Source organism: Gouania willdenowi, chromosome 15, assembly GCF_900634775.1.
Source record: "Gouania willdenowi chromosome 15, fGouWil2.1, whole genome shotgun sequence".
In the NCBI taxonomy this organism is placed as follows: Eukaryota; Metazoa; Chordata; class Actinopteri; order Blenniiformes; family Gobiesocidae; genus Gouania; species Gouania willdenowi.
Window position 1 is genome coordinate 12,314,714 of NC_041058.1, and position 288,358 is coordinate 12,603,071.

Genomic DNA, 288,358 nt, shown 5'->3' on the forward strand with positions numbered 1-288,358 from the left:
TTTAACACATACATTTCTCTGATTATTTACCAAGTGTTTGTAGGGGTAAAAATATATCTCATCCTGAGAGAGGTAGTGGAAAACTAATGTCGAGTGCGTTGCTATTCAGTAAATTATGAAGTTATATCTTTAATACCACTGAATGTTGACAAGCCTTTAGAGTCAACCTTAATTAGCACATCTGCTTAAATCGAGAAGTCTGCAAAAACCTCACACGTGAAAAAATAACATTGTATTTAGACACTAAATCAGCCTTCTTCAGCACGAGTGTGCACAAAGGCAGTATTGCTGATGACATTTTTTTTTACCTTGAACAGCAATCTGACTACTATTCTAACAAAAGAGGGGAAAAAAAGATATCTGAGTCTTTATATATATTATGCATTTTTACAGAAAATTGATGTGTTTCTGTGGAAAAATTGACATACAGACTGATTTTTTTTAAAATTATAGTGTTGAGGTGGCATAGAGCAGTGGTTCTCAATTTTTTTTGGCTTAAGAACCGCCTTTCTCTTATTTCTGAATCAGTGTTGGGAACGTTACTTTAAAAAAGTAATTAGTTATAGTTCCTCACTACTTGTTCCAAAAAGTAACTGAGTTAGTAACTGAATTACTCAAAAATAAAAGTAACTCATTACCAAGGAAAGTAACTATTTGCGTTACTGTTAAAAAAAAAAAAAAAAGATGCGTGTGTCTTGAGGTGCTTCATTAAATTTGAGTTGCTTGCAACGGATTTCGACAAAGTCTTCACTCCTGGATATAATGAACACTTCACATGCACGTTCTTGCCTTTGACCACAATTAATTTAAAGTAGTGTTTGTATCGCCACCTCAAAAATGACAACTTTTCATCAGACTGCTCCACGCTCACCATCTCTGCTGCTTCATCTAATCTGCAGTGTGTGTGTGTGTGTGTGTGTGTGTGTCGCGTGTGCTGGCACATGTGTAAAAACACTGGCTCTGATTGGCTACCATGACACAACCTACATTACATTAACCCACCTCCTCACCACAGCTGAGTAAGAAGTTGGGGATGCTTTCGGATCACAGTTTATTCAATCATTGCATGTAACGCACCGCATTTAACGTTCAGCAACGATAACGGCGTTGTAACAACGTAAAAAGTAATTAGTTAGATTACCCCGTTACTGAAAAAAAGCCGTTATTCCAAACACTGGTGATAACACACATTTTTATGAATCTGGTTTTGTAAAATAGTGGAAAGAAACTGTATTTAGTGCAGTGGTTCCCAACTTTTTTTGGATCGTGACCCATTTTGATATCAAGAGTTTCTGGCGACCCCAAAGAAGAATTCGTTTTTTCTCATGTTTGAGATCAGATTTTTTTTTAATGCATTTTAGTTGTTTAAGTTTGTGTTTTGTTTTAAAGCAATTTTAATTTTTCAGGAATTTCAGGCAACCCCATTTAAAGTCCAGATAACCCCACATGGGGAATCAACCCCAAGGTTGAAAAACACTGATTTAGTGTCTCCTCTCCATGTTTGAGAGACAGCTGTTACCACGTGAGAAGCTTTCCCTAAGCAGAACCCAAATATGTTGTGTCAAGGAAATTACGTTACTGATTGATCTCCAACACTAAAACTCAATGTTTAAGGTGTTTTATTGGCAATTGACTTATTTTAGCTTAAACATTTAACAGCAATATCCAGGATTAATGAAGCATTGTCACTAGTGCTCATTGCATCCAAATGAATCATTTAAAACTAAAGAGACGACGAGGATAAAAAACAAATTCCAGTATTGGCGGAGCCGGTAGTAATGGACAATGGACACATCTTTGCTGAAAAGGGAGCATCTAAAGCCCCATAGTTGTGAAATGGCATACCTCTACCCTACAGGGAAGCATCCTCCCAGACAAAAGCACAGGAATGGCACCAGCCGCTCTAGCTATTAGCAGGCCTCAGGTTTTTAGTCAGAGAATTTTTGCCACTTGGCACCTCCTTTCATGCCCTCCTGCCTCCCCCAGCTCCGACTCTTCTCCTTCAACACCAAAAACTCTTTAATGTTTCAGCTCCTTCTCCACCCTTCAAAAAAAAAAGTCTTTAAACCCACTAAAGACAAAGGCTGATGGACAACCTCATTTGTGTAGGGGCTTTTCAAAGGTGGAGTCTTTGCTAATAGAATGAAGGGAGCTTTGATCCCACTTGGGGGCAAATGGATTGGATTGTCTTGCCCTGCTGGTTGAGCTAAGCTTGGGACAGTGTGAATCGCAGGGGGTCATATCAAAGGTAGTACTCTTCAGAGGGTCTTCTCAGCAGCACATTAGTACACTATCTAAATGTTGATTTGTTTACATCAACATCTAAGGAGCGCTAAGTGAGCTTACAAAGGGCAATGCAAATGAGCACAGTGGTCAAGTTTACTTATCTCAGCAGACGACTGCTAATGTTGTCCATATTGTTATCAACCTGTCTGACTCCAAACAAGGTCCTTCTAAGCAAACTATAGTCGAACAGCATGCTTATAGTGTCCTTTGTGGCATTGGAAATGATTGGTAACACCCTAGTGCTACAGCAAACATGGCATGTTGGGGTTTGTTACTGAATTTGTGCGAGTGTGTGTATGTGCATGTTTGTGTCTTCATTGTGGGTGGGAACCATCATATTACTGTCACTCTCACAGATGAGGTTTAAAAGGTATAAATCACACACATAAACACACACAAAGGTTATTTGTCAGCTTCAGCCCGGATCAAAGAATTTGGTTTATTGTGCACGACATCTTTTCCCATAAATTGATAGGCTAGGGACAGTGAAACATTCTCACACACAGTCCTGCTGTCAAAAACAAACCACCTCTGCATTTTTTAGGAAGAACTGACCAAAAATAAATTTTACACACTTTTAAAAAAAAGTTACACACATGAAAGGAGGAATTCAAGCTTGTTAGTACCATACCTGTCAATGGCTACGGTAACATGATGTTTTTTAATTCTGAATTAGTTATTCCGAATTAAATCATTTGGAAATAAAGTGTTCTGCTTCGTGTTTACATGAAAATAGTAATTCCCGAACTGAGGTTTACATGGAAAACCGGTTTATTCGGCTTTAGTCAATGCCGCTTTAGGTCTGGGGGTTGGGAAGACTCGGATTGAACATGACGTATCATGTCGATCACGTCTATCGGGAGAAACACACGACAAACCTTTTATTGTCGGCTGCAACACAGAAGACCACACATGAGAATTGTTTTCACCTTTATTTTGATTGTAGTTTTCAAGCAACAGCTCGACAATAACACACTTTGGTCCAAGGAGCGGAAGAGAGATAGGAACTAATCACGGGTAAATAAAGCCCAGTAAAACTCCAGAAAACAATAACCAGGAATAAATAGTTGCTCCCTGGTAAAGTTAGTAGCTCTAACAATCGTTAGAATGATAAACTTGGTGATATTACAGCCTGTGCAGCAGTATGGGGATGCATTGACTCTGTCTCCGGGTGAACAGGCTTCACCTGTCCGATGAAGCCTCTTCCGTTTGCTGATCTCCGTGTGTTTTTAATAAGTTCATGTGTCCGTGTTAATGTCCGCATGTTTATGCCTCCGTCCATCCCCTTTTTTTCATTATATCCATGTCTTTTAAGGCTCTTTTTAAACAGTGTCGGCTCTATTCTGGGCTGCCATGTTGGATTATGTTGTCAGCGGCGCGTCATCGCCGCAAGTCGCACATGCGCAAAACGACTGGAATTAACTTAAAGCGGCTTTAAGTGTTTACAAGAAAGAGGAATTATTTAATTTGGAATTAAAAACGAAATAAACCAGCCACCTAATTCGGAGTTAAGTTTAATTCAGAAATAAATTAGCATTAGGAATTAAGTGTTTACATGGTCAGGTTAAAGAGGAATTAGCTTTTATTCCGCATTAAACAGGAATTAGAGCTCCTATGTAAACGTGGCCATTGTTGATATACTTTGATATTAAACAAAAATATTTCCATATTGATTCAAAGGTGGCTTTTTGTAAGGGTGAAATCTTCTTAGCAATATTCACAAAAAGAGAAAATTAGAGTCTTCACTCAGGGTCACAGTTTGCCACATTATGGCCAAAATGTAGGGATGCAAACAAGCATCTCTATTTTGAGGACTTTAAGACAAGCAGCACCCGTCTGGGTCATTCCATATCATTAGAAGCAACTTCAGACTTCAACTAACTTTCCCCAGATTTAAACATAATTCTAGCCTGACAGTGTGGAGTAATAATAAATCAAAACCAAATGTAAAACCTCTTTCTCAATTATAACATTTAGTTTTTATCCAAAATCCTAAATAATTTGGATATCTTGCATAAGCATATTCCCAAGGGACTTGAATCTTACTCAAACAGCTTAATCTAATCTCCCGTAATGTACATTTAAATCCTTCTCCATATTTGGCTAATACCTACAATATCCAATTTAAATGGTTCTTCAATGTCTTCCGCTGTTGTAAAACTATTGAATCGGTGTTTCTTTGCACAGCAGTTATTGTAAGGGTATTTATTGTGCAAAGTAAACAGACCGCATTGTGTATTTTGGTGTTGCTGACAAACATCTGCTTCTCAATAAAATGAATTAGGATTCTTTCAACATAAAACAATGATCACTAAATTCGGAGCTAAGTTTAGCAAAGCTCGCAGGAAGTGATCTAAAGAGATGATGGGAACTTGCGATTACATAGTAAGTTACTTCAGTCCGCAAGGCATAATCCTATAATTCAGCATCACCCCCCCAACCACCCCATTTGGCCCATCACTGATCTTGTTCTGGGTTATCTTTTCCCTGGAGCTACAGGTCTTGTCATTTATTGATTATGTCTCTTAGATTAAAGGAACTGCTTTCATTTCCACAAGAATGTGTCTCCCTCTTATGTCCATATGGAAGCATTTCCTCGACAGCTGGGTTATTTTCCCCTTGGGACGAAGTCTTTCTGGTTAGAAAAAAAAAAAGGTTTCACAAGGACTTGGTAAGTAATAATAATGACCAATTGTTTAGCTTTGAAATCTGACAATGAGGTGATCTGTATTCAATCAGTGATGAGGGACAGAGAGGGGGTGAGTTACAGCACATGGAAAGTAGGGCATAACAATAAATCTGGAAAATGTGAACATTATTTAAAACCTAATTTTAAAACAGTCATCTTAAGTCTTTTCGACTGCTCTTGATTGTTGAATGACTTTATAATAGTACCCTCAATCCCCTTAAGGGATCCAGACTTAATTCCATGTGCTGAAAAGTCAAAGTGCTTGAATGTAAGTTGCACACAAATGACGGACATTTTGTCTTGGGTTAATTAAGAATATGCCACTGTTTTTGCCTTCACTGCCTGTATCTGGGTTTTAGTTTAAATGTTGGGTTTACTCTTGCTGGGCTGAGTGGTTAGCAGTGGCTTAATTACAAAGCCACAAGTATCTTAGCTATTTTGATAGTAGCCAAACTGGACGGTTTTGTAAGTAGCACTGGTTTTTTTTTTATTTTCTTTCTTTTTTTGCTTGTCCTGCATGTAACAAAGATTTCTGTACAGTCAGCAAGATGGAAACAATATTTTAAAATCTGCATATCTTCATCAAAAGCTTCTATGTAGTACACTTTCTGGTGTTATTCAACTGTCTCCCCTATTTCACTTGATGCCAGTGACAGCAGCTTGCCCATCTGGAGACACTTTTCAGTCCAGTTTCAGGTTTTGAAAGGAAGATGACTTGGAAACCAAAGCATGACTAAAAGATTAAAGGGAATAAAGTGATAAACGATCTTCAACTGGACATTATAACCACAAGCTTCTGCGAGATAACCCAGATCAGCGGATTGTGAACAGACACATGGACAGAATTACACTTATCACTCTCTTTGTGTCGTGATCCCACATTTTCCAGCACACAGGTGTTTACAATCCTTTTCAAACAACCCTGTTTACAAAAACAGCAGAATAAAAAAAAAAAGAAAAAGCAATTTCAAGTTACAAGCAACTCGACAATTAACACTTGTGTACTTTGCTGTGCGTCTCAGCTCATGACTAATAGTTTGAGGCCGAGCACCAACTGGGCTTTTTATTGAGCGTTGAGCCTGCAAGACGTCCAAATGCAACCTCAGGGGAGTTTTTGTGAGTTTGACTTGTGGGAAAAAGAAAGGAATTTGTGTTGTATGTGTGTGTGTAACTTATGATTAAGCTAATTAGGAAAGTGCTGTTTATTCCTGGCTGTAATCACATAAAGTTTCATTTTTTAAAATCTTGCTGCCCTTTGGATTTTCTTTACTGGCCTTGTGAGATTATATTCAGAGTCGAGCCAGGTTTGGACCAATGCTGTTTTTCATCCAAAATACCAGCATTGAGGGTAGTAGGTGGTGCACATTTGTTAGCATCACTGTTGCCGAGCACAGCTCAACCGTTGCCTGGGTCTTTCTGTGTGTTCCTCTTTTCTTAAACCACCAAGTCAAATTCCTCATGTGTATAACATACTGTACATACTCATTAAAGTTGATTCTGATACAGAAAAAGGAAGCAGAAAAAGTGAATTACATATTTTTTTTCATATATTTTGTTGTTGCACTGAATTTATCTTCTTTTATATTTCCTTTTTTGCAGATATGCTGTTTCTCGGTGTGAAGCTGGAGGGGTTGCTGACAAGGCATTGGTAACGCTCAGGAAATCCCAGGTAAGACAGATTCAGGATTAGAATGAATTAGGAATACGATACAACTAATTGTTGTTAAGTAAGAGTAACTATTCAAACACAAAATTACATTTTAAAGTGGATTCTGGATTAGATTTACTCTAACCTGTTTGATTGCAAGTGCAGAAATTATTTTGTATCTAGATGTTTAACATTGTGATGACGCTACTGTATATATGATAAAACCTGACATCTGCTCATGTTAAATAAATTAGCATGTTAGTGTAATTAAGAAACCACTTTAGGGATTATATCCTGATTTTGAAAAGGTAGTCGTCCTATCAGTGCTATATAGGACTAAAACCTGAGATTACCCTGAAGGTAGCTTATTTACTGTATTTAGGGTGCATTCACACCGGTTTAGTCCTGGACTCGGTCTGAATGGGCGAAGGACAGCTGATAGTTTCATTACTTTGGATTGGCTTGATTTGGGTTCAGAGCGCAACTTCTGATCCTCTCCAAACAGCATCTGCAGTTACATGAGCTAACCATTTGAGGGGCCGTTACTGGAGTAGAGACTTCTCTAGGCAGAAAAATGGAAACCTGAACTAGATGCTCTCAACTATGGGTTAAAGCAAGCACTTAAGAGTGCGCAGAAACTTCTTCCTTCTCCGTTTGTTCTTTCACAACATTCAACAATGGAACAGCAACAAGTTGACATGCTTTTGGTCTTTTTGATGCCCCGTTTTGTGCCATCGCTGTTTCTTCCTGACCACCCACAATACCATGCGCTTGACCTCATCTCTGATACTTCCTGTTTTTATTCTGTATCGAGTGCACATTGTGTTCACAGCGCACCTAAACGCTCCAGACTTTGATTGAAAACGCTCAGAGACCGGCAGAAACAATCGCTCTAGAATTCGTCTGTTTGATGCACTCTAGATTTTCTTAGTGTGTTCACACCATCCAAACGAGTCGCTATAGGGTCCGTCGGTATGAACCAACCCTTAGAGAAAAGCTAACCCTGTTTGCAAAAATATGGTTGGGTGTACTATAAACCTATATAGACCCTTTTATTAACCCCTGACTAACTAAGCCATGCCAATATTTTGGCCTCCCCTCAAATAATTTTAATTTAGTTTTATAAAGATTTGTCTTTAAATGGTTGTGCTAATCTGTTGGTACAACAACCCATTGAGTAAATTTCATGTAAAAGTATTTCTCCGAAAGGTTTTTTAAACCGATATGTTGCACCGTATTTTTTTTTAACGTTGTATTGATTGTCCTGCATTTTCTTGAGCTGCTCCTTTTTCTGATCTCATGCACGCAACTCCTGCTCCTCAGAGATCTGTGAGTACAATATGAGGAATGTGTGTCCTTCCTGACATTATAAGGCTCTTTATCGACTAACCAGAAGAGCAAGAGGAGAGGAAGTTAGGAGGAAGAGAGGATGATGTTAAGATGCAAGCAGCAGTTTGGGGGCAGGATAAAAAAAGAGACCTCTTTGTGGTTGCTTATCTGACAGGATATGAAGTAACTCAATGGCTTTGGTATTTGGTAAAATAGCTTCCTTCAATGGCCATTCACCCAAAGAGGCATTCCCTGACATGAGGCCATATGTCTGCACAGCTGAAACTGAGAGAGGGGAAGAAAGAGGGGACGAAAGGAAGAGAAAACACAGCCGCAGGATGTTTTAGAAGTTCCGTATTTTGTTAATTGCCCATGATAAGATGAAGCAATTTGCCGGTAGTTGTGATGATTATCAATGGCAGCAATTTAACAGATGTTGTTGCACTCGTAGAGGTTTTAAAGATATAAACACATCAGTCTTATCTGCATTTGGTCCAAGTAATTCTGTCAAATCCCTTGAACTTAAGTTACAGAGGGACTCTTTAACACATAAATATACGCACATATGTACACACACAAACCGACAAAAACACAAGCACACAAACAGTGAGTATTATTTCTTTAATGGGATATAAAGGGACATGGTTTTTCCTGTTGTGGTGCAATTGAAGCTGCTATATTAAAGGGTTGTGTACTCTCCTGCTGTGGAGACACAAAATCATGCAAACCTCATCCTAGTTATTAACCCAGGAAGTCCCCACAGTCTCCTGAACTCTAATGAGAGACCGGAAGAATTTTATTTTATTTATTTGTTTATCTATTTATTTTGATGTTGCCCTTTTGGCCCAAAACTCTTTGAACTTTATGCTTGATGGTTTTGTTCAAAACTCCATGCTTATTATCTAATTTAAGCCATTTACCCCGTGAATTATTTATTTTTCCTACTTTTTATCTGTTTAATCTTTTGTCTCTAATTCTTTGGAAACATAAACACTGTGTAAACACTTTGCAGAAAATAAAACTTGGCACCTGATTGGGGGCTTTATCATCTGAACTATTTGAGAAAGAAACACACACACAAAAAAAGTTGAAGTTACGGTTATCAGAAACATAGCAGTTTGACGGTAACTTGTTGTTCTCAGTCTAACCAAACATCTGTTGTTTCCCATAATGCTCCTTTGTTATAGACCCATTTCGTGTGACGTATGCATACTAAATTAGGTGCATGCACGCGCAGGCTCGGTGCAAAACAACCGGAGAACTGCATTGCACTAGCATCGGCACGCAATTGAAACACTTGGTGTTGAGCAGACGGAGCGCTATCTCAGTCAGGATCCAGTAAAAAGTGACCATAAAAAGCTGTAAATGGACTGATATGCAGACGTAGGACAGTGAGGAGGAGACTTCATGTAGAGATGGAAACTCATCCGTTGAAACTGATCAGAATACGTGGAAATACACGGAAACCTTTGTTAACAGGAGTACAGCAGCCCGCCTACCTGCCCGTTCATAACAAGTAGTTATAAGTATCTAGAGACTTGTATGCTTTTAGGTTTTCTTTTGTTTATACACTGGGTTTTTCTATCAGATATGTGTGAATGTCTGGCCATTGAACATCAGGCCACGAGCACACATTGGATAACCACTCGTTTTCGGGAATGCTGCATGGGTCCCACAATCGTTCACCTGTATTTAAAGTGAGTTTCCTTAAATAAACGGCCGCTGTCCTCAGGTGACAAGCTTCCTACATACTTCAAACTATTTTCGAGCCTTAACAGCGGTTCATTCATTTTTCAAGCGTCACATATGTACACAACATGGTTTCTGCGCTCCCACGTCAGTCACGTGTCTCATGTTTCTCCACATGGAAATGGGTCTATTGGACCCCTGGCCAAATTTCACTTTCTAACCTGATTGGATTGGTTTCCTGCAGTTGTCTTTACAAAAGATACAAACCACTGTTTTGTGTATCCAAAGAAAGAGATTAGTGCGTCACTACTCTAAACACTTGAAATTTTCTCACACGGGGCAGAAAGCAGTCAACATTGTATTGTTTCCTTTGCTTTGATGTCAGACTTCAGCTCTGATGAATGTATAATATCATTTACAGTCAATATCAGGGGTGGTCCTTCATGGTGTTAACAGCTCGCCTGCTTTGTGCCCCGCTGATTCCTAAAAAACTGATTTTCTCAGGCTGTTGAACGTTCACGTGAATAGTTTAATTGTAAGCAGACTCAAGGTGATGGATTTTTTAATTCATGCTGCGTAAAATATAGAAACATCTGGATTTTATATCTGAAAAATGAAGTTAATCTGATTCTTTACATAACAAACAATTATTTTATTACCAGGAGTGCTACTGCACTTTGATTGAATTGAGTGAAAAGGCAGCCATCATAGACTGGTTACTAGTTTTTTTTTTTTTTTTTTTTTTAAATGTGTAAAAGGGCTGACGTCATTTAACTAAACACCCCCTGCAAAATCATCTGTGAAAAATACAGGCCTATCAGTCTGATCGCAGGAATTTCATTGGATATGTGTCAAAACAAGCTGTAGACGAAGCTAATGTACAATTACATAGATGGTACAATTATGAATAAAACAGGTATACAATTCATGGTATGATTAGAAATCTCTGGCATGATGAAGCCACTAATGGGATCTGTGAGTGTGGAGTTATTCAACGCGCAGACAGCGAATTACTGTCTAGGCCTCGTTAATTGGTTCTTCTACCACTTTAGAAAGGGGGGTGTGATCTGGTTGGCAGATTTATGAGGCAGAAGTGCACAAAGCGCCTATCTTTATACTTTGAACGTTGATTTTACTTGGCTTTTCGTCAACAGATTTCACCACAATAGCTGTGAGTGATAGGCAAAAGAGGAGTCATGATACGTGTTGGAATGCATAATTTCACAATCAAGTATGGTGGAATAATTTCCTACTTAGTGTGATAATAAGACATTACCGCGTGATAAAATGAAAACCACTGCCTTGCAGAGTAATCTAAATAATTGCAGCTTGGTTCTATATGGTTTTCAATTCTCGTGGGAGCGATATGACAGGGAGGTCATGAGAAAGCCAGCAGGCCCAACGCCGTGTGCGATCCCACCACACTCATTCACTATCGTGCTTTTAAAGTTTTCCTGCTGAACTTTCATTGTTGCACCTTGAAACACCCCAACTGTTACTCTCTTGCACACAGACATGTGGTATTGTACTGTAGTATGTTCTCTATTTGAATGTGGTGGATGTGCAGGGTAACGACTAGTCAGCTTCAAACAGACGAAATGTGGGGAATGGTTGGGGGCGGCGGAGGACCAGTACAGAGGGGAGATGAAATAGTGGGGGTGCCTGTGTGAGGGTGAAATGTGATATGGAGCCTGTGTCGCATTAGCCTTAACGGGCCGTGTGGCAGACGAACTGGCACCATGGACCAGAGGAGAGGAGGAGGAAGATGAGTGAGGCAAGACCCGGATGTTCTAATATTGAAGGTGCACATGGAGCTTGCAGTACAGGAAGGAACGCCGTCATCTTCAATTTAACGGTTTTCCGGCACCCCTGTTCGACCACAACAAAGACAGACGACACAGAGTCGGAATGATTCTTATCCGTGGATCTAAGTCACCTTTGTACCCACAGCACACACATCATCACACATCCCCTGTCAGCCTGTCATCCAACAGGGTCACGGTCAAGCTGGCGCTCCCTCTCTCTTTCTCTGTGTGTGTCATGTTGTCTTTCTCCTGCTCTGTAATTTCCTTTTTTTTCTTCTCCTCTCTCTTGGAAAGAATGTCTTCTGTCGCTTCACCAGTCATTGTCAGGGGGCAAAAACAGCCCATTTCGGTGTCTCACTCAGTTACGGAGTCTGACTGAGGTGCCTGAAGGATTCCAAGGATTCCAGCTCTCGCACCCACAACTGTGACGCCACCTGAGGGAATGCCATAGAGATCATACCAGACACTTCCTGCTGCACAATCTAAGGGTTCAATTTGGTGTGTCATCCCTGCATGACACGCTAGGGTGAAAGGGTGAAAAACAAAGTACTCTCACATGAGAAGGCCATACCCAGCATATCATACTTACATGGTTGTTAATTGAAGAAAGAGTGATGATGACAGAGGATGACGAAGACACAGAGCCAAAGAGAGGAAAGAAGAGACCGAGCCAGGGCAAGAAGAGTGGAGGGGTAATGACTAGGTCTGCTCAGGACAGAGGAGGCGACAGAGGGGGAAGCGTCTCCGATCGTCTCTCTCGTGGCTCCTCTTTGGCGTCTGTAATCCTCGGACCCTTCACGCAATCTCCCTTATTACAAGGCTTCCCCTCTCCACACGGGCACCACTACAAAATAGAGCAATTACATTTAATTAGGCTGCAGAGGGTAGCTGGCCTGCCCCATCCCAAAACCTCAGAGAAGTGCAGACTTCAGGTAACACAACGGTCGAACAGAACTTCAAAGAGATGCAAAATTACAGCGCTATTAGTGGAGCCAACGCAAAACTGCTGTGAAGCCATGGAATCATTTGACCCAGAGAGGTAGATTCAAAGAAGTTAAACTGAAAGCAGGGCAAGAGAGACAAAAACATCTTCTCTAAACATTGTTTGCGTTCTGTGAAAAATTAAGGACTCTTTACAATGCCTATTAGTTATCTTACCATCCTGTCTCTCTCTAAGGATGGTGCACTAGTTCATTGTCATAATCTTTTTTTGACAAAACACATGCCCTGCACCAAAAGAGAAAAACAACAAGTAAGACGATGGTTAAAGTATCCAACTTTATCTGCCTGCATTTGAAGCCCTAGGTTGAGGCTCACAGAGAGCACAATGACTTAAAAGGATTTTATCATTCTGACTCACTTGGTTTGAATGGGAGCAAAAATTATACCTTTTATGCAGACAGGACTCTGATTTCAATGCGTAACATTCTTAGGTAACACTTATGAGGAAAAAAGAGAGATGAGTTTACATGTTTTTTAATTGGCTGTGTTCAGGAAAATGAATGATGAAATGCCCAAAACAAAAGGAAAAGACTTGATCTGGCCACAGATTATCAATCTGAGCCATATGACATATAAAATGGTTTTTAACATCAACAAAGACTAACATTTGATGTTAAGCTCCAACTTTATGGTATTTTTAATAAAAGACATAATACTATAATATCTGTACCCTCACATTATTTTTTTTCTGTCTTTTTTGAAAATATTGTCATTCTAAAATATATAATAATTAAAACAGATAGCAGTGTGAAATGAGTTTACCTAAGTGCTGTAAATGGCTGTTGGGTTTTGAAAGAGTCAACTTCACACCCCGCGCTGGTTAAAAAAAGGGTCTAATTTGAATTTGAAAGGTGCTGACTAGATTTTTAACAACCAGGGAAGAACAAAATAAGGGGTAAATACCTACAAGGATTTTTCAACTTCTTCATTGGAAAGGAAAAGGTTACAAAGCAGCTAATTTTTGACAGAACAGCAATAAAGATACAGAATCAATTTATTTAAAAAAAAACAAAAAAAAAACATGCATAAATCACTAAAACATTACAACATGATCAAAGTTGCATGAAGAGTAAATATTCACCTCTCATTAATAGTGTATCATTCCTCCTAAAATAATGTTATTTTAAACATATGATTAATGGATAAATAGTATTTCTAACTAAATTTATTTTGTTACCGTTAAGTATCAATCTATCTTGACGTATTCTGATTTAAGATTAAAATAAATCTCTTGTCCATCTTGGAAAAGCAGCCGTTTACTAAGCATAAAATTTGCCTAAACCCGACTCATCGATTGACTTTTTACGAGCTTCTATAGTTAAAAAATAAAATAAAATCTGCTCTCATTTTCACGGCTGTTCCACTGACTCGCTGCACTAAAAAGCCTTTTTTACTCATGATAATATGTCTTTTGTAGTTAACTGCAGCTCCATAAAGAAAAGGGCCAGGTCTCTTTATTTTCCCACCACAAATTAGTTTCAAGCTGCGTCATGATTTACTGTCTCCGTTATAGTAATCACATCCAGATTTATGCTCACTGTAGACTCCAATGAAACTCTGGAAAATTTGACAGACGGCCAGTTGTGCTGTTGTCACCTGCAGTGTGCCGTGAATAAGTTCAGTGAGTGAGCCGATGGCCACCTCTGTGTATGTACTGTATATATTTTTTCCACTAGACAAATAGTACATATTATAATTTACTGAATAATGAGTTGTTTTTCTAATATTTCTTAAACCTAACATACGTACCTTGGAGACTTGTGAGCAAGTTCTACAAAAAAAAGTTCAATTTAATAAATCTGTCAACAAGAAAGAGATCATGTCCCCGTGTGTATTCAATCCAACTACTGGAGCCCAATGGTAAAAGTAAAATGAAAAACACAATCTTTGATGACAGCTCAATAAAACATCAGCCCACATCAGCTATAATCTGGTAGAGCCGGTCCTCTGTTAGAGACAACTTTAGCTTACATCTAATGTGTTGTGATGGCTGCAGCTTGATATGACTCTGATAATGGATGTTGGAGGCTTTACAGTGCTGAATCTCACTTCATTTTTATTATGTTGGGTAGGTCAACACATGAAGACTGCCTTCAGTTTAAGGAATTTTATTTACTTCTTTTATCTATAGAATCAGATCTTTAAATGCAGCCACCTTGGAAAAGTTGTTCTCACTGATATTCTTAAGGAACTCCAAAAAATATGAATATATTGAATGAAGATCCTTTATTTAGCAGTTATCTTTTTAACTTATGCCTCTAAGAAAACAATGCTAATTGTAATACGTTAAGGCAGTGGTTCCCAACCTTTTTTGAAACGTGACCTTATTTTGATATCAAGAATTTCTGGCGACCCTATAAACATTTTTTTCCTAGAATAGGTTTTTGATGAAGTTTATTACACTGTGTTACAAATACAGAGTTGCCGGTATTAATAACAGGTTGTGCCAGCTCAGATGTTTTTATACTGCATTTATTTTATTATTATTATTATTATTAATAATAATAATAATAATAATAATAATAATAATAATCATAATAATAATAACTAGATCTGTATTTGACAATGTGAAACAGTACAGTTGTTTAAGATTGTGTGTTGTTTCAATTATTCAAAGAATAATACCGATAAAATTCAAAAAAAAAAAAAAAATTCTATCAGTTACTAGACATTTCAGGCAACCCCATTTAAATTTCAGGAGGTTCCAACCTCAAGGTTGAAAAACACTGCGTTAGGGCTTAAATACATACTTGGCTTGATTTGTATGGATTTCCATAGACTGGTTTTACCTCTACAGGAAAAGTTTTCTCTGATATGAGAACTCAAAGGGAGATCTATAGAGTGATCAGATATGAAAATGTTTCCCAGGACATCCCAGAGTTATCACTCACAGATCAGGTCACACACCTTGATTCAAAAGTTTTGGTTCATTTTGCTATGAAGGTCTCGCCCACTTTGTGGTCGTAGGTAAAGTTATAATAGATAATTAATCAAACTGTGTCTAATCAAGGCGTTGGGCTAAGTATGTGCAATTGAAATGCACCATATATGACTGCGCACAGGAGAGGCCTCTGTCTATCCTCTGGTTTTACTTTGTGCTTTCGTATAGTGGCATAATCCCCAATAAATGTCAGTGAGCTTCTTCGGACAGCGGCGGCACGTGTTCAAGTCTTAACACAACTGTGACCAAAGTGAACTAATGAGCCTTTAGTTCAGACAAAAAGAGCTTTTGTGTTGCCCTTTGCCTTTTTCTGTCATTTTGATTAAGACAGATTTTTGCCGTGGCGTCAAAGATGATCCCTGACAAGATAAGCCATGCGTTTGAGCTTTTGTTCCCCAACCTGTTGTATTTATTGAGTGGACTAGTCTAATTAGAAGCCTTGAAAAATGGCCTTTTCCAATGTTTTGTGTCAAAGTGAATGTGAAGCACAAATCGATGATGGATTTGACATAATGGGGTGGAAACAGTGAATTTTATTAATTCAGGGAACCTTGTATGTCAATAAATCGTGTGTGGTTTTTCAAAGGTTCCTGACCCAATGATAATAAGAACGTATTTTGTTATGAATAGGCAGTGAAATAAGCCATTAGAGTCGCACCATGAAGGCCTATGGAAAAAAACCACCATCAGAAGTTGAGAGTTGGGGGTGTTGCTCTTACAATAGTTTCTTTCATGATTCACTTGTGAAGAAAAGTAGACATCTGACTGGATTTTTGACTCAAACAGCCCAGTCACTCTCACTGAAGTTGTGTGAATATATCATAAAAAAGACAAAACAAGGAAGGTTCCAGTTTTAATTTCTGTGAGTTGGTTTTAACTCTTCGTCACAGCTGGATTGCCTGAAAAAAAGGAATTTTCCCTTAGAAAAACAAGGCTGGATACAACTCTCCTTTACAACACGGATCAATGAAATCCAGACAGACACAAAGTGTTCTAAGGGCAGCACTGCCACATGGCCATACTGTGCCATAAACCAGTAGCGAGTCCATTGGGATTTCCAAACCACAGACACTAAATGATGCCAATGATGGTTTGGGCAGATAGTTGGATCTTTCTACGGTAGAATTAGTGCTATTTTCTCTCAAGAACTGCTGTTGTGCAACAGATTGTTGTGTTTTCTTGTTTTTTTTTGAGCTACCTGCAGTATTTCTATTCAGGCCTTGTTGAGAGGTAATAATGGTGGCCCTTCATGGCCAGATTTAGCATTCTCCTCGGTATCCAGGGCCGTACAGGTTGCATAATTCTCCAACTCAAGAGGTCTCTCCCTATTTCTTTCTCTCCCTTGTCCGTCTTTCAGTAAACACCTCTACTTTGACACGAGTGGCAATTTTCATCTCACTGATTGAAGACTAAAGCTGCTGTTGGTCCGCCACACAGGCTCCTTCCCTGCCCTGCCTTGCTCGCTCCTCACTTTGTACCATCAGTCATTTAAACGAACCTCCCCCATAATCCTAATCCTTCATGTCTCAAGGTCTTTAAAACCCATAGTCTGAGCCGTTGGTGTCTGCTGTGGGTTGTTTTCATTTACTGCAAAATTGAGACATTTTTACCTTTCAGTTGTGCTATGTCTGTTTTCCAGGCAAATTCTGCATACACGTATATATATATAAAAAACTGCTTTGTCTGATTTCAGTGCTTTCAGTAAGTGTCACCTCGTTTCTCCTTTCTTAATCTGCCAGTTGTCTGGCCCTTTAAAAACACAGCTCAATTGTAATGACTCTGTCTGTTTGTCTTGGGATGAATGTGGCTCTTGGATAGAAAGGAGACAGCAGGCCCCGACCACATCAGCAAAGCTGGGCCGTGGTGACGACTAACAGCTCATCAGTATCAAGAGGGAGGGAACCTCATCAAAGGATAAATCAACTCAACTATTCCCCCACAGATTAGAACCACAAGTGGCCAGAGGCTCCAAGCAATGACTTAGAATAATCTTTACCTTAGTCAAGCTTAACTAATATAAAGGGACTAACTGCAGATTGTGTCTAGACGGAGCCTTAATCTGTTCGACGACTTATTTTAGGAGCTTGTAGATGAGTGCACTGACATCACCACAATATGTAGAGGAGTTTGTAGAGGTTCATTAGCTCAAGCTAAAATAAAAGGCTATTAACTAGACGGATTTTGACATTTGGACAATCTTATCCAGTGCACCAAAAAGAGATAGTCAAAAGTTATTGCTTCTACTGGTAGCCAAACTAAGAAGAAAAAACCTTTTATATTATATATATAGTATATATTTTCAAACATTTCTTTTTGATCAAATACCCTTTTTAAAACAAAGGTGCGTTCAGATAAATTAAGCTTTTCTTTAAATAAATTTGTCATTTGTGACTCATTAATTGTTGCTGTGAGATATATTATAGTAGTTTAATGCTGTTGAGAAGCTAAAAACAGAAAAAAACAAGAGCACTCAAAGACAGCAAACCTTCGCCACAAATATCCTATTTGCCAGATAGTGTCAGTTTTCACACATTAAGGGTTTGGAAGAAATCTCCATTATTAACAATACAGTATGTCCAAATGTATTGGCACCCCTATTTTTCTTGAGATATCGGGATGAAATGTGTGATCTGGATCCAATCTAGATGAAATTCTGAAAGATTTTAACTTTTGACATTTCGCCAATAATGAGCGATAGAGATTTTCAGATTTTTCACACTGATCCAGGATCAGTTTGTTGATCCGTAATCCCCTCCAAAATTTAATGGAACAATCCATTAAAAGTGTCTACTAAATAAAATTGTAATATTGTACAATAAATAAACGCTGGTGAAAATAATCCCTCTAAGGTGGAGGTAAGAAAATATGCAGGAATTTTAATGAGTAGCTTTAATAAAGACTGTGTAGAAAATATGTTTGTAAAGTCAATTTAATTGGAGATATATATATATATATATATATATATATATATATATATATATAAATTAAGTAAAACTTATCAGAAGTATTATTTATCTAATTTATTTTTAATAACAGTTTAATATGTAAGACTAAATTATTTTTTTAAATAAATTAAATTGATTTAAAAAATAATAATAAATAATAATATATCTTTAAAGTGGAATTAAAATACTTTTTTCACAGTTTTGTATCCTCATTGATTCTACTGAAGATTTGAAGTGCTTTTAAATTCTGTATTTGTTTAAAGGAGCACAAGTGCTGCTACAAAATAATAATTAGCTCCATCGTCAGACTGCGGCATTCATTATGGCATGTGATGATAACACTAACACCGGTTGAGAGAAGCAAAACAACATGCCTCCTTTGCATTTCCCTCACTGCCTCCGTTGATGTTCCTTCGTGATGAAAGCATCCCATAATCCCGCTGGAATGACAGTGGACAAAACATGGATAAGAGCAGGGAGGAAATTGCAGTACAAACAGCCTGATGAGTGCCAGAGACGCGGCCCAATGAGCACGGTCTGATCTGTGTCTGCAGATTGGAACTCACACTCTACGTGTGTGTGTGTGTGTGTGTGTGTGTGTGTGTGTGTGTGTGTGTGTGTGTGTGTGTGTGTGAGAGACTGGTGCATTGAGCAACAAGCTGAGGTTGCTGCACAGTGAAGGCAACAGGTGATTCAGTGGAAATGGATTCCCATGGGATTAGTGGGTGACTTCTTTTCCCCTCGGCCTGTTTCCTCTCCCAGATCCTCGAGGTGTGATCCCAATGACTTTAAGTGAGATCTGTTGTGGATTATTGACAGGTTGGAATCTGACTCACAATAAACATCTTGTTTTTTCACACGATTTGAGCAAGACACAGGGTTTTGGAGGGTAATCTTCTTCTTCCTCTCAGAAAGCAGCTAATTGCTTTGGCTGCTAAGCCCACACAGAACGGTATGCAGTTATGAATAGATGTGTTTATGCAGGACAGTTTTTATGTGAAGTGTATGTTTGCACTCATATTGCATATAATTTGCCCAATACCACTCGCATCTGCTATTAACTCACCACAGAGTTTGTTCAGGGAAAGAAAAACACAAGTTTAACACTTCAAGTTCTGGTTTCTATATCAAAACTACAACAAAACAGCACGTTTTCTGATTCCTACAAAGATGAGGAACATTCTAACATCCATGTGTAGCCATACAGATATAAACCAGCAATGCTCAACTAGTGGGTCGTGAGCCAAAAGTGGGTCGTGGACCTGTACTCTGTGGGTCGCGGACAGCTGGTCAAAAAAAACACTTAATACTTAATGTTTCTCATGTTAGATTTTTTTTTTTTTGACAGGCATTATGTGAAATGCATTTTGTACAGGAAAATATATAGATTAAAGTTTGAAAAAATATTTTATATGTGTGTTTTCAACAACTATTTTCAAAAAACTAAATTTGGTGTGTTGAATTAAACAAAAAAAAAAAAAAAAGTGACCGTGGCAAAATGTGGGAACACTTTAAGTTCTGGTTTATATATCAAAACAACATAACAGCACATTTTTTGTTTTTGTACAAAGATAAACTCAAAACACGTCATAAAATCACTATTTTCTAATGTCCATGTGTAGCCATACAGATTTAGTCCAGGGATTCCCAACTGGTGGGTCGGGACCCAAAAGTGGGTCGCGAACATGTACTGGATGGGTCACAGACAGCTGGTCAAAATATTAGACTTGTGTTATATTTTGAAAGGAAGTTTTATCTTTTGAAAAACAAAATTTGGTTAGTTTAATTCTAAAAACGAAAAGTGGGTCGTGATTTAATGACCGTGGCAAAATGTGGGTCCCAGGGTGAGACCAGTTGAGAACCCCTGATATAGAGCATCCAACTGACATCTCCATCAATAGCTGGGTTTCCATTAGAGATTTTCACAAATTAAAAGCAATATATCTGAATGTTGACAACGTATAACTGCACTTTGAACCTGTTTCCATTGAAGGTTATTTTGGGCAGGAGTCTCATAACTCTTGTGAAATCATATTTCCGCGAGACTTTGTTGCAGGAAGATGGACGCTCCAAACCTCCTTATAACACTCTGCGTTCCTTTGTTGTTTCATGTCTAATGTGGCACTAATAATTTTCAAGTATAATGCTCAGAAATGTCCCGGTTTCCTCTTCTGTCTACACGTACCATGCCATGTTTTCTCTAAGAAAAGTGGTCATGTGACCAGGTACGTCACGTTCTGTGACGTGTTTGTGGAAAAAGTGTTTCCATAGCGCTTTTGCGACACATTTCGATATCGCTAAGTCTGAAATTCATTCTCATGAAAGCATAAAAACCTTTTAGCAATATTTGAGTGTTTTTGCGAAATTCATGTGATTCCATAACCAGTTTTTATTGCGCTATTTAGATTTTGCGCATTTCCAAGAGTAATGAAAACTCAGCTATCGATCATTGGCACAGTTGGAGTGGTACTCCTGCTAGCGCTCACAGCCATGGCTAAATCAGTGGCGCCACAGCCACAGAAGCAGGTAGTAATAAGGCTTTGGATGGTGGCGTGTAGATCTGTTAGCTGATGTGTTACTCAGAAAGGGCCCCTACATGAAAAGACCCCAGGCGCCTATCCCAGTGCCATGTCTCCAATGCACTAAGCGACCATTAGACTGGTTTTAAAGGGCAAGACATTCAGACTGCTGTCATCTTGTGTCAGTCCACCACAGGGACCGCGCCGTGGTTAAACGGGCTCGTAAATAAACACCACAGGCATACAGGCGGTGGTGGGGGAGCCGACCGCACTTTTGGACCAAGACTATACCCCTACCGAGCAGCTTCACGACTGCCAAACCTAACCTTCGGCTTCATCAGTCACCGACTAGAGACTGACAGCTTCACCACACGGTCACGTTTGTCCCGCTCCTGCTTTCTCTCCTCCTCCTCCTCCTTTTCTTTCATGTTCTCCACATACTCTCTGCCTCTGCCTCACACTGTCCCCTGGCTCCGCTCAGAGGCAATGCCACCGTGGTGGAAAGACTGAGGGCTTCTTTCTTAACAGCCCTGGGGTACCACCACCGCCACCACTACCACCGCCCACCCATACCCCTCCTTTCCTCTGCCTCTGTCTGTCTTCTTCTGGAGCGAGGAGGACCACACAGATGTTCCAAACCACATCCAAGCATAGGCTGGCTGTGATGAGCACATACGCATTCATAGCGCAAGGCTAACAATCTGCCAACAGCTAAAAACGCATCTGACTATAATCAAGCACTAATTTTTGTCTAAGAACACAGCCACTGAATGTGAAAATTAAAGCTGCTTTAGTAAGCCCTGGTGGATTTACGCACAAAATAATACATTACCACATGCTACATCATCATCTCATCCAACATGGAATGAGCTGTTGCTTTGGAAACAGAGTGAAAAGCTTAATACCTCTGGCTTGAATGTTAAGGACTCTAGACTGTCATCAGTAATGTTTTGATCATGGGGAATAACACAGAGCAGAACGCTGTTTGTTCAAAGGCTTGTGCCTGAAATCATTGAAGAAATGAATATACCAAGTGAGAAAAGCCAAGGATTAGGACTGCATTAGTGTCAGGAACAGCTTCAACGCTGTAACTCATCCTAACTCCGCAGAATAAGGAGGAATATAATGAGAGTTACCGAATGCCACGTCCTCTTTGAGTAATCAGCCATCTTTACCAGCCTCGCAGACATCAACGCAACTATGTCTCAGCCCCTGTCATTTAAAACAGCTACTGTTTTAATGCAGCAAAAACGAGTCAAACCCCTCAATTACTCTCCATGTGAATACTGTACGCGCATGTATGTGTATGTCTACGCAAAGGGAGTCTGTGTGTGTGTGTGTGTGTGTGTGTGTGTGTGTGTGTGTGTGTGTGTGTGTGTGTGTGTGTGTGTGTGTGTGTGTGTGTGTGTGTGTGTGTGTGTGTGTGTGTTGCGCATACTCATCTGAAGTCTGTGGTTTGGTATGGTTTGGCGGCTGTGGGAAAGTGTGGTCAGGGCTACACACACACACACACACACACACACACACACACACACACACACACACACACACACAGTGGTTTTTTTTAGTGTGAGCAGACAGTGAAATTCTCATTTTAAGACAACAACACAGTGTGTACCCCGAGGCTCGCCAATGGCCAAACCACACAATGTTTAAATCATTTTGGCTTAATTGCTTTTTAACAAGGCTCCCTACTGCGTTGACATTCTGCATTAACACTGTGGGTGCTGAAAGCTCCCAGTCGGACCAGAGTGTAGAAAACAAGAGGAAAGAGAACGATTTAAAACTCCCGCTTTAGAAGAGTTATTTGTCAAATTACCATCGACTGCAGCAATAAAATGAGTGGTCTTATTTATTCTGTGTGAAATGTGTGCACTCAGCAGAAAGATGCCGTTGCACGCTTGAAAAACGTCTGCAAAGTTGGGCCCAGATGCACTCGGACCTTGGATCCAGTGATAGAGCTGTGCACGATACATGGAACAAACACAGTACTGCCAATCATAAACCCCTTCATTAGCCTGAGCCAGACAGTGTGGAGCATGTATTTTACTACACACCCAACATTTCGGATAGAATATAACCTTTGGGGAGGACGCCGTTGGACGAGGCTCTTAGTGTGTGTGTGTGTGTGTGTGTGTGTGTGTGTGTGTGTGTGTGTGTGTGTGTGTGTGTGTGTGTGTGTGTGTGTGTGTGTGTGAGACTGTCAGTTAAACCTTACTTTGGGTTTGGAGAACATTTTCAAAATAACAATGTACAGCATGAAATTATAAAGCACTCACCATGTACAAAATATAGTTATGGGAACCTAAAAGCATCCGAGAAGAGTTCTAAAATGATATTAAATCAGACGGCACACGCTTTAGACACACTAGCGCTCGCTCCACCAAAGGTAAAGAAACGTCAAAACAAGACCTTTGGAGACATCCTAATGTCCTTGAATTAGCTTCAAAAGCATGAGGTCCCCACATAGACCAGACTGTGGTCATTGGGCACCTATTTTAGAAGAAGCCATGGTCTTAAATAGTAGCAGGAAACGAGGAGATGATGATGGACTTCTTTTTTTTCCTCTGTGCTGAAGTGCTGCTTTCTGAAAATAGAAAACAAGTGTTGTTTTGGACAGGAAATTGAGAAAAATATTGAGAAAATTAGATTAAAGGCAACAATTACGCAGGAAGGTGTTGTATATATATATATATATATATATATAATTTTTTTTGCATTACTATCAATTGTAAAATATCTGCTAAATTCTAAAGAATACCACATATCAAGCAAAAAATAAATAAAAAAATATGTCAGTCTTATTAGAACAGAAAACAACAACAACAAAGAAAACATCTAGCATCCAAAATCCTTGTTCACACATAAACATAGAATCTAGTCGCCTACTCAAGATGTTGGACGCCTGCAATTTTTATGTATTCTGAATGGTAATTATCCTTAAACCACATGTGTCAAACTCATGGCCCTGGGACCATATCTGGCCCTTTGGAGCGTTCCAATTTGGCCCGCAGGAGAAAGTAAAAAAATGACAGAGAAAACTTGAATCATTGTGTCAGTGAAACTCAACAATATTTGCAGAGGTTCGTAGTTTTTCCAGTTGTCACTTTTAGTGGTAAACAGTTGAAAAAACCTCAAAATTCTCACAAAATCCTTCAATTTTCCTAAAATTATGAGATAATGTTTCGCTTAATTAAACAGAAATTGGTCACAAAATCTAGGAAGTTTAAAGTAAAGATCCTGTTGGGACTGATATCTGTTACTTATTGCTTGGATTTGATCAGTTTCTTGCACATTTTGTATTTTATGTATATGTAGAAGTGCAAACTGGGGCACAATAATGTTAGAATTACTTGTTTTCCTGCATCTGTGGCCCAGTACAGATCAAACTCTTCCATATTTGGTCCCTGAACTAAAATGAGTTTGACTCCCCTGCCTTAAACTCTACATTTTTTACTCCATTAACCCTAATTCTCATAAACATTTGTAGCCCCTCAGCTATGATATAGTGGCGCCATCTAGCGGCTGCATGTGGACAATGCCTTTAAACACGTCAAATGATCAATAATTTACTAATTCATGGAAGATGACATCACTTCCGAATCTCCACGAAATTCTAATAAAATTTTAAAATCTAAATTTAAAAAAATAAAGAAGGATAAGTAAATAAACAAATGGGTATAGCAAAAGAAATATCATACTCAGCTTGATTATTGTAAATATCTGAATCATATTTTTTTATATAATTTGTAGATTATTATTATTATTATTATTATTATTATTATTATTATTATTATTATTATTATTATTATTATTATTATTTGTTTTAGTATTAGTACTACTGTAATGTGTGTGTATCTGATCCTTATTTTTCTTAATTATACACTTATTTAACATTTATTCTTTCTTTCATCTTCATCGTTTTATTCTTTTATTTGTGATTTTTTTCTGTGGCTGTAACAAAAGCAACTTCCCCTTGGGATTAATAAAGGAATTCTGATTCTGAGACTCAATTAACTATCAAATTAATTATAACTCTGACTTTAACTAAGAGAAATGTGATCATTGAGTTTGAAAATGTGAACTCAATATATTCTATACCTGATATATAATAAATATGTATATTTTCTTCAATAAGGTTTACTGAATTTCCTGTTTTCATTCTCTGTTATTCTTTCTCCGACTGTGAGCTCTTCACATTAGATCTCCTCTCACTCTGTTTGCTTTAATTCCGCTGCAGTTCTCAGTGAATATAACGTATGAGATGTGCTGATACACAAAGAAGTCAATGTAGTTTCATTAAGTCTTTGAGTTGCAGGAAAAGCTTCCAAAAAAAAAGGTTGGATTTGAATTAAATGAATCACTTGAGGGGGGGAAAGGTGCTTCTAGAATGTCCAAATAAACATTTACTAAATGTTTATTAATGGCACTTAAGTGTGGTTAATCATGTTGGAGCCACTGGTGATGCTTAGATTAAGTTAGCATTGATCAGCAAAAGAACGAGCTCATGAGTAGCATCTGCAAGAAGATCCCAACATGCAGAAGATTTATAGAAAGGAATGATGTGGATCACACAACAGCATATTAACACAAACAGCTTATTTGATTATTGTGGCTCCTACCTGCAGTTTTGAACAGGGGAGGATATTTCTTGAAGAGCATATTTAAAATAAATAAATTAATGAATAAATAAAAAATGAAAAATGAAAATAAATGTTTTCATAAAAGTAATAAAATCAAAAGGGTTTCAGAATTTGTTGAGCTTACTATTGTCCTACAATTTGTCCACAATCCAAACCCTATAGTATTTGTAGAGTTGTAGAGAACTTTCAACTAGGGCTGAGCGATGTATCGAGATTCAAGATATATTGAGTTTTCTATTTTGGAGATATAGAAAATTACAATATTACATATATATTTTATAGCTAATTTTGTATCAAAATACTTGTTTTAGGAGTCATTGCTTTTATTTCTCAGAACAACATGTAAAGCTCAGTTTGATGGATTCTAACCTAAATCTGCCCCTAAACAAGACACACTACAGAACTCACTCACACGTGCTGTCCTTTAAAGGAGAAAAAAGCCAAAAGTGACACATATTGTGGAGCTGTTAATAGTAATAAATGTGCTTGTGTGGCATTTTGCGTCTGCAAATTTAACCCAGAATTGTCTTTCTGGTCGGATTTAATTTGAAATAAAATTATTGAGATTTACATCATATATCGTCATTTTGAGAAAAAATATCCAGATCACATTTTTAGTCCATATCACTTCGCCCTACTGTTAACATTAATAGTTATACTCATGTTAATGTACCATCTCCTGTAAAAAAAAAACATAAGAAATAATTTGGTTTTACCAGTAATAATGCTTTACTCAGCACATATTAATAACAAATGCATTGTAAAATATTTGTAAAGAATGGAAGAACAAGAACTAAAGAAAGAAAGTCACCTTAGTTTGAACAATTCTCTCTAGTTTAGGAAAAAAAACACACTTTATTGCAGCAGCTCTAACATCACCCTGGCCCCTTAAATAATGTCTATAGTGATTTAAATGCAGTAAGTAAACCAAATGATATAAATATATGTGGTAACTAACTGGCAATGCCAATAAAATACAGATTTATCATAGTTATAGTTTGGTTGTGACATTTGTTAACATAATAACATAATATTCATAACTAGGCCACATGTGCTTAGCTCTACTCCCCTAACATTGCTGCTATAAATCACTTGTAAATCATTTAAAACAGCACTGAGACATTTCATGCAAAGAGGTCAGACATTTCCATTTAGCATTTTGGAGTTTAAACAAAATTACCTCAAGCAAAAAACAAAACAAAACAATGATTTGGACTTTTACCAGCTGCTCATTTGTTTTTGAACCTTTAAAGATATCAGTTGAGTTGCACGAGCTTTGCCTCAGAGGAATTGTTTTTTATCAAATGAAGGACCCCTAAAGCAGATGTTTGATACACAGCTTCCTCTAATGTGGCTTTTCTTTTGTAATAACCAAAGGCCCAGTTTGTTCCCTTTGGTCCCTGATGAGTAAAAAGCTGTGATGTTCACAGAGTAACAACAGTGACACCCATCACGTGTACTTTTACTGATAATTGTTGTGTTGAGTGGTTGTTAAGCATAGTTATGTGAATAAAATACAGCATTTTCCCACTGTATTCCCACCAATAGCAGATATTTATTAAAATACAACATCACAACAGTCCTTTACTTGTCTTTGAACAAAGAATAATACAAACCACCAGGTCTGAACACGCAATAGGAAACAGATCAGTGGGTATTAAGACAAGTTCCTATTATCCTCCATTGGGGATTTGTTCAAATCTCCTTTGGAATGACTCACTGGTGGCTCATGGTATTGCTTGCTGTAGGCCAGGATATCCCACATAAGGCACTGCTGATAGGAGAAACGTTGCATTCTCTCTGGTTTATGTGGAATATGTGCACGGCTCAACTGTATCTGTGGAAGCCTGGTTCTCAGGGAGCATTAATGTATTAGCCACACCTGCTGTGTACACACAAAGTCTAATCCGTGCGCTCATGTTTTAGCTTCAAACAACAAACTCTTTACACTGTTATGGCAAGCGGTATTAACCTTTGATGGCGTCGGGGATGTCGGTTTTGCTTTTCCATGCAACCACAAGAGGAAGGATCAACATATCCTGGATAAACCATCTACATAGTCATTCTAAGACAGTGTCCGCTATACATAATTCAGCTGGAACGTTGTTATATCTGGCTTTCCTGAGATTTAGAGGGTGTGTTTCTAGATATCCGAAGTGCTACACAAGAAACATTCATCATTCATGCTGGGGGAGGTCAGCAACATCTATAGCTACATTTGCTAATCCACATAAGCCCCTTCAAACCACAGCAAGTTACTTTATACTCTTCAGACAGCAAGTATTAATGTACAATTTTGATTTTATTTTTTAAAGAAATCCAATATTTTACATTTTACATATTACACTTAATATCACACTTTATTCTATTAGTTTATATTATGAACTCAATGCGTCCCTGAAGTTACAAGTGTGGAAAAAACATAATTTAATACGCACTGTGTTGTTCACCCAAATAAATATGGAGGCATCTTGTTCCGTCGTGTGTGTGGAACTGATTATACTGTATGTATAATAATATAATAAATATGTGGGGGTTTTTTCTCCCACCGTCATTGCAAAATTATAACATTTATCACATTTAAGTGATGCAAAGGTCTGATAAATGTTGGATTACAAATTATCAGATATGGATTGAATTTAGGACTACATATGAAAGTAGCCTGGGTTGGAATTATGCTGTTCAAACTGTCTTTAACAGATCAAATACAGGTCACACATACAGTAGCGCTGGGCGATATGTACCAAAACTCATATCGCAATATTTTTCCTCACAATGGTGATATACGATATAAATCTTAATCATTTTATTCCAAATAAAGTCTGACCAGAAAGATAATTCAAGGTTTGCTGATGCAAAATGCCACACAGGCACATTTATGAACAAATAATTGCACGATATGTGCCACTTTGCCTTTTTCTCCTATAAGGGACAGCATGTGTGAGTGAGTTTTGTAGTGTGGCTTGTTTAGGGGACAGTCTAGGTTAGGACTGTGCTTTTCATGCTGTTCTGAGAAGTAGTGAAAACAGCAACTCCCAAAAAAAACAACAAGTATTTTAAAACAAAACAAGCTATATCATATGTATATACTGTATATCTTGATATAGGCGATATTGTCCTTTTCTGTATCACCAAAAGAGAAAAACTCGATATATCTTGAATCTTCATATAATGCCCAGTCCTAGTATGGGTAAAAAAAAAAGAAAAACGGGGATTTGGGTCGAATTTGCATGTAGTCTGAACCTAGCCTTATTCTCACTTAAGGGAAACAGTGGGTGTATAATGTATTCCTTGACTTTTAACTACATCATGATTTAACACTGATGCACTGTATCACTCTTTCTGTCAAACTTGCTATCAAACCTAACATCCCCTCTAATCCTGTTCAGGTTCATAGTAAGTGTCTGTGTGCGCTGCATCTATAATACGTCCTAAGCCAACTATACACTTTGGTCACTTGTTAGAGAAGCATTAACTACCTCACTGATTAAAGTAGGAATCAGGCCCTCAAAGACCAATTAAAATATGTACACTGTCATAACCTTGATTCAGACAAAGCATGACCTTCACCTTTACTCACTAACTCTCACTTTCAGACTCCCCAGTGTATGAATAGTTACATCCATAAAGCGTTTGGAGGCTTCTAAAGCCTCTAATGCACATCAGTATTCCTGCATCACGATCCATGTCCAGGCCTATTATGCTATGGTAAATAGTAAATGGACTTGATTTTATATAGCGCTTTATCACCACACTGAAACAGTCTCAAAGCGCTTTACACATCAGCTCATTCACCCAATCACTCTCACATTCACACACCAGTGGGACAGGACTGTCCCACTGGTCCCACTAGTCGACCACTGGGAGCAACTTAGGGTTCACTGTCTTGCCCAAGGACACTTCGACACATAGTCAGGTACTGGGATCGAACCCCCAACCTCTCGATCAGAAGACGACCCACTACCACCTGAGCCACGGTCGCTATACGTGCTACATAAGGACTTCAGAAAACACAAACTGTAGTTACATCTGCTTTGGTTAATGGATAAATAGAAAATTCAGGGTTTAAAGAGAAACTAAACCCCAAAAATACTTTTGTTTCTGCTGAAAACAAATGTGTTGTTGACTGATTCTAGTCCAACTCTTGACATTTTAGTCAAAGACTGTCATTTTGGCATATATTGTTGTAAAAATGTAAGAGTCACTGCCCTCTATTGGTCATTTATTACATTTAAGTTTTGCTATTGGCTGAGAATGTAGCTTTGTGACGTTTTGGTGGCTACAGTGGTGTGATGTAATAAGGTAAAGTATAGAGCAGTGGTTCCCAAACTTTTCCCAATCCCGTACCCCTTTAGACATTTAACCTGAAGCCATGTACCCCCTACTCCTGCACAAAAATCATTATTATGTAATGTCATATACAAAGTAGCTTCTATGTTGAATTTTCTCCCTGCATTCTATCTATCCTGTTGAGGAATATATATAATAATATAAAGTAAAAATATAACAAAAAATTATAATATTAAGCACATAAGAAAACAACTTCTTCAGAATTATAACTTATCTCTTTATTTGTAAAATTAATGTACCAAACATTTATTGAGTCAACATATAGCAGCAATACAGCATATTTATCAATCTGAAAGTGTGAAATACAACTCGCTACAACTTTAATGAGAAGGGTGAGATTGAGAGGATTCAAAGATTCAAGATTCAAAGTGTTTATTATCATGTGTACAGTAAAGACACATGTTTCCCTGCACAATGAAATTGCTCACCACACTGGATGCCACAAAAACAAACAAAAAACTAATTTGAAACACAAAAAAAACAATTAAAGAGAAAAGTACAGTAACAATGATTATAATAATATAAAAAGTAGTAAAGATAAATATGTACAAGCCGGTAGAAAAGATAAAAAGTCAAATATGAAGTGAATTGTGCATAGTGAATTATGTCCAGTTTTATGAGCTGTTGAGGATGCACAGAACTCTGCAATGTTTGACTGAATTCCACATTTGATAGGTGGAAATAGTAATACTTGACTTGATTTACATTCTAGTTTCCAATGTTGTTGCACTGTTTTTTCATTTCAATTTGTGTACCCCTGGGGATACCCGTACTCCACTTTGGGAACCTAGGGTATAGATTATAGAGGTGTAGTGGGTGTTGAGTATAGGTAGTTAGCATAGCATAGATTTATAGTGGGTTGAAACCCAAAAGTGGGTCATGCAGGGATGTCTAGAAGCATCGGCAGCGGCCGAAATCGCCTACTACTTCCTTTCTGGCGGCCTTCTACTCTTAAAGCTGCAGTTCGTAGAATCCTCTCTCTGCTCCATTTTGAAACCAAAACCAAAATTTAACTTTCTTTACCGGTATATTTTCTGAACAGTCTTAGCAACTTTTTTTCTCAATATAGACTAGTGACAAATGTATGGACTTTATCTTGTGGTATTGGATATATTTCTGGTGTTTTAGAGAAGTTATAATCTGGAGCAACGCGGCTGCTGCCGTCAGCTCGTCCCTGCCTAGAGCTCAAAGAGGCGGCTGTGATCCCTGCTGACTGACAACCATCACTCTGCTTCCAGACTATAGAATGAATTCACCTTGAATAAGCTTATCTTGGTTTACACGCATCTGTTATCACGCTCTCTCTGACTCTTGTGTGTGTGTGTGTGTGTGTGTGTGTGTGTGTGTGTGTGTGTGTGTGTGTGTGTGTGTGTGGGGCGGACCCTGTACAGTCACAGGGATCCATAAGGACACAAAGCGATCCGTTCTTCCTCAGTATGTTTATGGCTTTAAACTGTTGGTTCTCAACCTCGGTCTGCCCTTTTCCTCTTGATTTGCTGTGTCAATGTAGTGTCTAACGCTGTTATGGAGACTTTTGCTGAGACGTTCGTCAATCCCCATTACACTTTTACTACCGAAGGTACCTGAACGCCCCTCAACTTCAGTCAAGCAGCCAATAGAATATCTGGCTGAAGTCCAGCGTCATGCTCCTGGATTTATAATGTCATTTTACAGAGCCAGGAGAAGGAGAATAGCTTCAATGTCCTCTCAGAACACCTTGATTACAATATGCTCAAAGATTTAAAGCTTTAAACATGTTCATAAATGATTCCTTACCCATTTAGCACCAAAATAATATCTGTAACATTACGTGAATATCTGTAAAAGTCAGGTTTTAGCTCAATTCTTTGTCATCATTATCATGGATACCAGATTTCAACTTGTAAATGCATCATACAAACAAAAACTAGGTGAGAAAATACATCATGCTAAGAAAAGTGCTACAAAATAGACAGAAGAAAAGCCACAATTACACTAGTATAAATCACCAAAAGCCACCATATAGAATCATTTTTGCAAAAATTTCCGGGGCGGTCGCATGTCATTGGCGGCAACCCGCCGCAAATTTTAGCTTTCTACTTTTTTTCTTGTAAATAAATACTTAATGTCTCTCATGTTGGACTTGTCTTTTATTTTGAAAGAAGCTTTTCTTTTGACAGGCATGCTGTGAAATGCATGTTGCACAGGAAACTATATAGATGAATGTTTAAAAAAAAGATGATATACGTGTGTTTTCAGGAGCTATTTTTGAAAAACAAAATTTGTTTTTTTCAATTCTAAAAAAAGTTAGCAATTTAATGACCGTGGCATAATGTGGGTCCCAGGGTGAGAACCCCTGTCATAGATTGTTCTTTAGAGGTTTTATACTATAGAGTGGGCGTGTCTTAACTGCTACAGGAGTTAGTCACTCTTTAAGATTATATGACATAAGAATACAGAAATAGAGTTGGAAGCTTGAATAATTACATTGTGCTTTTGTTTTGAAGTGTCAGGGTTAAAAATCAGGTTACTAATGGAGTAATATGGAGTAACTATGGGAGGTTTGAGCCTCACATCTCATCAGGATGAATTGTTAGTTACCATAGTGGAAATTTAGAAACACACACTTGAAATCCCACTTAACTGCTGTCAATTCCTCTGAGTACTCTGTGTCTTTTTCTTTTTCTCCTTCTGAGATTTGGGTGCAAAAAAAGTTAAAAGTTTTTGTAAGTTTTTTAATTGTTGACTGTTTTTAAAGGGTCCCTTTAGTGGAAATTTATATATTTAAAAAAAAATGTGTTTAATGCATTTGCAATAAACAGAATATGTGCACCTTTGTATATACTGTATATAAAAAAACCCATTAAAAATACTTTTTAGAACAATTTTGATCAGGCAATGGTGCATTGTGGGAGGTAGAGGCGTAACAAGTCTGTTTATATTGGGTGAAGTGTAGTTTTTCAGTTTGCGCTCAGTGTTTTTTTATTATTTTTTATAAAAAGGTGCACATATTTTGTTTATTAGTAATACATTAAACACAAATTTTGGGTTTTATATATATTTCCACTTCAGGTACCCTTTCTTTAATAAAGGGTAATAGTAACAGCAGAGTGTAACAATCAGTTGACATTAAACTACAGTCAACAATTAAAATGAAATTTGGTTTTTGTGTTTTTAAAAGTGAAGTATCACACATTTAAAGTGGACATAATGGTAGTACTGTACTCTCAGGTTGCTCCCAAAATAAATACAAATTATTCAGGTGATTTGATCCAGGCGGTGCCAGCAATCATCAGCCTTTCCTCTGGCTCTCACTTGTTCCAGTGACAATCTTCTGACAGCAAACAACAATGAAAATCCACCAAGGAGCTTCTATAGGTGAAAAACATTTCATCATCTTTACATGGAAGAGGTTTTTATAATTAATGCATATGACAAATAAATCCCATTCTGGTAAACCACAACATTCAGAGTTCTGTCAAGTTTAGCGTTTTTATCCATTCTTGTAGCTTTTATTTAATCTACTAAATTAAATGTTGCTGATGAGAGCTGGAAAACAAAACACAACAAAAACAAACCTTTGGACATAATCCTATGATAGACAGAACAACATTGTTGGAAATATTTTCATTATTCCCAGTGCCAGATTTAATCCAATTTCCTGAGAGCACATTATGAAAACAGAATGGTGATGTTTGTCCTTGTGTTTGAGAAGATTAGACAGAAGATGCTACTGTACATGTAATTGTAAACGTTTTGTTTCTGCTGAGGTTCTTCTTTCATTTAAATTCAGATTCACTGTACATTACAAAAATGAATAAACAGATGTTACAGTTTATCTACGAACCAAACGCAATTAATGTCATGTTTCAAATGTGCAAAATTACAAGAGCATTGACGTGTTTGCCTCTAATGAATACTGAGTTTGGCCAACCATGCTAAAACATACAAAAATATTGGAAGTAGCAGATACAAATGGATAAATTTAAAGCTGAACTAAGTAAGTTGTGCTTAGCGCTCCCCCTAAAGGTCCCTTTTGGTTATGTCACTGTTGTAAAAACTTTTCACCCCACCCCACAGCTACATGCGCACCTTTGCTCTCCCAAGACGCTCGCAACCGATCACTGAAAAATCCTAATACAACAGTGACACTAAGGGTGCTTTCATACACTTAGTCCCATGTAACCATGTGTACAGTATGAGGTAGAGAGACAAGTAAAATAAATGAATGATGTGGGAGTAATACGGAAGGGGGTGTGGAGATGTGTGTGCTGACAACGTGGCTCTGAAAATGGATGGATGGATATTTGTGTGTGTGCTGCCTGATGGAGCGCTGGGTTGTGAGTGTGTGTGGTGCCTGTTGCCGCAACGACAGTGCGTGTGATTGCTGTGTGTTGCTGCTGAGCTGTCACTGATGGAGTTGCTCCGTTCCTCGGACAAAGGTCTTCTCTGCCTTGTTTTTGCTGGCTCCGCCATAATATAAGTTTGAGAAAAGTGAATTTGACAACCTTGTGCAGCCACAGGGCTGGTCATAATATAGCATTAGTTAGTATTAGGCTGCTGTAAAGCAGTATGCCTTGCCACCAGGTCAGAGGCAGGAAAGTTGGAAGTGCGGTTTTCTGGCCAGTGACAGAAAGGGGAGATGAAAGACCCCCCAATCACCCCATAAACACTTGTATTACCCTCACGGGGACTATGAGAAGGATTTATTAAGTTATTTTTGTACAATAATGTATCATCTCTGACATACAGGAGGAGACATAGAAAAATTAAAGGGGACAATATTTTTCTTTGTTCTTCAGTTTTTATCCGTCCATCTTTCCTTGACTTCATCTGCTGTTCTTCTTGTTTTTCACGCAGCAATGACTTGCTCACAGACAGCCTCCCATTATGTGATTCTTACTTATATTCACATTTGTTTGCTGTAATTCAAGATAGTTTATATATTAATTTAATGTTGTCCTCTTGGCCACTGTTTCCATGTTGAACACCATAATGCATGCAAAACCCTAATTTCCACTACTTTTTGCGTCCGTTTCCATTTGCGCCGGCAATCTTAATCAATCACCTGCAAACAGGTGATCAAACAGCATGTGCAATCTTTTTGCGTGCACACCCATTTTAGTGTTCTTTATTTGGGATCAGTTACAGTTACAGTGTAAACATAGTGGCTGCTGCAGATAGATATATAAATAATGGTAATTTTATTTTGTTTGTTGTTAACAAGTAAGTCAAGAGTGGAATTGTATTGCCACAAATATTAAATACTTGATTGAAAATGTGTATTGAATATTGTCAAATAATCTTAAGCTTTATGGCTTTTAAAAAATATATATATATCTATATATATTTATTTATTTTCTGACTGTACCCTAAAGACATTAATCGTGCACTATTTAAGGCAGTGTTTTTCAACCTTGGGATTGTAATCTCATGTGGGGTCCCCTGGAATTTAAATGGCGTCACCGAAAATGGCTCGTTATTGATTAAAAAAAAGGTTACTGATTAAAAAGTTTAAAAAAAAATTATATATATATATATATATATATATTATTCTTTTCAAAATTAAATTACAACACACAATCTTAAACAATTGTATTCTACAATTGGACTTTCTCAAATATTATTCTAGTTTAAGTAAAATGCGGTAAAAATATATCTGATCATGCTAACGTGACTAAAATCTTTGCGTTATTTTGGAAGTTCGTTGATAAAGTTTCCACTTACTCACAGTAATGTACTCATTTACCCCAGATTGGTAAACACTGGTTTAAATAAAACAAGTAATACCTTAAGGAAGCAACACACAGTTTGACATGCATTCTGCTAGCTAGCACTAACCTTCAAAGAACAAAAGCAGTTTAAAGTCATACAAACAGCATGAAAGCATTGTTTGTCCTTTTTTTCCATCATTCTGATCCATTAGGGCCAACAGTGTTAGCTGTAGTGAAAACAAGTTTTCCCTCTGACCCATTTTCTCACTTTTTAAGTAATTTCACTCATGTATTCAGCTCCCACTGCACTCCAAATGTCAATCTATAAAGAACTGAGAACATGACTGGCATTTCTCCTCAGAATGCCAGTAAAAATAAGTGCAGGAAGCTTCATGCGGGGGAATATTTTTTGGGATATGAAATCTGCGGCACTCTTTATGACTATATATAAACGCTTACACAGTACATATACTATAGATAATTATCTGTCTATAAATGTGTGTGCTAATGCGTTCTGTATCTCTTGCTCAAGAGATTCTCCAAGAAAGTTGAAGCTGTTTTAATTTAATATTTCAAAACTGATATTTCATAAAGGCAACTTGTTCACATTCTTGGTTTAATTACTTCTCAGTGGCCTACTTTATCGTCAAAATCCACTCTACAGACTCATTTCTGTAGAAGCTACATCAATATGAAAATTGTGTGCAACTGCGATTGGTACACAGCTCAAGGGTCCACTTTAAATCTTCAAGTAAATGCGTACACAGGCACTTAGTTTTACCCTACTGATGATGTGTTTGATGTGTTGTTGCAATAGTAATATTGGTTATATATATATATATATATATATATATATATATGTATATATATGGAGAGAGAGTGAATAAAGAAGGCCACTTACAGTGAATGCAGGTTGCAATATTGACAAGGTCGAGCAGTACTTTATTGTTGAATGTGTTTTTTGGTATTTATTTCATTTACATAAAATGCCACATTCAGTAAATACAAATATTCATACAAAAACACTGTGTTCATATCATCTTACATCACTGTTGAAATACAGTGCAGATCATGGATATAAATTTATTAATGCCATATGTTAGATTAACCCTCTGTTTGACAAAAATAGTTACAAAATAATTTCAGATATCTTACAGAAACTTTATCTTTCAGACGATTCATATCGCAAAATAAGTGTTTTTTCACTTAGACTACATGTTCCAACTATGATTTGTTTTTTTTTCTTAAATCCTATCAAAATTGAACTCAATCAAATTAACTATTTCAAGTTTTAAATGACAAGGAAACAGAAAATCAAGCAAAACAAGAAAATACGTGGTAAAACTATTTTCAGACTTCTCGAGACACTCATTGCCTTTTAAATGACAATCCTGCAAGTAAGAGTAATATTTTAAAAACAATGAATGAAGTGCAATCCCTGGTTTAGACACTTTTTCAAACTTCTGACTGAGGCACATGAAAACCAAAATTAATCTTGGGAAAAAACAACGTTGAAAAGAGGAGTACGGTAGTTTCCGCCTGGTGAGTCAAAGTTTAGTCATTGGTATGTGCTGGCTGTTCCACGGCCCCATCCACAGGTCTTCCTCCTCTGATTTAGTTTGTTCACTGTTGGACTCCTGCGTCTCTGTGCTGGTCTGGTGGTTGTCGACTGAAGTCTCTTGCACCTCATTGAAACAGTTGCTACTGCCATTTCTGTCAATTGTTGCCTTGGCAATGTTGGATTTGAAACCAAAGGTTTTAAGATCTACAACGGCTGACCCCAAGGAACCACATGAGGATCGAGTGTTGAGATTGATGTCTGTGTTAGAACAAATAAATGTATCTATTCCATTCTCTGTAGCGTTTCCTAAAGCTTCAGTGCTGGTATCCAGAGGAGGCTCCTCCTGCGTAACAGCCAGTGTTCCCAGTTTCTTAAAATGTGTCCCTAGCCGGCATGGTGAGGCCACCTTAAAATTATTAAGATGAAGTGTTCTCCTTGTTCTTACAATGGTGCCATTTTGTGCTAGGTAGATGTTACCATTGTTGTTACAGTGGCTATTAGGAAGCCGGGTTGGTTGAGTCTCAGTAGAGCTTTCCTCTCCTGTGGAGCTGGTCTCGTTTTCCCGATCTACAACCAGCTTGATCCGAGTCTTTCTCACAGGCTGAGGATGAAAGGGCAAAGATGTTAACATCAATACACAGTAATTACCAACTATTTGACACAAGATATTGAACTTCTTAGACCAGGGGTGTCAAACTCATTTTGGTTCAGGGGCCAAATTTGGAGCAGTTTGGTCTCAAGTGGGCCACAGATTTTATGCCAGAAAAAAGAGAGTAAGTTCAGCATTTTTGTGCTCCAGTTTTGACTTTTATGTATACATAAAATACAAAATATATGTAAGAAACCGACCACATCCAAGCAATAAGTGACAGATATTGGTCGCAAAAGGGTCTTCACTTTAACTTTTCTTAGATTTTGTGACCAATTTTTATTTAAATAAGGGAAATATTATGCCAAAATTTGAGAAAACTTGAAGGATTTTGGTAGAATTTTTCAACTGTTTAACATTAAAAATTACTGTCATTATGCTGTAGAAGCACTGGGAAAACTGTGAGGCCCTTTGCAAATATTGTTGAATTTCATTCTCACTAGAATGGTCAATATATTCAATTTCGCTGTAATTTTTACTTTCTCCTGCGAGCCAAATTGGATGCTCCAAAGGGCCAGATTTGGCCCCAGGGCCAAGATTTGACACGTGTGTCTTAGACAGTTGCCTATCTGCATTATACATTTGATAAAATATTTATTTTTAGCCATCTAATGCTTCAATGATTCACAGACTAGTGGTGTAACAGATATTGTGTTGCATTAGAATGACAAAATTCTGTGTTCCAAATCAGGCTTGCCTGTTTATAAAAGTGTTTTTAATAAATATTCATTGGAAAAGTCATTATGATATAACCTGATTACAAATCTATAAGCTAGATTCAGTGTCTACAATAACCACATTTTATTCTAAATATGCTACTTCAATACAGCAGCAATGGGTTTTCAACAAAACAAAACCGCTGACATATTTTGTCAGCTTTCAACCTCGCAACTAATATTTAGATCAAATGCACACTGCACTATATAAGAATTTATTAGGATACATGCACAATAAAGCAATTTTGTTACACCACTATTGCTCATTCCCAGAAAGTAATAATACCAACACCAGAGCAAAGACTGAGAAAGATCGTATATTGCTTCATGCTAAGTCTGACGGTGGAACCAGAGCAAGAAGCTATTAAAGAAAAGGACAAAACAGTTGTGAAAAGCATCCAAGAGAGATGAAGTTACACATATAAATAAAAAAGTCAGATTCAAGAGGCCACTTGTTGCTGAGGAGAAATGAGGAAAATGTGCAAGTGGAAACACTCTTAGAAAGACACGTCTTCACTCCCATGCAGAGGAAATTGATGTATTCACTCTTACTTGACATTGGACAATATGTCTTGCTAGAAGGCTGTTGAGTTTCCTTCAGATTCCAAATCAGAATCCGACACCTCTTCAGTTTCTTCAGAGCTCTTTGAGCCACTGCCTGAAGATTTATCAGAGGAGATGGCGTCCTCATCGACCTCAGTTATAGGAGAAAGCCCACCATATATCTCCCCGGGGGTCTCACTGTGTATCTCAGAACTATAAGGAGGCTGATAGTAAGGCGATGATGGTCCAGGGTCTTCAGACTTTACACTGGCCTTTGTTGAAGATGTTTCATCACTCATTTCACTGCTGGACTCTTTGCTCTCATCTGCACTTTCAGATTCTTCCACGTCCTCTTCCTCACTTGTTTCAGTAATTGCCTCCTCAGATCTCTGGCTCCGGTCGGACTTATGGGAATGTTGGCTACCGCTGGCAGAATGGGAAGATGCTGAAAGCTCCTCGCTGCTCAAAGAACTCTGGTCTGTGGTTAAACTGCCAGACTTGGAACCTTCAGTAAAGTCTGAATCTGATTCTTTTGCCTTACTACTGGATCTCTGAGATGAAGGTTCTTCACTCCCTGACCTTGACCCTGACTCTGCTTCTGTCTCGCTGACTGTTCCGGTCCCTGACTCAGCCTCACTCACTTCCTCACTGGATTTCTCTGTGGTTACTGCTGATGATCTGGTTCTCTGTGAAGACCTCACACTTGAATCTGATACCAATGTAGCACTGCTGGCACGAGTACTGCCACTTTCACTTCCCCCACTAACATCCTTACTGCCACTGCCACTCCCACTCACTTGAGAAGCACTGCTCTCCCGGCTGGCCTCAGTGGCTGATGATTTCATGGATGAGCGAGCAGAAGACCCAGTTTCTCTTGTACTGCCAGAAGCCTCTTCCTCCTCTGATTCTTCCTCTGTTCCTGAGCCTTTTTCTGTGCTTGTCTCTTTCTCGGTCACTGTACCAGATTCTGTTTCTTTCTCAGATTCTGACTCGTCTTCAGACTCTTTCTCAGTAACTGATGTTTTCTCCGACTCCGACTCTTTTTCGGATTCTGATTCTTTTTCAGTGCCAGATGCCTCCGTTTCTTTTTCAGATTTGGACTTGCTTTCCTCCTCAGAATCACCTGGCTCTTCATCAGGCTCTTCATCTGAGTCCACAGTGCTTTCATTGGCATCATCCCTGTCTAAATCTACTTTGAGTAAATCTCTGTCAACACTGCTTTTCTCAGAGGATTCTTCGTCAGAATCTTTTTCCCGAATGCTCCCACTTGGTTCACTTTCTGTCACACTGATAGACACTTTTGACTTCTTTTCATCCTCGCTAGCTGCTTGTGAGGCTTCTTCATCTTTCTCACTTCCCGTGGCTGAGCTACGACTCACGCTACTCTGCGACTTCCTCCGGACCTGCAACTTATTGCCCAAGTTGATTTTCTTGAAGACTTTGCCAAGTCGACTACGCGCATCAGACTTGCTGTCTATTGGGCCTGTATGAGCTGGTCCGTCAGTCAGACTCTCCTGGCTGTCAATCCGGCGGGCTGACATCAGTTTGGCATAAAAATTTTCCTTTTTCCCAGCCCCAAACATCTTAAACATCTTTGCTTTCTTCCAGGAAGAAACGCCTGAAGGACCTGCTGCCCCAGATGGTGTTTCTCCTTTACTGGCAGCCAGAAATTTGCTGAGTTTCATTACTGATTTCAATTTCTTGGCAGCCTTTGAGGGCTCGTCGTCAGTTTCCTCCTCTTGCACCTGGTCTCTAAATGCAACCTTCTTCTGCGGACCTCTACCCCGCATGCCACCACGGCCCCTGCCTCTGCCTCGGCCCTAGGACAGTTATATTTTATTTTCAAAACACAGAATAAATATGCAAATATTTAGTATCAAAACATTTGGGACAAAAACCTACTAAAGCAGAAGTTGACATTCCTTACATCATTACAAACAGTCTAAAACATCAGAGGAAAGATAATACCTCAGGGCCATGTGGAGTGTAGTAATATTCATCATCATCCATGATTAGCTCTCCATATTCATCATACATCGGAGATATCAGCCTTCGCCGACTGCCAAAACGAGAAAAGTCACACCTCAGAGCTACATTGATGCAAAATAGAGACAAATACCTTTTTGCAAATGACCATAGTAAAACTGTTTAATTAAAATAATTTGTAAGAACAAAAGTTAAAATACGGAACCAAATATCAATAATTTGAAATAGACACACCTAATATTTTACTTAACAAGTGACTTTAGGGATACTATGCTTTTGTAGAGACAAAAAAGGCCAAAGCACATCACTTTTCTCAAATGTACTGTACTATAAACTATTCTGTATATAAATAATAATTTCTAAAGTCTCTCTGATTTTGTTTTGTTTTTGAGCGAGTATATGAGTCAAATATACAGAAATTTGCACTGAATTACCATTGATTTGCCTGTTTTTGTTGGCAAATCTGAAATATATATCGGAAAGACAGACAATTGCTTTTGAAATTAACAGTCAGGTTACTAGACAGTAATTTGTGGGGCTGAAGAGATTATTTATTTCTATGACTAAAGGATAATTTAGCAAGGTGTAGTAGTAGTAGTAGGTGAAATGTAGACATACTATACAGCCTATTGTCAAAAATAAACAAACAAGACTGACATTCACTCAAATTCTGAACACAACATTTACTTTGTATTTGAGTGAAATGTGACACCAATAAGAAAATTGCTGTTGCAGGTTAAAATGTAAGATCTTCTAGGGCAAACAAAAAGCAGCAAGTGTAAAGATAAAGGTTGAATTTTTGTGATTGTGAAACATTTATAGGGTTTACTCTGGCTGGACTGGAAGGGCCTTACAGTGAGTAATTACATATTTATCTGTGGTGTAAACTGTAGACTTTTAATTAAAGCATCATTTCATGTTTACCACTTAATAACGATGCAGAATTAAAGATGATTTTTTTTTTTTATTGTTTAACTTGCTTTGGCTAGTGTGCATCACACAGTGTTACTTGGATATGAGTGGTTGTACGACTGGTGCTATGAACCTCACTCTTTAATAATGATGTGGAGAAATGCTTAACGGAGAGAGACCAATGACAGTTTGTCAAAGCCACCTTCCTGACATACGTGAGCCGCTGTGAGGATCACACGCTCTCGTGATTGCTGGATTAAAAGCTTAACAGCTGGTAAAAAGGAGCTCCTCACTACAAACGGAAGCAGATCAAAGACTTCCAGCCATATTGATGACACATTCAATGGTAATAAAAGCCATCAATGGGAAGTTTGTTACAGCTTTTGCACATTAAAGCTTGGGTGATTCACTCAGTAGGCATATGTATCTTTTAAGGTAGACTGGCATGGAGCTTAAGGGGTAATTACAATACCTAATTTGACTACAGATAGTTCTAAATAGCTTTGTTTGTTCTCTTCTTAGAGTAATTTCAGTCTGTATGGTCAAAAAAAGCTTTTAGTAAGCTATTAAAAATTGGCAGCATCATTCCCAAAAGTATTGCAAGTCTCTTGCAAAACAAGAAGCTTTTAAATGAATAACAGTTTCAGAGCAGCTGGTGCAGCTTTGAGTTGCTTGCCCCCCCCCTTAGAACATATGGGCAAAATCACAGGCAGGTCAAAGCACCTCTTTCATTATGCTATGGAAAAAGCTTTCAGACTTGCAGGTGCCTGATTCAAGGCAGTGTAATCGACTTCATAACGGATTAGATCAGTGTGGCCTAAATGCTAGAATGGTACATAAAGCTAAAGGAGAACTGTATACGTTTTGCTTGATTTCTTAAAAAAATGCATCCATCCCCCACAGATTTCAACTCTGAGGATGCTGGAAGGCAGGATTGTGAATGTGATATATATGTTAATGATGCCTTTTTTTTAATACACAAGCTGAAGGAAAGCAGTTCATTGAATTAAAGAGCCAGACTGAAGAAAGATGAGAGTAAAGCATGCTCACCCTTGGTCATAATTATAGTAGTCCTGTGTGTAGTAGTCCTGTCCTCGGTCCATACCTGACTCCATGGAGAGATCCTGCAATTCAGATAAGCAGATGAGAAGTGTTGAGGACACCGCAGTGATAGGGAGCAGAGAAGGAGCAGTAGGAGCAGCATTCTGTCGAGTGCACAGCAGAATAACAACAATGCCTGCAAAACTGAGAGAAGCAGCACTGTGTTTACCTCAGGTCTAAGAAGCGATGGCCTCAGCAGCTGCTGTTGCTGCCAAAGATTAGTACAGAAGAAGGATAGTGTAATAGAAGAGAGGCATGCCCAGGAGACACAAGAATACAGAAGAGTTTCAGATTATATTGCTCATGGAAAGCCAGATAAGCTGCTTTATCTATCTAGTGTTCAGTGCTTAGCCTATGATATGAAGTGAAGGATTATGGAAAAAAGAAATGAGGAGTAAAAATGTTTTGGGGAAAAACAGAAGTTGAAGGTCCTCATGTGCCATCGAAGAAAGATGTAAGTAAACAAAAATCATCGGTAACACAAGTTTTATACATAAAGGCTGACATTACACTGTCATTATTATGACATGACACCTGTCATTAGCATGAATAAGGTGTCATGAAGGTTGTCATTAAGTGTCGTTCGGTACCCTAACCCTAACCCCACTAGATCCATCCACCTAACTCAAAAAATGCCAACATAGCTCCAAAGGTGTCGAAATTTAGCAAACAACACTTAATGACAGCTAAATGACAGCCTTATAAAACTTATATTAAAGGTTCCTTAATGGAGTCCCCCACCTTTTTTCTTTTTAGCTTTTTTAATGGAAAAGAAAAATGCTCTTTAAAGCTTATCTCGTACTTGACATGGAAAACTGGACATAAACAACTTTCAAGTGAAACTGTCGTTTTTCTTTTCCATCAAGTGAATTATAGATAAGAATAATGGGATGTGAGCTATGGAAACTTTTCTTTGGTCAAAAAATGTCTCAACAGCACAACAACTGAAATGACAGCAGGAGTGCTTACCTGTCTGCCGTAGCCTCGCCTCCTGTGTGGCGCAGCGGGGACGAAAACAAGGAAAACAATAATTATAGATCGACAGCACTATTTCTAGAGCTTTCAGATATATTAAATGTTAACGCTACAGGACTAGTATTTATACTTTCTGCTGACAATGACAGAATTGCATATTTACTTACTGTGCATTTTATTGTAATATTACAGAGTTGTAGACATTGGTCGGTTTTAAAAAGGTCCCTAAAGCCTGATCGCTATCATGACAGCCTATGCTGTTTTCTTATTCAAACTGGAAGAAAAAAATCACAATAAATGCTAAAAAGAAGCTTGGAACAGTTAGACAGTGCAAAAAAGTCAAGAATCAGCAGATAAGAAAAGGACATTGTGATCAAACATATGTACAAAGAGTACACATCAAATGTTATTTCAATGACAAATACAAAGTAAAACATGGCTAAAGTACAGGTAGGTGTGAACTGGCTAGTGATATTCCACCTCTGCTGAAGCCTTTAAAGGCAATACCTTACAACTGTAACACGTCTAAGCTAATAAATAATGACAGACTTCGCTGGAGAGTTGTAATCTGGTATTTTGGGCAAGGATTAGGGGACAGGGCAGAGCCATATGCCATAACCCTCAGGCAGAGAGGTGGTTTGGAGTGGAAGCTGATAGATGACCTGCTGGCTCTGATGTTGGATAGCGTAGTGCTGCTTCAGGAAAAACCACCCAGAACACAGTGGCCACAGGACGTTTGCACAGGAGAGAGAATTCAGTAAAAGAAAGGTGATACAGAAGTATTAAAGAGAAATGGGCCACAGGCTTATAATCCACTTTGAATAAAATACATCTATTCTATAGCATCAACGCTATCCAGGCATTATTAACTTAAAAGAATAATAATAAAAGGCTGTTTTATTTTCAAAGCATTGCCTGGAGAGAAAAAAAAAACTTAATTTTAAACTTTGAGACGTTTGGTGAGAGAGCAGATTTATAAAGACAAAATAAAGTATTTTGTTTAATGAGCTAAGTCAATGCAAAACCCGACTCATCTCAGTTTTTGTGGCATTAGTTTTAGAAGCTGATTTTACACACAGATAATACCAGTTACTGATCTGTTTTATGGTAATTATTGTCTGATGTAAGCACTCATTATACATTCAACCAAATTTGGGAACAAAGTAACTTCAAAGGAATTTGGGTTTCTTTGAAGAGAACCAGACTGATTGATCTTTGTCTTAGTTTTAAAACAAATAATTCAGACTCACGCTCTCATGATATGCCAGTTTGGTGCTTTTTTTTCTCTTTATATCTGTTTTATTCTCAGCTCAAATTTTTGAACAACTTGTGATGTAAATGATCGAAATGTGCCCCCTGGAACGTTTTCTTTTATTTTACATGTCACTGCATTGAATTCCAAGGAGACCAAGAGCTTGATGAAAACCAATGCAGTGCAATACCAGCACTTAACCAAACAGCATGTGAGCTACTCGCCAATTTACACAAAGGATGAACCCATGCTGTGATCATGGAATAGAGACTTTAACAGGCCTTTGATCTGTCCATCAGGGAAACATAGAATATATTGACCAGTGCTTGTATATCTATGCCACAACAGTTTGTAAAGGGTTCAGCCAACCTATGAAAGGAGAGGGAAGAGAGAGCAAACCATGGAGCCACGGCAAAGGAAGAGGAGGAGGCTGAATTACAATGAGCCTTTAGAATCCCAAGAGAACCACGAGAAAAAAAAATAACCGTACAGACACCAAAGGGTGGAAAGAGTTAGTACAAACTACACAGGGAGAAGAGATTAGAGAAAGAAACACAAGGAGAAGATGGGTGGAGAGAAAAGAGCGGGCAAGGCTAACAGTCATTGACAGCCCCACAGGCAGCGGCTGTGGTTAACAATTGAATGGTTCACTAATAAGCCTCATCCAGTGTGCAGACAAACATTACAGTGACTGCTCATGCTGAGAAGATCTCAGGGGATGTGTGGATAGACAGATCCTCCAGAGGTTGCCTGTAACGATTCAACATCTGCAGGAGACTCAACATGTCTTTTATTATAGGCTGACAACTCCAGCAGCTCAAAGAAAAGCTTTCACTCTCTGATTTTTAACAACTAGTACAAATAGACAGTATTTTTCATTCAGAATGTGGACAGTTTTTGCTTTTTTTAAATTTCATTAGCATGACTTTTATATGTTTTCTTTTTTTAAATTAAATTAAGAAAAAAAATATTATTTTGAAAATAGTTTTTTTTTTTTTTAATTATTACTTACAAGTAATTAAATTTTTTTAATTGCAAAATCCTTCATTTGAATGATTAGTATTATGTTGGATTAAATTTACATTGATTTTGTAATAAAATGAAAGGCTTTTATATTACAACATTACAGACATTTTGAACGAGAACATGCAGGTAACAGAAAAATAAGGTAAATGAATCTGACAAGTAGGGTAGAAGTGTTTTTTTCTTTTTTTTTTGCACCAATGACATTTTATTAAGATAGTTTAGTCTTGAATATGGCTTTTAAAATGACAAACCACAAAATAAATAAATAGCTTGAGATTACCTAAGTATGTCCATAAATACGGACAGCTTAAAGCAAATTAAATGTACAAAAAGAAGTGAATCAAAAGCACACTTATGTATATAAGCACATTTCTGTGTTAAAAAAACCAAAAAAAATAACTTTTTTGTCTGGTAATTGTAGCAGGCAAGCTTTTTTGCGGATCAGCTTCAACAATCATACTAAAAGAAATTAAAAAGGAATGAAATATATGTAAAATGCAAACAGCTATTCAAAAAAAAAAGGAAATGCAGAGAAAGTTGACACGGCAACACAGTGATGTAGTAACATAAATAATGTATGAAGTCAGAGAAAGTTAGAACACAGTAGACTGAGAGGAAATCTGCTCATTCAGCTCAACAGTATTCACGGTGTTCAGTTTATCTGCTACATTTTCAGCACCGGTCACCCCACTCGTTGGGGTCATTTGGACTTCAGAGGTGGGGACGGTTGTTTTCGGTGTGCTCTGCTCATCACTCTGGTCACAACATTTGATTTTGTAAGTAGCGTCTGATTCTTCAGTCACTTGCTGCTTCTTTGTGACCTTCGGCACTTTCCAGTTTTTGTCTACTTGACTGTACAGATTGGCTACTGATCGCTCTAATTCAGCCAGATTCTGGATGTTTTTCAGGATGCCTTTTATCTCCTTTGTCTTTCCATTGTTAGGTTTTGATGAGGTAGTAGGAGGTGGGTGTTTTCTTTCCGAGAGGGGACGAAGTGAGGATGCGGGGGGCAAAGAGGTTGGTACAAACTGGACAAATGAGTGTGGCTGATTGGGAGATGCGGAAGGTGGAGGAAGAGGTGGAGGGGGTGGGGGTTTATTGACAGGGGGTGGGGAAGAAGGAGGTGTTACCTGGGGTTCAAGAAATTTGGAGGGGGAAGGAGGTATAGGAGGACTGAGAGGTGGGGAAGTGGGACGTGATGGAGGAACGAAGATGGGATGAGGGGAGGGAGGAGGTGAGGATGGAGGGGGGGAGGTGGGAGGGGAAGAAGGGGGTGAGGGGGCATGTGATGGAGGAGTGGAGGTGGGAGGTGAGGATGGAGGGGAGGTGGAAGGGGAAGGAGGTCGTGGCTGCTGTCCTGGTAGAGGTGGTGGTGGATTGTCTGGTGGGTCAGGAATGATCTCCACCGTTATCTGACACGGCTGCAGAGTCATGTAGCTGGAAATACTGGAGCTAAACTTCCTGAGCACAGGCGGAGTTGGTTTCTGGCTACTGACGGACTGCGACTCATCTCCCTGGGTAAATATAATGTTAGGTGGCAAATCTCTGCCGACAAATGTGGGGCTGTATGCATAATCCATGATGGAATGCAGAGTTTCCGACGTCAGCTCCAGCGTGTCCTCGCTATCCTGATCCTTGAGCAAAATGGAAGCAAGTGAACCCACAGAGCCTCTGTTATACTTCAGGGTCGGTTCTTTCTGTGCCTGTTGTTCAAAGTGCTTCGCCTGCTCCCGCACAGACAACCTGGTGTCTGGGCTCCCACACAGGTTAAGCGTGTCTGTACTTTCCAAGCTTGGCTTGCCTCTCAAAGATGCCTGAAGTACCTGCAGCTCCCAGTCGGATGGGTCCATGAGACCTTGTCTCCTCAGCACTTCACAGCCTCTGTGGATGCGAGCGGGCATTGACCACGCATAACTTGACCCTGCTGCATGAAGAGGAGAGAAGGAGAAACGCCTTCCAGTCAGGCTTTCTCGCCCTGTGAAGACGTTATTACTGCTGAGAGAACTGGTTTCCTTATAGACTGGATTATGGGTTGTGAGTGGGTTTAGGTCAGAATAGAAAGTCACGTTGCTTTCTGACTTAGGCGAGTTGACGCGAAGCGCTCCGTTGCTCCGGCCTGCAATGGCGTGACAGGCAAAGGTGTTTAGAATCCTCTTGTGGTCGGCCTCCTCAATGACAGATTTTTTCTGCCTGTCCCATTGATATTTGGAGAGGAAGAAAAAGAAGAAGAAAAAAGACTTGAAACAAAAGACAGGATAGGTTGAAGGAAAACTAATGGCATAGAAAAGAGAGCTGGACTCTGGATTTACAGGTAGCAGCCTGTTCTTTTGGACGTTTTAGTTTGAAAAAAGTACAATCTCTTGAAATTGAATGATACGGTATATATATGTGTGTGTGTGTGTCTGCTCTTCTAGCATATTACCACTAAAAGACGACTACCGTCAGATTCCCTTTAATTAAGGACAGTGATACAAAAGGAGTTACATTAGGTTTTATAATCTAAAAAAGTTTCCTACACATTCAAATTTCCATCACTGCTTTAATGTTAGCCAACGAATGACCATTCATGTTAGGCGTCTTATCTTTTAAAATATGCACCAAGAAGAGCTAAAATAATGAGGGTGACCCTCACGATGTGTGTGCACTGCATTTACATAAACCATTGTTCATATTCATGGGTCAGAGTTACTTACTGCAGTCTGAGGCCGGAGAGAGAAGGTAATTGAAGTGATGGAGAAGATAGAAACATAGGAATGGTAAGAAGAAGAAAAAATGTCATATATGTTAATGAAAAACATGAGGTGTGGGCGGAAAGGTACGGAGAGTTCCTGGAGCCTGAGCACAAGAAGCAGATTGACTCCTGCATTTGACAGTATGCAACACACAACATCTTTCAGCAAAACAAAGAAGGGAGGTTTAAAGCTTTTGAAGCTGTTTCTGGTGTGTAATGGAAAATAAATCAAATACGAAAAATATTAAACTGAAATACTCTAAGGAATTCTTGCCATGTTAGAGATACAAAAGTTTTTATATCAAATGTACTCAGAATTTAATTAAATGTCAGTAAGATTGGGAGCGGCAGCTTTGACTGACTGTCAAAAAACTAAAATAATCTGCTAAACTTCAAAAGGCGACCTTCAATTTATCCTCAAGCTCTAACACTTAAAAATGCAACAAGGTGAAAGGCTCATTTAGAGGCTAAAAAGACTTATTCATTCAAAGACCCAATCAATGAGCACTCCATGGACTGTAGAAAGTATATTTAGTTTGCTTTTTTTTTTACAGATATATCTGATGTTTTCTTGAATCAACACTGATCTCACATCCTCCAAAATGCTTAGGCTGTCAAATCAGAAATACATACTTTACATAAGCTAAAGCCTAATCATGGGTACTTGTACTTGCTTGTATGTGACGTAAAATGTATTTAATGTATTACCAACAAACAAAAAAATGTGCACATTTCTTTAAAAAACACATTTAAAGTACTTGGAACTGAAAATACAATCTATGTGGAGCAGTCATGTTTGGCCAAATGTGACGTAAAGTCCTTGATTCTGGTACATGCAGTGTTTACATTAGGACCACATTGATGTCTTTAATTTTGCTTTTTATTTTTATTTTTTATTGATTTCTTTATTTAAGTAGGGACAGTACATATTAATGAACATTCAAAAAAATGTAAATATGCCAGATTATTAATTTAGGTTTTTGTAGTGCTTTTCTCCACATTTTCTTTCACAATGTTTAATTTGCTACTTGGGACAACACAAAGATGTGTGTTGGAGCTACTTCTGATGTGTCTGGAGTTGCTATTGGGAGCTTTTGCTTTTGCATCCGTGTAGCCTCAGCTAGTAGACAGCTGCACTGTTTACATACGAGACATGGAGATTGCACTGCGCAACACTAGTGAGCAGGACAGAGAGTGGACTTACCGGGGTACGAGTCTAGGAAGACATTGAAGCGATTTAGAGGACGAAAATACCTGTCAGCAAAGCCACTGGTACAGCTAATGCAGCATCATCATCACGCCACTACTAATGTCTAAGGTAAGGAAAATAGCAGTAACCGTGTCACCCGGGCAACCAGGTTTTTTCTACTCCTGACTGCTTTACAAAGTCCTTTAAAGAAAATAACTAAACGAAACCTTAAGGTAGGCAATACTGTATATATGATCTTTAAATTGAAATACACCACAGGTGCCCTTTAACAAAAATCATAATTGGATTACAGTCATGGAAGTGATGCAGCTATGACTAGTAATCTGAAGCAGCGGGGGTGGGGGTGGGGGTGGGGGGTTTCTGAGGCATACGTGGAAGCAAGAGAGTTGCATTTCTAGAGGAGGTGATGAAAAGTCAAACTGTGGAAACTATTGGCAAAGCTTATAGCAATAAACCTTTATATTCTGTGATTCAGAACCGACACTTAAGGAGAAAAGTCTGCACAGCAAAGCGAAAAAGACCAGAGTGACTCACATGCCGCGATCATCAAGGTCTTCATAGAGGTTTGCAGAGGGCGCGGCTGTCGGAGCTGCTTTACCTCCTGGTGGTAAAGCCATTTGAATCCTGGCAGTTTTGGCACATTCTGCCTGGCGCCTGAAAGAAGGAGTAAACATTTATTGCCACCATTAGGAGTGAGTTTTGAATCTAAATGCAGAAAGGAAAACACAAAACAAATGTTGTGCTGTTCATTCCCTAAACAAATTATCCACCCACACACGTTTGTAGCCTGAAGTCATAACGCACCATCAACAAGTGTAGTGCTTACCTCTTTTATTCATCTTTGAAAGTCAGTAGTCACAATGCTATAGCATGCAACTACAATATTAGATTGGTTTTGTTGATCAATTTTCTGAAAGATTGTGGGTTTAAACCCCAGAAAACAGTGCAGAATATTCCTGTTATCCTTAATAGTGAGTTTGGATTAAGTACATAAATATGTATCAATTTGTCCATAACTGACAGGAGTTGTTACAACAGAATGTGAAAAAGGTGATTTTAAAATAGCATTATTGGTTTGTAAGATATTCAACATTGATAAGATAATGGCTTAATGAAACTCCTGAATCCAGCCAATAACTCAATGATAATCTCACCACAGTTCCGAGAACAACTGCTTTTAGCGTTATTATATTAAGAGAAACGGATCTTCTACAAACACAGCAAGCAATAAACACACGATCATGGCTCAATCATGAGGAATGACTTACTCTTTGAACCTGATGAGAAGATTCGATCCAAGGGAAAGGGGCAAAAAAAGAAAGATAAAGGACATTGATTGCTTATGTATATGATTAAGCAAAGCGCCATGCAATTTCAACACAATACATAATCATCACTATAACAAATACAAATATACATGATCTAGCTATTCAAGAACCTCTATATGGAAAAGAAGCACCTGTTTTTTGTCCTAAAGTAAATATTACATGACTTATAAAATCATTAATTATTCAACACCAAAAACATCCTTTCCACGTGAGTTACGGCATTGATTTGATATAATACGCAATTGTAAACCTAGACAGAAGTGAATTAAAATGACTAATGAAAGTGGAAATATTGCTTTGTGAATAATTTAACTGTACTCGGGTAAAACAAACACAAACTGCCATCGGCTGTGACATTTAATGTGTTCCATCTAATGTTACCGTTAACAGTTCTTTGCAATGTTTGTGTGTCTGTGCAACTGGATTAGGACAACCGCTGTTCCATCAGTGAAAACGCATTACCATTGGAACACACACTACACACACAAAACAAACTGTCTCCTGTCAATTTAAAGCTCAATCACCTCATCAAAGCGAATGATGCAGAAAAATATCCCTTTTTCTGGAAAGCTGCTGTGTGCACGTCATTGGGGAAGTGGGCAGTCTTTGTTAATGTGTGTGTGCGTGAGAAAGAGAGGCTATGATAATTACGCAGCATGAAGACAGTGTGGCGGTTACAATTGGCACTAGATGTTCCCCACAAATGAGTGCTAATTAATCAGCTTTCACAGAGCATGAGCAGGGAGATTAGCCCAGCAGAGTGCGCAGTCAGCATGTCTGATGAGAGGGAGACGGAAGAAGCCTAGAGAGGCAAGAGACGCCATCCAAGCAAGACATGCACTTGCTTTATCTAATATACTTAAATGCACTGTTTAAAGAGACTTTCTATGATAATACTGACTCTCCTCTAAAGGGCTAAAGTGAATAAAACATGGTTGAAAAATCTAATTTCTCTGGGTGCAGCCACCAAATTGGCAAAAAGACTATAAAACATTTTCTCAATGTCCCATTTTAAAATAAGTAATTAATTATAGAAGCTTCATATTATCACTAAATGGATTACTAACTGTTTGTAGGTGACCATGACGATAAGGATGGCAGGGATGCAGCAGAGGATGATTATAATGGCCAAAGCTAGCAGAGCTCCCTCTGTATATCCAACAGCCTGCGCTGCCTTTTTCACGCTGGCAACAACGTCAGGGGAACGGATCTCCAGGACGCGTCCACCTTCGCCCAGGTGCGGCTGGAACTCCTTGTTGATTTCCAACACGTTACCATCGAGAAATCTGGGATTCACATCAGAAAAATAGGGACAATATTGGTTATCACAAAATACATTTGCTTTGTTATTGAAAAGAAGCTGTAGAAAAAAACTCAAATACTGTATGATATGGTGGGAATATACACTAAGTTTACAATAGGATACAATAGACCAAGTGTCAAACTCAAGGCCCGGGGGTAAAATCCTGCTCTTTAAAGCTCCCAATTCGGCCCGCAGGAGCAAGTAAAAATGACAGCAAAAACATGACTCATTGTGTAAATCACCAACTAATTCAGTTGCAGATATCTCAGTACAAATTCAATGAAACTGCACATTTTCCCTCAGGTCTAAAAGTTTCTAATTTCTTTCTACAGTCCTACAAATTTTCGTCAAATTATTCCACCAAAAATTGGTCACAAAATCAAGGAAATTTAAGATCCTGCTAGGACTAATACAATATCTGTTACTTATTGTTTGAATATTGTCGGTGCTTTCCATACTTTAGCGTGGAAGTGCAAACTAGGGCACAGGAATGATAGCATTGCTCATTTTACTGCCTATAACCTGCGACACACTTGGAATTACTGTAATTTTGCAAATTTATCTTGAGTCACTGCCAATCTTTACTTCAACTACGGTATGTCAGTTAAGTCAACTATTCATCAGCATGCATGGCTTGAAAAAAACAAAGGGTGTGACCAAATTCTGCGCTGGTGCGACCAACTGAGAAAGTTAGTGTAGAGCCCTGGGCAGTGTGCATCATGACAAAATGAGTGATCAGAATCATTCAGTGCGAGCAACAACGATTTAACGTTAACAATTTCATTGTTCCACCTGGTCTCATGTGACAGAGCTCAATTTGGTGGCGGCATGAAGCTCATAAAAACCGGGAAAAATCCACAATTTAGCCACGTCATTGATTAAGCCGCAGGTTTCAAAGCGTGAGTAAAAAGTAGCGGCTTATAGTCCGGAAATTACGGTAAATTGATCCGACTAAAATGAGTTGGACACCCCTGCAATAGACGACAATACGTTTACATAAATATTAAGATATTCTTGAACAAAAAAATAAAAAACAAACCATTACAATCTGGTGTTTGGTAGATTGTGTGGAATTTTTTTACCTGCCCACCTCGCGAAACCACTTAAACCCTTGATAATACATCGTGTGACGTTTTTATATCGCGACACCTTGTCGCACGAAATATCGTCCTACCTTTACTGTACATGACTCCTGACTCGGTATTAAAGATATACAACCTGGGGTCAGTTTTTATTTTTGGTGTTTGTTTCAAATTCAAAGCAACAAAGGAACATGTAACTAAACGCTGTGACTTGAAGGGATAGAAAAAATGTACCCCTGAGTAAAAGATGTATAGAAATTTACACTATTGTTTCTTCTATGTACCTCTGGAGAAATCCAATACTGTGCGAGCCACGCTGGCCCCCATTGTTTATGTAGGTACAGCTACATAAGAGCAGAGATACAAACAAGATTACCGAATATAGCTAGAAAGCACTTTGTGATTTACTCCTTCAAAAGAGCATTCAAACCATTTCGGGCTGTTTTCTTCATCTTTCATAATACTGAAAACAGAGTATGTCCTAACCTTCTTTTAATGCTGTTAATTAAAAAACACATGCTTTAAAAGCTGAAAACTGTGACCTATAATGATGTAGCAACAAAAGATTTTACCTCTTTTACTGCTTTTTTCCTAATTTACGAGAAGAATTTTCTTTTTTTCATCATTAGAGTTTGGCTTGGTCTTTGTTAAGGTCCCAAAACAAATCTAAAAGATGAGGAAGGAAACCAAAGAAATGGCAGCGTTATGAATGATTCTGAACCTCTCCCCGCAACTTGGATGTATCCTTTGCTTCACGTGATCTTTTATTTTCCTCCGTGTCTTCACCTGTGCTGACTCAACTCAGGTGTGCTGCTTAAGGAGGAGGGCTGGGTTAGAGAGAGGACAGCCCACACTCACCTCTCATATAACATCATTTTTGGCTACAGCAAGCAGCTGTTTTAAAAAAACAAAAAAGAAAATGCCCTTACAACGCCAGGTCAGCATCAGATAGCACACAGTGATCATTAACCAATATGTGAAGGAGTAACACTGCAGGTTACTTAACTGCTGAGGAATAAAATCCAATAATGTTGAATGATAATTAAAGCTGGAGCAGATCAGCCTCTGTGGCCAAAAAAATGTATTTAGAAATAAAACAAATTACATGTTACGATGTGGTGCATTGGTGAGCATTGCTGCCTCTCAGTGCAGGCATTGTGGGTTCAAGTCTTGCTGTGACCCCCAAATTATCCCTGTCAAGCCCTTTAAATCAATGAATTCATTCATAAAATGTGCTCTGTTTCAGCTCTGAATGATTAGACACAAATTGCAGGGTTTTGAGTATGACCTTGTATCACATTGTATTCCCTCTTTCACTTTAGTTGAATCATTTATGTTTTGAAAAAAATATTAAATCCATGTTTCAAATATCATTTATTGACAAAGACCCAGTTTTATTTTACTGAAGGACTAAGAACTACACACTTTTTATGCTAACACAATTTATACCCTAAATGAAATCCTGATCCTTAACGGGGAACATGGCGCGCCCAAGCTTTATCTTACTTTAGAACATTTTAACAATTAGTTTAAAGTTCAACTGCCTCAGTATTAAAAAAAAGAAGTTGCCATGGGCAGTCTTTCAAATATCTATATGTAAATTTAATTAGAAAATAATCTCTTAAACTTTAGACAACCAACGGCCTATTTATGCCCGACCTTTTCGGTCAACTTGAACCACACACGGGATTTTGTATTGTTTCTTTTGATAGTGAGCTTTGTCTGGCCAGGTCGGAATGCACCCCCAGATTCTAGCATAAATCAAAGATTCAAGGATTTAACTATAACCTGACATTAAAAACAGAACAACTGCCAAACATTAGTAATGCTAAAACAACCATTATCTGGTAAGACATCCACAACAGGTGTAATGATTAATCAGAAATATTATATAAAGGTGAATAGTACTTACAAAGCAGCCTTCAAACACTGTAAATACAAAGTAGGTTGTAGATTTCCTCACCCAGCCACTATTCTTTGTGTTGTTGTTGACAGATAAATAAGTGGACATGCCGGTTATCAACTAGACTTCCCGTGAAAGCACAGATTATATGGTGCTCTGCTTTCATGGTGGTGTATGGGCACTCTACACAACGCACATCCACTTCCAATGTTGTTTTATTTCTGTCTACCTCTGATCTGACAGCAAAGTCACTGTTATGTACCATACAATTACCTCAACCTTGTCGGACATGCACAGCATGCAGAAGAACCTTTTTACTTTGATCTGAAGGAATTACTCCAGACCTTCGCATCCAGGCAAGGAGATGGTTATTGAGGCGCGGACGTGAAAAACATGTTTTAAAAAGAGTTTTCAGAGTCACAGGGATAGCTATCTTCTGGCAACATAACCACTTTTTTCTTCTTACTTCTTCTTTTCAGTCTTTTAAGCTTTAGCTGAAACTAGCCTTCATGAAGTGTAAATGTTGGTCAAGGACATTTGGGTAAATTACTCAGATTATTTGAGTAAACACCACTCAAAGCACACAAATTTAGGTGGGATATTCCTAAATGTCATCATAAAGAAAGGGGATTATTTTAGTAGTTTTTAGAACAGGTGGTTAACGTGAAAAGGAAGCACAAAAATGTATTGGAAACTTTCCTGCTCTGGTGGAGCTCATAACCTAAAATTGGTGTCTTGGCGTGTGTTCACACTTGTTAACCATAAAGCAGCTAAAATGCTTTGCTTGAGACAGTGTGAACATGCAAACAAAGTCTAGACAGGTGAATGCTAGAGCGATAATTTTGGCTCGGAGCATTTCTTATCGAAGCCTAGAGTGATTCTGTGAACACAAACTCTCTCAGCTCAGTTTAAACTTGGAACGAGTACGTTAGATGAAGTCACTCGTCAACATCTGGGCTGACGATTATTTCTGAAAGAGGAACAAAACCCCTGTTTTCTCCTGACCTGCCACTAGGAGGGAAATTAAAAAAAATGTCTTGATAATGGGCGGGGCTCCAGCAACAGTTAAGACACGCCCAGTTTATACTAAAAAATATATGCAATGTAACTAGGTACTCAAAACTCAATATACCTCTCTATTCACTCTTCTCTCAATCCAATCTACTCACCACAGATTGAAGAGTCCACAGGTGCTTGTTTTTATAAAAGGGGAGGGGCTAATAGTGCTTGTTTGTGAAGCAAGATGGTTCCAAAACATCACATGATCTTGTTCTCAGCCAACAGCAAAAACTAATTCTAATAGCCGGCTTTCAACCCACAGAGGGCAGTCACTGACATTTTACAACTAAATATGCCAAATTGAAAAACTTTGACTAAAATGTTGAGAGTTGGACCAGGATACCGTAAATTCTGGGCTATAAAGCGCACTGTTTTATTGGCTGCATTACAATAATTTAGCAATTTTCTAAGAAAAATCCACACAAATGCCACAGCCTAATATAGGCCGCATGGTTGATGAGGGTGACCTTCAGACAACTCGGCCAATCAGAACGGGCAGGTGAGCAGGCTGCTGTACTCAAGTTAGGTTTCATGGAAATTTCTGTCTTTCAACTGATAAGTTTCCTTTATTACATGAAGTCACCTCCTCACTGCCCCACGTCTACCTATCAGTCCATTTACAGCTTTTTATGGTCACTTTTTACTGGAACCAGACTGATACACCGCTTTGTCCGCTCTTCTCACCGTGAACTACCACGGAGCGATCACAGCGAGTCAGACTCTGAGTTAGAATATGGACACGATCGCTTTTGAACAAATCCAATGTGGTGATTTGGCAACTTCATGCTGTTTATCCTTCGATTACAAACTGGCTGACTTTTACTTCATCCCCGCTGGTGCAGCGGGCGGGCGCTCGCTCTCTCTCTGTCGCAGACAATGTTTCTCTGCGTTGTTGCTATGATGAGGCAGTGTGCATCATGACAAAATGTGTGATCAGAATTATTCAGTAGCGGTTTATAGTCCAGAAATGATGGTACTTCATACCCAAATACCTTTGTATTCAGCAGATTTGGGGTTTAGTTACTCTTTACGGATGCTTGTTGAGACACTATTTTAGTGTGCTGGCTTTGACTGATTACTGTAGATGTGATCCTTTTCTTCTCATTTCTGTTTACATGTCCAGTGAAGCCTCTACTCCAGTAATGACGCCCAAAAAAGAAGCTTATTCAACTGCATCAAAAAGTGCCACGTGAACGCAAGCCAAGCCAATTTAAGGTGATGAAATTACCAGCAGGTTAACGCCTGAGTTCGGAGCTATACCAATGTAAAAGCAGCCTAATATGTTTGTCAGAAGGGAAAAAAAACCTTGAAAATGATAGTGTGAAATTGTCCTGAGGCTTTGTTTTTCTTGCCTTCCCATGGATTAACAACATCTCTTTTACATACTTTCCACTTGTGTTTGTTTCCTTATTTAAAATACAGTTAAAACCAGATAGACATAAAGATAACCTGGGGCATCCTCAAGCTTCACATCAAATACAGTGTAGTATACAACATGTCTATAAATCTTGTAGTTCCTTGTAAACACCCTTTCAGTGCTGTACATTAAAGCAGAGACAGGATGAGTTGGTGAACTCAGTGCACTACATCTCTCAGAATAAACCTGTTTTCCATGTAAACCTCAATTCAGAATGACTATTTCCTTGTAAACACGAAGCAGAACACATTATTTCCACATATTTTAATTTGAATACTTAATTCTGAATAAAAAACATAATGTAACCATGGCCATTGACCTTTTTCTAGGACAAGACAGGTCTGAAAGTTTCCCAAACACTGTAAAACAGCTTTACATGTAGAAGACAAAGAAGCCACAGGGAGGGTTAAACAGAAGTCACTGACTGAAATATACTGACATGCAGCACAGCATGTGAAAACAAATTTCCTTACTTACTTAAAGAGCTCCTTGGGAGAAATGGCCCTGTTAGTAAGGGGGTCAATGGCGTAGACCATTAGGTCTGATTTGGAATAGTCTTCGAGTTCAAATCCATCTCCATGACGTCGTGGCCCAATCGACTCAACAATGACCTTGGCACCTGGAATCTGGTCCTGGACGTGACGCTCCAAAATACTGGGTAAAACACCAAGAAAAAAAAAAAAAGATATGCCACATATAAATATAAAAACACAGGCAGGCAAACAATGTGAGCACTTTAAAAGCAACTATTAGCACAAATTTGCCTTTCAGATTCACTGATTATGCTAATGATTGGGCTCCAAGAGTTGTGAAAAACATGTTTTACAAAACCATCATTAATTGAATTGAACTAGCAAAACACTCTCTAGAAGATAGCCAAAACTGTTTTGTATGTTAATTATTGCCCAATTAAAAAAATATTAGCCTAACACAAAAATCAAAGCTTTATAAATTGGCAATAGTTTTAAGGAGTGAATGTTTTAATTACTGTTTGTACAGCTGACAAATACACCCCCCCCCGGCCCTTTAGAAGACATTTGGCTTACAAATAACACATTACTAGATTCTAGTTGCACACACAAGAAAAGAATCAAAGAAATGCTAAAAGTGGAGGAAATCAATGAAAAAATATATTTGGCTTTGTTTTGCTTTATTTAGGAGTTCGTTAATTGAGTCCACATTAATTATCTTCATTAGAGTTTCAAACAAAAAAAAAAGACTTACAGGAGATACCCAAACATTTCTCTACTTAGTTTTCACTTGTTTTACCTGATCAGCTCTTCTCTTTTTTCCTCCACTAGGGTCGGTGGAACTGTAGAAACAACAACTTGCATGTCGAGTGCATTGACTACAGAAACCTGAGGGCAAGAAAAAATTACATATCATAAAATTTAAGGTGACCGAGCAAGTACATTAGACTTGGTTTGTCTAATTAGCTTCTTTTGGTGCAAGGATGCAAAACCTAATTCAGATTTCACAGTTAGGAACACGCTTCTGTGTTACTGAGAAATTAAGTTTCTCCTGTGAAAATTATTGTTATGTACAGTACGTGCTGCTCCCTCATATCCAAGCAATGTCCTGGACTGTCCTTCTGTCTTGTTAGGCAGCTTGTTAGCCTGACACATTGTAGTGGAAAATGAGCTTCCCTACAGTGAGCAAGGCTAGGCATTAAATTAAAGTAAACACTGAGGCCTCTGACACATTACGTGTAACTGTAAGGCAAATTCACATACGTGTATTGATTTTCTGCCTCTGGCAGAAAAGAAAGACTTAAATGATACCATCAGATCATGGAGAGGCACATGTTGAGCCTGTTTTAAGGGTCTAACCTTTCATTCATTAGATCAATGCATTGATTATTTCCCTATGATCCAACTACATCAATGTGTTCTGTTGGCCTTCTGGATGACACTTATTGATCTATCATCGTGTTAAAGGTAGTCAATCGATTGTATTGATAAAATAAATGATCAAGCCTTGATCATTTCTTGCTTGTCGGCAAAGTGTGGAAACACTTTGGCTTTTGCACAGACGGAGATGTTCTAAATGAGTTGCTCGCTGTTTTCAGGGCACATAAAGGTCAATTAAAATACCACAGCAATATGACAAATCACTCCAACTACCGACTAATGCACCCTGAGGTTTCACATGTTGACCGTCCAGGCACGTCACAGCCAGCATTCCCACTGCAGCAGCAGCAGCTGCAGAAGTCTGAGGCCTCACCATCATGTTAACACGAAAAATAGAAGCAAGCTCAACCACTGCTCAATTAACCATCGGATGATGATTGCACTTCATTTTTTATACAATTTTTTTCTATTATTATTTTAAGGTTGAACAACAGGAAGAGTCAGGTAAACCTACTGTTATATGTATTTTTATTGAAAATGACAGCACCCTGTTAATTTCAACTTAAATGTTGGTTGCACTTTATTCAAATAAACTGTGAATACATTTGCCACTAAATGTTGTTTACTTGTTTTTGTCCATAATGTATTTATACCTGATTCCTTTACAAGAAACAACTGGAATCTAGGAAACCTAACCTGCACAAGTATTTATATCATAGTCACACTGGTGGAATTTTTATTTTGGATAAAAAGCGACTTAATCAATTTCAAGTCACTGAATAGTTACAGATCAAATTGTTCTAAATTACCATTATCCTCCTTGAATCGTATCGAAACAACAACAAATCACGATACAAATTGAATTGTATTTGCGTTGAATCACTATACAGACTAATGTTGAATTATTTTTAACTTTCCAAAAAACACAATTCAGAAAAAAAACAAGCCATAGATCAATATATGAAAAAATTATAATCATGATAGCAGTAAAGATGAAAAATATTTATGCCTCAAAACAGCAGTTAATATTGCTCTTTATGGATGCATAGTTGACATACTATTGCAAAAAAAGTCTTACTTATCACCATATTTTGAGTTTGATTTAAGTGCGAATCAAACTGTTGTGCTGTACTAATTTTATACATTATTATAAAGATACAATACAAAGGTTTGCACATTTGTGCATCATTAACATTAACAATCTGAATCCAGCTTCACAGTACAGACTGGGGTCTAATCAAAACAAGTACTGATAAATGTTTTATAATCACTGGCATCGTAAAGCACTTTAGAACATCTACATATATGTATCACCTCCAAAAACCACAGGTTTCAATCTCAAAATGTCGTTGAACATTTGCCACAGCAGTTTAAAATAGCTGAGCCTTAATGGACTGATCCATAAACACATTCATAACCACCTTTGCATTCTGCTCAGGTCTGCAACATGCAACCTTTATATCTCTGCTCTGCTGGGGAAATGTACGGAAGTATCTAGCAATTTAACAGCATGATATCCAGCACACAAATGGACTCTAAACAGGTTACTCACCACTACTTCTGCACTGCTGCTGAGACCTTTTCCATAGTCGTCCGTGGCAATGACTTCAAAGCTGAAGTAGGACCTCCGCATATTTCGAAACATCATGGCGGACTTGATTATGCCTGTGTAGGCCTCGATAACAAAGCTATCCTGACCTTCAGTTGTAGGAGGGATAATGAGGCGGTACGCATTGGCACTGTAATTTCCTGTGTCTTTGTCTGTGGCCTGAAACACAATAGCAGGAAAAATGTAAGGATATTTCAAACTAAAATCAAGAGAAGAAATGTTTTACAGCAAAAAACTTAAAAAAAAAACTTTCTTGCCCTAACTACTTTCTTAGCAAGGGCAAGTAGAACACAGAGGTCTCAGCTCTACTCACCAAACAAGGATTGTAAAACACAGACTAAGCTGCAAATATAGGAAATATATCTGCAAAAGTTATGCACTTGCATACTATTAAACATTTAAAATATCCTTTTGCACATATGCTTCTCCTTCATCAGGCTACAGAACTACTAAAATAATATTTCCTAACTATACACAATCTAAAGAATATAGCTAATGGTATTTTAGAAAAAATCAGCGTTTTCTCTAATACTAAGAGAGAAAACTCAGATTTGGTCTTAAAAATAAAGATTTAGGGCGGAGAAAAGGAAAGGATTGCCGGTGGGGGGGGGGGGGGGGGGGGGGCAATGAAGGCGTTGATATATAATGCCTTCGCTCCATTCTGATAGAGTCAGATGACATGTGATGACCTTGAATAGGTCTGGTTCAGAAACAGAGTTCCAGGTGGCGGTGGGGGAGAGGAGGAGGAGGGGGGACGCAGCGTCTTTCTCCACAACATCCTGGTGATAGATGAGACAGCCTTGATGGCTGGCTTTAGGAGCCAATAAGAAATTTGTTTTCGATTCAGACGAGCTCAATTTCGATAGCCTTGAGTCCTGGTCTCCAGCAGTGATCCAAATAGGTGGCCTAATTAACTTGCAAGCCGAGCATTCAACTTCTCCAAGTTGGATTTGATTCCGCGTAAATGTTCTAAAGTAGCCCCCTGCTTACTTGAGAGTTTGTTCATCATATGAGTCTGAGTGTTGAGAGTCCTGCTCCATCCATCAGAAATGGCTGGCAGCCTTCCCAAAACAGCTACCAACGCAATAAGGACTTTGCGAAAGGTCAGGAAGCTGCCAGCTCCAATCAGCGGCATGCCTGCTACTATAATTCCAATCATGTAGATGTCTTCCATGTCTTCTACGGAAAGAATCGACAGACACACAACTCTCCACTTGTTTCAAGGGTCAAACGTATATCCAGCCGCAAACGTACCGCTTGGACAGGCGGGCTCACCAGAGTTGAGAGACCAAATGATCAATTCCATAATTTCAGTTTTGGATAGAGATGCAGAGAGAGGCTCCTATTAGATTCACAAGACCAGACAAAGCAAAGCAACAGCAAGGACAGATAAGGGTGGGAAAGAGGAAGCAGAGAAAATGCAATTGCATTCGTCAAGAATCACAGCTAAGCTAAACTTTTATATCAAGTTGAATTATGTTATTGAGTCATATAATGATAATAAAAGCAGAGTTGGAAATAACAGCATCACAATAAATAGATATTTTAATGAAATACCCTCAGAAGGACAGTTTTGCTTATTTTTTTTATCCACAGAGATGTTGCTGGAGGCTCAAAAGTTCCCAAAAAATTGAAGGACTTGTTTTCAAAAAGCTGCAGTGATACCTATTTTTTACAAACCTAAAATACATAAGAGAGGTGACAAAGTTTATCACTTCTTTATCTCTTGGAGAAATACATGACAGTAGTCTCCCAGCAGCTTGTCAAAACTTCGTCCTCTCGTTGACAAACCCACACGATTTGTAAATCAACCTTTAAGGCATCAGATTGTTCAGTGGGCTGACAACCGGCTTCAGATTTTCAGAAAACTTGTCTTCTGTGAGTGACACTTATGAATCAGAGGAATCTCTTCCTTCTTTAACAACTGACACATGAGGGACTGTGGGGCCAGATATTTTGGAAATTACTGCATGAATCAAAGTGAAACATTGTCATTGTCATTTCACAATTATGTCATTAAGCATTGATTATGTTATGTAAACCTTCTAAACTGCCATATCTTTTACAGAAAGACTTACACTGAGTTTGTTTATCACTGCAAAAATAACTGTAAGAAAAATATATTCTGACTTTAACTTTTTGCAATTAAATCAAATTAGTTTTGGCTCAGGGGTCACTTAAGGCCCAACATCATCATAACTTGGCCAGACTACTAAAATCAATGTCTAATGGGAGCTTCTAAATGTAAATTTAAATGCAACCGAGAGCATGTAGATCTAGTTTTAAAATGTATTATCTAGTCTACAAGACGACATTTTCTTAAGTAAATCAGTGCATTTTAGGCCACTGTAGTATTTTTGAAAAAAGTTACACAATACCTACAGTTTGCTTCTAACCATGGACTCATATCAATTATATTCTGTGCAGGGCTGTTAATGGTGCTGGAGTGTATACCTGTGTAAAATTAGGTGCAAGGCATCATCACTCTATTACAGTTCTCACAAAAAAAGAAAAATCTAATTTACACAAAGTAATAATGCTCTGATTATGATCAGCCGATATCTGTAAAAAAGGGATTGATCCAACCTTACACCACCATTGGTAAACAACCATTCAGAGACATAATGTGTAGGAGCGTCCAAAGTGAGATAACATTACAGAGAGTCATGTATGTGTTGTTTTATTGCAGTGTTTTTATAAAATGCAGACAAGCAGGCTGAGTAACACTATTTGGTAATAGCATTTTTGTTACACTGAAACAGGCCTTTTTTATTTCAAATTTGATGTGCTTCTTCCAAAGATATCATTTGTTGTACTAATTTGGCTAATTTTTGTTGTTGTTTAAAAAACAATGATGATAATAATAATAAAAATAAATCCAGCATATTTGTTTTGGTATACAACCCCAGCCCAACTCATTTATTGAATATGGGACTATTCTCAATAACTAACCACATGTTGTTTGCCAGTAAAGAAAAGTCAACTATTTGTAATACTTTCACATCGTTTCATATTACCATTTAGGTAGCAAGAATGTGTGTGCACAACATCTACCAGCCTTTAGCTTAACCCAAGCTTATATTCAAATAATACTCATCAGCTCCATTTACTACATCAACTAAAAGCACTGCACTCAGTATCAGCAAGAACTCAAGTAGCAATAATAAAAATATTGGTATCTGTGCATCTCTAACTTACACACCTCATTGCCAGTTTGTTTATCCAACAACCATGTGGGAGGATTTGGAGTAGTTGGAAAAAACAAGTAGAAGCAGAACATTCAGCCTCCAGCAGAAGCTAACCTTGGCACTTCTCACATATAGTCTTATTCTAAAAGATAATCGAAGACAGTTGATCACTGTGCTACTTATGTCACTTCAAGGATTTAAATATTAACATGAATATACCTTATTAAGTGGTGCTTTAACCATGTAAATCGACATTCACAAAACCATTACTTTCCCCTATTTGATAAAGCAGAATCTTTTCTCTTTTACAGTCAAGTGAAATTACTCTTCAGCAGCAAAGCCTTTTTGACGCTCTAAAGTTCATCTGATTGAGTGGAAAAGCTACTTACTTTTGTTTCTGACCATAAAACCTCCAACAAAGACTTAATTATCAGAAGGCAACAATGTTACTATGCTAAATGCTGACAACATCTTTTAATAAAGATTAGAGTAAGAGAGGAACGTTGGGCCTTTATGTCTAATGAAGTTAGCTGCACGCATTTCAAACACGTCTTGCTTTGTTCGGCATTGATATTTCAAACATTGTCTTCAGGGGGAAAATGGAGACCGCTTTTTTTGAAAATTGAAACATGCTTTTAAAGTTTAAAGAGAGACATTCAATAGCGTAACAATCCACATATATGTACAACATCAAAAAACCTCTGACCACACTAAAATTCAGTTTTATAAGGAAAACTTGAACCATATGTGTAATTACATTTCTTATGTTAATGCTCCAAATCTTTTCCAATGTATCAAGCACTGTTCGTACAGGGCTATCACCATATTTATTGACAGGTACTCAAATCGAATTCAAGCCGGCAATCTTAACTTCACACACACACACACACACACACACACACACACACACACACACAAAGTTCCATTTCTAGTGGTCTTTGAGAAAAGCCTGAAGCAGATCTTTCTCTTGGAGCTTGAGGGGTGATTCGAGATCTTTTTTGGAAAGAATCTTTTGGATACAATGGAAATTGCAGAAAAAGCCACAAGATGGATCTGGATTAAGAGCGACCCTTAAGGAGACCATTGGCTTGTTACTGCAGTGATGTGAGCTAAGACTTGATCAGGCCAGCTGGGTACACTGGGCGAAGGGTTATCATGTTGAAGGAGCTGAAAAAACATGAATAACCACAGGAACATCAGTGGAGATTCCTCCCAGTGCTTCATAGCAATGTATCTTAAAACCAAACAAAGCCCCAACATAAAAACTAACACAAATCTAATTATTCTGTGAGTAATACAACCTTTACTGACACATTATCTTTGTGTATATATAGTACCGGTACTAAGTTTATACTAATGGAGAGCTTACGTGTGTATTATGTGTACTTTCTTTATTATTTATTTCTGTTATATTATGTTCATATAGCACTGTTTTTCCATCAATATGTTTTTTCTTGCATGCTGCTGGACTCGAGGAACACATTTCCTTTTTATGGAAACGTTGAAAACGACAATAAAAAAAAAACCTTGAACCTTGAAACACATGTTGGGTAATCCTAATGCTGTGTCCATAGTGTTTACTCAGTAATTTTAAGGATTTTTTTTTATTTTTTTATCAAGGACAAATACTCCCAGTCATTCGAAATCCACTTGCAGTAGTCTCTGGGATGAAGACATAAAAAATTTAATTAGAATAGGGTATAAATCACATGGGATGTCCTGCCATGCCTCTGTGAACATTCTGGATTTACTCCTCTTTGCACCTCATCCCACCTGCTCATGGACGAGCAGGCAAGAAAGAAGGAGGTGAGACCATCAAACAGATGTAGCTGTGGTTTGGAGGGGAACAAGCTGTTGAAGGGATTATTTCTTATGTTGCTATTGCAACAACTCAACAGACTCAAACCTGCTAGCTTCTACCTGTTTCCTTATAAGCTACATATATGGAGACTTAAAGCAGAGCGCTTATATGTTCTTACCACTATTTTGAGCACAGAGCTGAAGATTTTGGTGTCTTCTGTCACGCCGCCTATGTAGAGCTTTCTGGAGAAGACAGGAGGGTGGTCGTTCTCATCCAGCACCTCGATGAACACCTTGGCTGTATTAGCTAAAAAAAAAAAAGGAAATGATAGAAAATATTACATTTCAATTAAAGTTCATACATTCAGCATTGATTTGCAAATAATATATTTCACCAAGACCCTTCATAACTGGGACATCCAAGTAGAAAACAATGCTTTGATCAAGTGTTACATAACCAAAATTGGTCTCACTAAAGTTACTTATCAACAATATTAGCCTAGTCAAAAAAACTATAATACAACTATATTAATGCGTGAGGGTGTATTTCCTAACATGAACAAATAAATCACGTCAAATTGCCACAATAACTTTCCAAACATCAGCAAACATCTAACGCTCGCTCTTGTTCTCTGGATATTTCCCCCAGTGTTGAGAAATCTGTCATTTTATTGCTCTCAGTTTGGAGGCAGGACATTTCACCATGTCCTATGTGCACACAAAGGGCACTTATGAGCAATTCAGAGAGAAAACTTCTCACTCGAGCTACATCACCCACTTCTGTCACTTTCTGGGCGCTCAACCAAAGTGCAGTGCAGAAAACAGCTTTAGGAGTAAACCATCAGAGAGCAGTCAATATGTACATTTCATCATATCCAAACAGTAGCAACACAAAAGAAATACTGGATTTCTTAAGAACGTTTAGTTAAAAAAAAAACAGAAGCAAAAGGAGACCAGGAAAATGAGTTTTTGCCCCCCTTTTTTTCTTTATCCACTTTGTCTGCACATTCACACGCTATAAGGTCAACACTACATGTAGTGCAATATTTTTACGACAGCTATGCTTGTTTAATAATTGGAATGAGCTATCCTAGCTCAGTGCCGACTTTCAAAGATGAAAACTGCAGTGAGAACTTTTACCTGCTACTACCACCTCCTCACTGATTCTCCTCCACGCCTAATCCTTCCTCGTCCGGTCCCGGTTATAACGGCTGTGTCATACAGCTCCAGGTGGTCACACACAGCTACTACTCCATGGATGAATGGGTGAACAGACCGTGTCCGTGTTGACGGCCTGACATCATCGCCAACAAAGACTCTGATTGGCTTTCGTCACGCAAAACAGTCGCAGGAGTTCAATATTTTCAACTCTTGCAAATGTGCGAATATGACAAAAAATTAGGAGCGTGCTTGCACGGCCAACGCTCTTGACGCGCGAATCGGACCACACCGCCACACAGGAAAGATTTCGCCTCTGGGTCGCATCTACCCATTGACTTTGTATGTAATCTGGTCGCAGCATTACACCTTGGTGAAGGGGAAGGAACATTGGCGAGGCAATGGAAGTTTTTTTTTCCCTATCACAACTCAGTCTAATACAATAAACACTTTCACACATACTCAAGACATAGTTAATGCACTGCACCCATATTATTTTTTGTAGCAGTGTTTTCTCTTGAATAATAAATGCTACTTGTACAGCTACAGTTCAAGTTTGTGTTGTGTGTTTGTAGCACTTGGCAGTGTGTACAACATCTAAGTTTCACAAGAAGGTTAAATTTAAAAACAGGTATTATTGGCCCAAAAGATAAAGTATTAAGCATCAAAAGAGGGGTTTTCTTACATTTAGAGGGTACACGCAAGTTAGACATGACGACAATCATGGAGTCAGCCTGAACTCTCAAGACATAGTTGGTCACGTTTTCGTAATCAAGAGGTTTGGCCACGTAGATCACACCTGTCTTATTGTTCACCTGAAAATGACCTGGAAGCAGAACAAAACCATGAGAAACAGAAAAAAGTAAATCTAATGTAAATTTAGATCAGTATTCACTATATCAAACAGAAGTTTAACACAAAAATATTTTCTATGGATGTGAATTTCATATTAACTGTCAAATACTGTTAACAGAATGTTGAAGATATTCCTGTAAAATACAATGTACATCTACACTTCACGTAACTTCATGTAAGATTACATGTTGGACCACAGAATTAGCGGGTATTCTAACAATGTCTAGTATTGTAGGAAAAAAGGCAATAACATGTATTTAGGTCTAACTGACAGCCTGTCATGTCACGTGGTCCAGACCTTGTTCATTTCCTGACACAATGGAGTAGAAGATGCTTTGGTTGAGAGCTGCAGCGAGAATGGTCCCTACTGGAGTCCCAACCGGAGCCAGCTCACTAACAAGAGGAAATCTAAAGAGACAAAGAACACAGATCATAGAACAATGTGTTTACTCCACTGCATTATAGCTGATAATTCAATATCACAGCTGCAGAAAGATGGATAAATGTGGTTCGAAGCTATAAATGAGAAAAGAAACACATGAATAACAAGTGAGCCAGTAGAGCAGACGTGGGCAACCGGTGGCCAGTGGGCCACATGCAACCCTTGGTTTAACTTTATGCGACCCCTCAAAACTAATATACAAAATGACTCCAAAAATGACCGAAAAATACCCAAAATGACTCCAGACACATAAACAACAACAAAAACACACAAAATGACTCCACAAAATGACAGAAAAACACACAAAATTAATCAAAAAACATACAAAATGACAGAAAACAGCACATAATGACACAAAAGTATACAAAATGACCCTAGACGTACAAAGCAACAACATAAACACACAAGAGGATAAGAAAATACAGAAAAATACAGCAAAAGCACACTCAGATTGGAATACTGATAATTTACCTCTCTGATCAAACTATTACATTTTTTGTGGCCCTCACTGTAATAAAAGTTGCCCATGTCAGACTCAGCAGTTTAGCAATAACAACAGAAAACATAATCTTTCATTATTTCTCATTTCATATGTCTTAAAACACATATATTTATATATTGTTGATGGGAAAATGTGTGCCACAGGGGAGACAGTTGTTAATCAATCTTGGTATGCGTGTTGTCAATATTTGAAAATATCTAAAGATTAACTAAGTAGAAAAGCCCTTGTACTTAGATAGATTTATGTCTTTGTGACAAACATTTTATCTGCCTCAATGCCAGATCTTCTTTCATGAATAAAGATGAATTAAGATTTATTTTAAGATTAAACATGGCTGTGGTTTATCCAAGTTGAAAAAGTGTGTGAGTATGCATGCTTAACAGGTCACAATTGCAGTAAATGGTAAAAACAAGGCTTAAACATGCAGCTTCGCTCTCATGATGTTATTACAGACTCCCATGGGACGTGAATGGAGTATAAGGTAAGAAACAAGTACCGAGTAAGATCATATTCTCGCTACAGTTATAATCCTTTGTTTAAAACACCAGCAAGTTTCTTTTGATTGTTATTTTAATTTTGAACAAAATCTAGTCATGTAAATCCCCACATAATGATACAACAATACACCTTTTTCCTTTTTCCTAAGGAAGTCTAAGTAAAGGACTTTCTTTCAAGCAGTTCTAAAAAAAAATTGAAATTTAAAGAAAAATCTTCCACGTCTGTCTGTGGTGATGACTAACCCCCCCCCCCCCCCCCCCCCCCTTTTTTTTTTTTTTTTTAGCAATAAATCCTTTGCTGTTAATATAGGAAAGATCAGCAGGCTGAGCTTGGGTTAAGTGCATGAGGAGGTGTAGTAATAAAAGAAGGGCAGAGCTGTGAAGAAAACTTGAGAAGACGAGAGCTTATCCTGTCACCGTCGAAGAATGGGGTTCTTAAACTTTTTAAGAGTTTTCAGGGGTAAGAGATAAAGGGATCAACATGAGAGATACATGTCTTTGTTACTTAAATACTTGAACAGAACAAGCTGCCTGAAATACAAAAAAAAGTAAATTTTATCAAAAATTGGAATAATTCAAATGCATTTACTTGCTTAAAAAATTGGAGGTCTAGCAAAAAGCTGTCCTATTTTCATTATTTATATTTTATTTAAAAACATACTATTTCTATGCTGATTGAGACAGATTGTTATTGATGTCATCGATAGTGTCAAACGCTGTATACTGGCCTGAGGAATCATTTAAAATAACTCATATGGGTCAACTCTTTAGGTCAAAAAGTCTGCGGTGTGCCTTTAAGTTTTGCTATAACTAGTAGGGATGCTTTAACACTCATTGAATATAAAAATATGGACAAGGGTCTGCTTTGGGTGCTAAGATCTATGACTTTCAAATTCACACTACAATAAAATAGCATTGAAAATAATAAACATGTAACCTAAATTCCTAATGATTTAGTAATTCCAGAGAATCAAACCAATCTCTTCCATTACCACAGGTCAATAATTTCAGTTTGGTTTCATACGGCACTTTTGAAAGTGGTTTAAATCTACTTAAGAATCCTACTACTTGCTGTTCATTTTGAGGAATACCTCTCAAAACGAGCACTGAACAGGAAGAAGATACATTGCATCCCTTTGTTGTCCTCTTCAAAAACTAAAGACTAAACAGCTGCCGTCTATCTTGAGTAACACACGAGAGTGAATCAACCTATCAGAGGAACTGATTTGTTCCAAGAGGTCCAAATAGCGGTGCGGTGGAAATACGCTTCATGAATAATAATACATTGTGATGTTTTATGTTTCAGGGGAAAATAACAGCATCTTTTCTCCAAAACAACACTACTGCTTATAAAATCATAATTCACTGAAATTATTTTGTATTAAATGAAATGACTTCTATTTAGTTGCCTCGGTTGGCATTCAATCAGCTACTTTATGAGTAATTGCTATCCCTATGGCATTCAGTGGGATGGAGCATACTCCACGTAGATGGGAAGTAATTTATTAATGCTGCCTTCACATACTGTAAGTAGATTACCTGTTTGGCACAGGAACAGTATTAATCTCAAAGTGGGACTCTACCTTTGTCATATGAATGACAATGCTGTCAATGATGATACTTTTACTTGTATAGCATTATTCCTGGAAGTTTAATGTGTCCCTTGTGAACACTAGCAGCTTAGTACCTGGGACATCTTTGGTTTAATGCACAATAATTATTTTTCTCCTTCATGCCAGCTAATAACACACAACATATCACTGATTATGCACGAAGCATCGGAGGGTTTTCAGCAAGTTGACGCCTGTCTTATTTATAAAAAACACTACCATTAAATGGTTACCATACCAACCGTTGTCGTAGGCTTTTGAGATGCTTTAGAAAGGCAGAGTACTGCTGCTTCGCAAACATAGATTACGCTTCATTATCTACAATTATTCACCCCTTGCTTTCACCTTAATTCACACGTTGAACAGAAACATAAGATGAGTAGAATTCTTTGGAGTGAAAACAATTGTGACCATTTCATGTTCTTTTAGCACTTCTGTTTTTATTTCAGGGCTATTGACTTGAGATCGACACCAGATTCCTCTTACAGTAAAAAATAAAGAAAGATTATCTAACAGGTATTCTAAGATAAAGGTAATGCAGGTTACATTTATACAAAACATTACAGGGGTGAGGAATGGATTAATCTACTTTAAAATATTTCAGTGGGATAAGTTTGTCCCAAAAATGCAGTTAGCAGACAAGCGTAAAGAGCACGGGACGATATGGTTATTTTTTACCTCTGCCCAATCTATTCCCATGGGTAGGATTTACACTGATGCCTTTGTTGGAAATCAGTCTTTGAGCTCTGTCACAAAGGTTTAGACTGACAGATTATTCACTGTCACAACCAGATTAATGAGTTTATCTCTAACCATGATTCACGTGACAATACTGAGGGCATTAGAGAAGGAAGAAGAAAAAAACAATTCAAGCTTTCATTTAATTATGATTATTTGATTTTGTTACATTATTTTATTTATGTGAGCAATACCTGATTCTTCAATCTTGTTCATAGAACATTTGCCATTTATAAAACTGAACAATAAGGGCCGGCTTTAGCTCAGGGTTTGACACTGTGTTGATCCTGCACGTGACAGTTGCACGACTCAGTCCTGAACAGGAACCATTGATAGAAACCTATTATAAGAGGTTCAGATTGATTTGTGACGGTGTTAGCTCGCTATGAGGGTTCGGTGGCACTAGCATGATGTGATTGCCAGGAAGAGTTACAGCTGACATGTCATGAGGCTCTGCTGAGGAATGGCCGTTGGTTACAATTTTAACCATTTATACTAACAGTAGTGATTAAAGTTGTTGTGGTTTTTTGGGGGGGTTATTTTCTTTTTTTTATTAGTTATCATTAGAAATAAAGAATAATGTCAAAGGATTAAAAAAAAAACACACACAAGCAAGAATTTATCAGCAACATCACGCCCAATTCTCTCTATATCCTAAAACAGGTGTATAAATTGTGGTATAATCTGGTGAATTATTTGTCCTGGGCAACGGTAAATCTTTTTAATTTGGTTAATCGCATAATTTTCGGTGATTAACTAAATGAACATCCCTAAAGCTAAATTCTCAAGTATTTTGAAAAGCATTATCTTACATAAATCATGATCCAGACATTTATTAACTGAACATCTCCACTTCCTCCCCCTGCCTCTGCAAATCTACCAGATGCCACGCGCATCACGGAACATGACAAGGTTGAATCAGGTCACATTGATTTAGGTCTATTGGGCATTGTTATTCTCTGGGTGATGGACATTTCTGAGGTAAGAGCCAAAATCATATTTACCTGTTTGCTGTTGTGACGTGCAGCCTTGTTTCCGTGCACAGTTTCACATTCACTTTGATTGACAGTCTCCACTACAGGAAGTTGAAGCATATTGGCTGAGCGATCGCGACACAATTTTTTATTTCTATAGGGTCATGTATATAGATCATGATCCAGACATTTATTTACCTATTTAAAAAAAGAAAGCGACATTTAATCATTCAATCATTCAATCCATCTGCAGACCAGGAGGATTTCCATGCTCACAGAAGATTACGTAAGACTATTACTGTAGATGATCAGACTGCTCTCATGCTGACACCATCGACCACATGACAACATCACCTGGGGCTTTCACCTCACAAAAAACATTTTGGACCTGGAAGTAAGTGAGGGAAAAAATTGTTTTTGCAACAAAACTGCAAGTGACTGGTCATGGAATGAAATCTATTCAACTAAAAGTAAAATATGAAATGTCAAATATAAGAATAGTCCTTTTTAATTTCCAACGTGCTACTTTACATCACTTTCAGTGATACAGGGTAATTTGACAGCTGACCTTATGGGCTGGCAACAGCTGACTAAACAATTCAAATGGAAAAAGACAATTGTTATGTTTTGTACCTATATGTTCTCTATCGCCGTTGCAAATATATCTTATCAAAAAGTTTAGCGTGAGCCCCAGAAGTCAGCAGTAAAGTTCATCCTACTGTGATCATTGGGGTCATCCTTGATCTGATATTTGAAATGTGTGCAACGAGTGTGACACGGTGTGTGCTGGACTGCCATGTGAGTCCAGCCTATTTAGCAGAGACAAGTGTGAAAGGGCAATGCGCCTCGATTGCTTCGTAGTTCAAGGCTGCAGGCTGCAAATTTGAGCCTAGAGCTGAAAATCAATCGTGCCCTTCAGAGGCATTAAAGTGCTCCACAGCTCTCGGCTTTTATCCAGACAGAAAAATAAAGCTGGGGAGGACGGCAGAGCAGCAGACCTGTCCAGATAAAGAAATAATAAATTGGTGTTTACACAAGGTTCCCAGCTAAGCCTTCCACCTGGTAATGTGAGAGCATGAATATGGATAATAGCACTTTATGTGAAGACTTATGTGATAGTGTCATAAATAAACAAATTCATATATAAACTAGAAAACACTCGGAAAGCACAAACATCCGCCATTCGCCAAATATCTCCTTTGCCAGATATTACTCATCTAATCAGTTCTTACTTATCCCTTTTGAATATTTTCTGAAATTGTCATCAAAATAAGTCCATTACTTTTTTTTAGTTAAGACTTTTCATGACAAATTTTAATAAAGTAAAACACCAGCAATGTGACCATAATGTAATTTACATGTGAATTCATTCAAAAAAGGTTAAGCTTTATGTGACCATACCTTACTGTCATTGCTTGATCTGAGATAAGGCTATCATAAGACCATCAAAACCGGTTCAAATATGATGAGAACACTTAAACTGAGGGGAAAATCCAGTAAGGCGTGAAAAATGAGAAAAATGTCAAAGACACCTACATTTCAGAGGTACGGTTTTATGTGGCCATATCTGCCTGTCAATGACTGATCTTGTCAGATCTCAGAAGCTCAGTGGGACACCACTGAGAATTCCAGGTGCTACAGTGGGGTGGCAGTCGCTGACAGAAATTGTCAAAAATGTGACAAACACCAAAAATCGTAGGTAAGGCTATAGTAAGACATACAAATGGAAATATTTACCGGTAAAATAAATCTTTTTTTCAGGCATAAAAATAAAAACACATAGAATGTGTGTGTTTTTTTTAGGTAAGGTATAGTAAAACATAAAAATGGCAAAAAAAAATAAAATGACAACCAACAAAAACCGAAGGTAAGGCTATAGTGAGAGGCATAAAAATGGCAAAAAAACAATGAAAACCAAAAGACACAACGAAAACCATGGGTTTACACATTAGATGGCGCACTGAAAATGCAGGTTGTAATTTTTTTATATATATATTTAAAATTTACATTACATTTTTTTTCTCACATTGATAAAGCTCATCGGATATATATATATTTATTTTTTTTCACAATGAAAATGCATGTCTGATTTTTTTTCTATATATATATATATATATATATATTAAAACAAAAAAACATTAATGTGCAACCAGACATTGATTGATGTGACCGGAAGGCAGCTGTTGTTGCCATAGACATGAATACTGTTGCCGGAAGTTTGGGAGAGAATAAAAGTACTGCTACGCGCTAATGCAGTGGCTCCACTTGCTTTTCTCATTTGCTGATAATTATTCTTGTTGCTCTGCTAATAAACATTTTATTTTATTTTTTTTTAATCTTTTTTTAGGTAAGTTTATAGTAGGTAAGGCTATAGTAAGGCATAAAATAGCATACAATTTTTTTTAATTTATTCATTTATTTTTTCAGGTAAGGCTATAGTAGGTAAGGCTATAGAAAGGAATAAATAAGAAACATTCTAAATTTTTTTCTTTGAGGTAAAGCTATAGTAAGGTATGGAAATAGAAACAATTTGAAATTGTTTTTTTCTTAAGTAAGTCTATAGTAAGTAAAAATGGGAACAATTACAATTTTTTTTTAGGTAAGGCTATAGTAAGGTATAAAAAAGGAAACTATTTGATCTTTTTATTTGCGGTAAGGCTATAGTAAGGTATAAAAATGGAAACAATTTTATTTATTTTTTTGAGGTAAGGCTATAGTAAGGTATGAAAAAGAAAACTTTTTTTTTTTGGTTTGTTTTTTGAGGTAAGGCTATAGTAAGGTATAAAAATCGTTTTTTGAAGTAAGGCTATAGTAAGGCAGAAAAAAGGAAACAATTTGCTTAGATTTTTTTTTTGTTTTTTTTTGAGGTAAGACTATAGTATGGCATAAAAATAGAAACAATTTGATTTTTTTTTTTTTTTTGAGGTAAGGCTATAGTAAGGTATAAATATTGAAACTTTTTTGTCAGGTAAGACTATAGTATGGCATAAAAATAGAAACAATTTGATTTTTTTTTTTTGAGGTTAGGCAGAAAAATGGAAAATGTTTCTTTTTTTTTTTAGGTAAGGCTATAGTAAGGTATAAAAATCGTTTTTTGAAGTAAGGCTATAGTAAGGCAGAAAAAAGGAAACAATTTGCTTAGATTTTTTTTTTGGTTTTTTTTGAGGTAAGGCTATAGTAAGGTATAAAAATTGATTTTTTTTTGACAGGTAAGACTATGGCATAAAAATAGAAAGAATTTAATTTTTTCTTTTTTTTTTGGTAATTCTATAGTCGGTAAGGCTATAGTAAGGCAGAAAAAATGAAACATTTAGATTTTTTTTTCTCTGAGGTAAGGATGGAGAACGACAAGAAATTTGTGAAAAACACCTACATTTCAGAGGTAATGCTTTATATGGCCTTACCTGCCTGTCATTACTTGATCTCACCATGTCTCAAAAACTCAGCAGGGCAGGTCCTGGTTAGTACTTGGATGGGAGACCACAGTGGGGTGACAAAAGTTGGTAAAAAATGTCAAAACCTCTAAAAATAATAGGCAGTGCTATCGTAGGTAAGGCTATAGTAAAACAATTTTATTTTATTTATTTTTTTTTTTTTTAAGGTAAGGCTATAAGGCTATAAGGTATGGCATAAAAATAGAAACAATTTGATTTTGTAATTTATTCTTTTTATAGAAAGGTATAAAAATTGACACTTTTTTGTTAGGTAAGACATAAAAATAGAAACAATTTTATTTTATTTTTTGGTTTTTTTTGAGGTAATGCTATTGTAAGGTATAAAAATTGTTTTTTAAAGTAAAGCTATAGTAAGGCAGAAAAGAAGGAAACAATTTGATTTAGATTTTTTTTTTTTTAGTTTTTTTTTTTTTTTTTAGGTCAGGCTATAGTAAGGTATAAAAATTGAAACTTTTTTGTCAGGTAAGACTATAGTATGGCATAAAAATAGAAATAATTTAATTTTTTTTTTTTTTTGAGGTAAGGCTATAGTAAGGTATAAAAATTGAAACTTTTTTGTCAGGTAAGACTATAGTATGGCATAAAAATAGAAACAATTAGATTTTTTTTTTTTTTGAGGTAAGACTATAGTATGGCAGAAAAATGGAAAATTTTTCTTTTTTTTTGAGGTAAGGCTATGGTAAGGTATAAAAATCGTTTTTTGAAGTAAGACTATAGTAAGTCAGAAAAAAGGAAACAATTTGTTTAGATTTTTCTTTTTTTTTTTGAGGTAAAAAAAAAAAATAGAAAGAATTAATTTTTTAATTCTTTCTATTAATTTTTTTTTTTTTTTTTTTTTTTTGAGGTAAGGCTATAGTAAGGTATAAAAATTGAAACTTTTTTGTCAGGTAAGACTATAGTATGGCATAAAAATAGAAACAATTTGATTTTTTTTTTGAGGTAATGCTATAGTAAGGTATAAAAATCGTTTTTTGAAGTAAGGCTATAGTAAGGCAGAAAAAAGGAAACAATTTGTTTAGATTTTTTTTTTTTTTTTGAGGTAAGGCTATAGTAAGGTATAAAAATTGAAACTTTTTTGTCAGGTAAAATTTTATTTAATTTTTTTTTTTGAGGTTAGGCTATAGTAAGGCAGAAAAATGGAAAATTTTTCTTTTTTTTTTTTTTGAGGTAAGACTATAGTATGGCAGAAAAATAGAAACAATTTGATTTTTTTTTTTTTTTGAGGTTAGGCTATAGTAAGGCAGAAAAATGGAAATTTTTTCTTTTTTTTTTGAGGTAAGGCTATGGTAAGGTATAAAAATCGTTTTTTGAAGTAAGGCTATAGTAAGGCAGAAAAAAGGAAACAATTTGTTTAGATTTTTTTTTTTTTTGAGGTAAGACTGTAGTAAGGCATAAAAATAGAAAGAATTAATTTTTTTTTTTTTGAGGTAAGGCTATAGTAAGGCAGAAAAATGGAAGATTTTTTTCTTTTTTCTGCCTTACTATAGCCTTACTTCAAAAACAATTTTTATACCTTACTATAGCATTACCTCAAAAAAAAAAATGTTTCCATTTTTCTGCCTTACTATAGCCTAGCCATTGAAATGTCGGTGTTTTTCACAATTTTCTTGTCGTTCTACAGCCTTTCCTTAATGAAAAAAAATAATTTTTTTCTGCCTTACTATAGCCTTACTTCTTACCTCAAAAAAAAAAAAAAATCAAATTGTTTCTATTTTTATGCCATACTATAGTCTTACCTGACAAAAAAGTTTCCATTTTTTTTACCTTACTATAGCCTAACCTCAAAAAAAAAAAAATCAAATTGTTTCTATTTTTATGCCATACTATAGTCTTACCTTAAAAAAAAAAAAATCAAATTGTTTCTATTTTTATGCCATACTATAGTCTTACCTGACAAAAAAGTTTCCATTTTTTTACCTTACTATAGCCTTACCTCAACAAAAAAAAAAAAAAAAATCTAAACAAATTGTTTCCTTTTTTCTGCCTTACTATAGCCTTACTTCAAAAAACAATTTTTATACCTTACTATAGCATTACCTCAAAAAAAAAAAATTTTTTTTTCCATTTTTCTGCCTTACTATAGCCTTACCTCAAAAAAAAAAAAAAAAAAAAATCAAATTGTTTCTATTTTTATGCCATACTATAGTCTTACCTCAAAAAAAAAAATCAAATTGTTTCTATTTTTATGGCATACTATAGTCTTACCTGACAAAAAAGTTTCCATTTTTTTTACCTTACTTTAGCCTTACCTCAAAAAAAAAAAAATCTAAACAAATTGTTTCCTTTTTTCTGCCTTACTATAGCCTTACTTCAAAAAACGATTTTTATACCTTACTATAGCATTACCTCAAAAAAAAAAAAAAAAATCAAATTGTTTCTATTTTTATGCCATACTATAGTCTTACTTCAAAAAAAAAAAAAATCAAATTGTTTCTATTTTTATGCCATACTATAGTCTTACCTGACAAAAAAGTTTCCATTTTTTTACCTTACTTTAGCCTTACCTCAACAAAAAAAAAAAATCTAAACAAATTGTTTCCTTTTTTCTGCCTTACTATAGCCTTACTTCAAAAAACGATTTTTATACCTTACTATAGCATTACCTCAAAAAAAAAAAAAAAAAAAAAAAAAAAAAAAAAAATTTCCATTTTTCTGGTTTACTATAGCCTAACCTCAAAAAAAAAAAAAAAAAAATCAAATTGTTTCTATTTTTATGCCATACTATAGTCTTACCTTAAAAAAAAAAAAAAATCAAATTGTTTCTATTTTTATGCCATACTATAGTCTTACCTGACAAAAAAGTTTCCATTTTTTTACCTTACTTTAGCCTTACCTCAACAAAAAAAAAAAAATCTAAACAAAGTGTTTCCTTTTTTCTGCCTTACTATAACCTTACTTCAAAAAACGATTTTTATACCTTACTATAGCATTACCTAAAAAAAAAAATTGTTTTCCATTTTTCTGCCTTACTATAGCCTAACCTCAAAAAAAAAAAAAATCAAATTGTTTCTATTTTTATGCCATACTATAGTCTTACCTTAAAAAAAAAAAAAAAATCAAATTGTTTCTATTTTTATGCCATACTATAGTCTTACCTGACAAAAAAGTTTCCATTTTTATACCTTACCTCATACCTTATAGCCTTACCTCAAAAAAAATCAAATTGTTTCTCACCTGACAAAAAAGTTTCCATTTTTATACCTTAATATAGCCTTACCTAAAAAAAATAATAAACAAAATTACAAAATCAAATTGTTTCTATTTTACTATAGCCTTACCTACGATAGCACTGCCTATTATTTTTTAGAGGTTTTGACATTTTTTACCAACTTCTGTCACCCCACTGTGGCACCTGGAATTCTCAGTGGTCTCCCATCCAAGTACTAACCAGGACCTGCCCTGCTGAGTTTTTGAGACCTGGTGAGATCAAGTAATGACAGGCAGGTAAGGCCATATAAAGCATTACCTCTGAAATGTAGGTGTTTTTCACAAATTTCTTGTCGTTCTCCATCCTTTCCTCAAAGAATAAAAAATCTAAATGTTTCATTTTTTCTGCCTTACTATAGCCTTACCGACTATAGAATTACCAAAAAAAAAAAAGAATGATAATCAAATTGTTTTTATCTCCTGCCATACAATAGCATTACCTCAAAAAAAAAAGAAAATCAAATTGTTTCGATTTTTATGCCATACTATAGTCTTACCTGACAAAAAAGTTTCCATTTTTATACCTTACTATAGCCTTACCTCAAAAAAAAAAAAAAATCTAAACAAATTGTTTCCTTTTTTCTGCCTTACTATAACCTTACTTCAAAAAACAATTTTTATACCTTACTATAGCATTACCTCGAAAAAAAAAATGTTTTCCATTTTTCTGCCTTACTATAGCCTAGCCTTTGAAATGTAGGTGTTTTTCACAATTTTCTTGTCGTTCTACAGCCTTTCCTTAAAGAAAAAAAAGAATTTTTTTCTGCCTTACTATAGCCTTACCTACTATAGCCTTACCAAAAAAAAATTTTGGTTTTTATTTTTATACCTTGCCTTTCTTACGTTACTTTTTTTTTTCTTTTTCAAGGTAAGGCTAGGTAAGGCATAAAAATTGAAACATTTTGATTTCAATCTTTTTTATTTTTGAGGTAAGGCTATAGTAGGAAAGGCAATAAATGAATAAGTCATGAAAATAGAAACATTTTTATTTTTTTGAGGTAAGGCTACAGTAGGTAAGGCTATAATAAGGCAAACAAATTGAATTTTTTTGTTTTTTGAGGACAAGCATAAGGCAAGGCACATTTATTTGTATAGTGAATTTCACACAAAAGGCAACTTGATGTGCTTGACATGATCAAAAAAGTGCAACAGAAAACATTCGACAGCTTAAAACCAATAACATTTAAAATTATCAGTAAAATCAATTAAAATTATCAACAAACACATTACATCAACTACAACATGACCAAAAATCTCCCTCTCAATCATACGCAGTAAAGAAAAAAAGTGCCTTTAACTTTGATTTAAAAATGTTCACATTGGATGCTGACTTCAGCTCTGCTGAACAAAAGAAACATTTTTTTTTCAGGTAAGGCTAGGTCAATGGAAACATTTTGGGTTTTTTTTTACATGAAAAATGAGAAAAATGTGAAAAACACCTACATTTCAGAGGTGATGGACCTGGTTAGTACTTGGATGGGAGACCACTGAGAATTCCAGGTGCCATAGTGGGGTGACAGAAATTGGTAAAACCACTAAAAATAATAGAGAATCCTATAGTAAATGGTAACATTATTTTAGGTAAGGCTAGAATAAGGCATGAAAATAAAAACATTTAGATTTTTTTTTAATTTTTTTTTTTGAGCTAGGGCTATAGTAAGGCACAAAAATGAAAACAATGTGATTTTTTATTTTTATTTATTTATTTATTTTTTGAGGTAAGGCTATAATAAGGCACAAAATGGAAACAATTTGATTTTTTTAAGGGAAAAATATGACAACCACCAAAAATTGGAGGTAAAGCTACATAGTAAGCTATAAAAATGGAAACATTCTTTTTTTTTTGAAGTAAGGCTAATAAGGCATGAAAATAGAGACATTTTAAATTAAAACACGGGGTGAGGTTATAGTAAGGCATAAAGATGAAATTATATCAACCACCAATATTTTTTTTCTTTTTTTGTTTTTGAGGGCTTATACATGCATAGTTAACAATCAATAAAATATTTTTCATATGAACTTTTTCCACTAATTTTAATTGTAATTGAGAAAAAAAAGTCCAATTAAAATTATGTGATAGACACATAAAAGCTAATCAATCATAATTTCAGAAACAGAAAAAAACCAACCTTCATCTACAGAGTAAATTATGAAAAACGAAGAGAAATTCATATCATTCCAAAAAGAAGAGCTACTGACCCAAGGAGGGGAGAAAACTGGAGATGAAATGAAAGGAAACACTTGAGCCATGAGGAAAAACTCAAGGGATGCAGGAGCATGGAGAGGCAGGGATAAAAGGAAAAAAAAAAAGATAAGAGAGTGACGAGGTGCAGAGCAAAATAAAATACCGTACTCAGAAGCACTGAGGCAAAAGTCCCAAGTGATTTGGAGTGGATTTAGAGGGAGAAGTTTGGTGGGTGAGATGAGCAGCTAGAAACAAGTGCTCGTATTGCAGGTTTGTTGCTTTGGTGCAGTGGCTTGCTTCAGTTGAGGGAGAATTCACATAGAAACAGGATGATAGATTGCTCGTTACCCTGTGTGTCAAATCAGAAACACTCACACTAACACACCTACACACACACCCACACACACACTCAAACATAGACTGAATGCTGCGTTCTAAAGACCTTTTGAGCAGGTTGTGTTTGACCAGGAAGCCATTTAACTACAGTATTTAATGATGATCTACAAACCATTACAACCCCATCAAAGGTTCCATCTGCACAAGCACAAATTTATCTTCCCACTTTAATCATCACAGAAGACCCAGTGGTTCAGGCAATAAATTGATAGACACTTATAGTATAGCCTACCAGTATCATAAGTCAATATTAAACTATAGTTTAGGTTCACTGCTACACAGTGGTATGTGATCATGATCATAACTCTTCTGAAATACAAATAAAAGTTTATTTTACTGCATAAAATAACAAAAATCATTATTATTATTATTATTATTATTATTATTATTATTATTTCAGCTGGGAATAGATACATTATTTTTAAAAAAAGATGTAAACACTAAGGCTATGAAAGGAACAGAAGCGTAGAGCTGCCACAGGTGAAAAAATATTTTGGATCACTATATTGTATGAACAATATAATTATATTGTACAAACATGATAATATATTGTACGAACAATATACTTATATTGTACAAACGTGATATTATTAGTTATTATTAGTATATTGTTCGTACAATATAATATCACATTTGTACAATATAGAATATTATTTGTACAATATACTATATTGTTCGTACAATATACTATATTGTTCGTACAATATAGTATATTGTACGTACAATAGACTATCATGTTTGTACAATATAATTGTATTGTTCATAAAATATAGTGTTCCAAAATATATTTTCCCCTGTGGCAGCTCTACGCTTCTGTAAAAAGGAAACAAATACACGCTGAAAGACATGAAAAAGGAACAAAAACCAGTGCATGTATTGCATATATAAAATAAATAGATCACCAACGATATGTACTGTATTTCATTTTGAATGACAATTTGCTCTTTTTTTTCATCTAGAGCACTAATAACATTTTCTTTGTATCTTTTTAAAAAGGTATTTGAATTTAAATTAAAAAAAAATTGTTGATGAGAATGATAATGTGTGGATGTTGGGAAGCAGTTCTCGTTTTTTCTTCTTTCTGCTGCCAAAATTGTAAATGTTCTTTTTTTTTCCGAAGGTCAACACTACAAGGAGTGCAATCTTTTTGAGACAGCAAGACATGTTTTGTTATTGCAATTAAATAAATGAATTCATTTTATTGCATAAAAATAGAAACAATTTGATTTTCACACTCTGGAACTGCGCATGCGTGACCTGCGGGGGTCATAGGTCGAGAGGGATATAAACGTAAACAAGCTAGTCCACTCTGTTGATATTTACAACCTAACAGTGTTTGTAATGTTATTCCAGAGATCTTTAATGTTTCAATTGTGTTAATAATATTAATATTACACATATTGGACCCGAGGAGGTGTCCAACAGTTTCCGCTGATGCCGATATTGGCCGATCCGAGCACTTTTAAAAACTGATGGGAGCAGCTAAGCTAGGGCAGTCCCCTCGCTTGCACCCCTGGTGAATGAAAACACCGACTACCTGGATCTCCAGCGGGCGGATTCGGACTCTACCCAGGAATGATGCACATATCTGAGCACTTTTGTAAAGCCGATGAGAGAAACAGAATTAAAGCGACCGACCTCCTCTGCTTTCACACTTCTCTCCCATTGATGGGACTATGAACGACAAGCCCCGACTTCCAGGGTCTCCAGCCGACTCTACCCGGGAACAACGCACATATTTGAGAAACAGTATCAAATCGACAGACCTCCTGTTTCCACATTCATTCTACAAGCTTTTAACTTTTTATTGTTATGTATTTTCTGTATTTACTTTATTGTTGTTGTTGTTAGTTTCCTTTTTTGACTTGTGTAAAGAGTTTTAGAGTTTTTGAAAAGCACTTATAAATAACAAAAGAGATTTCCGAGGGTGAAAAGGATAGTGTGAGTTCTCACTTTGAAAAGGTACATTTATGAGGTACACCATTCACTAACCAGGTCCATGATTATTTTTTATTAAGCTATTATTTTAATTCAAATTACAAACTTGAAGGAAGTGCACAAGATGGACAGGTCGATAAGTGAGTAACGCCATCAGCTGAAACATTTTGAAAAACTGAATATTCAGCTCATGCACAGCATTAGCTTTAGCAGCTAACTCTGTCTTTCTGCCTCGGAGACGATACCACGTTTACGCAAAAAATCTTTCAAGGAATCAACGCTCCAACGGGTAAAATAATCAAAATCTCTGTCAAACTCGCTTCCAAAACCGACAGCCATAACGAGTTTATCTCTCTTGACCTTTGACCTAATGCGGAAGAACTGAACCAGTGCGAGAGTGTGAAAAGGCTTATTGTGAGCATCACCAGCCCTCCCTCAGGAAGGATAGGAAACACTTTATAAAAGGAAGATTATAAAAAGAGAGGGCAGTGTTACACCTTGGTGAGGGGGAAGGGAACAGGGATGAGTGAGCCAGGGTAGGACAATGGAAGGGGTGGGGAAGTATCGACTGTTTTGAGGTGAGAGTGAAATTTGATGTTATAGTTGTGCTTATTGTGTTGTGCAATCTGTTCAGCCAGTCTGGTAAATGTTCTTTCAAGCCATATTGATCGCTTTATATTTTCAACAGAGCAGATTTGAAATGTGTTTTTTTTTTTATTCCACTAAGGTTTTCAGGAGTATTTTCATCAGCAGTCGCTACAGAAGTGGCTACACCCTTCTAAAATGTTGGAGGCAACATGCAGTAACAGAAAAAGCAATGGCAGCAGTAATTTATTTTAACCAACAATGTTGAGGAGTTTCTTATTTCCCTCAGACAGATGGAGGGGACATTCCATAAAGCAGAGACAGAAGTCATTAAGTCAGCCAAAACTCTGCAGAGTTGGTTTTAATTATGCGCTGTGGAGCTATCGCTTTCCTCATTGCTGTGATAACTAACTACCTTCAGAGAGACAGACGTGATCCTCTGTGCATGTTTAGTAAGTGATTTGTGTTTAGAAAGTTCCTCTGGGAGAGCACAATTGCAGAGAGATAGAGAGGCGAGGATGGGAGCATAAGATGTCACTGCAAAGCGAGCAGATTGGATATTCTCCAGTGGAGAGAGAGCGCATTGTCTAGCAGGAACGGCTCCAGCACATGCCTAATGCTTTCAAGCCTCATAATTTACAGGAGACCCACCATTGTGCACATTGTCAATGTGACGCCCTACAGAGGTCTAAGCATGCGGTGTCGACCTTCTGTGAGTTTTTAGACGGACTGCTCATTCACAGCTGTAATCAATGATCTTTCAGCCCCTGCGCTGCTCGGCCTGCGTATCAATCATTGAATAAAGCTGAGCACCGGAAGAACGTGAGGGCACACACAAAGTGCCAGATTACAGGCCATCAAGGCTGCATTTACTGGATGCATAGATACACAAATATAGTCACACACTAACCTCAGTAAGAAGTGGCAGGAGACAATGCAACAGGCAGAGAAATAAAACTATGTTACAAAAAGAAAAAGGAAGGTAAAGGAAGCTGCCAGCTTTAGACAGCAAGAACTACTACTGTATCTCAAATACATTAGATTTATAAACAAGAATGAGCTTAAACTCATTACTACAACAATGTCTCAGGTACGACAGCAAACAGGGAAAATAAATCTGTCACATATAATGTTATGTTAAGGTTTTGTTTATTCAGACACATTTTTTCAGGAAATTTGATCACCCGACATGTTTCGATTGCCAACTGTCAGTCTTCCTCAGAGGTGATTGCTTTAACGCATGCAGTCCCCACATGTCGATGCCTTACAATCTTCAATCTTCTTGTTTTTTTATGTCTGTTGTGTGAATGAGTGTAAATGTTTGTTTGTAAGAAGGGTTTTATTACTTACGCACCAAGGTCGTTCTTAATGTAAGAACAGTAACTGCCATGCATCATTTATGTTATTTCCCTGTACTCGCTCTCTTCGTCATATGTAAATCAATAAAAACTGCTTGAAAAAACAAAGAAAAGAAAAAGGAGGTGACAGCTTTGATGTAACCCTACGAGTTCTTTCATGAGGAAAGCATCAAAGCATCAACTGAAACAAGTCAAAACATGTCGGGAAATCAGATTTCCTGTCTGAATAAACAAAACCATAATATTTAGAAAAAGAATACAAAATTAAGTTGTTGGAATTACTATGCGTATAATGTTGTTTTGATGAGAGGTCAGTATGTTTTTATCGAACAAATATGGTCCAATTTCTTCCAGCAGACTGATGGATTTGGTAAACAGTAAATTAGTCAAACAACTGTAGCACATTTAGGTTACCGCTGTCTCTTCTATAAAGAATCCATGCCTTTTTATTATGAAAAACTGCTTAGCGTCCTTCTGATGCAGTCGCATTGGAAAACCTATACATACAGCTATTAAAACAGTAAGAAATCTCAGAGTAGAAAATATAATTGTGCCCAATCTACACTTATCTGTTTGTTTTATAGACAAAAAAATAAATGAAAGCATGTGTCACTCAAAAGTGAAATACAGGGACTCTCCTGAACAAAGTTAAGAGCATCGTTCACAATTGTCAAAATGAACACGCGCAACAATAACGTTCATCAGCCAGAAATACAGTACGTTCAGTTCACGTTTCGCCTAAAATGAGAACGAGTTCAGGAACGATCATTCGGGCAAAACGTTCCTATGTTCCTGGTGTTATCCAAATCATCTTTAATGTGTTCACCATGTGTGAGGTGCTCTTAGCTTCATGATAATACTGTACATGGATACAGCTGCATTCATTTACATCAGAGAGACTTACTTGTACTCCTCCTGGGTGAAGATTGGTATGCGAGAAGGTTGAAGAACAGTGATCTCCACCAAAGTGCTGTTAGTCTTCACTGGCTCCCCATCATCGTAAGCAATCACAAATAACTACAGGGAGAATAAAAACACGTCAAACAAACACGCCAATGCAAGCATTATAAACACAGTACAACGTATCATATAAAACAACTGTTTCCTAAAAAAATTTTGTTGACATGCTCAGCATTCTGATAGAAGAAAACTGAGAAAATAGAGGCTGGCGCGCATGCCAGAGAGTATGAAAGTATTGATCCGCATTCATAAACTGGACTAAAGAGCTGATATGGAGGCCGTGGGAGTACAGTAAGAGTAAAATATGGCGAAGCAAACACACACACACACACACACACACACACACACACACACACACACACACACACACACACACACACACACACACACGAATGAAATAAAAATGTTTGAAAAACAGAGTGATGAAAATACAGAAAAATGAATGGACTACATTGAGACGAGTGTCTTCAAAAGGTAAAGATGCATTAGGCCTTTAATATCCCACAGGATTTGCTCAAGTACTCAGACCTGTATAGATACTAAGCTAAGGAAGATCAACTTAAAAAGGTTTGAACAATGTGTTGTGACTCATGGGGAGGGTCTTAAATGTAATGGAAAAGCTTCATGGTTGAATAATCATTGAGAAAAACAGAAGCTCCAAGGAGAAAGTCTTCATTTTGAGGTGAAAACAATTATTTTATTAATCAATTAATTTACACATTTTTTTTTAGCTGATTATTAGATGATTTCGATACATAAATGCACATTTAGCAGTGTAGTCCTCATTTATTCATGTCTGTCCACTGCATGTGCTGGTTAGGAAATACAGTATTTGTGAGCCTTCACACATAACACGTCTTTGTGATACAAACACATGCCCACAGCACTTTGACGACATATTGTGTTTGTGTCCGTGAGAGGCTTTGAACCACGATCCACAATAACAATACAACAATGTCTAGTTACTGTGAATGCCAGGTTCTCATTGTGAAACATAACTTGTCTGTTCAATGCACTGAGCTCGACAATGAATGCAGTTTCTTTCTGTTCATACGTTGCAACATTGATAAAATACAACTATTGAAGAACCAGTGAAGTGGTTCCACACTTCAAATTTATGCTGTCTTTTTCTCAGGGACAATATGACTCAACGCTGCTTTTTCCATCTAATTTAAGCAGTAATGTGTGCTAAAGCTGCTTCAGAACACTCGTCAGTGATGTGCATTACAAAAAACTGAGCAGATGCAGTTCCTTTAAAACGTTTTTCAGGATCAACTAGGTCCTTTTGATCTACATGTTTTAGCTATTGATTTGATCCTATTATTATGGCATTCAACACTCAGTCAAAAAATACAGAATACGGTACATTTTTGAAATCGTATTAAATAATAGTTCAGTTGTATTTATATTGTTTTTAGTTTATTGTGTTAAGTTTGGCTCAGAAAATAAAAAGGGCTTTTTTTTTTTTTTCGTGTGCGCATTTTGAGGTTTTTAAGTACTGGTTCAACTACAGTTTAGCACTGAAACCATATAGAAAATACCCATTACTAAAGGTATCGAAAAAAACCCAACCAATACCCATCCCTGCTTACAATACTGTGAACAATACAAGGTTTCCCTGATCTAATACAGATAAAATCTTTCTATACTAACTGCAACATCAACATACATTCTGATTAGATTACATTTCTGATTCGATTACATTTCTGATTCTGATTAGATTTTTTGTACATTTCTTTCAAAGAAAAAAAAAAAAAAACTTGACTTACTTTAAAAGTAACACTTGGCTCTTCATTAAGGTTAACCTTAGTGATGATTCTTCCACTTTCTTCTTCAACATCAAAAATGCTCCCGCTGTACGGTGACCTCTCCAGATCCACTCTGTAACGGACAAAACTAGCAGGCGTATCCTGTCGGAAGAACAAAGGACAAATAGTTATTGTCTGTTGAATGCAAATTCAGTTACCTGTAAAAAACAATCGTTTTTCTTTTAAAAAGTGTGAGTACAATTTGAAAAATAGAAAAGATCAAAAAGTACACCCACCATTATTATCATTTGCGTGAACAAGAATACAAATCCTTTTGGTGTCCAAATTCACCCCTTAATTATCACTTCACAGACTTAAAAATCATAAAGTGTCATTTGTCTTCTTGCTTTTTCCCTTTCTTTGCTAGCTTTGTTTAATCTATACTATAGAGTTTATGCTTTCATCATAAGCTAATTTAAATAATGCAATACCTTTGAACCAACCAAAATAAGTGAGGACAGTGATTTCTATGAATTTCATCATTTATTTAGGTTTTGCTCCATTTATTGCTAATTGAGCTTTTTTAACCTTAGGAGTTCATGCCAAAATACACACTTAATAGAACAACAGTCTATCACAGGGCTAAAAAATACAACCAATATAACAATTATTTAAAATTCACTGTAACATTACATTACTAAACTTAAATTACCACATTTTTATAAATAAAAAATTAACACCCAGGAGATCATATCCGAGCACACGGTGACTATGGTGGAAATGAGTAGAAATCAGTAATATAAACAATAAAAATAGAACAAAACACATCTGTGTGATGTGAAAACTAGATTTAAAAACTAAAGTAATGTCCTCCTGCCTGCAGTGGAGCCTAAAATTACAGCCTCGCAGTGAGGGGTGGGGGTTGGAAAAGAGCATCTTACGCCTTCCTCATAACAGGGCAGAAAATGATTGCGTGATCAAAATTATACCATACATACAAAACTGAACATCATCTTAAAGCATTTAGTGGACGCAAAACTAAAGAAATTGTACAGCACCTCAGAAAACATTTTTGTTTATCTGTGAGTGAAAAGCCTTGGATTTTGTTAAAGTTCTGACTTTAAGGGCTCAAAAAACATTTTTCAATTCAGGCTTGGACCTTTAGTAATCACTGGTGTCAATGGTTAGAAATATGTAGAGCTAATCTAAATGTAAAGCAAAAAGTGCCTAAATAAGGCTAGGTAAAATGCTGGTAATCTATCAAGACATATCAATCACTGGTCTATAAAGATTAATGGGATTTTTTTTATTTAACAAAATTCTAAAAATGCAGTGGACTGGGCCCACATAACGTCTCCATGCCGAATAGCACGTACCACCTTCCTGAGAATTCAGTCAAATGACTCTGTTCCACCGAGTAAAACAAATTAAATTGTGCAAAGTAAAATCATAATCTACGTTGAATCAATATATCACATGACTATGTTCCGATAAATTTAGAAATTACCGGAAAAGAGGGTGGGCCCCTGGGGCCCCCTTTCAAAAATATCTCGGAGAGGCTCTTGACAATTACAACCCGATGTAACGAGCATTAAGGGAGCAGTAGTCATTTGAAGAATGGGGCCCTCGGCAGCCCCCTGGCGCCCCCGTGGCACATATGGAGTAATGGGCCCCATTCATATATTAGTATGTATCAATGATTCGGTACCAACATTCTCAGTATTTGACTCACAAATAAATGAGAAAACGACTTTATTGGAAATTGCTTAAAAAAGAGGGGTGGGCCCCCAGGCCCCTAATCAAATTGTGCGAGGCATAATCGTAATCTACCTTGAATTATCTTTGAAACAATATATCACACGACTATGTTCCCATAAATTTGGAAATTACCGGAAATGGGGGGTGGGCCCCCGGGCACCCTACCCTATTTCATTATATTCATTCATAGAGTATTCATACCAAACTGCATTCTGATCTCACGAGAATTAACCGAGGAGTAGTCATTTGAAAAATGGACCTAAGATGAGTCCCATAATATTGATAAGAAAAGAACTGCATTTGTCTCCATGGTGATCTTTCCTCATATTAAGGGGATTTTATTGAGTCGAGTAACATATGAGAAATAGAGCTCTTTCTTAAGGCCCATTACTATTTCCGAAAATAAAATCCCTATTACAATGTCTGTACAAAAATACTTAAAGGATGTCTTCTAAAACATCAAAGATCCTCAGAATAACAAGGCTTCCTTACAACAAACAAATGTGGCGACCAAAAGGACATCCTGTCAATAAACTGCATTAAGCTTCAATAGCAACGTCAATAAAAGTCTGTGTTATTCAGCCTCTGTCAAGTCTGTCTATCAGACCAGTGTGTGTCACTCTCATAGGTTGAGCACTGGGTGTGAACTCATCGTGACATCCCAATGTCATTGTATCCATATTAACAACTCTAATATTTTGTATTGAGCATAGTAGAAAATTCTTCCTCCATTGGTGACAGAGAGGGCATAAGAAAAGTATTTCCCTCCTAAATAAGAAAATTAGGTGGAAACTAGTCCCAATGTCATGTGGTTGCCTGTCTGCCACCCACAGCTGACACTGACAGGCGTCCATATCCCATAGTGTTGCTCTGTCGAGGAGAAAGTCAGAGCTTATTCAGTCCTGGAGGAGACTTCAGTTGCACTGACAGGAGAGACATGACTTGCCAAGCTGCCAATGTTTGCCTTACCTCACTTCTGAAAAATACAGATTTTTATTTCTAAATGTCGACAAAGTATAATTGCCCTTTGAATGTGTTTCCATTGAAGGCTGTTTTGGCAGAAGCCTCGCAACTACCGTGAAATCTTATCCCGCGAAACTTTGCCGCAGGAAGACGGACGCTCAGACCCTCCTTATAACTCTCCGTATTCCTTTGTCGTTTCATGTCTAATGTGGCAGTAATAATTTTTAAGTATAACGCTAAGAAATGTACCGGTCCCCTCTTCTGTCTACATGTACCGCGTCATGTTTACTCAGAGAGTAAGTGGTCATGTGACCATGGACGTCACATTCTGTGACGTGTATTTGCGGAAAAGGTGTTACTAAAGTGCTTCTGCAACACATTTACTATCGAAACGTCTGGAATTCCTCATGAAAGCCTAAAATCTTTTTAGCGATACAACCCGCGAGTGTTTTTTTCCCAAAATTCAGGTGTTTCCATTACCAAACTTCATTGCGCTACTTTGATTTTGCGCATTGCCAAGGGTAAATGGAAATCCAGCTATCTATAGATATGTTGTTTTGTTACTATTTATCTTGTTTGTTTTCCTCGTGTTCCTTATTATGTTTTATGTGTTTTTGAGCAATGCTAATTGTGGAAATTAATCTGTTCTGATTTTTTACCTTTCTGTGACGCTGACACCAATTCTACACAATCTTGTTGGTTCATAACAATAAAAAATAGAGCCTGACAATTAATGCAGGATACAAAAAAGCCTAGTTGTGAAACCATATTTGTCCTTTTTACTCACAGGAGGGTCTTGGTCATCAGCAAAAACAGCTGTGATGACTGTTCCTTTCTCTGCGTTGGGCGCCACCATGCCTTTATACAAGTCTTGTCTGAAGATTGGTGAGAAGTCGTTCATGTCCTAAAACCGAAAAGAAGATAGAAAGACTGTTTTAAAACAATGTAAATGAAAACAAATAATGTGAGCCATGCTGCATCGTGAATAATTTATTGACTCTCTTAATTATGACTGCATTAGGCAAACTGAGTGTGGTGGGCTCTAAACTATTCCAGCTGACTCAGGTAAGGAAAGGCTGTACACTATGTTAATCAAAAACACAAATCCATTTTAGAGACTCAAGTTAACCTGGAAGAAACAGTGCATATTTAATGGTTTAGCAGTTCCAATGTTGGCTTTTTTTTTTAAAAAAACAAAACAAAGTAATATTAGGCTCTTTATAATCATTGTAAGATTATGCACTGATGTCTTAAGAGTGATTCTAACTGCATTGAATTACAACATAATAGTGATTTTGGAAAGGGTATTTTTCAATACAGTGGAAAATGCTAACATTTCAGTGTAAAATGTAGACCCTGAAAATGTGTTGAAGATCAATCGTATGTTATAACTTTGTAGTCTGTTTTTGTTTGATGGAGCTGATTTTTAGAGTGAGAGACCTTCAGTGAACTCTGTCACCATAAACCAATTAATCAGCAGAGTTTATTCATTATATTTCTCTGACTGTGTGTCTAATTAGCCAAATTACTAAAATAAAAACAGAAACAATAATTTTTTTGCTCATGACGGTCAGGCCCAAACAAATGCATCAAATAACATTTATACATTTTGATGTTTTTTTTTTGTGTCTTTAAAATGTAATTAATAAAACTTAAATTCACTTGTTAAAACATGACAATAAAACCATCGATTCCGCATTTTTGAGTAAACAACATGTAGCAAAGCCTGACCACATTTTCTGTAAACATCTACTGGAATTAGATACTATTAGGTCTACAGAATAGGTCTATTAGGACTATTAATTAAATTAGCCACACATGTAATTCTTAGTGATTCTTTTTCTCTACACTACTCTACACTACATCAATTCTTTCTATCTACTTTCAATTGTTTGGCTTCAGCCATGTGCATGATGTATAAAACCAATAGTGGACACAGGCTACCTTTGATCTGAACAGGTTATCAAAAAGCTCTTGCTTTGAACTAACTGAGAGTTCCTAATGATGCATATGTTCACAAAGAAGCTTTTAACAAGAAGCATCAACAATAAGCATGTGTTGCATATACTCACATGGCTTTTCACAACATAATACACTGCACTTAAAGCATCAAGCTTGAACACAGATCTTATTTCACTGGCAAGACAAGCTACTCTCACAACAAGTCATGTTGACAGTAGATAGACATCAAAGGAAAACAACAAAGTCAAGCGTGGAAACTTGATTTTGTTTACTTAAAAAATCCCTTTGACGTTTCACATAAAAAAGTGAAAGTGAAATCACTTCAATCTTTGGTCTACAAGAAGACTGCTTCAATGTAAATGTCTTATTTCACTCAAATCCACCATTTGAATTTGTATACACTGCTTTGATATCATCCCTTAGCCAATCAAACTGGGGTACATATCTGGCAGACATCTCAAAAAATGCAACAAAGCTCGTCCCTGTCAGGACGGATTCAATCTACAGGCTAGGAGAGCTCAGACATTTCAAAGATGTGACACAAGAGCTGACAGACCCTGTAGACTCCTGTATATCCATATGCTGTAAGGCTCATAGCAGGGGGGGCAATGCTGCCAAAGTTAATGTAACACTTTCCTCTCCAGGCACATGAACTTTGACTGGCTGTAGCATGACAATAACAATAAGGAATCTGCTTTTATATTTATTTGCAAATATGCACAGTGAGCACTGTTTTTATGTGACATGCGGTCTATTAAAACAAAAATAGATACAAAAAAGCTATGGGCTATAAAGCAATAAAATAAATATTAAAGAATAGTGTTAAGGTTTTTAGGTCACTTCATAAAATGAATGCATCGAAATCAGTGGTTCTCAAACTTTCTTGGCTCAAGTACCCCCTTTCTCTTATTAATGAATGCAAGTACCCCCTTTGTCTGACTACAAGAAAACTATTTAAAAACAACTATAGATCATAATGATGGAATGAACGAGTGATAACACACATTTTAAAGAATCTCATTTTGTAAATAAGAGAAAAGAAACAGTATTTAGTGTAGTGGTTCCCAACCTTTTTTGGATCGTGACCCCATTCCGATTTTTTTACTGAATTTTAGTTGAACTAGATTTATATTTCACAAAGTGAAAGCATAGAAATACAGTTATTGTTTTGAATAAATAAATAAAAAAATCTATTCTAATTTTTCAAAAATTTCAGCTGACCCCACATGGGGCCCCAACCCCAAGGTTGAAAAACACTAATTTAGTGGCTCCTGAATAGATTTGTTTCTATAGTTTTTATCATTTCCAGTCATCTCATCTGGGGTGGAACCAAGACTGACACTTTGTTATTTTCCCTTTCTCTCTCTCTCTCTGAAGTACCCCTTGTCGTGCCATCGCGTAACCCTAGGAGTACACGTACCCCCATTTGAGAAACACGAGTCTAAAAAATGTATGTATTTATTTTATTGTTTTCAGGTATATGACCTGTGGTCAATATAGTTTAAATAAAAATAAACACGACAAACACGAGTCATAACAATGTGTGCTATGTGGCAAGCTTTTTCAGAGATCAAGAGATCAAAGATCTGAACAAATAGTAAATTATATCTACAGTACACATAATGTTTTTAAAGATATTGTGTCAGACTATGTATGTTTCTCTTGTGAAAATTTGTGGTACCAAAGCTAAAGATCTGAAATGTCCTTGTAAAACTCTGAAAATGAACAGTATGGGACGGTGTGTGTCTGAAAAATCCATTAAGCTCGGCTTTTACATAACATGAGCCTGAAACCAACGCTTACAACACGACTGCAGAACATTTGAAATATTACACTACGTCACAACCAATGCAGACCATGACTATAGTATTACTAATCACATATTATTCACAATGAGCCCTCCAGAGAGAATCGGAGGATAAATGGGAGCAAAGTGGAGCACTAAAAGGCTGTTACAGACCAGGTTTCCAGGGTCTCTCTTACCGTGATGCGGACGGTGACCGTGGCTTGCCCTGGAGGCATGACCCCTCCTTGGTCTACAGCTTCCACCTGGAAAGTGTGAGTGGCCCCCATTCCCATGGCTGCCAGCTGTTCAAAGTCAAGAGCCTGCAGCACCGCTAACTCCCCAGTGATGGGGTTCAGGGAAAACAGCTGCCGGGCCGATTCAGTCTTGATCCGATACGTGACATTAGAAAAGAGGTCAGCGTCCACTGCCTGAGAGAAGGAAGGAAAAAAAAGTAAATACATATGTGTTTCTAACTCATTATATATAAACACAATGCTTAGAAGTTTAAATCGGGTCAATGTACAGTATTATTAAAATATTCATATGGATAAATGCAGAAGTGAAAGTGACGGATAACAAGTATTCACGTTATTGTAATTGAGTTGCTTTTATGCGTAGTTGTACTTTTTTGAGAATATTTCTACATCAGTCATTTTACTTGTACATAAATACGTTTTAAATGCATTAAAATAATTCATTACATTTCTACACCCAACCATTTCTGAGCAAATATTTATTTTTTGTTTTAAAATGATCAACGAACATTGTGAAACTACAAAAAATGAAATGACCAGACAACAATCAAATGCATCACATCATAGCCGACCAATCAGATTAAATGTAATGTACGGTACCAAAACAGCTTGTCATTTTCTCAGTTTTATAGTTTAAAAAAAAAAAAAAAAAAAAAAAAAATGTATTTCATTTTAAAAATAATATAGTTTTTGTACAAATGTCTTTGTGGAAAATAAATTGAGTTCCAATTGTGTCTTACTTCCTAAGTTTATACATGAGATGTTTACTGTATGCAAGGAAACCGTGGCAAGATTTATTACCAAAAAAAATAAATGTGGGAGATGAAAGTAACTTTTACTTTGAGTACTATTCAATTCAGTTACTTTTTACTTGTACTTGAGTATTTTATGTGTGAGCCAAATATCTACTCAAGTAACAGTACTTCTGCTTAAGTAGAAATATCAGTACTCTTTACACCTCTGGATATAGAGTATATGTGCTAGTTTACATTTAGCTAACATTTTATAATACTGGTATAACAAAATCCTCTGAGCTGGAGACAAACTGGTTTATCTCACATTTAACTTGGCTTGCCTGGCGCCCACGTCTGTTTGCAGTGGATCGTGGGCTCACTGTCTTGGAGATAATAGTGTCACAGTGCCACTGTCAGTCATATTTCTGTGTTCGTCTCACTCACTCCTCTGGGTTTAACCTACCATCTGAAAATGTCACTCAAAATATGCCAGCAATTACTATGTGTTTGGTCTCTACGCACAGAGCTTCAAACAACTCAAGTTTGCCTTTATAGAAACCAAATGAATCTTAGATGGATTGGGATAAAACTACAATTAAAAGGAATTTTAGCTCTTTGTCTGACTCAGGGGCTCAAATGACACAGAACTGTGTAAGTAACAATGATGGATAAGAAAAAAATCACCCTTTAGTCAGAAAAAGGACCATATCTCAGGATCTTGTTGTGGTACATGCAGAAAACGTGCTGTGCGTCGGGCCTTTTCTCATTTATTTATCTTTTAATGGTTGATTTTATGTTCATAGAACCAAACCACTGTATCTATACTTACAGACAGTGCACTATTAAATACTAATAAGGGTTGTCAAGTTGAATGCATGTAGTTATGCGATCATTTTTTACCAATGATGCATTGGGAATGGCGGTGAGTTGGGGATCCAAACTCACTTAGGGCCCCAGATTAGTACAAAGATGATTTTTTTTTAAAATATATATTTTAAATTATTTTTAGGAATTTGTTCAAATGCTGTTATTGCAAGAAGGAAAAAATCTGTTACAATCTACTGATACATATTGTAAGGTTTTGAATTTGAAACACTAAATCAGTAGCTATTTGAGGTCAAACTACGTATTATTATGTAACTGTAACTGTAAAACTCAATTATGCCAACAGAACCTACTCAAAACAATCCACCATTAAAATAGATAGCAATGCGTGCAGCATGCAACAACTTATTGTCGTGACAATGTTCAGGTAATTTTCCAATTAAACAAAACCGTATTTTTCCTGACTTTTATGTTTATTTCAATGTGTTTTTGTGTATGTGTGCTCGTTTCTGACTTATTTATATACTGTATATAAAGGTCATGAAAGAAAACATCTTTCTTTTAAAAAGCCTTGACATTTTAGTCACTATATCAGCATCTATACACACCACACACAAAGTCGCTTACACTTAGCTGGAGGACAATTGTTCCCACAGGGCTGTTTTCAGGTACGTTCACAATATATGTTTGCTGGGAGAAGACTGGGCTGTTGTCGTCAATATCTGTGACCTGAACTCTGAGGGTCAATGTCGTCCGTCGTGGGTAAACCGCTCCATCTGAAGCCTCCACCACTAAGTTATATTGGTTCCTCCTCTCCCGGTCAAGTGGCACTCGTGTGTAGATGCTTCCATTGGCAGTGATTAAAAACAATTCCGGGTGGTTTACAATCCGATACTGGATCTGGCCATTAACTCCTGCATCTGGATCTGTGGCCTGGGGATAAAAGAAAAGGATTGACGTATTGTGCAGTGTAAAAACCTATTAGAGCTGAGTGACAACTCAGGGTAGGGTACACTCTTGGATAGGCGTTGAATCCATTACAGAGATAACACACACAAAGGCATCAAAGTAATATAAATGTAACATATTTTACTGTTGTTTACTAAAAAGTAGGGCTGTGCAATTTTGCCTAAAAAAAACGATTTTTGATTTTTTTTTAATGCACTTAAAAATGACTGCAGACATCAGATATATTGTCAAAAGTGCAACTTTATTGCTGTGATTGTCCTCAAGAGTTAAAATGTATAGAACAATCCCAAAATAAAAAGTTAATTAGTCTCTGTCATTCAACAATTTCAAGCTTTAACCCAGGTTTAAACAATAGTGCAACAGCAACTTCACAGTAGCTTAAATTTTCTGATTAAGAAATCAGATAATTACATATTCTATTACATATAACATTTTAATTAAAAAATAATAAACCCTTCCCTTAGCATATCAGTATAGTGTGAATAAAAAAATTTAACATGCCTGTGGCACACATATAATCCAATCCAATCCAATCCACTTTATTTATATAGCACATTTAAACAACAAAACGTTTCCAAAGTGCTGAACATGCGACCACAACAATAAAACCAAAACAATACAAATGAGCTCTGCCACATACAGCCTACTCCAAGTGTAAACAAATATAAACAAAGAGTGGGCTGGCTCACAACGGAATGCAAAAAAGTCCAAAAAAACTGTGGTGGGAAAAAAAATTTTTTTCAAAATAAATAAATAAATAAAAATATTTTTTGCAAAATAAAAATCGTTTTTATCTAGAAATTTGATTATTAATTAAATTGATTTTTGGCCCAGCCCTACTAAAAAGGCAACTATTTATTGCGATCTGAGAACTCCAGCTTCAGCAAGTCCTTCCTTGTTTGAGTAAATGTTTGGATCAACAAATACAAATGGAGAATCATATGGAAACACATGACCAGTCAATGTAAGTAAACAACATTTGCTTTCTTTTCTAAAGCTGCTAACAAGAACTGACATGAAATAACATTTCACTTCATTAGGAGGCAATGACTCTCAATTTAATCTAACACATGAGCCATTAAAGTTTAGCTTTAGCATAACACCTTGCATAATGTGCAGTTTTCTCATCCAAAGCCACATTAGCCATGCAGCACCATGAGTGAGCTTAGCAATTCACACCTCACCATCTCATCTTCCTTCCTTCAAAGTGAGATTAGAGTCTGTGAGCAATGTCCTTTAAGAGCTTCACAAATTGGAAATTCAGTAGTTACCGAATTTCAAATAACGCTCCTATATGATAAACATGACTAACAACTTCCAAAAGAATAGCTGTCCTCGATCATGTGATTACCAACGGGGTTAAAATAAATTTGCTGCAACACTAATTTTAATTCCAGTGTGAATACAGGGATCAGCACAAAGAGAAGCACAGCAGATCCTCTGATAACTAGTCTCTAATAACCTACACACCCACATCTAAAAATAAATGGAAACTTTCAATGAACCCTTTCCAAAACACACCATGCTAAATATTCACCCTCAACTTTTCTGCAGTTAACATCAAACAAAGAATTACTTCTAAGGCAGAGGTCCTCTAAGAGGACATCACTTTACCAACAAATATTTGATATTTATTTGTAATAATTGGTTCGTGTGTGAGAAGAGGAAAAAAATCATAGATTTTAGCAACATTATTGCTTTGACCTTTTCTTAAAAATACCTGAAGAATCTAAGTTTCACTATACATTATGCTAAATAAAAATCAAAGTTGGCTTTAAGTCTGAAAGTTTAAAAAAAAAAAATTCATAATGTAGTGCTGAACACACCAATCACTACTCATTTTCAAGTTCACTCAAATGGGAATCTTCCCCTGAGAATTTGAGGTATAAATCGTGGAATGAATTGATGACATTAAGAACTCTTAATAATAAGTAATATTTGAATAATTAATATATTTTTTAAGATAAAAAATCCCAGTTTTTCTTTTTTACAATGCAAAAAAAATTAAACAACAATTTGAGATGTAGTTGGGTTTTTCTTGAGTAGGAGCCTTTCAAAATGTACAGCACATAATGTAAATTGGAAAAAGTTAAGTTGGTTGAAAAAAATCCAAGAAAATCTTTTTTCTCGCACATTTGTTTTCTTTATTAAAAAGCAATGAGATGCTTTTAAACCCAAACATTTAAACCCCTTTCATTAAGAATTGTAATAAGTCAAATAGGATTATCGTGACAGCCTGTTCTATTCTACAATGTTTCATTCTTTATTTGACACAAATTGTCGATCAATTTGTCCTCCAGTCATCTGCATCCTCAGATTAGGGCTTTATGTCATGAAGAAACAGAATGAGTGTCTTTGTGCCACAGGATTTGTCAGTCACAAAACAAGTGATACTATTAGCACCACCAGCAATGCTGTCATTGGTGAAAGCTACGGTAGGTAAATCAGTGTGAGTATAATAGACAGGAACAGGTGGAAACCAGTTCCAATACCTGATCGGATAATCCTGGAGGCTTTAGAGTGAAGATTAAGCTACTTAACATCTTTCTGCTTATGCTCTGCAGCCATTTCTACAGTGGGAAAATGCCTGAAGTGTAGTTATCATTACTCCCTGCAGGAGCATTGCGTCAAGTAATGGGTGAATAGTCCAATGACTACATTATCACTTTCCTTTAAACTTAAACTCTGCAATGATGAATATAAAATGAAGACTTTTACATTTCTACTCTTGTGTATCTAACTGATTCCTGCTTCTGTCGTGTGTCGATGAGCTTTGGGCATAGATGGAAGAAACATTTGCTCTGCAAGATTAACTTAAAGAGAAATGTACTTGAATATCCATCCTAAAAAAAAAAACATCTGAAGATGTTTTCTTGAGCCTGGGGAGATAGAGCTTACAGTGATGAAACATTTGTCAGCCTGTCACGGGTGATGAAACATGATTATGATGAGAACTAAAAAATTGGCGTCCATTAAGTATCTGTCAGAGTTATGGCTTCATATAATAACGCTAATCCTATTTTTTCTTTTAGAATTGGTATTGGAACAAAGCTGTCAACTGTCTTTGTGACTCAGGTTAATCATATGTTCTTCCAAAAGTTCAATCTATAGTTGTGTCTGACACCATTTCTATTGCAAAAGCCCCAGGAATTATTTTTGATCAGGATAAGTCAGTATTGATGACCACTGGATAAATGGGAAATGTCTTATGCAGTAGAAGAGGTCACCCAATTACTGAATTGGCAGATATGAATCAATTCCAATTCCTGCACATTTTATCTTTAAGGGAAGTATATGTCAATGAATGAATGGTGGAGGTCATATATGGAGGAGTGGTTTACTATGGTAGGAGCACAGATGTATAGCTTAACTTCCCTATGATAAATGCGTTGTACTGTAAATAAATAATGCTTCCTTACAACACTTTGAGTTTTACGTAAAGAAAGTGCAATAAATATCCATGTAATTATTGTAATAATAAAAATATCTGCTGAAAGTATATTAATCAATAAAATAAAAAACACAAATTATTCCTGCAGTAAGTTATATGCATTTGTTATTTTGACTCCTATTTGGGACAGCGCAGCATGTTCAGGCTCGTTTTTTTTTAATTATTCAAGTTGTGGACAGAAGGTGTGTTCTCCCTGAAGGAGAGGCGAGGTGCTATTGCTCTCAGGATTGCGCCCACTTCCTTCAGTTCGATCAAACTCCCTCATGATTCAGAGCGTGGTTCCGTAAGTTGAATCTGCCTGACAGGAGCGGTGGAAAGATCGGTGGTGATCCTCATTAAAAGCTTATTTAGACATCTCACAAGGACAACCACCCTAACCGGTACCGGTTACAGATTCCATTTTCCTGCTTTAATATTTCAAAATCAAAAGGTGTTTTAAGCACAATCTACACCTCTCTGTGCACAGTGCAACACAGAGAACAAACTACAGGGCTGTTTCTTTCATTAGAGTTTGTCTGCCGAGCTAAAAAGATACATAAATGTCAATGAGCTGCGGATGAAGTGGGGAAGGGGCAGAGTAGACTGCAACACCTAAAGGAAATTTCAACAATACTGTCAAAAACTTCACTGTCCTATATTGTGTTTCTCTGGAAAGACTTCCCAGCAGCCTTCAGCGACCCAATCGCCATTAGACATTCAGTTTAACTAGCCTACACACATTCCTAGCACTCTCTTTCCTCCAACCACACTCATTATTGATGATTCAAGAACTAGGAACATTATATTATTCAATGCTATCACACAATGTATCCCAGGTGCTGCAGTTCACAGTATGTTAAACAAACTTAATTAAATGCTACCCATGCTGTCAGGAACTGTTACCAAAATAGTGTTGCATGTAGGGATGAACAATACCACCCGACGTGAATCGATGCGGACCATGAACGAGTTTAACCTTCTCTTTAACGTTTTAAAGACATGTAGGAAAATCAGTATTCATCTCTGGTCCTCTTCCTACACTAAATTGAGGTATATAATGCTTTAGCCATCTCCTACAGCAACACAACTTCTTACAATCCTGCTGCAAACTCCATACGTTCATGCTTATTGATAACTTCAACCTTTTTTGGAAACATGCTGATCTATTCAAAAAAGATGGTGTCCATCCTAATTTACATGGAGCAAAAATGCTAAAATCAAATTTACAGTCTGTGATTTCTACATGTGCATGACTAGCTGAGAGGCAGCTTAACAGGCAGCTACAGACACCTCCATAGATAGCCTACAAAGCTCTACATGATCAAGCTCCAGTATACAGTATCTTAAAGGCAGAACATTCCGTTCTCAATTTGCTAGTCTTCTGGAAGTTCCTAAAGTGTCTAGAAATAGAACAGGAGGCAGAGCTTTCAGCTACCAGGCTCCTCGCCTTTGGAACCAGCTCCCAGTCTTAGTACGGGAGGCTGCTACCCTCTCCACCTTTAAGGCTTAACTCAAAACCTACTTATTTGCTAAAGAGTATACTGTATAATAGCATTGACCTAAACACTAGGAACAAAACCCTAAACCTAAAAAATTAGGAACTAAAAACTAAGATCTTATAGAAGAACACCATCACTATATTCAAACACAATCCACCATCTACACATAGCTCTAATGGGTTGCAATGGGTGAAGTCCAGTCAGACAAGGTTGCGCCGGGTTGCAGCCAACCCCCCACTTCTAAACCTCATTGTATACCCATCACACTGCTCACACACCATTTACACTGATGTCCACCCCATACTTGTTCTCATTCCACTCACACATAGTTTAGCATCAGGTGTTTCCATGCAGGCAGACTTGCTAATACTGTATCATGTTTTTCTGCAGTCTGTGCCTTCTCCTCGCCCTACTCTCTCTTTTCTGTTTCAGGTGTCTTGAAGCTGATGATGACAGCTCCTGATCAATGGTTCACGGCTCAACTAGTCTGGGACAGTCTGATGTTCTATCTCTCTATCCTGTTCGTCCTTCTGTCCACTAACCCCTACCAGTCGAGGCAGATGGCTGCCACCTCTGAACCTGGTTCTGCTGGAGATTTCTTCATGTTAAAAGAAAAACTGTTAGAAGGAAGTATTTTCTTTCTACTGTTCAGTGGATTTGTTGGGTTTTTTCCTTTTTATTACAAATTTTATATTTTGATAGCGCTTTGAGATGACTTTTGTTGTAATTAGCGCAATATAAATAAAGCTGAATTGAATTGAAATCATTACAAGTAAATGGACTTTAGTCTAAATCTACGGCCTCCTCTTCTCAGCAACTTGGCCCAACACCAAACTGTGACTGTAGCATGACTGTGTTCAGTGAAATACTTTTCTTTTCAGTCATTGAGAAAGTTTTAGCTTAAGCTGGAAATGTGGCCACAAAGATAACCTCCTTATGTAGGATGGCAAAACCTCGTCGGCATACTGGGCTGAAGCCCGATCCCTAATCTAACTGTTGGCTCTATTTCTGAGAGCCACTTAGGAGTAAGATGCAGGTTAGCTTACTGAATGCAGACACCTAGCATTTTATGGGCTTTTTGTATCCTCTCTACACACTTTTTGCATGTGTCTTTTTATCTAAACAATTTGATGCCCAAAAGTATATAGAAATTACACAATTACTAGAAAAAACACACTTGTTTTACAGTATTACAACAGAATGAAAATGAATACTATGAATTAGAATGTATAAGCTTAATATTCTGTGAGTGAAATTAGAAAACCATGAGTATCAAGTGCATTAATTCCCAGACAAGCTCCAAATACCGTAAGTAGGTGTTTTGATTTAAATAAGCAAAGTCACTCATGGTATGAGTGGTAATATTGCAGAAGAAGATCAAGAAATGCTGCACTTACCTGAATTTGTCCTACAAAAGAGTTGGCCTGTTCTTCTTGGACAGTCAGATTTGTGGATATGGCGACGTCAAACTCGGGGTCGTTATCGTTGACATCAGTGACAACAATGTTCACTGTAGTAGTGGATGTCTATGAAAAAAACAACAACAAAAAGAGAGATGGATGAAGACCAAAAACACTTTTCATTTTAACCACAGGGGGAAAAAATGAAAACATTTGACAGTGCACAATAGGTTTCCACTAGAAATATTGATCCGCTTGGGGATCGAGTAATAATTCAGTGCGGGTGGTGCTGCTCTGAAGCATTGTGCAAGCTCCACCAACAGAGAAGAAAGAAAGAAAGACCTTGTGTACATTGTTTGAGCTCTTTGAGTGGAGTTTGCATGTTTTCCCTGGGTTTTTTCAAGCTACAACACAAGCTTCCTCCCACTATTCATTAGCTTAAATGTCAGGGTGATTGGCATCTCTAAATGTATAGGGGGCATTAGCTGTGAGAATTTATTATCTTTCTCCATGTACTGGACCTGTCAGTTGTCTTAGACTGGCGTGTTGACAGGGTTCCCAATGACTGTTATGTGTTAAACCCTGATAAATCAGATAATTTTGCCATGGTGACATTAGTAGAGGATACAGTGCTCACTCATCTAACATACAAATGCATTACCTGAAGCTTTAAAATCAATGTAGACACAAAAATATGTCGAATGAGGAATTCAATTGGTTCTTAAGTACACTGCAAGTTACCAGAGAAACAGAAATGGGTGTTTAAATGTGATGCATGGCTAATTGGAAAGGTGAGCTCTATTATAATGGTTTAATGAGAATTATTGAGTGTGTATTTATTGAGTGTGGGCTGTGGAAGGAGATGGCACTTGCAAAATAGAATAAAATTAAATAACTGTATCTCAGAAGATAGTTATCTAAAAAAAATCCAGCTATAAGAATCATTCAGCAGAAGTAATTGAAATAGAAATGTACTGTCACTTTTATTTTTTTGTACCCTACGATTAGATTTATTTGTTTTTCTTCTTTTGCTACTTTTAAGGGTGTCTACCCTTTGTTTAATGAAGGTCTTTCTCGGTTTGAAAAACCGAGCACAGTTCGTACTGTTTCTTAGATAGTTAGAGTGCGCTGCTTCATTTTTCCTTTCAGAGAACACAAGAATCCAATTGTCTTTCCATCCAGGAGGGGGTTTTCCAATCAACGTCAAGAGTACCAACTTTCTGGACATTAGTGTGATTAATGAGCTGGAATTATTCATTTACCATGAACTACATATAGTGCACACACACTCTCTCTGTCATCTTCTGTCTTCACTTTGCTTTTAGGGGACAACTGTGTCCTGAAGCCTTGATGAAATGACAACCAGGTAGAAGTTATGGATTCTCTCCTCCAAGACCAAACAATCTAAACCGACAAAAGGGGGAGGGAAGAGGTTTCTTTTGGGGGTGGGGGTATTTCCTTGCTTTGTTCTTTGCTGCTTACGATGCACAACCTGAGTTTATTACCTCAATGAGCACCAATATTCTCATTCAAAACTTGATGCAAGAGTGATTTCAATGAAGACAACAGCGCTGCCTGTGGTTTTGATGTTATTCAACGCGCTGGAGCACCAAGGGGAAAGAGATGGCTCGATTCTCTCCTTGTGTCAGGTTGCCATGGTTATCAAAGTTCTATGCTAATTACACATCCAAACCCCCTGGTGTCTCGGTCCTTTTCTCTGTAGCTCTCCATCTCCTCTGGCTCGACTCTCGACTAGTTTTGATTCTTTTGCCTCTACTACCCAGTCATCCCTGCAGCAGTGCATTGGACTCAGTGGCATTCTCACCCCCACACTCCTGCAAATCTTTATTCTTCCCTCTCGTTCGATTCCTCTCCTGGGCTGACAGAACATCTTTCTTACTGTGACATTAAGTTAACATCACTTTCGTAATGGCTTCTATTGTGGCTCAAGTACACAAAACTCAAACTTAGTGTGTGCAAATCAACTGCTAGTTGATTTATGAAACGTGTCCATCCATTGAAAGATTCTTGCAGATTTTCAGTGGAGAACACCTTGTTTTACATTCATTTTTTTCATTAGTGCCAGAGACATTCATACCCTCAACTCAACAGTTATTAGACAACAAGTCACTGTTCACCTATCAAAATCATTTCAATTAAGCACACAGTAAGTAAACAAATAAATAGAAACTACAGCACTCAGAGAGCTCAAAACTCCACCAAGTGCCAAATATCCTCTTTGCCAGTTATTGCGTTATTTGGATTAGTGATCCTGATCCTGGTGCCGGGCTTGTAAGAAATTTTCGACCCCATTAGAAACAATAGAAAAGGTCCAAATATATGTGCGCTTACATCCTTTCGGAAAATTGCGGTAAAATATGCAATCCGGATCAGATTTGGGTGAAAATTGGTGCGGTAATTGAGGAACCAACCCGACAAATTTCATAAAGATCAGTCAATGATGAAAATTTGCCAATGATGAGCGATAGGGATTTGAAAATTTCTAAAACTGATCCAGAATCTGTATATAGATCCGGATTCCCAGCAAAGTTTATTGGAATCATAAATGGCATAACGTACAAAATATAATCCTTTTTATTGTCATTGCACAAGTACAATAAAATTGCACATGCCCCCTCCCAACAACATTCAACTACACTTCAAAGATTTAAGCCAAGCAGACACAATTATCATAAAAACGGTAAAAACAACATAAGGCACAATAAAAGGTCTATCTATGGTTACAACTCTGTTAATATTCAAGTACTTTTGACATAGTCCTGCAAACAAACAGACAAAAAATCAAATAAATAAATTAATAAATACAGTAGCTGTAAAAATTATACCTCCTGGCGGAGGTAAATATAGCATTCATGTTTTTTGCTGATCACTCGTTTGAGCAGTTTAAAAATGGCAAAAGGATAGTTTGGTAGGATTGTGGCTCACTTTAGAATTGCAGATGAAGTCTGGTTTAGGGTTGGGTGGTGCCTCTAAATGTTGCAACTCAGATAAAAACATGGATAGGCCAGACAAAGCGAGTCAAACCTCTCAAACCATTGCAGGGGAAGAATGCATGAAATCACTGCTCACACATCGTTGCTATCAAAAGCTTGTTTCACTGGCTCCGGAGTGGAGACTTGCTTAAAGATGCACCTGGCGTAGCTCCAAATCGAAGCTCAAGAGAAGGCTCGAAACAACAATCTTTCTTTTGCACTCCTTTTTTTTCCCACCTGCAAATCCTGCCATGCACCAATGCAGGATTTTCATATACATAGCTCCACTTGACCGATGCTAATTTTCTTGCCGTGGATGAAAAGTAGCTGTCAGACTGAATGTTTATGAGTGAGCAGGTGAGAGGAGGGACAATCAACATCGCTCTAGTGACAGCTAATCAGCTAATGTTCATTACCTATGACAGGCGGCATCTCAAAAAGGAAAGCACATTCCACCTTTTGTCTGGATAAGAAACAGCCACAGATCCAGAGCCAGCCAGGGTGACATCTAATTTAATTAAAAGAGTTAGTATGATTACTAGCTCTCTGTAGGCATCACTGCAGCCAGACTTCACGTTATGCTGAACAATCTACTGATTGGCAAAATAAAGAGTTTCAGAGTAAAATACTGGTTCAAATACCCAGGTAATGATGATTGAACAGAGTCTAAAAACATGTACTAAACTGAATTTAGACTCAAATATATGTTCAGCTGCTAATCCAGAGAAATACAACAGTGATGAAGTATGAAGTGTGAGAATAACAGAGACAAGAAGTTATTTATTTCTGTTTTGCTTTGATTGGAATTGGAATAATTAAACAAACCCATGACAACAGTACAATGAACAGTGTCAATTTTCAGGCTTTGTCATGGCTAGTGTGATTAGTGCTATTTAAATATTACACAAAATTGTATTTTGGTCCTTGAAAAGAATACATTGACAAATCATACGATCAGAGGTACACTCTGTATAACTGTTAAAAGTTCAAACAATTGAGCTTGAATCTTTTTGATGGCAACAGTTAAATAAAATCAACAGAAAACCCAGGTCTTTCCATATTTGTACAATTCTGGAAAAAACATCAACTTTTATATTTTGAGAATTTCAAATTATTTCAAAATATATGTGACAAATGTATAAAAACATTGAATTGAACAGCCCTACTTTACAGCCCTTGTTTATTTAAAAAATAAATAAATAAATAAATAAAAAAACACTGCAGTTTGCACCAGGTATGCCTACAGGCGAGATTACGAGGTATATTTCGAAAAAACTGCATTAGCTCAGAAAGTACTGTCTTTTAATGTTTGCTCTTCTTGGTATATTCTGCCCTCAATGATCAGAGAGAGCCCCTCGTATTCCTCATTTAAGAGGCAACTCAAAACATAGTTTTTAATAGAGACTGTACTTGTCTGAAGCCACACATTTATGGACTGTACATTTTAAGCTAATGTGTAACATTGTTGTATGTATTATAGACTGCAGCTGCCTTCTAGTGCGCTTAATACTCATGCTACTAACTCGTAAGCCCTTTAAACTATATGCGGCATATAATGCTGCTCTATGCAGCTTTCTCTCTATATATTGTATTGATTGTTTTGTAGTTCTATGAAACTCTGTGGGTACTACAGATGGAAATTAGCTGTAGAGCTAAATCTGGAATATTTAATAAGCATTGTTACTTGCAAATATATAGAATTGAAATTGAAGGGTCTATGGCATATGTGTCAAACTCACGGCCCGGGGGCCAAATCCAGCCCTTCAGAGCATCTGATTTGGCCCGCAGGAGAAAATGAAGCAAAACATTACTCCATTTTTAATTATTCCACAAAATCTCCCCAAATTAAATAAAAATTGGTCAAAAAATAAATCAGTCAAAGGACATTTAATAATCTGTCATTTATTGCTTAGATATTGTTGATGCCTTCTATACTTGATGTCTAATTTATAAATGGAAGTGCAAACTTGGGCACATTATTGTTGAAATTGTTTGTTTTCCCGCCTAAAACCTGCGGCCCACTTGTGATCGAACTGGTCCATTATTGACCCTCTAACCAAAATGAGTTTGACATCCCTGGTCTATGGCAAGAAAGTCCAAACCTGGTCCTCGGAGGGCCACAATCCTGCAGACTAGTTCCCACGCTTTTTAAAGAGTTGTATGAAAATACTTTCTGTAGACACAGGTGTGTTGATCCAACACCAGAGGCTGACCTTGCAAGTGCAAGGGAATAGTCAAAAACTTCCAGTAAACACACATCTAAAGCAAATGGAAAGACTTTCCGAAAGAGGTGATCCTGTTATGAGTAACAGGCAGTGCCAACTTCATTTCTACCACCTCTGTCTACATCTTGTCCATTGGGTTAGTGTTAGTGCAGATATCCAACAGTGATTTAGTCCTTTTGATTGTGCAAAGAACAAAGTTCAATTGTAAAGAGAAGTTTAAACTATATTATAGGGGAAATGTGCAGCCAGCCCTCATTATTTTTGTAGTGCGGTAGTTTGGCAAGAAAGAAAAAGTATTCCCTACGGCTTAATGTGAACATAATTTAGTATATTTTTGACAGAAGTGCAGAGTATTACGTTCTGCAAGTTCAAACACTGATTGTTTTGTAGGGGGTAATGAGTGAGGCACTAGGTTTCAGATTTCCAAGCTACTAGACTAGACTCATTTGAGACGGTCATATTTGAGTCTAAGGAGTTCTAAATTTTCTATTATCATCGACTTTAAAGAACATGTGGATAATGTTTTATAGTAGGAGGAGCCTTACCCCTCCAGGTTTGCCATCGGAGGCTGTGACGATCAGACGGTATTGGTCAGTGATCTCTCGATCCAGGGGTTTGTCTAGAAGTAAAAGACCAATTCTGTAAAGGAAAATGAACAGACACTAGGATTACCATTACAATGTTAAATGCATTCGCTTCATAATAATCTAATCCGTGTACCCTTCGTTCTTTGGTTATTCCATTTTAAAATCAAATCAAATAAACAGTGTGATTATTTTGGCTTACTGACTTAAAACCAAAACAGAAATACAGAAATATCAAAAACCACATAAGCAGCGTTTTTCTGTTTAAAACAAAAAAAAATTCTGTTTGTGAGATATTTCAATATTTACAGGGAAATTAGAGCGAGATCTGAAGTCCACTGCAATTGGTTTCCCTCCCCAGGTCCTGGACCAGGTCTCCTCACGCAATAGGACTTTTTAGGATTTATTTCATCAGTTTTCTGGTCCTGCTCCTGTTTTCATTCAGTCTGTGGTTGTTGCTGTTCACATTTATGTTTTGTTTTGCGGTTTTACAGCCCAAATAGTATCCAAATAAACTGGTGACTGACTATCGACTGTGACACTGGTGTGAGGAACAACAGATGTTAGAATTTCTACAATTTGACACTTTTGCAAAACCAATTACACAGCTTTGAGGGCAGTAAAAATGTGTTTCAATTCACCAGAATCAGTAATGTGACTTATGCGTTGCTGTTTTTTTGTAGTAAAAGTCCCCACAACCCGTCTGTGGGTCCCCACTGTGTGGTGAGCTTCAAACATGAAGCTTTCACTCGTAGTTTCCCTTAAATATCCAAATATCACACACACAGAACAAGATTGAATTCTAAAGCAGAAAAACGCAGCTTGTCTGGTTTTTGATATTTCTGTATTTCTGTTCAGGATTTAAGTCAGTATAACAAAATAACCACACCATTTATTTGTTATTTGGTTTTAAAACGGAATAACCAAAGAATGAAGAGTACACAAATTTAATCTGAACAGAAATATACTAGTATTTTTCAGAATCAGGATCAGAAGTTTTATTACTTTACTTAGCCCAGGGGACAATTACTCGCTCAACAAATATTACAAATGAAAAGAATAAACACTAAACAAAGAAAGAAAAAGAAAAAAGACAATATATATAGGTAAATTAGGTATAGTAAAATACTGTTATTTAAATAAGGAATAAATACAAGTGCAGAGATTACAGTACAAAAAATGAAATAAGATAAAAATAATAACAATACAAATATACAAATACAATACAGATATATACAAGAATCAGAAAGCTGTCAGGTTAAAGTAATATTTAAATATCTAATAAGCCTATAAATGTCAGGAATGGACTGTGTACTCAGTGCAGTGTAAGGTGGGATTGGCTCCAGTGCCAGAGAAAAAGCACATATAGAAGATGAATAAATGGATGGAATTATACATGTAATACAGAAGCAATAGAGAAGGAGTTTAGTCACTTATTAAGGAGGAATAATGTAGCGCAAAAGGTGGGACTGCCACTGTCTTCTCACTATAATGGTGTCTTTGGTGTTCTCGAGCACACACACAGGCCACGGACACCTTGGCAACACTAATGACTGCAGCAGACACAGCACTCCTGCTTATTCACAGAGCATTATTCAGCTCGCCAGCATTTCAAACAGTGCACAAAAAAATCATGCACAGCCCTGGAATTATGTTTTTTTTTTTCATGCACAGAGGATATGTGCAGTGCACTGCACATTCATCACAAACACTGGCTCACGTGGCAACAAAAAAAAAAAAAAAAGAGGCGCACTCAAAAGGAGGCCTTGTCAGAACATCAAACAAAAAATAAAAGACAAATGAATGTGGATGCAATTCCTGGCTGTCCCTTCTAACCACCCTCCCTGCTTCATGTTTCAGATTTGAAATTTAAAGCCTCAGTCCCAGCCAAAGCGGACCGCTGCATTTCCTCCTACTTTGGTATCTGAAAAATGTGACAAGCAAATCACAAATGCCCTTGACACTGGGCTATACTCTATGCTTGGGAGCAGTTGCTCCAAGTTACAGTGCTCCTTTGAATGTGTCACACCTGATGATTGGTGATTCAAAGGAGCCAAATACATCTTTCCACATCCACAGTTAATAAATAAAAAATGCAGTGCTCCATCTTTTGCTGACTGAGGTGCTCATTTCCATTAATACATATGTTAGAGATGATCAAACATTCCCCTCTGTAATCAAAAGAGCTAAGGTCACGTTGGGTTTTAATATTGATCCCATAATAATGGTGATGATGATGAGGGTATTGATAGACAATAAAAGCTGGTGTGGTTATTAAGAAAATTATAGTAGGATCTGGGTAGTGATGGTGACAAAGATTAGGATGATTAACAATGCTTTTCTGCTCTCTGGGAGTGTATTTCTTGCTACAGCTGTAGAGGCGAATGGCGTCCCTCGTGGCTCGCTCAAATAAATTTACTGATCCTGTGCGATAGCGCCCTGCCTCCTCTTCCCTGGCAGCACAAATGAAAAGATCTTGTCGGACATATGGGACGGCGTTAAAAGCATCGTCTATTGTGTCAGTCGTGGAGGTTAAAGGCTATCCATCTTAGTCACACTAACAGTTGGTCTTTCATCAGATCATGTCTGCAGGTTATACATTTGATCTGATGCACATGGTGTGACTTCTAGGTGGTATTATTTAATCTGAGTGGAAGTAGAAAACATTAAATATCCCTGAGATGGATGCTGTGTACCTGGGATGTGGTTGCAGCAGAGTAAAATGGGAGCAACGCACAATGCAGGAAACATCTGAGAAGCTGCAAATATAATCTTTGTTGTGCTTTTACTTGGCTGCTATTAGATGAAGGAGAAATGAGTTCTTATTGTTTTTAGACTTTCACAATAAGAGTCCAGGGTACAGGCAATACAATAATGAAAAACTTCACTTCATAGATGATAAAGGTTAAAAATAAATAAAAATGTATGGAGACTTTTAAACTAACAGAAACTGTATATTTTGAGATGTTGATTTTGACTTTAAAAAACGTAATAATAATGATAATTTAAATAGATCCTCCACTATTTTATAACTGTGTCCCAAATTATTTTCCAGTTAAAGCCGTTATCTGGAAAGGACGTCTCGATGTCCCCTTGTTATTTCACATTTTGTAAAAAGTCAGCTCCAAATGGGTGAGTTGGATTTTCCCCCCTCATGAGTCATAAGGGGGAAACTCCTCCTCCTGACAATCCTCGCTCCTCCTACCCTATAAAAGAATGTGAGCTCCTCCTTCTCAAACTACCTCAGGTAAAACAAAACATAGCAAAGGCAGGTTGACATTACAGTTAGTTTCAATTTTAGCAGCCATTATATCGCCTCGTATCACCTTTATGGGATGATCTGATGTGTCTGTGACCCAATTCAACGCAGCGGTTGGACAAAACAATAGACTATCACCTTAAATTGATTTATTCTGAGGTCAGAAGAGGTGAGGAGGACAAGAAAGCGACCAAGCAGCTCATGTGAGTGTTTGAAACAGTTGACTGTTGAGAGTTTACTTCACTCGCAGCACGAGAGCTCACAATCAGTTTCATTTTTAGCATCCATTATACTGCCTCGTATTGCTTTTATGGGATGATCAGACGTGTTTGTGACCCAATGCGACAAAACAATGGACTATCACCTTAAATTGACTATTTCTGTGGTCAGAAGAGGTGAGGAGGAGAAGAAAGCAACTGTTCATGATTTACTCTCCTGCTGCTGTGATAAACACACACGGTTAACGCATACTCATGTATATGAATGAAGGTCCAAAAACAGCCTGTTTTTAGGAGTGCTCTGAAAGTGACTTTTCTCTAGAAAACAGGCACATTTGGGAAACTAAACCTCAAATGCTATGTAGTTGGCTTTCTTAGAACAATTGGAGATGGGTGAAAAATAGCATATTACTGGACCTTAAATTCAGCCTTTTAAAGCAAATTTGAGCAATGATTTGTGTGTTTTTCAGCTGGAAAAGCAACACAAGGTTTTGCATGCTTGCTTCAACCTAAGGTGATATATTTCTGTACTGATATCCTTGAAGTTAAATAGATCTAAATCAAAACCTGGGTGTAAGAGCTCCACATTCCCATGCAAGAATGTAATTCAACCTGTTAAAGAGATAACAGATAATCAAAAAATTATTGACTTACACCTTATTTAAAATCGAGCCTTGCCTTTTTCATTAAGCGTTTTGACTGTAAACCTCATTATTCATTAGTAGCAGAATCGATTCAAACTCTAACATTACTCGACTCTAAACCTGCAGCAGTGCACAAAAAAAAAAAAACAGGGTTCACTTAATCATATTGGACTTCTGAGCTTTGAAAAATTCATGGAGCTCAGTATATTGCACACTCATCATGTGCTTGAACAGCACCTGGTATTAAATTGATGGACTGTTGAGAGCTTGCGATGTGACTGTAATATTTCAAATACACGGGGAATGTCTTTAAGAAAAACAAGTCCATTCGTTTTAGAAAGATAGCTGTCACACTAAAAGACTGGGGTGACAATATGGCAGCAGATGTTCCCATTATTGGGATTGAATCACCACTGCGTTCTTTAATATTACAATAAGGAAAAGTCACAACAACAGTGAAATAATGTTTTTTTTTTTCAGTGTTGAAGTCATAATAAATATAGACACAGCTTTGTTGCACTGCTTACCCTTTTAAAGCCTCAATTAGTGGGAAAGGTGTCCAGCAGTCTGGTGTTAGCATTCATTCTTACCATATTTATATGTATAGAGTATATTGATTGATTCTCTAATAATTCCAGTGATAATAGCTGGTAAAGCCAATTAAAAGCAACACTGATAGGTTAGCAGATCACTCTCTTGCTTTTTATTCCAGAAGGTCATCACGCCTCTGCCGGCCAAAGTCACGATGTAAAAACTCAGCAACAACAAGACAAGACTACCTCAGCGAAAAAACTGCTTTTGATAACTTTGACCAGGAGAACCTGAAAAGTACAGAAGAATGCTGGAGCCTAATTACTACTTGCCAGGAGCCTTTAATGCCAGCTTGGCTGCATTCAATGCTAACTTTATTCAGCAAAATCACCACCAGGTCAAAGACAAGGACAACCACACACAAGCTTTGACAAGCTTTAAAATTACATGGTCATAATGAACCAAACCAGAGAACTTGAAGGACATGAAAAAGAATGTGGTGACTCACGTCTCGGACAGGTTAAAGACATTCTGGGAATCCCCACTTATTATGTGGTATGTGATCGGATCGTTTTCTCTGTCTGTTGCCTGGAGGGAGAAAAATAACAAGCATGAGAGCTTCATGGTGTTAGTAAGTAGTTTGTAATTCACTGCATAAAATGTAGCATAGCAGGTTTTATATGACCCACACCATTTAAATAAATAAAAGAGAGTAGGGTGTATAGTAGGTATTTCTTTCCATTTGCTGACTCACCTGCAGGTTGAGAAGTATAGCGCCTATCCTCATGGCTTCACTGATTTCCAGGTTGTAGACAAGCAGAGGGAATCGTGGGGGGCTCTGGTTGTTGGGGGGTAAAACCTCAATGTAGACCGTAGTGATGGAACTCCTGGCAGATAAATAAATAAATAAACACCCAACAATTTAGATCAAAAGCAACCTCTAGAGCTCAACTACATTGCTTTGCCTACAGCATTGCCCAAAAACGTTGTTGATCCCACATCAAAGCTCTGTGTGGTGTAGAGGCCAGCAAAGAAACGTACGATAGTTGTGTGCAATTGCTTTTCCGTTTCCTTCCTTGATTTATAAAAGTACAACTTTCGCTGCTCTTTTTCCACGAGTGCTTGAAATCAGCCTCTTTCTCAGATACTCCTTGAAACCAAAGCTGCCGTCAAGATAAATTGAATGGAGAAGTGAGCGGCCTTTCAGTTTTTCTGTCATTGAATCCTTGGATTTGTTTGACAGCATGAAATAAAAAGACGCTACACCACTTGTGAACAAGTGGTTAGAGGGTTTAATTTTTCATTTACTCAAAGCAAATGAAATGACTATATCTGGTCTATGCTTTAGCATTGAGGATAATTCTTTATTTAAAATATAAACTATTATGACCAATAACCATACTTGTTTGGCGTTACCTTCGTTGGTTCTCTGGTGCATTGTCTGAGGCTTTGACCGTAAGTGCATACGACCGTCCAACGGTTAATGTAACACCAGGAGCCACGGTGATCCGACCGGTGCGATTAGTGATGATGAAATCTCCTTGGGCACCGGTCAATATCTCATAGGTCACCAAACCATTCAGCCCCTCATCAGCGTCCACTGCTGTCAACTGAGAGAGGAGATGAAGAATTAGGAAAAGACTAACCTTATATCTGTCATAAGCTTTTAAAGATAACCTCATCCCTGGATAAAGCAGGCCTAACAGATGGATGGATCTATACGTATGAATCACAACTCTTACCAAATCAGTAGGCTCACTCATTAGCTAAGAGAAATATGTGGTTCCCAATCTTTTTGGATTTTTACACTGTGTTTAATTTGAACTAGATTTGTATTTGAGAACGTGAAAGTATAGAATACAGTTGTTTAAGCTTGTGTCCAATATGTATATTTTAAATACTAGACATTTCAGGGGACCCTATTTAAATTACAAGTGACCCTACATGTTGTCACGACCCCAAGGTTGAAAAACCCTGCATTAAGTACTCACTACAATTTGTTTGGCATCATATTATAATGAAATGAATACAGGACATCCACAGCATGCGCAAACAAGGTAATAAAAAGAAGAAGAAGACAAAAAATAAATAAATAAATAAAGTATGATTTTTGTTTGTTTCTTTACCAAACAAGGAGGACACCATTTTTGTTCTAGTTTGTTTCCGGCGTTAGCCGTTATATCAGAATTAAGTAAAGACACTTCTATCCAAGCGTCTTCATGACTCCACATCCCACAATACAATGCGTGAAAACAAAGGCAAATGTAAAGACATCTCACTGATTGTAATTATGTGTCCTAGTGAATTTTGTTCCAGACATTCTATCCAAGCTTCTCCAACTCCATTTTTAAGTCTTCTTTTGATGAAAGATCAAATAAGCATCCTTGAAGGTCTAGCAACTTTCATTAACTGCTTATAACGATCTGTTCCGGAGTCGTATGAGTCACTCTAGGAGTCATGCCCTCATTTCAGAAAGGGTGAAGGGGTAGATTCTTTAAACCGATTAAACCTGACCTTTCCATATGTCTGACATTTGTTGGTTTTTTTTTTTTCATATTTTGAAAGGTGCTGTGCTGAGACTGAATGACTGCAAGTACTGACCAGTAGCGGCGCAGGGATTTTGATTGTGGTTGGGCCCCAATAAAAATGGATGGGCCAATTAACCCTAAAACAGTGGTTCCCAAACTTTTCACAGTCCCATACCCCTTTCAGACATTTAACCTGTAGCCATGTACCCTCTACTCCTGCACACTTCAAATACAAAATAATGTAATGTCATATACAGTGTAGCTCTACAGTGAAAACTCTCTCTGAATTTTACCTACCCTAAATAATTGCATTTCCGGAAGAAAATACAAGTGAGGATGCAGGTGCTGGCTCGCATCATTGAACACTGCATCAGCATTAGCCTATCATTAGCATTAGCTAGCATTAGTCAACATTAACACTAGCCTAGCATTAACATTTGCTAGCTTTAGCATTAGCTAGCATTAAAAATAACATGACATTAGACTAGCATGAACATCAATATGGCATTTGTCTAATTTTAACACTAGTTAGCATTAATTAACATTAACCTTAGCCTAGCATTAACATTTGCTAGCATTGATTTCAGCCTAGCATTTACATTTTGATTAGCTATCATTAACATTCACATAGCATTAGCATCAACATAGCATTAGCCTAATAATAGCATTAGCTAGCATTAATTAACATTAGCCTAGCATTAACATTAGCGAGCATACATGTTAGTCAAGCATTACTATTAGCATTAGCATTAGCTAGCATTAGCATTAGCTAGCATTAGCATTAACATAGCATTAGCCTAGCATTAGCATCAATATAGTACTAGCCTGGCATTACTATTAGCATTAGCTAGCATTAGCATTAACATAGCATTAGCATCAATATAGTACTAGCCTGGCATGAGCATTAGCCTAATATTATCATTATCATTTACATTCTTTTCATGAAGTTGTGTTTGTCAGAGTGTATTGAGTTCCGGGGTAGCTTCAGCATCTCTGAATGGATGTTCCCCTTCTCTAAAGCCTGCTTCTTTCTACAGGCACACGTTCAGGGGTTTTTCACCCAGAAATAGTGTTAGTGTCCCATTATTACAACAATGTATGTACTGACATCATCCAAGGAATAAAGAATATAAAAGTGGTATTGAAATGCCCATGGTATCTTAATTTAGTCCAGTGGTCGTTAATAAATGTCACAAGGTGGTGATTCATTTTCTTTTCTAAGAATTTGTTGTGCTTACATTCCTTTTTTTTTAATTTTATAGTAATTTTGGTGAATATAGTCCACCCATGGTAGTTGTTTTTCCTTGTGTTAGGCATGGCATAGTAGAAAATAAAAGAACACAACTCTAATTTGTTATGTATTATCATATTTTGACACATTTTGTTGATAATTACTTTTTATTGAGTATGTTATATAGGGTAAAAATCACTCAGCAATAGTGATGGTGTTACTATTTTTAACGATAGTGTTCAATTCTGTTTCAGTGCTTTTCTGTGACACTGACACTACATTCCAGACAACTCAGAACTCTGCTTTTTTTTTTAGACTATTTCTGTCGCAGCAAATCAGCACTCTCCCTCCTGCTATCCAACATAAATTATCCAGTCTACAAGGATTAGAAAAAAAAACACTTTGTCTGGTTTGTCTGTAAGCGGGTAAGGGAACCCTTCCAGATGTTTTCCTGTCAACACAAAGCACTAGATTGTTGTGCATTTTTTTACTCTAAGCAAGCATGACAGTGTTTGAGTGAAATTCTTTTTGACTGAGACAAAAACGGAGGAAGCAAAAAGTGCAAAATGCATCACCTGGAGTACTGTCTCTCCTGGCTGCATGTCTGTGAACACTTCAACGCTGTAGGAGACCTCTCCAAATGTGGGCGAGTTGTCGTTGGCATCAATGACCACGATGTTGACGGTTACTGGGCTGCTTTGCTGGACACCATCTGATGCTACCATCTGTAAACACACGAAGAAGAAATATTTATCATAGCTTTGGAAATGTATGACAAGTGCACCATGGGAAGATTCTTTATGCTTGGTGTCATATTATCAGCAGCTTTCAGAGATGGAAAGAATGGAAAGAACATTCTTCAAAGGTTAATAAAGAGTGTGATATAACGTTCAATTTACAAACTAGACAAATTACATTCCAACTAGTCACTGGCATTTGTTTTGCCAAGTGAGAAAAAGAAAGACAACAACCACAGCAGCACCAAGAAATGTGTGTTTGTGTTGAAAGGAAATTGCTTTTTCCTGCGTGAAAAAATTTGAACATAGTGTCAAATGTTTTCAGTTTACATAGAAATTGTACATTTAGCTGCCACTAAACGTTTACCGGGAAAGTTTTGAACAAAGAAGCACAAAATATATGGTAGCACTTTATTCTGTGATCACACTGCGCTTGTGTTTGCTTTTTGGTCCCAGGGGAGAGAAGGCAAATTTTGTGGTTAACATGAGAAAATGAAGATTTTTATTCACAGAGTTATTCTGAGTGCATAGAGGCATTCAAAGAATCCATACAAACCCTTACAATGGTAACGTATACCCTTCTAGTCTTTTCCCCTTTAAAAAACTAAATAAATTTTATCCCTATAATCGAAATCTAATTTTGTCTGAATAATAGGAGTAATATTAGGTGGTTAACAGTATTTTATAAAGTAGGGGTGTCTCGGTCCGATATTGATATCGGATATCGGTCCGATATCAGCCAGAAAATGAATATACAGTATATTATATATATTTATTCAATTGTAGAATACTGTAGATATTATGTTGAAGGTTAAAATGTATGTAAAATTAGTTTTTTTCATACCTAGTGTTGCTGACTACTGTTCTCTGAGTAACGTCACTTAATCAAGCCTTTTCTAACATTCCACACTACAAAATAAGTAATAAAAGTATGTATGATTCGTGCCAATATCATATAGGATCGATATCAGTATCGGCCAATACGCAAGGCTGCAACATCGGTATCGTATTGGAAGTGAAAAAGTTGTATCGGAACATCCCTATTATAAAGCTTGACCTAACAAGCCCTGAAGTTATTACAATACAGTGAGAATTTTTTTTTCATTTTAAAGCCCTTTGCGTTATGTCAAATACATATTAATAAGGTCTAACATTTTCTATTGTATAAGTGTCTAATTTTCTGCCTTCAAGGTAATTGGGAGCGTACAGCAATTTCACTTTTGAGGTTTTGGGGCCGCCACAAAAAATACAATGAAATGTGCCAAAGCATGTAAAAATTGTTTCCTATTTATACACAGTGCTGTGGTGGTCGGAAAGCAGTCACGTTGCCTAAATCAACAGCTGACAGATTAAAGCAGCTGGAAGCTGCTCGTGCTGCCAGATGCACATTACATGGGTGACTGAAAAAAAAAAAAAAAAAACTATGATTCATTCTGTTAGTACAGCTTGTGAGATTATTGTCAGATGTGACAGGTGGCTGAAGGTGTTGGAACGAGTGAATTCTAAAAATAAATATAATGCAACTTACAAAAAAAGTAAACACAATGATAATATCCATGAAAGGTTGCCACTTTTGCGGATACAGTTTAATAAACACAAAGTTTGTTAAAAAGCATAAAAACCCTCATCTGTTTTACCACTGATATCGGCTACGAAAATAAAATTTTTGTTGCACCTCAATGTGATTTTATTAGTTGAACTAAATCACAGGAGATCAGTGAGGATACATATGAATATGTTGCAGGCAGAAACGCAATTTAAGCGCTTCATAAAAAGTGCCTGATTTACACTGTTCTGTTGGACCATTAATGGTGTGATACATCTCAGGTAGCTGGGCTGTGACACAAATACACTCCAACCATCATTTTACACAATAAACATCTACTGTATGTTCATCTCCTAACCTTGATTCATGGGTGAATGGAACCATTATTTGACAAGCAAAACCTAATGCCCTCTTTCAAATATACAGCGAGGAAAAAAACAATTCTTTGCATCCTATAATACTTTTAAAAAATAAGTACTTTTATGCAGCCCTATATGTTTTCTTTTAGAAATGGTCACTATATTCGTGATTCTTAACAAATGACACTTCCCCACTACAAAACCGTCTGTCTTAATGTTTTCCAATCTTGCACTGAGTTCCCTTGTGTGAGAAATGTGCTGAAGATAATTTTGCTTTGCCTCTGCAGGCACACGTGTTCTACAGTAATTCCCATTTAGCGTTAGCCTTGATCGCACATTGTGCAGAGGTCGTTCAGCTTCTTTTGGAGTATTAGAATGACTTACACTGCAACTGAACAAGATCAAACCGCCAGTGGAGACCATTAGTAATCTTCAATATTCAATGTGGGCAACAATATTAACTATAGTGTCATCGGTGGGAATTGCGAACAGTGGCATTAACATTCAAATGTTTGACAGCAGCATGCAGTACAATCAGAAATTCTCTTTAGCCCAAAACAATTTATTTTTGCTTGTTGGGTGAACAAAATCCATTAAGAGCCTCTAAGGCGCACTACGTTACAAAATGTAAAGATCGATGCGTAATAAAGTTTACAAATTCAGCTAAGTATCTGCAAAGCATTTAATGTGCAGCAGCCTATTGGAAAGAAAATCAACACTGGAAAAATCCCCAGTTTATGTTGTATCACATTCTAATTGACACAAAGAAAAAAAGATGCAGAGAATGTTAATTGATTTCCCAAGAACACAGTTTTACCTTCGCCTGATATCGAATGAATTCCTCTAACGCTAATTTCAAAAGTTCTAAGAATAACCCGGCAACGAGCTGTTATGTTATAATCGCAAATCAAGAGAATGCAGTACATTCTCTTAATTCAATGTAATTTTTTCAATTATTACATACATATCACAGTAATGCTTTCATAAACATTCTAAAGTAGTAGCCCCACCGTCAAAGTAAAGGCCATCTGCTTCTCCCGATCCACAGGTTTGAGAAGCCTTAGGTAGCGGATTATCCCAGTTGGAGTCAAGCTGAATATTGTGGTGTAGTCATCCAACGTAATCCTGACCATCGGGTCTTTGGTCTTCCAACATAAAAACACACAAAATGACACATTACCATAAAGATGACAGTGATTCATACATGTGTTTTCATCCAAGGCTTCTGCGGTGACATGAGAGAACCTATCAAACACAAAATTGACTTTGCCCCATGAAAAACAGATCATTAATGTGAATGGAATACAGAGCAAATGCATCACTGCCAAAAATAAACCTAAAAGTCTATTGTGGCCCTTCGCTATGAGACAGTTTTGTCGATTCATGTCCGTCATTGAGTCTTTTCTAAAGAGTTTAGTCAACAGTGGAACTGGGAGGGCTATTGATTTTGTATCCCTGTTTCCTCTATGTTTTTATTTGTTAAGCTCCCTAAAAACTCAAGAAATGTGTGTTCAGTAACACAAAAAAATGATTAAAAAATGCAGCAATAGTTTGCTCCCGGTGTATTGCTGTTTGTTTTAACAGCTCCATTTGTAGCATTACTTGCTCAGTCAGCATATAGAATGAAAGCACAAATAGAATCAAGCAAACACTCCCACAGATCTACTATGTTACTTGGGTTGGAGACACCAAACAATGCGCAACAAATCACATAATAAAACGTGCATTTATGCACACAAATGAACAACTGGAGTTGGCTCCTATATGGACCTACATGATGGAGGTCAGGGGAAAAAACCAACAGAGCTTAGACACAAGTTTAGACATATTATTGCATTGAATATTAAATATTGCTTTTCATAGACACTCAAAGACAGTCAAAAGGAAACAATCTGTAGGATAACAGAACATTCAGTTCATATATTAACTGTTCTATGTCTTAAAGGGTACCTGTAGTGAATTTTACTTGCAAGCTCTATCAAAGATCATATATAATGCTAGAGGTTTAGTCAAACAACATTTTTTTTAAAGTCTTTGTAGAGTAGAAAAAAAATCCTGTCAACTGGCAGACATGGTGGTCGCCATTTTGGCTCCACAACGTGCACTTCTCTCGTGGATTTTTCTTCTCTAACTAGTTTCTTAAATATCATCCAAGACTCGTTCTTGTGTAAGTCCACTTTCTCTTTCATGGGTGTCAGCACAATCTTTATCATGTCTAGTATGTAAATAGTGCAGCCTACTGCCAGCTGTGGCTGCTCCACTGTGCAGCACAAGTTTACGATAACAGCTTCATACTCGTCAGAACTAAACACTTCCCTGTGTGTAAAATACATAAAACAATATTAAAGAAAATGTGAAAACAAAGCAGTTTAAAAAGTTAAATAAAAAATATATTATGTAATATCAACAAACATGTTTTTGTTTAAAGGTAATACATTAAGACAATTGTTATATTATATACATTTCCACTACACATACCCTTCTAAAAGCTGTTGTTTCATTGGTTTTCAGATATTTGTACTTTTCAATTTCAACAAAAAATATTCTATTAGGAATATGCACAACACTGTTATGTAAATCATGGCACATTCAGGAATCCTTCGAGAAAGAGAATGGTATTAAAATGTAATCTGTAAACAATGAAGAAGAACACTTCAAAACAAGCAAAACACTCCAAACGCACACCCCTGTTGGATGTTAAAGGTCGTATTATTTACGCATCCAGAATTACCAGAGACCTTCTTAGTGTGTTATTAAAGACTTTATTAAAATTGAATGGAATTATAATAATTGAAGAATTTAATTTGTTTTGAGAGAAAATCAACAATGCCGTGTTGAGAACATCTCTGGTAATAATGAATGTTTTATGTGTTTTCTACTTTAATCATAAGGTTGCATGCATTTAAAACAGAGGGATGTTCTGAGTCAGTTTGTAGAAATTGTAGGGTTTCTTTTGCAGATTTTATAGTGTTTGACATACAACAAATAATTTTTCTAAGGAGCACTTAACGTTATGTTTATGATATGCAACTTAACATTAAGTGTTGGTATGAGAGCAAGAAGCATGGCACAAAGCAACACACAGGTTAAATATCTAGAACGATACAAGCCAAGGTTTGGGTGAGTGTGCTGTAACCTAAAAATGCCTGGTTGGTTTAAGGCCTACAATCATACAATTACAGAGCTATTCTAAAAATCATCAGCATGGTAGACATCTGGTAAACAGCTGAGTGTATCAAATATGTCTCTAAAAAGAGGAAACACATTATTGTTGTTTCATCCCTTACAGTTTACAGGCTTTTTTTCCACTCACTTTAGATTAAATTAGATTTAAAACGGTCTAGGTGACTGTATTTTTTTTAAAAAGCTGTGTTATATAAGGAAAATGGATAGTGGCTAAAATGAAAGAAAACTGAATCAGAACATTCCTTTTATATATGTTAGAAGTCACTGCATCTGAAAACAGTCCTTTTTACCTACAGGTGTCTCACCAGGTGCCAGCTACAAGGAACAAAACACATCACATTGCATGGGAATGACTTTTGAATATGCTAACTTCTGGGAGCACAAAACAAAGACACATGATTAATTAAAAATAGATTTCAGTCACATTTTATAATAAACAAATGATCGAAGCATTTAAAAAAAACCTACATGTTTTTCTTACAAACAGTAAGAACATAAGGCATGCTTTTGTCTTTCTCTCTACCTCCTCAATGTCATTATCCAAAGCGATGATTCCCAAAGGCGTGGTGAGGTTGGCAGTAGCTGAGATGGTTGTTCCAACTGGGGAGGACTCGCTCACGTAGCCCTGATAGGTGGCAAACTGGAAATACGGCGCTCGGTTATTTTCATCCAGAATTTCAATAATGAGATCCGCATAGGCTGGTAGGGGATGGCCATTGTCCTGTTCAGCCTGAAAAGCAAAACAACAGTAATTTAGGAAATTGACAAGTCACATTTCACAGGAGAACAAACTCGACAAGACACATGAAGCAGAAAGGCAAACAATACAAACATGCCATTTAAATTAAGAAAGGCTTTATTGACTAAATCTAATCATAGGTCTTGAGAAGGTTAGGACTTAGTGATTAGAGGGGCGATGAACACATACCATCATTAGTAAGAAATGGACGGTAATTAGAGGCTCCCCTACTTTGTCAGGCGGGTGATAAGTTGCAGGAGGAGGCTCATTAGAAATAGAAACTCCACTTTCAGTTGAGGAGAGGAGCATCGGTTGTCGTGCATGGCACTTTGAAAATCAGCTCAAAACTAATTCAGTGTTTTTGTGTTTGGACATTATTAAGTATAAAAGTGTAGGCCTCTTTAATAGCTAACATTTGCACTGAAACTTTACCTCCACGATACACTTTTTCAACTCATCTGATAATTTTGAACTTTCATGACCGGCTGATAAAAAAAAAAAAAAGGTTATCCACATCTCTAAAAAAAAAATTGACATTCAAAATAAGTTCCAGAAAAGTTTCTACAAAAGTAACAGATGAGAAATTAAATCTATTGTAATGGTTTAAGTTGTTGTTTTTGTTTAGTCTATTTTTCTTATTTCTAGCAATGAATAATGAGTAAAAAACAGCTCATTTAAGATGCAGTATGAAAGTTTATTTATTGGCATAATTTGGTCAAGAATCCACAATAGTCAAGTCAAGTCAATTTTATTGACTGAGCAGTTTTGAAAACAATAGAAATTGACCAAAGTGCTTTGCAGAGGTTAAAAAAATTATACAAAGGAGAAAAATAAAAATAAAAATACAGAAAATCATCATCTTCTCATGGCTCTGTATAAGTGTTCTAGACATTATTGTTGACTGTTGAACAAATGTCAATGCGTGTTCATGTCCTATTGGTAGTAAAGTTGTAATGGCAGGCGTTTCAGCAGGAAAAGTCCCAATCGTGGCATATAGGCACAACTGCTTATGCACCAAAGCAGGCCAAAAAAGGAAGAATGACGTTTCTAAACAGTCTAAAGGCCGAAACGTACTCGGGCGGAGCCTAGGTGGAAAGGACTTGCACCATGAACTGATCTCAAAGGAAAAGTGATACATCGCATGTAAACCTTGGACATTGAGCATATCCTTTGTGGAGAGAACAATTGATTGCAATTCATTTACAATGTGGAGGCAGAGTGATGTGGGTCTCCATAACATCAGAAAACTCCAATAACACAAGAAAAAGTCGCTAGATTTGTCGATAGTCGCTTTTGAGAAAATAGTTGATAAGACAGTTGGAAAGGTCCCAAATTTAGCAACAAAGTCACTGCAAATAGCTTTAAATCATAACCATTAAATATAGTAAAATACAACTTCTGCAGGAAGTTGTATTGAACATGTATTAGCCTATGCTTAGAAATGACCATGTATACAAATGTAAATGTATTGTGAGCCGTAAAAGCTGACTCAGCCCTAACCATTCTGTACAATCAGCACAAAGAAAATGGTCTTGCACATAATTTCCCAACACAAACATGGTGATAGACATGCCTCCTTCAGTAATATTGTGCATTATCTCAAATCAAGACTTGTGTGCTGCCTCAACTGATGAAAATGTACTGATAAAATCTGAACGGCTTGTACATGCAGCCGTGGTACATTCAATTTCAGCACAGCCCAAACATAATAGATCTTGCAATGTATGTCACAAATGTTTAGCACAATGCAATGCCTTTAGAAACATTATGGCAGATTGAAAGGAAAACTGCAGCTCAATCACTTTAACCCACTACCTGCATATTAGCTCATTTAGGGATCTATTCTCCCATCTGGACTTAAGCGCTTTTTTGCGCGCCTGCCATTACGCACTTCTCTCCTTCGCGTATTCTCTGGTCCAGGCTGCTGACACGCCCACCGCGCGAAAGTAGAGCAAAACCGTGTAGTCTGTGAATGAAGGCGGTCTGAAGGAAAGGAGGCGGTGAAGTCAATTTTTTAGGCTGTCTAGAAATCACAGAACATGGAGTTTTCCCAACGCTTGTAAATGTCATTGAAATCCCTGAAAATGATAAAGTTCACTATTAATTTGAAATGTCTTCACTAAATATGTAACAATGTAACAGGTTGAGCCACAGTTTCTCTCCCTTTCTCTCTCTTTGATCATCATCATCATCATCGCTATGAGATATGAGGAAATAACGTGGCCACAAAGCGTCCTGCTTTAATACAAAGGGATGTTTGCAGTGAAACAGAACTATTGGCTTCCATAATACGCAGTTTTAAACTGTTTAAAGCGACCTAAAATTTGTGTGGGAACAGTTTTCTGGTCCATCCTCATCCGCATGACAGCTTGTTTCACTGTGTAGTGGATCAAACTGTGACTTTATGCTGGACATAGTATGAAAATAGTTGAATCACTGTGACCAACGTTGACAGAAGTCTGCGTCTGTCAGAGTTTGAGTTAATCGCATGACGCACAAGTCCATGTGGCTTCAAATGTACAGTTACAAAACAATATTTGAGCTCTGCTAATAGGAAAAAAACATAAGGCAGAAGAGCCTTTGAACAAATGTGGAGCATTTTGCATGCACTATAAAAGATATTTTACCATCCACAATAACCAACTGAATTTCTGCTTAGCATCAGTTCTCACCTGTTATTTTTACACCACATCTACCTCTCCAGCCACTCGCCTACCTCTTACCTCTCTCAGAGTGAGAATAAAGAACACCCACACAACGCTGACCCACAGATCCAATCTGCTCACACCAACACCTAAGGGAAAATTGCTGTCATTTATGGACATAATACGTGTGCCGATATGTTCTATCCTCCCTCGGGCGCACTCATACACACATAAATAAACCCTTTGGTCTGAGAGAACGACAACTAGGTGAAGGATTTCTTAGGTCCCTGATGCCTTTAACAGAGTTTCTACTTCAGAGGCAGCGCTAAGTCACCCGATCCCAAACGCTGCAGAGCAAAGACCTACAGTCACGAGTCACTGTTTATCATTCGATCTCAACCCTCCTGTCCAGATTTCATCATTGTTAGTGTCAGAGTGTGTCTCACTCTTCCTTTTTAATGTCACCAAGCAGCTCCCTCTCTAGCTCTGCCACTTGTCAACAGCAGATGTGCCTTTTGAAATATGCTGCAGAATTATTTGACGTTTCCACCACAGCAGTTATTATGTAAACTATGTAATGTGCGGGATCCTAGCAATCTCAAGAAATCAAAGACTACCTCTCACTTCCCAGTACCTCCTAGTCCTTCAGAAATGATTCCTCCTCATCCTTACACCCTCTAAGTCTCAGGTAGATAAGGGCCCTATCATTTCCCATGCACATCACTCTATCCATCATGTTCTCTCACTATCTTTTCAGCTGCTTTCCTTCCTCTAACAAGGCACAATGCACAATCCACAGAGTTTCTATGATGAACCACCCCTTCCTCTAATCTCTTTGCTCCACAGCTATGCCACTAAACAGTGAGTTACACTCTGCTCCAAGGTGTTCAGAGGGTAGTGATGGGGAGACCCAAAGTTCATCTGAAAGCCAGCGCTGCACCAGCAGCAAGTTTGAAATTAGAATTCACGAGAGCGAGGTAGCATTATACTGCAGCTAAGTTCATAAATCACAACATCTTGTTCAGAGCCATTTCTGAAGAAGCTGAAGATAAGGTTAATGGCCTTTTGGATGGTGGGGGGAGTCATCCATAAAGAGCCGCAAAGGATGCACACTGAGGTTATTAATATAAGATGCAGTGTAAATGCAATAAAATTATAGAAACATTAATATGCTGAACATAGAACTTTATTCACAAAGTGTAAAAAGAACAGAGCCATAAACTGGGCTGAAATAGATTTTGTGTTAATTTGTATAATTTGCATGCAGATTACAGATCTACTAATGTATAACATATTTTTATCTTAATTCTAATTTCCTGTAAATCATCTTATTACATTACATTGTAGTAAAAATCAGATACTGGAGCATGTGGCTGATTAAGTGGGATTTTTCACGATAGTCTTGTTGTTGACATTTCACATCCATAAATGATTAGCACTAAGTGTGACAATGTTTTATATGTTACCTTTATAATGAGTGTGAACCTCTGGTGTAGGTCCCTGTTGATTGGCTGGAGAACACGTAGCTCTGCTGTAGTTTTGTTGAGGGAAAAATAATTTGGATATGTGAAGGGATGACCTGCAATACAAGAGAATGTTCCCTTTAGAACAAGGGTACCCAAATTAATTTCACTGAAGGGCCAAAAATGTATTGCAGTTGAGGGCTTCAGGCCAAAACTAACCTTTCATGTTCCAGTGCATGACATTAAATATACCAATAACATGCAAAATAAACATTTAAAGTAGTTTTTATTGTGTTTCATGACATAAAATTATGAAACATCTAAATGTCTTCAAAGACATTTAGTGCAATACAAATTCAACAAAATGGGACACAATATACCCCACCAATACGATCAAAACACTACATTTTCCCTGATTTGAAAAATCCTTAAAAACACAAGAAAAATAACGTAATTGGACCTCAGCTTTAATAATAATTTGTTTCTTATAAATCACTGTACTGTATTATAGATTATTTTATATTTTAACAAATATCAAAGAATTAAAATAAATAAATAAATAATTCGCTTGCCATTTTTGGCCCGCGGGCCCCAAATTCTTTATTTGTCTTTGTAACAAGAACAACAAAATTGCAAAGGCCCTGCAAGCAGTACAACAAGAGTTTTAAATAGAATAAATAAAACATAAAGATAAAACAAAAAACAGGCAAAAGCTACCATAAAAAAGATTTATGATTTACAACAGTGGGGTAGATTGTTAATTTATTGTTATTTTATTCATTTATAATTTCATATGTTTTTTATATATGATTATTATTATTATTTTTTAAATAATTTGTTTTTTAAAAAAATAAAAACTCATTTTATTAATTTGTTCATTCATTGTTATTTGTGGTTCCTTTTAAAAAACAGCTGAAAGAACTTCGTTCTTTCATCATGGCATGACATGGAAACCACAGACAAAACCTGGGATGAAAAGAACAAACCGACGAGGATGTAGTAAAAAATTCCAGGCCTGTCCGATGGAGGTTGTATGTTTCTGTCCATGTCCACGGCTCTGATTGGAGGAGTCACATTCAGCGGGTTCAGTTTGCTCTAGAGTAAGACATGGAACAAACAGTCAACACAGTTTGATTAGAAATAGAGTATACAAAGATACATTCGAAAAATGACTGCATTATTTGACATGAGCAACTTTTTGAAATGCTTTGACAAATCTGTTAAAAAAAAAAAAAATTCAAATTTGACCTAGTGACTGTATAATGTTAAATGTGACGTGCATTCCTTTTTCCGTAACTTTCTTTTTGTAAAGACTTGCAAATATTTGGGATCTGCCACATCTTGTGTATCAATGAAAAGTGCACAACTTAACAACCTGCATCCATCGCCCTAACTTTGAACATAATTACCATTGATGTGTGAATGAGTGAACGGGCTGATACTGTGCTTTCAGAATACTTTAGTGGTAATAAATGCACTTTATAAATCAAGGCCATTTACCACTGGACCTATTAGTTAGTCTTTCTCTGGAGCTCCTGCTAATAATCTAGGCAGCAAAGCCCATAATTTAAAAGTAAAAATATGCTTTTCTCTAACTAAAAATAGAATAACTTGCATCAAGAGTATTTCAGGTGAATGGTATATTGTTTCCAGTACATGTGAGATAACTTTTAGAAGAAAAATCTCTTTTAAAGTAGTTACTTTGGATACTTTACACAGCCCTATTTAAGTGCGTATTCTGCTTTTAAAATAGGACAATGAGCAGTAGTGAGTGCTTTAGTATAACCTTCCAAAACAACATTATCGTTAAATAATGTGAAAAATAAAGCTTAAATAGAAAAAAGGCTTAATAATAATGACAAAGCATTTGATTTTATTTAGCGCTTTTTTATAGACACTCAAAGCACTTTACATTGCATTGAAATAATACTTCAGGTATAACATAAAACATATACAGTACGACACTGGCAAATATGACTTCTCACGCATGTTTTAGGATCACAAAACAGTCCAGATACAAGCCATTCAAATTTCATGCCATGGCTCAAATATGGAGCTATTCCTCTCACATAAAAAGATCCGTGGCCTTGTTATTTTCTTCTGAGCATGCTTTATAGTGTCAGAGCTGTCAGCTACAATTCTTACACTTACATATTTAGCCATCACAGCACTAATTACTGCACTTCTGCTTCCACAAATGTGTACCAACATATGGTTAAGTGATAAGTTAAGCACATCACATTTAAGTGGAACCCTTCTTGCACAAAATGCTGCCATATGGCCGGCTGTTATTTTGTACGTTAAGACAACGGTGGCAAACGTCCTCAGCACTTAGCTAACAGCTCACAGGCAGAAGAATCCCTCCCGCGTTGGGGTATATTTATATTTCTCAGCTCTAGAGTAATCCTTACACCTATCCCCAACCAGCCCTCTCCCTTTTTACAATGCCTGGGGGTGTGCTAAATCAAATCCCTCTGGCTCTGCATAATGATGATTAGTTGTAATATCCTCCTCCAGCTGTCATTATCCAAGGGACCCCCAGAGCTCACATTAAATCCCCCCCAGGGCAAAAAATAAATACAGATCAACTTATTAATGTCTGTCTAGTCAATGTCATTAATAACCATAACATAACAAAAAAAAACACCAACGTCGACCATTTCATTAAATACTGTTTAAGTTAACTAAATCAAAGAGAACAGCAAATAATTTAAATGAAAACAGCTAATTTACATAGATTTGCTCCCTAGAAAAATACAGACTTTGCTTTAAGATCATTTTGAGACTGGGTGAAAAGAAGTTGGCTTGAGTAGAAGGTGCATGTTCTTAGGTCTTTTAAACTCGGCAAAGCTTTTAGCATAAAATAAACATCACTTGGGCCAACAGCTGGGACTCACAGTAAGTGCCTACCTGCTAAATATAAGCACTTAAAAAACAGCACGTGTCTACACATTATCTAAATACTAACGTCTCCCCAGACTACAATCTACAAAATCCAGGTGGCTTTTAGTGCATCCAAACACCATTGTGAAAGTCTCACACATGTTAACGCAGCACAATAAAGTCATACATGATTACATTTTACACCATATACACACACAGTATTCAGTTAAAGCTCTATTCATACTTCTTACACCTAACTTGGGCCAAATTTAAATGGGTACTGCACTTTTCACCAAACATCTCTTGCATAAACAACTTTCCCTAGAGGTGTCCCGATCCAATATTGATATCGGATATCGGTCCGATATCAGCCAGAAAACGAATATCAGATTTTATCGGACTGCATCTATAATCACCGATACAAGCTTTCTGATAAAATGTTTCGCTCCAGCACTTCTATCCATAGGTGACTGTGGTTCACACTCCAACAAAGTAACCGAGTGTTGCTGACCATTGTTCTCTGTTTGAGTAACATCACATGATCAAGCCTTTTCTAACATTCAACACTACAAAATAAGTAATAAAAGTATGTACGATTCGTGCTGATATCATATCGGATCAATATCGGTATTGGGTCAATCTTACCCCAAGGGATATTTGCCCCTGAAAAATAATTTTCATCACATTTTTGATCATGTTTTTGTGTTTTGTTAATTTGTTGAATACATAAATAACCCCTTGTTAATGAATCTACAACTTTGGTAGGTGTGAGTAGTAGGCCACAAACACACATATACACACACACACACACACGCCATGGTGTGGCAAAGTTCTCATTAGAATATTGTGAATGAGCAGTAGTGTAGATGAGGCTCTGACTGTGATTATTGGGAGGTCGGAGTTTAAATGAGGATAATTCTGGGTATTTTCCACCTAAAATTTCAACTATTCCTCATTTATTAACAATTAGTAAATGAGGAATAGGTGCAATTTTAGAATAACCTCCCAATAACATGTATAAGCTAATAACTAATATTTATATTAGTTAATATATATATATATATATATTAACTCACACTTCACAGATCAGTTGCTAATAGTTTGTTATAGCAATGTTATAACTGATTAACTAACAGTTTATGAATGATCTATTAACTACATATAATGGATAGTTATTATAAACTTTTAACTGTGCATTTAACACATTGAAAAAAAATCATCATGATAATTGTGTGCTTAAACAATTGTACCCACCAAATTAGAAAAAGTGAATGATAAACATTGAATGGGGTCAAATTTACCCCAAGGATAATGGACGGGTTAAGAAAGCAATTGAAAAGTTTTTGTAAGACTTAACTTCTTTGAGGTTTGTTTGCACACAGACTGAGACGACACATATCTAGCGAGGATTCAAACACTCCTACTCAGAGAACATCACAATGTCAACTCCAATCTAGTCTAGTTTTATAAATCCAATCCATTCCAGATGACTTGAGTCCAGCGCTGCTCAATTCAATACAGCTCACTTTATTCTGATCCGGACTAGACTAGACTTCTGATGAGCAGAGGGTTTTACGTCCGATACCCCTGCACATGCGAAGGCGTAAGCTTGTTAACTAGTAATTCCAGGTGAATAATTTAGTAAAGTGTTAGCTAAACTATTTTTGTTTTGAATGATATATTTTTTAACGCAATCATTTACTACACATGCAATTCTATCCTTTTTCTTTTGGCTCCTTTAGATGCGAGTGCTGTGAAGCTGTCATCCCAGGTCAACTTAGCCGTCAGCGCTAATTGTCACAGTATGACAGACCACAAACATGCCTGTAGCTTTCCAATGCCAAGTCAAAGCTGCAAAAAGTTATCTGCCTCTGGGCGGGAGCTCCAACACAAGGTGTGAGCAGAACGTTAGTGTATCCGAGTGGCAAAGCTTTAGGATGTAATCAGCACTACCAAATGCTACATGGGCACACAGGCATTACAGTATACGAGCAAAAAGCATTTTTGTTCACATTTCATCAACTGAATACATCCAGTTAAACACCTTTTAGACACGATTGTCTGTCTATGTTCATACCGGCTCAGTGAATTCAGGGATAGCAGCACGGTACGTGAGGGGGTTGCAGTCTCGTGTGTTGTTCACCAAAACACATGGTAAAAACATGGGGCCGAGGTCATCCCCGTCCAGAACATCCAGAGTCAAAATGGTGGTAGCTGTTCGCCTGTTGGGGGGGTACGGAGCTCGGTCCTAAAGAGAAAAAAACAAAAACAAAAAAAACAGAAAACACCCCACGGACTACAATTAATACAACGAGAATGGATCTCATGTACTACAACACATACAGCTACAACACTCAATGACAACTGTAATGAGTTGTATAGTTTATTGAGACTGTGACACTTCATCGAAACAAAATGTTTAATATTAAGCAGGGCTATTAAAATTGTGAAAATGCAGCCATAGAGTTAATTATTGATTTGATTTATTTATTTTATTTTTGAACATGTAAAAACAAAAAAAATATGAATAAAATAAAAGGAATGTTTCAAAACAAGTAAATTTCCAAGACAAGTCAAAAACACAGTAAGAAGATTTCAATAAAACATTTACACGTTCAAAAAAGGAGTAGGAAGAAGTCTGTCTTAAATAAAACTAGAGTGAATTATGATAAACATCATCATTTTTTTGGTCTTGAAACAGCTTTTCATGATGAAAATACATATTGTGAAGTGGTTGAAGCAGCATGGATGTTTATTTTATTATTTTTTTTTTCTAAATGGTAATTGTTTGAACTGTGCATCTTTACTTTTACACACAAGATTTGCATTGCAGAAATGTGACTATAATGATCTTTTTTTAAATGCAAAAACTTCCTCCATCTTTTTCAGGAACCTTCTGATACTCATGTTGTTTCAGAAGAAAAAAAATTATAATTCTCTACTGCTTTTCAGGCTTTTACAAAAGAAAAAAGTTTTTTTTCCCCATCAGTTGTGTTCTATGACAATAATTAAAATAATTTTGTTAAATAATTCTCTACACACCACAAATAATTCCAATTGTTGTATTTATTTATTTAGAAGAGAAAAAAATAAACCTTGCACTCTAATTTGATGAGCAGTCGTGTAGAAGAGGCTCCAACTGTGAATATTGGGTGGTTGGAGTTTAATTGAGAACAATTCTGCATATTTTCCACCTCTCTCTAATTTAGCGATGTAAAAAGTCAAATGTCAAAATGTAATACTGAGAGGAATAGTAATTTCAAGGTTAGTTAAACAAATTTGCAAGAGGGCTATTAGCACAGCATCCCATAATTACTGCTTAATGAAATATTTGTCATTCAAATGTAAGCTGGAACATGCTGATCAACAATTTGTTTTAAAATGATTTGCTCATTACAAGTTCAGACAAGCTGTCTGGTCACCTTAAAGTTTCTCTGTAAACTACTGCACCGTAAATCGACATTTTTTTTAAACAGTGCTTCTGTTTTTTTTTTTCTGTTTACACTAAATTTGGGTAAATAAAGAAAATAACTCAACACTGAAAGCCAACAGAATACAGAAAAGTGAGAATCCCAGTGTGTATAGTGAGGTGTTTTGCTGGTGTGCTAAATTGTTGGACATTGACAGTGCATGATGCTGGAAAACCTCATGTCTTCCATCTGTTACTGTTCTTTTTTTCCCTCTCTCATAAATGCCTCATGGTAACCCTTGAGTATTTTGCTCTCACTTGGAAGATATGGAAATTGTACATATGGCTTATATGCTAATTTACTGACTGACAGGATTAAAAATACTCTTTTTTTAATTAAAATGTTTGTTACTCATTGCACCAGATACTCACGTGACCATCATATTGTGTAGTTCCCATAAACAGCAAACTATAATGCTCTGTAACAGCTTTCCATTACAAACAGTAATGTATAATTTAAACAATTTGAGCTACAGCATTAGAACACATGGACAGGCCTTCACTCATTGTAAATAATAAGTGTTTGCTACTCATTGTAATTAACTGATAATCATTTCTTGAGCAACTCTTCACTGCAGTGGATTTTGCATTATTTTAAAATAATTTATTTAGAATTATGTCATCTTGCACATGAAAGTGAGCTTTTTGGCAGTTAAACACACGAGTCCAGTGATGATAAACATCTCATCAGACTAATGTCATACAGTGCATTTGTGCCAGCTGATAGACTATGAGTGAAACCTGTTTTTTTAAGATCAAAAAAGGGGACATACCTCTCATTAACAAAAACAAGTTCTGATGAACTACGGCCTAGCCCGCGGAACGTCTCCGTGCCGAGTAGCACGTAGCACCTTCCCGAGAATTCAGTGAAATGACTCCGTTCCACCGAGTAAAACAAATGAAAATATGCGACATAAAATTGTAATCTACGTTGAATTGCCTTTGAAACAATATATCACACGACTATGTTCTGATAAGTTTAGAAATTACCGAAAAAGAGGGCGTGCCCCCGTTCCGCCCCCTTTTCAAAAAGGTCTCCGAGCATCTCATCATATTCATTCATAGAGTATTCATACCAAACTGAATTCCGATCTAACAAGAACTAACGGTGGAGTAGTCATTTTAAAAATGGGGCCCCCGTGACATGTATGGGTTAATGGGCCCAATTTATACTGTATACTGGTATGTGCCAATGATTCGGTACCACCAACTGTCGTAATATTTGACTCGCAAATAAATGAGAAATCAACTTCAGTTTTTTTTTCTTTTGGGGCTGTAGCCGAGGCTATAAAATACCTCTAATTAAGGAGATACCCCAACCAGAAGTATAACATTATATACTATAACAAGCCAAATTATATCATTATTCACCTGGCTCACCAGGTGAGAAAATTATCCTGGTCTTCCGTAAACTTCCCTGAAATTGTCAATATTTTCGGTATATTTTTGGTCATAAAGTGTTCCAAAGTTCTTCAAATAACTTGATTTATATAACTGATGGTCTCTTACGTCAAATAAATCAAAATAATTAAGTTTGGTTGGAATTTGGGTTGCATGTTTCAATAACTTAAAGAAACATTTTTTTTGGGGTTTTCGGTAAACAAAGGATTAATTTGACATTTTGTACACAGAAGCTGAACCTACAACATAATTTATCAAAAACTAGACATCCTCACGGTCAAAATTTCCTGGGCCTGGCCACTGCACTATTAATGCCAAGATGGTGACGCAAGTAGTCACTGCTTGGATTGGCACGTGACGCTGGGCTACAGGGAGAGCTAACAACAACACAGTAAAGATAGATGTCAGAGTTTAGAGGTACTTCTGTTTTATATAATAGAGCTTTTCCATTGGCTGACATGTGAAACTTTATATCTCTGATTCAAACAATAAAGAAGTCTGGCCAGCACAAGGAAGCAGATTTATGTTCCTCAGCAAAGCAATTCTAGACGCGAGGTGGAGGTGTGGTATTTATTAATTATTCTGTTTTATAACTGTCAATATAAAAGCATAGATATTACTGTGCAGAAGCATCAGCATAAACCAGAATTATGAGGAGCTGTGTATTAATGACAGATTGTAATCTGGGAGACGATATCTGTAATCGAATCAAATTAGAAAACAATTTTAATATTAGTTATAAAGCATTAACATGACATTCTTTAATTATCATCACGTGCCACAAACAAATAGTCCAGTAAAAACATCTGATATCACATTCACAATATTAAAGTATTTTTTTTTTTGTAAGAACAATATTGGTGCTATCAAAGCTAGTTGTGCTTCGGCAGTCTATTCCACTCACGTTGGCCTGGACTAGAACCATGTAGCGGGTTCTCTCCTCGTAGTTTAATCTCTCTGCCAGAATTATGTGTCCTGAAAGAGTGTTGGCAACACTTACAGTCCCATTCGATTCCTAAAAAGAAATAAAAAAAAAAGGTCAAGCTATAAATTATAATGGGGAAATAAATTTACTACCCAGTGGGTCGTGTTCATTGTTGTCTGGCTTGTAAAAGTACCGGGTCATTAGCGTTGTAAAGTATGCTGTATTCTATGTGTCCATTGGGTCCGTCGTCAATGTCTGTAGCGCCGTTGTTTCCTGAAAAGCCAGTAAAAATAGTTGTTCCTACTGGTGTGAGCTGAAAAAAAAACACGAGAGAAAAAAATCAACAGTCAACACTTCTAAAAGTCCCAAATGATTATAACATCAGCTTACAGCAGAGTTCATTCATGAGTATTACTTTTGCCCTGCTGAACCATTACCATACAAAAGGCAAAAACTAGAAAAAAAAAACAGTCAGCAGAGGTTTGAAGGCAAATGTGAAAGCACTGACAGTATAACAAAAAGTAAGTATGAGAGCTGCTGCTGCTTCCCGGAGCCTCCAGCGATGTCTACAGCACTAGAAAGCAAGCTGCAGACCTTGTTCAGGGGAGATGACAGCCAAGTTGAATGAGTTTGTATCGGTGCAGGTGCTGCAGGTTTGTTTAGAAGAGAGTCACTCCTTTCTGGTAGTGACTTTTCTAGATAATGCAACTGCAGAACAGGAAGTAGTATCTGTTCTCAATCTATTGGATCTCAGTGCTGCATTTGACACTGTGAACCATACATTTTTGTTGCAGATTGCAAACATGGGTTGGACTAAATGGAAGACAAGACCAAGACTTTCGGGAGCCGAGACCGAGTCAAGACCAAGACCGAGACAAGCCGAGACCAAGACCAAGACCAAGACCATAAACATTTTTTTTTCAATTTAAAAAAATATATAAATAAATAAAATTATGGCAAGGTTCAACGGTTAAATAACATTCTCTCTTTAATTTTAGTTTATTTTAAATACATTTGACGGACAAAAAAGGTGCCTGCAAAAAATTAACTAAAATATTAAAACTACTACTGCTACTGATAAATTCACAATTATTCTACATATCTGAAAACAAGATTTTTATGTCAGCTGAATGTACAGCAAGTGTTTAAAAGCATTTCTGCCAAGAAATAATGATTCTTGATTCTGATTCTTTCAGTTGTGCAGGTCAACAGGTCACAGAGTTCACAAGATAGTTTTGTAGTTTGAAAAAGCCTTTACACAGGTTATTTTTATTAATTCACTTAGTTGATATAGTTTAATTTGGTTGCTGTAAAATAACTAGGATATTCAATTAACAAAGGTTTCCAGCTGTAACTGTAAAAGTGAAACTTTCTGAAATAAAACTACAAACAAGTTGTCATCAATGTAAAAAACATAGAGCTACAGGTAGATGTGAAACTAAATAAAACAAACCCAAACCCTGGAAAAGTCATATAACAAATTAATCAATAGTTCTTGTTGAGAATTATTATTATTCTGGATACAGTGGAAACAGAAACTATAAAAATAATTATATTGTGAACCTGTTTATATTGTGGGGAACATATTATATACATACATGTAATTGGAGTCTAAAGTCACAAAAAAAAACACCACTTTAAAAAGAAAATAGACTAATATAAGACCTCTTTACAGTTATTTGACTCATTCTGGGCTAGTGCAACTCTGCGGCGATGACGCGCTGGTGACGACATAAACCAAGATGGCGGCGTCCCGGACTAGAGCCGACATTATGTAATAAAGCCTTAAAAGACATGGATATAATGAAAAGAGTGGATGGACAGAGGCATAAACATGTGGACTTTCACACGGACTTATTAAACACACACGGACCTCAGTACACGCGGTAAACGGAACAGGCTTCACCGCTCTGCTGGCACTAGGACCCAGAAGCAGAGTAAGTGCGTCCCCTATCTAGCCTTCACAGGCTGTAATATCATCAGTTTATCATTTTACCAGTTGTTAGAGCTACTGTCTTTACCAGGGAGATAATATTTATTCATGGTGATTGTTTTCTGGAGTTTTACTGGGATTTATACCGGTGATTAGTTCATATCTCCCTTGCGCTCCGCGGTCCAAACTGACACCGTAGCCACACACGTATGAGTGTGTCACACACGTCACTCAGTCACATTAAGGAAGGTTGTGGTCATTATACGGGGTGGATTAAATAATGAATAAAGGATTGTTTTATCCCGTTCTTCTACGTGTTATTATCACATTATAAAAAAGTTTAAAAATAGCAGGAATTAACGCTGGTCTCGAACGGTCTTGAAGGAAAATCCCGAGTCCGGGCAGCCCGAGTCCGAGACAAGACCAAGACCTTTAAAATTTGGTCTCGAGACCAAGACCGGTCTTGACTACCACAACACTACTTGATGTACATAATCAGTACATTTAAACTACTAGATAGTGTATTCATTTATAGTTCTCTTCCATCATTTCTGATGAAGGTTATTGTATCTGTCATGTCTCTCAATTTTTTTTTTTAATTGACATTCTTTGTTTAATATCTCTGCATCTTGTAATATAGCTCTAATATATTATAACCTTAAATTCTTAAGCAGTGTCAGCAGATGCATTTTCATCTGTTTTGCATTTAATGTTAAATATCAAACTTTTTGTCTCTCTGAGGTAAACATCTACATTTTCTGAAAAATTTCAGTTGATATAAACTCAGAGCGGTGTTAAACCGACGCATAAAATTAAAATGAATTGCTTTTAACAATTGAATTAACACGATTGAATAAGGGTTTGTTGCAAACCCCTGATTGAATGTCTGACCTTGAAAACGTAGCTGAATAAAACCATACAACATCTGCTGGGAAAGGAAAGTGTGAATTTCACAGCAGTCTTGCACTTTGCACTCACTCACCTCATTCACAGCAACATAGTAGCGCGGCTGCTGAAAACGAGGGGTGTTGTCGTTCCGGTCCCTCACAACAATCCGAACCTCGTGCAAAATAACCGTACCGACCAGCTCGTTGGTGCACTGAACTTGAACCACTATGGTGGTAATGTAATTTGGAGGCTGAAGAAGAAAAAAAAAGAAAAGCAGTGAAATCTTTATTTCCAAAAACATTCAATAATCAAAGCTGTAGATTGATGGCTTGGTTTCCCTTACATTTTTATTTTTATTTTATTTGTTATTTAATCTACTGAAAAGATCAGAAACCATACAAACTAAAAACCCTGCCCAGCTGTGTTCAGATGTTAGGTGAACAGCCACAGAACAGGTCAGGCATCTAAATTTAGCAACGCATCTGAACCTGCCCTGTTGTGTAATAATATTTACCAAGGTCTTAACTGCATATGTTTGTGCTCCTCTGCCCCTTTAATGCTACATATTTAATGAGCTTCACAACTTTTATCTCAAATTCCCAGTCTGGAGGCAATATTCAAACCATATTTAACACATGCAGTAATACATGTTGTAATAATCCCTAATGACGTGTATGCAACCTACATCTCACATCTTATATCTGTACAGATGCACGTGTCTACAGTGATGACTTTAAATCTAAATTAAAAAAAGAAAACCATAAGTGCCTTCTGGCCTGCCTTCTTCAACAGGATATTTGTAATGCCTCAGATTTTCTATGATCACAGATAACGGACGGAAATCACAAAATTAACTACGTATGTGAAACAAAATATACTCTTGTGTTTTAGGAGAGTTTCACTCATTTTCCACATATTTCCCCATTAAACAGGCTACGATAACTCACGAGACTGCACGATTACGCACAATATCACGGGATTTTGCTTGATTTGAGCTGACAAAACACAACTATTTACAAGATTTAACTTCACTAATCCATTTTGAGCATTGTTGGCAAGACTTTGGGTTGAAACAGAAACAGAATTTGGTCAATTTTTAAACAGAAAATCAAATTCCCTATTTTTGGAATCTCTAAATTCAGTGTGGGAGCAAGTATAAAGTGTCTACAATTGTCTTTCAGTCCTGCAGTGAAGTCTTCCATTTGTACCATGCCTTTCACTCTATCATTAAACACATTTAAAGGAAAAAGAGACTGATAAACTGACAAAAACCATATTTTTTTTATAAAAAAGCTTGTAGACAACACTGTATGGTAAAAACACAAAAGTCAAACGTTACACTAAAATGTATAAAACTTCAGCATCAGGTAGAACTAATTATATTTCGGTAAAACTTATTTTGTCGATACATCTTCTGTACTCACATCACGGTCCAGAACGCGCCCGGTGCTGTTGAGGTAGAGACGCTGCCGTGTTGGTTCCAGAATTACCCAGTAGTTGTGATTATCCAATAAAGTGAGGGAGATGGTTCTGCCTGGGTCCTGGGAACGGCCATTTATCTGCATGTTTTCCACCAAAACTGTACCTGGGAAGGCAGAATGGCTATCAGTTAGGGATCATCTATTTAAAGAAACATTAATCAGCTATGGCTCCAAATTCCCAAGCACTTTTACTCAACTTAAACTTCTACCTGTTTCTTTGACATCTTAGTAAAGTACTTTTCCACAGCTTGAATGGATGTTGAATTGAAATAGTGTTTAAACTATATTTCATCCAAGTTTTTTGACAACATAATGATGCATAATTTACTTGCTAAATGTTCCTAAAAGTGACATTTATTCATTAATATGATGCACCTGTGTTAAAGAACTGTGAAAATCCTTGGTGTTTATGGGATTACATACTGTATTTCAGCCTGTGATGATAAAAAACTATTGAGGCCTGCAAGACTTGTAAAGGGAACTGTTTTAATGGTACATCCGTACACACATTTGAAGTGAATGCAATCAGAAATGTGCAAATAAGTAACCCAAAGCTGGGATTTTCAAAGGCCGATGCCAATACCGATTTTTTAAATGAAATATCAGCCGATGGCCGATATTTTTTATTTTATTTATTTATTCAGTTCATTTCTAAAGCCGATTTTGCAAGCCAATATTTGAGGCAGATATACATTTTTTTTTTTAAAGCACATTGATTATGTAAGACAATTGAAACACTCATATGATAGAAATGTATATATTAGAAATTAAATTAAATACACCAATAAAATTCTTAACATTTATTGAACTTTAAATATAAAATGTACAATGTGCAATGTGCAAGTAGTCGGTTTAAACTAAATACCTGTTTTAGGTATAACCACTCATTCCTTCCGTCTGTTCACAGCCACTACCATTATACATAAGCTATAGATATACACATACACATATATATATATATATATATATATACATATACATACATACATATCGGCCAATCGGTCGACCTCTACTGCAAAGCATTTGTAACAAACACGTTAAACAAGTTAAGTTTTTGTCTCTTTTGTCTCGTTGTTTCTCTCATTGCACAGTTTCTAAAATGGAATACATTTTACTTTGGCGTAAATATGCTGTAATACATTGAAATAAGGAAGCAACACAAGTGTGTCTATAAAGCAAGACAGTTAAATTAAACAAAAACGTTTCATTAACAAGGGAAGAAAACATTTCATGAGCAGATTTATTTGACTTTTTTACTTTAAATAGCCTATACATTTTCACACCAAGTCAATCATTCTCTACAGATATTGTCAGTGACCAAAAAAAAAATGTATCTTCATTTTATACGCTAATCGCTTGCCTAAATATAAAACAATGGTTCTCATAAGTAAAACTAATAAAAGAAGAGTCCTTAACAAAGAACAAGAGGCGGAGGACATTCTTCCTCTTTATTGAAAGCTTAGTGACTTTTTTAGGAAGTATAGTAAATGTGTGAAGTATTGAGATATCTTAGATATCAGTCAACTAATAATAAGTCAATATTAGCTCGAAGAATATTTTAATAGTTGCTGCCTGTTTTGTGTTTAAGATATATTCTTAAATTGAACAGAAGTGTGGGGAAGATTAAAAAATTAAAAAACGAAACACCGAGCCAAAGCAGACAAAAAACCACACAAGACAAGTTAGGTATTCAGCATCAGGAAGGTTTTCTGGATGTGTTTTTTGTGCGTGTTCTTCAGCTTTTTCCATGTAAACAGAAATAATTTAAATCAAAATTATTTTTGACTCAGGGAAACTTAATGCCTCATTTATAGAACACAGCAAACCCATAAAGTCCAGGAGTGCCTTTTATTCTAGAACTACAAAAACAACCGGTGACCCGGGTACACCAATTAACTTTCCAACGAGGAATTGACAAAATGATCTTTATTGAAGTGATACAGTATAGGCTAAATGGAAAAGCATTGGCCGAGTTCCTACGTCATACACAATACTACAGAAACACGAGTGAAGCAAATATGCTATGTAAGAAAAGACACAAATAAGCTGCATTTCCATTACCCTTGGAAATGTGCAAAATCTAAATAGTGCAATAAAAACTGGTAATGAAAACACCTGAAATAAAAACAACAACACTCAAATATTGCTAAAAGGAGGTATTTCAGACGTTTTAATATTGAAATGTATCACAAAAGCACAATGGAAACACTTTTTCTGCATTTCTATGTCACAAAACATGACATAACTGGTCACATGACAACTTCTCTTCGAGAAAACATGGCGCGATACGTGTAGACAAAAGAGGAGATTGAAACATTTCTTAGCATTACACTTTCAAATTATAACTTCCACATGATCATCTCCTGGCAGCGAGCTGAACAGCAGCAAAAGAGCAGAGCTGAGAACAGAGGAAATTATTTACTAAACATTAACTTTTTCTTCTGAGAAAGGACACAATACTTAATTTCACAACAATCTGACATATACTGCTTTTTAATTCGCTGGCTCAACTGGAAAGCTACGTAGCAATCTAACTAGCTACAAGTAGCAAGCTAACTAGCATGAAAATGGCTCTTTCCACAACAGAATACAGCAGCCTTCTCCAAAAGATTACTGAACTGGAGACTACAGTGTGAGGAATACAAGTAAACATAAAGGTTAAAGTACACTATGTTAAACGACTGTGCTTCTGCTTCAAAACAGCGGAGCGGATAAAGCTAACCCGCTACCAGCCAGTTCAGACAAAGCTATCAGACCTAAGGAGGATCCTGTTCCCACTGATAAGCCAACAGGTGCGAGTCCTCCCTGGAATACCCTTGAAGCTCAGCCTAAGAGAAAGTCATATCTGCTTCAAAGGCAAAACGGGCCGAGCAAAGCGCCCTGATATCAGGAATGAGACGGACTGGCCTGCACTCCCTTCCCAAACCGCAGCCTCGACTTCAACTTCCTTGTCTACCCAGACACAAAAGTGGACATCTGTTAAAGGCAGAAGTAACACCAAATTACTAACCCAGTTTCATGTAGAACTGGATAATCGATTTGCCCCATTGCTGAATGACCTTGGATCCTGCCCTAATGAGGGCAACACATATCCTTCTAGAACTGTGAGGACTGAAAGCGCTTCAGGAAAACCAAAGCGACATGGTGGGCCAAAGTGACAACCTCACACACTGATAGTGGGAGACTTTTCTGTTAAAGATGCTCAGAAGATGTTCAGCAACAATGTGAAAGTGATCTGCTAACCTAATGACACAGTATCAGACCTGGCTGACAAGATCTTGCATATTGAGTCAGATTACCCACATTTGAAAAATGTTGTGATTCATTTTGGATGAAATGATTTAGCCAAGGAGGAGTCTGAGGTGTTAAAGCAGAAGTTCACCCATCTGCTAAAAACTGTGCGCTGTTTGCAGCCTTAAGTGTTCATCAGTGGCCCGATACCTGCACATTCGGAAAGGAGATCTGAAATTATCAAGGATTTACTCTCTGAATACATTTTTGTCTTCGGCTTGTGCTGCCCTTTCACTAAATTTTGTAGAACCTTTTCATATTTTTTGGGAACGTCGTCATCTTAGATAATAATTTGACTACGATAACATGTCATCCAAAGAGTCCACCAGTGTCTCCAGTAAAGTCTTTAAAATTAGCTCTTCTTAACGTTACATCTCTTGTTAACAAATTACTGTTGATTAATGATATTATTTTGACACATCACTTCGACTTTTTACTTCTTAATGAAACATGTTTAAATGATGGTATCAGTAATACTATTCTCAATGAAAGTGTACCAGAAGACTTTATTTATTTCAATAAATGTCATACTTGCAAGAAAGGTGGTGGAGTTGTTCCATCTTTAAATCAGTATGTCAGTGCAAAGAAATAACTGGTGATTGTATCTCCTTTGAATATATGTCGTTCTTACTGAAGGGTGATTCAAGAGTTCTGTTTTTAATTGTTTATAGACCCCCAAATTATTCTGGAGAATTCATGGATGAGTTTGCTGAACTGCTGTCAGTTGAATGCACTGAACATAACTTTTTAATAATAACAGGTGACTTTAACATTCATGTAGACAATAACAGACAATACTGCCAAAGAACTATGGGCTCTATTCTCCCATGCGCGTAAGTCCAAAAAGCCGCGCAGCAGCGCTATTCTCCCCCTGTACTTCAGTCAGTCGATGCGCACCTTCATCCCAGTTACGCAATGTGGGTGGAGCAGCCCTGAAATGTGGGTGTTCCCATTCAAATTGTTCCTAGATAGGCCAAAATGTATTACATTTCAGTTTATTTTACTCATGCGTCGCTGAGCTTATCAGCTGTGTGTGTGTGTGTGTGTGTTACAAACTCTGATCATGGTCATGGTCATCTATACACAAGCATTTTGCTTCTGTAAAGCACATCGAGAGTGCAAGCCAGTGCACAACCCCATGTGGGAGAACAAACAGGAAGCACACAATATCATTACATATAGTATGTTCGTTAATGCTTTGTATTTATTTATTTTTTTTGTTATGCCTTAAGATATATGTCTTCATGACAGGTTCATGTTATACACTTTAAGATTCCTTAAGTTAAATATTGTTTACTGACTTGCACTTCTGAAGATCATTTTGATTAAAAACTGTTGCACCTTTTGCATTCAGGGTATGCTCAGTGTATAAACTTAAAAAAAAAAAAGTGTTTGCATGTTTTGCTAAATTGTGTTGGTGTTTGCTTTACAACAATAAAGCATATTTTTTCTAGAACATGTCTGGTCAATATGTATTTATAATTGGTAGAAAAAAATTAACTTAATTGTGAGTAAAGTATGTTTTAGGGCTGAAAAAAAGTCGCAACTTTTTACCGCGAAATCAGGCATTTCAGCCCGCAACAATCACAAAAAATGCCCGCGTAATCCTGGAGGGACTGATTATCTCTAAAGGTGCTGATGAAGTATGAGACTTAGCTCTCTCTGATCATTTCTTTTTTTTAATTTAGTAACATCTGTTCCTCCTACTTCTGTGTGTTTTAAGAAAAAGTACATACAGTAAATGACAACACAATCAATAAGGTCAAACATCAGAACAAACCAGCAAAATAACAAAAAGCTTGAACAGCTTCAATCACTGAGGGATGAGTCAACTACAATGTTAAAGTGTATTACAGTGAACCCAAAAACAATAGAGGGAACTATTCATCAGCTGAATCCATCAATGTGCTGCCTTGACACAACACAATACTTCTTTAAAACAGTTGTAAAGTCAATTGTCACTGATTTGTGTCTGATAATTAACTGCTCATTCCAGTCAGGCACCGTACCAAAATCCCTTAAAGTAGCTACTGTGAAACCTCTGTTAAAAAAGAGAACACTGAATGCCACTATGCTGGCGAACTATAGATCAACAACCTTCCATTCATGGCCAAGATCATTGAGAAGGTGGTCTTTCACCAACTGAGTCGATACTTAACCTTCAACAAAATATTTGATACATTTCAGTCAGGCTTTTGTTCTCATCACAGCACAGAAACAGCTCGTATCAAAGTGATCAACGACATAAGGTTGAACACTGATTCAGGAAAATTATCTGTTCGCATTCTATTGGATCTCAGTGCTGCATTTGACACTGTAGAACATACAATTTTGTTGCACGGATGGCAAACGTGGGTTGGACTAAATGGAAAAGTAATGCAATGGTTTAAGTCATACATGGAGGAGCGAAGTTATTTTGTAAGCATTGGAAACTTTGAATCTGACAGATTACCAATGTTCTGTGGAGTTCCTCAAGAATCTGTTCTTGGACCCCTTCTGTTTAGCCTTTTTATACTTCCTTTAGGATACATTTTACGGAACTGTAAGGTTGATTATCAGGGTTACGAAGATGACACACAACTATATCTATCACTGAACCCAGATGACTATGGTCCCATTGAGGTGTTATGTGACTGCCTAAAAAAAGTACTGGATAAGTAACAAGGAAAAGAGGACTGCTGTCAGCGAGTATCCTAAGTCTTGATCTTTAAAAGGTAAAGACCAAGTCAAAAACCTTGTTGTTCTGATTGACTCAGATCTGACATTCAGCAGTCAGATCAAATCTATCACAAAAACAGCTTCTACCACCTAAAGAACATCTCCAGAGTGAAAGGTTTAATGACTCCAAAAGATCAAGAGAAACTGGTCCATGCTTTTATCTCCAGCAGACTGGACTATTGTAATGGTCCTCTAACAGAAATCCCCCAAAAGAGCATCAAACAGCTACAGCTGGTTCAGAACGCTACAGCTCAGGTATTAACCAGAACAAAGAGGTCAGAACACATTACTCCAGTTTTAAAGTCTCTACACTGGCTCCAGCCAGCCTCAGAATAGACTTTAAAGTTCTACTGCTGGTGTATAAATCTGTGAATGGGTTTGGTCCAGAATACAGTACATCAGTCGTATGTTAGTCAGATGCGAAGGAGGTTTTGAGCGCCCATCTTCCTGCAGCAAAGTCTCGCGGGATGAGATTTCACAGGAGTTACGAGGCGCCTTCCCAAAACAACCTTTAGTGGAAACACGTTCAAAAAGCAATTACACTTTGTTGAAACTTAAAAAATATTGTTTTTACTTTGCGAAAAACTGAAATGGAAACATAGCTATAGATGATTCACTTGTTGCTTACTGCATTGACAAACAAACTACAACTTAAATTGGCTTTGTTACGAGACCAACTAATATATGGTTTCTGGCAGATAAAGCTTTGCCAAATGTTCAGGTCCAAGGACATGGACATCTTTTCTAAAGTACAAATTTTAAGTCTTTATGTTTGATTCATCCACTTAGGAGTAAAGACTCCAATGTTAACTTTCAAGTAGGCAAACGTTATACACCTCAGTGAATCCTGTTGCAACTCAGATATCTTGACCTGCTTTACTGATTCACCAGCTGTGCCATTTAAGATGTGCTGTAATGCTCTGCCTAATATGCACTTTTAGCAAGCCGTACTTTGTCATTTCATTATGCAGGTTCAGTCGTTAAGTCATTTGTTACTTGACAAAGAGCACAGATGGAGGAGTGATGGGGCTCTGCGTTGTAATTAAAATGCTCCTTTGCCGCATTTCTGGAGTCTTAAAAACAACTTCTGCATGTCTTTGCCTGTACTGTTATGATGCATGTGTGCACTGCAATCACCAAGACCCATAATTATCTGTCTTGCTTTAGTTAAACTGCCCCTTAAAAATTACTTATCGCAGATTTTAATTCAAAAGTCAAAGCAGCCCCTGGAAGCTGGCTCATTATTCTTAAACAGTGCTTTTATAAATATACCTGGCATGGTAACTTGGAGGTGAGCAACATATTATTTTGGTGTCTCAGGGTCTAAATTACTTAGCTGATAATCATTTGTAGAAGGACACGGCCTTTGTTCTTTCTCAAGTTAATTGAACTCCTGATACTCTGCAGTGGCAACCAATAGTCAGAGAACATCTTTTTTTTGGCAGAGCTTTTTGTCCTCATTGGAAGATGTCAGTCTGTTAGGTCTTAGTAACCTCCAGTCTTCTACAGGGGAACATGCACTTCAATTTCAGAAAAGGCTGAAAACAAGAGTTATCGAGTGTGGAATTGCATTTACGATAGTGTCTAAAACTCAAAAGTAAGAAGCAGAGTATTTGCGATAAAAAGTAGACATGGGTAGAATTATAATGTCTCTATTTTAAAAAAGAGTTTATTGTGCAGAAGGTATAGCGTCAGTCATCAGTCTTCCAAGTAATTAAATAAAATAGGAGAAAAAATGCTACAAGTAAATATAAAAACAGAATCAATTTCAAATAAACAAGAATCACGTACATTATTTTTGTTTCTGCTTCTTTTTCTTGAAGTTAAATCTTATACTTATATATATATATACTTATCGGTATATTATTTTTAGGCAATAAGTGCCATTCTGTTCACGACATAACAATAGATATGAATAGTTCTGTTCTTGGTTTAGGTACCGTAGTTCAATATAACTCAATCTGACTTGTCTAGTCCTGTGGTTATGTTCATCTTGTGCATTTTGAACTTGGTATTTAAGGCTCTTCTTGATGGTTTTTGATCATCAGACAGCTTTGATCAAAAATCCCAGTTAGGGGTGATCAGTCACTGACTAGTGGACAAGTGGCCCATTAATACACTGATGCACTAATTATTTCAAGGCTCTAAAAATATAAACCATGCCTCTAGATTTTGTAACAAAACAAAACATGAATGACTCCTTCTCAGAATGGTAAAGTAGTGAGTGGAAAATATTTGTCAATCATTCTAAGAACAAATGGCTAATGTATGTCCATAATGACCCTAAACTGTTGATATTTATAAAACCAAATGATAAAATGAGCAGTGACCTTTCTTTGGATAAACAGAAAACACTGTGCTCTGCTTTTCTCTGTTTGAAAAACAATCTTCACAAATTAAACACCAATAACCAATGTTTTTAATGTCTGCAAAGCGTAATATGTGGAATGAACTCATCTCATTGAAATGATTAAACTAATGATCTGCATCTAATTATTACTGTTACAAAAATAAATAAATGCAGCAACACGAGCCAAAAACAATTCTTAATAGAAGTGGTGCTGATCACAAAACATCAGAATAAAAAGATGCTCACTGTGCTCGTGTTTTAGGGAGGTTCTGCTTGTTGACAGAGATATGAAACCAACCAATAAACAAGATTGTGATAGATCTAATATTTATGGCTGTATTAGCAGTTACAAACTGGAAAATGACAGCATCATTAGACGCAAACTAGGCATTACGGACTCAGTAGAATAGATAAAAGACGTGATGTTATCAACACATCAATGTGAATGGTTGAAGGGAATCAAATGCTCTACCTTATCATCTTGAATACCTTGGGCAGTTATATACAGGAACTTGCAAAAACCCTTCTCTCATTCATTATTTAATATAAAAAAAAAAAAAAATTAAAAAAAAAAAAAAAATCACACTATTTCTATAGCTATAAGATGTAAGAACCTACAAATCAATGGCATCATTACACATGGTAAAACACTGTGTTTACCTGACATAGACATAACTAACATATTGTTCGTGAATATTAACCCTTTGATTGATGTCGTTTGTTGTTATTGTATTTTTAAAATATTTTACTTTATTTAAAATTCAACTTTTGTCTAAGTTTGCAACCCTTTTGTGACAATGGGAAAATCCAGATAGAAGATTCTGGTTAAAATCTGCTCACATATACAGTAGATGGAACAGGTTTGGTTTGTGAACCCTGAAATTCATTGATGTCACTATTAATCAATAATGACAATCCCCGCCATTGTCTGTTGAAAACTTGCTAAATAATGGTCTGAGGCTCTTGTGCTTACACCAAGATCTGATGGCATATAAAAAAGCAACCCAAGTCATATATTTCATATATTGCAATTTTCTCTATTTGACTATAAAGCAAAATGCATCAAGTCTACAAAGAGATGGTATATATTCTTTTTCTCATTTTTATTGAAACATTATTGTATCAAACAATGTTGCCACAGAAATAACCAAATGACAAGGTATAGCGTAATACATAGAAGACCTGTTTGTCCTGATTAATGAGAACAAAAACAACGTGAATAGATGTAATTATCTTCATTTTCAAAATAAACTCAAATTGCTGCCTTTATTTACACATCAAAAAACATAAATGGTTTCATCTCCTAAAAAAAAAACAGCATCATAGTATAATTAAGCCCTAGAACATAAAGGTACAGGCTTTCTGAGACCACTTCAAACCAGATGGACAAAGACCTTAAGTGTCCTTTAAGCAGATAAGTCTGGTCATGAATATATTTCTAATGAGAAACAATAGCTTGTTAGATATAAAAGCAGCACACGGGTATAAATGTTATACTGACAGCAGGCATGTTATGCTTTGTGCTGTGTGTAATTGAGCATTACTGGATGTCCCGCCCCTCTGTTTACTCACTAATCCACAAAGCGCAGGTGTTGAGCCCTAATCCCAGCCTTTCAGCTACACTCTAATTATTTATTGATGACCTCGCAATCAACACAACTGAATGTAACTGTATCTGTATCATCATGCATTTCAGTATGTGTGAGTTTGTATGAGAGAAAGAGAATGGAGAGCACAAAGTGCTGAAATCCTAAGTAGACATTTGTCATGAACAAGTGAAATTCACCAGCGAGTGGTTCGTGCTTCCAACAAAACAGCAACGGTGTTGTTTTCAAAGCAGCGAAGCACAAAGTCACTTCAATTTATGTTATTCCAAATGGTTGTCATAGTTGTATGTAATGCTACACGCTCAGGGGAAATCAGCATTACTGTGATAAACATGCATATGTCAGCGATGTGTCAATAAATCATTGTTGAGATCGACAAGGACGTTTTCAAGTGGATGTTAACAAATTAGATTTATACGTTTTAAAAAGGGGCCAATAAACGAAGCAAACAGTAACAACTGATGTAACAGAATGACGTAAAATCAATCACAATTGATCTAATGACAATCCTGGAGAAAAACAGTGCAAACAATGACGATAACAATAAAGACAGAGGCTAATGTGTCCTTAGCGGCTGGGTAACACAATCACGTAGGCCTGCCTGCTCGACTCATTAATTCTTAAAAGCAGATACATTTAACACTGTCGAGAAAAGCCTCCGAGCACTTTGAAACTACAAGCTAACTAAAACAGATACGGTGTGTCCCAAACGACTCCAGCAGGCTGTAGCTGGTGGGGGGAAAATGTCACAGACTTCCTTTTATGGAATGATTCAGACTCACTGCACTGGAGATACACCCAAGTATGTTTTAGGGACCAGTTAAACTATAAAATAAACACTAATGTAGCGACTAATGTGAATAATGCTCAAAAGAAGCCAATTTAATGACTGTACATTTTTGTAAAAATGATTCCACATCAGCAACACACTTAGAGTATGTTAGATGCAAATCAAAACACAGGATTTATTTGAAATTATAGTTACCATGTCACTTTACAGACACTCAGCAGTCCCTCTTTTTGTGTATGAACTCATGCATAAATAATACAGTAATAGGAGAGCTGATTCTCTTTGAGAACACAAACACAAAAGAGATTAAAAAATGCTTTAGATATTCAATTCCAGTGCAATAAAAGAAAACATTGAGGAGTCCTGGATTCAATCTGATTAGTTTTTCAATTTAAAGACACAACAAAAACCTTTATCAATGTTTACTTGAATAAACCATTTATTTTCCAGTCCTGTAAGCATATAACCACACAAACAAAAAATGTGTAAAAGCACAAAACAAAAAGGAATAAAAAGTAGTAAGATGATTCACGGCTATGAACAATAATTCCTCAAAATGTTTCCTAAACTTTAAAGTGGTAACTCCAATTGCTTTTGTGAAAATATGCAATTGTCTACTGAGTGCTACAGGTCATAATTTTTGGTCAATGGTCCCCAACCACTGAGCCACGGATTATTACTGATTCGTAGACTATTTGATACCGAGCTAAAAAGATAAAGAATAAAGTTTGAAAAAATTCTTATATCCTATGTTCATGAGTATCCAGGGCTGAAATGGACTGGTGCTCTGTCCAGGGTGCACCCCTGCCTAGTGTCATTGACAGTTGGATATAGGCATGACCACAGCCCGTGAGCATGTACAAAAATAAAGTGAATGATTGTTACTGGTATTTTATTTTGAAAAATTACCACGCCTGCAGTTAGTCAGTACAACAGTACCACTGTTGTAGGTATTATTATTTTATTATAATATTGATATTTTGCACTTCTTGTCAGCTTTTCTCCCATTAAATGAATTTGTGTGTTATTTAGGGCTCAAATGCAATAAAAAACTAAAAAACATTTACTTATCTCTTCTGTGAAGGATATTTGTTGACACATTTGAGAAAAAACAACCACAAAAGGGCAGGGGTGTTAAATATTAGTTTTTTTGTTCATCTTCATACATACTTGGCTGAAGATGTCACTGGACTTTCTATTTGATAAGATTCATGAGGATGACTTTTAAGGGAGGTCCAGAGAGCAGAATGAAGAGGGACAGAGAGGAAAAGGGCATTGGCTTCTTTTCCTAATTGAGAGCACTTTCTATCTCATGAACGATTGGTCTGAGTGCTTGTAAAAAAAAAAAGGGCATAATGTGAAGGAGGAATAAGGATTAAAGTGTGCAGGAGGTTAAATGTTCTTGGCATTTCTTAAATAACCTTAAAGGTATAGAGAGAAAAAAAACACCCTCTGCACATGCGCAAAACTCTACCTGCTCAAGAGTGAACGCCTACGTGTGCGAGAGAGCGTGCACGAGCCCAGTGTTCCTCGTGCACGGCTCTGTTTACAAATTGGAGTCGGCATCGCTCATACAAGCTTACCTTCCAAAAGAAGATTTGCATTTTTCCCACAATGTCAGACTAGGGCTGGGCAAAAATTTGTAGATAAAAACACTTTTAATTTTGCAAATTCGAGTTAAAAAAAAAAAATTTCCACCACAGTTTTTTAGACTTTTTCGCGGTTCCGTCCTTGTGGGTTACCATAGCGCAATGTGAGCCAGCCCCCTCTTTGTTTACCCTTTGAGTAGGCTGTATGTGTGCCACTGGCATGTTTAATTTTTTATTCGCACTATGCTGAGATGCTATGGGAAGAGTTTATAATTTTTTTTAATTGTAATGTTAAACTGAATAAATAAATTAAAAAAATAAATAAAATGTGCCGTGAAACGTAAATACTGTTTTGCAAGGTAACAATAAACATTTATCTTGAATAGTTTCATCCAAATCTTCTTAGATTTACTGACAACATTAATGACCATTAATGAGTATGATCCCTATTGGTTGTGGTGATGATATGACCTTTCATGGGGATGTATGGTCACACATGGGTCATACACACACACTGACAGACACGTTTTACACAGCTGAAACAGCTTGGAGTCAAATTGACCCCCAGAGGAACCCCAATGCATGCAATATGTGTACAGCACATTGGAAAAATATCATCATGATAATTTTATGCTTAATAAATTATACCCATCAAATTAGGAAAAGTCATGAAATATGAAGCAAAAAAAAAAAAAAAAAAAATGAGGTCAATTATTATTTTTTGAAAGATAAATATTGAATGATAGAAGGGTTAAGTACAGAAGGCCATTCTCTTTACTTTTAAGGCTGGACTTAAGATATAAGATAAGCTTTTTTCTAGTGATGCTGCTCTAAGTTTAGGCTGCTGGGGAAACTTTATTCGTGTTGTTTTTTTCCAGCACATTCTTTTAGTCTTAGCTTTCTACCCTCTCCTCTCTTCCTCCTTTTATCTGTTGGTGTCCTTGCTTTTAAGCTGACAATTCCTGATGTATAGTACGTGGTTTAACCAGCTAATGACACTATGATGTTCTCTCACTAAAACTTGTTTTTTTGGCACTATTTCAATGACACTTTACTGATTTAAATATAGAAATATGCTCTTAATGAACGGTTCCAAATTTAGCTCATATACTGAGGAAGCAAGGACACCTACGTAAAACTACTTCATCTTTTTCATTCCTGCTGACATCTAGCTCATGCATTGTGTCAGTACCTGTCAATGGGTCTGCAATAGCCAAAGCTTAGATGAATTAAACATGTTGTGCTCCATTTGAGCAGCTGAAATTGTATCCCCTTGGCACTTTTTTCTAACGTGAAACTCAAGAGAAAATGCAGAGCGTGCTTGAAAAACAAGAGCTTGTGTTTTTCAGTCTATTTCAAATGGAGTTCAATACTTCACTCAGAAAACAACAGATGGACAGCTATTGATTATAGGGCAAATGTTATCATGTCTCTGTAAGACACACCCATTTCACACGGAAACCTGTACTTTATTTTTCAAAGAAACCAAAAAAAAGTTTATATATTTATTTGTCAATAATTTCTGACCTTGAACAAAACAAAGCCAAACCGATGGGTGATTATGATGTCTGGTTTCCCCTTCACGGACATGAAAGACAACTGCTTGGAAAAGATGGGATCACATTATGTACCATTTGTAGGGTTTCTGGGTGACAGCTGAGTAGAGATGAAACACATTTAGAAGGATGATTGCTTTGGTCAATAACAGCGGGTTGTCTGTTTTACATTCCATTAAGGGGAGGATGGTCTTTGGCCTGTTTCATCAGAGAGAAATACATATGTGGAGGAGTGAGCCAGGAGAGACTCATTTACCAGGTAAATGAGAGCTTTATGAGGAAGATTAATGCAAATCCCAGAGCATCAGCACACATGGGAGAGAAAAGGCTTCTGGATACAAGCTTCGCTACCTCCATCTTACAAATTCCCTTTGTCATCAATCAAAGCCTCAAACAATTGCTAGACACTAAAGAAGAAGTTTGCAAAACCATATGATAGTCTGAATGATTGCCTGTTGCACTGATAAATAACCAGCCACAAATGGCACAGTGCCACTCATTCATACTTGAGGGAAACAATTGTGCACATAATGTTCATGCATAGATGCACAGTGCACACAAATTATTTCCCCAAGTAACCACCCACTAGGCTGTGTGCACAGCGCTGCAGAAATGGGCAGCATCTGCAAAAGAGTATTCTGATCATTTAAAAAGCCCAGGATGCCATCTGTAGTAAGAGCTACTCATTAAACACTTTTAACCTACACTACAACAACCTGCAAGGACAAGCGAACAAAATAAACACACGCCTGCTCCATTTAGGGAACAGACTTTCTCATTCCCTCAATGAACATATAAATCTGCTTCGAGCAGCAGCATTCAGCACTCATATATACGAGTACATTCGCTCTTATGTGGAAAACTCGTCAAACAAGTGCAAATGAAAAACACTTAAAACTCCTGTCAAAGGCAAGGGTAGGGAAAAAAATAAGGAGGAGACAGCTGAGAAGAGGGTGCAGGTGATGAAGAGGCCAGAGGAAGATCAACATCAGCTGACCCACTCAAGAGCTGTATTTCTGATTCAGGCTAGAGCTTCAGCCCAGTAAAATCAACCAGTGCAGAAAGGAGACGGCTCACTAATGGAGCCTCACATTGTGTCTTTATACCAAACTACATCTGTACTTCTCAGACATGCACATTTATAAACAGTTATATCTGATTTTGGGACAGCAGTGCACCAAGAACAGTTTGCAATCCTTAATTCAGAGTACATTTAAAATGAATACAAAAAGAAACTGCCCTAGGTAACTTAGCAACTATAGTCCACTCACTTGTTCTCCTTTTCTAGAAGTCAAATAAAGTTCTCACAAAAGGTTATAGGTTCAGTTTTAGAAAAGAATACAGGATAGGATCCACAACTAAAATGCAACAAAATGTATTGAGGTTTTGAGAACGGCTTTGTCTTTAGAAGTGAAATTGTGGGCGATATTGTACAATGCATGACAAAAAGTACTGTATATGAACCACCCTACCTAAAACGTTACATTACTAGTTGAGGAATTAGTTGAGTGTTCTTACCGTTGGGGCTTTCCTCATCGATGGTCACAATTGTGGCAGGAGGTCCAGGCCGGGACAGCTTACATTCTGCAGAAAAAATAGAGAAATTAATAGAGAGCATTAGACACTACAATGTGCATCTTTAAAGGAAAGGTTGCTTTTGACAGTGTCAATATTATGTGAACAATCTAAAGAATTTGATGACTCGTCATAAGTGTTTCAATAAGATTGATTCTTTTTACGCTTCTAATAATGTTTCTTTAAATTATATTAGAAAAATAAAATAAAATCAAAAAGTTTAATATTTTTGGTTGCTTAATTATTTGCAATACAGGCAATTTACTCAATACTTTGGTTTTGTAAAACCAAATACAACTAAGAAATAAGAAAATAGTGGCACCTGTCATTTACAATGTTTTAGATTTGGTAAAAGGCTATAGGCTTCAAAATTATAGCAATACATAGTAAACTTATGTGTTGGTTTAACCCACCCAACATTGTTGAAGTTGATCTTTCAAAGAAACAGAATGTGTGAGTCCTATAATAGTCTGACAATGTGAAATAAAGGTAACCATTCTAATCTTGTTTCTGTTTCAAAAACCCTGTTCTAGTGGTCTACATTTGTGGAGGTTTTAGACATTTCCTTGCTCCAATACTCCAAAATCTGTTGAAGATGTGATGACCTACCACATCTTATAATCTCCTGCCTCTCCTTATAATCAGGTATGTTGAAGCAGGGAAATATCTAAAACTTAAAAGACCCACCACATTTGAGTTTGGGAATCCCTGTTCTTGAAAGAGAAGACCTTTGCGAAAAGCAATACATATTTTTGAATAGTTTCACAACATTCATTAAACATTTTACTTGTTTAGTGAATGGAGTGTTTTGCCTTCATAGAAAAAGCCAGTCTCACTGGTGTATCACTGTGCATCAGGTGGCATTAACACCTGCTGCAGTGAAAACATCAACAGGAACAGAGAGTGCATTGGTGACAATAATCAAACAGGGTGGTGAAAGCAGGCTTTCAACAACATAAGCAGAGGAACAACAAGATCAGCTTCACAGATGGAGGTCACGGTCATGGCAGCTAGGTGGTATGAGCACATGGGACACAGGTAACAGCCTCTTGACAGACAACACCAGATGGGGCAGGAAGAGAGGTGGAGAAGAGCGACTAAAAGTTAGAGTCTGCGGTCTGATGGAACATGCTCGGAAAGGAAAAGCGCTGTGCATCTGAGGAGGAAAGTTCACGATTATATGTCACCAGGAAATAGAGCAAGGGGAATGAAAACTGGAGGGAAATGGAATAACAGAAAATCCAGGCGGTGTTAGGTTATTATTAGAGTGAAAACAGACAACAATTGCTTGCCCTCTCTTACCCTCGTACTGCCAGTCTGAAGTAGTCAGAGGTTAGTGTAGTCAGCGGGAAGTAGAGTAGAAGCATGAAAAAAAGATGAAGGATGAAACAGTTTCAAAACAGGTTCAAAGAGAAGAGAAAGATAGATACTGTAGGTATTTATAAAAAGGAAAACATCAAAAAGAAGGAGAAGAGGATGAGGAAGACAGACATACAGACACTATAGGCTGCATGTATCAAAAAAACTAGACTGTGTTTTAGTGACAGGAGGAAATACCAGTCTAAAGTACTTTTCATTATTAGTTTTAATCCCTTCAATACACAAAAACACAGGCTTTATGATCATTTGTATTATTCTGCTCTTAAAAAGTCATTCATGTCTTCTAAGATATTGGCTTTTGAACAGCTTGTCATCAGAGGGTGTCATGTAACCTCACATGTAATTAGAGACAGGCACAATGATAGCACATCGACATTCAGAGGTGTCGTGTTCTAAACTCACCTTGTGTTACTTAGATGGCTACGCTGTGCAACTGCACACCCATCACTAGGTGCTGTGTGTGTCAGGACAATAAGATAATCACTTATTGAAGGGTGAAGAGAACGCTCCATGTTTCAATTATAGTGCTTTTCAGTGGGCATATGAAGATAAAACTAGCAACTTTAAGGCTTGAATAAAACTTGTTCAATGGTACGTGTCAAACTCAAGGCCCGGGGGCCCTTTAGAGCAACAAATGTGGCACGCACGAGAGAGTAAAAATGATTTTAAAAAAACATGAAACATTTTGTAAATTACAAACTAATTAATTGAGTTGTAGATATAGCTCAGCCCTTCTGAATACAAAAATTCAATTTAAATCCACAGTATTTGCAGAGCTCTCAATTTTTTCAAAATCTGGCAACTTTTCCTCAAATTATTCTACAAAATGTCCAAAAATTCCCAAAATCAAGGACATTTAAGTGAAGATCCTGCAGGGACAAATATATTTACATCATTTATACGTAGAACCAGAGCATATTAATATCAAAATTCCTTTTTCCCACATTTTTAAATAAAAGTTAAAGGCATTCTTTTTCTCTCTATGTTTGAGGGGGAGATTTTTGGTCATGTTGTTGTCGATGTTTGTTGACGATTTGAAATGTTTTTACTGATGATTAGAAATGCTTTGTTGCCGACTTTAATGTTATTGATTTAAGCTGTTGAATGTTTTCTGTTACTTTTTGATCATGTAAAGCACATTGAGTTGCTGTGTGTATGAAATGCGCTATACAAACAAATCGGCCTTGCCTCGCTTATAATCTGTGGCCCATTTAAGGTCAAACTGATCCATATTTGGCCCCTGAACAAGTTTGACACCTATTTTATGGAAATTGTTAGCTTTGTTGTCCGAATCTTGCTTTTGGTTTTTTGATCATGTGTACTGATCTGTGGTTACATGTGTGTAAAGGAATACTTATGTGACTGGTTGTGTTTATTTGTTTATTTGTTTATTAGGGGATCCCCATTAGCTAGTGCCATGGCAACCAGCTAGTCTTCCTGGGGTCCAAATAGCAAACATGCAACAGAAACCATTTACAAATACAAAATTTGATTAAAATGGCAAAAAAAATTTGATTAAAATGGCATTACTCACTCACAAAATCATACATATTACAATACATGAAGGCTATTTATTAAAGTGAAAACAAGACATTAAAAATCAGGAGCAGCACAGATTCCTCAGTGATAATTACAGAGCGCCATGGTTTTACTAATTAGAAAAATAGGGTTTGCACTAATAGATACAAAATGAGCAAAGCAAGTGGATCAGACCTCCAACTCTGAGACAAAAACAACAGGCAACATCAAAATGTGTATGCAAATGTGCTCAGAGAGGATCTGCTCTGTGTGAAGGAAAAGAGTGTGTCCAAAAGTGGGTGTGCCTCTGCTTGTCTGTCAGTGTCAAAGTTGCCTGCCTTCATTTTAACAAAGACTTTAAAGACATCTCAGACTTCTTAAACATGCGTTCAGACAGAGAAATGTGTATGTGTGTGTGTGTGTGTGTGTGTGTGTGAGTGTGTGCACTGAGTTTGTCTCCTTGAGTGTGGAACTTTAGGTAGAGGCAGCAGCAGTAGGTGGGAAGATGCAAAAAGCTGGTTTGAAGACAAAGACAGAAGGAAAAAACCCAAGTTGACATAGAGACAGAAAAAAACATCAGTGTTTGAAGTGACATGCAGCTCAATATTCCAAGGGAAGGAAAAGCACTCTTTCTACACAAATCCGTGGTACTACAAGTAAATAGAGCACTTAGGGCTTGGTTTACCATCTTCTCAAATAAAGGAGAAAAGATGATGGGAACACGTTAATAGAATGTACAAGCTTTTTGTTCGGTTGGTAACAGATGCAAGATAGGGATTTTTTTAAATTCTAAAACTCACCCAGATTCAGGGTATTGATACAGAACAACCCCAAAATAAAATAACTTATTCCTTATTACATTTTGGATATTTCCTGAAAATGTCATTAAAATCTGTCAACTAGTTTTTGAGTAAGACTATTTACTGACAAATAAATGAAACAACGGTGGTAAAAACTAAACTTTCATGGAGGAGGTAATAAAAGTTGCCAAAGGGCAACACAAAGAAATCTGGGTAAAACCAACAGAAGCACAATATTGGAGAGCGTTTGTGAGAAAGTCATGTTAGGAAAACACAAAAAAGAGAGGATGAAGTCAAGAAAATAATGCACGATGTTTGCAAATGTTTTCCTCATGACTGTCAACCCCTGCGTGTCAAATGTGATTCAAATGCAAATATGTTCACCAAATCAAATCAAACTGCGTTTGCTAAATTGATCTATTTGAACTCCCTTCTCTCTGTATTTAGCACCTATAACTGATCCACCCAGAAGTTTGTACATGATTTTACACACACAAACCATTCAAGTGAAAGTTGTAACGGTTTGATTTCATCACAAAATCCAGGCAATCACATCTTGTTGCTCCATGTCAAACCCAAGGCACATTTATTCTTTTTTTAAAATTTGTGACTATCCTGTGTAAGAAGAAAATCTAAGACAGGTTTATATCTTTTTGGTTTCATGGAATCCTGTAAATCAAACATCTGGTGTGCCAATTACTAAAGCTGTCAAAGCATATCACATAAATGCACAATTCAATCAAATCGGCCTCAGTCTTATTTTTAACAACTTGAGATTGTGTCAGTTTTTTTATCAATCAAACAACGTGCAGTGATTTTGAGTCGGAAAAGTGTGTGCGCGTTGCTGCAGAACAAGCAGTAGCAGCTCCTCCTTTCCACACACAAACACAGCCAGACTCCCTCCTTTCCGCTCTCTGTCGTCCGTCACCACGTCAAAGTTGGAAGCCGTCCAATTCCACAACCGAGTCCGTCGTTAGCGCTGTGAGCCACAAATCCGTAAATATCCCCATTGTTTCCTTCTCAGTTCACAAGCAATGTCGGGTCTCGCTGCATAGGCTGGTGTAGCATTAGCACGGAGTGCTAACAGCTGATGTGTAGAAACAATGGGTCCGTGGCTCCAAACAGTGACTATCAACACAATCGGCAGCAGAAAAAGTTTGGGCATCCAGCAGTGCAGTTTGTATTTACATATATGGCAATAAAGTAAAATATATATTCTATATTAAACAGCAGTGTTTGTTTTAGCTTTGAGATAGTTGGAGAGGGAGGAGCTCACATTCTAGGAGGCGTGTTAGGTGACGTCACCTGCCAACGTTGGCAAAATCCAACTCGCCCGCTGACTTTTTACTAAATGTGGAATAACTGTAACAAAACCATTATCAAGTGATTTTTTTTTTTTTTTATCGTACTTCCCCTTTTATGCACTTTAGTTTTTTTTTCAGTTGTGCTTTTTTTGAAAAGCAAAGACTACTGGCAGAATATTCAATAAACATTTACTTTCTTTAAAAAACATGTCTGAAAATGTATTCTAGGCTTTTTATGCACTATTTAAAAAAATAGTGAAAAACTTAACCACATTCGATATTCGATATTCGGTAATCAATATTCGGCCAAGCGTTTATATTTTATTCGGCTTCGGCCACAAATGTTCATTTCGGTGCATCCCTAATTTTCATTATTGTTAATAAGCATTTAATAAGGCCACATTAAGAAGCTGATCAACAAATACATACTGCTTAACAATAATACATATATTATTTAAGCTCTTTAATAACACTTACATAGCCTTATTAATGTTGATAAAAATAGAACAAGGCTTTATTAAGAGGCTTATTAATATTAAGCTTTAATTACTGCTTATTAAGGCACTTATTAAAAGCACTTTAATATAAATAATATAAAGTGTTACTCACACTTCTTCTAATTCACCACGCTTTAATCAGGTCACCGAACACTTCAATCAACAACATAATTGAAATCTAATCATATCCGAGTATAATTTTTTCCGCCATTAGAAATAATTTATTTCTGAGTGTTGAGGCTTTACTTTCAAAATGATTGCCACTTGACGGATAACTTAAACTGTAAAAAGTTCTAATCTGTGCAAGGCTTTAAAAGAAAAACATTTTATGTTAAAAAATATATATATATATAATTTATATTGAGTGATGTCATGTTTTCTTTTTGTTCTCTCCCCCAAACATGATCATAAAGGTTCAGAATGACTCATCATAATAGTTATTAACCATCAGCAAGCAAACAGTGTTTACATTCTATTATATTCTATGCATTGTTATTCAGCAAATCTCATAATTCAAATTATTACAAGACAGCTCATTGACTGCTACAGGGCCGGAGCAACCATGCGGCAACAAAATATATTTCTCTCACTGACATTCAGCATTAAAAGGCATTTTTACAGTCATTTTACAGATTAAACAGTCTGTACTATCCTGTGGAAATATTCACAAAGGCATATTTTTTATCAACCGAATCATCAAATCGATGCCAAAAGACTTTTCAAGACAACATATAAAAAAGGACGTACAGTATTTAGGAGGCGACGCTGTTTCAATCAAGTATATGTTCTTTCGCAGAAAGTTTACAAAAGATGGGGAGCATCCTATTTAGACAGTTAAGAAATGCAAATCATTTCCCAAATTGCCCAGAAACCTTCCTGCTCCTTCTAGAGGCAGCCAGGCAGTCATTAAAAACTGTCATCAAAAGCGAGAAATGAAAAAGAGGAGAAAAGATTATTGAGAGAGAGGAAAAGCAATGACGGGAAAGCAGGAAGTCATTTCTCACCCTTGAGATGGATGGCAAACTGCCAATACGACACATCGTTTCTCTTATCGTAAAATGTTTCAAGCTCTATGTCCATATGCAATTGCAAAGGCTTCTGTCTCTTCATATAAATATAATCCTTTATTAAATGATAAAGATGTTTCGGGCTCAACTATGGAAAGTTATTTAGACACAAAAGTCTATGGTAGATTTCTTAGAGTCGTCAATGAAATACTGTATTATCTAACCGAGGCAAGACAGAAGTTTTCTCATCTTTAATTTAATAAAACCAGCTTTAATCCAAAAAACAAACAAACAAAAAAGTGTAATGGCTTGAGGTTAGCGTCAATCACTTTGTGTGGCATGAAGCCAATGCAGCAAAGGGACAGTTTTATTCTTAACAGACAAATAAAAAATAAGATTTTTGATGTTTCCACTTCAACAAACATTTGGAAAGATTTTTATTAAGTGTGTCAGGTGTGCATTTGGGGACTAGGACATTTACTACTTTGCATGTACACACATTCAATATAAACTACCGTAATTTCCGGGCTATAAAGCGCACTGTTTAATTGGCCGCATTACAATAATTTAGCAATTTTCAAAGAAAAAAAACACACAAATGCTGCAGCCTATTGGCTGATGAGGGTGCCCTTCAGATAACTCGGCCAATCATAACGGGCAGGTAGGCGGGCTGCTGTACTCAAGTTAGGTTTCATGGAAATGTTTCAACTGATAAGTTTCCTTTACTACATGAAGTCACCTCCTCACTGCCCCACGTCTACATATCAGTCCAAGCTTTTTAGGGTCACTTTTTACTGGAACCAGACTGGTACACCACTTCGTCCGCTCCTCTTACCGTGAACTACCGCGGAGCAATCACAGCGAGTCGGACTCTGAGTCAGAATACCGACGCGATCGCTTCTGAACAAATCCAACGTGGTGATTTGGCAACTTCATGTTGTTATGCTACTATTACAAACTGGTTGACTTTTACTGTAGACAGAGTGGAGAACAGAACAGCCTGTATCCTGGCTGTTCTGATTTCCGCTCCGTCTGTCCGTCCTCATTACGGAAGCGTCTCCATCAGCCTCAGAGTCCAGAGCACCGATCAATCCTGAACAAACCTAACACTGTGAGTTAACAACTTTATGCTGATTATCCTTCTATTACTATTATTGCAGCTACAGCAGGCTCTCTCTCTCTCTCTCTGTCAACATTTCTCTGTGCCATTGCTATGATGAGGCAGTGTGCATTATAACAAAATGACTGATCAGAATGATTCAGTGCAAGTAAGAATGATTTAATGTTAACAATTTAATTGTTCCATCTGGTCTAATGTGACGGAGCTCAATTTTGTGGTGGCATGAAGCTTATGAAACCGGGAAAAATCCACAATTTAGCCGCGTCATTGTTTAAGCCGCAGGATTCAAAGCGTGAGAAAAAAGTAGAGGCTTATAGTCCGGAAATTATGGTACTATATATTAATTTATTTATATTATTTCTATTTTTTACTCTAAGCTCAACATTTTGTCTTGTTTAAAACTATGACACTTTTTAAAAGGAAAACCAACATATCCTTATTCACTGGAAAATCTGATAAAAGGCAGTCATCTCATTTGTAAAAAAACAACAAAAACTGTGAAAACCTATATTTTGATGCATATAAAATCAACTATAGTCATACCTTTTTCCCTATAACTGCATCCTAAAAGAAGAAAGAAATTAAATATACAGTTATCTTCACTATATTATCAGGAACATTTTGTTTGGTAGAAAGTGTTGTGATAACTTCATTTCCTAGTTAGAAAATAAAAGCATGCTGTGTTTAAACAATAAACAATGTTGATGATATATATATAAAAAAAAGAAAAAGCTTGGGTTTAATCAAAACTGAGTCCTTTTAAAATAATTGTACATTTAATATGCCAACAATCTTTAGGTTGTGTATAGTGTCGGGGAACAATTTATGAATATAAAAAAGCTGCCAATTTTTTATGAAAAAAAGTTAAAGCTGTATGTGGTACCGTTTTAAACCAGTGTGACAATAACTTAATGAGAGCACACTTGGCCTGGATTGTGTTTGTATAACAATGTAACACCCAGGTTCAAAGAAAACTTCCCATTGAGCAAGCAGTTGTTGCAGCAGCTTGTTTGATGTCAGTCCACTTCCCCCTGATACCAGATCTGACGGTGTTGCAAAAAACAATAAGGATTACAACAGCTACCTCTGGCTCTAATTCATCTGATACTGGCGTGAATACAAAATAAAACAATAGCTGGCAAAAGCTGTGAATCTGTTCTAAATTTGTTGCCCACCAAAACTCACAGCAGAGCCTAAATTTTATATGAAAAGTTTAAAAAAACACATGCATTAGTCATACTTTTGTGAGTAAAAGAGGAGATAAATCATTGTGAAGATTGGCCTGTGTCTTTATCTCATCATGGAGCATATGGAGCATCATGCTGTCACTATGTTTATTTGTTTTCTTTAGCTTCTCATGTGGTTAAAGTGAATCCCATTTTAAAGACACTTGTAAATATTCACAAGATTTATGGCAGCTGTGATGATTTTAAATGAGAAATATGGAACGTGAGTGATTCACAGCACTCCTCAGTGTTGCTTATCTCTGTCCCTGTGTGAGGGAACAACCACACACACACACACACACACAGACAGACACACACACACACACACACACACACACACACACACACACACGCACACACACACACACACACACACACACACACACACACACAGAGGCCTGCCAGGCAAAGGTTGCAATCACAGCAGGTGATTTAGAAGGTCCATGCTCACTAATGTGGGCCTGTTGGTACAGACCACAGGCAGCGCAGAGGTCTGTCATACAAGGAGTGACCCCCCCAACCCCCTCATGCTCACAGCCTGATTACAGCCTACGGCTTGGAGATTAAAAACCCCTCCTCTCCAGTCCTTCCACAATCTCTGGTTGGATCCAGACTCTCAGTCTGCACATCTGGCCCCTAATCAAACAATCCCTAAAATAGATAAACAATTGTGGGTGAGAATAGATGTGCAGGAATGATGGGGCAAATAGATGGAATAGGAAGAGAGAGTGTACAGGGAATAGTGAAAGCAAATAGCTGATGTGTCTATGGGCATTTATTACCAACAGTAATCCATACTGAACTTACTCAAACACACACAACCACACAGTTCACATAAATGGAGCTAAGCTTGTTTTTTTCAATCCTCTGCATACATGCATTTGCGTGACATCTGGATTTACCAGCGTAGGGATTTAAAGGTATGGATAGTGTACATCCGTCCTCTGCTCAAGAACTACATGTGACCTTTCATAACCATTTAATGTAACTAGTGCATACTAGTCCTTAATCTAAAGGGGATCTGGAGGATGTACAGTATTTATTTATAAGGCAACTCATACACCTCCTTTTCTAAAAATATGGCTTCTTGACCACCAACTATGTTCACACTGACAGCCTTTTAATTTTTTTATTTGAATTTTTGTACATTGTTTCTCTTGAGTTAAGTATGGATTAAGTATTTCATTTAAACTGTGTCCCTGTTGTAATTTACTGTGTGGCAATTCTGAGAGTTTTAGTCCTGGCTTGGTGCTTTGTTTTGTCAATAATATTTTGTTATTTGTCATAAATGTTATCGTTAATCTTGTTGTATTCTCTCTGTATTTTAATATCTTTTAATATCTGGCTAGGGATACCAGATACAAACTAGCCTTTTTTTGCTAACTGGCTCATTTACAGCATGTCTGTTTATTAATGTGCATTGTCCCTTTTAAATAACCAATAAATTCAAATAAATATTAAAATAATATTTATAAAAAAATAAATAAATAAAAAAAACTGAAGGAAATGAAAATAGATCCACATACCCAATTGCTCAGTTACGTAATTTAAAAAGTCAATTTTATCTTATGTAAAAAGTCTACTAATATGTATTGATCTGGTAAAGCAGTGGCTAAAACTGTTTTAAAAGTTTGGAAACTTGATTTATGTAATTGCTGTTACTTTATTATTATTATTATTATTACTATTTTACCACCATTTCAAATTGTTGTTCGAAAGCCTGTGCAAATAATTGTGTCTGTCAGAGAATACACTAAAATGTGATTATTTATAATAAGCAGCCCACCTAAAAAGTTGTGGAATACTTCTTCCAAGAGCAAAACCACTTTGTTTTGTTTCGGTTTGTTTTCCCGTAGAACTATGAAAAAGAGAACATCAAAAGTTAATTCTGGTTGCTGTTTTCAGTTCATAGACAAAATAGGAATTAGCTGCAAAAACAACTTTTGGAAAGCCGAGGGAATTAAGAGGGAGAAGATGAAGAATGTTTAGCTGCTCAAAACCAGATCATCCCACGGTTACAAAAATGCTCATTAAACCTTTAACACTCCATCTAAAACCATACAACATTGTAATATTCTTAGTTTGTCAGGCCAATTAAAGCTGTTCATGTGGGCATTCCCCATGGTTCCCTATGTTGGTCAAAGAAGTGACCAAAACCCACAACCTTGATATGAAACCATATTAAAAGTCAGATGTGTGGTTATTATTGGAAAACAGTCACAGTCAGTGTTACAGCAGGTTGGACATTTTATGAATAAATATTTCAGATAAGCTGATACTTATTAACACACGTTAATTTATGTGTTTGTTTGGACTGTTTTAGGTTTTAGCTTTATAGCATAAAAATCAATATTTGGAGCGGACCAGTGAAAATAAGGAAATCGTTTTGGTAGGGACTCAGATTTTCTGTAATCTTGGGAAACCAATGGAAAAAACCTGACCTGTTTTTTATTTTATTTATTTTATTTATTATTTTTCTCTCTCTCTCTTTTAAAATTGGGTCCCAACATGACATGGAAATGTCTCGGAGGCCCTGCATTGGAGCAATGCAACTGGTGATACGAATAACAAACAATCCTTGTATAAAACAGTCATAGCATATGATTGTAAACTATTAACCTAAGGAAACCCAGTGGGTTTAATGCTATTTAATATGTGAAATGTAACCTAATCATTACAACTTTTAAGTTTCTATCATATCATTTTAAATAGCACATCTCGGTTTTTCTTAGCAACACGTACATTTTTTTGATGTGCATTACAAGCATATACAAACCCTGGCAAAAATTATGGAATCACAAGACTTGGAGAATTCAGCTGTTTCATTTTGTAGAAAAAAAGTAGATCACAGACATGTCACAAAACTGAAGTAATTTAAAATGGCAACTTTCTGGCTTTAAGAAACATGAAAAGATTGAACACGAAAAAAATTGTGGTAGTCAGTAACAATCGCTTCCTTAGATCAAGCAGAAGGAAAAAAATATTGAATCACTCACTTCGGAGGAAAAAATTATGGAATCACCCTGTAAGTTTCCATCTCCAAAATTAACACCTTCATCAGATTAAATCTGCACATTAGTCTGCAGTTAAAAAGGAGTGCTCACACATTGGAGAGCTGATGCACAAAGCAGATTGACATGAATCATGGCTGCAACACGAGAGATGTCAGTTGAAACAAAGAAGAGGGTTATCAAACTTTAAAGATGTTGGGTTCTTTCTTTTTTACTATGGACTTTATATTTTGTTCAGCGCTTTGAGATGACTTTGTTGTATTTTGCGCTATATAAATAAAGTTGCAAAAGATGTTGGTTGTTCACAGTTAGCTGTGTCTAAAATCTGGACCAAGTAAAAACAACATGGGACGGTTGTAAAAGGCAAGCATACTGGTAGACCAAGGAAGACATCAAAGCGTCAAGACAGAAAACTTAAAGCAATATGTCTTGAAAACAGATAATGCACAGCAAAACAAATGAGGAACAAATGGGTGGAAACTCTGTGACCAACGTCTGTGACCAAACTGTAAGAAACCGCCTAAAGGGAATGGAATTCACATACAGAAAAGCTAAAAGAAAGCCATCATTAACTCCATAACAGAAAAGAACAAGGTTACAATGGGCTAAGGAAAAGCAATGGTGGACTGTGGATGACTGAATGAAAGTCATTAGATGTCGATCGATATGGAATTTCCAGCCGATGGCCGATATCTAAAGCCAATTTTGGAAGTCGATATTTGAGGCCGATAAACTTTTTTTCACATTGATTAAAAAAGACAATTGAAACGCTCATATGATATAAATGTATATATTAGAAATTAAATTAAACACATCAATAGAACTCTCAACATTTATTGAACTTTAAATATACCCGTACACAACAAAGTACAACAAAAAGTACAGGACGAATAAGTAGCAGTAAAGCACAACAACAATATACAATGTGCAAGTAGTCGTTTGAAACTTAATACCTGTTTTAGGTATAACCACTCACTCCTTCCCTCTGTTCACAGCCACTACCATTATACATAAGCTTCAAACATGTCACCAAATGCACAACTACAACATTACATCTCAGGCACTGGGGAGTCATTACATCTTCAATTAATGCATAAGTTTATGTTGACATTTTGGACACTTTTCTTATTCCCTCAATTGAAAGGATGTTTGGGGATGATGACAATTTATCAATCATCTTGTCATAAAGCAAAAACTGTGAAAACTTTCCTTGAATAAAGACACATAGGGTCAATATCATGGCCTTTAAACAGCTCAGATCTCAATCCAATTGAAAATCTGTGGTGGAAATTGAAGAAAAAGGTCCATGTCATAAGACTCCATCTAGCAACAGCAATCAGAGAAAGTTGGAGCCGGATTGATAAAAATGAATGGTGGTTTGAGTGATCCATTTCAAGTGCAGAGGGGAGTCTCTGTCATGAATCTTTTATTCTTTGGCCATCGAGCCGTCACTGCACAAATTAAGGTTTCATCTGTCTGTTTCTTTCTTTTCCTGGGTGTGAAACATTGTTTAAATTGTCTACTTATGCTGCGATGTTATTGTTCTGGTTAAAAAATGTTTTAAATGAAACTGTCATATCTTTTGGTAAAATGTCCTCAGCTAAGATCAACTGGACCAAAAGTGAAGCCTTAGCAGTGGGGGATGGGCTGTACAGGAGGCTGGTTTTACCTGGAGGCCTCATGAGGACTAAAGAGGGACTCACGTATCTTGGAGTGCATCTTGGAAATAAAACCTTCTCCAGTAAAAACTGGGAAAATGTTCTTGAGAAGGTCGAGGGCCGACTAAAGAAATGTCATTTAAAGGCTGGTTTCTTGTTTTTAATAATACTGTGTCATCCATGTTGTGGCACCGGCTGGTGTGCACGGACCCTCCAGTGAACCTGCTGTCCAAAGTGCAGTCTGTCATGGTGGACTTCTTCTGGGACCGCCTGCACCAAAAAGGAAGGGGGTCACGGACTGGTCCATCTGGTGAGCAGAGGAGCTGCCATCAGGCTTCAGTTTATCCAGAGATTTCTCAGTGGACCTGCTGATCTGATCTGGAGACCCACCTATCACTCGAGCCATACTGGAGTGGTGTGGTGGTCTGGGTCTGACTGAGTCGTTGTTAATGAATATCAATGGATGTCAGATGAACAATGTCCCGGTTTTCTATAGAAGAGCATCCAAAGTGTGGAGATTGTTCCACAAAGAGAGGGAGGAGAAGTGCTCCTCTCTTTACTGGCTTCTTAAAGAGCCTGTGGTGTACAGGACTCGTCTTCAGTGTGAAGCAGGGCTGTCCCTACTTCAAAGACTGTGTGAGATCAGAACCCTCATGCTTGGACATGTGGTGGAGGTGTGCAGTCCTCACCTGCAGCCCAAGATGAATGATGTTTTTTCCTGATGTGACACTTGTTCCTGTTTTCAATGATAATGTTGGTGTTCTGCTAAAAATGTATAATGGTGTTGGGAAAAACTCTGAGCACATTGACAGGTAAGACCATGTATTACCTGTCAGTCAAAGTTTTAAATCAGAACAAACTGAGAGATTGAGTAGACACTTCTCTGTCAGAAACCTAAGTGGAAAGCTCTCTATAAAGCCCTGCTAACAAAGCTGAGTGGTGATTTACAAGTGGAGGGTCCTTCATGGTTCCATTGCTATCAATAGATTTGTTTCTGTGATTAATCCTGATGTGGTAGATACCTGTCCATTCTGTCCGCAGAGGGAAACTGTTTCATTGTTTCATGGAGTGCTTGTCTTGTGGTGCTGTTTCAAATGTTGATTCAGATTTTTTTCTTTGTTTGGTGAGGTTTTTTCCCACAAGATGTTCATTTTGGGGTATAAATACACCAGACATCAAAAGTCCAAATGTCAACTTTTTAATTTCCTGTTAGGTCAAGCAAAGATGGCTGTGTACCAGAGCAGGAGGAAAAAGGTAGAAAGATCTTTGGATTCAGATGTAAAAAGTGTCTTTGTTTGTATGTTGGAATGCTCGTCTGAAATAAGACACACGTAAGATCAATGTCCCTAAAAAAGTGCTGGAACTACAAATAGTCTCCATCTTAGAAGCAATTAGATTAAGTTTAAAATATATGATCAAATTACTCAAAAGTCTGCGCACACATTGCTTGTAATTCTTCAACATTTACAATAGTCTAAAGCAGTGTTTCTCAAATGGGGGTTTGTGTACCCCTAGGGGGACGTGATGACACGCTTTCTCAAATGGAGGTACGTGTACCCCAAGGGGTACGCGACAGCACTCACTTGAGAAAGAGTGTAAAACATTGCAAATAAAGGCATCAAAAATAAGGGATTTTGTTTATTATTGGTTATAAATGACAATCGTACTAAAAATGACCAGCAACACACAAACCAACAACAACACCCTAAATAAGAGAAAAATACAGAAGATCCCTACAAAATACACAAAAGTAAAAAAGAAACGTACAAAAACGACATTAGAAACAACCATACGACACCAAAAACACACACACTGAGATATCATAATTTAAATAATACTAAGAACACACAAAAACTACAACAAAAAACACACACACACACACACAAAGAGAAAATTATACTGACTAATAAAAAGAACAGACAAAAAACAACAAAATATACAAAATGACACCAAAAATGTGTGTTATCATTCATTCATTCCATCATTATGCACTATAGTTGTTTTTTCATAGAATTCTGAGCAAAATAGTTGGACAAAGGGGTACTTGCATTTAAAAGTTAGAAAAAGGGGGTAGTTGAGCCAAAAAAGTTTGAGAATCACTGGTCGAAAGAACCTCTGAGTTACAGAACACAATAAAAAACAACAAGCATGTTGTTAGTCCTGTTTCATTCATTTTCAAACCTGCTTATTCCTGTTGCAAATTAGCCAAATTTTACAAATAAAACGTATCTTCAAAATGTGCTGTTGTGTGTGTGTGTGTGTCCGTGCGTATGTATAATACTATATCTATATTTAGTGCTTTGAGATTACTTTTGTTGTAATTAGCGCTATATAAATAAAGTTAAATTAAATTAAATTGAATCTAAATTAAACTATTATTTACAGTACATTTAATAAATATTTGTTTCCTGCTTGAATGCTGTTTAATGAAGCTGTACAGAAGCAAAACAAACATTTGTTTAATGTTTATGATATTGATTTCAGGAGAGACCTGGGGAAAAATAATAAGTGAGGAAAGTTAAGTGCTAAACCGTGCACCTGTGTGTGTCCATGTGTCTGTACATTTGGATGCATGAGTCCCCATGGGAAATATGAACAGTATTAGGAGCAATGTACTTTGATTGGGACCAACATTTGTGTGTGCGATCTGACAATTCTAGATCATGGTGGATTCAAAATGTGATGACAATCAACCAAGTCACAGAGATAGTTTTTTTTTTATCTGCCAAATAAGACCATTGCTAGTCTGGTTCATGTCAGCACTACAGACATATGGGAGAATCAATCTAGAATCACTGCCCCCCCCCCCCAGCCCTCTCAGTGCACATACACATGCAGAGTATGAGGAACGAAGTGCTTTTTCTGTGTTAGCAGCTGCCTCTCAGAGGCATCGAGCAGATGTCCTTCTGCCCTCTGTAAAACTCTCTCAGTTCTGACTGTCAGAAGCACTGACAGACGTTTGAGGAAACAGTGCATTTAACTCTCTTCTGTAACAATAACACCACAAACTCTCTGTGTTTGAAGTCACTCAGCAGAAGCTCATGGGGCTTTGTTTACGCACCTCTCATGTGGTCCCTACAGGCTGCAACTTTCTTAAAGGGGCCACGTACTGCCCTGAAGGAAGCCATGCAACTCAATTTAATCATCCATTTATACCTAATGAAGGAAAAAGCCAAAAGTGGCACAAAAGTAAGGTTGAATCAGTATTGCTTTTCTTGTTTAACTAGATTGTGAAATAAAAAAAATAGAGAGTTTGTATCGCCTATTGCTATTTTGAGGAAAAATATTGAGATATGAATACTGGTCCATATCTCCCAGGCCTAATGTAAACAAAGCAGTAAAGTTTTATCTTGCAAAGGATATGATCCTCCAAATTGTGGAAAAGGTTCAAAAGACTGCTTAAAGTAGGATTTTAATAACATGAGTGTGTTACCTCAAAAAGCAAATAAAGCCGCTAGATTTATTTGCTGCCTTGTTATCTAACAAGTGTGCACCTTACTGTAATGTTGTTGTGTTTGAGTTTCTCATTTTGAGTTAAGCAAAATTAAAAAGACTGTGTGTGACTAAAAATACTTGAAGTTTTGCATGTTCACCTTTTGGTTTAATGTTAACAGTGCTTGGAACTAATTTGCTAAATAGTTTACAAAAATTTAAAAAAACATTCGGAAAGTACTCTGACTTAAATGATCTTGTATCCTTTATTCTGTTTGATTTGATTTTTTTTACTGGTAAATCATGATGAAACTGTGATGGTGATTTTACAAAAATAAAAGGGTGATATGATTTTTTTTTTCCATATCGCCCACCTCTTGAACAAGCATCACTACTTTCTTTCAAAATCCAGAAATTCCATTGTGCCACAGGATCCCAAATGTGCTCACTTTCCAATGTTAAAAGAAGATCTATCAGAACATTCTCTCTGTTTCCGTGTCAGTAGTGTGGTTGCACTAACTAAATGGGGAGGCCAAAGGAAAATCCATCCGTGTTCAGTGCTCATACCTTCTGTATCCTGGCCCCAGCTGTTTTTCAGCAAAGAGAGGATTGCCATTCCTGTCCCCAGCCATCTGACAAGCCACCACCCCAGACGCATCTTCTGGCAAGCCTTATTGCCTGTCAACCTAGAACAAAAAGAAAGCAGAAAGGAATGTTTCATGTATGTCCTACTGAGTCCTCTGGGATTTCTGCACACATGAAAACCTTCCTAAAACATTGATGTCAAGGCAGTATGCCCAGGATCAGATTTGCCCTGACATGTGGGGAAACCAAACTGATCCCTGAATTTGAGAAAATCTGTTGTAAAATTGTATAGTATAGCAGAATCTGAAAAAAACACCACAAAAAAGTAAGCTTTTAAAAAATTTAACTCTTAATAATACACCAAATTACTTTCCGATCCCACAGTTCTAACTGGAAAGGTCTAATTACCTAGGAGGCAATATTTTCACCGGTGTTTGTTTATTTGTTTGTTTGTCTGTTTTCAAGATTATGTCAAAAGTAAAGAGAATTTAGAGAAAATTGTAACCAAAGATAGACTTTATGCCATGGAAGATTCCATTGAATTGCAATCTGGATTAATATACTAAAATTAACCTCAGGGACTGTAGTCCTTTTACAAAAAAACCTCAAAATACCTTGATCACTGCACTACTAATCTCTGTGGAGACTTTTGACACACACAGGCACACACACACTACACTGCCTAATGTCTTTTAACTAGATGACCAAAAAGAGAATGTTAGTCAGCAATAGAGGGTGACGCCTCTGAGATTGTGAAACATCCAGTGAACAATGTGTTCAAGTGTATTAGGGAATTGTTTTTTTTCTAACACTTGCATCTCTATTATTTACCATTACATATGACTTTTCTCAAGGTGGAAATAAAATTTGATGCAAACAATGGCAAGTATTTGCCTTTAAGTTTTGTGTAAACAAACACACCAGGTACAACAGAAAGTTACATGAACATGTGATGTATTGCTATGGATACATACTTAGAAGTTCACTGAGTTCCATTGATATTGTGATGGAACATCACTGCTGCAACAAATATAGCCGTGAAATTTCCTTGTTACGATAATCCACTATCAACATTCCGTAATATTGTAACAAATCAGAAATGATTTCAAACCACAGCAACTTAGACAATAAGTGGTAGACCACGTAAAAATTGTTAAATGATGTGTGTAATACAATACAGCCATCAGATGAGCGCATAACAGCATGTAGAAAAGTGATGTCGGTCACGAACTTTGACGTGAGCTACTTTTTTCGTTCGTTCTCTTCAAGCCGCATTTGATTGGTCAATATGTGTGTGACGCTTTGTCTGCGGCACTCCAGATACACACACAACACACTGCAAACACATGGACAGGAAGGAGGGAGATGAGAAAGAAAAAGAGCAAGGACCACAATGCAAACAGACCGGAAAGGTTAAAAAAAAAAGTTGAGAAAATGAGTGACAACGGGAAACGCAGCAAAATCTGGACACACTTCAATTACTCTGACCAAACTACGGCAGAATGTAGAGTCTGCAAGACGAAAATCTTTTATAGAGCAGGCTCCACAAACAACTTGCACAGGCACAAAGAGAACTGTTCATCCATTGCAATGCGAACAACAAAGACAAGCAAGTGTACCTGATATCATTGAAGATGCGAGTGTGTCTACTGCAACTGTTGCTGCTACTGCAGTGTTTACAGCATCGTCCAGTACACCACTACAACCACCTAAAAGTTCAACCCAGAGCTCTATGAGCCAGCAAGACAGAACACAATTGATGAAGAACTGGCTAAAATGATCGCATGTGATTTACAACCATTTTTAGTTGCGGAGGATAAAGAATTCAGAAGGTTTATTCATGCACTCAATTTAATGTATGCAATTCCAAGTCGGAAAACACTCTCCCCAAGAATTATCCCAGGCTTATATGACAGAGAATATGCTTCACTGGAAGAGAGGGTTAAAAAAGCCACAACAGTTTGTCTAACAACTGACAGCTGGACATCCCGAGCCACCACATTCTACTCGTCAGTCACATGTCATTTGTTGAAAATTACATAATGGTATTCTGTCTTCTGGATTGTTTTGAGTTCAGTGACAGACACACTTCTAAGAACTTAGCAGAGGAGCTGCTCAAAGTGGAGAAAGAGTGAGGCGTGGACCACAAAGTGGTTTGCTGTGTTAGTGACTATGCAGCTAACATAACCAAAGCAATTAAAACCCTGAAATGAACCCATGTCTTGCACACACAATGAACATGATTGTAAGAGATGCTCTGAAGGTGATGAAGCTCACTGTGGACAAAGTGAAGGCGATAGTGGAGTTTTTCCACAGGAGCACAACAGCCACACATAAGCTTAAATCTACCCAACTACATGGGCCTTCCTGAGCTGAAGCTTAAACAAGACTGTGTCACAAGGTGGAAATCCACCTTTCATATGATAAAAACAGATTCTGGAATTCAAGGATGTAGTCATCTCTACCCTGGCTTTATCAATCCATTGGTTGATCCTCTGAGCCAAGAAGAGTGGCAGGTACTGCAGGAGGCATGCACTGTTCTGGAGCCATTTGAGCAGGTCACTATGGAGATCAGCACAGACAGGTGCAGTGTACAAATGTTTTCACATTATTATTATTATTAGTTGTTGTGGCATTATTGGTGAAAAGCGGATTAGACATGACCAGAAGTAATAAATATACTGCTAAATAGCGATGTAAAGATTAATAGTACTGCAGTTAAAAATCGATTCATAGGTATCACGGTTCATATCGATACTGAAAATTAAATTGCAGTACTTTTTTTAAACAGCAGAGGGCGCTATCTATTTATCCTTCTTTTGTTTGAACTACATCACTCACACGCGACGTGAGCGTCGGCACCAGGCATGGCCGGCCCAGCCTATATGCAGAATAAGCTGCTGCTTAGGGCCCCCTGGCCATTAGGGGGCAACCCCACTTGCATGTTACTGGTACTGCTGTGCATTGCGCACATCAAAACTGCAGAGTGCATTTTCAGTAATCTATCCAGCCATGCATTTGTTTGTAATTAAAAACTGGCAACCTAGAGAGTGAGGTTGGACCTGACCTTGCCACGATTGGTCAGTTCATTGTAAGGAAATAGCATGGAAGAAATTGCCTGATACAAACAACAGCATTCGTCACGTTGAAGATAATTTATCAGTCCAAGAGCGTAGGCGGCAGGCGGAATCGCCTACTACTCTTAAACATGTTCATAAATGATTCCTTACACCTTTAGCACTGAAAGAATATCTGTAAAAGTCACATTTTTCTATTAGCTCTGTCTGCTAGCACATAGCATGTCTTATTCACTGCTAAAATAGCTGCATGCCAACCGACCACTGGGTGACCAGCGCACTCTGCTGGTCGAAGCAAATATCTGACGTAAATATAGTACACTGACTGTTTTAGTCCATTTGTTGAGGCACAAAATACATTTTAAGTTGCACTTTTAAAAAGAAAAGGAACTATTATGCAGTTTTGCATTGTTTACTGTAGAGCCAGAATTTAAATCAATAGGCTTCTTCTTCATCTGTATTGTTCCTTTATTTATTTCATTCAGGATTATCAAGAATAGTTTATCAAGGGATTCTTTTGACAATGAACGATAAAAGAAAAAAGTACAGTATTTTCAGGTTTTTTTCTGAAAAAAAATAATTCATTATTTGTCTACAGTTTCATTTTGTAAAATAAATTGTGAGAGAATTGTATCATGAACCCAGTATTGTGAATCGAATCATATCGGGAGTTGAGTGAATGTGACATCCCAACTACTAAATAAAACAAAGCATAATTTTAACAGTTATTTACTCTTTTTCAGCTATGTTCCAGCCTCCAAAATTTTAATCCTGTGCAGAGGTCTACAGAGAGTGACAGCTGAGCACCAGACCAGAGTAACCACAGGGAAAGTGACAAGAGTTGGTGGCAGCTCTCTGTGCATCCAAGGACAGAAAGTTCCATAGAATGGAATACAACACTATTTTCTCAGAAACCACCATTCTTGACCCAAGATTCAAGAAGCTGGCCTTTAATGACAACAAAGCAGTTGATGAAGCCCTTCAGAAAATAACTGCAGCAGCAGCAAGATCCAGCCAGCCTACTCCACTGTCAGAGGGCCAAGAGGGAGAAGAGCCTGCAGAGCACGAACAAGAGGAGCCACAAGCATCTGCTGTTTGGAGATTCTTCGAAAAAAGAGCAAGTAGAGACACTACAAGAAGGAATCCCTCAGCAGATTCGATTCTGGAAGTGAAATCCAACCTTGAGGAGCCTCTTTTCCAGCAAAGTGCAGACCCACTGAGCTGGGGGGAGACCAAGGCTTCAGTTTACCCATGTCTCACAAATGTGATAGCAACATCAGTCCCCTCAGAGAGAATCTTCTGAAAAACAGGGCTGATAATTACTGAGAAAAAAAATAGGATCAACCCCTCAAAGCTGAATGCCAATTTTAACTAAAGGAAGATGCTGTTTTTTTTTTCTTTCCTTTTAGTTTTATATATTTTTTGTTGTGTGATTCTGTAAGTTCCTGGATGTTGTTTCACTTTAAATTAGTTTATTACTAAAAAGTTAATATTTTAATGTAGTTATTTGTAAATAGTTAAATGGTTTTTTTTGCACTTTATAATTGATTCTTTTTTTTTTTTTTTTTTATCAATCTGAGTATATAAATAAAGGTGCATTTATATAATAAACATTGTTTTGCTTTTTTACATTAGTAATTCATATTGTGCATAACTTTACACAAATTTTGGTGATTTTTAATTTAAGCACCACAAAATCTGAGGAGCCACTTGGGAGCCGAAAGAGCTGGCTCTTTTTAGTGAGCTGAGTCGAAAGAGCCAATTCTCTGGAAACACCAATTCCCATCAATAATGTAGAATGCATCCTAAATTAGTTACTAATGGCTGAGCAGGTGCATGTTGGATGTTCAAAGAATGTTACCACTTGACTTTAGAAGAGTGGTGAAGTGTCCTCTGGATTCCTGGAATCACTATTCTACATCTGTCTTTGTGATGGACAACTCTGGGTTTGACAGATGCCAAAGAAAATGAACTGACTGACTGTATCACTGCATTGTGGCAGGTTTGATGGAGGGGAATTGTGGTGTTTGAGTTAGGCTCAGCCAGTTCGTTCAGTGAAAAGACCTTCTAATGTGTCAGCATAGCTATATTAGGTATGGGTACCTTTCACATTTGAACCAATTATGTACCGGTACCTGATACCTGGGAATCAGTATCTGTACTCAATGGTAGCAATTTCCGGTACTTTTGAGTGTGTTTATGTGGTAATAAAATTTAATTTGTTAAATAATAAAATGTCAAACATTTTGAATGCTTTCTACTAGCCACGTTTGCTGAACCCACAGCTACTGATGTCATTATGCTCTTGGGCTTAATGACCTTGCCAACTCTTCCACTACCGAAACATGGTACCGTTTGATTTTACATGAATCGGTACATGGTAAAACCAACAGAATGTGGTCAGTACATAAAAAGGACTGAATTCGTTACCCATCACTAATTACAAATGGATGTTTTCATGCTCCCAATTTCGCCGAGACACTTTGAGGAATTAGTTTCATGTGAAAGAACTTAACCAACGTGAACGCAGTCCTGACCTCAACCCGATCAAACAACTTTGGGATAAATGAGAGCAGAGACCCGGAGTCAGTCTGAGAGCTGTCCTCAAACATGCTCTGCTGGATAAATGGTCAAAAATCCTATAAACACACTCTTGAATCTTGTGAAAAGCCTTCCCAGAAGAGTTGTTCAAGTTTATTTGCTTGTAAAGGCTGGGGGGAATATTTTTGACAATATATTGCATTTGAAAGTAACAAAGACATATTTTAGACATATTAGAAGTTGTTTGTTGTCTCACAGCGCCTAAAAACATTAAAAGATTTTTAAAAGTATGTGCTTGATGCTTTGAACATGTCCTTCACTCTTGCAGTCTGTCTTTTCTCCTTTTCTTGTTTCTCTTCCTCTGTCTCTGTCTGTGCTGGCTTTAGAGCATGGCAGTCACTTATCTGTGATTCATAGTTCAACCAGTTTGTGATACTCTGATGTTCCCTCTCAAATCTGTTCTGTTATCCTCCTTCTGTCCACTAACTCCAACTAGTCCAACAGATAGCTACCACCTGTGCCTGAGGTTTCTCTCTTTATTGTCATTGATGCTTGCTCATGTAGATCATGTTACTAGGGATGGGACAATATCTTAAGTCCAAGGGACGGGACGACATACTGATACTGGACTCACGATAACAATACAGGACAAAACATTTTAAAAGGGAAAAAGGACTAAAAGAAAATGCATTTGGAAGAATAACAATGCTTTTATTTGACTAACTCTGGGGATACTTGTGTGTACTGTTGGTCAGACCTGTTTAACTCAAGTTAATATATTTTTTTCCCCCAAATTAAAGTGCAAAAAGTGCCAGTCTCCAGATGGAATGCAAAAACTGACAGCTAATGTCAGTCTAAAATTACGACCAAATCATGTCTTCATTGACATTCTTCCAAAAAATATTCCTGTACATGGACTTCGCATAACATTTTTTTTAAAAACTGGAGCAGTCTACACAGCCCAAATTTAAAATATGAACACTTTGTTTTCCAATAATATTAGCATGTCTACATTTTTTGTCAGCAATTGAGACCTTTGGACATTGACTATGTCTCCTGCAGTTGAAAAGACATGCTCGCTTGGGACAAATGTAGTAGGAATGATATTGTAACAGTTTATACAAGTCGTTTATTCTGAACGTAACCATGGGCACCAAACAGATTCCTTACATCTGCTTTGTAGATGTAAATAATTACTGTATTTGTAAAGTGCTGCTTATGCTTAAGGACCACCTTTAACATGTATGTGCAAACCACAGTCATGACTTGAACTATACCAAGAAAAAACTAAGATTTTTATGTTACTTTCAATAATTACTATGTGGCTTAATCCATCCATTGGGCCAGTGGTTCCCAAACCTTTTTTGTTGGGCTTTCTTTTTAAGAATCAAAAAATGTAAGGCCCCGAGATGAGTGGAGCAATTTCTGACTGAGTAGTGAAAAAAAAATAGCATAAAAATTGTGAAACAGCACCTCAGAAGCCACATCTTACATACACGCAGGGCTTCATCTTAATGTCACATTGCTCAAGCAAATGTGTTTTATGTCACACTAATTTAACCGCTCCACTATCTGAGTTGAATAGCTAAACAGAATAAAATCACATTCATTGGCTTTATAGCTATTTTGCATTCATTTTATTGTGGTTCTGCTATCACATTACATGCTATCTCATAAAAAATTATAATCGTTTGACCTTTCTTAAAGATTAAAAGACCGTAAGTTGGTATTTTCCTTTGCTCTGCTATCTGGATCAGTCCACTCTCATCCAAAGTAAAGATATCATTTCAGCTCTTCCTACAAATGTTCTTTGATGTTGACACATATGTGTACAATTTCCACCAATCGGGCAGCACAAACAATATTCTAGAAAATACAATTTGGAATGAAAAGACCACCCACTTAGACTGATGTAAATTTAAAAAGATTTTTATATAAAAAAAAATGTTTAAGACATTTCAAATCAATTTAATTTGCATTCATTATACTTTGCATACAGGAACAACAACTCCTTACTATGATTTAATTCCCACATGTGCACAAATTATGCAAATATGACTCACTTGAAACCTGGGAGACACCAGCAGCATGTGGGCTTCATAAATTAGTTCCCACCAGAGGATTCTTTACATAATAGTGTCAGAGTTAATGAACAGGCAACAACACATTAACTGTGTCTTCTCTATGTTTACCAGCCAACAGCCCAATTAGAAATATAATGACTGTGGATTGACCCGTCATTTTAAAACTCAATGCAGTGACAGGTGATATTTGTTGCTATTTAGATTACAGTGATTTCCCTATCATTTTATTTAGCTTCCCGCTATCCTACCCAGGAAGTTTGGATTCAATTATGTTATGGTATTTTATAGTCATATAGTTATCAAAAATTATATTTACTTTACAATGACATGCACAAAAATATGTCATAATTTGGGACTAATGGCAAATTGAGGAAATTATGGTGTTGTGTTTCCCATAGGTTGGGGGTTACAGTCTTGTTGGGGCTTTTTTCAGATGGGCAAAGTTTCATCCTGTTTTATTAGTCTTTTAGTTGATAACTTTTTAAAGTTTTGTCTCTGTAATGGATTCCTGTCTGTATTTTCATATCCATTCATGTCAGTATGTATGTGCTGTGAGAGTAATTGGGCTCCCTCCTGTTATCACTCAGGTGTGCCTCATTTCCTAATTGGGCTCCCCTTACCAACTATAAGTGTGGTGTAACACAGTGTTTGTCAGATCACTGTGTGTTGCTACTTCTCCAGTTCCTTCCAGTCAGCCACCTACGTAACTATTTTCAGTCAGTGTCATTTGGTTCATCTAGTAATTTTTTTTAGTCAGTGTTTTTGCAGTGAGTTTCAAATAAATGGATTTCTGTTTTGAAGATAAATCCTGCTTCTGCCTCCTTTTGAGAGGCCATTCGTGGGCAGAAAACAGTCATGCCAAACTTGTTGAATCCATGTGTGTACTGTAAGTAAATCTCAACATTGGATTACCTATTTGGAATGTAAGAAATATGGATATCATAAGATGAATTTTTCCTTTAACTAAGGGCATTGTGGTGTAGCTCTTTATTCTTTCTTTCTGACATGAGTGCTGAGTGTTTTTGTCTGCAGTGGTTACAGGATAACCTGTTGTGCTACTCCTTACATTAAGCCGTCTGTCTTACATATTGTAGGTGGGAAGTCATGGGTGTAATTTTTCTCCAGTGCTTGTTTATTGTTTATTAGCTCCAGTATGTGTGCTGTGACTCAGTCGCAAGAGAGCCACCAGTTGATATTGATGGAAATAAATTCATTATTGGGGTTTCAGGATAATGGGTTATAGGGATTGTGTGTATAAATGTGATCCTGATATTTACAGTTAACAAAAACAATAAATTATTTAAACCATAATTTACATTGTTATCTTTTGCAGTTTTACCAAAATCTCATAATCACAATCGAAAATCAAGTTTTCAGTTAAAAAACATTCTGGATTTTTGAAAAATCTTGCTTTGCTACTAGTGTGAATCTATTGTTTTAAACAATATTTCTCTCCAGCATGAAAGATACACAAACACAAAAAGAAAGATGGATTAGTAAAAAGCTACACATTACCTACTAAGATACACAATCAGAGGTAGCAAATTGATCTAATGGACTGGAGAGATTAACCCTGAACAACAGACTGCCCTGCACATGACTCACACCCAGGCAGAGATACACCCAACAGAGTAAATTCAGGCTAATCACCCAAGGAGGCCTCTGGTCCTTGTGCTTTATCCACTTTTCCTTCCATGTGTTTAATCTGTACCGCCCACATATACCAGCTCTGAGTTATTGAGGCAGTTCATGGACTAATTACTAGGCCTGTAGTCAACCAAGGAAATTGTTGGTCAACCAAGATTATGGCACACGTAGCAATTACTCGACCAAACAAACAAAAACACGGAGAATGAATGAGAAGGTGCAGAGGAGGACGAGGAGAAAGAAAAAGAGATAACTATTTAGTTTTAACATTTTGTGGTGCTGATTTGCTTTTAAACACAGATCATTTATGATATGAACCTTATTCAAGCTATGACCAGAACCCGACAAAGCAAAAGTGAAACCTACAGGTCCGACAGACATTAGGCAGTCCCTCCAGGATTTCGCAATGTCGCGATCGCAACTATTAATGCGAAATCAAACAAACTCTGCAAAATCAGTGCGGCATTGCAATTTTTCCAAAAGCCCGCAACTTTGCTGAAAAAAAAACATAAATATGTGGCCACTTATTGTTATTTTTGTCATTTTAGCGCTTGTAGTTGCTATGAAAGTAGCGGAAGATGTACTATGGGCTTTGCGCAATAGACATATCTCTCAGCTTGATCTCTCGTCCAAAGGTGCGCAGTCCAAAACCGAGATGCTACAAAAACACGTGGACGACCTCAAAAATGAGTCGAGACTCTCGAACCTCAGACTGGTTAACATTCCAGAAGGATGGGAAAAAGACCAAGACCCAGGGAAGTTTATGTCCGACTCGATAATGCATCTGGTTGGTACCGGTGTCCTCCCCAGTCCCCCTGAAATCGAGCGCGAGCATCGTTCTAGACGCAGATCCACGGGTGCTGCTGCGGGAACACCGAGGCCTTTCATCATGAAGTTTCTCAGATACCAAGACAAAGAAAGAATCATAAAACGAGCCAGACATTCTTTAGAGAATCAGAGTTTTCCCCTCCCTGGCCAGGAGGCGTGGTGCATTTGAAGAATACTCTCTACCAAAACAGAATAAAGTTCCGTTTGCTACACCCCGCATGTCTCCACATCTGGTATGGATATAAATACTACAACATTGAGCTGTGGTATAGATGAAGGATAAGACTGATGAGATGTGCCAACAAGTATTGCCTCAGTTTTGGTGCTTGATAGCAAATATATCTGCAATACGCTTCAGTTGTAGCTCTGAAGCCTTTAGCAGCTTGTTCTCCAACTCTAATGTAGTCGGTACAGCATGCTGTACAAGAGTGAAGCTCACATTTACACCCGTCATGTTTCTGCGTGGAGTGGGGGTTTGGTAGGTGCTCGGTCTGCAGAACGTTTTAAAAAACAGAGCCATACTTTAGCTACTGCCATCATGTGCGTGCAATGTTGCGTTCAGGTACTGCACGGGAATTTGCCTACTCTTCCAATCCCTAACAGTCACAAGGATGTGTTTAGGTACCGAAACATGGCACTTTTTAATTTTATGTGAATCGATAGCAGGCAGTACCGAAGCAATTTGGTCGGTACCTAAAAAGTACTGAATTTGGTACCCATCCTTAATTCCATGTAATATATCCATGACCTAAATCTCTGAAAAGAACCTTTAAAACTAGTTTGATTCGATGTTATATGCATGACTACATGACTAAGTATAATTTTGTTAATAGTTATACGTACAAATGCAAAGAAAAAACCCCAAAGCTCTTCAGAAATAGATGTGTCGATTAGGTCTCATTAGGCCCATTTAGTAGAACTGCAATGCAGCCTTACATTACCTTTCCTGTGGGTAATGTAATATATAGACACGCATAACGCACACAAATTAAATATAATTTTTCCTTGGTGCAATAATTTGCAGATCAAAAGTAGCACAATATGGGTAAACAACAAAGCTAGAGTGAATTTTAACTTCAAAAGCAAGGAAGGATCAATGCTTTCGCCAGTCCAACACAACATTAAAAAAAACTTCACTAAGAAAACAAGAATCCAAGTTTTAGATGAAAGAAAACCAGTGTTTGCACTAAGGAAGAGGATGTAAACTCTTTGCTGTGAGAAAGCAGCAATAAAGCACATTAGCAATGAGGGACCTGCTGTGTCACTCAGTCCTCGAAAAAGCAAAGAGCTGGGAAAAGAAAAATATTTCCTATGCTTGTATCAGTATTTGTTTCTTAAGGGTCTTCACATGTTTTCCGAAAACGCCAAGAAAAGTAAGCAAAATGAGCATCACAAGCATCTACTCCCAATATAGCCAAAGAAACAAATAGGTTTAATCTGGCAAAATCCGGCCTTTTGGAAATGAAAGACACAAATGCCCCAATGATATGAAGCTAAATTAGAACCCTAATATCCCAAGGATAATGCTATATCTATATTGATTAGTTATTTAGATTTGTGAGCATTCTAAAAATCCTAGATTAGGAAGTTCAAAATTAAACCAATGTGCGGTTCAGTAAATTGGTAAAATATTCTCCTACATTCAGCGTCAACATAGCTATTGGTTTGTTAAATATCTTCTATTCTCTGATACTGAATGAGTAAGGAGCAGATCCCAGTTTCTCTAATCCGGCTGCCTTAGTCATCTCATGACCACGTTCTAAATCTTTAAGCCCTTGCTGAGCTCAGTCCATGTGTGTGTCACAACCACTCTCTGTCTACTTAGCATCAACAATGTCCTATCCATGTCACAAGGCACACTGTTCGGCATAATAGGAGCCACTTAGCCACGTGGTTTTTAAATACTTTGGTGTGATGGCAGACAAAGGAACGCTTTTCGACTTTTGTTAAATCTTTTAAAAATCTACCTTAGGGGGTGACTTTCACCCTATTAAACACTGGGATTGTCACAAGGGTTTTGGCTTTTATTACAGACCTAACCCTTAATAGAATGAGTAATCCCAACATGAAGGAGAAAGTGCAAACTTCAATGTATTTTTCTAAATCAATACCGATGATAAAAAAATTCACTTAATTTTTTAAATTGCATTGGACGACTTTTGTAATCCCAATACTCTGAAAAAGAAGCAGTAATGGAAGGTTGTTTGAGTTGGAACACAGCCCACCCAGTTTGCAGTTAAAGGTTAATCTGCTTTTCCCACCAGAGCTGCAGCTTATTGTTATCATCAGTAAAAGTTTAGAGAAATGTGTTACATAAATGTAGCAATTACAATATAAGTTATGTTTGATGATTAAGTCAGGGAACATGATACTCTCAATAGAGTGCTGCTTATTTGCATTTGGATATTTGGTGTTTACCTGCTTGTACTGTAATGTAGAAGAAATCATATTTTTTAAAAGAAAGTTTGTTAAAGGGGACATATCATGCTAAATCCACTTTTTTAGCCCTTAAATACATTTTGTTGTATATTTAGAGTGCTTAGAAGTACAGAAAAAATCAAATTAGTCTCTTCAGGTGCTCCGTATATATCTTTATATTCTGTTTTGCTCATATTTTTCAATCTGTTTCGATTTTTCTATTCTCTATTACGTTTTTTGATCTATTACATCACAGTATTTGCAGCGAAACTGCCAAATTAGTACATCAACTCCAGGTCCAACACTTCGAGCAATCCGCCATTTTTATTTCTCGCTTTTATTTTGTAGTCCAAGCTCAAGGATAAGTCAAACTGTTCGGTTGTTGGATGTAGTAACCCACACGCTTCATTACACCGTCTCCCAGCATCAGAACCTTTTCAAAGTGCCTGGTTGAGTTTTATTTTTCACGGAAATGTACCCACATCTGTGGGTAAGATCATTTTTGTGTGCGCGAAGCACTTCAAGGATGACTGCTTCAGCAACCTCCACCAGTATAAAGAAGGATTTGACTAAAGACTTCGTCTGATTGAGGGTTCAATTCCTTCTATCTTTGGAGACGACGAACAGAGCACTTCGGTAAGCTGTAAATAACGCTAAAAAGTGTGATGATAAGACGTCCCTGTCATTGTTTTGTTAGCATTAGCAGTTGCACCGTCTTCAGACTTCATATGTTAGCGATGTGCTCGTTTTAGATCCTTGATGATATGGCCTACGTGATTTCATTTAAGTCTAAAGTTTTCATTAGTCATTTCATTTTGCCGTTTTTGTCTTTGAAAAGACTGTATTAAAATGCATTTTGTGACGTTAGCTTGGCGCTAGCGTTAGCTCGGTGCTTGTGTTAGCTCACTTGTTAGGGTTCTGCAGGTTCATCATCTTCATTTTCATCTCGCTCCGCTGGGTCAGACTCTGGCTCAAACATGTAAGACTGGATGGACAAGTCTTCCGTTGTTGACATTTTGTAAATAACCTCTGAATAAAAAGTTTATGCGGCGCTACATAGCCGTATCTCTTCTATCAAACTACAAAAATGGCCGAGCAGGGTGGAGTTGAACCGAGTGTCACCTGAAGAGGGGGCGGGGTATGGAGTGTCTCATTTGCATTTAAAGAGACCGCACCAAAACGAGTTGCTCTCAGAAGCACATCAGAAAAGGGGTAGAAAAGGAGCCTGTGGAGCTATAATAATGAGGAATTCAGACCCAAGCATTGCAGTTCCGCTTTATATAGACCACAACTGTATGATTTATATCTAAAAAGGAAGGATTTAAAACCATGATATGTCCCCTTTAAGAGAGTTTACAAATAATGTGACACAAGACAGCCTTTGGCAATTTGCATAAAGAACATGTCGACATATTTAATGTATTCCAAGATCCAAGGCTCTGAAAAGTTTTGACACATGATATTAGGACTACTAAAATAGTTTTATAAAAAATAAATAAAAAAGTTCAAGCATACATGTGTTAAGCTATACAGTAAATGTCTCTCCTGCTTGTTAATTTTAAAAATGTTACAAGAACAGCTATTCAGTGTTTAAACATTATTTTGTTTCATATTCATTAACTATCAATAGGATCTTTTAGAGTTTTACCACAGGACGCAACATTAACTTGCCACTGGCAAATAAAAACTGTAGTCCAGCAAATTAGGTGCAACAATTTATTTCCTGACCTCTGGATCATTTTGAACATATTCATTGTTGCATTATCTGCTCAGCAGTTTTGAGTTACTTGTTGAGAACTGAAGTAAGAAAATAAAAATAAATCAGAAGGGATTTTCGTCTTTTTTTATTATATTACTTGATCAGTTACATCAAATAATCTTGGTTTTATAAGGCATCAGTTTTTAGGACAAAGTGATACACATTACATAATTAATGATGACTGAATGACTAAACATTTCGCCTATTTTGAAAGTGATATACTCTATAGTTTGGTTTGCGTAAAAAGTCTTAACTTGCAATGTGGCAAGTAGAATGGATGCCCTACTTGCCCGGCATGGAATGTGATCTTTGGAAGTGAATGTAGATCCCTGTAGTGCTTAGATACATGTCATCCAATTCCTTGGACATCATTGCTTCAATAAATTAACTTTATGATGGATGTTGACATTGCACTTACCAGAGCACAAGAAATTGGACCTTGAAAATGCCGGTGTGTGCAGCATTAAATGTGTTCAAGTCACATGAATGACTCACTTCCTTAAGTGTGTGTTTAAGGTGTTATTAGTAAAGTTTACTTATAATGGTTTTTCAGTTGCGCTGTCTTTGTAAATTGTGTTGAGTATCCTATTAAGATAGATTATCTGCTTTCAGAAGTAAGATGGTGAATGCTTAAAATCAAACCCAAAAATATCACTTAAGGTGCAGTCTGCAACTCTTATAAAAGTGACTTTTTGTCATATTTGCTAAAGCTGTCACTATGTAAGGACAGCCTAACATGAAAATAGTAGTTTGTATGAAAAAAACAGACTCATTGAGTCTCCCCTGTTGCTCCTGTAGCCTTTGGCAGATTGCCAGAATGCACCGCAACCGAGAAAAAAGAACCAATCAGAGCGATTGTGTTTGATGGACTGTCTGACAGCTGTTGCTCACAGACCCCGCCCATTTCCCGGGCTGGAGCGCCATCTTTTTTTACAGTGTATGGTCTGGAGGAGTAGAACATGGAATTGGTGACTTTTCTGCTTGAAGGGTAATTACTGCTGCTTGATTTACATTATTTTGATTTGTAATTGTTACACTAAACTCTGTAGTGCATGTGTTGTTTGTTTCTGCGTGCAGCAGCCGCCGTGTGGGCTGCTGTAAGTGACACTGTTGTTGCTGCTGCTAGAATCTGGTGTGTGCACAAAGAGAGAGAGAAGCGCTGCAGTAATACGCATTTAACAGAGCATATTATATTACTGTGATGTTGCTGTCGGACTAACGTTAGCTTCTTAGCTCCTCTGAGGGAGGAACTTTGGAAAGTTTGGAGGCAGGGCAAGAAAGCAGCAGGGAAGGAGGGGGAGAGAGGGATCTGAGAGTTGCGGACGGCACCTTTAAACCATGCAAACCAAAAATCTGATTTTTTTGAATTTGTTTAGATTTTTTTTTATCAAATAAATATAGAAAGTAAACTGATTCCCTTGAAACTGCAGCTTATTAAACTGTTTTGTACGAAGATTTCAAAGCTCAACTTGTAAAACCATAATTAGTCACGTGAGAAGAAAAAAAACAAAGATAATGATCCTCAATATAGCCTGATTTTTTGCAAAACCCATATATTGTTCTTGCTGGCTTTCTAATATTGGAGAACAACTTCAGACAAATGTTCTTATGATCACAGCTTGCTAGGCTCTGGAGTGTTTCAGCAAATGTTATTATTTATAGGTTGTTTTCCCTACTGCTTTGAAAAGGTAAGTGTATTGACATTCTTGCTTGATATGCATTGCAAAACTGTTAAAAATTAAAGAGTCTAAAGGTATGTACAATTATTGTATAGCAATGACAAAGGGGAATGCAAGATGATTTATTCCTAACTGTAAAGCACAATGCCAACAGCTGTGAAGAACCCAACATTGTTGACCCTCGAGGGACTTATTAGATGTTATCAATAATATGTATAGTAGCTTTGGGGTTAATAAATGCCCCTTTTAACTGTATCTAAACTAGCATTAAAATGTAGGACAAACATCTAAAGGAGACAAAGATACAGAAAGTGATAACCTCAAACAAATGAACAAAAAAGAAAGACCCACACAAATGGCAGGATGCACAAATTACAGTTCGATGATCCACGTTCATGCTGTGTGTTGTAATAGTTCAGCAATAACGGTTTCCATTTGCACATTGGGTACCACTAGGAGAAGTGGAGATGAAATACAAAGTTTATTACATTTGAGACCTGGCACCAAACCGCTGGTTTCATAATGGTGGTCTGACTGTGCTATAGCTGCATAGAAACACAGACGTACAACTCACATCAATCTCACAGAATCTATGAAGTAACATCATGTTCAAAAACGAAACACTAGACAAAAAAACATTTAAACACTGCTTCTCTTTCTTGTTCCCCTCTCTATACGCTTGAGCTCAAATCACTTCAGGCATCACTACCCACAACTCTTATCAAATAATACCAAAATGGTTGCCCTGAGATATCCATTGTGCATATAAAAAATGTATTATTTGCTGAGTGATAAGTACATTATGATAGCAGTGCACTGTAGGGAAACTCAACTTTCCTATAAAGAAATCTCATTTTAATAATTCACCTCATTTTTTTCCACTTTGTGAAACCTTAGAGCAAAGAATTGAATTTGATGACATAATATTTCAAAACAAAGGAATATTCTGACACCAACCTAAGTGTTAAAACATTACCCATCTAACAACAACAGATTGCCCACACTAAAGATCAGTCGAAAATCTAGTCCCATGTATCTGCCAATTTTTTTAATGTAGTTTTAATTGCAACACTTGTACAACACTTTGGTTGTTGTAAAGCGCTTTAGAAATAAAACTTAATTAAGTGATTGATTCAACTATCTGGTATTTCAGGACTAGCTTGCACAAAAGCTAATACTGAAGACGTTTTTTTTTTTTTTTATCAGATAAAGGCATAGTGTAGGCCTCGTAGATAAATAAATCAAAGATCATTTGCTTAAAAAAATTATTTGAAGGTTGAAATTGCCACTTAAAAGTTTGTTTTGATCTCCTTTCTATACTATAAAATTAGCTAGATACAGTAAATATATCCTGGATTTATCTTCCTTAGCGGGCTTCACCTAACCAAACGTTCTCCGTCAGACAGAAGCTGTCCTACAAATCAACAAAGTTAAGTGAGTCGATTTCAGCCTGGCTACATGCGCGCACTTGTGACAAAGGTGGAGATTACAGCGTGAGACCAATCTGGAGAGCAACTTAAGTCACAATTGAGGAATAATTATTTAAAAATATGAAGAATTAAAATCCATAATTCAGACCAAAAATAACACTGTTGCTGCAGTAAAAGCAGCAAGGGATGAATGCAGGAATTGATAAGTATTAATAATTAAATTACTAAGATTATAAATGGAGAATAAACACACTCTGATCAGTTGCACTTTCACTTTTAACTTGTCTGTGTCTCATACAGATCAGCCTACATCATAAGGTGCTCTTTGCAGCACCCCAGAATACATGAATTAATTAAATTATCGGTCTGAAAATGCCTGATGACTTGTTTTACTTTATCAGTCCATCAGATATAAATCTATATATATTTCCTAAAGCATGTCATTGGTCAATGAAAGGATTGCATTAATGCCTAAATATTATCTCTCTCCTGTCAGCACCACATCAGATCCACAAAGAGACGTGTTTACAATGATCTTCCTTTTATTGGACAGGTTGTTTTCTAAGAGAACTGATTGGTCAGGAGGCGGGACTTTAGTACTCACTCAGATCTTAGCCAGTACAAATCCTGGTCCCAACCAGGTTAGTCATTCAGTTTTGTTACCATGGTGATTTAGCTCCGTAAGACGTTAACCGAACCCAGAAGTTGGTGCGATAAGAGGAAATCTAGCTTCAGAGTATAGGCCCTTATTGATAACTAAAGTATTTACATTGGAAATCAAAAACTGCAGCACATTCAACTTTCTACACCTTTTTTTTCGAGCAAATGATCTTCAATTTATTGATATGAGGCCTACACTGTCTATCAGATAAAAAAATCTTCTCCTTTAGCTTCAAGCTTTCATATTCACTTTCTAACATAAAGTTGCATTTGCAACATTCCTTTTACATTGCTTCTCCCTCACTTGTCCACACACAATCACTCTCACAAGTCAAGAGGGAACTCTTTTGAGAAACAAGTTCTGATGAACTACGGCCAGGCCCGCGGAACATCTCCACTCTTTACGGTGGTGTGGCACATACGGAGTGGGCCCCATTCATATATTGGTATGTATCAATGATTCGGTAGCACCAATTGTCGCAATATTTGACTCACGAATAAATGAAAAAACGACTTCAATGGAAATTGTCGAAAAAAGGGGGGTGGAACTCGAGCCCCTAATCGAATTGTGAATTGTGTAGTCGACTCGTCATCGACTCGTCATCGACTCGTCATCGACACCTGTGTGGTATCAATAAATACATGAATAAAACAATTCAAAAATTAAAGTGTAAACAGGTTCGTTACAAACACAAAATAAAGTGAATACATCAACACTAGAATCTGCTTCAGTAATAGCATTTATACATTTAAAAAGGCTACAATAGCTGCTGACTCAAAGAGCTCATGGGCTGCTATTTTATGAAATATATTTGTGCATGTGGGTCACTCAGTTTAGTGTTATTGTAGATAATTTATTTATTTCCTCTCATTTATAATGAAATTATTTTCTGAAAAAAATAAAAAGCATGTGAAAAGCAAAATAACTACAATAGTGTTTTTACTGTTTATTATTAACCACTGCTGCTGAATCTTGTTTATCTTATATCTGATAATGAGTTACTTGATGATGTAATCAATAATTACTTAGAGTAGTAATAACAGGCTATTTAGGTGTAATAGTCACAATAGGTACATTACTGAATATATAATATAATATAATTAAAACTATTGCTTTTCACAAGTTGGGACCAATGAATAGTGTCCTTAGTTTTATGCCAAAGTGTATTTCACACTACGTGTGACACGTTAGCTTTTATCCTTCTATACAAGTGTTAAATCTTATCATAAGTAAATCTGTGGCTCTTTGTGGTTTGATGACAGTAAGCCGTGTAATTTTTACTAGTTTCTTGCTTTTATGAAGTGGTTAGCATTAGCGCTTAGCCCAGTCTTATGTGTCGGTGGATAAGCTTAGCATGCTTTAGTAGAGCAGGTCTGTCACCGTGATTGTGGTAACTTTGGGTGGATCTGACGAAGAAACTTGGACTGGCTCTCTTTGTTGCCTGGTTGTCTGGTATTAACCAAGTAGCCGTCCACGATGTGTCGCAGCACGCCACGGCAGCTTCAGGTAGACTGTGACGAGCAGCTCCGTGTGTGTGCGTGTGAGCTCCTAGTAACACCGGCATAGTCTTACCAGTGGGAATGTTTTTGACGATATATCTCCCGTTAATCACATCTGTAACATGCACACAGCTCTGAGCACAGACATATAGAAGGTGAGATGAGCCACTCCTCATGAAAAACAATGTTCAGTTCCATCCAAAGCTTGAAAAAGTCCGCGATGACGTAACGACAATTGTCGACATATACATTTGTTCGTGACTAATTCTGTTATCAATTTTTGTACACAATGTTGACTAATCGTTACACCCTTATTGTATACCACCATTTTGAGAAAAAAATATGAAGATGATTTCTTGTCCATGAAGCCCAGCCCTAGTTTGACTCAATTACAAAGGTCATAAAAGTGTTAATAACAAAATAGCTTTTTGACAACTAAAACGACAGTCGAATGTTTTCTTTGGTAATCTTTGTGTTTTTTCTTTGAAATCCCATCAAAAAACAATTCAGTTTTGGAGGACGGTCCTCAAGCATCTAAAGTGGTTTTGTTTAAGTTTGAAGCAACCCTTTGAAAACTGGAATGGGTTGAAAAGAGTGCAACAGACTATTGTTGCACATTTAATGGAGAAATATATCTTGTATCACTGGCTATAGTTGCAATCCTTTCAAAATGCCAAACTTTCCAACCTCTTTGCAATATCCATGCCTGTTAAACACATTCAATTGTTCAGAACTGCCAAACAAGTCAAGTGTTTCCATCCCAGCATGCATCTTGTGAGGTGCTGCTGCACCAAAAAAGATAAGATCATTAGTCAGTCACAGGGGTGTTGAAGCCTTTAATTACTGCTTTCACACACAAGCACAAACCAATCCACCTGGTGTAGTCGGATGAATGATCTGACTAATAAAAGAATACATGGAATTAAAGCAGTATCAGAGGATTTTCTTAAAGTTAAAAATACACTAAAAAGCAGATTGTCACAACTGCAGCGTAATCATCTGCTACACTTGTGGAAGCTTTCGCTGACCATTCAGTCAAGTTTAGTGTCTCATTGTTGATACCACTTGTGTGCTTCAACTAAGGCTGAACGATTAATCGCATTAACAATTTTCTCGCGATATCATAAAACGCAATGTTCTAATCGCAAAGGCTGCAATTTTTTATTATTTTTTTGGACCAAAATGCTACATTCTTATTGGCCGTTACCAGTATTTTTAAGGTTGCGTAAATCCTAAAGCCTCAGACAAGCAGTCCTCTTTAAGAACCCAGATGTGGAGCTAATTGATGAGAGGGGTTACTGTGGACAGTGCTCACCTCTTCGCCTCGCTTCATGACTAGGCTTGTCTGTAGACGCTATCCACACACTCTTATCATTGTTTTCAGCCAAAAAACTGCACAATATCTGTATTGTCTAGATTGTTGGTTTAGTGTTTTGTTAATATAAAAATAAGTTTTTTACTGTTTTATTTATACATTTATAGTGTTTTATTGAGAACTAATTATTTTGTATTTTTAATTTATTTTGTGTGTCATATTGTTAAAAATGTTAAAAAATAAACAAATTGATGTTCATTATTTGTTTTTTTGTGTTTTTCCATTGACTTAAAAAAAGTAAGATATTGATAAAGTACCAGATCGATAAGAGTAGTAGTATAGTAGTACACCCATCCCTAATGTTGAAGAGGTAAAGCAACAGATTTGTTTGCTTTACTGTTTGTTGTATACTTTAAAATTTACATTTCATATTTATTTAAAGTTTAAATAAATCTGAAATTGTTTATTATGAAACAGATTGATTTATTGCTTGTGTTCATTGAAAAATACATAACAAGAGGCCTTTGAAAAAATAATCGCATTTTAAATCGTAATCGCAATAGTAAAGAACAAAATCGCAATTAGATTATTTTCCAAAATTGGTCAGCCCTAGCTTCAACCCAGCAGGCTTCCTCCAATCATTTATCCTTTATATGAACAGCACCCTCCACTGACTCCAAAGATTATTCAGTAGTGCCTAATTTATCCCCTCTGGTGCACTTAAGTTACCAGAGTATTTTAGAACCTGTTTAGTTGGCTGTATTAATACTTGGAATAGAAGCTGCCTTGAGCTGCCCTTAATGCCAAACACTTAATTTGACCTTCAGCACGTGTACTATCTTGTTGTAGAGCCTTTGGTAAAACTGGATATTTAATATAGGTTGGCTCCCACACAACTCATTTAGAATATGTTTTACATCGAACAAAAATGTGTTAGTTGTGTTGGAATCTGTGCATCCAAAGTAGCCAAGATTGTTGTATTTTATATTGATAAGAACAGTTTCTCTTCATTGAGAACCGGGGAGTTCAGTGCCACTTACCTCGACCCTATTCACCACCTGCGTGGGTTCATTAAATGTGGCCTTTATTCCCTAAATGCTTTGCAGATGCTGCTTTTGAAAAGCCCAGTGCTTGTTAGGAAGGAGAGAATGCAGAATGCATATGTTGGAAATGTTAGTATCTGTGATAAATGAGGTATACCAAGTATTCACAGGAGCATTGAAAGATGGCAGGACAACCGCAGTGCACATTTACACACGTGCACACTTTCAGGCATTAACAGCTGACATCAGGAATGCATTTCTAAACAAAATGTTAGAAAGAGTGTCTTAGTACAGTATTTAAAAGTCAGGTGGTTTGTTAATTCTTTTTTTTTCTTCTTAAACTCATTTAGTTTGGCAGCAAAACAGAAAACTCCTATGAGTGACGATTCATTTAGGTGTCACAGCTTGTATTGGAGTTTTTGCTAATAATGAAGGAGTGCGTATTGATATTTTTAAATGAAGCATGCACATTTGGCCAGCTTTTACACTACCTTAGAGAGGGAAAACCAGAATCTCCACAGCCTGTAATCTCCATGACAGGTGGTGATGTTATCAAGTTTAGGCAAAATGTACTGATGCAGTAGAATGGTGATGTAAACTAATGAAATATGTTGGTTTAACATCATCAGATTAGCCCAACCCAGGCACGCAACACGGTGTAAACCCTTTTGGTTGCATATTTTGGCCCTTTCTACCTTTTCCCAATACCAGTAGTTTGGAATATAGTGGCAGGGTTAAAATGAAAGAAAAACTGACACATTTTATATAAATGGGTCAGTGAGTCGGTGGCCAATTGGTTACATACATTTTAACCCTAAAAATAAAAATATTCTACAATTGAATAAATCAAATTAAAAAAAAATAAATGAGAAGACCTTAATCAATTGGACTTCAATAAATCCAATAAAAAATAAAAAAATTCTATTATATTTTTGAATGCACTTTTATCGATATCTCATATTATTATTAGATTGGGACACCCTTAGTTATTTAGCCTGTTTGTATTCAAATTATGGTATTTCTAAACAACCCAAAAGCATTTTAAAAAAAAATATATATATAAAACATTCTGGTTGTGCTGCAACTTGTAAACAGCCAAATTGAATTCCAAATGTATAATCATTAAGGAATTAGATCTATATTTTTTTAATTGACTTCTTCAAATTAAAACTGTACAGGCTATGTGAGCTATATAAAAATATATATATAAAGAACATGAACATGATGGCATTCTGCAGTCAGTTGGTCTTTTTAAGCATATGTCTGAGTGAATGAAGTTTTAGAAGACGGTACTACATATCACCTGCGGAGCTGCAGCAATGGAAGTAGCGCATGAATAAATCATAATCAAATATCTCGTATTGATATGCTTATGAGGCCATACATACATACAATGAGAACCGCAGCTGTCTGAAACACTCTCGTCCTACAACCAATTTCAATAATTACAGCCATGATGATGGAAAATCGTCTCTGAATATTTCTAAACTACCGCAGTGAGAGGCAGCACACTCAGCCAGACGGACATTAATGGGACACCATCATCATCATCATCATCATTGAGAGTGAGCGCTGGAGCTTTCACTCAGTGTTTCAAAACTTCATCCTCCAGAGATTAGCGGCAGACCGTACAGAGCCGGTCAATGGTTTAGCACGAGGCTGCTATACCCCATTCACGGACTGGAGACACACACCGACACGTGTCATAAACGCGCACCTGTCCCGCGGTATTTAATGATAATTCCACCGGGGGGGCGCGTACCGTCACGCGCGTTCGATAAGCAAATACGGAGACAAAATTTAAAAAAAAAAAAAAAAAAAAAGCCTTACTATGTACCATGTTCAGAGGTGCTCCACTTCAATGCTCTCCGTCCGTAAAGACCCCACAAACAGAGTTTTAGAGTCCACAAATAGTAGCTAGCACTGCGGCGGTGGCGGTGCCCTCACACCGGTGCATCAGCGCCGCCCTCCACACTGTGCGTCCATCAGAGGCTGTAGTCCGAGACTGACTGAGGATAAGGAGAAGTAATACTCTCTCTCTCTCTCTCTCTCTCTCTCTCTCTCTCTCTCTCAAATTCAATTCAAAAACAGCTTTATTGGCATAAGAAACAAGTTTGCATTGCAAAAGCAAATATTAAAAAAATATTAAAATACAATAAAAAAAATCAAGCTTCAGTATACAGTATATATGTAGAATATGTTACAATTATGTAAATATATGCATGAGAAACAAGTTTGCATTGCCAAAACATGTGTGACATGCTGTAGAACAGTGTTTCTCAAATGGGGGTACATGTACCCCTAGGGTATGCAATGGCACTACAGGGGGTACTGGAGAGCGAGAGAGAGTTGCAAAATAATAAAGTGTCAGTCTTGGTCCCACCTGAGGCGTGATAAGACCAGAAATGAAATATAGAAATAAATCTATTCAGAAGCCACTAAATCAGTGTTTTTCAACCTTGGGGTCAGGACCCCATGTAGGGTCGCCTGGAGTTTAAATGGGTTGCCTGAAATTTCTGAAAAATTAAAATAGATTTAAAATATTTTTTTAATTATCATTCTTTTTAAAACACTTAACTGTATTTCTGTACTTTCACTTCAAGAAATATAAATCTAGTTCAACTAAATCCAGTAAAAATAAATAAATAAATATCTGATCAAAAACGTTTTTTTTTTTTTTTTTTTTTACAAATTATTGATATCAAAATCGGGTCACGATCCAGAAACGGTTGGGAACCACTGCACTGAATACTGTTTCGTTCCACTTATTTACACAATGAGATTCTTTAAAATGTGTGTTATCACTCGTTCATTCCATCTATAGTTGTTTTTAAATAGTTTTCTAAGCAAAATGTTGTCGTCGTACAAAGGGGGTACTTGGAGTCAGAAATAAGAGAAATGGGGTACTTGAGAACCACTTAATAGAACAATGTACACACAAAAAGAATAAATATTTAAAAAAAAATAGCAACATTCGTGAAAAAATAGGGTTTCACTATATATACTGTATGTAGTACAAAATGTACAATCATGTGTTATTGAAGGGGGAAAGGTTATGTACAGGGTTTTACATATATCTATATACACACACACATATATGGCCGGTTATACAAGCACATGCATATATACATACAGTACATGCACACAAACACTTATATATGTATATACAGTATACATACATGCATGGGCAGACTATCTATATATACATAAATGTAGTTTAGTTTAGTTTAGTCTTTATTTGAAGGAACGATGCATAGAGACATTAAGCCCATAAAAGATAGATGTTCTACACTAGATTGAAGCTAAACAGCTGGTTTCCATCTGTAGCCCCTGGTTACATGTATAAAACATACAGTAGTGATACTATAGGGTCTATGGGGGCTGGAGGTCATTACAGTTCCTCTTCCTGTCACAGCAGTCTATGAATCTTGTTGCACAATGCTGGACTTTCCCAAGCAGGTCGAGGAGTTTTTCAGACAGGTTCTGAAAGTCTTTGTGGGTGTGTGTGATCAGGGGCAAGTAAGGGTCTCTAAGGTCCTGGTAACGGGGGCAGGAGGTCAGGAAGTGCAGCTTGGTCTCCACCTGGCCCTGGGCCCAGTGGGTGCACAGCCTGTCCTCTCTCTCTCTCTGGTCATGACAGGTGAGGCAGGTAATCTCATTACTCACGAGAGGTCGTGAAAGGTGAGAACGGCTCAAGACGCGTGGCCCCTCCTCCCACCGTATCTGTCTGATATGCACATGACCAGCTCAGATCTTCATTTCCAACCATAGGACTATTACAACAGAATGCCATGCAGAAGTGGGCAAAGCACTCCCATTGATTACTTGAGTGAAAATACAGATACTCCTTGCAGGGATGTCCACAAACGTAGGTGGGGGGCGGAATCGCCTACTACTCTCTTTCTGGCTGCCTTCTACTCTTAAGCATGTTCATTAATGATTCCGCACCCCTTTTGCACTGAAATAACCGTTAAAATCCATGAAAGATTGAAGTTTTCCACACTTTGAGCAACTTTTGCAACGCTGTTTCGGTGGTCATTTTTTTTTAAATCTCACGCAAAGTCTCGTGAGAGTTCATCTCACACTCCACCAAGCAGCTAGCCTGGCGAAGCCACACCCACTTTCTTACTTGTTGTAAGGAAGTCGGTCTGGTGATGCCACCGTTTCTTGAGCCGCACAGGAAAAAACATCCTATCCCGTGCAAACATGGCGGCCGACACGGAGAAGACGTTCGAAACTGAGCTCTAATCTGTTTTAAAAGCTCTGGATATATTGTTGAACCCACGACAAGAAGAGGCTTTAAAACCTTAAGTCTGTACCGTACTACACACTGTTTTCGTCTGCTGGCTCTGTTTAGGGAAAAAGAACTACGCAGTTCTGACTCTACCCGGGATAAATACACATATTTGGACTCGGGCGGAGCAGACCTTTCCACTGACACCTCAAACTCATAACACAAATTTATTTCTGCTTTACACAGACTTTAAACACCCATGATCAACTTTTGTGCTTCATTAAAATATGCTTGTGTTAGATATATTAATATGAATATTAATGTGCTTGTGTTAGATATTTTATGAATGTTAATGTGCATTGACACACCTAAATATATTACCAAAACCAACTACAAGCAAACCACACAAATATTATGTTAGTCATGCAGGTATGTTACAGTGCCAGACAGCATTCTACAGAGAACTACTAAGAGACCAAGCACCCATACTACTGGATAAATTGGTACATTTTCAACTGGAAAGAGGTAAACTGATAATGATGCTCAATTCTTTGTCATCATTATCATGGATACTAGATACCAACTTGTAAATGCATCATACAAACAAAAACGAGGTGAGAAAATACATCATGCTAAGAAAAGTGCTACAAAATAGACAAAGAAAGCCACAATTACAATAATATAATGCATCAAAATCCACCATATAGCATTATTTTTGAAAAATCTTGCACCCCGACCTCACTAGTTTTTGCGCGCAAGTGATTTCTCGCCGCAGGTTTTAGCCTTTAGCCTTAGACTTTTTTTTTTTTAGCCTACTACTTCTTTTTTTTCGGAAGATCACTGTCCTTGTCAAAAACTACTTCAATACATGTAAAAGTAGCTCAGTCAAAAAGTTAAAGTACTAATATATGTGCTCAAAACTTAGTATTGTATAAAATAAACATCTCCAACATAATTTTAATCATCATATTAGCAAATCAGTAAACACTGTTGCACAATCTGTTACATCAGTGTTTTTCAACCTGGGGGCCGTGACCCCATGTGGGGTTGCCTGGAATTAAAGTGGGGTCGCCTGAAATGTCTAGTAATTGACCATAAAAAAAAATACTCATTAAAATTGTTTTTTAAATTATTTTATTATTATTAAAATAAATGATATTCTTTACCCTACACACAATCTCAAACAAAAGTATTCTATATACTTTCACTTTCTCAAATATAACTATTCATGTGCACTAATCCTGGTTACTCTGGTATTTGTAACACAGTATAACAAACATGGTCAAAAAACAAAATCTTACTGTATCTTAAAGTACTGTAGTATAACTAATTAACACTGTGGTGTTTCATTAACTCATAACACTTAGGATTGTTCAAACCAACTAAATCACTATTGTTCACTGAATGAACAAACATTACACAGATAAAAGGTAAGGAGTCTCAATAGCTGCATTACTCAATACAACTGTTTTATTTCCCAAAAAAAAAAAAAAAATCTAACCAACAAAAAACTATAAATTTCTGTTACTTCTCGTAAAATTTGAGCATCATGAGGTATAGTTATAATTAACACTAAGGAACTAATAAAAATACAATGTTTAGTGTGTCTTCTGTTTATCTAACCAGACTTTTTATTGTCAGCATTAAATTGCTGCTTTTGGTAAATACTGTACAACCTTACACATAAAACACATATTTATTAAAGCCATTAGATTCTCTTCTCTGGACTGATGATACCCCAGTAATTGGACATCCATTGTGTCATTTTGGGCATGTATAACTGAATTTTGTATGGAACTAATGAACTTCCTTTAATCAGTATGTATTGGGCCTTGAGAACCATGAGGAGCTAATCCAGGTTAAGTCATCAGCCCCTCCACTTAGCCTAGCTCATTTTTGGGTCTGTGGAATTCTTTGAGCGAAAGTCTTTCCAATGATCAAGCCCTGCTACAGCACTAATTCTCCCTCTTATCTTGTCTTTCGCTGCAGGGAAAAAAAGGGGCCATGGTTCAGACAGGAGTGAAGACTCAACAGTGAAGGCTGATTAAGGAACATTATACTCCTGGGAAAAACTGTGATCTCATTACTTCGTGAAAACTTATTAAAAACCACATCACAGGAACTTTCGTATGTATGTTGGTTTGTGTCTATGCAAGAACTTACAATGGTAAATTAGTGAAGGGTCTAATTAGGCGAAAAAAGAAGAAATGATCAAACTTTTTTTAACTTTCTGATTACACTCTGACCAGTTTGCAATGGGTACTTTATGTTTCTCTCACTGTCCAGATAATAATTAAGCTGGAACTGCTTGTGTGAATACTCTAGTATTAGGTTCATATACTTGGTTAGGACTATGTGTCAAACAAAGGACTTTAAATAACTATTAATTGTTGTGTAGGATTAAAAAAACCAGAGTTTCATTGTTTTCTATTATTACCATAACTCCTTATTTAGAGGTAGTCAAAGAGTTGAAAGTTTTCTTTTTGGTAAAATTACTGGTGTTTTGTGTGTTTGCCAATACAATACAGTAGAATAGCTTTAAATGCATTCAGTGTTTGATTTTATATCATCTTTTCCAAGTGTGATTAAGATGTTATCAGATGTTTTAAGATGGGTTTTGGGGTAATTGGTAGCATATCGTCAATAGCACTCAAAAACAAACCTTTCAACAGCAGTACTTGGAATGTAGATGTGAACTGAGGCTACTTTTATAGTTAGGTTTGCATCGTTTGGTGATGTGTGTGCACTTCCTTTGAGATCATTGACTCAGAAGCACAATAAATCATTCAGAAGCTTGGAGAGTGTGGTCAAACTTGAACGAGCAGAAAGTAAAAACTATTCTACTCTGCAGATGCCTTCTCTACCAACTCTCTTTGATATTTCATTGTCTATTTAGTGGACATATTGTGAAGAACCTCATCAAAATTTCACCAGTGATGCCTAAAGCCGTCATGCCATGTAAAAAAAAAAAAAAAATCAAAAACATGAACATTACGGCAGTTAAATACAAAAACTGGCTTCTTTTTGGATACTGTTTGTCACTCAGGAAAAATTGAGGTATTTCGCTTGTTATAGGATAATTTCTGAGGGCATATACGGTGTGTATGCCCTCGGAAATACACGATAGAGATTTATTTGCTGAGGGCCTACATCGTGTGTATGCCTTCAGCTGTTATGTTCTTACTTTTTTGCCTGTGAGCTGCCCTGTGGGAAATTGCTGGGGCATGTTCGTTCACACAGAAGTGAAAGAAACAGGAGACAGAAACACACAAAGACTTAAAGCCATTGTCAGTTGAACAGCTTAAATTCTATGCATTCCATTGACAATACTTTTGTTCTTTAGTTTAAACGTGACTACCTCTAAGCCTTCAACCTGTTTGCCACCTACTGCTAAAACTACTTAAGGAGGTGCTCTAGATGTAAGAAAATCTAATAAACAGTATCATAGGCATGGCTTGACTTTGAGCATGAAACAAGTGAATTCTCTCTCTTCCCAGCATGTTTTCCCGGATCCATGTGAACTGGACTTCAAATAGTAGAACCCCCATGAGCGCCAACCTACATCCAAGCAGCTGCCAACCACATAACTTCACAGACTGAAAATGCTGGCACATTTTTGTTAATCTCCTAAGATAGAGCTTTGGAAGTCTGCTTTGCCCCAAACCCCCACCTAACGCCAAGTTAAAAATAAATAAATAAATCAATGAATACACCTTGTCGCCATAACTGAAAAGCAAGAAAGTGCCTGACGTAAGTGGTCAGCAAGCAGCTTCATATTAGGTGAAGTTGTGGGTGCTGTCCATGGTGCTGATGTAGGTGTCGACTGAAATACAAATATAATCAAGCAACATACAAGACAAATCATTACCAGCTAAGACACATGTGTAGCTCAGATGGTGGAAATTCAAAAAAGCGAGTTCACTTCACTTTTACACTCACGCAAAATACTGATAATACTTTTATTTCTTTGTCATCTAGCTTCTTCTGACTGAGTGCTTTACAACAGCTCCTACCCGAGCCATTATGAAAATTGAAATTGGCTCTTCACAAATGGAAACGTCTAAGGGTAACTGAGTCAAACAAGTCTCAAGGGACATCCATAGTTAAGCATTGACAGCTTGTGTGATATTGAGAGGTCAGAGCAAGAGAGACAGCAGGCAAGCAGGGCGGAGCCACCAGAGGGAGACAGACAGGTCAGAGTGGGTCAACCAGATCGTGTGCATGCGTGTGTGTGTGTGTGTGTGATGTATAATGCTATATCTATATTTAGTGTCTTGAGATTACTTTTGTTGTAATTAGCGCTACATAAATGAAATTGAATTGAATTGAATCTAAATGAAAAAACTATTTACAGTACATTTAATATATCTCTGTTTACTACTTAAATACTGTTTAATGAAGCTGCACAGAAGCAAAAAAAAAAAAAAAACATTAATTTAATTTACAGAGATGCGATTCAAGCTGAAATGGCATTGAGGCCAGAACAACACTACTGACTCCTCAGTGTGGCATATCAAGTTCAATAGGCTCACATTTAAAAATAACTCTGAATAGTTTATTCAAAATGTAATGGTAGTACAGTTCTTAAAGGGCATGTGGCACCAGTTTTGACATCCTATGTTTTTAACACCAATATCCTGCTGATATCCGGTAATAAAAGTGCCAAACGATGCTCAATTTGTCCGTAATCTCTATTATAACATCGTATTTTCCACTTGCGCTGCTGAAATCCAGCAATATGAAAGCTCACAAAAGTTTTATTTCTGCAGAAGTTCACTTTGAAAATTGTTCCCCTTTATGCTCAGAGGAATCTAAGCATGAGTTGCAGATAGACATTCAGCTTGAAGAAATCATTCAGCCTTATCTATATGAACTAGAGGAAGGATATGAGTCCAGTCTCCTCAGTAATAAGGCAGAGCAATTCTGCTAAATTCCTTCTAACCTGGCAACCCACACAAACCCAACCAGTGATCGACAACATCCAGGCTCTAAATGCTACACACTAAGTGATGAATGACGTCTCTTCCATGTTCAGATGAAGCGAAGTGTACAGAAAGTGAACGGTACTTCTGATAAAAAAAGGCTGCTTGCTGTTTCTAAGTCATTTTATGAAAGCATTAATGATCAGGTGCAGGAGAAGGATGTCTGGTGCGCAGGGGTGGGTAGTAGTTACAAGTTACATTTACTAAGTCACTTGAGTAACTTTTTGAAAAAAATGTACTCACAAGAGTAAATTTATTGAGGCATACTTCTACTTTTACTTGAGTAAATTTAATTTACATGTAACAGTACTTTTACTCGAGTACCGTTTTTGGCTACTCTACCCAACAGTCAAGCTCAACACCGGCCTGCCTGCCTCTGCAGCCTGCAAAAGACTTTTTAGTCATGCTGGGACCCTTTTCAGGGCCAAAAGGAGCAAATTGTTTGAGAATCAACTCCTGTTGAAAACTAACCCAGACTTCACAAAGTGACTCTTTTGCCTCGAAAAATGCAGATCACCCTGGAAAGCCTGAGCTTATGTCACTCTTAAGTTTGAGCAGTTATTGTTGGTTTTTCAGTTCATTTATTTATATACAATTAATACTGATACAAAATACTGTAAATAGGAAAATGAGGTTCAGCATCAAGAGGAGGGGGAGGCTTGAAGAGGGGATGGGGTGGTATAGAGAGGGGTGACGAGGAGCGATGTGCAGGAGGGAGAGAGAAGGAGGGAGGGTGATGTACAGGAGGGAGGCAGAGAGAGGAAAGAGTGATGTAAGGAAATTATATAAAGGAGCAAAGGTGAAATTGCTTTTTTTTGTCACGTTTTCCTTACAAAGCGTTAGAATGTTTAAATTCTAAGAAAAGATGTTGTGATTTTGATGTTTTTGGAATAAATAAGATGTTGCTCAGTAATTGAGTACTTTTTCACTGATTTTTTTTTTTTTTTTTTTTTAGTCTGTTAAACCGTAAAACTCGTCTCTCTCTGTTTCAGCTACTGTTGACTGGGATGAAGATAGAAAAAAAAACATGGATCCATCATCCAGATGTCAGTCTATCCCTCTCCTCTCCTCCTTGTTTTTCCTCTGAGACTCTCTCACACAGGATGGATGTCATACCTGACATGAGCCCAACGGGACCAGATGGAACCAGACGAGTCGGGCCGGGTTCCGACAGGGTTAGGTCACGTCATCTGTGTGCGCCTGTGTTGGTGCGCTTGTTGCCCCATGTGTTTCAGCAATGTCAGCAAAATTATGGTCCATTGTTCTATGAATCTTTGATAATATCAACTGTTATACAGGAAGTTTATTATTTATTGCACCCTAGTATATAGTCAAATGGGTGAACAATGGTGAAATGGGATTTTAAAAAACCACAGGAATTGGTTAAAAGTTGGAAAGTTGCAAATTAGAGTGGCCAAAAATGGACAGAAAAAGTCATAAAAAGAATTCAAAGAGTCATTATTGGAACAATTGCCGTATTTTTCGGACTATAAGGCGCACCGGATTATAAGGCGCACTATCAATGAATGGGTCTGACTGGGTCTATTTTCATACATAAGGCGCACCGTACTATAAGGCGCACCGTTTTTTTGTTATTATTATTATTATTATTATTAATAAGACGCATTAAGCGAAATAAAATAGTCAGATAAGTCAAACTTTATTCAACTCATTAACAATAACGGTCAACATTGTTCAGGTTAAACACTTAAAATACAAAACAATACACTCACTTTTTCAGTTCAGTATGTTGAAGCACAGTAGTTAATTTCATACATAAGGCGCACTGTCGATTTTTGAGAAAATTAAAGGATTTATAGTCCGAAAAATACGGTAGTTTAAACTGGCAAATAATGAGCATGACAAAACGTGAATGTGGTTAAATTGGCAAAAATAAACATGAAATATGGTTAAAAGTGACAATAATGGGTCAATGTATGGTTCATTAGATAGGAAACGTGGTGGAAAGGGTTTTTAAGTGCTGAAAATATCACGAAAGTGAAAAAAAATGGTGCAGAAAAGGCACTGAAATTTGATGGAGTAGTGGCAGAAATGGGAGTAATGCAGCAAAAATATGACAAGAAAAAGTGATGAAAATAGGTTACATTTGGTGTAGTTGCAGAAAAAGGGTAAAAAACTAGTTCCTAGTTTCTTAAAAGCATCTGGCGACCCGTGCCCAAGGTTGAGTTTGTTTCACGTTTTGGTACGTGTTGCACGTGTCGACAGGCCCCAATGAATTGATTGCCATAAGTTTCTAATTTAAAAATAATAATTGTTAGTATTCATTGGTTTAAGTTTTTGCTATCGGTTAACCATGAGCATGCAGTATCTATGCAGGAGGAAACTCATTTTTGACATGTTTGGTTGGTGAATTTCACGTTTAACAACTGCACTTATAAACCATCTGCAGAAATGCAGATTGAATGAACATTAAAGTCTCAGCACTGACCTGTAACAGCTTATACAAGGCATGACTCATATGGAGATAAAAGCTTTGATAATTGGATCACAAATGGACCACCAGGTCAGCTACTAAACCAACACTGGGGCTGTGATGAAAAAGCCTCCTCTTCCTTTATTGTTTTTTACTCTCCCCTTGCCTTAGCCTCTTTTTCTCAGAGTACGCCTTGGCAACCTTGGAAAGTGAGCTACTCTGACAGCTAGCACAGGTCATTACTTATTACTCCAGGCAACCAGTTCTTTAGGGAGTCCATTAGCAGCTCAATGAGTGATTGACCTATTCATCTGGTTTTGAACTTTTAAACTACATACACTCAAACAGTTATATTCAGTCAAAGCAGAACAAACACATTTTCTATTTTAGATCAACTTTGCGCTCAAGTGAGCAGTTTGTGTGTGAACACTAATTGGTGTCAAAGCAGATTTTGGATTTCTTTGTTTATATCACACAGTAAGATTAACGCACTGCCAAAAAATAAAAAAAAATTTAAAAAAAAACTGTAAAAATGCAGTTTCATAACAAATACAACATGCAAAACAAAAATATACATAAAGGTAAATAAATAATCCCCTAAAATCTCCTGACACCAACAAAATGCTTCTATAGAATATATTTAAATTTGCATCTGACGCAGACATTTTCATATTCTACCCATTTCCTCGCCTGTTCATTTTAATCTTTATCTTTTGAATCAGCCCTCCTTATGTCTGGCACCACTGATAAAATACAGGAGAGAAAGGACATTGATGCAATAAAGAGATAAAACTGAGCTGATGCCAATATAAAGATGTGGGATACAGAAGAGAGAGAGAAAAAGCAATAAAATAAACTTAATTCATGCATCATCTGACTCACTTATTCCTGCCTATCTCTAGCACTTAAAGGGTGCTAGGCAGGCAGGGGTACACCCTGGACGGGGCACCAGTCCATCACAGGCACACAACGACTCACTACCCCATTCACTCCTATGACAATCTGGACACTTTGATTAAATGTACAAGTTTGCGTAAACCCACATAAGTGCAAGAAGAACATGCAAACTCCACAAAGAAAGGACCCGTGTGTCCACCCCATGATTTAGTCAAAAGATGTCATTTAAAGCATTTTAGCTCACCAGGATAATGGCTATAATTGTGTCTCTGTCACAAGCACATATATGATATAGCACCTCATCAAGAAAAGTTATAACTTCCTCAAACATAAAATTATGTTGCCGGAGAGTAGCATGTACGATACTTGCCAATATAAATGGTTGTGAATGGTTGATATGACGTGATAACAGGCTGGTAGTAGTAGTACCTTCAATATTTCAACAATTAGTGACATATTAAAAAAATGACAGCATTCAGACAAACCCCAAATAAAGTGCAGCCCTAATAATAGCTTTGGGCTTAATGGCAATGACTCACTTTAATGCTTTTTAGATCTCTTGAATCTTTCAGGGAACGAGTCGACATCCAATCAAGGTGAGATAACTCCGCTCCCACACTTTGGAGTCTTGTTTGATTGTGAATACACAACTATAAAAATGGTTTTTGGCAAAAACAATGAACGCTGTTTTTTGCAAAAATAAAAGCAATATTTCTAAAGTTTCAACAAAGTATAATTGCACTTTGAACGTGTTTCCATTGACGGTTGTTTTGGGCAGGAGCCTCGTAACTCCCGTGAAATCTTATCCCGCAAGACTTTGCCACAGGAAGACGGACCCTCGAAACTAGGGTTGGGCACCGAGAACCAGTTCCTAACATCCGGTTCCAGAACCGTTACAAAGATGTTTACATTTTGATTCTTTTTTCGATTCCTAAATACCCGCACTAATTTGTTTTCGCGGCTTGCTCTGTTTGTTTACGCGGGGTTTGTGCAAGATGCGCTCAGAACGCGACTGTAGCGACTGCAGTCTCTCTGTGTGTGTGTGTGTGTGTGTGTGTGTGTGTCTGCCTGCGGAGCCGTTGACCATAGGCTGACAGCGGAGAGAGCGCTGATCTCTTCTTCTCCAGCCGTATCATATACAACGCCGCTTTTACGGTTTAAATTATCAACTTAGGGAGTTACTAAAGGATAAGTTCACCCAGAATGTAGCCCTATTCAAGAAGTTAGCTTTTGCCCCGCTAAATGAGGAAGTGTATTACAGCCCTCTGCTGCTGTCGTCTCTCTGTAGCGGGGGAGGGGCTGCTGCCTCAGCTCTACAGACAGTGACGGCCAGTTGTTGCTTTTTTTCTGTATTTATTGACACGCGCACTCCATACAACTATTACAATATATACAAATCACACATTTACCCATTCATTTGAAACATAAATTATTTACAGTCATACAATTTACATATGTGCATAAAGAAAAAAAATACTTGGGGTACTTTTACTTTAATCGACAGATTTAAGGATTCGAAAATGTCCAAAGTTTCCACTGCTCTTTTGTCTTATACTCCATGTAAAGAGGTCTTATATTAGTCTATTTTCTTTTTAAAGTGGTGTAGCTTTTGCAATTTTTAGACTCCAATTATATTTATTTACTGTATATAATATCTTCCCTACAATAGAAACAAGATCAAAATATAACTATTTTCTATAGTTTATGTTTCCACTGTAACCAGAATAATAATAATCTTTCTCAACAAGAACTGTTGACTGATTTGTCACACGACTGCTCCAGGGTTTGAGTTTGTTTTAATTTGTTTCACATCTGCCTGGGCTGCAACTCGTAGTTTTTTAGACTGCTGTCAACTTGTTTGTAGTGTTATTTCAGCAAGTTTCAGTTTTACAGTTACAGTTGGAAACCTTTGTAATTGAATACCCTCGTTACAGTACAGCAACCAAATTAAACTGTATCAACTAAGTGAATTAATAAAAATAGCCTGTGTAAAAGCTTTTTCAAATGTGAAATCTGTGATCTGTTTACTTGCACAACTCAAAGAATCAGAATCGTTTAGAGCAGGAATCGAAATTGAGAATCGGAATCGGAACCAGAATCGTTAAAATCCAAACGATGCCCAACCCTAGTCATAACCTTCTTATAATACATTTCTTTGTCGTTTCATGTCTAATGTGGCACTAATAATTCTTTTTGGTTTTTTTTTTCTCAGTATAATACTATGAAATGTCTCCGTCTCATCTTCTGTCTACACGTACCGAGCCATGTTTTCTCGAAGTGGTCATGTGGCCATGTACGTCACATTCTATGACATGTAATTGCGCTTTTGCGATACATTTCAATATCGAAACGTTTGAAATTTCTCCTCATGAAAGCATAAAAACGTTTTCGCGATATTTGAGTGTTTTTATTCCGAAATTCAGGTGTTTCCATTTCCAGTTTTTATTGAGCTATTTAGATTTTTGTGCATTTCCAAGGGTAAATGGAAAACCAGCCAGTGTCAGTGTTTTTTAGGAGACTAGAAGAAACTGTTACGCAACTACCAGCTCTCACCTTAAAAGGTTTAAATAGTAAATAATCAAAATGAAACCCTGCTCATCACAACTTATTGCACTGTTACATGCACATGTGCATGTATTTTTCATTAATAACACAGTCTAAATTTCTCAAGTTGACGAAGGAATTAGTAAGTTACAATTAATAGATCCTATTGGCAGGAAGAAAGAAAATAATGTTCCTTTATCAGGGAGCAACAGGAGAACTGTGATGTGCACGACTGGGTTTTCCTTTGCGCTACGTTTTTAGTCTGCAACGTCCATGTTTGTTTAATGCTCGTCAATTATATTTTACAACTCTCTCCTTCTACAAAAGTCTACCCACACTGTTAGCGGGAGTGTGTATTGAATTTTTAGATAACACCTAAGGCTGGAAATGACAGGCACAGCAATGAAAGCTTATGTAAATGATGCAGTCTGGAAGAGGTTTAAACATAAATATAGGTGTAGTAGTTATATGCCTTTTATATTTGATGAGCTAAAGCTGGACCTGTTCAACACTCCAATAATCCTATCACCCATGGTCTGTGTGTGTGTATTGTTATGCAGAACCAATGAGCATCAGGAAGAATCCGCGTGACTGTAACAAATACATCTGTAAACATTAAAAATGTATTTTTATGCAACCTCTCCGCTTCTCCTCCTTTTTACAGACTCTTTTCTCCCTGTCACAAATGTGCCTCAGCAACTTCAGAATCACTTTTTTTTTTTTTTTTTTAAACAGCTTTGCAGTAACTGCTTATAAGAATTAGAAAACTAAACACAGCAGAAATCCTGAATGCGGATATTTTCTGAATACAAAGATGTGATTTACTGGATGACCTTCACTGCTAAATGACAAAAGCAAAGACAGTATTTAGAGTAATTTCATCCTACTGAGTGCTCTGCACTTTCACACAATGCGGTAAAATGTGGTTCTTCTCCTTTCAATGTTTGACTTCCATATAAAAATCAAACACACGGTTAATTCAGCATAAAGACACTACATTGACGGCTCAAATCAAAAACATTGCACCTTCTCTCTTGATGGTGCTCTTATAAGTTGGACATATTTATATGACAAGTAGTAAGGATGCAATCGAAAAGACACTGTTTACCGTTTTGCCAGAGTTGTAATAAAAGCATCAGGGTTTAGATCGCTTTATAAAACACATAAATGTAAATTGGACATACACTGTTCCTCTTCTCCTCTGGAAGAAACCCAATTAAGTGGCAAGGAACGCTATAAAAGACAACAATGCTAAATGTGATTATTCATGACAGGAAAAGAACGAAGCAAGCGTTGTTGGCAGCGCTCAGGCCTTAAAATAAACAGTACCTGTTGTATGATTTAGCGTAGCCCTGCATTAATAAATAAACTGACACTTTAAATACAACCAGAACTGGGGACCGACCTGATCCCCGTCTTAGCTGCATGTAGGTCAGGGATCTCAACCTGTACCTGATTGAACGTGGTAGTTGAAGCATAACCATCTGAACCTCATTGGGTCTGTCTGCTCGCACCTTTACGCTCCAACCACTTGCTGTATCTCTAATGCTAAGGTACATACACCCCCCCACCACCCCCACACCTTGCTGCACCACTGCCCTTCGTATATCCCATCTCTCACCGCTCTCAGGTATTACTCAGGTCACACACTAAATCCGAGCCTGTCTGTTTGAGCTTGGTTTCTTCCGTGTGCAGACAAACCACAACCTTAGCGACGACCATAAAGTCACATCCAAGGCAAAAATACAAATAAAAATGCATGTGTGTAAAAAGAATGGCAATCAACATGTATCAGATAGCCAGGGTTGGGGTCAAATGTAATTGTAATCGCGTAATAGGTAATTAATTACAATTGTGACGTAATTTTAATTGTAATCGTAATTGAAAAAATATGTTGCTGTTGTAATTGTACTTGAGTATATGATTCAACAGGAAAAAAAGGCTCCGACGCCCACACCAAAAATATTAAAACCAATATTTTAATGGATTAGAAGGCTAACAACGTAACCAAGAGATGAAAAAAAAATTAGATGATAGACCCGTGGACTTTTCTAACTTGTACATATATATCTATATTACTTTTTATTACAATTATTGTTATTATACTTTTCTTTTTATTTGAGAAAAATCATAATAGAACCTAACCACTAGAGCGGACATGGGCTGTGAACAGTCGCATTTACAGACCTTGGAGTCGCTATTAGCTCACCAATAAATGGGAAGAGATTCGTCACCTTTTTAATAAGTGTAGACTAGGCCACTGGGAGTGAGGCCCAAAGCCAAGGCAGGCTGACTTGATAATACTGTATCAAGTCAGGTACCTTCTCCTCCTCCTTCTCTCTCTGCTCTGTTTCAGGTGTCATGAAGCTGATGATGGCAGTTCCTGATCTGTGGTTCACGGCTCAACTAGTCTGAGACACTCTGATGTTCTATCTCTCTATCCTGTTCTGTTGGTCCTTCTGTCCACTCACACCAACCAGTCGACGCAGATGGCTGCCACCTCTGAACCTGGTTCTGCTTGAGATTTCTTCCTGATAAAAGGGAGTTGTTTCTTCCCACTGTCGCTAAATGCTTGTTCATGTGGATCTTGTTGGGTTTGACAATAAACACTTTGAATCTTAAGAATATTTTAGTGTATTTTACAGCTGATTTAAGACATGGGTCAAATTGAGATGGGGGTTGTAATTGAATTGAACATGGATAATTGAAGAAATAATTGTATTTTAAAAATGTAATTGACCCAAACCCTGCAGATAGCTTTAACCCATTTCCATATTAAAAAAGCAACTTATTTTCAAGTACTAATCAGGTCCCACACAATTACAGTAATTATGTAACAAAATATACTGATGACTCTTAGAAAATGCACCTCTTTAGGAGCTATCTATATATCTAGGATCTGTTTGTTGTATGTTATGGTTGGAGTGAGAAGTACCATTATCCAGCACTGTTTTATTTCAAGCATACAGTGAAAAAGTGTACAGTATGCATAACATAAGACAATAATCCAAAGAACATTGATAGTCAAACACGAAAAATTCACCGCTGCTCGAAAAGGAGTGGGATGAAGTTTAACACATTAATTCCCACCCCCTCCTCCAAAGTCTGATTACAATAGCTTATTTGTTTTTGGTTTTATCCACTTTCTTACGTAACACAAGCACATACAGTATATCTTCATATTTTATATTTAAACAATATGTTAGCAGCAACATTTCCGCCTAAACCAACTCATTTTCCTTCATTTTTATAACGTTAAAAAAACAATTCTTTAAATCTTTTCCTAAATTGTTTTGTATTTGGACATTCCTTGAGCTGCTCATTTATGCTGTTCACAGTTTCACCCCTTGTACAAAAACACAAAAACCTTTCTTCCTACTGTAAACCATCGGTATTATGAAATTTAGATTTCCTCGCAACATATACCCTCCTTCCCTCTGAGTAAATAAGTTTTGTACATTTTGAGGTAAATCATTGTGCTTTGCCCTATTTAAAATTTGTACAGTCTGTAAATCCATCAGATAATAATTTATAATTTGGACTCCACAAAAAATATATTTGTATGTTACCTATAACCCGCCCCATGGAGGATCCTTAAATCTCTCTTCTGTAAAATGACGAGTGGCTGAACTGTTGTTGTGTAGTTGTTTTCCCACACTTCTGCACAGTAAGCAAAATATGGCAAGACTAGTGAACAATAGAGCATACGTAGGGATTTCTGACTTAAAACGTGCCTTGCTCTATTTTTTATTGAAATACTTCTTGAAACATTGCTCCTAACGTGACTAATGTGAGATTCCCACTTCACTTTATTATGAATTATGACTCCTAAAATATTTATTTCATTAACTTTTTCAATATTCACTCCATTCAGCTTAATTTCAATTTGTTAATTATCTCGACCATTACCAAAGATTATTAATTTTGTTTTATTTAAAGTTAGTGATAATTTGTTTGTATCAAACCATAATTTCATCTTGATTAATTCTTTATTTATCTCCTGCAATATAATTTCACCTTAAACAGGAACCATGTTGGACACATTTGTCTCTACTTATCAACCAAATAAAACACATCACCAGTTGTTACCCGACACCATGTTGTAGGCTTTGTTACTTGAGTTACAGTACATAAAATAATAGGAATAAAATTAGATTTTACCCTAGGGGTTTATTGCTATAAAAATCTATTATATGCCAACCAACCTACATAAAAAACAGACATTCTAATCATTCATAAAATAAAAAATGTACACGTTTACATGTAATTCCTCTTCAAAATAGGTGAGTAATTCCTCTTTAAAAAGTCTGCTTGGGAAAATTCTGACCAAAGATGATGCCGGTCCTTGCTGCACAAAAAAAGAGCTTGAAAAAAAATGTATGAATTAAATCATACACCTCTGCAGAATGCAGATCACGAGTCAACTTTTTCAATGAGGAGGGTTTGAAAAAAACACAGATCAACTTTCTTTTAGAACTAGAGCTGGACATTTCTGACACTGGGACGATGGATTGTGCAAGTCTGTCCCTGTTTTCTAATGTATCCTACGAAGCACTTGTAATGTTTGTTTTGCCACTCACTGTTGCTCGGGTATTTGAATCTGCGGTAGAACAAAAAGTGTGTGTGCATCCTCAGGGATTAATGTCTTTAATCCAGTTAAGCAGAACGAAAAAGTTTCCCAACGTGCCAAAAGAAACAATACATATTGATGATGTTCTAGTTTGATTGATGCTACATACAAAAATAGTGTTAGAAACAAGATCACTTTAATCAAATGTGTATTTGAATCCTAAAGAATGTGATAGTTCCTCATATTTATATAGAACCCTTTCACTGCTTTGTTTTTTAAGCAGATTTAAGTCACCTTAGCTTACATGTTCTCTACAAAGTGTTCATTCTCAATTGACAACAACAATTCAGTTTCTATGACAGAGTCAAGGATGCATTAAGGAGACAAAAAGTTAAACTAAACCAACAATTGCACAAAACAGAAAGGGTAGGAAAAGGTTGTGTAATTTCAGGGTTTTTTGCTCTTAATGTTGGTTCTCCATTCCATTTGCATTAGAAATCAAAATAGTATTTTGTTTCTTTTTAATGTTTTTCACTTTTAAAACATTACACAATAACGAGCCAATACATTACAGTCAGAATATGGCCAACTGACTACGGGAAAGGTCAATGCTGCCAACGGAGGAGACCTTAAATATTTACCAAGTGAACCATCTACCAGACATTTTGTGTTTGCAAGAGATTGGCTCAAGACAGAGAGCATCAGCAAATGTCAGGGCCAATCATCATAGTGGCATGAATAAAAGATTGTCAAGAACTGCTGTAAAAACTGTCAGAAATCCATCCAGCCTGACTCAGAATGTTTGTGTCCCACTCTCCCAATTTACCACGATAAAATTACAGCAAAACTGACAAGCTAAGTGGAGAGACTTTAATGCACATAGGGATACACTTGGCAGGAGCACATTTAGAAGAAGAAGAAGAAGAAAAAAAAGTATATAAATCTCAGAAAGAAGTACCTGATTTAAATGCCTGGGCGTGCACCACATCTTGCCTTCTGGTCAATCCACAAACCTAGGGAGCAAAGAAAAGCAGGCCTTACAGCAACAGTACACATTTCTAAAGAATGATTACATACACCAAAGTAGAGTCCTTCCATCAGACGTATTTATTGCAAATGTGACAAAAACTCATAGCCATTTTCTCAGGTAGTGTCCCTCCACGCTCCAACTTCTCTGTCAATCTCTATTTTAGTGTTTGGTGATGCATGCAGGAGTGGGCCAACAAACAACAAAGGTGTGCGAAAACGGACATCCATCTTAAAAGGCATGAGATTGTTTTGAAACAGGGGTTTAAGGGGTTTTATGTCTGATGGAAGTATTTAATGACCCCCTTCCATAGTTCTATTCAGGCTCATTTTATTTTATGCTATTTAAAATGTAAGGACAGTAAAGGTACTTAACAGGTTCACAGCGTAACTCAGTGGTTTCCAAACTGGGGGTCACCGTGACTTCATGACGAGAAGAGCCTTGCTGAACATTGAGCATGAAAAGAAGAGAATTTTTTTTCTTAAATATGTGATGTGCATTTAATGTTGTGTTTTTGTGAGTTTTGAAGAAGAATAGTCACAATTTTTTACCATTTTTAATAATGGTTATTAGGGATGTAACGATTCACTCAACTCCCGATACGATTTGATTCACGATACTGGGTTCACGATGCGATTCTCTCACGATTTATTTTACAAAATGGGACTGTAGACAAATTTTTATTTTTGGGAAAAAAACTAAAAAACACTGTACTATTTTCCTTTTAATTTTCATTGTCAAAAGAATTCCTTGATAAACTATTCAAAACAATGCAATTTAAATAAAAATAAATCTTGAATGAAATAAATAAAGGAATAATACAAATGAAAATGAAGCCTATTAATTTAAATTCTGGTTCTATAATAAACAATGCAAAACTACATAATAGTTATTTTTCTTTTTAAAAGTGCAACTCAAAATGTATTTTGTGCCTTAACATTTGGACTTTAAAAAAAAAAAAAACGTGATTACACTGATTTACGTCATATTTGTTTGGACCAGCAGAGGGCGCTGGTAACACAGTGGTCGGTTGGCATGCATATATATTGCAGTGAAGAAGAGAAGCTATGCTAGCAGTCAGAGCTAATAGAAAAACGTGACTTTTACAGATATTCAAGTAATATTACAGATATTCTGTCGGTGCTAAAGGGGTAATGAATCATTTATTAACATATTTAAGAGTAGAAGGCGGCCAGAAAGAAAGTATTAGCAGACTCCGCCCGCCGCCTACACTCTGCTGGTTAAAAAAAGTACTGCGATTCAATTTTCAGAAAATCGATATCAACCGTGATACCTATGAATCGATTTTTAACTGCCTTGCGATTAATCGTTACATCCCTAATGGTTATATATTTTTACCCATTGTGTCGAAATTTTGTTGTGATGGGTGATTTATTTTTCTCAGTTAAGTCCATATTGTAGACCATATATAAATCAATAAATCAAAGATCATTTGTTCAAAAAAAAGATATAAAAAGTTGAAATTGACACTCGAAAGTTTGCTTTGAGCTCCATGTGAAGTCACGGAGACAGATGCATAGAAGTTTTTTTTTCTCTCCATTAATTCATGCCAGGGAATCCTGGGAAATAGCTAGAACAAAAACGATGTCAATTTAGTCACTGTCCTCCTTGTCTGGCTAAAAAAACCCAAGAAATCATGGTAAGGATGAAGTAAAATACTTTTGTGCATCTTACTACAGGAATGTAAATAACAGTGTGTATATAGACAAAGATAAAGACAATACAACAATCACAATTTCTACACGGTTGTTGTAAACAAAAAAAAACCAAAAAGACACAGTCATCTACATCTTCAGCCAGATTAGTTGTCATTATAACTCACAACCTTTTCCTAAATGTCCTAAATCTAAAAACTTAGATGTATACATAAGAAAATATTATCATATCAGAATATAAAATTACTAACTATCTTAAATGGTTTCTAAGAAAAGCTGTCCCCTTTGAAGACACCTCAAACAGAGTAAAGAAAAACAGAACAAGGGCAATAACTCTGGAAAAAATAACTGCGCACTTCTCATTTTCAAACTCCATCAAGGTATTGATACCCTGAAGCCACACACTGAATTTGATTATCCTATCTTAAACGATTTCTAAGAAAAGCTGTCCCGTTTGAAGATACCTCGAACAGAGTCCAAAAAACGGAAGAAGAGCAATAACTTTGGAAACAATAATTGCGCACCCACCCAATCCGACCCATCTAGAAACACGGACCGCTGTGTAACTGACATTATAGGAATTATATGTTTTTAAAATTGCATTGATTGTGGACAGCAAAATGTTTAGTTTAATGTGTGATTTATGCTGCTAATTTTAGTGTTGTTTGGTAGTCTTTATTTTTGCTGAATAAACTTTTGCGTTTGATCAGATTCAATTAGCTGAACAAGCTAATATTTGAGTTATTTTTTTATATATATTTCTTTCTTTTGTAATATGATTACTGTTAGATTTGGTGATTTGATATAAATAAAGATAAGAGTGATACATTTGTTTGGTTACTTTGATGAATGGATACCGACACATATACCTTGTTTAAAAATATGGAACATACGTAAAATGTTAAAAAAAGATTGTGTAAAATTGTGATAATCATTAATGTAATAATCGTTAATAATCGATTAATCGAATCATAGCACCGTGAATCGAATCGTGAGGTCCCTGCGATGGCACACCCCAAAAAGTAAGGGAGTAACAAAGATTAAAAAAACAATTATGGCTTTACTTCACTAATTTTGGCCCTCAAAGAGTTATAGATTTCAAAATTTTCTGCACCGGAGTGCTACGCCCTCTATGCTGTGAAAAATTCCTGGTCAAAAGTGGAAAAATGCTCCACGTTCATAAGAACTAGTAATTAAACCAAAGCTTTGCATTATGATTTTTAAGGGTTATATGTTTACCCTCTAGAAGAAGAAAACATTCCTAATAATAGGCAATACGTGACTGTGAAATATAGCTTTACTAAAAACCTGTGGGGTTAAAGAGACAGCTCTATACCTCCTCAGAGCACATCAAATACATCACAGCATGAATTTGTTTCTGCTCAATGTGAATACAGAATGACGGAGAGATGACAAAAAGACGTGGAAAGATCATGTATTGTCCTTCTCTGTACTGCCATTCTGGACTAATGATATGTTCCACTTCAGTTTTCACATGCCACATACGGATTCCAGACCTCTAAAAATGTCACCTGAGAACACAAGCCATGTTCTGTCAAGAAATAGACAGTTGTTAGGTTCCAACAATTGTTTGAAAGAAAGGCAGACAGCTTTTCTCAGGGCAATGAGTTCATCACATGGCTGTTCAGATGTAGTCTGGAAACGACTTGAAGGGTCAAGGCTCCACGGTGCTATTGTCACTGCCAATGAATGCCAACTACACGTTGATGCTGCCTTCTTCCTTCAATCCCTCTGCGGTCCAGTGGACAAGATTTTTGCTGTGCTGCACTATGCCATGGTGTTTCAGACCGGATTTCCCTATGAGCTTAGCAGAGAGTGCAGCTCTTTCATTGTTTAGCACTTCAAAGGAAGCATGAGAAAAGAGAGAGGTAAAAGCAAGGGAAAGGAAAAAGAGTGAAAGAGAAAAGGAAATGACAGACAGTGTGCAAAAAAGAACATGAAATAGGTGAGGGCACAGAGGAAGTAGAGAGGGATTGAAGGCGCTGGTGGGGGTGAAAATATTAAAGAACCAAGGAGAGGAAAAACGGGCAAAATGTGGATGCTGAAATTTGTTTTTACTGGAGTTATATTGCTGACCATCCAAAGAGAAAAGACATGATGTACAGCTGGATTACTAGCATGAAAAATGTCATCAACACCACTGCTTAACCCTATGATATGATGACATGTAGTAATCACTGAAAAATCCCAGTTTGGAAATGTTTGCCACCATCTTACAACAAAAGCAAATAAGACTTGTGTTTTGTTGTTTCCTCAACCCACAAAAAGAAACCTCTGTTTTGTGTCCACCACAAAATTTAACAACCTCGTGCAAGGGCCACCGAGTCCACATTAATAAACTAGTACTTCCTCTAAATAGTATACAATGTACACACATAATATAAGAATATGACACCTTTGGGGTCCTAATGACAAAGCTGAGTGAACAGTTTTTAAATTCTTCAGGGTATCGCAAGCTAAAAACTTGTCCTCCTGACAGTCGGTCAAACTTTTTCTGCAGAATGACAGCACAAGTTTCCGTCTTCAAAAGCACAAGTTGTCAACCCATTACAGAGTGAACACAAAAAAGGAAGATAGATATTGGCAAATATATTTACTTATCCTTAAAAGGAGCATAAAAAACACACTCACTATATAAATCTATTGCTTCTGTTCAGAGCAAACAAAAGCCACCTCCCGGAAATGTCCATCAATGGACAGAAAGACTTTGCCAATACATTCAATGGCACTTCTTGTAACAGCGCCAATACTGAAGCTGTTTACCTTCCTTTCAGGTCAACCAACTTCCAATTATTCTCTTATTCAGATAAAAATTGCACCTTCTTTGAGCAATTACACTCAGCAGGATACATTTAAAGACATTATTGAAAAGATTGTTGAAAACCCCCTTACACATCTGCTCCAATGCGGTTACTTACTAAGTACCAAGCCTTATAGCTTCATTGGATCATTTATCAGCACTGTCAGCAGGGGTTCTCAAAGAAAGAAGGTCACAAATAGCCTAAGTAAAAGGACTTACAATAGCACTAACAAGAACACTAACAAGAAAACTAACAAGAGCACTAACAAGAAAGAGCACTACCAAAAGCACTAACAAGAGTGCACCCCTATTTTTTTTGAAAAATCAAGATAAAATGCCCAATCTGGATCCAATCCGGATGAAACTCAGTGAGGATGTTCCTGTCTTCTAAACTCTTGCAATTTCTTACAAACAAAATCCCACAAAATTTATATTACACAAACATTGGTCACAAAAATTAAAAAAAATTTTGAAGACGACATCTAGCACTGATATTTGTCATTTATTTCTTGGATTTTGTAAATGCCTTGAACAGTGTATAGATTAGTCATACTTGGAATTGCAAATTTGGGCATAAATATCTGCAGTCGACATAAAACGGCTGAATAGTTGGCCTGAGTGAAAATCAGTAAACACCCTTTGCCTGAATGTATGGGTCAGTGCAGTATATACGTACACTTGGGGCCTCAACATAAGTGATGTGGCTCCATATTAGGTGGGTGGAAAAGTGTAAGAGATGGTTACATGGTTGTTTAAGATTCCTGCAGAATCAACAAGAGAATGAAACTAGGAGGATATACTTGGTATTCACGGTTTCTCCTCAGAAAGGTTCAGCTTATCTGCCTCAACTCCTGATCTTTTGGTTAGCAGCATTCACCACAAGGATGGCCTTTGCATGAATGTGCAGAAGCAGAGAAACAAGGATGAGTTGTTAGCCAAGAGTGATTTGAAAGATTAATGAGAGTTGTGTGGTCCCTCTCCTTGTCCTTGGTGGAGTTGATTTTCAACTTCCCAGCACCCCAAATCTGTTTTGACTACAAAGAAGTAAAGCTGACTCCATTTCTGAAACACAAGATTCTCAGTATACTAGGATGTTTCTATGGTGGAATGCTGACTTAAATAGCCTTGTTTTTTGTTTTCTATTCTGGAAAACTTGATTGTGGCATTTCTTACATTTATTTTGGATTCTTTGGATTCCAGATAAATTAGAAACCATTGGCAGTCAGGGAATATCAATCTCTGTTGTCTAATGCTTGGCACACTGTTGTCTGATGTAAAACTAAAATTTACAATTTAGGTATTGACCAAGGCTCATAACAGTGTGTATAATGCCAAAAGAAGTGACTGGTCATCATATCAGTTCCAAGCGATCGTTATTTTGTTGCTTCATTTCAAAGCCATTTGTCAGCTTTCAGGAACCACTTGTATGACTGACCCTTGATTGACCAATGACTCTGTTACTAATTTTCATGACAATAGTAAACTTCAGACCAGAAACATCTTAAAAGCAGAAGTTGTCCATATTTACTGCTTCAAATCTATCAAAGATTTACAGTTGTCCTCATGAAAACAAAATCAACATAATGAGGAACAGTCTAACTTTCCAACCAGTACCTCCACCTGATAAAAACATGTCCGGTGACATTATAAAAATGATGGAAAGTGAAAGTTTTTCAAGGCACAGAACACAAATCACACCTGGCCAAACATGCTGCATTGTTTCAGCGACTATTAGAGGTTGTGAAAGGTTCAGTTTCAGTTTTTTCATCCTTCTTCAAGAACTTTTCAAAATTAAAAGAAAAAGCTCAGCGGGCAGTTAGACTGCACGTCGAGCTGCTCATTTTGAATAGCTGCAAGAATTTAATGAGCTGAATGTGGGGAGATAAATAAAAGCTTTTCAGCTGTATGAAATAATGAATAAGTGTAGATTGCGTTACCTGTATTAGGTAAAACATTTATGAAATACTGGTTTATGCAAACTGGTAAGTTATGCTCATGAAAATGTAAAAAAAAAATTAAAAAAAGATTCACAATTCATTCAATTCCATTGAATATCTTAAAAATACAGCTGCAAAAATGGTTAATGGGTATATTTTACCTGTTGTTAGGGTAATAACGTTCTTTCAAGTTCACTAGAATTGCTTAGCAGGGAACAGAGCAGTGATATTACTTATTGGATAGTAATTATATTAGTAGTAAGTATATCATTCAATTAACTTTCTGAGAAATTGAAGGCCAAAATCCAATAAAAAATGTGTATACAAAGCCCAAAAAACAAGGTCAAAACTGGGCAATTGGGAAAATGAAAATCACTTACAAGAAAACTCTAAACATAAATAGACCAAAGCAATATCTCTTGTACAGTGTTTTATACTGTGAACCTCGGGTCACAATGGAAAATATCTATAAGCTGAGGTGACATGTCCAATTTAGTTGTATAACCTATCATGCTGAAAAATAAGGTATGGAACAAAAGCTGCTCGATGGGACAAGTCATACAGAAAATGATTGAGTGTCAAGTAAAGCAATTTATATTGAACATCTTTTATAGGGTAGTAACATTTACACTCTGTGATTTAAGAACTTTAGCCCACAAGTGAAAAAAAAAAGCACATCATATTACTGTGATGCCGTATCCCTAACACTGAGACCAGACGAAAATGATCAGTGATTTATGTTCTAATTTCAAACTTTTTTCATGCTCTATTTCAAACAGAAAATGGAAAAGCGCTGCAATTAAAATCTGACATTATCACATCTCCACATTTCACAGCTAATTTACTCAGATCACACAAGGTGTGTATGGCTACTGCACGATGCTGCTAGAGAAAGGTCTGGTTCCTTTTATATAAAGACATTTATTATCAACGCTGAGCGGAGGGAGCAACCCCCTTGATCAACCTTCCAAGTAAAGCATGGCCCTGGTAAATGTCACTGTCACATGATGCTTTTAAACTGGCTGGATGGACTAAATATGCCTTTGGTTGTGAAGCAGATCCTGTGGGGAAGTAGAGACACGATAGGTTTTCGAATAATGATCTGTAGACAAAAAAGCTAATGGATACTATCTTTTTACCATATAAATCTGTAGTATAAGCCAGAGATTCCCAATCTTTTTTGCCTTGAGTAGCCTCTTTACATTTTTGTCAAAATATCATAAGTACATATCATAAGTACCCTCTCCATAATTTCATATGATTTTTTTTATTTGTGGAACAGCGGGCTCTCCTTAACCCGTAACTGTGTCACAAATAATTGGTTCCCTAAGATTTAATCTACAAATTCAAAACACTGAGTGGAATTTAAAGTGGAATTTATATTTTTTAAAATATGCCATGTAACTTTTATATGATATAATTCAATAGTAAGTAAATACAGTCTCCTTTGTAGAATGTAGCTAATTATTGTCTCCTATTGTCAGAAGTGTGATAAAATGGCATCTACAGCATAGGAAAATCCTGTTTCAATAATCTACAAGAAAGTATCATGTTTTATTAAGCAATAGTACTGTTAGTTTGTGGTTAATGTGTCCAAAGAATAGTCTAAAAAGGAACTAGAAACATTTCCCAATTATTTTTAAATGAATTTTAAAATATTTCCGAGTGTCCTCTGCAATGTGGTCTTGTACCACTAGGGGTACACGTACGTACGTTTGGGAACCACTGGTATAGGCCACATTGATCAATAAATTGAAGATCGTTTGCACAAGAACAAAACTAAGTGTAAAAGGTTGAAATTGTAACCATAACCTCTTCGTTTGTTGACATTTTAACGCATAGCATTGTGGGATGTGGAGTCCCATAAATGGATACAAAGAGGTGTTTTTCCTTCAATACCGGTAACAAACTAGAAAAAAAATGGAATCAAGCAAATCACAAGAAATCACGGTAAGAATGAGGTAAAAACACTTCTATGGACTCCACATCCCACAATGCATTGCGCAAAACATTTCGGAAAAGTCAATAAGAGAGATAACAACAAACTTTCAAGCAGGAATTTCAACCTCTTTTGCTTTCTTTTTGTAGTAAATTATGTTTGATTTATTGACCAATGAGGCATAAACTATGATTTTATCAATAGGACATTTTTGTTGTAAATCAGCTTTAAACTCCCTGGTATAACACAATATAGAAGTAAGTACATGCATGCATACAAAATGTGACACTCAATCTGCCCAATGCCTTAGGCGATGTTTGCCATTTTCACTAGCCCGAGCTCTCCAAGCTTTTAAGTCAGGGTGTTTTCATTTGAGGCTTTGGCTGCATGTTGGCAGGTTGACAGCATGTGAGCACAAGGACTGCACTGGCTGCAGAATCCTATAGCAATCATTGCAAACCAGACGGCTTTTTTCCATTAATCTGTTTACTATGTATTCACCAGTGAGTTGAATTAAAGTGAAGATGTAGTAACGGTTTGGCAAATGTAGCGAAGATGAAGGTGGTAAAGTTGAATTTAAAAAAGGACACAAGTTCCCACCTGGGAGGGCAGCATTGTCAAGCCATGATGAGTGAAAAGGGGAGAAATTGGTTGTGAAATTGCCACGGTGCATGCGAGACATTGTAATGCTGCCTAGAAAGTGATAACCCCTTATGAGGGGAAGAGAGGTTAGTCAGCCATTCACTCCCATCATTTGCTTGCTGAGTAAATGTACTGTCAAACTTGAGGAAATATTTGCAATAAACCTCCTGCGGTGGGCGTTATGAGAATGGTGATTGTGCATGCCAAAACAGTTTTCGGATGCAAATGTTAGTCTTTGCATATAAATAGCCCCTAAGGCATCTGGTATTATAGTAGTTGTCACTAAGAATTTATAGGAAAGGTGCGCAATGTGATGAGTTACATAATAATATAGCATACACTGTAAACTACCATAGTGTTAATGCTGAGAAAATAATAAGGATGCCACCAAATATTTTTGGCCAAATATTGCAAAAAAAGCAACATTCGGCCTTCGGTTTAGAGTCAAAAGCAAGGCCAAATAGTAGCGTGTGACGCAATGACACAATAAAACAACGTGTACTGATTTAGAGTCAGAAAAGTGTGTGCACGTTGCTGCAGGAGCAAAGCACCAGCAGCAGCAGCTCCTCCTTTCCGCACACAAACACAGCCAGACTCTCTCCTTTCCGCACCGCTCTCCGTCACCGCGTAAAAGTTAGAAGCCGTCTAATTCCACAACTGAGTCCGTTGTTAGCCCTGTGAGCCACAAATCCGTAAACATCCTCATCATTTCCTCCTTATACTACACTGGGTCTCGCTGCATAGTGTGGTGTAGCATTGGCACGGAGTGCTAACAGCTGATGTGGGTCCGTGGCTCCAAGCAGTGACTCCCAACACGATCGGCAGCAGAAAAAGTAGTGCAGTTTGGGCATCCAGTAGTGAAGTTTGTATTTACATATATGTCAAAAAAGTACAATATATATTCTATATTAAACAGCAGTGTTGTTTTAGCTGTTGGATAGTTGGAGAGGGAGGAGCTCACATTCTAGGAGGCATGTTAGGTGACGTCACCTGCCAACGTGACAAAATCCAACTGTCCCGTTTGGAGCTGACTTTGTTTTTACAAAATGTGGAATAACAAGGGAGGGAGGAAACAACACTTCTTCAAATGTGTCCCTCTGAATGAGGCTAAAGGGATGTATATCACTGTAGCAAAACCATTATAAAGTGACTTTTTTCATCATACCTCCACTTTAATGCACTTTAGTTTTTTTAAATGCATGTTTTGTTTTATTTGAAGGCATAATATAAATGAAAAACTTTGTTGTGCTTTTTTTGAAAAGCAAAGGCTACTGGAATATTTAAAAAAATGTCAGAATATTCAAAAAACAATTACTTTCTTTAAAAAAACATGTCTAAAAATGTATTGTAGGCTATTTATGCACTATTAAAAAAAAATAGTGAAAAACTTCACAACCGCATTCGATATTTGGTATTATTAGGTATTTGGCCAAGCGTTTATGTTTTATTCGGCTTCGGCTTGAGCCACAAATTTTCACTTCGGTGCATCCCTAGAAAATAATTAGAGGTAGGACGGCATATAAGGTTTATGATACAATACGATATACAATGCTGGGCTCACAATAACAATATGATACACCATTTTTGGAAAAAAAAAAAAAAAAAGCCCAATTGGGAAAACAACCATGATCCTTTTATTTGACTTTTTAACTCCAAGCATACATACTTACCGGTAGCCTGGGTATGACCTTTTCAACTTAATATGAAAATTAAAAAGAAAACAAACAATAACACAAACAACATATTTTCTTTCCTATTTAAAGTACAAAAAGTGCCACTCTGTAAATAGAATGCAAAAACAGAGTGATAATTCATGCCAGTCTTCATCATCACATTCTTCAAAATCATCCCATCCCTGCAAATAATATAAACAACATTATTTTATCCATAAAGTAATAATATGTTTCTTTCAGATATACTCCTGGATCCTCTCCTGAATAAGTTATTTACAGAGGTATCACTGTACGCTTCCATTTGCAATATTTTTAAGGTATTAAGCTCTCACAAAAAAAAAATCTCAGGGAGAGGGGTGAAACGCAGCTAAAAAAAAAAAAAGTTTAGCTCATAGAAAGTTCAGAATATCTTTAGGACATTGATGTGATGATAGTGTCCTTTACAGATGGTGCTTTATATAAAGTCACAGGACATAAACTGATTCTAATCTAGGACAATAGAGAGCTGATTGGGCGAAGCGCCTGTCCACCATGATTTGTTTTAGACAATCACACGGCAACAAATGATGATTTCGTCATCGGCATGTGCCGCAGAGACGCTGCTACAACAACAACAAGGCTCCACTGGTGAAAACTTTCTTTTGGGATAGTAATGGTGTGGTCATTATTTAGTTGACTTTTGCCATTTTTGCAACATGAGTATGCGAGTTAGGGGCACCTTGACCATCCTCCTGCGTTGACATCTTTCTATTTTGATTTGGAGCTATGCTAATAGCGTTGGCCCAGCTAGTTCCTCTACCTGCAACTGCACATGCCCCAGTTTTGCTTCAACGCTTCTGCCTTCGTCACACCCGGATATCCCCCCCCCTAAACCACAACACTGCCTCATGATTGGTTTGAGCCTTTCGGTTCAAATTCGAAAGGCAAAGGCGGGACCAGTACAAGATGGATTCTGGTGTTTGTGAACACCAGAAGAATCCATCTTGCAGGCAAGGTTAGTTGTCTCTTAGGGGTCATACCTCTGATGGATGACCTGTTTCACCATCTTTAGGGGTCAGTCCACCTTGGTCCCCACTTGACTCCCTCCTTTAACCTATGGCTTGTGGTAGTTGATTACATGCAACAATGGCCACACCCTGGGTGACGGCTTCACCAGGCCGGCCAAACTAGGTAATGGTAGCTGATTGGTCGGTAACTCCTGGTGAGCTAGGTTGCCTACCTAGGCATGCAAAGACCTGCTCCAGCGGACTGTGCAGAAAAATCCTCTCAATTCTTATTTATCTTATAATTTATTATAATTATTCATTATGATTATATCCAAGCCTTTTAGTTTTTGTCTATTTAGTTTGTTTTATTAGATTTTGCATTTATGTGTTTTGGTGTTGTAGCTTCATACACACATTTTATCCACAATCAGGGACTTGTATAAAGTCAAAATATGCTTACATATTGTGTCTGATTTTGATTAATTGATTTAGATTTTGTCTATTTTTTATTTTAATTTAATTACATTATAAATCATGTGTGTGTATATTTTTTAATGCATCAATAATATGTCAAATTTTAAGTATCATATAATTCTGGCCAAATTATGTGATTTGAATGAATAGTTTTCAGTTTTTTAGCGTTAAATTAATTAATTTGGTTACTTCATATGGCTATTTTAGTATCATTTATGTGTTTTGGTCTTTGTAGCTTTAACACATTTTATTCTCCATCATGGACTTTCAATAAAGTCAAAATATGCTGACATGTTGTGTCTGATTTGGATTGTCTAAGTATATGTTTTACCACTCACTCTTGTGCTGGGCATCCTGCCATCAGTTAAAAGAGAAAAATCTTTATTGTCACCAAAGTGCCTGTGAATGTAACCCAGAAAAAAGTGAATTAATTAAAATTTTCTTTTTTTAGACATCTGATACCAGATGTACCATCATCATTCACACTTTAAAGGCTTGCAATAACTTTCCATCCCCATTAATATTGATACAGTAGGCCCAAAATGTATGTGCACCCCCATAGTTTTTTTAGAAAAAAATGATGAAATGGGCAATCTGCAACTGATTCAGCAGAAACTTGATGGGGTAATTGAGGAACCAACCCAACAAAACTGGATTTTGTTGAAATCCAGTGAGTGGTTTTTGACATAATCCTGTTAAAAGACAAACAAATAAAATAAAATATTAACTCCTTGGTCGAGGCAATAAGATTAAAATATGGGGATTGAATGCTCGCAGAGAACAGATGGCAAGCTGTAATATTTGGCCTGAGTAGAAGAATGGCATCACCATTTAGTTGGCCCACTCTTACCTTTACTGTTTGTACAAAGAGCTGCTATAGACGACTGTAGCAAGTTAAATCATGTAATAATAACAACCCCCTCTCTGTGCTCTGCATTTTTATTAACACTTTCTAATATCAGCATCAAGCACTTAATCTTAACCAGTGCTCCAGCTTATTGCGTTGTTTGAGTGTTTGGTAATTTGACAACACAGCTTGGAGAGATGAGTAGTTTTGTCAACTTGGTACTCTTCACACATAATGTTGTGCCTGTTCAACCACTCCAGCACTTTACTTTCAGAAAAATCAGCAAATGTAGCACCTTTCTTGCACTTGTAACAATTAGGAGTGCACGTATTGCAATTCTTTAAAAGCCTGACTTGCCAATACTGATTTTTATTTTTTTTTATAACTAACATTAAACACCTTGAATGTCCCAAACTTATTATATTGTAAAACATTGAACATTACCTGTGAGATAACACAAACGTGTTGTTTCAACTGCACATGAAGTAGTTACCTATAAATTAAAAGTTAAGAGCATTGCTGTCCAATATACTAAATTATATCACTTCCTTTAGTTTTTAATTTTTCACATTTTAGAAACAAAATAAACACGTCCAACAGGTTACACTGCAGACCTGTTTAGAGCTCTTTGCCAAAAATAACGTGCACAGCATTAATTTGGTTTTACAAATAAAGAAAATTACAGGGTTTGGGGTGGGTGATATAATAATAATCTACAGGACAAATTAACAAAATATCTTAAACCACCAATAAAGTGTCCTGACTTTTAAGTTTCCTTGTAGAGCAAAAATAATTAAAAAAAATGTCCAAATGCAGCGGCTTTGTAAATATTTAAATGTTAAAATATAAATCTAAAAATAACTTGCAACAGGTACAGGATAAAAGCTCCTAAATGTCAAACATTCTCCAGAAATAATTAAGTGTATCATGTGTAACATTTTCACAAGTCAACAGGTAATGACAGATTGAACATGACACAGGTTATTTGTTCTCACACTTATTATTACAGTTACATGAGTGGCAGCTTTTTCTTCAAATCCAAAGCCATGAACTCCATTATTTTCTCTTTTCACAGACCAATGACTCTGTGCACCGCTAGCTTTAGCTTTAGCATTAGCTTGATTAGTAGCGTCAAATGTTGCATACTGAGCAGTGTGGTGATTTGTTAAATGGTGAATGAGGTTGCGTTTTGTTAACAGCTGCACCAAGACTTATTTTCGCGTTACAGGAATTACAAATTGCGATCCTTTGCTCACTTCTTTTGTGTAATACTACCGAACTGCCGACATGCTAAGCTAACCGTGCTCCGAGTGTTGTAATCATCCCGTGTAGCAGAGGCATGGGCACGCACATGCACAAATGACATGGTGGGTGGGCCTGTCAGTCACCTCACAGCAGAAGAGGACAGTGGCTGACTTTATGACCGACTTTAACACCTGTGCGGAGGTAGAAAAGATCGGTCGAAAAGATCAGTTTCATATGCAAGGACAGGCCGATTGCCAATCCCCCAAAATAAGGGAAATCGGCAACGATCGATCGGCCGGTGCAGTCTTATTAACAATGTTCACAAAGAGATTAGGCAAATGCCTAGCTCCATTTCTAACTCTAGTAACACGTACCTGGACATGGACTGGTCAAACGTCATCACCAAGTGAGCATATTGGCACATCCTCTTTGGGTAACTTTATTATATATCTATACAGTATGTGGTGTAAACCTTTTCAAGCTTTCCATGTTTTAACACACTGGACTTCATTGAGAAACAACTGATTCTGATGCTAAATGCAGATTCCCTTGACACGCTTGATGTTGAGGATTTTTCTTTCTATACAGTACCACCATTAGTATTTACTATAATCAAACTTCAATCAGTGATTTTTATATCATAAATATCTTATAATAGTTAATAAACATCTATTAAAAAGATTTGCAGTAGCAAAAAAAAGCAAAATTCCTGGTCTGGCTCTGACAAGAAAAGGCAACTAAACGAAGGGAAAAAGCTGAAAATGTAGAGCCTTTACAAGCATGGTTTTTCATTTCGACACCTACTCTCCTTTCTATTAATTTTAATAAGTTAATGCTGCCCCATAGAGATAACTTACATGTAATCATCTTCTTCTTTCATGCTTCAGTGGAGACCAGGATGCACATCTATTCTGCAGCAGTCAACCACAGCTACACTATGTCGGGTTCCACAGTTAAATTACAATATAAATAATTTGAATGTATATTTTTTAATGCATCAATAATATATATTAAAAAAAAATCGATTCGTTTTTATTTGTTTATAATAGTTACAATTTATTAGAAACATTGGATTGTTATTTTTATTGACCATGTCTTTAGATTATCAAAAGCAATTCTTGGGTGAAATTGATCACACATGATTTTCTCTAAGAAGAAATATGTCTTTTGTCAGTGTTTGAAATATTTTGTCCTGGGTATTGAGTTTATGTATTGAGATGGAAATGCAAACTTTATTTGACAAAACTAATACTCACTTAACTCATCCACAACAAAGGTAAATTATGTATGTAATGCCTTGTTGGTGTATGTATTGATTTCCACACTGGTTATTATTACTTTAGCATGATTGGACAAAACCGCAACGAAAGAACATCTTGTGTTTCTCTGGGCACTTTGCCATTAGTCCGGAGAAAATGCTTGGCATCTTGTTCTTTTCAGTTTCTAAACGTTTTTCGGGTTAGGGTTTACGAGTGTCGGAGTGACAGTGATTGGCTGTAAAGGGTCGTAGAAATTTAAGTAAAATTAGAAAAAAACAGATTGTACAACTGGACTATATGCTCGTGTTTGGTCTGTAATTGAGATATTTGTGTTTAAAAAAAAAGAGATATATTTTCTGACATAAAGAGGGATTGATATGGGAAATTAATGAACTATTCTCTGGTAAGTTCTGGTCAGACTGCCATAAGCAGGACAGATACAAAGCAACAGCACACTGAGAACTAACACCAAGGTCTCTACACAAAGACTCTCACCTGTTTTGACTAATGCTATCAGCAATACACATAAACCGACCAAAACAGGATGTTTTGATGACGCGGGCGGTAAGTGCCTGTGCTTGTCTGGAAACGGGCCAAGTAGTCCAGGGACTCACGGAGCGGCTGTATTTCAATACACCTGAGCACTTAAGAGTTTTCTGAGAAGAATTGATGGGGCACGTAAGTGTGTTTTATGTTTCTGTGTTACGTCATCATTGTTACGTGTAGCCCCAGGGTCGGTGTTGATGAGTCTGTCAGCGCACGTTCCTCAAAGATCCTCTTCACTACAACACAACAGTACTTCTTCCGCGTTATAAAGATTATCACTTGGATAGGATTAAAGCAGCGCGTACAAGAAATGATCCACGCCACAATCATAGCAGGTTTTTGGCCTTGGTTTTTTCATTTTTGGTTTTCGGTTTCAGCCAAGAATTTTCATCTCCCCGCATCCCTAAAATAAACACTGTGTCCGCATCTGACCAAACAAATCTAAGCTTGACTTCATCTCCAATCATTTATAGGCCCCTAAAAAATCCACCTTAACAGAATAGCGGACGGAATCATTGAATCGATGAATGAAAACTTAATCCACTGTTGAATGCGGAAATTGACAGAATCGGGATCGGGATTATTAGGTGCACGCCCCGACCTCTCCCAATATCTCCAAAAAGCGTCTAAACCACACGAAACACCGTCAAAACTGCCAAAATACTACGCAACTCATCTCTTACTCCAAAATGCAGTCACCAGTTCCTGCTTAACTTCAATGTGTCTGTGAAGCTCTTCTCGTTTCTCGTGTAGTGCCGCAAACGCTCCGTGAAACTGTTCAGAGTGTTTGAGCAACGCATCTCATCAGTGCTATGGAAGATTGCGGACAAGACCACAGATGCCAGGGATTGTAGAGTCCCTGTTATCATGAACCTGCGTCATAGGTTCATGATAACTATAGCTTCTGACACTGTAAAATATTCTGACCCCTAGTGGTGAAATAACTGATGCATCCATGCGTCCATTTGTTTTTGTTTAATCATTACGGTCTGGAATGATGTCATCAGGATCATTTAAATTAGGTTAATTTAAATTAAGTTGATTAAAACTTTGGAAAAAAATCAAATGGCTTTTATAGGGCCCTACATTTATCCAAAACCACCATAACAGCTTCAAAGAAGATAAAACAAAAACAACAACAATGTACCAAGCAATCATATTACATGTTCAACTGCAATTTCATAGTAAACAGAATGTTTCTTTACTGTAAAGATGTACATCATCTTTACCATTCAATAAATCACTCTTTTCTTTCTTTTCAAACGGCCTTAACACCCCCTGCCGTACACCTGAATCATCAGATGTTATCCTGCTGAGCAGACCATGACAATGGGCTGCCTATGGAGCAGAACACATGCTGAATATCAATGGAGTCTGGCTGGCCTGAGCCACGATACTCTTCATCTCTCATTTCCCAAATGAGTCTCTTTGGAAGGAGGCGGCCCAGCCCAGAGTTGACGAAGATACTGTCCAGCAATGCTTTTTAAATATTCTCAGCACATTTCTAGGACACTACCTGTAGCTCTAGTACACTGTAATCATTATGAAAGTGAAGAAAATTGGATCACGATGCTTTTCTCCATGCTGAGTGTAAGTGGCCATATGCTCCAGCATACAGCATGTCATGTATTAATACATTTAGTTCAACAGAAGGAATCCACTCAAACAAAGATAAATACAGCTGACCCATATTGACTGGGAAAAAACAACAACAAAAAACCTACCAGATTAAGGTGCATGACACCAGGACAATACGTGTTTGTTCTTGATTACAAGAAACCCGTAAATATTACTGTACATTTACCTAAGCAATAATCATTCACAATGCAATGTTTTAAAATTACATTTATTATAATTGCATTTGGGTATACATGTGGAAAGATGTAAGGCACTTTCTATGATCAGTTGAGCCCACAAGTATACAGATGAAATACTAGCCTAATTGTATATAGTAGGTTTTTTTTTTTTTTTTTTTTTTTTAAATCCCATAAACATAAATGCATTTTTGGGCTTCTGTGGTTAAAGTGGTGAAAGTGTCATTTATACTTGTCTTTTAACAATATTAAATAACAGAAAATGTCAAAAACTATATATATATATATATGGTTATGACATTGTGAGGAAAATCAAAGGCTTAAAATGTCTTGGTGTAACTAAACATGTTAGTGTCAGCATGTCGTGACTCGGAAAATAAAAAAATAAATACAAAAAAAAATATTGCTCTTAATGCCTGAATGAATGTGTAACACTGAGATAGAGTCTCCAAAAATATGGTTATGTGTCACACGTGAGGACTGCAACAGATCTCAGTGTCAAGTATGACTTCAAAATATGACGGATGGATGGATGGATGGATGGATGGATGGATGACTTACCTAAGTCCAACAAAGGTCATCCCACATTGATGGGACAGAGCTTTGCAGTGAAGAGGTTTGATGCTCAGTTCCTCAGTAACGTCCCACTCACTTCTTCGGGTCAGGCTCGGTTCCTATGAACGTACCAAGCCTCCCTTTGCGCTACATTCTCACCATTACATCTCGTTGCTCACTTTCTCCATCGCAGAGAAGTTGTCCTTGTTGATGTTTCACTAGATCCTGAAAGCGTAATTGAGAGTCCTCGGTGGAAATGTAGAAAAGAGAGACACAGCAAAGGCTTCTCTCCTGTTCATTCCTGACGTGTAGAAAGTCCAAACACGGCGTGCAGTGATGACAAGGCAGCTGTGTGTGTTTAGAGAAGCTGTGCTGCCGGTGGTATGATAGTTGATAGTGATAGTGAGCTACTGCATTGATCTGTCATGGCTCTATAGCGCCACCCCACGGTAGCTGCACTCATTCACTCTATCACTCACAATTTAGATTTTTTTTTTTTTTTTTTTTTTAAATATATATATTCACTTGTATTAAGTTTATTTTAATGTGGTTCTTAAACTCTTTTGGCTCTAGTACCCCCTTTCTCTTATTGCTGAGTCCAAGTACCCCCTTTTGTCCGACTACAACATTTTGCTCAGAATAATGTGAAAAAACATCTATAGAATAGGGATAGACCGATTTGGATTTTATTTAGGTCCGATGCCAATACCGATTTTTTTTCCCATCAGTCATAGCCGATGACCAATACGGACAGCCGATTTTCTAGAGCTAATTTCCGGAGAAGCCCTTGACTGCAGCCTGCAGTACGGGGCGGGGCTCAACTTTCAGGGCGGAGCTCAACTTTTGGGGCTGCGCTCAATGTTCAATAAACCAATCGTGTTCAGCCTTACTCTAACCCAAACCCTAACCCTAATACCACACGACACATTCATTGGCGACAGGGTGTCCTAACAGACACAGCATGGGCGGGGTGCAACCCCCCCCACGCTGTTCCTTGTCCCATATTTACAACACTGCACTGACACCGCACTATACTGATACAAACTCACAAAACTCTTTTGGATGAGTGTCACAAGGAAGAGAGGAACACGAATAACAAGCGTCGGCCCGTGCCTGCCTTTGATTCCCTGTTCAACTGGGGGGGTCCCCGAATCCCCTTGGGGGGTCTCATCGAGAAAACACATTCCTTTACCTAACCCATATCTATTTTGTATGCCTATAAAAATATTTACAATATACAAATATTTGTAAGGCACAATTTATTTATTTTTTTAATTTATATCTGCATAAGAATCACACAGCACAATATTGAGGTCCGCCCCGAACTGTGGACTGAAAACCTATAGCATGCCGATGTTGAGCAGCGTTAACCATATTTATGCTCTACCAGTAATCAAATATTTTACTAGTGTGCGAGTAGATTTTGCTAGTAAATCAAAAATCATCTACTAGTTTACAATTTTGTGTTAAAGGTAGTACTAGAAATACTTTGAGTTTTTACTAGTAACATATTTTAAGTCTAATAGTACTACTCGTACCCCCACCTAGCACCCAAAGACAGGTGGAGATAGGCACCATCAGAGCTCCAGCAGCATGAAAAAGGAAATTAAATGAAAAATAGACAGCTAAATAGTAATACTAGTAACAAAATTCTCTGCCAGTAGACAATTTTGCTTTACTAGTTTAGTTTAGTTTACTCGAGAACCAGTTTATAAAATGCTATACAGTTAAAATTATATCAAATACATTTATAAATGAATGGAATTGAAGTGCTACGAAAAATAACTTGAATTTGATAACACGTGATCATTACGGCCAACACATGCTAATTGCTTTGTTCTTGCAACATATCAAGCATGCACATTAAGCCAGCATGTTGGCAGTTAAATAAATCTTTCCCCACACAAATACAATCTTTATTTTCTTCCAGAATACTCTTTTTGTTAGTTATCTTACCAGAGATTTAAAACTTAAGGCTAGCCACAGGTGCAAGGAGGTGAAGTAGGAAGGTGGCAGAGTTATTGCACAGTGTGATTTATTTTTAGGTTAACAAACAGTTTTGTCATAATTTTATTTGAAGTTAATGTCATTAATCATCAATACCCTCTGTAAGAAATAACAATTCATTATTTTAATGGCTATGGGGAGCCATTGCAAATGAGTCAAAGAGCCACATGAGGCTCCAGAGCCGCAGGTTGCAGACCCCTGTACTAATGGAACGAATGCAAATATATCATCGTGCAGGGGAAGAATTAACTTGTTTGGGGGAAAAAGGCATCTGCAGCAGTACCTATCTTTGAACCTTTGGCAGAAGTTTCTTTTCCTGAAATAGCAGAAGAGAGAAGCTGGGGAAGTTTGGGTATTTACCATGAAGATTACCGTGTGGAAGTTGGAGAGCCTCCCTCGTGCCTCACAGGCAACTTTTTCTGGAAATGTTCTTGGAATTTTTCTTTTCATCTATCTCCTGGTAGTAGAGAATTCTTGTCCCAGAAACACTGAGCTTCGTCACAATAGCTTAATCCGTCCAAGCCATTTCGGGGGCCAAGAATGTAAAGATGTTTTTCCTCAAAAACCTTTGTGGTTATGGTTTAAATTCTATGGGATTGTTGTTCAGTCACAAATATGACAGATATTCCAAAGATAATGAAATATCCGTGAACTTTCTCTGAATACACATTGAACATTACATAAGTACGACAGTGGAGTTTCCCTGTTAGTGAAGGGAAACACTCATTTTTATAGAGCTGATGAAAATGCCACATATTGGAATAATTTGCCTTTACCAGGCAGCACCATTAGACATTAGCAATGATTCAAAATGCTCTGTATCATAAAATATCATTCTCATCTGTCTATCTAACAACCCACACACAGCATAACCCAGTGCTTACAGAAGTGACGACGATGTCAAAGCATATATGTATATGCCATAATCCCCATTCAATCATGACTGTTTAGACTGAATAGAAAATGATTGCTTAGCAAGAAAGCAAAAAGAAGCACATATTCATAATGCCATATACATTTTTTATGTGTTATCGTCTGCCTATGTGGCAGAAAAAAGAGATTCTATATCTCATGAGTCTGAGTATGAAAAATTATACCAAAGTTAACACACACAGGGACTCATTCTTTTATCATTTATCAGCATCATTAAAAAAAAAATCAATGTGACACGTATAGTGCAGCAGAGCATGTTTATTTAATGAATAATAGTGTGTGGATGTGGAACAATGTCATATCATTTATACATGAAATTCAGCATGTGCTTTGACATTATCATATGTAAAGGTTGTTAGAAATGTATTATATGCAGTGTATCAATCTTTATTTAATCCATAAATCACATAGTTAGATAAAATAACAGTGTTGCTTGTATTGTAGTCATCTCATGGTCTACTTCACTTTGTCATGTAGGTCCTATTTAAGGGATTAATAGATTGAGAACAGGTGTGATCAACAACCACAGTTACAGTATGTTTAAACAGGAGCTGGGGGGTGGGGGGGCAAACACTTTTTCACACAGGGTCATGTAGCTTTGGATTTTTTTTTTTTTTCTTCCAAACCCTTCATTTAAAAACAGCATTTTGTGTTTACTTGTGCTATCTTTGACTAATGTTTAAATTTGTTTGATGATCTGAAACAGTTAAGTGTGGAAAACATGCAAAAAAAAAAGAAAAAGGAAGACACACTTTTTCACACCACTGTATATATAGCAGCAGATATATAAAGATGAGTTTTGACAGGAAGACCAAATCAAGAGCCTAATGCAATCACTGCTGACTGCTAATCACTGTCTGTGGTCCCAGAATAAAACATTAACTTCACGTGTACATAATTCGTTTAATGCTGCATTTGTCACGACGCTCGCCCTGGTTTATTACCGCACTGCCAAAATAATTAATATTAGATAATTGATACATTCACACATTGATCCTGAGAAGAAGAAGAAATTAAATGTGTTGCTCTGTAAGTGACAATAACACCATCTCTGAGGGTTTCACACCGTACAAAATCAGGGCTGCCTGTCATTGTAATATTTCTTCATCTGCTAGCCATGAATAAAATCATAATTCTAAATTAACTTATTGACTGTGTGTCAATCAGGATTTAGTCTTCTTCCCTGCATAAAGCAGCATTACCTGCACGACTAAAAGATGGGGTTCAATTCATCTCTTTTTTTAGGTTTATCGGTCCCCCATTAGAGTCAAAAAATATATATAAACACATAATATACTGTACACTGAATATTAGTGTCTAGATTAGATTGTTTAGTTTGTGATTGGTGCTGCTATATACTTTTATTACCACTGATTGAGCATGCTGATTTACAGGGTACTTCTGTGTAATATATGGTCAATATGTACAGTATGTTTTGGGTGTTCTGTTCAGAAAAATATATATTAAAAAAATCAAAAACGAGCTGTTGTTTGATTTTCATTATAAAACTAAGATAGAATTCAAGGCATTTTTCTTTATCAGGGTCAAGAATTGGTAAAGAAAACTTTAAAAAATGGTTCATTTTCTGTTTCTGTTTTTAAGAACAAAAAAATGAAATGTAAGAGGACATAAACAAACAATCACATAAAAAGCCAGGGTTTTTTTTTTTTTTTTTGTTTGTGTTTGTTTTTTCAAATTAAAATCACATCAATGTAAGGTCCTAAAGACATTTTTGCCTGGGCAGGAGATACCACAGGTAGAAGTCATATTTTGGAAGAAAAACACACCACCGTCCTCATACGTGCTCTTATTTTAGAATTTTTTTTGCTTTTAGTCTTCTAAAATGTCAACTTTTTTAGAAACAGACTATTTAAATCAACCAGTCAATAAAGTTTGGTTCATCCATTTTTGACCCTGATAAAGAAAAATGCAATTAATTTCAATTTTATTTTAATTGTATTTTTTTTTAATAAAATCACTATGACCTCAATTTTTTATTTTTTTAAAAAATGTATATCCTGTTCTGAACTGAAATGACCAAATGAACTTGTCCAGTTATTGTAAGTTCTTAAGCAGAAACCCTTATTCGTTCACACAACTGTGGGAATAAAAAAGCTACATCAATAGCTGTTTAGTGGCAGCTTTTACTAAAGCATAGACACCAATCTGCATTCAACAGCCCCTCTGAGCAACATGTAACCATAAAAGGACCAGGATTCAATCCATCAACCTTTTAGCTTTTGCAAAACCTATGACTGATTCCTTTTAACAGATAGACACATATTGCCAGACTTACAGTATGTCTCTTATCTCGCATTATCATTGCATCATTTGGGTTTTAAGGCAAATATAAGCATTAGATTGAACTTCAACTACTTTTCACATAACAGACGATAAGGATCATAAGCTGGGATACAGAAGACGGAATACTTTCATGGATCAAACAGAAGGAACAAGGTGAGCTTATCATTCAACCCAGTGCTCATACTGTTCATCTGTTTTGAATAATGAAATGCATCACATACGATGTGTTGGACACATATAATCTATAATTAATAATCTAAATTATGAATGACATGTAAATTACAACGTTGATTAGGGAGTTAGTGCAACTGGATGGCCCCTATGATGCCAGGGAAAGGGTTGTCTTGCCATTTGTTACATTAGTTCAGCATTATTCATGCTTTATGAAATAGACAGAATCATGATAGCACATGCTGTAGATGCACATGACTAGAATGTATGACATGATTTTATGTCAGATTTGACAGCTGGGATGTCTCTACGGTTTCTCCATATAAGAAACAATGGATTTAATTGGTGGAAAACTGTTAAATAGTTTTCTTTGTTTAGTACATATAGAAAAATTACAAGTGAGCAAAAAAGAAGAGGAAGGAGACATGAGCTGGGCTTATTCCAGAAAAGCTGGAATTAACTGGAACTAGATGAATAATGCAAGTTCTAAAGGGATACAAATTCAGATGTTGAAGAAAGCTTAGAGTGTGCTTTAAAGAGCAGCTGATGGCTTGTAGATTCAGTGTAGACAATAGTACAATAAATACTAAAACAAATTCTTATTTTCTCCAATATAATCCAAGACATGCTTGTGAGATTAAATCTTTCACCTGATCTGACAATGCCCTGGGATTCCCCTGAAGAGCTAATTCAAGAGGGATTTCTGATAAGAGCGATGCCCCTCAACCTATGGTAGATCCAGATAACTAGAGGACATGAGTGAAAGTACAATTTTAAATGACTCGATTACTTGAGGTCATTGACAGCACCTGACATCTAAAATCTATTATGGTGGAGATGAAAGGATGGATTTTCTGTTATAATGTGGTAAAAAGCGAAATATTGAGGAATATTTTTTTTTTTTTTTTTTTTTTAAATGGGTAAAGTAAGGAATTACATAAATTTATTTTATTCATTTATTTATTCAGTTCATTTCCGACATGGTTGCATTCACAGAAATTCATTTGACATTCAGAGCAAAATCACATCATTGTTTTTTCTTTTTTTTTTTTCTTTTTTTTTTTTCATGCCGGAAAGGGCGACGGAAAAAAGCATTATGCTTATCTAGATCCGTCCCCTAATTTGAACACAGATAATTTTACATCCAACCTCGTTTTTTCCCTTTTTTTTTTTTTTTTTTTTTTATTTATTTATTTATTTTTTTTTTTTTTTTTTGAGATGTCTTCTCGTCTGCAGTCATTGTTCCTTTTGTTACTCCTCATCACAGTCTTTTTCCCCCGTATTTCCACGAGCTTTCTTTTCCAGTCTTTGTTTACGTTCCTCCAACTCTCCAAACGTGAAGTTCCATGTCGTTGCTGTAGAGTTCAGTGGAGAGTTGACTTGAGATCTGTATGTGTGTAAAAATGTCCTCCTCGTTTCCTTCTTAAATTGTTTCAGATTATCTGACTGTTGTGTCTCTTTGTTAAGGCTGTTCCAGAGGTTCATGGCTCTATACACAGTACTATGTTTGCCAACGTTTGATATGATCCTGTTTGGTCTAAACACATTATTATGTCTGAATTCGTAGGGATTTTGATTGTAAGTGAAACGTTTTTGGATTTGATGTGGTAATTTTTCTGATGAAGCCCTAAATGCATGTATTTGTGTGTTATAGTGTATTATTTCTTGCAGTTTTAGGTATTTTGACTTCTCAAATAAATCGTTTGTGTGTGTGTTGTGTGGTACTTTATGTAAAATTCTTATAGCTTTTTTTTGTTGTTTAAATAGTGGTTCAAGATACGTTTTGTAGTTATTACCCCATATTTCGGAGCAGTAATTTAAGTGCGATGCTATGAGTGAAGAATATATTGTTTTAAGTGATTTGGTATGTAGGATTTGTTGAAGTTTCCATAGGATGTAACTGCTTTTGGCCACTTTGTTTTTAACTATTTGTATATGTTTTTTCCACGTCAGCTTGTCGTCCATCCACACTCCAAGTACCCTATATTCTTTTACTTGTTCTATTATTTCCTTGTTTAGTTTCAGTCTTATATCTCCTGTTTTTTTTCTCTTTTAAATGATTTAAAAGAATAAAGGCCAGGTGGAGTGTTCGTTTTGCACAAAAATCTATTATCTTGAGGATATGTCTCCATTCCACATCATGCATTTCCATTAATGCACATAATGTAATAAATGTTTATCTGTGATACAAGCTAAATATTGTTATTGTTATCATAAGCCTTAGCTGCATTTTGGCTCATTATGTAATTGTTTATCTCTAGGGCTCTTATTGTGAAATGACCAGTAATAGAATTTGGCCTTTTATTTAACCACACTAACTAACCTAACCTTTTTTGACATGCAGTATGTTTACCATTGCCATTGTCATGAAGTGAAAACCACAGGAGTAAAGTGGATGGGGTAAGTTTTGGGAAAAGGTGCTAACAATAACAAACATATGAGAAAAAGTTCATTTATACACAAGAATTTTATGTTTTTTTTTTTTACAGACCAGTGATGTGTAGTAAATAATTGCTTTTTTGAAGATTTTTTCAGCTTTAAAGCTATAGGTATGTATAGTTTTACTCACATTTAATGAAAACCTAATTTTTTTTTTTTTCCTACTCATAGAAAAGATTTGCTGACTTTAACTTGTTTGGACTCCAGGGCAGAGCAATCATATTTGGGAGATGACTTACTCCATCTGGCCTGGGAGTATCTTCTCATCCTTTAGGATTAACAAGATGAAAAGCCTGAGGCAGAGACAGATGTTTCTCTCAGAAAATGGGAGAAAGTATGGATATCAAAACAGTTAAGTTCAAAGCACTTGCTGGCCATTTAAAGAATGCATAGGCTGCATATGTCATGAAAACTTTACACATTTAAAAGCATGATATGCTTGATTCATAAAAATATAGTCAACAATAAGTCCCAATGGAAGCTTAATGATCGACAAGAATGGTAAAATGATTGTGCATTTAGCAAATTAAATTGCTATCAAAGCATCTACCAGTAATATTACCATTGTTTTTCTATGAGATGCAACTGTTTAACGACATGGAAAAGACACTATTGAATTCATATAGCAATAGCACTTCAGGATACATGTGCAATACATACAACACTGTCTACATTATTTCTAAGGAGAAATGACAAGATGAAATTATTGTTGTTATTTTTTTTTTTTTGACAACTAGAATACAAAACTAATGTATTGTGATACTAATTGTAAATTGAGTTTGTGGTGGTAAATCTCACCTGTCCTGTACTGTACTGTGTTGACTTTGCTGTTGTTTGTGATATTAATGTGTAGTTCCTGTTGTCTGTGGCCCTAATGTATGTGCTTCTGATTGTAATGTCTTTAATATGCTTTTAATGGTACCATCAGCCTGTCCAGGGACAACAGATGAAAATTAGCCTGTGGCTAAAATCTGATGTGAATATGTATTGTCCCTTTTCTAAATGAATAAAAAGAAAAAAGTTTTATTTCAAAAGCATTAGGTCTGGTTTCATTTGTGAGGCTTATTAAGAAACAGAAATGTATTTAGAATCAGAATCAGAATTCCTTTATTAATCCCTGGGGGATATTGATTTCATTACAGCCACTTAAGAAAAAATCACAAATAAAAGAACAAAACGTTTAACAAAGATGAAAGAAAGAATAAACATTAAATAAGTGTATAATTAAGTAAAAGACAGTTAAAAAAATAAGGATCAGATGCACACACATTATAGTAGTAAAAAATAAAGTAAGATTAATAACAATAATAATAATAATAATATGATACAGATATTTTCAAAAATAATACAAAATGTACAAATATGATACAGATATTTACAACAATTTGAATTTGTTGTATTTAGCTATATTGTTGTATTTCATCGTCATGTTATGCCTTCACAAAGCTGTCAAAAATTTAGAAATTGTGTGCAAAGTCCTGCAAAAATAAACAGTTGAAAATATTTACTTCAAGAATAAATAACCTACAATTTATTTAATTTGATCTTTTTTATGAGGTCCATGCTCAGCCTAACATAGATGTTTTTGAATGGTAGGAGGAAACCCGGAGAAAACTCATGCAAGCACAGCGAGAACATGCAACACCAAACCTTCTAAACATGCAAAAAGTTCATCTGGTAATAAGCGCCATGTACTGTGGCTTGAATCGACTGTGTTCAGAACATGGGAGGGCTGTTAGTTCATACATTTTCCTTATTTGCACACATGCCAAATAAATCACATGCCAACCCACATATATACACAAGGCTACTGTGGACACATTACGACTAATTATAAATTTCAAACACAGTCTTATGTTTGATTTGTTTGTTTATTTTTCATCCAAGAGCAAAAGATTTCACACTCTGCCATCTGCCTGTACAAGATGAGGCAATCCATGCTGAAAGTCTGAGATAATCCAGTCAAACATGCTCCTGAGTCATATTTCTAAAGCATTCATTCATTACCATTCTGCCCTTGTAATCTCTTTTGCATGTGTTTGTTCTTCTCACCGAGATATAAAGTCATTAACCTGGTGGCTTGGGTATTAAAGCACCCAAGTGTTCAAGCAGGTCCTAAAAAACAATGTGCATGTGTGAAGGTGTATTGGTGTACTGAGGTTCTATTATCTCCACAGAAATTTGATTTATATCTTAACTCAGTCTGTAGTTTGGCATCTTTTCGATCTTTGCCCTGAGCGACACTGCTATTTACATCAGAACATATTAAATCATTTCTAGTGCTCTCACACAACCATGTGTGCGCCTTTTATGATTTTAAATATGAACGCATTGAGCATTGATTTTTTTTTTGGCAGGTGCAGGAATTTTTTTCATTAGATGTTATTTGGAGAAGGCACTCTGTTTTTAGCTCACATGAGCGCCAAATGAACAGCAAGTCAACCATATGTGCAACAAACGTGCAACTTTCACCAAAATGTAGCCCCGTAACCTTTGGACATTTTCAAATTATGAAGTCTATCAAAAACTATAAACCTATCTCCTCCCACAATTTTTGCTCAATTGACAATAACCTCGCTACAGCGCATCTACAGACTGTCCTACACAAACCTTTCTCACAGAATTTTGATATATTGAAAATCGAGCCTGCAGTGCATCAAAATGCTTGACTGTAAACCATAATATAAACATCATTCCATCCGTTTTTCAACCCGCTTGCTCCTTTTTTAGGCTCGCAGGGATCTGCTGGGGCCTATCTTGAGCTTTATTCAGGTGCTAGGCAGGGGTACACCCTGTATGGGGCACCAGTCCATCACAGGTCAACACACACACAGACAGACGGACAACCACTCACACTCTTATTCACTCCTATGGGCAATCTAGAGACTGAATAACCTAACAGTCATTATTTTTGGATTGTGCGAGGAAGCCGGAGTACCCGGAGTACCCGGAGAAAACTCACACAAGCACAGGGAGATCATGTAAACTCCTTACCCTGAATAAAACTAGTTTTTGTTTTGATAAATGCTAATGGAGATCCTAATAAACAATTAAACAATATCCTTAATTTCTAGATGCAATATGTGTGTTTTCCAATTTGTAGTTTTAATAATTGAGTTTTGACAATCATTTGAAATCTGCCTTTACACGCTATTAGCTGCTGTCTTGTTTTGACTCAAATTACCGTAGCTGGCCCAGACCATTGCTGCAAAGCAGATGAAAATAAGTTTTGGTTTTTTAAAAGCAAGTAAGGATTTAAATATATTCACTCCATTAAAAAAGAGGCCAAAACAATCTTAATTCACAGCTAGAACAATAAATCCTGACTGTGCAGCTGTCCTGATTTTTGTGTAAGAGTTTATCCTGGAGCCATGAGTGTAAATGTCAGCGAACATTCTGAAAAATGAAGAGGACATACTGTAACAAGGCAGTGTATTTCACAAGCATTGTCAAAGTAGACTTATTTGACATTAAAAAAAAAATAAAGAAGTACAAGAAAACTTCAGAACAATGAGCAAGAATGGGCCTTTTCAGCATTTCGCTTTTCTGATGAGAATAATTTAACTCAGTATCCCCAAGCTCTCAAATGATCACTTAATATGATCACAACAAGGTATATGAATGAGTCCATTGGAGGATCAGCCATTGCCTATTCTATAATCTTAACTAAAATGATGAGAGGATAACTTTATTTATCCATAACCAGGTGTGAAAAGCAAAACCAACCCAAATCACTCGAAAACACTTCGATCCAAAAATAATGGGTAAATAAGCCAGAAGCCAAGCAGCTGTGAAACAACAGATAAGAATTCTTAATCTCCACTAAACAAATATGAAGTTAAACGATCCCATTACCATAAATCTGCCAACAAGTAAACTCTTGAAAGGAGTATAGCCTGTGGCACGAAAGGATTAGACAGAAGTTAAAAGAATAAATAAGTTGGTTCCTTCCTCTGAGCTCTTTCAAACACTGGAGCTGTGCTGCTGCTACTGCTACTGCTGCTGTGTAGATCTCTAAAGAGCCCACAGCACCACCTCTATTCACTGGTCCCCAATGAATGTGTTTACCCAATCATTCCCTCTTCATTTAATTGGCCAATGGAAAATCATCCTCCTCCTCCTCCTCCTTCTTCTTCTTCTTCTTCTTCTTCTTTCACTAAACAAGCCCTCAGGTATCTCAGTCCCACCACCGTGTGTTATTCTCTCCAGCAGCTCATTCATTTCACTCTGAGCCTAACGTCTCTGCCATTTATCCACCTAACCCATGATTAAAAAACACAAATCAGAAACCATACTCTGAGGGGTGGATTGGTGTGATGATCGACAAAAAAGGAAGTAAAAAAGCAGTTGCTTGTAGTTTATGACTGTGCTTGTTTATTTGCAACCCATAGTGGTTACTAATTAGGATTTTTCCCCGATTCAATAAGACACTTTGCTCTCAAAAGGAAAGTTTATTGTAATACGCACCAGATAATTGAAAAGGATGTCACCAGGTTGAGGGACCACCGTTACTTTTAATTTGTCTTTTTAGATTCTATAATTACATCTGGAGTCTGGAGTAACTGTTAGAAATCAGGAGGTGAAGTGGAAATGCTGATAACTTGATAATAATGAGAAATAATATTAAAAATCTTCTTGTTTTTTTTTTTTTATTTATTATGTTTTATTTTGCAATTATTTAATGCAATATCATTTCAGTTTCTGGGGGTGTATAGCTTTTAAAGAAACTTAAGAAATTAGGAAGCTTGATTTACTTATGGGGAAAGAGTGGGATTGTATAAACATATGACGCATGTAAAATTGAAAAAGCACTATGGCCTCTCTCTAATGATGCAATACTTGTAACTTTGCATTACAAAATTATTTAGTAAAAAATTGACAAACAACAACAACAACAACAACAAAATGACACTTTGGGCATCATTGTTTTCATTCAATGAAATTTGAAATTAAAATTCTACTTTTTGCTGAACCGAAGTCAGGCATCAAGTGGACAACATATTTAACTATCTGTAAAGGTTCAAATGTTTTATCTTCCCTTAAGTTGTAACATTTCCACTGACTGACTTTAAATATGAAAGCAGAAAATTGTAAAGTGTTTGGAGATGTTTTTCCTTACAAATATGCATTGCAATGATGCCTTATTGCAATGATTTTAATATAGAGTTAAATTGAATGTCTTCTCATCAACTAATGAAATTTCATTGTTTGGTTTGTTTATAAAATAGTTTAAAATGCATTTACTTCTATTGAAAAGCAGGTGCAAACACCTACACAGTTGATAGAAAACACAGCAGAGATGAAAAAAAGGCTGCAGTTGTGTGTGTGGGTGAGAGAGAAAAAGCTGGAAGTGCGGCCCCGGTGGCTGCGGTGCACAGAGATGGATTTATGGATATGACCATGGATCGATGTAGCTTTGGACCCACTGCTCCAGTCTGTGTCTTTCTCTTCATGTTTTGACCATCAAAGTCTCTTGTCGTGTTGATGTCAGGCCAGAATCAGTGGATCAGATGTGGCATTTATGCAGTGGTGATCACTGATGGCACAATGGTCACATATGAGAGTGTGCGTGACACAGCACTGCTCAGACCTACTGGATGATGGTCAGCAGATGATATTCAAATAATGCAGACTGATTGACAGACTTTCTGCATTAACTCAGAACAATGGTAGCTCATGGTTTCTGTCCAAATCTGCCAATTTTTCATGGACCGATCAGAGCGAAGTTACAGATGCTGACATAGCACCAACTTTAAATCAGGGGGAAACAATATCATTAGGTTTTAGTTGTTGTTTAAAAAATAAAATAAAAAAAAAATGTTTTTTTTTCCTTCTACATTATTAAATGTTTGTGCAGCAGACAGACATGTCCATCTGGCTCAAATTTAACTTCCTCAAATGTCTCCACATTAAACGAGAAAAACACTCATTTAAATAGGGTGGCCTGCACCACTTCTGCACGTGCACTAATCATTGCTGCAATCTTAGTGAATTCCGCGCTGCACGTGAGGAAACTGCATCACTAAAGAAATTTAGGGAAGCAATTGAATTATCACCCTTTATTTCAGATCTTAGTGAATCTGCCCCAGAGTGGGTGATCCTCCCAGAGTGTTGTTTTTCTGTGAAAAAGTCAAAGCATGAAGATTAATTCTGGTGAAGTCTCTGTTAAATGTTCAAATTCAGCTTTACGATTTGTAAAGAGTGGGTTTGAAAAGGTTGTTTTTGACTATTCGAAAACATCTTTTGGAGTTCAGAGGTGAGTGTTTCTTCACAGCATTGCCTACGCTAATTTCATTAAAGTCAGAGTGGCTGCTATCATTCTATTAAGAGCCTGAAGTGCTGTGTGTGTGCTCCTTTTGTCCATCGAGTAGGAAAAATAAACAACACTGGTCAAGGTCATGCTGGGAGGTGAAAGAGATCAGTGAGCGGTTGACACATGTACAACAAAGAAGCCTTCTGCCATCCCCTCTTCAAACAGCAGCTCGGGCACTCTTTAAGAGAATTATTCATGATGATTTTTGACGTCTAAACGACTGAGATAAAGATGTCTCAAAGACAAAGCTGCAAGACAAGAGCTATGGCAAAGTCTGGGTAAGCAGAGAACAGCCAATGCAGTATTTGTTGTCATGTTCAGCTAGGGGAGAGGGCAAAGCTGCTGTTTAACTATAAACGCAGCGATATACCATTGACCGTCCTAAAAGTCTTTTCACACTCTCGGAAATCTTGTTCTCGTTCAGTTCTTGGGGGTGTGAGTTCAATGGTCCAGAGGGATAAACTCGTCTTGGCTGATGACGAGTCCGACAGAGGTTTAGATTACTTTTACCATTAGAGCGTTGATTCCTTGAAAGATTTTTTGCGGAAACTTGGTATTGGTCTCCAAGGCAGAAATGCCGAGTTAGCTGCTAAAGCTAATGTTGCATACGAGCTGAAAATTCAGGTTTTTCCTGCCTTTTTAAACAGTGACCAATCAGCTAAACAGTGCTGTTTCACTTATTGGCCAGTTTAGTGTCCATCTCGTGCACTTCCTTCAACTTTGTGAATTGAATTAAAATAACAGCTTAATAGAAAATAAGTAAATTTACCTTTTCAAAGTGAGAACTCATACTGTCCTTTTCACACTCAGACATCTCGCTTATAATGATACATTTTATTTATAAGCACTTTTTAAAAATTCAAAGACACTTTACAGTTGTTAAAACAATTACACAAATCAAAAAAAGAAACACAATAATAAAGGTATTTACAGAAAAAAATACATATTAATCACAAATAAAAGCTTGGGAGAAGGGGTGTGGATGCAGAGCACGTCTGTCGCCTTGATACGGCTTCTCTCATCGGTTTTACAAAAGTGCTCGGATATGTGCATTATTCCAAGGTAGAGTATAAATTCTTCCCACTGGAGACCCAGGTAGACGGTGTTTTTATGCACCAGGTGCCTCCTGTGTGGAAGCGAGGGGACTGCCTTGCTTTGATACTGCTGCCGCAGCTGCTCCCATTAGTTTATAAAGTGCTCGGATCGGGCCGAAAGTGGGTTAAAAAGTGGGTTGATAATCAAACCTTGATTGTTCTCTTTCGTCACCATCAGGCCAAACTTTTAAATTAGAATGAATTTTCTGCAGCGTCAACAATAGGTTAGTTAATGTTAGTTCATGTATCTTAAAAATGTTTCATCCAAATCTTTTCTAATTTGGGGTGCACATTGATGACTCTCACAGAATGAACCATATTGCCAAAAACAACTTGGGGGAAATATAATCATGACAATTTCATGCTTAATCCATTGTGCCCTTCAAATTAGGGAAAGTCATGAAATATGAAGCAATATCATTTTTTGAATGATAAACATTGAATGGGGTCAAATTGACCTGGAGGGTTAAAGATATCAGTCGTGCAGCAAAACAAAAAAAAACAAAAAAAAACTTATAAAATAGTTGCCTGCTTCCTCTTTAAACAACAAATCCTGAAACTGACCTGTTTTCCACATTTTGTCAAAATGATTTTTTTTTAAAGTGTATCAGAAAAAAAAAAAAAAAAAAATAGTTGTGAAACTCTGTCAAGTTTCACATCAAAGAGTGAATGTGTTTCAGTTTTTCCAACAGAAAATAGGAGAGGAATGAGCACCAATCTGAGGAGAGGATACCACAGCTGTTCTGTTTCTTTAGTTTCATCATGCTTACAGGACCTTACAGGTTTCCTCTTCACAATTCTTACAGATTAGTTTTTTTTTTTTTTCATTTTCCCAGAATTCACCCGAAGCCTTTGTTTACAAAAGCTGATGAACAAAAAGCCTTTATTGTGCATTCACTGTCTACTTGCATGTAGCGTAATTGAAGCTGTACATCTTGAAACGCTGAACAATGACTCTTGTGCTGACAGTGAATTAAACAGCCTGGACATTTATCTATGAACTCATAAGCCACAGTCCCCTTGATATCTATCTATCATGTCGGCGAGGGAACGGTGTAGAGCTAGTGTCTCCTCTGATAAATGCTTTGGTCATGGCAAACACAGTTATGGTGATGAGATCGTCATCAATGGGTGACTTTTAATATACGACCTGATTAAAAACAGCTTGTTGATTAAAAATGATGCAATCAGTCAAAATCTCTGTGCCAACACAGTATATTGGATTCAGGTTAATGGTCTTGCAGACCCTTTTCAATTTAAGAGCATCTGTGTGGCAGTTATTGTCAAATTGTAATACTAAACTTTATTTGACCAATTATAATAACATGGGTTTTTCATATTTTAAGTGTAATTTACATGAACATAGGCTATCACTAGAGCACAGCTGACCTCATGCTAGCTAGAGGTGAAAGTTATGGATTACAAGTACTAATTTTACTGTAACTTAGTTGCTTTTTTGACTATATTTCTAAATCAGTCATTATACTTGTCCTTTAGTACATTTTAAAAGAAGTAAAGTAATTTGTTACATTTCTACACCCTTAAAATGATCACCGGACATTGAGAAACTACAAAACATGAAATGACCAGACAACAATCAAATGCATCACATCATAGCCGACCAACCAGATTAAATGTAATGTATTGTGCCAAAACCGCATTAAATGATAGTTATTTTGTCAGTTTTAGAGTTCCTAAATTTAGCTAGACTTAGAGCCAGAATTTTTCTTACTATTTTTAATTGAATTAATTGGTTTTATTGCTCAAACCTTTTATTTTCTATCTTTTATTATGCCTTTGTGAAAAAAAAAATTAAGTTCCAATTGTGGGAGATTTGGTATCTTCCTTTCTAAGTTTAAACATGAGATGTTTACTGAATGCCAGGGAACCGTGGCAAGATTTATTACCAAAAATAAACCAGTAACTTTTACTGTGAGCACTTTTTAATTGAGCTACATGTTTATTGTACTTTAGTATTTTATGTATTAATTACTTGCACTTGTACTTGAGTACAATTTCAATCAAGTAACAGTACTTCTACTTGAGTAGAGTTGAGATATCAGTACTTTTTACACATCTGATGCAGTCATGCTTCCCACTGGAGATAAAAATGAGACATTATTCAAAATTACCCACATATGCACAGCTTGGCTTTCATCAAGTTTATGCAGTGTTTTCACGTGCCAGAGGATATAGTTTTAAGAGTGTTAATTAAGTCGTAACCCTCCAACCAGCTATCATATTAAAAATAATAATAATACATTTTATTTGAAAAATCAGCACCTTTCAGGTCACTCAGGGTCACTTCACAATGCATAATAAAACCACAACAGTGCATAGTATAAAACCACAATGAAAGTTAAGTTAAAACAGTATAAAAACAACAATAAAAGTTAAGCTAAAAACACAGAGACGGGGTCAGGTTGGCAATGCTGTTGTGAATAACTATGAGTTTTGTGTCCGGCTTTGAATTGTGAGAATGAGTCTATGTTCCTGAGATCCAGAGGTAGTGAGTTCCAGAGCCAGGGAGCAGAGCGGCTGAAAGCTCTGCTCCCCATGGTGGTAAGGCGGGCGCTGGGGGAGTGGACAGATGAATGGAGGAAGAGGATCTGAGGGAGCGAGATGGAGTGTAGACGTGGATGAGATCAGTCAGGTAAGGGAGGGCAGTGTTGTGAATGGCCTTAAAAGTTAACAGAATGATCTTGAAGCGGATGTGGATTTGAATTGGACACCAGCGGAGCTGATAGACAACAGGAGTGACGTGGGAGATGGAGGGGGTTTTGGTGATGATGTGGGGAGCTGAGTTCTAAACTAACTGGAGTTTATGGAGGGGTTTGCTGGGAAGAGCAAAGAGAAGAGAACTGCAGTAGTCAAGCCGGGATGTGACAAGACTGTGGACAAGGATAGCAGTAGTGTGAGGGGTGAGGGATGGGCGGAGGCGATTGATGTTATGGAGGTGGAAATTTGCAGCCAGGTGATATTATCGATGGGTTTTGTACAATAGAGTGCTGTTGACAATGACACCCGGACTCTTGACCTGTGAGGAGGGGAATGGAGAAACTATTGGATTTGGAGAGTGTTGATTTTGAGGAGGAGTTTTGTCACTGTTGAGTTTTAGGAGATTATGATTTAACCAGGATTTAGTTTCTGTGATGCAGTCGGTAAGGGATGGGGGTGGGAGGGTAGAAGATGTTTTACTGGTGAGGTAGAGCTGGGTGTCATCCGCGTAACGATGAAAGTGGATACCATGTTTGTGGAAGATACTGTATTGCCTGGGGGGGGAGGAGGTAAAGGATGAAGAGAAGGGGCCCCAGGACTGAGCCCTGGCACACACCTGTAGTGAAGGGGGAGGGGTTTGATTTAAATTATTTGAGCTGGATGAACTGAGTGCGGCCGGAGAGATAGGATTTAAACCAGTTAAGGGGGGTATGGGTAATACCAATGGAAGCTAATCTGTTCAGAAGGGTGGTGTGAGAGATGGTGTCGAATGCCGCACTAAGGATGGTGAGGAGTCCAGAATCAGCTGCCATGAGGAAGTCGTTGGTTATTTTTATGAGTGCTGTTTCAGTGCTATAGAGGGAGTAGAAACCGGACTGGAACTGTTCATAATGGTTATTGTGGGAGAGGTGAGATTGAAGTTCCCTGGCAACTGTTTTTTCAAGAATTTTACTGATGAAGGGGAGACTTGAGATGGGACAGAAGTTATTGAAATTAGAAGGATCATCAACAGGTGTTTTCAGGATTGGAGTTATTGCAGCGGTTTTGAAAGATGAGGGAACAGTTCCAGTGATGAGCGAGGAGTGGATGATGGCAGATATGATGGTAATCAGAGAGGGGAGGGAGGCTTTGACCAGGAATGTGGAGAGAGGGTCCAGCTGACAGGAGGATGGTTTGGACTGATGGATGAGGTCTGATATTTCAGAGGGAGTGGGGAGCTGGAAGGTGGATAAGGAATGAGTAAATGGGAAGGATTCTGGTGAGATGGGGAGAGGAGCGTTCTGACTGAGGTGGTGATGTACATGTCTTTGTGAATAGTGTGGAGAGTTTTTTTTATAGAAGCGTTCGAAATGACGACCTCTGGCCTTCAAGAGCCAGAGATCATGTGTGAACCAGGGGGCAGGAGTGGAGCATGTAACAGACTTGGATTTTAACAAAGCCAGAGTGTTGAGAATGCAATGGATTGTAGTGTTGTAATGCAAAACCATCATCACAGATGGGGGCCTAGGGCGGGCCTTTTGGTGGCCTGCCTGGATCCCCTTGGGCATGTGGCAGTGGCACTGCTTGTCTTTCCAGACCTTCAATGTTCTCTCCAAGGCTGTTGACTTTGTCACAATGCTCCAAAATAAAAACTCAAACTACTTTCATGTGTTTTCATCCTCTGTGGTGTCAGATTTAGAGTGACTGTGGCTGTCACAAACATAAAGCTGAGTAATGATGAGACCTGACATGTCACTGATATACAGACATCCTTTCATACAGCTAGTTGACATCATTTTGGGAAACTGCACACCATGACCCATTTTACGAATAGAAAAACAACCAGAAAACAATAAAACTGTGTTGCCATAAAGTTAAGTTTGACGAAATTTCAAGATTTACCTGATTCATTTAATAACTTGTAAAATGAAGCAATTAAAATCCCATGTAAAATAATAGAACCTTATTGCATTCACTGAAGAAAAAAAGTTTTTCTGAATTTATGAGATAAAATAAATAAATAAAGTAAATAAAACAATTTGGCCTCATTTTTCTGTTTTTATAGGAAATGTTTTTAGTTTTTTCTGAGTTGATGAGGTAGTTTTTTAGGGGAAATTCAGAAAAAACGGAAAACATTTCATTTAAAAATAGAAAAACAGGGCAACATTGTGTATTTACTTAATTGTTTCTCATCAATTCAGAAAAAGCAAAAAATATTTCCTATAAAAACTAATCTCATTTCAGAAACTAAAAATATTTCCAATTAAATCAGAAAAACAGCAATTTTTTAAAAAAATTACTCAATTTTATCTCATCAATTCCGAAAATTCTAAACTTTTTTTTTTTTCAATGAATGCAATAAGCTTCTGTATAAAGAACTTAACAAACAACACAACTGGTGCAAATGGCTTCAAGAGTTTACATCCCCAAAATCCAGCTATAGTCAGTTCACAAATAAAGAAACATGCGACATGAAAGTTTGCTTTTATATTCACCAAATTATTTAAAAAAGCCAAGATGTTTTAGTTTTAATTTAAATGTGAAGCAACTTTTAAAAAGAAACACTTTTGAATACCTACAGTGCATTTAACTGAATTTGTCTCATCTACATTGTCCTTTTAAGGTCACACTTAGAAGAGAAAGGAAGTCACACGGAGGTCTGTGAACTTTTCACATCAGTTAGTTGTGATGCATGGAACAGTTTGCAGATATTAGTCATAACCAATAAGTTGGAACTGAGAACTGGGTGTGTTTGGGAGGGACAATATTTAGGTAGGCAGATAGTGACAAAGTGACAGTTTTTCTTTCTAATCCCTTGCGAAATTGGAAATTTCTAAAAATAAACCCACGTCTATAACGTAACACAATTATAAAATTATATTTTTGTTATGATATCCAGCCAACTTGTTTGAGATTAACAATGGCATACTTTTATTTTATTTAATAATCAATGCAAAACATGCTATCATTTAATTCAGTTGTGTTTTGGTCACATATTCTCTCAATTCTTATAATTTCAATAAAATGATTTTCACACATTTCTTGTCTTGAAAACACGCTGTAGGAAACTAACCCTGAGATGATTAAATGTTTGGAGGAAAGGGAAGTTTCTTTTTTTCTATCAAAAGCATTGACTCAAGATATTAATATATCCAAGATAAGGAAGCTTGTTGACCAATCGTCAGTGTCACACAACTTCCGCTTTTTTGTGTGTGTTTCAGTGTGTGGGTAGATATAAATACACACAGAAATAGAGGAAGAGACAAGAAGGCAGAGGGGTGTTGAATTGATCTGAAGCGTTGAAGCTTTTTCACAGCCACTAGAAAAGTGGCCAGCCACATCTGGACGCTGAGCAATGGAGCCGCTGGAGATCAGAGAGGGATACTTGGTGAAAAAGGTGAGAATAACCCTCCACAGAAATTTCATCAAATCATACAAACGTAATTGTCATGACTAAACATTTTGTAATACTTCATACCAGTATACAAAAAAGGTACCCATTGATAAAAGAAAGTGTCTTTTTGTACGGTTGCGTACGGACAACCCCCTGTGCTATTGGTACGGTGACTGAAGTACACGTACGTAACGTCTTAGGGTTAGGGTTGGGATTAGGGTTAGGGTTAGGGTTGAGGTTAGGTTAAAACCCAATATCGCAACAATTTTTAGAGTTAGGGTTAGAGCTAGGATTAGGTTTAGGGTAACGTTTAGTCTTAGTCACGGGACCTAAACTGACCAATGACTGACCTAAACTGGCCGGATTGCCACTGCCTTGGTAAAAAGGTTGGAAATTTCTGTGTTAACGCTATAAGGGCAGTTCCATCTTCTGTTAAACAATATCTAAGTATGTTTTGTCTTTCTTGGTGAAGCTGTTGTTCACTTAAAGTTATTTAAAATGCATTTAATGCCCTCAAATATTTCTGTTCACATTCAAAAAATATATTATACCTGTAGGGAACTCTAAAAGTATTCTACATCAAAACATCATACAGTTTATAATACCAGAGGTTTAGTCAGTTAATGTTTCCATAAGTCCTTGTTAATCAGCGATGTGTCAACCAACAGAGTCAGTGGGCAAATTGGTTGGTCGGATGATGGAAGGAGAAAAGGTGCGTTCACACCGAACGCGACTGAAGCAACTAGATTACATTAAAAATTAACCTCCCTTCAAGCAACAAGACTTGCGCGATTCTGGCGACTAGGTCCTGCGTGACCGGTACATACATAAACTGTAGAAAATACATACAGAGCACTGCACGAAGGACGCTGAAATGCGGCTTCTCCAGTTCAGTGCCACGTCAACTTTGTCATCAAAGTGGGAACGCGTCATCAAATTGGAGCAAGGTGTTTGGGCCCACCCTGCAGAAAGAAAGGAGCAAATCACCCTCTAACTAACGATTGAGGGAATCAATGAAAAAAACACTTTGGGCATGTGTATGAAGCACTTTTATGATGTTTAAAGCACAGAAAAGTTGATTTAGCGTAGCGTGGACCCTTTAAATAGAGCAGAATCAGGGAGTCAAGAGGAAAATCCTAAACAATCTCTATGTCCTTAAACACAGACAAGAGAGGGGGTGCAACACAGAAGAAAAAACCTACAGACAGGGGATGACTGAACAGATGAACCTTATAGGAGCTTGCAAATAAATAATACAAATCAATACAAAGAAAATGAAAAGTAAGAAACTTATAATAAACAAGGCTGACAAAACAGTGTATAAATCACAAATACGCAAATGGTAAATTGATGCATGGATGCTATTTTTTGCATGTTTTTATTCAGTGTTTGGTTGCTAATTGCTTCAATAATCCTGATGTTTATGCCTCTTCAGGGCACAGTGCTGAACTTATGGAGTGCAGTGTGGGTGGTGCTGTCTGAAGATGGTTTGGAGATTTTCAAAAAGAAAACCGACCGTTCACCAAAAGGAATGATCCCTTTAAAGGGAGCCACACTGCTGAGCCCCTGCCAGGATTTCAACAAGAAATCAGTCAGTAACTTCAGAGAAACACAACACGAGCTGGGTTACCAATACAGATTTTTGCAAAAAAAAAAAAAAAAATGTTTTTAAGTGTCGACAAGTATAATTGCGCTTTGAACGTGTTTTCATTGAACGTTGTTCGCTGCAGGACGATGGATGCTCAAAACCTCCTTATAACACTCTGCATTCCTTTGTTGTTTCACGTCTAATGTGGCAGCAATAAGTTTTAAGTATTATGCTAAGACATGCCTCGGTCTTCTGTCCACACGTACTGCGTCATGTTTTCTCGTAGAGAAGTGGTCATGTGACCATATATGTCACGTCCTATGACGTGTATTTGCGGAAAAAGTGTTTCCATGGTGCTTTTGCAACATATTTCAATATCGAAACGTCTGAAATACCTCCTCATGAGAGCATAAAAACTTTTTTGTGACATTTGAGTGTTTTTTCGAAATTCAGGTGTTTCCATCACCAGTTTTTGTCACACTATTTAGATTTTGCACATTTCCAAGGGTAATTGAAACCCAGCTACAGATGTTGATTTCTTCTTATATTTATACATGACCATTGGATGATTTGATCAAATTCAAATTGAAAAACTTTAAATCTTTTATCTTTAGCTGGTTTTTAAGCTCACCACAGAGAAAAAGCAGGATCACTTTTTTCAAGCCTCACATGTGGAGGAGAGAGAGTATTGGGTCAAAGACATCAAGAGAGTCATCAGCTGCCTGCAGGGGGGTAAAAGGTTTGCCAGAAAGTCCACGAGACACTCCATTCGCCTGCCGGAGAAAGTGAACCTCAAGTATGTTGTACAAAAATGTGTTTGCGTGTGTATTATTGTAAGATTAGAAGAAAGTAACACTGCATTATCTGTGTTTTCTTAGTGAGCTGTACATACTGTTGAAAGACCAGAATGATGGGGTGAAGGAGTTAAAACTGGAACAGGACAGTCGAGTCTACAACCATTGCTTCACAGGTCCATTTATATTTGGTTTTTATTGATTCTGCAGACGAGAAAGAATTGGAGTCTGATTTACACTTTTTTTTACTTTGTCATATCTTACATTTTCTTTTTCCCTCTAAAACCAAGGTGCAACAGTGGTAGAGTGGCTGCTTTCCAAAGAGAAAGCGAGAAACAGGCCTGAGGCTCTAATGTTAGCAGCAGGGCTTCTGACTGAGGGTTTCCTCCAGCCTACAGGCGACAGGTCTAAAGATGGAGCAGAGATTGAAGAGCAGACCAGCTTCTTAGATGATACTAAAGCGCTTTACTACTTTGTAAGTGCAAGCGAAAATTGCAAACCTGTCTGAAAAAAAAAAATAAATAAATAAAAACAACCCTGTAATCTTTTTTACTCATAATCTGTGTTTTTCGTGCATGTGTTTGCAGGCCGACAGCGGGTTTTTCTGTGAAGGTGACTCCAGTGATGAAGACGTGCTTCTGAAGGAAGAATTCAGAGGAAAAATCATAAAGCAGGGGTGCATACTGAAACAAGTGAGCCAGGAAAAAACAATACTTTTATGTTTTTTTTCTTTCATCTTTCGCTGTTACAGACTCTAGTCTATTCACAAGGCTGGTTCAATCATCCCCAACTCTTGGCTTTTCACTGCTCATTTCTTATGATGCCTGAGCCTGCATATGTTTTCTTAGTTTTCTCTTTTGAAGACTCAAAATTGACCATCGCAGTATGTGTGTGTGTGTGTGTGTGTGTGTGTGTGTGTGTGTGTGTGTGTGCAACTGTATGTTATTGTACAATGTTTTGAGTTGGTGGGTTAAGGTTTAATTTAAGTTATGCAGACAGAATCATATCACACAATCGCATCACGTTACTTAATGCAGTGTTATATTGTTATATCAGTAAATAATTAAACAGTCACACTTACCCAAAATGCTGATTATCGTTTAAATATTTATAAATCTTTCAGTCGATTTTGTTTTTTAAAAGTACAGTAGTCAAAAGAAAAATCCTGCTCTGTTGTTTTATTTAAGGGTCACCTAAGGAAAAACTGGAAGGTTCGGAAGTTCATATTGAGAGATGACCCTGCTTATATGCATTACTATGACCCCACAAAGGTATGAAAATAAGGTTTAACACTTTACTTGAAGTTTTATACATAAGGCTGACATTATGCTGTCAATATGCTGTCATTAGCATGAATAAGGTGTCATGAAGGCTGTAGTTAATTGTCGTTTGCTAAATTATGACACCTTTGGAGCTATGTTGGCATGTTTTGGGTTAGGTGGAGGGATTTTCGTGACACGGGCACCGCGCGAATGGTACCGCAGAATCAAAAAACCTTTTCCCCACATTCGCTTCAAATTCGCGTCTGAAGCGAATATAAAAAAGGCGACAACCAGACTCCCTTTTTTTCAACATCAACTATGGAGGACCCAGGAAAAATCACTCCTCTTCACCTTCTGTGAAAGCTGAAGAGCCGTCGCTGGATGCCAGCGTTCCTGGATGCACTGTGTTCACCAGTGACGCATCCAACTCGGTTACTTTAACTGTTTTCTTCAGGACCTGCACCAAATCCTTCCTGGTCCGGTACTGGTAAAAAAAAATGGCCGTGTCGTAGAGCTCCGGCTGGTCACACGCCGCCACGATTATTTCTACTCTATGCTAAAATGTGTGAAAAGACCGGTTTCCACGTTGACGGGCTGACGTCATTGACAACATGGACTCTGATAGGCTTTTGCGCCCATGCGTCACTCAAAACATTTGCTAGAGTTCAATATTTTCAACTCAAGCGAATGACGAATGTGACGGAAAAATGGGAGCGCGCATGCCGCAGTCAACGCTCTCAAACCGCGCCGACCGACAGGAGAAAAATTTGCCTCTTACTGCATCTTCCCATTGACTTTGTGTGTAACCTGGCCGTGCATATTTTTTGCGCTGCGTCCGGTGTGAACGCAGCATTAGGGTTAAGGTTGAGGTTAGGGTTAGGTAGGGTTAGAGTAACAAACGACACTTAATAACAGCCGTCATGACAGCTTATTCATACTAATGACAGGTGTCACGTCATAATAATAACAGCATAATGTCAGCCAAACTTCAAGTAAAGTGTTATCGAAAATAATGAATATTTGTCAGTTAGGGTCCTTTCTGAATGATCTGCTGTGTAATGATAATAATATTTACTATTATTAGGCAGATGATGAGCCTCTAGGCTCCATCTACCTGCGTGGCGCCGTGGTTACGGCTGTGGAATTTGTCCCTGATGGTGAGTGAGTTTGTCTACTTAACACCTTTCGATCTCATGACAAAGCTGAACTCTTCATCCTTTGGACTTTTCAGCTAAGAAGTATGACATTGAAGGGAATCTTTTTGAGATTATCACCTCGGACGAGACTCACTACTTCCTCCAAGCAGCCACAGCTAAAGAGAGCAACGAGTGGATCAAAGTAATACAAGCAGTGTCAAGAAGTGGAAAATAAATGTAACCGAGCAGTAGAAAAGATATGTCAGCCAGCCTGGTTTGAAATGACTAAATTCATTCATTCCTGATCTTTTTCTTCATTTTCGAGAAGCTGGTGTGTTTTACACATTGATCTGCACAACACAACTGAATATATGTTTAAAAAAATAGGTTTATCAAAGACAATGATGTTGTATTAATGCCACTGCATTGTGTATTTCTTGCATGTGTTGCAGTGGAGCCACAATAGTAAAGAAACAAAGCAATACGTATGAAATGCAAAGCTATGTCATCTGGCTGTACAGTAGGCCTGCATTAAACCAATGAGGTTTGAAATTCTGTTGCATTGTGTAATCTTTACCCACCACTTTCCTTTTCCTGATTTCCGCTTTTTCTTTCGAGAAGTTTGAGAGAACTCAAACTATCCACCATGCACACTCACATCCTGTGAAAGCTATCTTTTAATATCAGGCCGGATACATGTCAGAGACACTTTATGTCCAGGAAGAGAGGAAAAAAATGGATAGCATGACTTAACTCAAACTAATTTGTTTTTTTTTTGTTTTTTTTTTACTATAACTCATTTATCATGATAGAGATAGAGTACTGATATTCTGTTGAAAGTCTGGGAAGTATAAATAAAAATGGAAGGATAACATCAGCTAAAATACCACATATGTGAGAGTCAGAGTAGCTGCAGAAAGCGGCCGACATTAAGAAAAAGCACTGACTTCAGACCAAAAAGAGCAACAGTTAAAGCTACAGCTTTGGGATGAAATTAAAGCTAGAAGACATGTTTTATGCATTAGAAAAGGTCGCTCCAAGCCAGCTGCGACAAAATGCCTCCGAAACAAATCAAGGATAAGTAAAGGTGACTCAAATGAGAAACATTGGCAAACTTTATCAAAACGCTGAGTTGCCCAAATTAAAGGTGTTTTTTTCCTTTGTATTTTAAAAATCTTTTAGCAATAACTCAGTTCGATTTATTGTCAGTCGCAGGTTCGCAAATTGCTTTTTAAAGTTGCTTGATGTATGTTGCATGCATGTTGTATCTTTCATTTTATATATTAAGGTTAATTCAATGGTATACATTAGGAGAGGCCTTTCATCACTAATGCTGCCTGTGTGTACTTTGCAGTTGTAACACAGGAGGGCAGTATACACTAGCATCACTAAGTACCAAAGTGAGTGGATTCACATTTAGAACTGAGAGGCTTTTGCAGAAAAATCTGTGGATTTTTAATGCAAGCATCACAAAATATACTGTCCAAGGGCTTAATGTTCATGTAAATATCTTTAATAGAATACAGAGAGTGGAAGTCACACATCTGGGTAATATGTTGCATGTACAATGTGTGACAAATTAAACATATCATGTAGGGGTTAATATTTGAGTTAGATATTTTTGTGTTTTTTTTTTTCATCCTTTTTTTCCTAATGTAAAATGAAAGTGTAGACAAAAACACAAACGCATAATAAACACTAGCCTATTATTTGGGCTGTACAATTTAGACAATATGTTGGTTATCCCACTTTCAATCAGAGAAGAAAATAAAATCATACATTTATTGAGCTTGTGTGTATATGTTTTTCATTTAAAGCACCAAAGTTTTCTTTTATTTCATTTCAAAACATGTTTTCTGTTTCATTCGCAAAAAATCAGTGGAAATGAAAACAGCACTAAAATAAGATAATTGCAGTGAACCATGCTCGAACCAGCCACTTATTTTGGAAACATTTGCACAGTCCTTTTTTCCATTAAATTAAACTACTGGTTTGTGTAAAACCTTAAACAAAACGTATTATAGTGACTCTCAGTTTGGCAAGGACAACACATTTCCTGTTCAGCTGAATTCAAATTTACGTTCAGGCTTGGAAGACACCTGCAGGCTTTGAATTTTACTTTAGATTATTTGAACTGCATTGATTTTCAGTTACTTGTTTTGCTCACGTATGATATGAATCTGCTCCGAAACAGACTCACTGTTTTTCTTCCTATCATAGGTCCAATCCATAGGGAGTGTGCTAAATGAAATTATACTTTATATTTATATGTGTAGTCATTAAACTTAAGATCTGAAACACGGCACTTCTAAAATTATCAAAAGTTTGTTCTGCAGATATAATGAAGTTCCAGCTGTGCTGTGGTTTGCAAGCAGAATCAAACAACTGTAACAAGCACAAACATTCAAAATCTTTAATTGTATGAATAGTTAAAGCCTTCAAATAGAAGATATAGCTCACCAATTATACATGAATGAATGCAAGGCAAGAACTCTTGCTATGACAGTTGATGAAAAACATGACAACGCTGTCAAAGTATGCTCCATACAACCTTCATTATCAGGTAGAGAAATTGTAAGATGCCTTTTACACCCACAAAAAAAAAAAAAAAAAGGTTTTCCCGTCTATTTTTCTTTCTTCTTTAGGTAAACTAGCTTAACGCATTACAACAAGTATGATACTCTGAATGATTAGTGCTCAATCACTTGACTTTTCTTTCCCTGAAAGGAAATTAAAAACAGAGGCTCCCTGGGTAAATGGTTTAGCATCTTATATAACGGCTATAGTTTTCCCACTGTCTTTATTATAAACACATTGTGGACTTGAAAATGCCTCATTAGCATGCTCCTCCAATGCATTACGAATGGTGTGGCATCAGGAATAGTCATAGAGGTGCTCTACAATCTATTCACTCTTGTATTTAATCAGCTGTATGTGCTTTTGGGCATTGGAGTCACAGCCTTTAACAAAGACCTAATCAAACTGATGAAGACTGAAGCGACTATATCACCAGTTTTAATATGTTGCTGATTCCCATTCTACGAGCAGTCAGAAGATGAAATAAAGAGGTCTTGTTGTGAAGGGATTAGAATGCACATAAATATTGAATATTGACACACTTCATGTTCATTTTAATGAGTTAGTGTAACATATAGATTCAGCAGTTGGAGTTAAGCATTGGTAGTCGTGTACGTTTTTGTCGTGTTTGTCTAAAATGAGACATGACCGTGAATACATACACTGAGACATGATTTCAGTATCTTAATAATTATTTAAGTCCACTGAATGAAGATTATTTGAGTTTAAAAACTGTATTTGTATGATCATAGTATTTAGCATTTCTTATTGACTTTTTTTTTGGTAAGGTGGTTAATAAAGTGGGAGGAGACCTGACAGTAGCTTAATAATATTTGTCTAACTGCAGTTTTTTTTAAATTTTATTTCTGCTTTTGACATTTACATTCATCTTCTTGTGAAGGTTTACCTCCTAAGATTTTCTTTATTGAACATAATTTGATTTTGTGAAATGCTTGCGTGTAAAGTAGTAAAATTATCTGCGGTTGCAAACAATAAAAAATGGTTTCAGTGTCATAATGTGAGAAAGTTTATTATTTTTAAACCATTCATTAAATTATCTATAAAAGAAACGGATTATGTGGCAAATTAGCAGAGGCTTCACGGTATTGAGGCTACAAATATAGCTTACCATTACTAGTACGACTGCTATGACTGATTACTTAGGCACACTCCTAAAGAACTTAAAATTCAATCAAAAATATATTCCAAAGTATACAATAGAGTAGGTAAGTTAGTAGCTCTTTTCAATATGGTCTAAAAACTCTCTATAACCAAAGACAAAATAACATAATGTCTCAGAACCATTGAAAACAATCATATAAATATTCTCTCTATGAAATAATTAAGTGTAGTTCTAAAAAAAATGTCTGTCTGTCTCTGTCTTTTTCAATTTTTGCAAATATTTGCCTCAAAAAGAGCTTTAAAATAATTGATTTCAGTGTGATGTGAGCTCTGAGATCCTTTATAGATTTGCACACAACAAGCTCCACCTCTTCCTCCACCTTTGTAATGGCTATGACTGGAACTAGTGAGCATTGCTGCTTCTCAATGTAGGGATCGTGGGTCCAATTCCCACTGGAGGTCCCCAAATTTTCTTGTCAAGCATTGCGATAGATTGGCGAGCCATCCAGGAGGATCTAATTTACACTGCCTTACAGCCTATGAGTGCTGGGATTGGCTCCAGCATTCCCCAAGACACTGTACAGGAAAAATAGGTAGTATGGGAGATGAGATGTCTGTATACCAGAGAATCTGCTATGTTTGTTTTCGTATTTGCTGACATTGGGGAAGCATTGTCGCTCAGGCGTATTTTTTTGTTTTGTTTGTAAAAGAGTCGCTGCATATCCAGTGAGGAAGTGCTTTTATTGATTTGCCCAAAACTATTGGAGTTTATAATAATTGGCATTTAATTACAACTTACTTACAGTAGGAACTGTTAAAGACCATGTAAAGCACTCAGGAAATGTCTGACCACCAATAACATCACAGTGTTAGGCTTTGTCCAAAATGTCATACTAACGTACTAGTAGTGCATTCACATTAGATAGTATAGAAAGATTGACTATGCGAGATATACACAGATGTATACCATATCAGGACATTTTTGAAGTATGCTCAGTAGGCACACTATTCATACTCAACATCCCCATGATGCATTGCGAGCGGAACATTAAATCGTCCTGGGACCAGCTTCAAGACAAAAGTCAAACATCCCTTATTTAAAACAAAAGCATCCCTTCTTGTCTTCCATTAGTTTTTTTTTTTTTTTTAACACTTTTGTAAATAGGGCTCTTGTTTTGAAGTTAACCGAAAGTTTTGTCAGTGGCACAATGAAAAAAATCTTTGAAATGTTGGCATGAAATGTGTTTCTGCAAGTTTCATGGATCAAATGACCACATGTTGATATCCTACTTGGTCACTTTCTCACGTAAAATGCTTTCACAACTTTTAAGGTGGCAAATTAACAGAGTAACAGATGTAGTAAAAGTCAGCCCGTTTGTTATAGAAGGATAATCAGCATAAAGTTGTTAAATCACAGTGTTAGGTTTGTTCAGGATTGATCGGTGCTCTGGACTCTGAGGCTGATGGAGACGCTTCCGTAATGAGGACGGACAGACGAAGCGGAAATCAGAACAGCCAGGATACAGGCTGTTCTGTTCTCCACTCTGTCTACAGTAAAAGTCAACCAGTTTGTAATAGTAGCATAACAACATGAAGTTGCCAAATCACCACGTTGGATTTGTTCAGAAGCGATTGCGTCCGTATTCTGACTCAGAGTCCGACTCGTTGTGATTGTCCGTGGTCGTTCACGGTAAGAAGAGCGGACGAAGTGGTGTACCAGTCTGGTTCCAGTAAAAAGTGACCATAAAAAGCAGTAAATGTACTGATATGTAGACGTGGGGCAGTGAGAAGTTGACTTCATGTAATAAAGGAAACTAATCAGTTGAAACACAGACACTTCCGTGAAACCGAACTTTAGTACAGCAGCCCGTCTACCTGTCCATTCTGATTGGCCGAGTTGACTGATGGGCACCCTCATCAGCCAATAGAGTGCGGCCTATGTTAGGCTGCGGCATTTGTGTGGGTTTTTCTTAGAAAATTGCTAAATTATTGTAATGCAGCCAATAAAACAGTGTGCTTTATAGCCCGGAAATTACGGTATATGACTTTGTATAGCATAGTACAAAGTATGCCACTTCGAACACAGCCTTAGACTGGTCTCCTTACCCACCCAATATGAACCACATCAAATATTTTTGGGAAGTTCCGGATGGCCGAGTACGTCAGCGCAATCACCCACACACAACTCAACAGGAGCTCCTAAATGCACCGTTGGCCAACTGAGATCTAATTTCATAAAGACAGAAAAAGGTCACGTCAATCTCATGACGGTGGGTACAGGCACTTTCTGATTTCTGATTCTTCTGGCTACAAAGAGCGTAAACACTAGCTCCACACGTGATCCAGAATACTTTTTTTTTTTTTTTTGCTCACCACTGATTAGGGAAAGATTTCAAAGTAGTTTTTAAAAAAAATAAAAAAAACAAGAAACTGAAAACCTTTCTTTTAGGGTGCATTTTATTTCTAAGATAATTGCAATTTAAAGAAGAAAGTTACTTGAATTTCTGAAATGTGTCCTTGAAAGGTTCTCATAATTAAAATAGGACTGTGAAGATAAAGGGACAGATTTTGGTTTGAGTTAGACAGAGTGTCTGGAGGTTAAGCAGTGCAAATTATTCTGATGGTAATGATTGGTAATTATGTGTTTGTGATTGATCCTCCATATCTATCCTACAAGTGCAGCAAATTGGCACCAAAGGAAAAAAAAATATCTTACCAAACGTTTGTCTCAATTTTGGAGTCAAGAAGAGTTCTTCTTGTTTGGGATTGCAATCACTCTCTTACCACATGCTATGTTTGTTCAATAGGCCATCTCCATTTAGCCAGTTTAAATCAGGAAGTCTCAGGATATTCAACATCTTTATTCACAAGCTCCTTTGGGGAGTGACTTGAAATTTAAGTTTAAAATATTCAGCCCACGGGCATTCATTTGTTGTCCCCAGCCTATTTTAATCCCACCTTGTTCCCTGTTCCTGTTGCAATCATTACTGCCTCAATGTGCTCTGTATTATTTCCTCACAATGTGCACATTTAATTTTCAGCCTTATTTCCTCTCTGCTAAAGCTACAAACTGAGTAATACAAAAATACTTACAATAAAGTAGATTGTATATCATTACATTTGATAATATATATTTTTTTTATCGCTAACAATGCAGTGACATTCTGATCACAGCAAAACAGATAAAAGAAAATGTTCCCCTTGTTTTCTACTTCACAAAAAAAAGGCAAAAATCAGTCCCACTAACTCAGAAAATCTAATTTTCTATTTCTCTGGGTGTTTCTTGATGAGTGCATCAGGCTCATTCAATTTACTGTCACTGCCAGGGTAACAATAAATGACCGGTACAACATAATGATTAGAAATACGATTTGGTTAGACATAGGAGAGAAAAAAGTAACATCATTGAGCTAAATGGTTTACATGAGGCTTTCTTCCGTGGTCTACTGGTCAGCAACAAGTGGCTGCAACCCTTCACCGAGGCTTGAGATTGAATGTCTTCAAGGGATGAGGGGGGGGTGCATGTTTTATTCACTTGCTAATGCACAAGATTAGATTTTGAGGAAATGCTATTAACAAGTGATGACAAAATGTGATTGTTTGCACATTTATCCTTATTTTAAGAAATTTGGATTCACACATACACTTATTTCCTCTGTTTTCCAGAGACGTGCCGTGAGCACTAGGGTTGCACTAGGGTTGCACTGCCTACCTTGCCTACCCTGACGGCACGTCACTGTGTTGTTTTCTGATTTTCTCCTAAAGCCTATTTCCCCTATTGTCTGTAAATTGTTAATTGGAGTTATTGTCAGTCTTTTTGTGACGGTGTTAAATATTTAGTTTATTTGGTTCGTCAGCATTAACCTGTCTTATTCTATGAAATTTAAATACAAGTTTTAGTTTGATTGGTACTCTCCCTAATTCGAGAAATGAAAAGTTTTATTCATTAATTTCCAAACATAAAGTGGATAAACGCTTCTAAATAGATCAAATCAGTGCAGCTTAGAGACCCATGAAAGCATGAATCCCTGTAATAAAGGGACAGTGGACAAACGGACAGGTCTTTAAGCTCTTAAAGTAACAGTATTGATTAGATTGTTCTCTCCCGAGCACAGACAAAGCCTGAAATCAGAATCATTATTCATGACCAGCCAACGATTTGCTGTCAGGGGTTGCCTTCTGCCTATGAAGCTGCAGGCCATGTGAGGAAAAGAGGCCCACAGATATCACATTAAACTCCTCTCAAAGAAAAGGCTGAGGTTAAAAGTCCTGATTTGAAATCGAACAGTCATTTGTCTGTTGCGTGTGTTGGCTACTGGCAATATCTTTCAGCCTCATTATATAAACACGCCTCGCTGCTAGTTAATGAGGTGATGGCGAAGTTTGAGAAAGGATACTTTGGACTAAAAACCAAAGGAAAAGAACTCCAACCCTAACCCGAGGAGCAGTGGGCAGTCCCAGTATGTGGTGCCTGGGATGAAAAACCGGCAATTGATTCAGACCTTCAACTCTTCAATTACAAGTGCACTTCACACCACTACCTTTTTTGTTTCCCCCGACATTTAAGGGAAAACATAATTACCCAAAATTGCATCAAAACCAATTTTACAAATTGTACGGCTGTTCACATTTTGACATTTAGACTGTAAATGGTTATTTCAAAAACAAACCAAGACAAATAAGTTAACTTTAATGGAATCCCATTACTGTCATTAGATTCACTTCAAAATGTCTCCATGGGGGGTGCACGGTGGTGTAGTGGTTCATACCCTGGGGTGGACACTTCAGTTCTTTTTGTGTGAAATTTGCATGTCCCCCCTCCGGCTTTCGCACTCTATCCAAAAACATGACTGTTGGGTAGATTGCAGTCTCTCTCTTCCATGCAATACGTTTTATCTTCTTCATATTTACAAATATTTTTATCCCAATATTGTTAATGAACTCTTACCTTTTTTTTTTTTTTACTAACTGTAATGTTTGTATTCTTTTAACAAGTTCTGCACTGAAAACAGGAGAAGCTCCCAAATCTCATTGTACTTTGAATCATGACAATAAAGGAATTGAATTTAATTTCATTGAAATGAATAGACTGCAAGTGTGAATCTCTCCCCCGCCAAGCGAGTGACGACAGCTGGAGATAGACACCTTCAGAAACCTGCATCTCTAAAAAAGGAACAAGAGGGTTGGGAAACAGATATATGGATGTCTCCATGTGTGTGTATCTAACTACAATAAAAAAAACAAAACATGCACATCCCTTTTTAAGGCAGTGTGCTGGATCAAAAACGTCCAAAGATGCAATAAAAAAAAGGTCCCTACACCATATTAAGAACTGTCTAGAACACACCTACATAACAAGTTTATCATTTCCATACTATATGACTGGTACCCTGATGCTTGTATGGTCATGAATATATATTAAAAAAAAAATATTCTAAGAAATGTTATATTTATAAATAGTGTACATTTTTGTAAATATATATAGTGTATATTTTTGTATATATAGTGTATCAAGTTAGTGTACATGGCGACTGTAAATGCATGCAATATAATTAACTCTGACATGCATCATGTGACCACCTTGTTCAATCAAGCACACTATAAAAACAGGTGTGCCTAATGCTGCAACTCATGTCTGATGAAGGGCGTTTAACCCAAAATGTCACGTTTTTTCGGTGTAAATTAAAATTGGGAGCTAACCACGCAGTTGTGCTGACCTTTTTTTTTTAATGTGTATCTAACTACACCAGTGTTTCTCAAACCTTTTCAGGTCAAGGATCCCTTAAAAAACACTGACCCCCTAACTCGTCAAAATTGCTCAATAAACTAATGGACCACTTGGTGTCATTCAACGATCTCCAGTAGTCTGCAAACCACTATTTGAGAAAGGCTGAAAAGTATGTATGATAGGATCATTACTTTGCTGTCCATGGGTACGAATGTGTCCGTTAGCTGTGCAGTGGACTGAAATTCATTTCATGTCAGTTGCAGAAGGCCAAATGCAACCTTTAGTCGCTTTTCAAAATGAAAATCTGTGTGGAAACCTAATCAACAGGAGAACAAATGTGAAGTAGTAATTTTGCATTTTGGTTTCTGAAATGTTAAATCATACAGATGAGCATTTTGAGCGTTTCAGATAAGAAATTATTTGACAAGTAAAGCTTTCTTCCTTTGTTTGGCCTTGTGGGTACCAGATGTTTGCTTTAATGGCCATGTCTCTCTAGAGTTTGAAATGGCTGATCTTAAAAGGAGTGTACATTTATGTGGGTCACTATGGGCAACCATTTCTTTTTAATGGACACAGTTGGAATGAGATTATAAGATTATTTCAAAGGGTTTGGAAAAATTCAGTCAATAATTCAGAAAATCAGCTTAATCAGAATAATGTAAGTCCATTAAATCCTGAAGAGGCATAGCTATTTAATGCCATTATTTGTCTATGATGATATTGAATATCACTGTTTTTTGGCATGTTAAAGGTCCAAATATTAAATTTAAATATAAATTTTAATATTAAATGTGGAAAACATTTAGAAGTGTAATGTTCCCAGCCAAAATAACAACTATAAGCTTTGGAGCACATCAGGAGAACATAAATATGTTCATGAGATGCTTATTTGAACTGTATCTGTTCTATAGCTGCTTCAACAGAACAATAGGCAATGTGGTTTTGTAGACGGTACAGAGTAATTGCTCACCAAGGGAGCTCAAAGGTCAATGTGCACAATGGGATAGGCCTAAGATCAATAGGCTACAACATAAACACTTCTCCAACATTTCTTTATTCATATTAGCATAAGAAAGGGTCCTTAAACCAAACCACCCACTGAGTAATTGAGAGGCAGCATTACTTGCACTCATTGTACAAAACAAAACACTTTAAGGCACCTTTGGTGTAACAACAATTGGAATAACTCATTAGCACCATGCTATCTATTGTGAATAAATAAATAAAAAATCTAATCATTGTACTTTCTATTTGTAATAATGGTTAGGACAGTGTACAATTGTTTTTGAAAGAGGAACGCAAATTGCTCACACAAGCTTCGGCGCCTGCCTTTGATAATATAAATTTGATGACGGTTAATAGAATGCCATAAGGTAGAACAGACCTTTATTCCTGTTTAATAGCATGTCTCATTCTAATTTCATTCCCCTTATTGCTAAATAATAAGTAGTACTAGCATTGGGGTTATCAAGAACACAACGGAACTGGAGAGTAGTTTTCTTGTAAAAACAATCATTTGGAGGTTAGTATCCAACAACAATGTATTTAAACCGGTTCGAATCCCAGCTGGGGAAAATGAGCAATATACCATCTGCCAGTGTGGGTCCTTGGGCAAGACCCTTTACGCTACTGCCTTCCTCACACTATGATGAGAGACAATGAAATGAATGACATGTCGGCTCAGACGTCACCCAGCCAAACAAGGTCTGCGTCAGGTGCTGGGGAACCAGAGCACCTTGATGAAAAATGGGCAACTGGAACAAGACAAATGGGCGAGTTGCGAAAACAGGGATCTGTTGGAATGCTAGTCAGAGGGGCTACATGCAAAGGATGTGGTAGAAATGGTTACTACAAAACCCACAGTCCAAACTCACGGTGAAAAACCTAGTAGCTCAGCATCCACACATCCACAAAAGGCAACTGCTATCACAACTTGAGATTGACGAGGTACAACACAAATGCTACGGCAAGGTGAAGCCATGTAGCCTGGTCAGAGTGGAGTTAACACCAACCCCCTCCAGAGATTGGGTATGAAACCCAAATAACCGCAATCACTCTGAACAAGGCAGCGACTGACCTGAAAAATAAGATCATGGCAAAAATGTCCACCAGGCAATCACAAAGCCAACTACAGAGGCTGAGTGAAGTACCATCAGAAAGTCTCGTAGAAGATGTGAATGCAGCTCTGAGAGCGATGCCTACATCAACCATCACTGAAACCAATGAGTTGATATATTCCACAGCAGTAGTGATCCTAGAGACACTTGGCCATTGTAAGAGCATATCTACCATGGAAAAGAAGGCTGGAGGCTCAAAGGGTAGAGTCTCATCCAACTATCGGCCAATAACCTGCCTCTCCACAACCTGGATGCCCATGTCTGGCATCATAGCGGCTAAGATAAGCGATCAATCCATGAGCACAGCTCATAAGAAAATCGGTAAAAATATCAGCGGTGCTAAACACCAGCTCCTGGCTGACAGAACAGTCGCTAGAGACTGCAAAACCCAAAACACTAACCTGAGCACTGCCTGGATTGATTACAAGAAAGCCTACGACTCAATGCCATATACTTGGATCATTGAATGCTTGGAGCTATACAACATAAACAGGACTCTATGTGCCTTCATTGCAAACTTGATGAGGTTGTGGAAAACCAGCCTTGAGGCCAATGGCAAGCCACTTGCACAAGTTTCCATCAAATGTTGCATATACCAAGGAGACGCCCTGTCCCCACTGCTGTTCTGCATAGGCCTGAACCCCCTCAGCCAAATAATCTACAAGACTGGCTATGGATACGGACTCAGGAACGGGGCCACCATCAGTCACCTCCTCTACATAGATGACATCAAGCTGTACGCTAAGAATGAGCGAGACATAGATTCACTGATCCATACCACCCGGATCTACAGCGCAGACATTGGGATGTCATTCGGACTAGAGAAGTGTGGTCGGATGGTGATTAAGAGAGGGAAGGTAGTCCACACAAAAGGGGTCTCACTTCCAGAAGGAACAATAGCAGACATTGAGGACAAGTACCTCTGAATCTTACAAGGAAATGGCAACCTTGAAGAGGTGACAAGGAAAGCAGCTGTGGCCAAATACCTCGAACGAGTAAGGCGTGTCCGAAGAAGCCAGCTCAATGGCATGAAGAAGTCCCGGGCAATAAACAGCTACGCCCTGCCAGTAATCAGATACTCTGCAGGAATAATAAGCTGGCCAAAGGATGAGATACAGACCACAGATGTTAAGACACAAAATCTCCTAACCATGCACCGAGGGTTCCACCCCAAATCCAGCACCCTGAGAATGTACGCTAGCCGTAAGGAAGGAGGCCGAGGACTAATGAGCGTGAGAGCCACTATCCAGGATGAAACATCCAAGATCCATAAGTACATCAAGGACAAGGCTCCAACAGATGACGTGCTCAGTGAATGTCTCAGACAATGGGGAACAGAAGATGAGGTGCCGGAGGTTCCGTCATGGGAGGACAAGCCCCTACATGGGATTTACCACTGAAACATAACTGAAGTGGCAGATATCAGAAAATCGTACCAATGGCTAGACATAGCTGGACTGAAGGACAGCACAGAGGCACTCATCATGGCTGCACAGGAGCAGGCCTTGAGCACCAGAGCAATAGAGGCTCAGATCTACCACACCAGACAAGACCCCAGGTGTAGACTGTGCAAAGAGGCCCCTGAGACAATCCAGCACATAACTGCGGGGTTTAAGATGCTGACAGGGAATGCTTACAAGGAGCGCTATAACCAAGTGGCTGGTATAGTGTACAGAAACATCTGTGCAGAGTATGGGCTGGAAACCCCAAGGTCAAAGTGAGAAACACCTCCAAAGGTGGTAGAAAATGACTGAGCTAAGATCCTGTGGGACCTCCAGATACAGACGTACAGAATGGTAATGGCGGACCAACTGGACATTGTGGTGGTGGACAAAGAGCAGAGGAAAGCCGTTGTGGTTGACATAGCAATACCGAGTGACTGCAACATCAGGAAAAAGGAACATGAGAAACTAGAAAAATAACCAGGGGTTCAGAGAAGAGCAGGAGAAGGCCTGGAGGGTAAAGGCATCAATGGTGCCCGTGGTTGTCGGGGCATCTCGGTCCAGAAAAGTGCTGCGCTCGGAACAGCAAAGATACTGCGCAGAACCCTCAAGCTCCCAGGCCTCTGGTAAAGGACCGGAGCTTGAATGAAAAAGAGAACGCCCCGCAGTGCGTGAGGAAGAGTTTTACATATATATATACATATATATATATATATAAACCCTATAAGTATGCAAGTTGTTGCTTTCAAGGACATCAGTCACTGTAATATTGCTCATTAAAAACACATTTTTAAGACACCGTGAGGCATGAAAAGTCACTGCCTGCATACCGTTGAGAGACTTCACAGCGTTGGATGCTTAAGGTGAAAATAAAAAGCTGAAGAATATTTAATGGTGAATCTTTGAGGGGAATTTTGCAGGTTCTATGCATTATTTTTCATCTTCTGCGTGACTACGTAATTTTACTCATTTGTTTCCCATTTAAATTATACAAGCTTTTAATCTTTTCGGGCATCAAAATGTTCAAAATCTACCAAAAAACTAAAAGCAAAGCTGAAGAGATGATCGATCAAGCTCAGTGTAAACAGTCATGGCAAAGACACTCAGTTACGCAATGAGTGCTGAATTAAATAGAATCCTGGCAAAGTTCTGGCTAAAATAGGGAAGATACAGGACAACGCTGCCTCACCAAAATCAAGAGACTGTTACTATGGTAACTTTAATCCCACAAGCTCTGGCTTACTTTCTGCATACGTTGAGCGAACTTTTTGGAGTAAAGCCCAGACCCTTTAATGAATATGATAAGAAGCAGCAGATCTACACTGAAACTAAGAAACCAAACAATACAATATATGAAACCAAAGTCAATAAAACAAAGAAACTACAAACAAGACCCACAGAAGAACTGACATAATGGAAGAATATTATAAAACAAAAACAAAAAACAAAATGAAACAAATAGTAAACTAAATTAAATAATTAGGTATCTGCCTATTCATTGATTCATTCACCTATCCATGCTTGGTGGTTAGCATTTTTGGTAGAAAATACTTTACTAAAAGTAAGGCTGACATTACGCTGCTAATAGCATGAATAAGATGTCATTAAGGCAGTCATTAGGTGTCGTTCGCTAACTTGTGACACCTTTCACTAACATAGGACCCCTTTGGAGCTATGTTGGCATTTTTGGGTAAGGTGAAGGAATCTAGTGGGTGGGGTTAGTGTTAGGTGGTTAGGGTTAGCTAGTTAGGGTTAAAGTTAAGGTTAGGTTTAGAGTTGGGGTTAGGGATTAGGGTAAAGAAAAACACTTAATGAGAGCCTTCATGACACCTTATTCATGCTAATGACAGGTGTCATGTTATAATAATGACAGCGAATGTCAGCATTTATGAATAAAACTTCAGTTAAAGTGTAACCACATTTTCACCACAGAGGAAGAACACCCTGGGTTTGATTCACATGTTGGATCCAGGGATTGTTTTCTTTGAATTAGACACATTTTCCTGTTTCCTAAGGCTGTCACAGTGTGTTTTCAGCCTTACTGTAGTACATTAATGACAGCTTTCATCACATAAGATAGTATGAGTGTAAATATCAGGACACACAAAACTTTTCAACCCCTTTTAATGCCAAAGTCAAGTGCAGATAACCATTTCACCCTTGGTTTGGAGCTTAAATGTCCATTAAAGCCCATGTTGTCAATAAAAGGCTGAGCTACCACTCTACGTTTCCTACACAGTGTGTCCTCTCAGACTTGACATCTTATTCATAAAAATCACACAGGGGTGTAGGCAAGAACTCACTGAGGTGAAGTTCAACAGCCAGGATAAAAGAGTGAAACAGCTCTGGCTGCAAGATGACTGAGCAGCTGCATCACAGAAGAAGGCAATTCTAAAACTGTTTTCACTTGACTTCAGAGGGTAAAGGGAGAGAAAAATGACCAACTTGGTGCAAAAAAAGTGTAAGAATCTCAATCTCTCATTAGATCTGTACTGCTAAGCTCACTAACCAAATACCACAGCTGATAAGCTTTTCCATCAGGTTCAAAAAGCTTGTTGGATGACCAGTTCTTTGTTTTATGTTACCAAGTACGGTACTCATTTGTTAGTTGATCATGTATGAGATCAGCCTTACAACAAACTTGCCAAATCCACTGTGGCCTTGTTTATTACCCTGTGCCCCTTTCAAAAAGCCCATTGTATGCACTGTATATTTACCTTTTTTGTTTTATTGTGACTTAAAAATATGCTGGGTTACTTTACAGGTGTAATAACCTCCATCCATCCATCCATCCATCTAGTTTCTCACCCGCTTGCATCTTTTTTTTTCAGGGTGGCGGGGGGTATAATAACCTCACATACTTTACTGTTCTAAAGCATTTTTGTGGGGGGTTATGATATGAAAATCATTCATTCCAGGACAAGCAGAAACTGCATTTATTTCAAAATAAAATGGCCACCCTTCGCCTTGAATTCTGTATTTTTTATTACCATCCAGAAAACAATAATAAACAGCAAATAATGCATGCAATACTTACAGCATTTTCAGGGACAATACATATGTTCTAATTTTACATTAAGACTTGCTGCATTGATGGAAAGGCAATTTCAAGAACAACCGTCTTGTGAACATTCGTGCTCAAATCAGTGGTTTTCCAAATGTGTGGCATGCAATGCAGACAGTGTAGAAAACTACTGGACTCAGAAGTAAATACAACTCTAAAAATGTACAGACACTAATATTAATTACAGACAGATAGATGCAGTACAGCAATTTGCATCACAGACAGATGAGTATGGGCAGTAGTTACTGGTATTCACAAATCGCACAGACCTCTTAATACACTGATCAGTAATAACAACCTCACTACCAGCAGGTAAGGTAAATATCATACATGATCTCTTCACCATGGCATATGTGAGATCTATTGGGCAGTGCTTTAAATTTAACTCATCTAATGCCAACATAAAACTCCACTCCTTGACAGCCAGAGTACCAGTTCTGCATTTTTCAATGTTGTCTCGCCTGAGGAAGCACGGGGGATTATTATTAGTATTTTTTTTTTAAGTGTGTGTGTTTGCGTGTGTGTGTGCGTGTTCGTCTGTGTGGCCCGAAATAATAATAATTTAGATCTACCTTGGTCGGTCACATGATCCACAACATGCTCTCACTCTGCCTTAACTGCCCTGATGTGCCCACACCATAGACATGCCCTGCAAAAACATCAGATAAACACATCCAGGATAAAGGTGAATGCATGGTTGGACAAAGTCTGGTCGCTCAGTGGTAGATTTCTTGGCTCCTGTGCGGAGGACCCAAATTCTAGTTAATTTACTAAACTTTTTTTTTTTATTCTTTGTGAATTTTCCTTCTGGGAGATCAATAAAGATCTAATCTATGCTATTCTATGATAAACTTAAAAAAAAAGTATGTCAGAATAATGTGAAACCCTTCAGATCCAACAGTACAACATCCATTTTCTTATTTTTAGGACACTTGAAAAAAATATCTTTTATTAGTTACATTGCAGTCATAATGAGTGAAGTCAGATTCGTCTGTATCTTTTCTAACTTTTCAGTGTTGGTGTTTAATTGATAAGGAAAATATTCCTAATAAACCATCTGCCTTCTCACTTTCATTGCTCAAATCTTGTCTTTTCACATGTTATTTTTGTCTTGTGTAAACTATCATAACAAAAAATATTAAAACCAAAAGTCAACAGATGAATGAAATGACTATTTATAATATTTGGGTGACTAAACATGTATAAAAACCATGGACACTCATTTCTCACAGCACTGACAGCAGAGCCACAGCAGGGATAACTTTATCCTGGTTGTTAGCTGTAAAGGCTAAATCACCATGGTTACAGGTTAGCTGTAGAGGCAAAATCTCAATGGTTACAGGTTAGCTGTATAGGCTAAATCACCATGGTTACAGGTTAGCTGTAAAGGTTAAATCACCATGGTTACAGGTTAGCTGTAGAGGCAAAATCTCAATGGTTACGGGTTAGCTGTAGAGGCAAAATCTCCATGGTTACATGTTAGCTGTAGAGGTGAAATCTCCATGGTTACTTGTCCTGGATAAACTTGGCTGGCTTTTGTTTGACAGATTTGGGGATAAGTTTATCAAGGATTTTTCCAGGCTTTATTACCTGTCCTGGTTTGGAGATGGCCACTACTAGTCTTGTGAACTTTTACTGAGGTTAGAAATAAAAAAATAAAGCTGTGAAATTAAAATAAAGAGGTGTCAGAATTGATTAATTTTTGTCCTCCAATTTGACTAAAACTGAAAAGAAAGGATTCAAGGAAAAGTAGCCACAGCTAAACAGTCCAGTGTCTAATAGTGATCTAAATTCTGCTTAATACATTATCTACGTACTTTATGTGACCTAAATTAATGCACAGCTTGAATTATGGCTTTCTGGATATAGGCCCTATCTTCACACCTCCTTTATTCAATCGGTTATATTGCAAGGTATGTTTCTGTATGGTGTTTCAAATTTGTGCCCCATGTGCTACCCCCTTTTAACTTTGAGCACCTGCCTGCACCTGAGTGTATAGTGAGGCTGTAAAAGTGCATGAGGAGACACTTTCAGATTAAAGTGTATGGTAGTGATGGCAACGTGAAGGATAAAAATGAGGAAAACTCTCAAGCAGGCATGTCAACCCAACAGATGAACTCGGCTTGTTTGTGATTTGCTGAGTTATGAAGGTCGTCTTCATAAGTGTTTTTAACATCACAGAGTTTACAGGCACTATTAGAATGGCACAGAATTCACATAGCATAGAATGAAAGCGTGAAGTTGCCAAAAACTCACTGTAGCTAGCAGCAGAACAGGAATGTGTAGGTGATGTTCAGTTTTTGCACATGAACCGTTTCAATCTTGAAAACGGATGTCGGTTTTTCTTTCTCACCTCAAATGAAAACATTCAATCTCTTCAGTCACAGGCATGGAAGAAGTCCTCAACTCCATCTCTTCCACTGTCTTACTGGTGGCATATTTTGACCTCCAGCGCACTAAGACAATTTTCTTCAGGTACTTCACTGTGTTGTTCTTAACACTGACGAAACAAAAAGTGTTTATCATGCTGTTGCTCATGGCAATGCACTCAATGATATAGAAGGCTACCAATGAGTTCTTCTGTCGGGAGATTAGCGTCGAGTGGAAGTCACGCAGGATGGCGAAGACGTAGTAAGGCGCCCAGCAAAGGATGTACGCCGTTAGGATCCCGATCAGAACCATGACTGTCTTGCGGCGGCAGCGCAACCTCTTCCGAATCTGCTCCGTCTGGAAGCCCGGGACGTTTTTAAACCAGAGTTCACGGGAAATGTGAGCGTAGCAAATTGACATAGCAATCACTGGTCCGACAAACTCCACCGCAAAAACAAAAAGAAAGTAGGAGCGGTAGTAAGCCTGGTGGTCCACGGGCCAGATCTGTGCACAAAACACTTTGTGAGTGGCCAGGGTGCTGCTGACATGAGGGTACATGGTCTCAGAAGCAAAATAAGCAGAGGGGATTGATATTAAGATGGGGACAATCCAGACTCCAGTGATCAAGCAGTAGGCTGTTTGGTACTTCATACGAGGCCTTAAGGGATGGACTATGGCCATGTACCTGAGGGAACACAGACATGGTTTTTTTTATTAGCAGGACTTTAAGATCAAACAACCTGCCTAGGAATGAATTTGCAATGTGAGCAACAGAGATTCAGGAAATGGCCTGTAACCACAAACATGAGATCAAAGTTATTCTGTGTGGGAAATCAAAGAGGACGATGAATATTCTGTACTGGCTGAGGGTAACTGTTATGAAGGATAATCATGAAAAAAGTATCCAAAATGTTGAAGAACACACCCGCTTTTTTAATTTTAGTTATCCTGTGGCCTTTTTCTACCTTTGTTTATACTTTTGTTTGTCTTTGTTAATCCTGGATTAGATCAGACCTGGGAACAAAGTTTTGTTTCCGTAATATCTACTGTTAGAGTGATAATCCTTGAAGAAATCTAATACTAATATCAGGAAAGTCAATTGACCAAGGAAAGAACAATAATGACTTTACTTTTCACTACACTGAGTAAAATAAGACTTATTCATAGGTCTTACAGATAAATGCTAATTCAAAATAAACTTTGCATTCCTGTTGACTGAGAGGCAGTGTTAATTTTGATGACATTTTTAAATTAGATTTAGTCACAGTCTTTTTTACTAATATACAATGTAGTTTAAGTCAAAATGTAGTCGTCAGGACTATGCCAGTTATAATCTAGTTTTAGTCAACTAAATTACATTAGGATTTCAGTCCGCTACATCTGTTACAGATATAGTCCATTGAAATATACAGGATAAGAGTTTATGCATTAAAAAAAAAAAATATTTAATGAGCATCTATCAACCTATTGTTGTATTGGTATAAATGTTTGTAAATCCACACAAACAGATGGTATGTATGCGTAAGAACACATGTTAATTTGAGTTCTGATTGGATTTTTTCCCCATGTGAAGAAATTTAAGTTTTGTTTATATTAGTCAAAGAGAACATGAATATATTTGATATAGTTTTTGTTGACATATTTTCTAGAAAAGAAAAAGGTTTCAGTCTAGTTATTGTCACTGTGTTGTCAACGTAGTCGATGAAAACTATGATGAAAATCTTTAATCGACAAAACGAACACTGCTCAGAAGAGATGGCGACAGTAAACTAGGTGCAGGTTTATATGTTGACATTTAAAAAAAAAAAAAAAAAGGGTTAGGGACAGTGTTACACAAAAGTTGCAAAAAATATATATAATATTTTTGGAATAGAGCTCGTGTTTATTGTTTTCCAAATGTCAAGTATGAACATGAGTCGGCTAATCAAAAAATGTGAGATTAAATGAAGTGAGTGGCAATTAATTATATTTAGTTTCTGTTGACATTCAATCTAACACAATACCAGGGTTTATAATGTGAATTTGTTATAGTTTTCCCAGCTTGCGGTGTTATTTTCAGTTAGAACAAGGATTGGAGTGCTATTGTTTTCTGTTGCATAAATAGGCCACTTTACTCTGGCATTCAGCAACAAGCAGAACATAACACTAGACACAAACATAGATTGTTTTTGGATGCAGAGTGTTTAAACGTAAGTGAGTTTAAATCTTTACATGTGAGCTTTCGTGATGTTCACGGATGTCAGCCGCAATATTTGGTATGTAAACAACAACCGTTCTGCGCAAGCATTCTGACACGTACCACATGTTCGATATGCATTTCTACTTGTGCCAGAGAACGTCTAAATAACAGCAGGAACAGATGGATGGAAAGGCTCCTCAGAATATTGAAATAATGTCCTCCTCTATGCTAGTTATTGGGTTTTAAGATTTCAGGCAAATTAGGCTACATACAAATTACAATTTCATTTTTAACTGCAGTTTCCTTTCACTATATAATGGCACCAATTAATATTTTAAAAGAACGTCACATTAAAGATACATTTGTGTGAACAAGTTTTACCCGTTTTCTCTTTTTTGTTCATTAAATTTTTTCATTTCATTTATTTATTCATTTGAGCAGAATATTACAAACTTATTTTACATAATAACAAAACTAAAACAATTGTGCTCAAAAGGAGCAGGAAGAAGTTTTAAAAACCTGCCCCTCATTTCTCGTGCATCTAAATCATCACTACACAAACTTTCAGCGTATACTCATGCAAACAAAGCAGTTTTTGGTTTTGAAAAGGGTTTATCCTGATGGATTTGCTTCTGCACGAGAGAGATTCACTCAGCTTGAAGCTACACCCATCACATAGGTGTTAAAGAGCCAATGCTGTTTCAGAAATTACCTGATTTGGCTCGGTTTGTGTTCTCAGCGGCACACTGCACTCCAAAATGACAGGAAAAATCCCATCAGTTACTGAAGTAACTCTTTTTAACTCAGATTGCACAGTGTGGATATGATTTTCAGTAGTAAAAAGAAGAAAAACAGAACAGTGTGAAGATAAAATATGTCAGTGGCAGCATCACTCACTTCTTTTTAGTGCGCCACAGCCTTATTCTGATAAGTTTCCTGAAACATTGACACGCCTGCTCCTAATTATTGCTTTCCATCTGCCTGCGAGCCGTTTTTATTTCTCTATTTTGTTTTTTGCGCCGCAGCGCTGCTGTCCGTCTGTTAGCTAGTAAGCCTAATTCATGCTTTTGCGTCACTAGCTATGATGGCAACATGACGCAGTGGTTGACCATTCAATCTTCTGCACTGAGGGAACACATTGCTCTGCAATATACCGGCATGATACTAGGAAGATTTGGCTGTGTGTGTGGTTTCATAACAGCATTATATAGTCCTTGTTTACTTTTATTGTTTATTTATCATTTGGCAGTTATTTTACTACTTAGAGGAGCAGTAAAGGTGACCATACTTCCTGACTTGCTTGATTATTGTAGAAACAACACTTGCATCACTTTACAAAAGGGTTAAAAAAGGCAATTGCTGGAAATGAGATTTTGAGCAAAAATGAAGAAATGCATAATTCAACCTTAAAGGTGTTTTAACTTAGACATTTTTAAGTAAGTAATCTTTATTTATAGAGAGCTTTTTACAGGCAAAGAACCACAAAGTTCTTTACACAAATTTCAGTGTCATCCCATCTAAAGAGAACATGAAAGAACAGGAGAACTGTGGGTCGCCAAGGAGGGCATTTAGATGAGAAATGGGAAAACAACATAAGGAGAGGTGAGGGGAAAAAAGCAGATTATGAACTGATGTATTCTGTATTGAAACATATACGTCATGTATACGTTTGGATGCAGAAATCCTATTTTGATGGTGGTGCTTGCTACATTATGTATTATGTTGCAAATTTTATGGCTTGTGGATCCCCAGAGAGTTCTAGAAAGACAGGCCTACACTCAGAGCCCAAGGCAAGATAAAAACTGAACTAGATGTCAGTGTGGAACAGTGCTAACAGACAGTGACAGACAGACATGGGCCTACTTTTGAGCCCGCAATGTGTACAGCAACCTTGACCATCAAAGGGCTCATGTTACACTAAATGGACTTTTCTGTGCCTTAAACATCATAAAAGTGATATCTGGGCTTCATACACATGCCCAAAGTGTTTTTTTTTTTTATTGATTCCCTCATTCGTTAGTTAGAGGGTGATTTGCTCCTTTCTTACTGCAGGGTGAGCCCTAACACCTCTCTCCAATTTGATGACAAGTTCCCACTTTGTTGACGAATTTGACGCGGCACTGAACTGGAGAAGCCACGCCTCCAGGAAGCTCTCTGCCCTGATTAACAGTAAACAGACACGCCCATGAATGTGAGCATTTCGACGTCCTTCAAGCAGTGCTATGTATGTATTTCCTACAGTCTATGTATGTACCGGCGAACGCCCCGCCCCCACGCCCTGTCTCGTGTTTATAAAGCAGCATGAGTTCGGCTACAGAGTGGGTGGGAGGAGGGCGGGCCGTCCTCTGGCCCTACGTCACCGTGCAGGGAGCAGGAAGTCAGTGTCCCAGCTATAGACACGCCCACTCATGAATATGCATAAGTAGGCCGCAAATCAGCCTGTTTGTGTAGAGTTGCTCAGAAAGTGACTTTTCAGAGGCTAAAACTTTGAGTTTGGGAAAATAAACCTCAAATACTATGTTTTTGGGGTTCTTAGAACAAATGGAGATGGGTGAAAAATAGCATAACATGGGACCTTTAAGCAGCCAATTTATACAGCTTATTTTATCAGACATTCAGTTTCACTTGATGTATTGTTTTTTAACCCAGTCACTGAAAGGCAGATGGGAGGGTATGAGGCTGTAGCAATTAGTTTCTACATTTTCCTTTCGTATTTCTAACTAATTTTCTTGGCAAATTTTCAAAAAATAATTAAATGTATGAATGAAATCAAAAATATTGAATACATTATTTTATTTAAAAAAATAAATTAAAAAAACCTTCTGATTGTGTTTTAAGAATTGCAAGAAGCAATTCCTTTAATCAGAACATAAATGCAGAAACAAAAACTCACCTGTCCACAGCAATGGCTAGTAATGCATTTGTAGACACGTAGAGAGACACAGTCCGTAGATAATTCACAGAGGCACACAGCACTAATCCATGATCCCAAGAAAGCTTTTTCACCACATAGTAGTCCACCAGAAATGGGCAGCACACCACTGCTACAATGAAATCTGAAATTGCCAGATTGGCGATCAGCAGGTTGGTGAGGTTACGGAGCTTTTTGTAGCGTGTTAGTGTGGCGATGAATATAAAGTTTCCCAAGCCACATACAAGCATGATGCAGACGAGGACCACTCCGATGATTATGGTGGCCACGAAAAAGGCCTGGCCCTGGGTGGTGTCTGGGATCTCATCAGGAGGGATGCCGTAGTCCATGTCATAGTTGTCCATCAGATGCTCCAAATGTTTTTCTGTGTGTGTCTCATGTATCTCTGTGGGAGCAGCTATCATGTGACTAATGTTTAGATCCCCCATAGTTTATTAGTGAGTAAGAGTTGCTCTTTTTTAATTCGTAACGTTAAATAATTAAGACCCAAATGTGATTATTTTTAAAAACCCAAAGCAATCTTCAGTGTTTTGTGTGTAGATCAGAATTTATACAGGATACGTCTTCTTTGGAAACGGGCATCTTAACCTAGAACAGAAAGTTCCGGTGTCATCATTACTCACATGGGGTCAAGATTCATGGTGGTGATGTACGATCACAGCATATTATATGAACTCACTGCTCCAGCTGGCCTTACGATGACATGAATGACATTTCTATGTTTTCTGTGAAAAAATATGTTATGGGTGTGAGTTAATACACGTAAGCGTTTATGCAATTTATCAGTGCTTTGCCACATTACAAGTGTCCAGCGTCATACACTGGTTTAGCCTTGTGATGGAGAAGTGCACCCAAGGTCATTAGTTAATAAGACATACGGAAAAAAAAAAAAATGGAAATTACTTTATAAGAAAAACAGTTTTGATTAATTGTCAGCAGATTGCAGTGACACCGGGGCGAGATGGGATTTACCTGGAGAAAAAACACTGCATAATGAACAAGTAAAGACGAATAACTGACAGCGGAAAATGAGCAAAGATAACAAACAATGACTCAAATGAAGGTGCTTGAAAAAATACTCAGTGATCAATCATAAAGACAGAAAAGCAAGAAAAACTCAAAGAAGCCAAAGTCTGATGACTGCCTGATTCCATCAAAATGCTTTTTTGTTGTTCTTTTCATAATTCGCTTTTGCTCATGTTTATTGAAGTGCACAAAGTCACAAGATATTTTTACACTGTATTTTATTTGAACTGGATATATTTTAAAGACATTTTAAGTATATTGTACAGGTGTTTGATATTTATTGTGTGTGATGTGTAAATAAAACAAAATAAAAAATACATTTAACAAAATTTTAAAAAAAAGAAATAAAACATTCTAATCAGTAATTTTATTGTTTTATTATTATTATTTTTTTTTTTTACCATTTTCTAGACATTTCAGGTGATAAACACTGGTCTATACACAGGTACAGGTGGTTTATGATACATTGCAGTTGATACATACCAAACTTCAAAAAGGTGTCATATATGTCTATATCAATATCACTAAAATAAATAATGAGGTTTTACCAAAGGATTAGTCTGTCACAGTTGTTTGAGATATTTTTTTTCAGACATAGATGAGTAAACCAAGCTTTTCTGTTTGTTTTAAAGGAGCTACAAATAAGAAGGCATAACCTTAAACACTCACCTCTGGAGCATGGTCCAAGTTTCAAATGAAAATTGTCTAAATAGAAGAAATGAAACCAACGTTGCAACGTCCACCACCACCACAGACCGAAAGAGTGTTTCCTGCAC

At 37.1% G+C, this 288,358-nt stretch overlaps 3 protein-coding genes across 14 annotated transcripts in view; 1 reads left to right on the forward strand and 2 right to left on the reverse strand.

Annotated features, from left to right (window-relative positions):
- Positions 1-36,592: 36,592 nt before the first annotated feature.
- pcdh15a (protocadherin-related 15a) lies at positions 36,593-237,270 on the reverse strand. Of its 8 annotated transcripts, none has more exons than XM_028468334.1 (40): positions 236,900-237,270; positions 218,411-218,465; positions 175,793-175,911; positions 159,575-159,589; positions 158,216-158,281; positions 142,740-142,900; positions 141,410-141,565; positions 138,688-138,807; positions 138,474-138,584; positions 134,777-134,947; positions 130,803-130,911; positions 129,820-129,932; positions 125,493-125,699; positions 122,794-122,928; positions 119,717-119,866; positions 116,799-116,992; positions 116,137-116,269; positions 115,891-115,970; positions 110,692-110,785; positions 104,926-105,054; positions 98,258-98,563; positions 96,015-96,245; positions 92,857-92,973; positions 89,370-89,510; positions 87,545-87,657; positions 69,052-69,161; positions 68,584-68,724; positions 66,920-67,047; positions 61,696-61,911; positions 59,563-59,651; positions 58,771-58,947; positions 52,597-52,815; positions 51,470-51,478; positions 50,736-50,855; positions 43,977-43,998; positions 43,177-43,209; positions 42,957-43,030; positions 40,977-41,067; positions 39,018-40,828; positions 37,576-37,701 (listed from the first exon to the last, which is right to left on the reverse strand). In XM_028468334.1, exons 3-39 carry the CDS (start codon positions 175,881-175,883, stop codon positions 39,041-39,043), a joined length of 6,360 nt encoding a protein of 2,119 aa, XP_028324135.1. In that variant the 5' UTR covers positions 175,884-175,911; positions 218,411-218,465; positions 236,900-237,270; the 3' UTR covers positions 37,576-37,701; positions 39,018-39,040. The 8 variants fall into 8 exon arrangements, with proteins under 8 accessions (XP_028324140.1, XP_028324135.1, XP_028324133.1 ...); XM_028468332.1 differs by having other exon boundaries at positions 43,177-43,215; XM_028468339.1 differs by lacking the exon at positions 39,018-40,828 and having other exon boundaries at positions 36,593-37,701; positions 43,177-43,215.
- Positions 237,271-258,109: 20,839 nt separating this feature from the next.
- Positions 258,110-263,580, forward strand: plek (pleckstrin). 2 transcript variants are annotated; one of them, XM_028469066.1, is made up of 9 exons: positions 258,112-258,248; positions 259,681-259,836; positions 260,448-260,629; positions 260,712-260,803; positions 260,918-261,102; positions 261,215-261,319; positions 261,815-261,898; positions 262,974-263,046; positions 263,121-263,580. In XM_028469066.1, exons 1-9 carry the CDS (start codon positions 258,207-258,209, stop codon positions 263,258-263,260), a joined length of 1,059 nt encoding a protein of 352 aa, XP_028324867.1. In that variant the 5' UTR covers positions 258,112-258,206; the 3' UTR covers positions 263,261-263,580. The 2 variants fall into 2 exon arrangements, with proteins under 2 accessions (XP_028324868.1, XP_028324867.1); XM_028469067.1 differs by lacking the exon at positions 259,681-259,836 and having other exon boundaries at positions 258,110-258,248.
- Positions 263,581-279,315: 15,735 nt separating this feature from the next.
- The window catches only part of prokr1b (prokineticin receptor 1b), a 9,055-nt gene continuing 12 nt past the window's right edge, over positions 279,316-288,358 (reverse strand). The window contains exons 1-5 of one of the 4 annotated variants that reach the window (XM_028469079.1): positions 288,252-288,358; positions 287,236-287,281; positions 286,518-287,144; positions 281,429-282,130; positions 279,316-279,724 (exon numbers count right to left, since the gene is read on the reverse strand). The exon at positions 288,252-288,358 is cut by the window's right edge and continues 12 nt beyond it. In XM_028469079.1, the coding sequence (XP_028324880.1) occupies positions 279,679-279,724; positions 281,429-282,130; positions 286,518-286,984 (1,215 nt within the window). In that variant the 5' untranslated portion in view covers positions 286,985-287,144; positions 287,236-287,281; positions 288,252-288,358 and the 3' untranslated portion in view covers positions 279,316-279,678. Of the gene's footprint in view, positions 279,725-281,424; positions 282,131-286,517; positions 287,145-287,235; positions 287,282-288,251 lie in introns of those variants that run through there. The other 3 variants (XM_028469080.1, XM_028469078.1, XM_028469081.1) reach the window with 3 other exon arrangements.

Bases quoted from the DNA above. Each gene is read 5' to 3' on its own strand.
- pcdh15a (XM_028468332.1), bottom strand. From the start codon at position 175,883: ATGCGTCTGGGGTGGTGGCTTGTCAGATGGCTGGGGACAGGAATGGCA. The intron at 141,566-142,739 runs GTGAGTACAGAA...TTTCTTCTTCAG, and splicing joins GGCGCGTTCTGGACCGTGAT to CCTCCAAATTACATTACCAC. The intron at 40,829-40,976 runs GTATTATCTTTC...TAACTGTCCTAG, and splicing joins ACACTCCACATGGCCCTGAG to GGCCGAGGCAGAGGCAGGGG.
- plek (XM_028469066.1), top strand. From the start codon at position 258,207: ATGGAGCCGCTGGAGATCAGAGAGGGATACTTGGTGAAAAAG. The intron at 260,804-260,917 runs GTCCATTTATAT...TCTAAAACCAAG, and splicing joins CTACAACCATTGCTTCACAG to GTGCAACAGTGGTAGAGTGG. The intron at 263,047-263,120 runs GTGAGTGAGTTT...TGGACTTTTCAG, and splicing joins TGTGGAATTTGTCCCTGATG to CTAAGAAGTATGACATTGAA.